Here is a 246,883-nt window from a genome sequence, read left to right on the forward strand (position 1 = left end):
TATGTATTAATTCTACTTCCGCTACTTGGGCACAAATTGCAATAAATGCCAGAGGAGGATATGCCCCTCTCCTCGTGCTGGAAAGTTGTCTCAGCTGTAGGCAGGCACAAATTAGGGGAAAATAGGGAGACGTCCCACCCAACATTGGAACTGGACGCTCTCCCAATAATCCGACCTAAAAAGTGCTTTTTGCAGATAAGTGTGATGATTTGTATCCGACTGCCACAAAGGAAAGTGAGATGATTTTTTCCCCTTGGCTTTTACATTTTTAATGAACATGAAGGCGTGCAACTGTGCGTGACATAACCTGATATGAAATCTTATCTCCTCCTCTCCCCTAGAACATGGGGAGAGTATATAGACTATCCAATGTCAGTAGAACCCATGTTTTCACTAAATGCGCATTTCATCTATTTGTAGTATCAGCCTAGGCATCTACTCATGCTTCGTAAGCTAACTAACTCTATAGACTATGGAACCCGGAGATTCAATGCCGCGTTCACAAAAGCTCTCCACTGACTTCTATCCTGAGCCAACTTGATCCAGTTTCTACTTTGTATTCCTATTTTTACGAGATCCATCTTAATATTGTCTTCCCATCTGCGCCTAGGTTTTCCTTATGGTCGTTTTCCGATTGGTTTTCCAGTCAAGACTTTGAAAGCGTTTCTACTTTCTTCCATTCTAGCTACAATGGAAGAACCCACCGAGCTTAGGACCTGCCCACCTAAGCCTCCTAGACTTAATGACCCTAACAATGTTTGGTAAGCCATATAATTTATCTAGTTCCTCGTTATGAAGTTTCCGCCATTCCCCTTCTCCGTTCCTCTTGGGTCCAAATATTCGTCTGAGCATCTTGTTCTCAAATACTTTCAGTCTATGTTCTTCCCTCAGAGTAAGCGACCATGTTTCGGAACCATACAGAACAGGTATGATTATCGTTTTATATATTTTAAGCTTCAAATTTCTTGACAGAATTCGTGACGACAAGATATTTTGAACTGAATAATAACAAGAATACCCTGTTTTTAGTCGACATGTAATTTCTTCGTAAATATGATTTTCGTCTGTTAATAGTGATCCTCAGTGGCGTATTTACGATTTTGTTTCGGGAGGGGCTTTGCTAACTTTCGGGGGGGGGGTTTGCCTGGAAATGTGAAAATTCTGCAAGATATTTCATTTACTTTACTATACTAAGTAAGATTTCGGGGAATCTTAAGCCCGGAAGCCACCCCCCTAAATACGCCACTGCTGATCCTAGATATTTGAAAGTATCCACTTTATCAAAAGTGTTATTTAATATTTTAACGCATTCATAATTTACCGTATTACGGTCCCGACGCACTTCCATATATATTTCGTTTTCTCTGCATTTACTTCTAAACCCTTGCCCCTGCAAGCGTTTAATATGACCTCTGTATTTCTTTCTATTGTTCTTCTATCATTCCTTATTAAATTTACATCATCAGCGTACGCATAACCTGGTGAATACCGTTCAGCTCTAGGCCCTGGTTGCTATCTTTGATTTTCCTTATAGCGTATTCCAGACAAAGTTGAATAATAATGGTGACAACGCATCTACTTGTTTCAGGCCATTCTTGACGCGAAAGCTCGTGCCCAAACTTTTCCTACCCGAACTTTACTTTAGGATCCATTTAAACATGCCTTAATTGATCTAATTAGCTTTTTCGGTATTCCAATTTCTGTAAGAACGTTGTACAATGTTTCTCTCCTAATCGAGTCGTAAGCCTTTCTAAAATCAATAAATAGTTGATGTACCGGGCTACTGTATTCCCACTTTTTTTTCGAGTATTTGGCGAATGGTAAATATTTGGTCGATAGTTGATCGATTTTGTCTAAATCCACACTGGTAATCTCCAATAATTTCATCTGCGTATGGGGTCAATCTTGCTAATAGAATGTTTGAAAGGATTTTATAGGTTGTTGACAGAAGAGAAATGCCTCGATAATTATTACAGTCAGTTTTGTCACCTTTCTTGTGGATTGCAGCAATGATTGATTCTTTCCACTCTTGTGGCAATTCTACCTTGTTCCAGGCAAGGAGGATGAGTTTGTGTATCTTGTTCCACAATTTTTCGCCTTCAGTTAAAATTAACTCAGTTGGATTTTGTCTAAACCCGAGATTTGTGTTTCTTTAATTTCTTTATAGCGATTTCTACTTCTATTCTGCTGGGTTCTGAAATATACGGTTCTGCGGTGTGTATCTCCCTTTCTCCATGCACATTAGTTTTTGGCTGCGTGTTAAGCAAATCGTCAAAGCAATCTTTCCATCTATTTAAAATGCGATCTGTATCAGTGAGAACTGTTCCATCAGCTTTCTTTAATATAAACACGAGGTTGATAGCCTTTCTTAAATAAGTTGATCCCTTTATACATATCCCGAATGTTTTTATTTTTACTATTATCTTCATGTTTCTAAATTTCAGCTTTCAAAAAATCGCGTTTCTTTGTTCTAAAAGTTTGGGAAGTTTCCCGCCTGATGTCTACGAAATTTTGAGTAGTTATTCGGACTTTGTAGCCAACGTAATTTTGTCTGGTTTCTCTTCTCTGCTAGTTCGAACCATGTTTTGTTACTACGTATTTCCGCGTCCCAATTATTCTTTTCAGAGAGGATCATTCGTAAGCAAAGGAAAGAATTCAATTGCTGAAATATTTTTCTCCATAATCTTAAGGTTACATCTGTTAAATAAAGAGTATATGACATGCGTCAGATTTCTGTAACGATTCCTGTAATGTTATTAAGATTATCATCATTTTGCTCAAAGAGTATTGTTTCGTCATACATAATTGATATTCTTTCTTCATAGTTTTGGGGAAGTCATTATTTATATTATTATATTATTATAAAACAATTTTAACGTGGATCTTTGTGGATTCCTAATTAGAAACATACCAATTATAAATATGTATGTATTCAGATTTCAGAATGTGTTCACGGTAGAGACCTGCACGGGCCGAATTTTTCGGCCCGAGCCCAATTCAGCCCGAATATACCTAGGCCCGTCCCAACCCGGGCCCGAAAAGTTTTGGAATTTTTCGCCCCGAGCCCGGCCCGGCAGGTTTTTAAAATTCTTGGCCCAAGCCCGGCACGGGTCCGATAAATTTTAAAAGTTTCATTCTGTAACATTTTTCACGGGCACACTTCTTCAACGTTTGCCTTTATTCTAATTATCATTTAACGAAAGTCAATAATTATTAAAGAATTACAATTAATCGACCCCAGCACGGCCCTACCTGAAGAGAAATCAGTGTCGGCCCGCCCAAGCCCAAGCCCAGGTCTCTAGTTTACGGCAGTGATTTGTAATACTGATACATACTGCTACTTCATCTACATCACCTAATACACACGGTGTATATAATGTATTCTACAACAGTTGATCAGATTCATCTACCATAATATGAAAACAAATGAAATCTTTCAGTTTTACGTCCCACGGTTATGCCAGTTAGGGTAAAGGAGACGGTGATGATGATTAATGAATGATATGGTAGAATGAAGAAAGTGGGAGGAAACGGGAGAACCCCGAGAAAACCCACGCACACGGTGTTTGTCCACCACAAAGTTCACTTGGCAGGGGCTGGGATCGAACTCGGGACCCCAAGCACCAGAGGTGAACGCTCTACCACTGAGCCACCGCGGCCCCTACCGTAATATGAGCTTCATCTCCCTTCTCTAGAATAAACCTCAAATCTGCCCACTTGCCAATGTTGAAGACAACCAATGGCGTATTTATGATTTTGTTTCGAGGGGCTATGCCCAACACAAGGAAGAAAGTGGGCAATTGCCAGCTGAGTTTGAGAATTAAATATATTTTAATTTATGCATAAATTGAAGTTATACCGGTAATGGCAAGAATTGCAGTCCGATAAATCCTATATGATATGATACATAAATTTAGGAGTGAATCTAACCCTTTGTTTTATTCATGCAAGGAAGCATCCTCTTGGCCTTCCTAATTTCCCGTGCTAATTATTCCCCCGTTTTGATTTTCTTTAATTCACACATTTCCTTCTTTTAAAAATAACTAAACGATATAATTTTTCCTTTGTTATAATAACTAAAATCCTGCCATGTTGGTATCCGCGCAAGTTGGTGTGAAACACCAGTTTCGCCTATCAACTCCTCTTAGTTTTGGTGTTACTGATGACGGCCGACTTGAATCACAACTGACAACGATCAATAAAGTATGATAGGCGAAATGAAAGAAAGTAACGTTAAAAAAAGAGGGAAAAGTAGAAAGGACGAAAGAAAGAACAAAAGGACGCAGTTCTTACATGGAATAAAATTTGACAAATACAGTATTATTTCTGAACAAAGAGCATAAGAAAATGGAAAGTCAATGACATTCTTAGAAATGGTAAGGATTATTGTTTTACGTGGAATGCGAGAAACTAACAAATTTATTTCGGGGGTAGCTTGAGCCCGAGAGCCTCCTAAATACGCCACTGAAGACAATTCTGCTCCCCTGATCCTTCACAGCATTGTTTTTCAACTTCATAAATATTCTGAACATCGCCCCCGTCTTACTCGTCCCCCCCCAATGTTGAAGACAGATTTGCGCCGATGAATGTTAGTATGTGTATAATCGACAAAGACATGTAGGCTATGTGGCAAATTTCATGTCAAAAGAGCAGTAAATAAGAACAATAAAACGAAAATAAAATTTTCTTATCCATTTAGCAACATTTTGTTTTACTCATGCTAATTTTCGTATTCTTTTCCTATGAAATTTATTACAAATATACATTTCCCGACTCTACATATAGTATCAGTATTAAAAGTACCCTGCAAAATCATTATCAAATTATATTCTTACAAGAAGACAGTTATAGATATGCGACAATAAATTTGGACATGAGTGTACACATCTCAATGTAATCGAAATAAAACGTTGAAGTAACATCCAAAAACTCATCTCTTAATCTATTTACTTCATTCGCTTTCGTCATGGCTTTGTTGACTCATCGCTATCTGCCCTCCTGCTATCTTCCCTAATATTTATAAACAATGGCTCCATTTCTACCTCAAGATCTATCAGTGTACACACTCTCCAGCTTACGAACATGTTAAAGGTTAAAAAGAAATGTACTGTAGCCTTGACAATCATGTGTTCACCCAAGTTCTGCGATCAATTCCCCTGCCGAATGTAACACAGAATGAGTCCTTTGTTTTCTTCCAACGAAAGTAAACAATGCAATGAGTAGGTGACGAGGGCTGTATTTGCGTCTAATCACGTCGCACTGATTAAGTCTTCACACTTTCCTTTGGTTCGTAGGCGTCAAAAACTTACACACACACACTCACATCATAGGGGTTCATTGCAATGAGACGGACGAATGGGCATTTATGTTTTCGTGAGTGTATCTTGTGCTTTTTGATTGAAAAAAAATGGATATTCCTTCACGAGCGGCGGTATTACAAAAAGAAGAGACAAAATGTTTAGCGATAATGAAATTGCAGAACTGATGAATGACCGACTCAGACGGTTATGAGTTAGTAATTAATAGTAAGGACATTGATTATTCTGTGCTCAGTGGCGTATTCGGGAGTGAACAAGATAGTAACTCTGTTTCAAGTAAACCTGAGGCTGTGCTGGGAAAAAAAAAACGCGTCATTCCTATTCAAAGGCAGATTCTAATGTAGCTTGGAGCTCTTAGATCTGAAAACAGATTTTCTGTGAAGTGTAAACTCAATATTGCATATCAATTAAGGTTGTATCATATAATAAACTTTGTGCGCGTTTTTGTTTCTGTGCAAGTGTATTTTGTACTGCATGCAATAAGTGAAAAACTGACAAAAAGCAATAAATTTTCGAGGACCATCACATGCAAATCCAAACAAGATAAGAGTTCGCTTTTCTAATTTTGAACACTTGGTACATTTACTGCATATCCCGTTAATTTCTAAGAAATTGGTTTAAAATCTGTGGAGACATTACATTTTAAAAATCTCTAAAAAGTGCCGGACAGTGTGCGTGACAAGTTTAAATACCCGTCCGGCTCAGAGTGTATACGCGCCAGGAAAATGTGGCAACGTAGCACTCCATATAAACTGCGATAGCGAAGGGCACAAAGCAGAGAAAATCATAATGTCATATTTGTGATTGTTTATTTTTTAAAACAAGTCAATACAGTTTGGTTGAAAAAGCTACTTTAAGATCTTTCTAAAAGTTTTTTTTTCAGATTGTTAATACACCGCAGCAATTCAGAGATAATGATGTCTCACTTTTTACTGAATAACAAGAAAACTACTACGTGTTGAGTAATGAAATTTTCAGAAGTTACAGGTAATAGATGCACCTACATATCATGCACAGGAAATTATTTCATGTTATCTCCTTTCCGAGACATAGTCCTATAAACATTGATTTACAAAAAAAAAGTACGAAAAATAAGCACTTTTTCATTAATTTCTATTTTTTTTCTCCTATACAGTACAATGAAAATTTGTATGTCTCAAGTATTGAAAAGACAACATTCCAACAATTCCAACGAGGTACGACAATGCAGTATAAGTTTTGACTGGACGTCACGGCAGCACCGCGAAGTCAGAGGCCTATCTTTATGAAATGGATAGTAGACCCCTTTTCATTGCTTCCCCTTCAATTTCTTGAAATTTCATTCCCGTCAAAAGTGCTCAAATGTTTTTCTGGGGGCCCAAAATTTGAATAGCCGCCACTGATGAAAACACAAATAATACCATATGAAGGGATAATTGATTACTCTCAAGGGACTTCTATCTTAGGAAATTTGGGAAGGGTCCCCGCTACTCTTCAGGGCCTTGTAATCAGTGAATAACTTCATACAGCTGTATTCAATATACATAAAAAATATGACGTTATGGCAGTTCTGTCCTTTTGCGATTTATTCTTTTTAAAATAGGCCATTAAAATTTGCCTGTCAAAATAAAGTCCTGTTGCTATTGGTGCACGTCTTTTTTAGAAGAGCGTAACCAGGCATTCAATAAAACAAATTATAAGGGTCTATATCGCCGTGGTCGTACTCAAGGCTGCCCTATCTCATATGTGTGTCTGCATGGTATTAGTTATACTTCAGTGGTAGTATGTGACAATTATTATTATTATTATTATTATTATTATTATTATTATTATTATTATTATTATTATTATTATTATTATTATTATTATTATTGACTCAAGCGATCCAGGCGGGAATTCCCGCCTTCCCGCCCGGGTCTGTTTGCCCCTGGCAGCGAGGACGCCATTTTGGCCGCACTCCGATTCGTCACGAAGAATCCCGAAGGAATCAACACGAACTATCGCCAATCATATGCATGCGGTTATTGTTATATATTACTGTTTCCAGACGAATTGTTTCTAAAGTGAGCTCCGGGGGTTAAGAGTAACCCCTGCCTCCACATCACAAACTGAAAAATATTGAGATGAGTGCGTATATGTTTTTGAATTTCGATGGAAACTGACGCCGATCATTAGAAAGTGATTATGGGAAAACTATGAAATAAAGTAAATAGATGCGCGTAATTGAACCACTGATTGGAAAAAGAGAATAAGTACATTTTTTTTTAATTTTAAACTGAGATAGCAGATGTGTTCCTTTAAGATAGCTACATTGCTGAGTAGAAAACAGGAATATTTGGGCAACTCTATATGACCAATATAAAGGGCGAAAGCTCTCTCACATTAGAAAAATGGAATAATTGCGTTTCTTATTTAATTCTTCCATTAACTGCAGGATACCACCCCAACTGTAAGACTGTGTGTAAGTAGCCGTTAGAGCTCTCTGCTGTCATTACGATACTTTGCTTTGCCTTCGCATTGCACAATATATAGAGAACTTTTTGTCCCAATGAGTGACAGATTTACATGTTTTCAGTGATACAATGGTGGTCAAAACTGCAATCATACAATGACAAGAATGCTTTCCAGCCTGACCGTGTCAAAACGTTTCACTACTATAGAGCAATATTTGCCTGTCAGAGTCACAGTTTTTTGCCATGTGACCGAAATTTCGGTGTAATCAAACGAGAACTCAAACACACAATCGCATTTATTTACCAGCATAGTACAACCATATGGTTGCGAATGCTAGAAAGACTGATACTCCATTTCAGGTTTACGAGATTGTCAAATGAAGAAATCTTAAAGATTGGTGGCAACCATTTTACAAGAAAACTCCAGGTAGCATTGTGGACAAAACAGTGAAATTACAAATAAGTAAACACAGGCACTTTGTTTGTAAATCAGAATCTCCAGGTTATGAGAAAGCTCATGAGTTTATCAATTATTGTCTAAGAACTGATATTTTTCGGTTACTGAAAACTAATGTCACAAACGTTCCACTGCCAACGTCGAAGGCATACGATAGGCAAATCCCGATCAATCAGAAAAAGATCAACGATGTTACACAAATCATCAAACCATACCTGATTCATACAAAGAGTTTTATAGGATGATTTGTTCATGAAAGACCACTGACCAAGAAACTGTAGAAGACGAAGATGCAGACAGCTAGGACCCTATGTAAATGCATTCTACTATGACTACGTATTTTGTTCGGTTATCTATTGTATTACTTTTCTTGCTGTACGAATAACATGTGCTGTACAGAAAAACGAAGGGTGACAATAAAAAGTGTTCGAAGCCTAACACGTGTGATAGTTCGGATACATATTTCCAAGATTAACATATAACATTGCATTCAACATGTACATTTTCATATCTTTCTATCATAAACTGCACATTACATACCCTATAAACAATTACAATTGCGTCCAACTCTAATTGATTGGAAAAAGGGAATATTTTTTTCCATTTTTAAACTTTTGTAACCAATTGCAGTGCTGCAATACAAGGTGGTTCTTCTTGTCTTAGTGTTTGTTTAGTTGTTTTGCTACAAGTTATAAATTATACACTTTTTGAAACAAATACAAATAACGCCTCGGGACGGTTTTTTTTTTTTTTTTTTTTGCGTTTTTGAAAACTTATGTCTGATGCACATATTCCCTTTTTCCAATCAGTGATTTCATTTTATTACAAAATTACATGGCGAATGCATTTTGTTTGATCCCGAACGGTTATCGTGGAATATACCCAATTAAAGGAACACTGATTGGCCAAATTAAAAAAAAAAAACTCATCGATTTATCCTTCTACATGCCACGTCTCCTTCATCGTCTCTGTGTCGAAGTCGGAAGAACACGCGCCCTACGGTCATAAGGTTGGAGGTTTGTTCCCACCCCGGAGTACTTTCTCTAGTGTTTTTTGACTCACTTTAATGTAAAAATTCACGCATATAAGCGATTTAACGTATTTTGGGGAGTAATTCTGTGGTTCATTGGCATTTCATCGCGTCTCTGCCGCTGGTGGTATAATTTTCAGAACGGAAGTGGAGCCACAGCAGATCGTTGCTGCGAGGCATCCAATTTTTCCGAGAAGTTGCTAGTTTCCTATCGCTGGTCCACTGACGCTTTCCGCATGGGATAGCTTGAATTTCAGGTTGTTTATATTATGTTTTCTATTTCTACATTTCACAAAAACAAAACTTCCATACAAAATAACATAACAAAGGAGAAAATATGTATAAAAAACTACATTTGAGTGTTCGGGCTACACATCACGTCTTCGCGGGCCAACCATTAGAACTTTTTATTTCTCCAATATCGAGTACACTGGATAAAATGTTGAACTCGACATTCGGCTATATATATTATTCACTGTATATTATTGGCTCGTCAAATAATATAATTATAAAGAAATATCCGAAGAAATATATTTTAAATGTAGTTTCACATAATATTAGCCTCGATGCTCAAGCAGAGCGTTAAACTTCGCCTCATATCTAAATGCTGCAACAATTACTTCTATAACTCATTTTCAACAATTTAGTTTTGACAATTTAGGTTTGAATTCTCTTGGCTATTGCTTCTATATAACACTTTCTATTTTATTATGCTACAAGGAAATCGTAAACGTGTGCAATTTGCTGAAGACACTTCACGCCAAATTTTTCCCCTTACTTAACACCGATGTCTTAGAGTAGTGGGATAAGCGTTAGTTTCACATTCCGGTGGTCCTGGGTTCGATTCCCGTTATATAATTAAAGGAAATTTTTTTATCATTTGTAATGTTGATACTTCCAATGTAAGAGAACATGGAAAATATTCAATTTCTCTGAGTGTTGAGATGACTTTCTTCAGTCCAATTGCAATAGAACAGTGACTAGAAAACAAGTCTACAAGAATATGTCAGCCGTATCAATCTTGATTCTTACTGGCCGCGGAGGCTCAGTGATAGAGCGTTCACATCTGGTGCGTGTGGTCACGGGTTCGATGCCAGCTCCCGCCAAGTAAACTTGCCGTGTGCGTGGGTTTCCTTGGTGTTCTCCCGTTTTCTACCACTTTCTTCATTCCAGCATTTCATTCATTACTCATCATTATAGTCTCCTTTAGCCTAGCCGGCATAGAAGTGGGACGTGGAATTGAAATATTTCATTTCATTTTTTTGATTCTTACCGTCTGGGAACTTAACGTGTTTAGCGATCAACTGATGAATACATAAGGAATATCGTTAATATGGGTAAAAAATACGACTGATCAAAAGCAAATTTCCAGCAATTGCTTGTTTCTACTTCTTCTTCTACTACTATTACTGCTAGAAATACTAATGTTTTACGCAATTCACCATTTGAGGTACGTTCCATATCAAGAAAAAGACTTCAAATTGAATAATCAAATAACTTCATATAATATAAAATATATACCAAGTCTCGATTTTCCAATAATAATATTATTAATACTACAACAACAACAACAACTACTACTACTACTAATAATAATAATAATATAAATAAAGAAATAAGAATTACAATTCCAATTACGTAAACAATACCTTCGAATAAAGAAAAAATATTTACCACGATGGTATTCGAACCCGGGTCTCTCCCATACGAGTTTCATGCTTTGCCAATCTTTTTTTAATTTGCCTCAACCGTGGTATTGTACGCCAGTGGCACCTAACGTCCTTTCTACATACTCCAAACACGACAGGGACACGAACACAGAAATATCGAGGGCACTTAATTTTCCGACCTTGCTCTTCAAAGTGATTCGAACCCCCAATGGGCTTCACCTCTAATCATCAGTAATCTGCCAGAAATTCCTCAATACAAAGAAAAGAAAATAAATTAATAGTTACGGAACATACAAATAGAACTTTCTATTTCTACACGTGTTGATACAATTCAAAGAATGCGAAAATGTCTACCGTCTTTTCTTCTTGGCAGCTGAAGTGACACGGGAGGTAAGTGGTTAGCGCATTCAGCTTCTATTTGGCGGACCCTGGTTCAAATCCCGGCCAGGTTCAAAGTTTTTCAAATGCTTCAATTTCAATTTCAATACATACTCAGTGTGACAATCAAGATTTCCTCTCTAGAAAGAAAAATATGTTGGAATGACGAGAATTGAAGAAGTTCTGTTAATGGAAACAATGATTCATAGGCGTAACTTAGGGGGGCAGGGGGGCAACTTCCTCCCCAAAATTTCTGAAGCTTATTAGGATAGTCATCCACAGTTATCTGTGAACTGAGCAGCAGCGAATACGACATCGTTTTGCTTAATTTTATGCTTTTGTTTCACTGTATTGAGGTCTTTAGGCCACTAACCAGGCCAAGAGAAGGAAGGGGCAAGGAAGTGAAAAGACAGTGACCCTGGCCTGACAAAAGGTACCAAGTTAAACCTCAGTCACTCAGTCAGGATGGCCGGTCGGAACAGAGTTCGTGCCCATACTGCACCTTTCGCTAGGCATACACACTGTCCAGGGCTTCAAGTGTCTTCAGTGAATAGCCACCTCGCCAGAATGCTTATCCACAGTGATTTGCCAGAACCCAGTCAATAATGAAAGCAAATAATCCCTGAGCGATGTTCCTGATGTGTTTCGATAAATCATATTAATAGTCGTTTCATAGACCGAACCAAAATATTAATTATAATTAATGCACAAAGTTTGTAAAGTGACAAGTGTTGCACACGAACTAAATTCCGACAGGAGTCTGATTTGCCGGTATGCAGTGCCGTAGCGTTCTGGCTCACTTTAAGCCCTGACACTGCTTCTCTACAACTAGCTGGGTAATTATCACTCACTTTCGATACATGCGATCTGAATTGGTTCACAACTCACTGTATTGCTTTTTTTGTTTTTAGACATTACATGTTCCTTTACGATGGTGATAATAAATTATAAACTGTAGTGTCAAATTCAGAATTTATTTTCTGTTGCATCAGAAATGCTTGTAATTTGAATAGAGACAGGACTTATTCTGAGCAAGTTATTTTTTAGGGGGAGGGTCACAGATCCAGTGTAAAATTGTGATTGAACTATATCTAAAAATAATTTGCTGATGTTTTAGATGTTTATATACCTTTTCCCTTACTGATTCCGGCTGTTTCTTAGACAATGGACAGTTATTAAAAATATTGTCTTATCTATGTTGATATTATTATAAAATGTTTGACTGTAAATTGTCTTTAAGTCTGAAAGAAGTTCTAGAATCACAGCGGGAATGGAACTCTAATTTTAACCACATCTGGTAATGTCTTGCAATAAATGTTTTGCTACATCCATCTTAAAAAAGGTCAGTGAACTTTGAGCGTGCTGGAGAAAGGGGATGCGGTGTACGTTGATGGTGAAAAGAAGCACAGGTCGGTCTGTTGCCTGAGATACAGGGTGTGTTTTATAGGGGTAAGCAGAGACATACAGAACTCGGCTCTTTGTTGGAAATCTTGTTGTCCTAAATACAAAAGAAACTTTATTCCTTTTCCTGTAAGTCACAAAAATAGCAAAATCTGGTATCGTTGTGAAGTGAAAAGAGAGAACTGTACGGTGAAAACAACGAGTTATTGTTACTAATAGCCACCCTGGCAGCCAAACAAAAAATAATATACTTGACTTATTCTGAAGCTTGTGTTTGCACTGGCAGTTCATTTGAAGTTTTTTTTCTGTATATATAGCCTTCACGTGTGTCGGTGTATAGTGGTTTTATTTTTTATATTTTATCTGTGGTACTTGAACATTTCTTACGTTTCACAGGAAGTTATTGTGACTAATGTGCAGTGCTCCAAAAAAAAAACAAAATCGAAAACTTCGTTGGAATGTTTTAGTAAGAAGCCGAAACTTAGCAGTATTGACAGTGCCAGCAGGGATAATGAAATACTGACTAAACAATCTACTTCTTGCGTTTCAGAAAATACGAATTCAAGTGCTAATGTGAAAATAGTGTCAGAAGATGAAGGCCCTGAAGATAAGACTTCAAATGCCGGTACTACTGTGGAAACAGTGTCAGAAGATGAAGTTTCAGAAGATCGTGATCCAGTCAAAGGTTGTGAAAAGGCATTTCTGGCAGTAGGTCCAGGTCCTTTTCAACCGCAATTGGAAACGTACCCAAATAAAAGTGGCCACCGGTTCCGATCTGAATGGTATAGGCAATTTAGTTAGTTAGAATTTAGCGTTGCTCGAGATAGTGCTTTTGCTTTTATTATCGCGCATTCTCCGAAAATATTCCGAAATCTGAAGACATTTTACTAAAGATGATTTCCGTAACTGGAAGAAGGCCGTAGATAAATTCGGTGCATGAGGCAAGTAACGCTCGTGACTTGTATTTCTAAGGCTGCGGGATTCCGAAACGCACTATTGCACCGATCAGTTGCGCGTAAATTAGATTCGCAGACGAACCAAATAGTTAACGACAATAGATTACATTTGGAAGCACTTCTAGATAGTATTTTGTATTGTGCTCGCCCATATGTTCCTCTTAGAGGTCATAGGGAAAATGACGAAAGTGAAAATAAAGGTAATTTCCTAGAACTCTTATCGCTAAGATCCAAAGACAATGACGTGATTTTTTGGTATTATGTTAACAAAGAGAAAACTTTTAGATACGTTAGTCACGAATACCAAAATCAATTTCTAGATTTAATGTGAGTTTGTGCTGGGAGAAATAATTGATCGTGTGAAGACTGCAGGTATATATCATGGATGAAACTCAAAATTTGAAGCGACATGAACAGCGATACTGAGATGAAACATTAAACGTTCACGAAAGTTTTATCGGGTTTTACAAGACAGAAAAACAGATGGCGAAAGTTTGTCCAAACTGTTAACAAATGTGTTAATATCACTGGGTCTGAGCGTAGATAATATCCGAGGACAATGTTACGATGGTGCAGCCGCTATGCGTGGTCAGTACTTTGGTGTTGCAAAGAGGATCAGGGACGTGAACGATTTAGCCATTTATATTCATTGTTACGCTCACATTTTGAATTTAATCATTGTTGATGTGTGCGGAGAAGTGTCTGCGATTCGAAATATGTTTGGTGCTCTGAGTAGTTTGCATTCCTTCATAGAAGCGTCCTCAAAAAGGCACGCTATTTTTTTTTAAAAAATATTCAATGTCAAGGAGAAATCTTAAAGCATTTGATAACATTAAAATCTTTGAGCGACACTAGATGGAACTGTAGATTGGAAGCTATTCGTCCAGTTTTAGAAAATTTTGGACCAGTAGTTGAAACCTTAGAGGAAATAGCAGATCACGATCAAATTTACGGCCCAGACGCGCATTCCCTGTTAAAAAATATTCATGATTTTTTGAATTTCTGTTTTGTCTCAAACAGATGAGACGTGCTCTTGAATTCACGAATCAACTGTCCAGTCCATGCACTTACAGAAGGCACGTGCCAATTTTTCTACTCTGAAAAATTTGACGCGAGCCACTATCTGCAGCCTTTAGTCCTTACAGAATGAGGAAAGTTTCAATACTCTGTGGACAGAAACAAGAAATTGCAGAAACCATGGGATGCAGTGCACCGAACGTTCCACGAAGACGAATCCCACGAGCATTGGGTGGTGGTGATACTTCTTCCGAGTATGAGAGAGCAGTTGAATATTACAGACGCGAAGTGTACTATCCCGTTAATGATATCCTTGTGGTAGATATAAGCAATAAATTCAAAGAAAATGATATGCAGGTTCTTCACTCCACGACGTGTTGAATCAGCACAAGAAATCAGTAGAAAGTATCACAATTCTCAGCAATACCTACAAAATCCCCAAAGTTGAGATGACATCAGAGTTAACAGTTTTCTCTAATTTGTGTGCAAAGAGACAGACTAAAAATGATTTTTCATCGCGTCTAAATTTGTTTTCAGAATTGAACCTTTACGAATGCTTCCCAAGTTTATAAGATTTTTCTAACCGTGCCTGTAAGTTCCTCTCCGTGCCCCTTTACTTTTAAAATACCCTGTTTGGAGATTTTTTCTGAAAGAAACATTATTAAGAGCTGAGGTAAACGAATACATGTATATTGTGCTGATAGGTTGTTCCAGGTAATCCCTCAACAACATTTAAGGCTCAGGTCAATATGAGGGAGAGGGATTGGGCTAAGAACAAGGAAAGATTGGCTAAGCGGGGCATAAAATCGGCGGAACGCATCAGTTCTGCCTTCCAGTAAATCAGCGTGGTGTCCGAATTCAGTTCCTGAGCTGTACTTGTCTCGATCCAAATTTGTAGTGTTTTCAGTTTATTATCGTCACATTTTAAGCAGATTAATATGCTATTAAAGCACGATATCAGAACTAATCTAGAACTTTTCGTTCTGCATCATTGTGTTCCTCCAAATAATTCTAGGGAAAGGCGTTCATGCTATTGACTAAAACAATTTTTAGCACAGAGACAAAGGTTTAATTGTAGGTCTCACATGCAAAGTTAGGCTGGATATCTGCCTGAGTTGTATTTATATCATTCCCACACTCCAACTATACAATGGTGATCCAAAATCAGAGAGGGTTTCTCAAAACTACGGTGCTAAATGTTTGGTAAAAACATTAGAAGCAAATATGTAGTTAGTTTCAAAAACTGACAATTTAAGGTCGAACACTACCTGCTGAAGTGGAAATATGTGATGGATCCTAAAGGAACAAAAAGATCCAGAAAACGTTGAAATACAATATGGTGTGACGAAATTAGGAAGCAGTATGGAGTAACGGGGAAAAGAATTGCCGAAAAGTAGATACGTGTGAAAAATAATTGGAGAGACCTTCATCCAGCGGTGTATCGACAAAGGTTGGGAATTTTATATATAATAAGTTTGTAAATCATTGCATAAGCGTAACTTGGCCAATATGGGTAATATCATTATATATATATATATATATATATATATATATATATATATATATATATATATATATATATATATATATATATATATGTGTGTGTGTGTGTGTGTGTGTGTGTGTGTACACGAATGTTCCTCCCCGCCCATATTGGCCAAGTTACGCTTATGCAATGATTTACAAACTTATTTCCAGCAGTTGTTCTAGATTTGATTTTTTCAGCTACTTTCAAGCATTTTCTGATTCATGCATGGTCATTGTTTTTATTTCTTTGAACATACAGCATATAATGAAATAATACGTTACATAGACAGCAATCTTGAGGTTAATATATGGTGTTCATTGCAAAACACGCTCTTAACAATAGAGATTCATGTCAGAATGGAGAAATGTTTCGTGCGTCATCTGCTTATAATTTTCTTTGCTTAAAGATTTGATTCAGTGGTACCAACCGAGAAAAGTTACGTGTATGTTGGGTTGCACCTGTCCAGGCGTTTTACAAACTACCAATTATATCTGATCTCAAGTAATGGAATTAGAGCACTTAGGGGGGAGATACTTTTGCTGGTAGCTATACAAAGTTCTCGGCTAGTATCAATATAGAAAATATTATGAATACTGCCTTCGACATTGCCTGCAGCATCACATATCACAGTGCGATAACGAGTACTGCCGCCGTCACCTCGCTCTGCCCTACGTAATCTCTAACCCATGGTTAGAGGTACGACCTCTATTGCGTGTATCTAGCACAGGTAAAAAGTGATTTTATAGACAGTCGTGAAGAACATTCAATGAAAAAAAGCATAGCATTAATACTCTTATGTTAGACCCTCCTAAAGTGAATTTACACTAAAGAATGTAACTCTGCCCATGGAAAACGACTCTTAAATATACTAATCTATATAGCTATACAATATAAAATTGAAAATCGCTATGTTTGTGAGTCTAAATCTCCTGAGCCGCCCGACCGATCTCGATCAAATTTATAACATGGATGAGGTTCAGGCATGGGATAATTTTTTATTTAAATTTGACGGAGCAACGTAGGGGAGGAGAAGAAGGGGAAGATATATAAAAATCAATTTACATAAGACTGAAAGTGACTATTTTTGTAACTAAATAACTCTTGAAGTATCCGACCGATCCCAATCAAATTTTCAAGATACATGACGCTCGGATCTCCAAACACTTTTTTAATTTCACTTTAACGGTAGATCCTAGGGAAGGAGAGGGAATGTTGACGTATAGATAAAAACTATTAAAACCTAATACCTTCTGAAAGACCCAACCAACCTCGATCAAATTTTCAACATATATGAGGGTCAGGCATTGGGTGTTTTTTGTCGTTTCACTTTGACTAGCCAACCTGGGGAGGGGGAGATATATGTAAAAAAAAAAAAAATAAAATAAAAATGATTGCCTTTGTGACTTCAGCACTCTTGAACCAGCTGACCGATCTTAATCAAATTTTCAATATACATGAGTTTAAGGACAGGGATTACTTTAGGCTATTCACTTTGACAATGCAACGTAGGGGAGGGGTAGGGAAATTTTAAAATGATCGAAAATGACCACTATCAGTACCGAATTCATAGTTTTCTGGGTCCCTGAGATGAACAGTGATACTTTCGATCCCGTTTAAATCCAATTTCACACCCTCAATTTGGGGGAGGGGGAGAGGGCGATATTTAAAAATCATCGAAAATGACCGATATTAGTGCTGAATCCACATTTTTGGCGGTCGCTGAGATGAACGGTAACATTTCCGATGCCATGGCCCGCAACATGTATAATATATAAATCGTCAAAAATGACCGATATTAGTGTTGAAACTACCGTATAGTTCTTATGAACAGATGAACAGTGACACTTATGATGTTGTTTAAATCCATTCTCAGCCCCGACACTTGGGGGTTGAGGGGGGCTGACACATTAAAATGATCGAAAATGAGCAATATCAGAGTGTATTTAAATTATTTATTTCAACCCAGCGAAGCGGGTAATATATGGTAGTTGTAGATATATTGTAGTATAAAGGAACTTATGCGATGAATTTACATATAAGCCCATGTAAATAGTCAATATAATTGTTTTGCGGCTATTATTGCTAAACAGCAAATTTTGCATTGCGTTGACACAAACTGTTATGGAAAGTGCCTGGTTATTCTGTAATCGTCTCTTTCGATTGCTACGAAACGCAAATAATGCAGTATGACTGCAGTGCCGACTATCGTAATTTCAAGTTACATTGATGGAAACTACTAGGAATGCGCTAAGAGATTTTCTGCTGGAGAGTATTATTGAGTGCAAATTTGAATTCTGCACCAAATTAAAAAAAAAACAAACTTTTCTTGCTTTAACAATTCCCTAAGACATTATGGATCGTTATTTCCCTAGCACATGCCCCAATAATTACGTACAGATTGATAATATGCGTTGAAAGTAATATGTCTTGGAAATGATTACGAGCTATTCTACGATCTGCAATCCTATTGTATGTAATTATTCCATCACGATATTCTCTTGTAGTGCCTTAGAAATTATTTCTTAGATAATTAATTGCATTCATTCCAGATTCACTTTACAACAGGGTTTATACTAAAATTCCAAAATAAAATTCCGTGACATTTTCTTTCCCAAGCCATAAAATGTAATAACATTCTCAGGAGCGAATTTGAGTGTGAATTAGAGCGAATTTTCATGCATGCGACACAAGCGTGCTTTATTAGCATCAAGTTGGTCCCACCACTTTTGGACGGAGGAAAACAAATAATACCGTACCATTCGATTGTACTACGTTAGTTCTGGTTAGTGCCCAAATTTCATCGTTTGTGCTATCAAAATAACAAAGTTATGAAAAATTTAAATTTCGGGGCCCACTTGACGTCAAGTTGGCCCTGCTTTTTTTCCTAATTGAGATAGATTCGATTTTCTAATGCCAAACGTTTGTGCTACGTCAGCACTGGTTACTGCCCAAATTTGAGCGTTATGCTGTTCAAATAACGCCGTTATAACGAAATTAATTAGCGTTAAGTTGGCCCCGCTTTTTCTCTAATTGATTTTCTAACGTCAAACGTTTGTGCTATGTTAGTGCTGGTTAGTGTTCAATTTGAGCATTAGTGCTGTTAAAGTAACACCCTTATAACATCATTACTTAGCGTCAAGTTGGCCCCGCTTTTTTTCCTAATTGAGATAGAATTTATTTTCTAATGCCATGCGTTTGTGCTACGTTAGTGCTGGTTTGTGGCAAAATTTAAGCGTTAGTGCTGTTCAAATAACGCCGTAATAATGAAATTAATTTGCGTCAAGTTGACCCCGCTTTTTTTCTTATTGAGATAAAATTGATTTTCTAATGCCAAACGTTTGTGGCACGTTAGTGCTGGTTAGTGCCAAAATTTGAACGTTAGTGCTGTTCAAATAACGCCGTTATAAGGAAATTAATTAGTGTGAAGTTGGCTTGGCTTTTTTCCCTAATTGAGATGGAATTATTTTTTTATGTCAACTGTTTGTGCTACGTTGGTGCTTAGTATTGCCTCAATTAGTCCGTTAGTGATGTTGAAATTACACGTCCGTGAACTTGGGCCTCCACTGAACGCATTAACGATAAAATTAGTCTATCAATCATTATTGCATCGTTAGTGCTTCTTAGTGTACTAACCCCTAACGTTACTGTTTCATTAGTGAAGGTTCTAGAGCCAAAGCAATGGTCCACGCTGATCTCCCCACACTATGCACTAATGAAAAAATCGTGCAATTCGTTTGTGCATCGTTAGTGCTTTTAGAAAATGCTATTAGTTTCGTTAATGCTTTACTATTAGTGTAGATATAGCCAATTATAAGTTCCTAAACTCCCATAAGAAATGCATAGGGATTTTTTCATTGCGTCAAATTCCCGCCAAATTCAAAAGCACTAATGATCTCTTCTATTGTAACCATTAGTGCTTCTTAGTGAACAACCAATAACGTTAGTGCTTTTCCAGTGCTACAAGTAAAAAAACCTTTGGGGAACCAAGTTCATTCTGCCTCCACTTCAAGTAGGGATGCGCAAGAGACAAGATTTGTGGCTGTATTGTCTCGAGAATGTGCCGTAAAAGTGATGTCTCGACTCGAAAAATGTATGTTTCTCTATTGGAAGAACCGTGTCTCGACTCGAATTTTGTCAGGAAAAGCCTGTCTCGACTCGTCTAGTGCGCATCCCTAACTTCAAGCAGTGACGAAAAATCAGTGCCTTTATTAGTGCATCGTTATTGATTATTAGTGCGCCAACCAATGACGTTAGTGCTGCATTAGTGTATTCTCTAGAGCCAAACCAATGATAGGGAGTAATTATCCTTGAGCCCCAGTTTAAGAACTAACAAGAAAGTGAAAATTAGTACCATTTCTTAGTGCATCGTTAGTGTTTCTAAAAAAAGCTAATAGTTTCGTTAGTGCGTCGTTATTGTTGTAGATATAGCCATTTATATGTCACGAAACTCCCAAAGGAAAAACATGTTAATTTTTCTACTGGTCAAATTCTCGCCAAGTTCAAAACCAATAATGATATCTTCTAGTGCAATCGTTAGTGTTTCCTTAGTGGTTGCAAGTTCACCAACTCCGAACAATAGAGCTTCTCATCGTGAACGTTTTTGTAGGGAAAAACTAGCGTGTAGTTAGCATCCCATAAGTTTTATTTAATAGCGTCCATACTATTGAAGCACTAATGTTAGGAGTTCTGCAATAAGTCCTACTAACGAAGTAGTAACCATTACAATACACGTGGTCATTAGTTCTTTTAAATTTGGCCTTAATTATACAAAATGAAAAATGCTACGTCCCTAAAGTTAGCCCCGCACGGTTCTCAAATGCTACTAAAGCCTTTACATATTTAGTGTTTCTTTAGTGCACATTAGTGCACTAAACACTAACCTTAGTACCATGACACTTTAGAAGTTATTAATGAGTAACTCGGGCAGTTCTAAGTTTAGGTTTTTCAACTTTAACACAATTTTACAGTAATTGTGCCACAAAAGTGGAACTAACACCAGCCGTTAGTGCATTGTTAGAGCTCTATGAAACAGTAAGCCCTAAGGTTAGTGCTAACATAATTTAGAAGTTATAAGTGCATAACTCACTCAGGACTAAATTTAAATTTAACAATTTTTTTTACAATAATTGTCTCGCAAAAGTAGGTAGTAAACGTCGAATTTTTGTGCATCGTTAATACTCCAAAAACTTCTAACGGTAGTGCTATTTAAGCTCTAAAGTTAGTGCTATCATAGTTTAGGAGTTATTAATGAATAATTGGGATGGGACCGAATTTAAAATTATCTAATTTTACTCTAATTGTTTCACAAAGGTAGAACAAATGCTGAAGATTAATGCATCCTTAACAGTAAAAAAAAAAAAAAAAAAAAAAAAAAAAAAAAAAAAAAAAAAAAAAAAAAACTAGATACTAACGTTAGTACTATCTCATTTTAGGGGTTGCTAATGAATAACTCAAGCGGGGCTATTCATTTTACACTAATTTAGATTTACATTAGTTTTTCACTTACACAATTTTACACTGATTGTCCCACAAAAGTGGGACAAATACCAGCGCTTACTTCATTGCTAGAGCTCTATAAAACACTAAGCACTGTCGTTGTATTTTCATGAATACTTCAGACAGGACTGAATTAAATTTATCGAATTTTACTCTAATTGTTCCACAAATGTAGGTAACACCAAAGCTTAGTGTATTGTTGGTGCTCCATAACACTAATCACTAACATCAGTGCCATCACAGTTTAGGAGTTATTAATAAATAACTCGGCGGGGATAAAATCAGTTTTTTCAACTTTTACACAATTAGTGTAAAATTCAATAAATTTTAATAGAGTTTCGTCTGAGTTATTCACTAATAACCCCTAAACTATGATATTATTATCGGCAGTGCTTACTATGTTTTAGAGCAATAACAAAGCACTAATCTTTAGCGATTACCCTACCTTTTGATTGACAATTATTGTAAAATTCAATAAATTTCAATTTAGTCCAACGAGAGCTATTCACTAATAACTCGTAAACTATTACAACACTAATGTTAGTGTTTGGTGAACGAAGCACTAATCATGTGAAATGTTTTGGTAGTAATTCAGATGCGTGCGACGCTAAATTTAGACAAGTGGCATTTTCCATTTTGTAAAATCCCCGCCAAATTTAAAAGCACCAATAAACATATATAGTGTAATGGTAACTTATTGCAGAACTAGGGGGTCTTATTGCAGAACTTCTAATATTAGTGCTCCAATTGTATGGAAGCTAAAAATTTAAACTTAGGGGAAGCTAACTACACGCTAGCCTCTCCTCACAAAAGCATTCACAAGAACCACTAGTGTTCGGAGTTGGTGCACTAGCAAACATTAACGATTGCACTAGAAGAGATCATTACTACTTTTGAATTTGGTGGTAATTTGAATCAATGAAAAATTCCCGATGTATTTCTTATGGAAGTTCATGATATAATTTGCCATATCTACACTGCTAGTGAAGCACTAACGAAACTATTAGTGTTTTCTAGAAGCACGACCGATGTACTGGGTTTCATCGTTGGTGCTTTCTCGAGAGACTAACATGCATTTAGGCCTCCCAAAGTTTTTTCCTTCTGGCATTCAAACTATTGAACCATTAATGTTAGAAGTTAATGCTCCAAGAAGTAATAAGGAAGCACTAACGATTTTACTAGAAGAGATTATTAGTGTTTCTGAATTTGGCGGAAGTTTGAGACAATGAAAAATTGTCCATGTATTTGTTATGAGAGCTTCGTGACATAAAATTGTCCATATCTACAGTAATAGCGAAGCACTAATGAAAGTATTAGAGTTTTCTAGAAATGCTAACGATGCACTATCGATTTCACTAGGTTTCATCGTTTGTGCATTCTTAAGAGCTAAGGTTTATTTGCTTCTCGCGTCCAACCTATTGAAGCATTAATGTTGGGAGTTGGTGCTCTAAGAAGCAATAACAATTGCACTGAAAGAGATCATTAGTGCCTTTGAATTTAACCAAAATTTGAGCCAATGAAAAATAACCAATGTATTTCTTCCGGGAGTTTCATGACATATAATTAGCCATATTTTCACTAATAATGAAGTACTAGCGAAACTATTAGTGTTTAGAAGCACCAACGACGCAATAACGAATGGCGCTAATTTTTTCGTTAGCGTTTGAAGTGGCGACCAGAGTGTAATTACATACTATCATGTTTTGGCTTTAGAGCTTCCACTAATGAAGCACTAACGTAAGGAGTTTGTGCACTAAAAAGCAGTAACAATCCACTAACGAATAGCACTGCTTTTTATTAGTGCTAGAAGTGGGGGCAGAATGTTTTGGGCCCACTAATCCCTACTATTGTTTTGGCTCTAGAGCCTACACTAATAAGCACTTACGTTAGTGGTTGGTGCATTAATAAGCGCTAACGATGCACTAAAACGACAATATTTTTTCGTTAGTGTTTGAAGTGGGGGAAGCGTCAACTTGATCCCCAAAGAGTTTTTACTTGTAGCACCTACAAAATAGGGGAATTGTGCCTAAAATGGCATACCACTTTTTGTTATTGATATTTCTGAGAGTCCGTTATTCAATGGAGCCCGAATTTAAAACAAAATTATGTGTTGGTCTTTGAACTTTTTACAGGCCATGTTTGAAGACATAAAAGTAAACATAAATAAAGATGTGGACAAATAACTGATTTTGTACGCAGTGTGCCATTTTAGGCATGTACTTGGGTAAAATGGCATACTAATAATTGTTACTGTTACAGATATAAAATGTTCTTTAATGTGAAATACAAAACGTAGTGAACAATATATGCAACATACGATACTCTACTGAACATCACTCTTGAGCAATATAAGCTCTAAATGTTGTATATTAAGAAGTACAATGTTGTATTTAACGTAGATAAAGATTTTATGATCATAAACATAATAACAATGAACCTTGACTAATTATATAAACTGCTTGAATGGAGTTTTACATATTGGACACATTGGACTAAACCTAATTACATACAGAGTTAACAAACATAAATCTTTGTCCTTTTTGATATTCCTGCACATTCTGCGTGAGCCCATCTCCGACAGGTCATACACTGCAACCACTCTTCTCCTGAACGAGACAATGAATAAAGTTCATTACAATAGAGGCAGGGACAGTCATCGTCATCATCATCATCATCATCACTAGGTATAATTACTTCAGATTCATTTACCGTATCAAAATTTATATTCTTTTTCACTTTCCTGGCAGACGTTTTCCGAAGATTTAACTTCCTTTGGTCGGCTTTATTCTTTGTTTCATTTACATATGGGCTTGCGGTAAGAACTGAGCACTTGTCTGTTCCTCTTCTCTTCCTTTTGGTTGTGTCATGAGAAACGACTGGAAGTGGTGAGATTTGTTCTACACTGACGCACTTAGGATGTAGCAAAGTTTGTGTTTCCGTAGAAGAAAAGTTGCTTTTTCCTGCACTTCCTTGAACTGCATTAGGTAATTCTTGAGAAGAGGTTCCCTCGTGGTTCCTGGACGTAGATTCTACAGCGGTTTCAGCTTCTCCATTTGAAGCGGGACCAGATTCCATAGTTTCAGAAGGGATAAATAGATGTTCTTGAAATAGTTCAGGATTAATAGGCCACAAACCAAAGTCGCGGAAACCATTTTGAGCATTTTGTGCAGTAGCTGATTTTTCATATGCCGAACAAAATATTGATGCCAACTGATAGTGTGTTAGAGGCCTTCCAGGATGAGACTTAAGCCAGTAGTTGATTTCTTGATGGTAGAAAGTTTTCAAGGGACCGAAGAAACACACATCAAGCGGCTGCATACGATGGGTACAATGAGAGGGTAGACACACCATTATAATTCCATTTTCTTTTGCGAAAGTAAGAACGTCCAGTGATTTATGACTAGGATGTCCGTCAACAACTAGAAGCACCTTTTCATCAACGCTAGGTTTCACGAACAAAGCAAAATGTTTTAGGACTTTGAGAAATCCCTCACTTGTCATCCACCCGCTTTCTTCTGCGAGTCCTAAAGTCCCCGGAGGAGCACCATCAATCAATTCATTCTTCCATTCTTTCGTGGGAAAATAATGACTGGAGGAACAAAACCATGTGGACTCATGATGGCTACCACAGTGACATTTTTTCCATGCTCTGCACTTGTTATAGATCCCACTTGCTTTTTTCCCTTGGTGGCTAAAACTTTCGGCGGTTTCTGTACTGTAGACAGACCAGATTTATCAATGTTCCATAATCTCGCTGGAGTTATGTTATTGTCCTCAACGATTTTCAGGTACATATCAAAAAATGATTTAACAGCCTCCTTGTTAAAACCTTCAGCTCGTGTGATGGAAGTCGGTTCTGGACACCTCAACGCTATATCAGGGTTTCCTTTCCTAAAACCTTTCAGCCAATCCCATCCAGCAATTCTGTCCTCCTGTTGGATCGATGACTTATACCATTCCTTTCAGCTAGTTGAAAGGCAAGCTTTCTTACCTCTGTAGCTGTCATGCCAAATAACCTTGACTCAAGGAGCTTCAAATGAGCGACTAATTCACGCTCCATTTCCCGACTGAAAGTTTCCTGATAATGTCCTAGTCCTTTCATAATACCTGTAATGTTCTTGTTCTTATCTTGAGCTCTCCGTCTTAAAGTTGTAGCAGGTACATTAAAAGTCTGGGATGCTTTCAACCAACCCATTGATCCTGATGTGACAGCTTTAATTGCTTCTGACATGTTTGTAGGATCCCACTTCCGTCTATCAGTTGTCCTTACGTATTTTCCGACCATCTGAAAATATACAAAACAATAAATATTGATTAGTAAATGCAAATTTAAGATTCAATCACAAAATTAGATACAGTAGGGCATTTCATGTGGGCTACCTTTAAAACTTAGGTCCAGGTATTGCATAATTAGATACCGTCAAATGGGGTGAATAGAAACACATTTTTGGCTATATGAGAATATAAGTCTGATAATGTTAAAGATTTCGCGTATCAGATTATTTCAAAAGAAAGGTCTTAATATGCTAATGAATTTCAGTAAACGTCATATTAATTTATCAACTCCACTTTTCTTCACCTTGATTTTTCTTAATGTTTCTATTCACCCCTACCCATGGGGTGAATAGAAACAATTACTTTATTTTCATTGTTGTTTCTTTTGTACTATTGGAAAGGTAAAAAAGAAACAGCGTATTTGTTGAAACGAACTATTTATTTGATACCTGCAAAATATTTTTCAATAAGACCAGTATTACATAAGTTACAAACTTATAAAACAATACAATGCACAATATAGGTATAAACGACCATATAGTTTTGATGATATTTGAATAAGATTTAAACCACTGAAATTATCAGGGAAACTTATCATGAGTTGATTTTGAGGTTTACGTCCCGTTCAGCAGCGAGGCTATATGAGACGTGGACCTACTGTTTAACGTAGAATCAGAACTACATGAGCTCCCGCCGGGAATCGAACCCGGGTCTCCCACGCCAAAGGCGCGTACGCTAACCGCTTAGTCATGAAGGGGCCCGAAAGTTATCATATACTTAAAGCGTGCTGACGAACTCCTAATAAAACCCAACAGTTTCGTTCTGAAAATTTCATTGTTTATGTGCTCTCTTATAAAACACTCCCACATATGCATCATGTTCCCATTTTCACACTTGGGTGCTGAATAGTCTCATCGAGTTTTAGCTTCTCATTTTACCACAGCAAAATCACCAGCTTTAGAAAACCATCATCTAGTTCGTGATCGTCTGGAATGTTGTCTTCTGGAGTGTTGTCTTTCTCCTCTTCCGACAATACAAAGGTAGGTTGAGTTTCGTTGTGATTTGATGAAAATGTATCATTTTCAGAAAACAAACCAAAACTCTTACCAGAAACATCTATTCGTACTCTCTTCTTCCCTTATTTAATTTTTTCATCTTCTCTCATGCTCCTGAGAAGATCTATAAGGGAACGGTTTACAGTCTGAGATGACTTTTGCTGTTCTGTTTCTTCTCGTTCATTGTCTTTTCTTGGCAACATCCTCAGTATTTGGTCTCGACAAAGGGGAAAAATTCCACACTTTTAAAATCCAGCCCTGATATTTTCCTCCTTCAGTTTCACACTTTTTTCTTTTTTCAGAAAACTTGGAAATTTGTTCTTAGAGATGGTTGATACATTCCTATCAGGTCCTTTTTTCTGCTCCTCAAGAATTTTCCACTCCTTGAGGAATTTCAAGAATTTCCCAAGAAGTGTTTCTATTCACCCCACTAATTAAAAATCATAACAATAACCCAGTAAAGTTAAATTTTGATTAAAAATAATTTACAAAAGGAAAACTTTTACTATGAACGTCAGTAAATGAAACAACAAACTACAAAATAGGCATATGTTCAAATGCAACAAATATGAAAATGTCATACTTACCAAGAAAGTTTAAGGAGCGCTAAAATACCGTGTAAGATTTCAGTAACACATTAATGCTACTGCCGTCTACCTCAGTGTTCCCAACTCAGTAAAACATTTTGTCTCTGCCCTGGACACTTTAGCCGTATAAGACTATGTTAAGAAATTTCAGTTTTCTTGATTAATTTATCGTTCAGATAAATCCAAAACTAATCTGGGAGTTTTGTTTCTATTCACCCCCATGTTTCTATTCACCCCATTTGACGGTATATAAAAAAGCCTTCTGTCGCAACAGCCCGAAAGGGCCAGGGCCCGCTTCGCAAGTAGCAAGATACCATGATTTAATTAAAATACACTACAAAATACTCATAATATCAAAGTTATCTCAACAATAAACATGTATTTAGCAATCACATTGTTTAATTTGACCTACAAATATTATAGGCTCGTATATTAAGTTCGAAGCTAATTTTAATAATTTTGTAAGTATTAGGGCAAAACGGCATAGTATGCCATTTTGCCCGGAGCAGAAATATGCCATTTTACCCTTGACGCCATATTTGCTTTCAATTAATTGACAATAGCTACCAAAAAATCCTTTGGGAGTTTGACCTTCACCAATCGTTTCTGTATATGTATCTTTATACGTAAAAAATATTGACATGTTCCTAAAACACGAGCTCTTCAATAAACAAGATACTTTATCAACAATAAAAAAAAGTTGCAACTACCTACCTTTCTGAAAATATTTTTTCTCTCTTCAATGAGGACTCCGTTCGCGCCACCATTCACGCTGTTTCACTGGCGCCTTACTGGCTTCCACCACAAATGTTCTCATCGTTGCCATATCTACAGCTCGGCAAGAAACCATGCTATGCCGTTTTATCCGAGTATGCCATTATAGGCACAATTCCCCTAATGAGCACTAATGTTAGAGGTTGCTGTACAAATAAGCACTAACGATGCATTAACGATTGCACAGAGATCATTAGCGCTCTTGAAATTGGCTAGAATTTGTCGCAATCAGAAATAACCCATAACTACATTAATAATGCAGTACTAACGAAACTATCAGAGATTTCAAGAAGCACTAACGATTCACTAACGAATGACAATAATTTATTCGTTAGTACTTAAATGGAGGCTAAGTTCACGCTGGCCTTCCAAATATTTTTTACTTGTAGCACCTACACTAATGAACAACTAACGTTAGGTGTTGATGCACCAAAACACACCAATGTACTAATGATCACACTAGAACAGAGCATTAGTGCTCTCGAATTTTACAGGAGTTTGACGCAATCAGAAATTACGCATGTATTTCTTATAGAAGTTTCGTGACATGTAATTAGCTATAACCTCACTAATAGTAAGCACTAACGAAACTATCAGTGTTTTCTAGAAGCACTAACGATGCGTCACTAATTTCTTCGTTAGTGCTTAAAATGGGAGCCAAGTTCACGCTAACCCTCCAGAGGTACTTGTAGCACCTACACTAATGAAGAACTAACGTTAGGGGTTGGTGCACTAAGAAGACTAACGATTGCACTAGAAAAGATCATAAGTGCTTTTGAACTTCCCGGGAATTTGACGCAATGAAAAATTACTCATGTATTTCTTTAGGGAAGTTTCCTGAAATGTAATTTGCCATAATTACACTAATATTGAAACACTAACGAAACGATTAATATTTTCTACGATGCACTAACGAATGACACTAATTATTCCCTTAGAGCTTGAAGTGGGGGGTCAACGTGAAGTTGGAGCCCTGAAGGTTTTCTCCTTGCAGCATGTATTATTTGTCAAACAAATAAATGCATGTTTTCTGTGGGATAGTATCTTGCCCCTTGCTCTATGAAACTAAAATACTACACATTAGCCCATATCATTTCGCCAGTAGCTTTCTCTTTGCTGATCAGTTGAAACAGTATTCCTGGGCATCGTGGCAAAAAATGTATTTGCTTTTTCGTGCATTGTACGAAAAACAGAGTGAACGCAACAAGAACGAAACAAGAAAAAATTACAATGCAATGTAAAGTGCTTGGACTCTTTCGATAAATCACTCAATGTAGCGCTTTTCTTGCAAGCAGGTCTTGACTGTGTAATCGGTAACACTGTGGGCTCAAGCTCACGGTGTCCTCAGATCGATTATCTCTGAAGACATTCTTTTTATTTTCTTCACAACAATAGAAGTTTTTTTTTTTTTTTTAATATCCAGTCATCCCAGAAAAGGAAATTGTGTAGAAACACATTTCACTTTTGTATTCACATTATCGCGAAGGAATATGATCATTTCTTGCAGTTCAAACCCTAGAAAATAAGTAAGTGAATAATGTTTTCCGGTCTTTTTATAAACAAAGTCCAGTGTGTAGTCGTCGGCAGAACTCAACACTGTAGACCTTAAAGTCGCAAGTTTGTGAGGAAAACAGTGTCCATGTATTATTATTATTATTATTATTATTATTATTATTATTATTATTATTATTATTATTATTATTATTATTATTATTATTATTATTATTATTATTAATCCTAGAATGACAAAAGAAGGAAAGAAAAAGACACATAGTCGAAACTATTGATAGGAACAGAAGAAATATACTTTATGTCAGATTCTTTTTAGGTTTACACATGAACGTAATAATACCTTATTATTACATTTATGGATTGACAGATAGAATTATTATTTTATAAAAACAAGAAATGGAGTATAAATATTTGTTAGGTGGTAGCAGTAATGAATTTTGTTTCACCCGTCTTCTAGATAGGTTGAGTTGATTTTGAGTTTAACGTCCCTTTCAGCAGTAAGGCTATATGAGACGGGACCTACTGATTAACGTAGAATGTGAAACACGAGCTCCAGTCGGGAATCGAACCCGGGTCTTTTTCTAAATAGGATGGTGAGGTGACACCTTGAAAAGAATCGTTCTTGTGACTAGAGTTGTAAGTTCGATCACTATTTGTAATTTGTGTTATTCGTTCTAATGCTTTATCAACGTTGCATGTTGCGTTAAATTTAATAACAACTTGTTGGCGAAATCACGTGTAAAATTTGAAGACCGAGGTAGTTGTGTAAATTCGAACACAGATCGAGGCAACGAAGCCGGAGTAATGTGCGTATGTCTCTTGAACAAAGAAATCAGTTTCTCTGCTCTGGTCATCCTCCCTCGTAGAGTATTCGATAGCAAGGTGGTCTGAAGAACTTGTAGTACACGGATCGATTCCCGCGCAGAACCATTTTTAATTCTTGAGCAAAAGTAGAAAAACAAAAAAAAAAAAAAAGACGAATCGAGACGGATGAAATTTAGAGCTAATAAGTAAGACCGAACGTGATTTGTTTAAGGAAACAATAAAATGGAAGAAAGTTGTTTTGTCTGTATCTAGGAATGGAGTATAAATAAAAGAAACTACACTTCTGTCCAGAATTTCTGTCGCATGTCTTCCAAAATTATGTAAATAGAAATAACTTTCTTTCTTATGATAGAAAATGTTAAATATATTCTTAGAAATATTCACAAAAAGGAAACCACACATTCACAAAAAAAAGTTCTGTAAAAAATTAAGAAATAAAGAAGTTATACCTAATTAATAAAAGAAATCTCCAAAACTCATCGCCAAATTCTAAGTTCCATTTTCGTAAGCGTAGCAAACGCACGGTGAAATTTACAGAGAGAGGGGGGGGGGGAATTTTATGTTTTATCAGAAACAAAACGTAAATCTTTCATAATGTTAGTTACTATACATATTGCACAGCTCTAATAATAATACACATTAAAGAAACAAAGAATAGGAAATAAGCCACAAAATATGCGAAGCGAAAGGGAGTTTGTGGTAGTGATTTGCTAATATGCGTTTACTAAGACAGTGAACCTTGACATAACTTAATAGAGTAGACGGTTATCGCACGCTCCCCGAATATTTTGTTTTTATCCACGATAATGAGTTCGAATCCCATACCCTACACAACCCTTTTTTAAGTAAAGCTTGATTCTGTCAATTTCTTAACCTCCTCAGTCCCAAGCTGATGTTTGATAAAAAATAAACTAGAATGGTTGTGTTGAGTCAATCGCTTATAGTCTTCCAAACACAAAAATGCTTTATTTTTCAGACATCGAGTCCCTGGGGACCTGTGACGTCATGCTCAGTCTGCTGAACATTTGGACATAGTATACAAATTTATGTCATAAGGGAATTCTTCTTGTAATGGAATATCATGTTGAGGAATATACTTTCTCTTTTCACTAAGCAGTTTTATTTGAGTATAGTAGTATTCTATGAACTACGTAGATTTTCCCCGATATTGTGATTAATATAAAGGTTTGTCATATATAAATCATAATGAATAAACATGTTGAAATTAAAACTTATATGATGAGTAGTATATAAATATAGTGAGAAGTATATAATGCGTTCTTCATATAAGGTTTAATTACTTCCGTAATTTTGTATTACAATTTTGTTTTATCTATTACGTATATTAACCAATAGCAATGTAATATATTTTCTAGCATTTACTTTTCATGAAATTAAAGAAAAAATCTATTACGTTGTTCTTGCACAGGGAGGAACACGTAGTACATTACATTTTCTGCACTTAACTCTGCTTCATTTGGAAGACCCTGGTTTCCTGTAATGTTGAAAATTTTTTTCATCCTGCAGCAACAATATTAAGATGTTCGCACCACTAATCCTAACATCAAGGGCAGGTAATGAAGTTGAGCACTGTCTCTTGTGCTGGTTTTTCTAGTTGTGCTGTGTTATCACAGGTCCAATTTCGTTACGTTTCTTTCCTTTGCTAAACACCAAACACTCTGCCACATATAACCTGAATTCCAAAAAGTACGATTGCTTTCTTTGAAATACCAAAATGCTTTTTCTCTTCCACGTTGGAGACTCAATAGTTTGCTAGCGCTAAATCTATTAAGTGAAAGAAAACCTTTAGTAGCCATTTCTATGGTCTGGTATCTATTCTGTACAAAGCAACAAGTTGTTTGGGTCCATTCCACCCATATTGATATTGTATTTTTTCACAAAATATGGCTATTGTACCTGAATGTACTCCTTTTTGTTGCAATAGCGATGGGTATACGCAAGTGGCTCAGACCCATGACAGTTTATCCATCCATTTTGTAACTGCAATAAATTCATCATTCCTCATAAGTTCATCGAAGGAACCTCGCCCGGTTTTTCCTCAAACCTGCATCAGTTTACAGCTGGGAACAAATAGACAGTTTTGAACTTATACACGTTTCAGCACCTAATATACCGTTTTCACCCAAGTAACCAAGAAGATTAATACTCTTGAAATATCTATCAAAATATATTTTAGTACCTTTGCTAAGTGGTTTAGCAAGTTCTTTTACAACCGTTCCTCCTATACCCAAACCTTTTTCAACAATTTTTTAGCTATGTAGTTGCTCCTTAGTATATCAGGACTGTGATCATTCGGGGTATATTTGAATCGCTGTCTCCATCTTCAATATCACTCTCATCAAGAAACGAGTATTTGCTGAGGATCTCGCACCACATCTAGAAAAATATATTGAAAATAAATTTAGTATTATACTCTGACTGAAGCATAAAACAAAGATTTTCACTTTTTTTGCATTTCAGTCTGACGTTAATCCAAAATGGCACTACAATTAGTATTTTTGAGGTTAGACCTACAAATGGTTAGACCCACCGAAAAATCTGACTTCAGGTACCTTAGAATCTATTAAAAATGAAAAATCTAGAAAAAACATATATTTCAAAAAACCACACACTGTGTCCGAATCATCAGCAGCTTTACATGTTTTTGTAGCCACATAACCATGCATCATGCCTTTGCCACCTAACTAAATAGTATTAATTTCGAAAGTCTAGACAATCAACAAAAAGTAGGCTACAAAACATTTTGAGAAGAAAAAGAATAAAAACGGAAACCTACCTCTTCTTCTAGAAGTTGAGAGATTCGCCGTGTTTTCACCTGAAGACATCTTCCTTTTGCCACGTGAAAACAAGCAAACGAAAGAAAGTCACTTCCCGTTTACATATATTGTAGACCGATATTCAGCCTACCACATTGCAGGCGGTAGCGGGTGAAACTCTGATCTGAACCTTTATATTTCGCATAGAAAAATGTCCAGCATGCTCGACAAAAGGAGCGACGAGGTTACAGCAATGTTTTGTTCTAATAATGTTACTTAGAATTATCGTCTTCATTATAGTTTATTTGAATATTTTCAAATAGTCCAGAATTACGTCCTTTGAATAATGTATTACGATTATGAAGAATTTTATAAAAAGAGGAAACTTAATTTCTAATCATTATCCTAGCCGGAAGGGAAAACTTATAAATATTTGAAATAGTAATTAACATATTAATAAACTTTAATGAAACATTACTAAAATAAAACATTTACTCCGAATAATCTCTGCAAGTAATTTGTAGAAAATGGACAGAAATATTGAACATAAACTCTTAGTTGTCAATTAAAAGTGTAGTAGCGATAGCTTTAAACCCAAGTAGAATATTCACTTTTTCCTTCATGAAAATAATAAACATTTTACAAAAGTAATGATCTTTTGGCTGTATCGTAAATCTTTTAGTAAATAAATAAAATACATATTATGCATCTTTTTATAATCGTAACTCGATAGCTGATTGCGAGGGTGAAGACAATGAATATTACTACAAACGGTTACAAATCTAGGGGCTGCTGTGGCCCAATGGAAGGAGGTTGGTGTAGCTGAGCAGCCTGAGGTGTTAGACTGTAGTGTTGTCAACGGCTCGAGCGGCTCGGCTTACGGCTCAGTCACCACCGACCCGAACCGAGAAGTGAGCCGAGCCCACGCCTCACCGTACCTAGCTGCCTCGAGTCCTCGGCTCAGTTGGACCAAATCGAGTCGAGCCAATAGCTTACCCCAGCTGAGCCGCCTCGAGCCGACGACTCATCTGATCCGAACCGAGCAGTCTCGAGCCAATGACTCACTTAAGCTGAGCCCGAATCTATCCGGCTCGAGCTGTTGGCTCAGTTGAACCAGTGTTGGGAAGTAACGTAACGCAAGTAACGCGTTACTTTTTAAGTAACGTTTCCTAGTAACGCGTTACATTTTTTCCAAAGTAACTGTAACGGTAACGCGTTACAAATTTTTGAGTAACGTATCTAGTTTTGCGTTACTTTTTTCGCGTTACATTTCGGATGAGTAACTACAATATATATATATATATATATATATATATATATATATATATATTTCAAAACAAATGTTTCTTTCCTGTAAGCGAATTTCTCAGAATGAAACAATCGAGCATGAACTACGTATGTCAGTGACCGACAGTCACAGACACACAGAGAAACAGATAAGTTCGTAGTGCCACTTGCTGTTTTTTGAAAATGAGGACAGGCTTAGGGAAATCACGTGTACTGGTTGCAAGCACCTGGAAGATTTTGTCGCAGATTTTGACAGCTCCAAATCAATACATTCAGTGAGTGAACTACGAGTGCAATGATATCACTAGTCTATTTTCTTTGATTGGTGTTGTTTTTATAAAGATGGAGAACGAAAATATTTTACCGTTCGAACATTTGAAAGAATACTTTTTTCTTAAGAGCTGAGGATGGTGGTGGACAGAATTTAAAAGTAAAGTGTCTGAAGTGCCCCGGAGGAAAATATCAACAACTAGGGTGCCATAATTAACGATTTACAGTAAGGTGTTAATATGAATAAACTGTGTTCTGATGAGCAGGCCTACTTTATTACTAGAAATTAGTTTGCTGATGGTATGTAATATTGGAGTTCTTTCAGATCAGTTTGCTTATCCTAGTGTCCCGTTAATTATAGAGTAGTGTAATGTTTCTCTATATACTTTATTTTTAATCTATATATATAAAAGAGAACGCACAAATCCTTTGTGAACTCATCACGTTAATACGGCTGAACCAATTTCTTTCATTTTTGGGGGGTTATTAGGATTTGGACCCTAGATGGTTTTTATCATATCACTTTAATTTTTAATTACCAGTGTCTTGAGATAATTGAACATTCAGGTGTCCATACGTACAAATCCTTTGTTATTAGTTCATCATAGGTAAGCGAAAAAGTAAAAATTATCTAAGTAACAACGTTTATTGCGTTCCGGGGTGACCGCAGCGAAGCGGGGTGAACGCTGCTAGTCTATATTATAAAAGAGAACGTACAAATCCTTTGTTCCCTCATCACGCTAATACGGCTGAACCAATTTCTTTTATTTTTGGGGGGTTATTAGGATTTGGACCCTAGATGGTTTTTATCATATCACTTTAATTTTTAATTACCAGTGTCTTGAGATAATTGACCATTCAAGTGTCCATAACGTACAAATCCTTTGTTAGTTCATCATAGGTATAAAAATAAACGTATTTATATGCAACCCGCATGACCGTGTCACTCGGCGGGTTAACATAAATGACAGGCGCTATAATGTTAACATTTACTGCAATTTGAAAGCGAAAAAGTAAAAATTATCTAAGTAACAAAGTTTATTGCGTTCCGGGGTGACCGCAGCGAAGCGGGGTGAACGCTGCTAGTTTTACATAACATTGTTGTTATTATTATATAATTAGTTTAACAGAATAATAATAAGCAACCATTTTTCCTAACGTATAGGGATGAGCACGAGTCAAGCTAAAACCCGACTCGCCTCGAATTCGAATCGAGTTTCGAGTCAAGTCAAGAGTAATATCCTCGAGTCGAGTTCCGAGCCGATTCAATTTTTCACGTTGAGTTTCGAGTCCAGTCGAGTTTGATAAATGGCTCGTTCGTTTTACTCGTCTTGAAATCATGGCCTGATTACAGTGGAAAACGAAAGCCATGAGAAATGTAAGCTAAACAGTAATATGGAATATTTTTAGTGTCACTCACGAGAGAGGACACGGCTCGCATCTCGTCTCATCTCGATAGCGAGACCACAAGAGATTTTTTTATAACAAGCTCAGCTTGGCTCGGCTCAACTGAGAAGATGGCTCGAGCAGGCTCACTTAGGGTGAACCATCGGCTCGAGCTGGCGTGGTAGGGATGAGACATTTGCTCGGTTTGGCTCAACTGAGCCGAGGGCTCTAGCCGAGTCGGTTGGGTGAGCTGTTGGCTCGGCTCACTTCTCGGTTCGGGTCGATAGTGAATGAGCTGTGAGCTGAGCTGCTCGAGTTGTTGACAATTCTAAACCCGGGCCGAGCAGTTTTGAAGATATTTGGCCAGTGCCCTCTAACTTTTAACAGTGTTTGGCTCGAGCACGAATACTCAACTTAGACCCTCAACCCAAATTCAGAAGCTCGTGAACAATATCCTTGACTACTAGACTTCACGACTACCGAGGTTGGCAATCAACTAGTTTTTTAGTATTCAAATAGAAACCGCCTATCTTTCTTTTTATATACAGTGTTGTTATAATAATAATAATAATAATAATAATAATAATAATAATAATAATAATAATAATAATAATAATAATAATAAATATACGTTGTAGTAGTAGTAGTGTCATTGATAATAATTATACTGTCTATGTAATATACTTAAAGAATGTACTCGAAACTACACACCGGATTTGGCTCGAGTCGACTCGAAACTCGACCCCAATTCGAGTCGAGTTGGAGGAAATTTTTCGAGTCGAGTTCTCGGGTCGAGCTCAAAGATGTCTGTTTCTAGTCGAACCGAGCGTCAAGAAAACTCGCTCGTGTCCATTCCTACGAGTAATGCAGTATGGCATTTTATCAATGTTACATTATATGAAAATGTTCATATCATATATCAAGTAAAAATTTGTCCTTGCATTTACATAAGGCGATTCAGAACGTGCAATAATAATAATAATAATAATAATAATAATAATAATAATAATAATAATAATAATAATAATAATAATAATAATAATAGCAGCGGTAGTAATAGTAGTACGGAAAATTGAAGTCATATTTTTTTCACTTTTTTAAAGTTTCGGACCTAAAAGTAACGCGTTACTTTCGAAGTAAAGTAACAGTTACTTTTTGGGGGCAAGTAACGCGTTACTAACGCGTTACATTTTAAGAGAAAGTAAAGTAACTTGTAACGCGTTACATTTTTACAAGTAACTTACCCAACACTGAGTTGAACCGAGCCGAACGTGTTAACATCATTATTAGACTGATGTTCGTGACGTTTTCGGGTCCTTCTGTAGTAGGAAAGGAAGAATTTTAATTGTTCTCGTTGTTTCTGAATTCATGTCCCTGTCGATCCTAGGAGTCCTGAAATGTGATTGAAATAGAGAATAAGTCAGGATGTTAGGGCAAATGTATAGCGGTCACCTCTGGTGCATTGAGTCCCTGGTTCGATCCCAGCTCGCACTAAGTGAACTTTATGTTGGACAGCGTGTGTATGTGGGTTTTCTTGGGGTGTCCCCTGTTTTACCACACTTTCTTTATTCCACCATTTCATTGATTTCTCATAACCACCGCCTCATTTATCCTAGTCGGTATAACTAAGGGACGTAAAACTTAGATTGCTGTTTATTTTTGTTGTTAAAGGTAAATGACTGTAAGTAAAGTACTGTAAATAATTGTGAATAGAATTTGGTGTCCTCAGATAAAATATTAGCTTTCTATCGTTCCCGTTGGTCCAGCAAGTTGTAGTGCGCCTTTGGTGTATGAGGTTCCGGGTTCTATTCCCACTAGAACAATAAATAATTACGTTTTCATTTACTCTTATTAATTGTCTATCTTTTTTAACTTGAAGAGCATAAACGTGAAACATTAAACTAGAAAATTTCGTTTCAATATTGTCCAGTGATTTCATTGTGTCAATCATAAGTTGTTGCGATCGTCCTATATTCTACCATATGTATACAATTGGCTTGTCGCAGCTGATCCGAATTTGAATGTGGTCTTTTTGTTGTTCACAGATTCAATGTTTGTGTTAATTCCTCACTACTGCTCTGGCAAGCTGTCTTTCTTTAGACAGTTAAATGCGTGAAACCATCTAACCACTAGCTTTAGCTCGTGAATAGTAGGGGCCCCATCATATATTGCCGAGTCAGCAAAAATTTTTGTGACATCATAGATCAAAGGTCAATGACCTTGCCCCGGGGTCAATGACCTAGGGTACTTAGTACACCCCTTTAGATTTCAGCAGTGGTACCATGGCCCACCCCTAAATTTTGGCAGGGGTACATAGGACCACCCCCTTAAACTTTGGAAATGGCCAAATCTGAAAATTTGGTATGGTAGCCTAGGACTATAGTATGTACCTTTATGAGTATGAGTCCACCTTGTTCCCTTTCATGGGTAAAAAATTCCCAAATATTCAAATTTCGGGGTTTTTTGACCTAATTTTTCCACTTTGATCAGGTCTTATTACCCTATATGGTTATACGGGCGTATATAAGGGTCTATTCCCTTTTACAAGACATGGGCACATTGATGCACCCCTTTAAATTTTTGGGAGGGGTACCTTGGCCCACCCCTTAACTTTTGGAAATTGCCTAATTTAAACATGTGGTATAATAGTATAGGACACCAATATGTATTACTATAAATTTGGATGATCCTTCACGTACCCTTTCATGGGTAAAAAAAATTGTTTAAAAATCAAATTTCGGAGGTTATTGACCCATTTCATTTCATTTGATGAGGTCTTATTACCTTATATGATTATATGGGCATGTGTAGGGGTCTATTCTATTTCTTAAGAAATAGATACATTTGTGCATCCGTTAAAAATTTGAAGGAGTACATTGGCCCCCACCTTAAATTTTGGAAATTGCCAAATATAAACATAATATGAATTAGTATAATTTTGGGAGATCCATTTTGTTCCGTTTCATGGATAAAAATTGTTAAAAATTCAAATTTCGGAGGTTACTGACCTCTTTGATGTGATTTTATTACCTTATATGAATATATGAATGAGTTCTGGGGTCTATTTTCTTTTATATGGCATGAATATATCGATGCTTTTATTTTAAAATTTGGTAGAGGTATATTGGCTCAACTTAAAGTTAGGAAATTGCCCAATTTGGTATAATAATATAGGTTCTTAATATATCCCATTATAAATCTCGTTCCCTTCTTGGGTAAAAATTACCAGAAACCATTCCTTAAATTAGGGAATTATCAAATAACAAAATTCGGTAAACGTTTTCTAGGACCCATTGCAAATGTTGGTGTCCCTCTTATGGCCAAATATTCAAATTTTATAGGTTATTAACGTATTTTATCTTTTTTGATACGGCTTTATTGTTGAATGAGTACGGGATTTATTACTTTTTCATAAGACACAGGTGAATTTGTGTACCAATCTTAAATTTTGGGAGAGGTACATTTCTTATTGTCATATCAATAATTGGTAATTGTTCTTAGAATTGGGTGGTATCTCATTCTTTGGGTAAATCATTGTCAAATATTAGTATGGTCACGTGATCAGTTATTGACCTATAATGGGATTAGGAGTCCAGGACATTCGCATATTGATACGCTCCTCTTAAACTTTGTAGGATAATTTGAGAATTGTCAAATGAAATTACGTTATTGGTTTTGATTATTCTCGCCTATGGGCCAAATATAAATGTTAGCAATTCGGCGTATCACGTGATTGACCTTGATGAGGTAGTGTACAGGGATTCATTTCCTTTCCAAAATTCATGGAAGTTATCAAATAACACGTTTCTAGACAACAGATGGTTATGCTAAGGTAAACAATTGACCTAATTGAGACCTAACTACAACATGTAATTATATGATTAATTCTAAGACTTAGGTATATCGAGAGAGGTACGTAGGAGCATTCTTTAAATTTGGGAACTGTGATAAACAAAATTTTAGTATGAGGCGCAAAATTTGCAACAATACTTTGAACTTCAGTTACAGCTCATAGTCTAAGATCATTGGTGGTGGTTGATTTTACCTTGAGTTTTCAGAAATCTAATAGGTAACCTTATTGAATCGTATGACTCATAGTCTAAAGGCAAAACATGCTACAACACTGAAATTTAGTCACAAGTGATGTAATCTGACACTGGCAAAGTTATTGTTGATACAATTTGATTGGATGATCACTATTTATCGATTACTGTCTAAAAATCTTGGTTTGAACATTTTCGTTCAACATTTTCACTCACTGATAAATATGATCAAAACCGTTTATTTGTTAATCGAATAGTTAAAAACCGGATAATGTTTGACGGTTAACCGTGAAATTTTTGTTTGAGAATTTTGTTTCAGAATTTGTCTGAAAAATTTTTGTTTCAGATCTTAGTTTTTAAAATTTTGTTTGAAATTTTTTGAAACTTTTTCAAAGTTTTTGAAATTTTTTGAAATTTTTGTTTAAATTGTTTGTTTCAAAGTTTTGTTTTAAATTTTTGTTTGAAAATTTTCTGTTTGAAGTTTGTTTCAAATATTTGTTTCGAAATTTTGTTTGAATATTTTGTTTGAATTTTTTTTGTTTAAAAATCGTTTGAAAATTGTTGTTTGAAATTTTTGTTTAAAAATTTTGTTTCAAAATTGTGTGAAACTTTTGTTTGAAAATTTTTTGTTTGAAAATGGGTTTTGTTTGAAACTGTTTGTTTGGAATATTTTGGTTTCAAATTTTTAAGTTTGTGCACTCATTAGTAAAGAACAGTTTCGTACTGTTCAGAACAAAAATATATGGCAACATTGTTTATCATGTTGCAATAGTACACGTCAGAACATGAGGTTGTACTTGAAAAACATAAATCATTGAAATGGATCATTTTATTACACTTCACTGGTTAATCGCATACCTCCATACCAGATAAAGGATATGGATATTGTCGATACGATGTATTTTAAACTTTTTGCACTAATTTGTCTTTGGCGTATAATTTTAATTCCAAGTGAAGTAATTAAAGTCTATTGTAATGTCAATTGTTGGAAGCTCGATGTCCATTTGATCACAAATAAACTGTTTATCAATACAGGTATACACCCTTGAACGGTGTTGACAACCATCACAACATCTAGATACATGTTGTACAATACGCAGTACATTTTTCAAAATAGTACTTTCTCAGGAATATACTTGTTTTGTTGCATACTTCCACTGCATGTTTAACACACTGGAATACATTGATGAATTTGACCCATTCCGATTGCGTTAGACCCACACCATGTTGCGGACTTCATACAATGTACTCTTTTTACGTAAGAGCACAATCTTCTTCTCGAGAACTGTACGCAGCACCACTTCATAATTTGCGCCTAATGATTTGACTATGGTCACATTTAGCTCATCATCAAAATATTCATTCAATTGATCGATACGTGTACATAATATCTGCCATTCTTCAAAGTTCAGTTGTACACCAAATTGTACTGGTTTGCCCAATCGAATTACAGGTTCAAACGTTGTAGCACAGATACCAACCATGACATGTTTTGTTTTAAATATATTAATTGGATAATAGCTTGCGAAGATGAATTCTTTATCGTTAGAAGAACACATCTTTCCTGTTGAAACGCACTTGCTCGAATGATTTCATGGGCTGACACGGAATTTGCTAACGTTTATATTGATGATTTCATAGAGCTATTGCTGATGTCATTGGAAAGAAATGTGCTAACCAAACCAAATTCATACATCGCATTCTGTGATTAAAGATTTCATCATACAGCTACGCCTGACATCATTAAAAAGGAATTTGTTAACGTTTGAATTCCTGATTTCATAACAATTGCTGACCAAACCAAATTCACAGATCCGGCTGTGTACTAAATTAAATTGATGACTTCGACTCGAGAATCCTTTGTAGCATAAGATACAGATTCAGTGTTTAAGAACCGTGAGAGTTCAACTTGCTTTGGAGCTTCCATGGGTAAATATCTTGCTAGTAAAATAATATTCTTATCATTTTCAAGCTTCACTACGACTCTTAATCCAAACTTTCTAGGAATCATTCGGCTAGCTAATATTCTATACAGTATAATCTGTTGCAAATCGTTAATCTTGGTAAAATGATTTCATGACATCGCATGAGTTTACAAACTGCAGACAAGTAGCCATGATGACGTTATGAAGAATACTATCTCGCACGATGATGCAAAACTGATGACGTTCCATTATCATGTTCTGACGTGTACTATAGCATCATGATAAACAATGTTTCCAGATGTTTTTGTTCTAAGCAGTTCGAAACGGTTCTTTACTAATGAGTGCACAAACTTAAATAATTTAAAATCCAAATTTTCCAAACAAAAATTTCAAACAAAGTTTCAAACAAAACAAATTTACAAACAAAACTTTCTAAAAAGTTTTCAAATATTTCAAAATTTTGAAACAAAAAATTTAAACAAATTTCAAACAAAATTAAAAAATAAAAGAAAAATTTCAAAAAAATTTGAAAAAAATTCAAACAAAAATTTTAAACAAAAAACATTCAAATTAAAAATTTGGAAACAAAAAATTTCAAACAAAAAAATTAAAATCAAAGATCTGAAACAAAAATTTTTCAAACAAATTCTGAAACAAAATTTTCAAACAAAAATTTCAAGATTAACCGTCAAAATTTATCCGGTTTTAACTATTCGATTAACAAATAAACGGTTTTGATCATATTTATCAGTGAGTGCAAAATGTTGAACGAAAATGTTCAAACCAAGATTTTTAGACAGTAATCAATAAATCAAAACTTAAAACTAAATGCAGCAAAGATTTGAAAATCATCAACCAATCAGATTGCACGATAGTGATCAACTAAGCATATTGCATGAAAGATAGTGATCATCAAATCAAATTGTATCAACAATAACTTTGCCATTGTCAGATTACATCACTTGTGACTAAATTTCAGTGTTGTAGCATGTTTTGCCTTTAGACTACGAGTCATACGATTCAATAAGGTTACCTATTAGATTTCTGAAAACTCAAGGTAAAATCAACCACCACCAATGATCTTAGACTATGAGCTGTAACTGAAGTTCAAAGTATTGTTGCAAATTTCGCGCCTCATACTAAAATTTTGTTTATCACAGTTCCCAAATTTAAAGAATGCTCCTACGTACCTCTCTCGATATACCTAAGTCTTAGAATTAATCATATAATTACATGTTGTAGTTAGGTCTCAATTAGGTCAATTGTTTACCTTAGCATAACCATCTGTTGTCTAGAAACGTGTTATTTGATAACTTCCATGAATTTTGGAAAGGAAATGAATCCCTGTACACTACCTCATCAAGGTCAATCACGTGATACGCCGAATTGCTAACATTTATATTTGGCCCATAGGCGAGAATAATCAAAACCAATAACGTAATTTCATTTGACAATTCTCAAATTATCCTACAAAGTTTAAGAGGAGCGTATCAATGTGCGAATGTCCTGGACTCCTAATCCCTTCATAGGTCAATAACTGATCACGTGACCATACTAATATTTGACATTGATTTACCCAAAGAATGAGATACCACCCAATTCTAAGAACAATTACCAATTATTAATATAACAATAAGAAATGTACCTCTCCCAAAATTTAAGATTGGTACACAAATTCACCTGTGTCTTATGAACAAGTAATAAATCCCGTACTCATTCAACAATAAAGCCGTATCAAAAAAGATAAAAATAGGTTAATAACCTATAAAATTTGAATATTTGGCCATAAGAGGGACACCAACATTTGCAATGGGTCTTAGAAACCGTTTACCGAATTTTGTTATTCGATAATTCCCAAATTTAAGAATTGGTCTTATGTACCACATCGAAATTTAAAAGGGAACAAAAATATAAAGGTAATAAACTTCTGTACATACCCATATAACGTGCTAAATTCTTATCAAAGGGAATAAATTGAGTCAATGATCAATCACGTGGTCATGCCAATTTCTGGTAATTTTTACCCATGAAAGGGAACGAGATTTATAATGGTATATATTAAGAACCTATATTATTATACCAAATTGGGCAATTTCCTAACTTTAATTCCTAATTTCCTGAGCCAATATACCTCTACCAAATTTTGAAATAAAAGCATCTATGTACTCATGCCTTATAAAAGAAAATAGACCGCTGAACTCATCCATATATTAATCTATTTATTAAAATGCTACAATAGCAATTAAGAGCGACCAAGCCCCAACCTATAACTTTAGCTTTGAAACCGTTGATTTACGGTTATTTTGATTTCACGTGTATAAAAAAGAAAAATATTTTTAAAAAGATGTATTTTAAATAAATTAATTAAACAGATTTTTTCACAAAGTTTATCCTTTTAAATTATTGTTCAAAGCCCTCGCATTTTAATAAGCCTTCTCTGAAATAAATGCAAATAAATTGTGCTGCCATGTCTGGAGTTTTTTAAACTATACGTTTGTAAACGTTTATATGTTTGTGTCAAATCCTTTCGACAATGAGATTTCGAAAACTACACGCTCTAGAAAGGTGGCGTTTTCACTGGTCGATTGCAAATTTTGTGTAGATTGTCTATTGCTAGCTCAATATTTTTTTAAAAAAACAGCCGTTATTTATTTATTACATTTTTACGGGTAGACTGGAAGTGTTGACATTTAAAAAAAACTAAAGCATCATATCCTACCTATTATACATTCCATCACTGTATAATTGTATATAGGGGCTGCATATCTCTCAATTGTTTGTTTCATAGCCAAATTATAATGAAAAACGAAGGATAAGCATTTCTCCATTTAAGTTGAATCTTTATTGTTTAGTGTGTTTTGCCCAATGAACATCATATATCACTAACATTATAATTGATTGTATGTGTAATGTATTAGCTTATTTTAAAATATATAAACCGATAATCATGCCTGTTGTTCTGTATGGTTGCGAAATATGGTCTCTTACTCGGAACGAAGAACATAAATTGAAAACTACATAATTTATACGGTTTAACCAACATTGTTAGGGTCATCAAATCTAGGAGGCTCAGGTGGACTGGTCATGTAGCCAGGATGGAAGAAAGAACGAACGCTTTCAAAATCTTAACTGGAAGACCAGCCGGAAAACGACCATTAGGAAGACCTGGGTACAGATTGGAGGATAATATTAAGACAAATTTCGCAGAAATAGAAATACAAAGTAGAAACTGGATCCAATTGGCTAAGGATCAGTGGAGAGCTTTTGTGAACGTGGCATTGAACCTCCGGGTTCCATAGGCCATAGAGTTACTTAGTTTATGTATTTGCTTATTACATACAACATGCAAGAAGATAGAGAACCCAGATCATACATGAATTAAAAACTCCAACCGGAAGTAGGCTCAAATCTTGCAAACGGACGAGATATTGAAAAAGTAATCGAAAAAATCTCTTTACGGTATCTCTTGCCGATTTTTAGCAGACTTCTTTCACTTGTATCTGCAAAGGGACATGTACAGGTGTGAGGAAGAAGGAGAATCATGCTCATATATGAGTGATGCGCTGTGTAAAGAGCGCAGGTTCAGCTAGTATAAGATAATAAAATCACATCAAAGTGGTCAATAATCTCCGAAATTTGAATTTTTAACCATTTTTTATCTATAAGAGGAAACAAAATGGATCCCCCAAAATTTTACTAATTCATATTAGAGTACTATAGTATTATGTTAAATGTTTAAATTTGGCAATTTCCAAAATTTAAGGTGGAGGCCAATGTACTCCTTCAAATTTTTCAACGGATGCACCAACGTATCTATATCTTAAGAAATAGAATAGACCCTACACATGCCCATATAATCATATAAGGTAATAAGACCTCATCAAATGAAATAAAATGGGTCAATAACCTCCGAAATTTGATTTTTTAACAATTTTTACCCATGAAAGGGTACGTGAAGGATCATCCAAATTTATAATAATACATATTGATGTCCTATACTATTATACCACATGTTTAAATTGGGCATTTTTCAAAATTTAAGGGGTGGGTCAAGGTACCCCTCCCAAATTTTAAGAAGGGTACACTAATATACCTATGTCTTATGTAAGATAATTGACCCTTATACATACCCATATAATCATATAAGATAATAGGACCACATAAAAGGGGATAATTTAAGTCAAAACCAAACACGTGATACAACGTATTGCTTACGTTTATATTTTGGCAATTTTTTACCCATAAAAAGGAACAAGATGGACCACCCAAATATATAGTGATACGTACTAGGGTCCAGTACTACTATACCAAATGCTTAAATTAAACAATTTCCAGAAATAAAGGAGTGTGCCAAGGTACCCCTCCCAAAAATTAGGGATGCGCTCGAGTCGAGACATGTCTCGAATCTCGACTCGACTCGACTCGAATTCGAGTCGAGATTCGAGTCGAGACACACTTTGTAAAATTCGAGACGAGTCGAGACAAATGTATTTCTCGACTCGAATTTTCGAGTCGAGACACGAGTCGAGTCGAGACAGCTCCTAAAAATCTCGACTCGACTCGAATGTCTCGAAAATCTTTCTATAACTTTTAATATTATTTTGAAGAAAATACTCATTCACAAACACTCGGCACGAGAATTTCGGAAACTGCAGGACTTGTCAGGTGTTCGAGGAGTGTTGTGGTGAGTGTCTTCAACAAGTGGCGAAACTGTGGGGAAACGACGTCCAAACGTCGAGGGGTTGGGCGCCCCCACCTCATTACGTTTGTCCGACGTCGTAGGCTGGGCAGACTGGTAAAACAGGACTGGCAGAGAACTGCGTCGGAACCAACACCAGAGTTTAATGCTGGGCAAAGTACAAGTGTGTCTGAACTAGTGTTGTAAAATTTCCGGTTGAACATATTGGTAAAAAAAAAACGTTTTTTTCGATTTCTTAAAAAATTGGAAAAATTGAAAAAATAAAAATATTTGTATTAGGTTAATTTTACTAGTAATCATACTTTTTTTCCTCAAACGCGTGAAAAATATAAGTTCAAAAATTTCAATATTGCGAATATTAAAAAATAGCACTCGAAAATAAAACTATTCCAGTCATTATCTATATATTAAAATACTAGATTTACGCGTATATGTTTGTCCCCACAGAAAAGTTTATATGTTTGTCTCCAGTCCTTTCGACAATGAGATCTTGAACCCACAAGTGCTAGAAACGTGCAGTTTTCATTGGTCGATTCCGAATTTTGTGTAAATTGTCCAGTTCTAATTGAATGTTAAAAAAAAAAAAACATGGCCAATAGTTCTTTATTACATTTTTAGGGGTACAGTGGAAGTACTGAAATTTTTGAAAAAGTAAAGCATCATACCCTATGAGTAATATATTCTAACATCGCATAGTTGTATATAGGGGTTGTATATCCGTCAGACGTTTATTTCGTGGCCAAATTATAAGAAAACGAGGGATAACCATTTCTTCAGTCTAAGATGAATCTTCATTGTTTGGGGAGTTTTTTTTTTTTTCACAATGAACTCAGTATATCTCTGACATAATTAATTGTGTGTGTAATTAATTTACTTATTACATAATGCATGCAAAAAGAAAAGAAACACTGGTCATATATGAATTCCAACTATTAGTGGGCTCAAATGCCGATTTTTATGAAGGCGTCCTTCACTTGTGTCTGTAAAGGGACATGTACAGATATGAGTAGAGGTCTGCGCGGATGCGGATATCCGCATCAAAATGGGTATTTGCGGATATATATCTCTTTTCTGTGCGGATAGCGGATAAAGTTGTGGATAATGTTTCCTACATTTTTTCTACCTAAAAAAATGCTGTGAATTTTCTGATAATGGTGGAAAGAGCACTAGAAACGTTCGTTTTGAATTAAAAGTTTTAAAACCAGTTGAAAAATACTAAAATCAAAATACAAGTGTGTTTGAAGCTTGTGACTGAGTGACAGCAAAAGGACAAAAAAATGACACGAGAGAGTTGTCCTTTTATTGCTGTTTTCAATATTTTTAACAACCGTTTTGTAGGTGAATGACATCTCTGACCTAAACAGAAAGAAACGACAGACCCCATCGCTACTCCTCAAGTACTGCTATTTGCTGTAAAAAAGAAAAATAATTGCCGCCAAAGCCCCTCTGATAAAGCTGAAAATTTTCAGACCATTCGCCTTGAAAAGTAAGCAATGTCTTCAAATAAAGTCTTTCTAGCCTGAGAGGTCAGGAACCAAAACCCTAATTTAAAACACCGCATCCCCTTCCATAAACTGAAAACTGGTCAGCAGAATTATCTTTGCCTTTTGTGACAAACTGGAGAAGCGTGTAGGTCACCGACAAATAACATCATACGCTCATCTTTCTCTCTCTCCCTCTCTCTTAAAAAAATAAAATCTTCTTCACTGTTTCCTTTGAAGTACAGCAGATACTGAATGCACATTTGCGACCCCACAGATTTCTCTCTTCGGAGAGGTGCCACGGACTCAATGAACATTCCGAGGGATTGGAGTTTTATAACAGCAATTGTTTCTCTCTCTCTCTTTCTTCTTGTGTATATATATATATATATATATATATATATATATATATATATATATATATATATATATATATATATATATATATATATATATATATATGTTCTGGGCCTCTGGCAAAGAAAGAAAGAAAGAACAACCAATGCGTTGTTTCTCCTACCCTAAATGTGTCCAACAATGAGTGGAGGCTGCAAAGAAAAGCAGTAAATTCTAAACTTCCTCTATTGCGTTTTCCCGAAATTAACGGTATAGACTTCCTATTTGTATTCGAAGTTATTTTCACTTCTAGTTTCAGTAAAAGCGTGGTCGTGAAAGCTTGAGTTGATTTTGAGTTTAACGTCCCGTTCAGCAGCAAAGCTATATGAGGCGTGGACCTCTGATCGATGTGGAATCCGAACCACATGAGCTCCCACCGGGAATTGAACCCGGGTCTCCCATGCCAAAGGCGCGTACGCTAACCGCTTAGCCACGAAGGAGCTTGGTCGAGAAATCATGCATTGTATTGCGTTATTAGTTTCGTCATTTTTTTTTTTTATTTAGTGCAATTACTGGTGTTAGCGTCAGTTCGGGATATGTGGATGTGTTTGCGGTCCTGTGATTAATTTTTATTTCTTAATAACGATTATTTCTATTTCGCCTTTGTGTTTAGAGCAAATGCCCTTTTTTTTTAATGAGTAATAATGAAGTTTAAAAACTTAATGACGTGCTCTAAAATTAGTCGATTGAGGGGATATTACCTACGTGGCACTATTTTGGTCCGGTATTTGCATTTGAAGATCTTGGGTAAGTACATAAATCGTTCATTAATTTCTAATTTCTATCTGTACGGTTTATATTGCATTTTATTTATCGTAGTTGGTATTTGATCACGAGGATGTTACGTTTGATTCAGAAAACTATATGTATTATAGAATATGTAAGTTGTATATATTTGCTATCTCATTATCTGCGGGTGCGGATAGAGATGTTGCGGATGCGGGTGCGGATAGAGATGCTGCGGATGCGGTTGCCATATTTTGTATCTGCGCACACCTCTAGATATGAGGAATGACAAGAAGATTCATGTTCATATGTGAATGATAAGCTTTGTAGAGAGCGCAGGTTCAGCTAGCTGAAAATTAATAGTCTGCACTTATTTCTATAATGTCATTTATTCGTCTATGTGCATTAATTACAGAACTTTTACAGTCACATACAAGCCTACTAACATGAAGTGTTTCTGTTGCAACAAATAGGTCTCTTGATTGATTGAATGAAACTAAGTTTTTAATTTGTTCTTTGATCCAAACTAATTTTTTAATTTGCTCTTTAATCTAGTGAAGTTTTGTTAATTTTAACCAAATCACTTCTTAAGAGAAAGAACAGTAGGCAAACTTCATTAATACTCATGCACTAAAACATATAATTACTATTATTTAATATTTAATATAGACACTTATATAAACTTTATGTACAAAATCCTGTATGTAAACAAACATGTTTTCTAGTGCGACAGATTTTCTATTACAATCAAAATGAAAGTGACTATGTTTCTAACTTAATAACTCCTGAATCATCAGACCAACCTTGATAAAATTTTGAACATAGATGAGGTTCGGGATGATTTTTATCATTTCACTTTGAAGGTGCAACTTTAAGGAAGGGAAGAGGGGAAAATGACAGATATTAGTGTCGAATCCATAATTTTCGGGGTCGCTGAAATGAACAATGACACTTCCGATGCCGTGAAAAACCAATTTTTGGCCCCACAACTTGGAGGAGGGAGAAGATATATATAAAATGTTTGAAAATGACCGATATTACTGTCGAATCCATAGTTTTCGGGGTCGCTGAGATGAACAGAAGATGCCGTTTAAATCCACAAATTCAGCCCCATTAGTATTCCTAAGGGGGGACGGGAACATGTAAAGGTAACTGAAAATTACCGACAGTAGTGTCGAATTCATAATTTTGGGGCTCTATAATTTCGTTAGTGACAGTTTTGGTGCCCTTTATGTCCAAAATGAAACGTATTCTCCCCGTGCAAGGTATTCGGCTAATCTGAAATAACGAACGGAACTTTCGCATATTCAACCCTTTAATATATTTGTCGCTGCTCAAATTTACTCACTTGTGCGGTATATGTGTATATGTGTAAATAAGATCATTTCTCTTTTTATGTTATTCGAAAAACATACAAATAATAAAGAGGGAAGATTTTACGAGAAATTAGGAAACTAAAAAGTAAAATTAAAACTTGTTTCTTTAAGTATTTATGGTTTATTATGGTAAATTATGTTTTTTATTATTTTACTTTGAGGGTGAAACTTGAGGGAAGGGGAGAAGGGAAAATTACAGACATTGGTGTCGAATCTATAATTTTCGGGGTCGCTGAAATGAACAATGACACTTCCGATGCCCTTTAAATCAAAATTCGGCCCCACAACTTGGAGGAGGGAGAAGATATATAAAAAAGTATTGAAAATGACCGATATTACTGTCGAATCCAAAGGTTTCGGGGTCGCTGAGATGCACAGTGACACTTCTGGCCGTTTAAATTGAAATCAGTTCCATTAGTACTCTAAGGGAGGATGGTGACATGTAAAGATAATTGAAAATTACCGGTATTAATGTCGAATTCATAGTTTTGGGGCTCCATAAGTTTATTGGTGACAGTTTTGTGCCCTTTGTGTCCAAAATTTTTATTTTCTCTTAGGCTTATGAGATTTAAGTGTGACTTACAAGATCAGTGTAATTTAGTGTACGAGCAGGTTCTTCAGAAACATTAAATGTAAACAGCCATACGTTCGGTATTGTATTTAATGTATGTACTGAATAACCACTGTATCGATTCAAGAACATACCGTACAGTATATGTAAGCCTAAATGTATTTTTTTTTTTTTTTGTCATTGTAGAAAATCCGAACTACCTGTGGTCCCAATTAGTTCGGATTTTCGACTTCCTACTGTATATGCTGCAGACATATTACAGCAAGTAAGATTACTAGCGTCAGGCCAAAAAATAGTTTTAAACTATATTTTCCTGTTTTTGCCAATATTTCCGAACAAATTATTTTTTTTCTAATGGATTCAAAATTTCAGGAAATTTTACAAAGAACAAGGAAGATATCTCTATAAAATATATGTTTGATTCAACATATTAACTAAAATGATTCTGGCCCCGTTATTTTAACACTTCCCTGCCATCAAGGGGGGACTTCATAAGATTGCTCAAGATAATTTTAATGCGTCTATACTAATTAAGCTAAATAGGATTATATTTTAGTTTCTTTTGTAGCCATAACTTCATTCTATCACGGTGCGAGCTTTGAAGTGTTTGGATGAGTTGTGCACAAAATTTCCCTATTCTAATACAAGAAACATAAGTACTCAATTTTCTTAACTCTAAACTAGTAAATATAAAACACTTTTAATTTTGAAAGCATAATATAATAATATATTCAAAAATTTCAATTTTACCCAAATTTTCCAAAAATTGTTCTTTTAAACCCAAAATTTCCGTTTTTTCCCAGGCTTTCACAACACTAGTCTAAACACACATTGCACCTAACACTCCTAACGATGGTCCTCCGCAGTCGATGACCCATTCATGTGCGAATGTTAACACCACTACATCGACAACTACGACTGAAATGAACACGTGGCCATCGCCACTGGACCTTGGCACAGTGGCAGAGCGTTGCATTATCTGATGAATCCCGATACTTCTTCATCATGACGATGGGAGGGTGCGAATCCGTCTGTCCGGAACAGCTTCTTGATACTTTTACTGCAAGACGGAGATAAGCGGGCTGCGGCTTAATTATTATCTGGGGAACATTTACGTGAGCATCCATGTGTCTAGTGGAGCTCGAGCAAGGCATCATGACGGCCGAGGCGTATCGCGCACTGCTTGCAGACTACGGACACCCCTTCATGACGATCATGTTTCCCAACGGTAGTAGGATTTTTCGACAAGAAAATGCACCATGTCACAATGCCAGGAATATGATGGAGTGGTTCTAGGAACACAGGAACGAGTTCCAAGTGATTTGCTGGCCCCTCGACTCGCCGGATCTGAACACAATCGAACAGATCTGGAATGTGATTGAACGTGACGTCACGGCGCATTGCCCCTTCCCCGGAATTTACGGGAATTAGGTGACCTGTGTGTGCATATGTGGTGTCAACTCTCTCCAGCGACCTACCAAGGATCATTGCGTCCATGCCAAGACACGTCGCCGTTGTTATCCGTTCCAAAGGTCGACATACTGATAATTAGGTAGGTAGTCATAATGGTCTGGCTGATGTGTGCGTATATTTTAACTCGTACATTTTGTCTCGACTCGAATTTCGAGACGTCTCGACTCGAATTCGAGTCGAGTCGAGACAGAGCCTGTCGAGTCGAGACACGAGTCGAGACAGAAACATATTTTCGAGTCGAGACTCGAGTCGAGACAACATTTTCTCGAGACGAGTCGAGACAGGCTTAAATCTCGACTCGACTCGACTCGTGCGCATCCCTACCAAAAATTTAAAGAGGTGCATCAATGTACCTATGTCTTATGATAGGAAATGGGCCGTGTATACGCCCATATAATCATATAAGATAAAAGGACCTCATCAAACGGGGATAACTTAGGTCAAAACCAAACACGTGATACAACGTATTGCTTACGTTTATATTTTGGCATTTTTTTTACCCATAAAAGGGAATAAGATGGACACCCAAATTTATAGTGATACATATTAGGGTCCAGTACTATTATACCAAATGCTTAAATTAAACAATTTCCAAAATTTAAGAGGTGGACCAAAGTACCCCTCCCAAAAATTTAAAGAAGTGCATCAATGTACCCATGTCTTGTAAAAGGGAATAGACCCCTATATACGCCCATATAACCATATAGGGTAATAAGATCTCATCAAAGTGGAAAAATTAGGTAAAAAAAAACCCGAAATTTGAATATTTCGGTATTTTTTACCCATGAAAGGGAACAAGGTGGACCCCCAATACTGATAAAGATACATACTATGGTCCTAGGATACCATACCAAATTTTTAGATTTGGCAATTTCCAAAATTTAAGAGGGATGCTCCTATGTACCCCTGCCAAAATTTAGGGGTGGGCCATGGTACCCCTGCCAAAATCTAGAGGGGGTGGTCCTAAGTATCCCTAGGTCATTGATCCCGGCTCAAGAACATTGACCTTTGATCTATGACGTCACAAATATTTTTGCTGACTCGGCGAGGTATAACGGGACCCCTACTATTTCGTGCCTACATGTTCTGTGTTGTGATTAGCACAGTAGTCTTAATACGAATAAAGCAATATTTTTGTTTCTACATGAAGTCTATCATACAAATCAAATATAGGTGAATGTATTTAGAAACGACAAAGTTTTCACATGTCATTCACAACAGACGAACTTCTATTATCCAGTTTTGATTGCTGGCAGAAGCTAGTGTTTTATTCTGAAAATAGGCATTAGGTTCACTTTCGGTATGAGACTACTAAACTGTGTTATGCATAAGTATCTAAGGACTGATAGAAAAGCTACGTCCGTTCGTCCGTCCATCTGTTGACAGGTATCATAGGAAAAACGGTAAAGCTAAAGAGATAACGGATCTTGCAATCGATTCACCGTCCCAAGGATAGGTTTCATTTCCTCTCTTTACTCTCTGTTGAAATCTGAAGTTGTTCAAGTTAATCATTTCCAGTTTAACGTTTATCTACATAGAATAAAATGGTTATTATATAACAACAAGCGGTTTTCTGCAAACGATTCAGTGTTTGAAAGCAACGTTATCATCACAATGGCGAACACTCTACCAAAACCGGGAATGGTTTAAATTTTATTATTACTTTCGGTTTCAATACCGATTTCCGTAGAGCAAGACGGTAAGAGATAGGCCTATCGAGATATAGTTTATCTAATTGATTTAGCTTCATAACAGTACGTTGTATCTTCCCTTTAACCATCTATTCAAGCTGGACGCGATTCAAATTAACAATTTTCGATTTCAATCTTTAGAACAAAAACAGTAAGGGATAGCGAGTAATGCTTTCTGATATGGAGTCAGTGACCAAGGAACAGATTCTATCTCTCATCTTATTAATCTGTTGTAACCATTATTTATAAATATCCCCATGCCGTAAGCGTAGTGGACCACCGATGTGCAACTAGCGACATCTTGCCAAAAATTGCGGGCCCCGCAGCGACGATCTGCGGTGGCCCCACTTCCGTTTTGAAAATTATACCACTAGCGTCCCACCAGCGGCAAAGACGCTACGAAACGACAATCTACCACAAGATTATTTCTTGAAAATATGTTAAATCGCCTGTATGCATGATTTTGTTACATTAAGGTGAATCTAAAAACACTAAAGGAGAAACAAACACTAGCCTTGGGTGGGGGTGACAACCAACTTTATGATTACTAGTCGTGAGTTCTTCCGATTTGGCACGCAGTCGATACAGAAAACTTGGCTTGTAGAGGGATCAATTATTGAGGTATTTTTAATTTTGCTAATAGAAGTGCTTCTTTCATCTTGTATATTCGACGATAATTGTTTGGGATCATATAAAATGCGTTTGCCATGTAATTTTATAACAAAATAACACTCGTACATTTACTTTATTTGAGAGTTCTCCCGTATGCATTTTCTAATGATCGGAAAGAGATTTATTTAAGAAATATTTGGAAGACTCATTTAAACCTCCTTCCTCCCCATAGAATGAGTAGTTCAATTCAAGTGAACTGTTGAAAACTAATAAGGGGAAAGCAGATTTTGGTGAACGAACTTCGGGGCCATCTTTCGCGAGGCAGTAGTGCACATTTAAAGTGTTAATATTACAAAATAGGAGAGCGCAATAGCCAGTGATAGAAGATAAAAAGCATCTTAAAGTTTTGACTCGCACCATATACGATACAACGTGTTACCAAGTGACCCCGAGTAACCAACACACACACGCCGTGTCCACCATAAAGTTCACTTGGCACGGGCTGGGATCGAACCAGGGACTCTATGCACCAAAGGTGACCGCTATACATTTTTTAGCTTCCTGACTTATTTTCTATTTCAATCACATTTCAGGACTCCTGGAATCGACAGGAACATGTATTCAGAAACATCGAGGACAATTAAAATTCTTCCCTTTCTACCACAGAGGGACTCGAAAACCTCACAATCGTCAGTCTAATAATAATGTCAACCCGCTCGGCTCGGTTCGGTTCAACTGAGACAACAGCTCGAGTCGGCTCATTCGGCTCACCTTAAGTGAGCCATCGGCTCGAGCCGGCTCGGTTGGGATGAGCCATCGGCTCGGTTCGGCTCGACTCAGATGAGCCATTGGCTCTGTTCGGCTCGGCTCAGGTGAGCCATTGGCTCGAGCCAGCTCCGTTAGAATAAGCTATCGGCTCGGTTCGGTTCGGCTCAGGTGAGCCCTTGGCTCGAGGCGGCTACGTTGGGATGAGCCATTGGCTCGGTTCGGTTTGGTCCAAGTGTACCGAGGACTTGAGCCAGCTCGGTAGGGTGAGGTGTGGGCTCGGTTCACTTCTCGGTTCGGGTCGGTGGTGACTCGGCCGTGAGCCAAGCCGCTCGAGCCGTTGACGACACTACAGTCTAACACCTCAGGCTGCTCAGCTACACCCACCGCCTTCCATTGGGCCACAGTAGCCCCTAGATTTGTAACGATTAGTAGTAATATTCATTATCTTCACCCTCGCAATCAGCTATCGAGTCACGATGATAAAAAGATACATAATATGTATTTTATATAATTATTTATTTACTAAAAGATTTACGATACAGCCAAAAGATCATTATATTTGTAAAATGTTTATTATTTTCATGAAGGAAAGAGTGAATATTCTCCTTGGGTTTAGAGCTATCGCTACTACACTTTTAATTGACAACTAAAAGTTTATTTTCACTATATCTGTCCATTTTCTACAAATTACTTGCAGAGACTATTCAGAGTAAATGCTTTATTTTAGTAATGTTTCATTAAAGTCTATTCATATGTTAATTACTATTTCAAATATTTATAACTTACCACTTCCCGCTATGGTAATGATTAGAAATTAAGTTTCCTCTTTTTATAAAATTCTTCATAATCGTAATACTTTATTTAAAGGACGCAATTCTGGACTATTTGAAAATATTCAAGTACACTATAATGAAGATGATAATACTAAGCAACATTAATAGAACAAAACATTGCTATTTAAGAAATTGACAGAATCAAGCTTTACTTAAAAAAAAATGGTTACGTAGGGTATGGGATTCGAACTCATTATCGTGGATAAAAACAAAATATTCGAGGAGCGTCCGATAACCGTCTACTTTACGAAGGTATTTCAAGATTCACCCTCTTAGTAAAAGCATATTAGCAAATCACTACCACAAACTGCCCTATCGCTTCGCATATTTTGTGGCTTGTTTCCTTTTCTTCGTTTGTTTAATATGTATTATTATTAAAGCTGTGCAATATGTATAGTAACTAACATTATGAAAGATTTACGCTTTGTTTCTGATAAAACATAAAATTCCCTCTCTCTCTCTCTATCTCTCTGTAAATTTTGCCCTGCTTACGAAAATGGAACTTCGAATTTGGCGATTAGTTTCGGAGATTTCTTTTATTAATTAGGTATAACTTCTTTATTTCTTTTTTTTTTCAGAACATTTTTTTGTGAATGTGTGGTTTCCTTTTTCTGCATATTTCTAAGAATATATTTAACATTTTCTATCATAAGAAAGAGAGTTACATAATTTTGAAAGACATGCGACAGAAATTCTGGACAGAAATGTAGTTCCTTCTTTTATTTATACTCCATTCCTAGACACAGACAAAACAATTTTCCTCCATTTAATTGTTCTTAAACAAATCACGTAATGACTCATACCTTTGGTTTGGTCTTACTTGTTAGCTCTAAATTTCATCCGTCTCGATTCGTTTTTTTTTTTTTTTTTTTTTTTTGTCTTTTCTACTTGTGCTCAAGAATGAGAAACTTCTGCACGGGAATCGATCCGTGTACTACAAGTGCTTCAGATCACCTTGCTGTCGAATACTCAACGAGGGAGGATGGCCAGAGCAGAGAAACTGATTTCTTTCTTCAAGAAACATACGCACATTACTCTGGCTTCATTACCTCGATCAATGTGCGAATTTACACAACTACCTCGGTCTTCAAATTTTACACGTGATTTCGCCAACAAATTATTAAATTTAACGCAACATGCAACGTTGATAAAGCATTAGAAGGAATAACACAAATTACAAATAGCGATCGAACTTACAAATCTAGTCACAAGAACGATTCTTTTAAGGTGTCACCTCACCTTCCTATTTAGAAAAAGACTCGAGTTCGATTTTCAACTGAAGCTTATGTGTTTCAGATTCTACGTTAATCAGTAGGTCCCGTCTCATATAGCCTTGCTTCTGACAGGGACGTTAAACTCAAAATCAACTCAACCTATTTAGAAGAAGGATGAAACAAAATTCATTACTGCTATCAGCTAACAAATATTTATACTCCATTTTTTGTTCTCATAAAATAATAATTCTATCTGTCAATCCATAAATGTAATAATAAGTTATTATTACTTCATGTGTAAACCTAAAAAGAATCTGACATAAAGTATATTTCTTCTGTTCCTATCAATAGTTTCGACTATGTGTCTTTTTCTTTCCTTCTTTTATCATTCTAATACTACTACTACTACTACTACTACTACTACTACTACTACTACTACTACTACTACTACTACTACTAATAATAATAATAATAATAATAATAATAATAATAATAATAATAATAATAATACATGGACACTCTTTCCATCATAAGCTTGCGACTGTAAGGTCTACAGCGTAGAGCTCAGCCGACGACAACACACTGGACATTGTTTATTTAAAAAATAAGAAAAACACTATTTACTAACTTATTGTTTACGATTTGAACTACAGGAAATGATGATATTTGTTCGCGATAATGTGAATACAAAAGTGAAATGTTGGTTTTCTACACAGTTTCCTTGTCTGGGATGACTGGATAATTTAGAAACCTTCTATTGTTGTAGAAAAAAGAAGTATGTCTTCAGGGAGACTTGATCTTATGACCAGATGAACTTGAACCCAAGGTGTTACCGATTACACCATCAAGACCTGCTTACAGGGAAAGTGCTACATTGAGTGATTTGTCGAAAGAGTCCAAGCACTTTACATTGCATTATATTTTTTCTCCTTGTTTCGTTTTTACTGCGTTCACTCTGTGTCTTTCGTACAGTGCACGAGAAAGCAAATACATTTTTTGCCACGATGCCCAGGAATATTGTTTTAACTGATCAGCAAATAGCAAGCTACTGGCGAAATGAAATGGGGTAATGTGTAGTATTTTATTTTCATAGAAGCAAGGGGAAGATACTATCCCACAGGAAACTAAGGAAAAAGCGGGGCCAAGTTGACGCTAATTAATTTCGTTATAACGGCGTTATTTGAAGAGCACTAATGCTCAAATTTGGGCACTAACCAGCACTAATGTAGCACAAACGTTTCGCATTAGAAAATCAATTCTGTTTGAATTAGTGGAAAAAGCAGGGCCAATTTGAAGCTAATTAATTTCGTTATAACGGTGTTATTTGAACAGCACTAACGCTCAAATTTGGGCACTAACTAGACTATCGTAGCACAAACGTTTGGCATTAGAAAATCAATTCTATTTCAATTAGGGAAAAAAGCGGGGCCAACTTGCTGCTAATTAATTTCGTTATAACGGCGTTATTTGAACAGCACTAACGCTCAAATTTGGGCACTAACTAGCACTAACGTAGCACAAACGTTTGGCATAAGAAAATCAATTCTAGCACAATTAGGGAAAAAAGCAAGGCCAACTTGACTCTGACTTGACCCCGAAATTTAAATTGTTGATAGGCCTAACTTTGTTATTTTGATAGCACATACGATGAAATTTGGGCATTAACCAGCACTAACATAGCACAAATGAATGACATGATTTTTCTCCGTCCAAAACTGGTGTGGCCAACTTGATACTAATGCGTACTTAGCTTGCGAATTAGTAGTGTCTAAAGCTGACCATAGACTTTTTAGGTACTGAATTTTGACGTTTTATAGAACAAAAGATTCCAGTCTATACTTATATTTGCACAGATAAAAGAATTGTGACTCAAAAGGTAAATTTCGTGACTTTTTCTTGACTTTCATAACCGTTTTCTGATTTCATGATTTTCGTCACCGGTAGACACCCTGTACAAGGATTTCTTCCTACGAGACTTATGTGTCTATACATATGCCATAAACAAACTGTGCCAAAACCCAAATTAAGTCGTGCTAGAAACCCACTACAAGCGAGAATGCAATCTAACCGATTCAGACTAGGAGCGCAGCAGGGGTCAAAGTGCAGGGTCTATGCTCGTCAGTTGCAAAAACTATGCGCGTAAACAAAAACCGTGTAGAAAAGTTTTGATATCGCATTAAAATCATATAGGTTAGAGCACTTGTAACTTTATGCTTGTAAATATCAATACAGGTTTCGTACATCTTGCTGAAGTATCCCATCACTGGAAATTAATATGCCACACCGTTATCTTTCACATGCACTCAAGAAGTTACTTTTTCATACTTTTCATTTATTTTAAGGAGTTGTCATTTTTTTCATACTTTTAATTTATTTTAACCTCAGAATAGCCCTTACAATGACTTCACACTTGTAACAATATACTTGTAAACGTGAAATACTGGTTTCCTACATTATAAAAAAAAATCCTCCAGCTCCAACACTGCAGTTGAATACCCTACTCAATCCTCCTTCGCATGAATTCACTTGTATTTACCGTAAAATTACCATGTGTGAAAGACTATCCTTAATCAGTATTCTGAGATTACTGAGCAGATCTCAGCGTTAACTATTGGAGCACACATTATGTGCATTGATTCAATCTCTTGTTCCACTGAACATGAAACGACCTGCTGTCTCCGCCTTTGGTATTTGCACCAATGGCTGCGTTTATTTCCATCTCGATTCGTTCGTATACTATTTCAATATGGCGGAAGCTTAGTTTGACAGGTTATAGTAGTTATACGAGAAGTAATACTTGTTTTTATATATGAAGCATGAATTGGGAACAGTACAGCGAGATGATTTGAAGACAAGACAATGGTAATATGATGTTTTAGTGTAATTTAACATAAAAGAATATTGACTTTTCAGTTACAATTTTTGTATTATATACCGATTAAATTTTAGGTCGAGATACAGTATTTAGTACGAATTACATTTCTGATATTTTAAAATATGTGTAAATACTTCATTCTTTTCTTAAGTTATGTGATTTTAAGTGCGTCAAAGCATACTTTATGATTAGAAGTACGTTCACAGCAAAAGCGTAGGATCAGTAACTTGTGACTGATCGTATTCCTAGTATTTTAAATTGGCATGAATTATTTATAGCTAAAATCTTTTTGGAGCTAAACTTTACAATGCCCGCTCCAGTTGGTATTCTTACGCAGACACGAGAAATTATACTCGATTAATTGTAACGAAATGGGTCCACTGTTCCAGACTTCCCTAACACTAATCTTACCTGACTTTACTTATCCCTACACTGCTTTATTGTACTCGGTGCCATCCTATTTTAGGGAGGCGTAATGGTAAAATCTACGGAAGAAATGTTACTTGATTTCACAATAAAATTTTATAAGAAAGCAAATTTTTTTCGGATTGGGAGACATACTGTAATGAAGTGTTTTCTTGAGTGCAATATACAAAGGGATCATAGAAGTTTTGCGAAGTTGTGCCAGACGCAAGACAAGTGTTATTAAGTGGTTTTCTACTATCCTCGTTTATGCGTGCATCCATCGTTACTGACGCTCCTGCTCCCTACAGACACACCCAATGCGGGCCCCATGCACGTATGTGAAGTTGCCCCCCCCCACTTACAAATTTCGATTCGAAACTGAAGCCAATGGATTGTTTTTCGTTTGTTATTGATTGTTTTGAAGAAAAAATCGTTTGTTCCGAAAAACGTACGGTCATTTTCCAAAATAAAGTTGGGGGGCAACTTCATGCTACCCCCCCACTTTCAAATTTCGATTCCAAACTAATGCCAATCGTTTGTTTTTCGTTTGTTATTGATTGTTTTGAAGAAAAATCGTTTGTTTCGAAAAACGTAGGACATATTCACAAAATAATATTGGGGGGGCAACTTCACGCTGCCCCCCACTATGAAATTTCTATTCCAAACTAAAGCCAATCGTTTGTTTTTCGTTTGTTATTGATTGTTTTGAAGAAAAATAGTTTGTTTCGAAAAAGTTACGGAGATTTTCACTAAATAAAATTTGGGGGTTGGCAATTTCCCGCTGGGCTTTCTAGTATGAAATGTCGACTCAGAACTGAAGCCAATCGTTAGTTTTTCGTTTGTTATTGATTGTTTTGAAGAAAAAATCGTTTGTTTCGAAAAACGTACAGTAATATTCAAAAAATAAAGTTGGGGGGGGGGAACTTCACACTAGCCCCCCCCACTTTCAAATTCCGATTCGAAACCGAAGCCAATCGTTTCATTTTCGTTTGTTATTGAATGTTTTGAAGAAAAAAATCTTTTGTTTCGAAAAACGTACGGACATTCACAAAATGAAGTTGGGGGGGGGCAACTTCACGCTGCCCCCCACTTTCAACTTTCGACTCCAAACTGATGCCAATCGTTTGGTTTTCGTTTGTTACTGATTGTATTGAAGATAAAATCATTTGTTTCGAAAAAGTTACGGAGATTTTCACTAAATAAAATTTGAGGGTGGGCAATTTTCCGCTTGGCCCTCCACTTTCAAATATCGATTCGAAACTGAAGCCAATCGTTTGTTTTTCGTTTGTTATTGTTTGTTTTGAAGAAAAAATAGTTTGTTTCGAAAAACGTACAGAAATATTCAAAAAATAATGTTGGAGGGAGCAACTTCACACTAGCCCCCCACTTTCAAATTTCGTTTCTTTTTCGTTTGTTATTGATTGTTTTGAAACGATTGGCTTCGGTTTCAATCGAAATTTTAAAGTGGGGGGGGGTACTATGAAGTTGGCCCCCCGAACTTTATTTTTTTGAATATTTCTGTACGTTTTTCGAAACAAATTATTTTTTCTTCAAAACAAACAATAACAAACGAAAAACAAACGATTGGCTTCGGTTTCGAATCGAAATTTTAAAGTGGGGGGGGGGGGGGCTAGTGTGAAGTTGTCTCCCCCCAACTTTATTTTTTGAATATTTCTGTACGTTTTTCGAAACAAACTATTTTTTCTTCAAAACAATCAATAACAAACGAAAAACAGTCGATTGGCTTCAGTTTCGAATCGAAATTTGAAAGTGGGGGGCCAGCTTCACATACGTGCCCCATGCTGCACTCCTGCCTTGACCCAGTTAGATAGCATTTTTGACTATCTTATTGTAGGCTCTGACTTCTTACTTTCTCAAAACAAAATACAAAACCATGTCATGATGGATATTGTGTTGCAAGTATACGAGGGGTTGCTGAAAATTTCGTGTCTTCGCTAAGAAAAAAAATCAACGTCAGAGGTCCGAGATTACATATTTACTCAGCGTATTCCCGATTGAGATCACTGCATTTTTGACAGCTTTGTTGAAGCTTTTCTAGCATATGCTATAATAATTTGATTGTTTCTCAAACCAGCTCTCAACAGCCTGTGTGAAGTCAGAAATGTCCTCAAAACGGTGACCTTCAGATATTTTTTCAGGTTGCGAAGTAGAAAGTACTCGTAAGGGGTCAGGTGTGGGAAGTAAGGTGGGTGGTAGATCTATTGGCAGCAACAATGTTGGACTTGTGTACGAGTGCATTATCGTACAACAACATGATCCCTTTTGTGAGCTTTCCAAGGCGTTTCCTCTTAATTGCTTTTTTCAGCTGGTCTAGAAGATTAGCATAATACTATCCGTGATAGAGGCGCCATTCAATACGAAATCCACCATTATAATGCCATATTTGTCCCAGAAAACGAACGCCAGGACTTCTTTTGCCGATTTTATGGGTACAGAACTTTTTTGAAGGGGGGGGGGAAACCAGTATGGCGCTGTTCTTTTGACTATTCCTTGACTTCGGGATCATAAATATGGAGCCAGGTTTCATCCTGTCACTAGTCTAGCCAAAAAGTCATTTGTCCTTTCAAAATAGGCCAATGTGACTTGGGATGCTTCGACAAGTTCCTTCTTTTGATCCGTACTCAAAAGTTTCGGCAGTCATTTCGCTGAAACTTGCACATGTTTAGGACTGGTAATAATATAACCAACTCGCTCCTTGGAGATGTCCAGCAACTGGGCAGTCTTATTGGCGAATATTCAACGGTTCTCAAGAATCATCACATGGACAATATCACATGTTTGCTGATCTGTTGAGGTTGACAGTCATCCGCTGCGGGACTCATCTTCAACCATGTGTGTAATTGCCAGTCTTAAAACGTGATACCCAGGTTTTTACTTAGCTGTATAAAGGACATTTCTCTTCCGTGTTTGGCACATATTCATATGAATTTCCTTTGCAGACTTTCCGTGAAGCGTGGGTTCTATTCCCGGTGGGGACACTTGGTCGGAAAAGTGTAACAGCTTGTTCAGATCAGCCATCTTGAGTAAAGTTTTTCCTGGGTTTCCCTCATTTAACATCATGCAAATTCCGGGATGGTACCTAACATAAGGTCTCAGGCCGCTTCCTTCCTTCCCTTTCATCGAATAGTGTGCTCGCCGAGGCACGTCATCCCTCATATACGTGACGAAGGCCTTAGATGCCGACAGCCCAGAAATCTAATTCTTTCCGTGGGGCTATAAGAAACTTCATAACGGTCCTCAGCTACTACGACGTGAAACTTCCTAGTGCCTCTTCCATCTCACCTTCTACCTGCAATGACAGATGTACAATTAGGATTCAATTGATTTTAACAGCAGGACTCCCAGTAAGCAACTATTTGTCACTTTTTGCAACTATTTGCAACTTTTTCCAGTGTTGTAGGCTAGAAATTAAAAAAAAAAAAAAAAAAAAAAAACAGTAAAAGTGTTTGTAGAGCATGTTGAGGACATAAATTGTTCATGAACAAACCTGCATTTGAATTTCCCTCCATTGTGTACATTCCCTACTCACTCGTGTTCAGGGTTTGTCCAAGTGGGCCCAGCCCGAAAACACCCACCGGTTTTTTTCGGGTTGGACTCACCTGAAAAAAAATTTAAAACCCACCTTAGTTTTTGAGCTTGTTGTTAGTATATTATCGGTACAACTAAGGTGATCACATTGAAAGTGATTTTTATCAGATTTTGGACTCTCCTTGGTCGAATTAGATGCTTTCATGTTAGAGCTGTTTCATTCAATGTCAGACCTATATAAAGTTTTGAGTGAATAAAAAATCTTACCTTAGCTTGAGATAATTATAGAACAAATTAATCAGGGTGTCTACTGGTCATGAAAGTCATGAAAGTAATGAAAAAGTCATATATTTTGCTTAGTGGTCATGAAAGTCATGAAAAAGTCCTTTATTTACCCAACTGGTCATGAAAATCTGAAATCTCAGAGTATATTTTTATACTTTATACTTTTATACCTCATACTGCATGTACTGAAACAGTTGTATCAGGTCAGTAATTGTGAGAATTTCCCCCACCAGTTAGTGCTGGCTAACTGGTACTTTACTGTCTTCCTAGCTGCTCCCATTTCATCTTCTAGTCTCTGTAATATAGTAACAACTTTTTACTGTCCAACTTTGTGATCTGCTATTTCTTTACTTGTAAGAAATGTAAATTGTGTATTTTCGGGCCTTTAGACTTATGCAAATAATATTATTCGTTTGAGTTTGCAGATTTTAAATTTGATGATCTATTTTTTTAAAACGAATTTCTTTTATAATTTGTTTTGTCTTTGGGCAGTTCTCTGAGTGCTTAATTTTAGACAAATTCTGCTAGATGGATAATTATACTCAGAATTAAAACTTCAAATACAGTATAGAGTGATTAACTGGTAAGAGCAGGCCCGTATTTAGGTAAGTGCTATTCTGTGCTCGAGCACAAGGCGGCAGAATTTTAGATTCTTTCTTTAAGATTCACAATAAGTGATATTTACGACTAGCAACCCGCATAGCTCCGATGCACCACTGATGGTAGGGGTTTATTATTACTAATGGTAAATTTTTATCGCCATGGTCATGAAAATTTGAACAAAAAGGTCATGAAAAGTCATGAAAAAGTCATGAATTTACTTTCTGGTATTCCAGTAGACACCCTGTTAATGTATGGATTGTGTTTATAGCCTATTTGAAGTAAAATATGCAATTTTATGTTGTGGAAAATACTTTCTGTAAATAGTATGCTCGGTGACGCTCTGGGACGTTATCCGTCATACATTTCACGAGTTTAAGGTCATAGATGCGTGTACCACCAGTAAATATGTAAATACATTAGTAAAGCTATTAGTGTTATTTCATGCATTAGATGGTAACACAAGTATTATTCAGTAAAATTTGGCTTTCCAACAACAACAACAACAGTTTAGTTCCGTCATTAGTTGCTACTCTTCAAATAATCATTCTGTAGAATCGAAATCAGCAACAACGTAAAAATTCTTGTAAAATTTAAGAAGCTTAGTTCTCGGAGTTCCGAAGACTAACTAACGCTACTATTTCAGGTGCTGAATTTAAACTTTCGTACTAGATTAAGTGTCGATGTACAGTAAAGAAAGTTGCATTTTCGGGGAAAACCCGTCATGAAAAAAGTGCTCGGGAGATTCCCATTGAACGTACAAAGCATCGGAAGTGAATACTTCAACAATAAGACTATTTATTTTAAGCTGGAAGATATTTATTCATTTAAGACATTTTGAAACATTTACTTTATAAAATAAGAATTATCTCTTTGTTAATTGTTTTAAATTCATTTTCGAGAAAGAACCGTCTTGCTAGTACCAGGGAAATTCCCGTAATTGAACGCGCCAAGTATCGGAAGTGAACTTCAACAATAAAACTATTTATTTTCCGCTGGAAAATATTTCCATATAAGATATTTTGAAACATTTATTTTATAGTACATGAATTATATCTGTTTTAAAAATACCGGTAATATATTTGGTATTCATACTGTACTCTTCGAACGTTACTGAGGCTCCTGGAATGATTCGATCTAACGTTAATGAGGCTCCTGGAATGATTCGATCTACATTTGTTCGTTTGTCTTCCTGTACCACAGACATATTACAAGGTACAGCTTCCGGTTTTTTTAGTTTAAATTTTCTAGGTACAAGCACGAGACACACTAAATTTCCTGCATAGATTTTTGCTGCATACCAACGTAAAATTTCAAAATAGCGGCATTTTTTTTTTTTTTCAAAATAGCAAGTATCTACGCTACAAAGCGCAATTTTCGGTCTTTTAAAAAAGTTTTCAGACTAGAAGCACGAGACACTCTGTATATGTATTTTGGGGACAATCTAACGTAAAATTTCAAAATGGCGACCATTTTTCAACTAACGTATATCCACGCTACAGGGTGTAATTTTCGGACTTTTTAAGTTGAAATTTTGAGGGTAGAAGCAAGAGACATTCTAAATTTGCTGTATAGATTTTCTCGACGATCCAATATAAAATTTCAAAATGGCGTTTATTTTTTCAAAACAGTAGTGAACAGAAAATTCTTGCAAGTTGCGACGATGACAAACTGAAATATAAATCACATTTTAACACTTTTACCCTAAAGACATGGAAATATTTTGAAAAAACCCAATTAAACCCGAAAAAAAACAATAATACCCCAGTAAACCCATATGGGCCCAGGTGTGTTGGGTGTTTTTAAAAAATACCCGGGTTTTTTCAAACCCTGCTGGTGTTCTGGAAGGGAGTGAATCCACCCTGTGGAAGAGCCTGCTTCCAGCTTGTTGAATCTACGAATTTGCTTTTTCTAAGTGAATTTTCTTTATTACTCTTTTTATAATATGTTAAAAGTTGCCAAGCTTTACAGAAAAGCTATTCATTTCATTTTTATTTCACTTCAAAGTGTGAATCTTCTAGTTGAAACACCCAGTAATGGAGCCATGTTGTGTTTCCCTGTAGGCCATTGTTTTTTTGAGTGCAAAGATTGTAATTTGAGCGTTCCAGAAAGTCCGAATCGAGGTATCGCGTTTTGGATGATTGGTTTTAGCGAACTGATGCTTTTGGACACAAACTATCATCTTGGTTAACAAAGAAGAGTGAAGTGGAAATGTTCTGTCGTGTTTGTAGTGCAACAATAAACATTGAAGGAAAAAGATTTCAAGCTGTGTCACAGCATGTGTCAACATCAAAATATGGTACAAATACAAAGGAGAAACTGAGTGAGCTCCAGTTGAAAATCTGCCCGACTAACATATGCTTAGGAACTGAAGGTTTCGTAAGTACTGATTTAACTGATACTGCGAGTTCGGTAAGTCCAGTGTCTTTGCCGTCTCCAAACCAGCCACCTTTCGCTGATGCAATAACACCGATCAAGCTAAAGTTCAGCTCAGAGTATCATGCAGCTACCAGAGCAGATTTTGTTTGGGCTTTACATGTTGTTACTCAAAACTTATCTGCAGCATCGTATGATAATATAGCTGATGTTATATGATCCATGCTTCCAGATCCAAACAGTTTTCCCAGAAACTTTTGTCTTAGCCATTCTAAACTGTATGTGTTGACTCATGCTTGAGAGCCATTTTTTCACAAACAGCTTTGTGAACTACAGTTTGCAATTCGTTATTGGAGCTCTACTTTGCAACTTGCGTCCATTTTTCATTGGACACGAAAAAGGTGAGAACATCCATAAGTACACTTGTTAAGTGCTGGATTTACACAATTTAAACAACCCAGTTTTCTTATGCTGGAAAGTGATGGACCAAATGCCAACAGTGTTCAGAATCACATCTGAGTTTGTGCAAAATGTGCCTGGCTTACCGTTACTGGATATTGTTAGTTACAATATTCATACTGTTCATAATGAGTTCAGAAAAGGCTTGCAGATATTTGGTGATGATGTCTGTAATCTTATCATGATTTACAATTTTTTTTTTCTATGGATGGCCATCGTAGTGGGAAGATTTTGAAAGAATGGCAAAGTTCTAGGACCAGGGTTTGAAAAAACCCGTTTTTTTTTTTTTTAAAAAAAAGCCAAACCCACCTGGGGTATTTCGGGGTTTTTTGGAGGTATTTTCGGGTTTAATTGGTTTTTTCGAAATATTTCAATGTCTTTGGGGCAAAAGTGTTGAAATGTGATTTATATTACAAGATTACCATTGTCACAACTTGCAACAATTTTCTATACACTACTGTTTTGAAAAAATGGCCGTCATTTTGAAATTTTACTTTAGATCGCCGCCAAGATATATACAGTAGAGTGTCTTGTACATTTATTCTAAATATTTCAACTTAAAAGACCGAAAATTTTGCTTTTTAGCGTGGATACCCGCTATTTTTTTAAGCCACTATTTTGAAATTGTACGTTGGTATGCCGCCAAAATCTAAACAGGAAATTTAGTGTGTCTCGTGCTTGTACTCTGAAAATTTAAACTTAAAAGATCGAAGGTGGTACCCTGTAGTAGGTGTGGTACAAGCAGACGAACGAACAAAAGTAGATCGAATCATCCCAGAAGCCTCAGTGACGTTTGCCAAATATGAACACCAAATATATTAATTTAACAGCGTAAAATAAATGGTTTTATTCTTTGAAGGTCACTTTCGATATTTTGTGCGTTCAATTAGGGGAAATTCCCGAACATTTGTTGCAAGACGTTTCTTTCCAGAAAGTTAATTTAAAACAATTAACAAAAAGATAATTCATATTTTATAAAGTAAATGTTTCAAAATGTCTTAAATGAAATTAAATATCTTCCAGCGTAAAATAAATAGTTTTATTGTTGAATTATTCAGTTCCGATGATTTGTGCGTTTAATTGCGGGAATTTCGCGAGCATTTCTTTCGTGACTTTTTTTCCCTCAAAAATGCAGCTTTCTTTACTGTACATCGAAACTTCCACTAGTACGGAAGTTTGAGTTCAGCACTTGAAGCAATGGCGGCTAATGTTAGTGTTGCAGCGTTGCGCAACGACCGAAGTATTACAAGAAAATAATGTTATTAGCAATAATAGTGAAGAACAGAAAAAATACTTTGTAATACTCTCATATATACTTTAAATAACAAATTTTTTACTTTCGTAACTGTCCGTTTCGTTAATCCGTTTCAAAAAGCGAAAAATAATCCGTCACAGAGTCTCAAATTTATATTGCGTTGCAGTGAGCTTACAACGACCAGTATCCTTCAGCGCGGCAATTGGAGGAATGTTAAGTCTCCTTCCCCTATCTCAAAAGTTAAAGGCTCTGGTCGTTGCAATACTGCTGCAACACAGCACGGTTTCCAGTGAACGAGAAGGTTTTTCGCGCTAAATTTCACTAGCAATTAACAAATGGAATTTGTTTTTATGCATTTCATATTTTTAAATTACGGGACTATACTGAAACAAATCAATATAATGACAATTAAAAAAAAAAAAGTGATTGCAGAATTACAAAATAAAGAAAATACGTAGTAGAGCAGAAAACAAATGAAAGTAGACCCGCATGTACAAGTTAATTCTTAGCTTATATAGATAATGAAGGATTCTTCTACAGTAATTTGTGAACCAAATATTAATTAGTCAATATGTAGAATTCCCCTCCCCTCTGTGGATAGTATTTTAATATATATATATTTCATTCATAAAATAAGTATATTTTATACTCTTGATAATTTCCACATAAAACTGTACGATAGGGAATGCCACATTGAATTTGGGACTAGTTAGCAATACTCAGGGGCGTAGCCACGAGGAGGTCCACCGGGTCCGGACCTCTCCAAAATTTCGAAACTTAACCAACATTTGTAGACTTTCGTAACAAACTATACTTGCTTAACAGAGAAATGATTGATGTAGGCTAAGTATTTTATTTTACGCCTCACCATGTACCGTACTCTTTCTTTTCTTATAAAAATAATCGTTCTATCATTTTTTTCTAAAAATATAGGTGACAGTAATTAAGAATTACTTATTGTCTTTTCGGGTGCAGTATAAGACAGGTTCGCTATTATATAGATGTATTGGACATCCCGCAAGTACTTTCGATTCCTCCCAGCTAACATTTCTGGATGTAGAACTGGCATTGCTATTTGTTTTGACGTTCTTTGATTTTTGGCTTGTTACATACTGATCCTACATCTGGCGGGTTTCAAGGTTTGCTTTCCAGAACGTATGGCATTGATAAGCATTGTTTCGCCTCATGTGGAAGTATATTGTGTTCATCGTGCATTGCGTAACAACCAAGACGGATGATTTGGAATATATTTTTTTTTTCTTTTACGCACATGTGTGTGTGTGTTGATGCATGAATATGTGACATTCACAATTCATATACCAGTACCTCTTTTTTGTATCAGCTGTTTTGGTTATTAGATTTAATTTTATTGTGTGTGCTTTAATTCTGTAAATAACTTACAAATTCTGAATGAATTGTATACCATGACTTCTGTAAATAACTTACAAAAAAATTCCTAGCTTTCAACTGAGGAAAATCTTGCAATTAAGGCTTAGACAAAACAAGCATTCAGGAGAGTGTTCGAAAAAAATCTGGTTTAAATTTACAGGACATTTTATGGCAGAATGTTGTTTGCACTAGATATATCTCCACAATTTATTTTAAATTTTCCTAGATAAACTGTGAATAAAGTATGTTCAATGTACATTTTTTATGACACTAATCTCTGCTACGAACTCTCTTCAGTCTACGCTGAAGAGGAATTTGGATCATTATCCGGGACTGAGTTTGCTAGAATGAATTGTTCGCAATAATCTAGAAAAAATATTTAGTGAATCTAATAAAGCTTCTGAAATTAATATTAACTATACCTATGGCGTCAGCAAAAGAAGAAAAGTTTTTTCCACATCAAAAAGAACTGACACTTTCAAGGAATTGAATGTTCCAAGAAAGGTTATCACCATTGGTTATGCTTTACATCGAAAAAGACCTGATAATAAAAATACCAGAGTTCAACCGGCATGTATTAGGGAGGTTCGCTCCAATCAGAGAGAGGAGAATGAACTTACTAATTAAGGTGATCAATCGAATAAAATGTTTTACATTTTTTATTTTTTAAAAACAGGATTGTATTTAACATAGCATTTGGATCTAAAGTTATGCTGATTAGTCAATGAGTCTACTTTAAATCTTCTGTCTCCGATCGTTCGTACTGCAACACCCGAAACCACAATCCACCGGCCGCCACTGACTTGAAGTAGTAAGTGTTCCGTAGTTTTCGGAACTCTGAGAAATAAGCTTCTTAAATTTGACAAGAATTTTTACGTTATTGTTGGTGTTGATTCTAAAGAATGCTTATTTGAAGAGTACCAACAAACAACTGAACTAAACTGTTATTGTTAGAAAACTAAATTTTACTGAAGAATACTTGTGCTACCATCAAAGGTAAGAATTAATACTAATAGTTTTACTAATGCACTACATATTTACTAGTAGTACCGGCACATGTAGCTTCAAACTCGTCAAACGTATGAGGGATAACGTCCCTTGGCATGGCCGAGTCGGCGAGCGCACTATTCACGGAAAGTATTTTCTAAAATATATGTTTTTTTCAAATAGGCTATAAGCATAATCAATACATTAATTTGTTATATAATTATCTCAAGCTAAAGTAAGGTTTTTTTCATTTATTCAGTGCATTCAGAATTTATAAAGGTCTTATGTAGCATATTGTATACCTTAACGTTGCAGCATTTAATTCGCCCGAGGAAAGTCCAAATTCTGATAAAAATCACTTTCAATGTGATCACCTTAGTTGTAGCAATAATATATTAACAGAAAGCTCAAAAACCAAGGCGGGTTTTTTCGGGTGGGCCAGGGTTTGAAAAAACCCGGGCTTTTTTGAAAAAGCCCAACCCACCTGGGCCCATATGGGTTTTTTCGGGTTTAATTGGTTTTTTTCGGGTTTAATCGTTTTTTTTTTTCGAAATATTTCAATGTCTTTGGGGTAAAAGTTTTAAAATGTGATTTATATTTCAAGATTGTCATTGTCACAGCTTTGCAACAGTTTTCTACTTACTGCTGTTTTGAAAAAAAAAAGTGGCCGCAATTTTGAAATTTTACATTCAATCGCCGAGAAAATCTATACAGCAAATTTAACATATCTCGTGCTTCCACCGTCAAAATTTCAACTTAAAAGATAGAAAATTGCGCTTTGTAGCGTGGATACCGCTGTTTTGAAAAAATGACCTCCATTTTGATATTTTACGTTGGTATGCCGCCAAAATCTATACAGGAAATTTAGTGTGTCTCGTGCTTCCATTCTGAAAATTTTAACTTAAAAGGCCGAAAGTTGTACCCTGTAGTGTGTGTGGTAGAGGCAGACAAACGAGTTGAGTTGATTTTGTTTAACGTTCCTTTCAGCAGCGAGGCTATATGAGACGGGACCTACTGATTAACGTGGAATCCGAACCACATGAGCTCCTCCGGGAAGCAAACCCGGGTCCCACACCGAAGACGCGTACACTAACCGCATAACCATGAAGGAGCTCGGCAGACAAACGAACAAATGTAGATCAAGTCATCCAGAAGCCTGACTGACGTTCGCCAAATATGAATACCAAAAGGGGTCTATTAATTTAAAACAAAAATACAATTCATGTTATGAAATAAATAAATGTTTTAAAATGTCTTAGGCCCTATATGAAATTAACATCTTCCAGCGTAAATAAACCTGCCATATTTTCTCCATGAGAATATGGGACACCTCAGTCCCCCCACTTCCTCAGCTTTCCAACACAATGCAATGAACTGTAGTCTGGTTATGAACAAAAGTATAATAGGACGCGGTGGCTCAGTGGTAGAGCGTTCACCTCTAGTGCATGGGGTTCCTAGTTCGATCCTAGCTTGCGCCAAGTAAGCTTTGTGGTGGACAAACACCTTGTGCGTGGGTTTTCTCGGGATTCTCACGTTTCCTCCCAGTTTGTTCATTCCATCATTTCATTCATTTCTCATCATCACCGTCACCTTGAGCATAGGAAGCATAACCGTCAGACTAAAACTAACACATTTCATTTTATTTATTTTTTTTCAATAATATAATAGGCGAAAGTTCACTAACCAGCAGATGCTTTTCTCTGTTCGTACCCTGCAATTAATTGTATAGACTAAAGATGCCTAAAAACTTACGATGTGCTATAAAAATGCTTTACAGGAAAACAATATGCAAATTATTTAAATCAGTGGTAAAATCTACTTTCAATATTTTTCGCGCGTTTAGCAATATTTATTTACATGGCTGTATGTGCCAAAATTACGTTTGTGAGTTTAATCTAATGAAAAGCTGATTATTCTTCGTGTGTCGTGTGTAATTGTCAGGACCAGATTTACATTTTTCTAAGACCTAGACCAAAGCACAATTCTGTGCCCCTAGCCTCTGAAAAAGATTATAATTCTTGTTAACATATCTAATGTGTTGCTGGAGAAAAGGCAAGCCATCTTCCCTGTGTTTGTAAATGTAGAAACACTCAAAGCCATTATATATATGTATGTATGTATGTATGTTCCGCAGAGTATCCGAGTTTCCATCAAGTGCGATGGAAAAAGTAGCATTGCAAATTTTGCTCGCTATCAAGTCAAACAGGGTGGTGTAATAACTTCCTCGAAACTGTTACATGCAACAGCGTACTGTTCATTCACTAATAACAGGATTCGCAGCCAATGTCAGAATTTTTTGTTTTTCACTTTTCGAATAAGCTGATATTGATAGCAGAAATGGAACGGAGTTAAAACTCGGGACATTCCCGTTTTTTACGGGACGTATGGCTGGCTTAAGCGTAAAATAAATAGTTTTATTGTTGAAGTATTCATTTCCGATCCTTCTGAGTTTAATTCAGGAATTTCCCGAGCACTTCTTTCACGGCGTATACATCAAAACTTCCACTAGTACGGAAATTTGAACTCAGCACTTGAAATAGTAAGCGTTACATAGTCTTCAAAACCCCGAGCATTAAGCTTCTTAAATTTGACAAGAATTTTTACGCTATTACTGGTGTTGATTCTACAGAATGCTTATTTGAAGAGTAGCAACAAATGACTGAATTAAACTGTTATTGTTGGAAAACCAAATTTTAGTTGAAGAACCTTGTGTTTTACATCAAAGGTAAGAAATAATACTAATAGTTTTACTAATGTATTTACATATGTACTATTAGTACCGGTATCTATGACCTTAAACCCGTCAAACGTATGAGTGATAATGTCCCTCGGTGTCGCCAAGTCGACGGGCACAATATTCACGGAAAATACTTTCTAAAGTACAAAATTGCTTATTTTACTTCAAATAGGCTATAAGCATAATCCATACATTAATTTGTTCTATAACTATCTCAAGCTGTTTTTTTTTTTCTTTTTTAAAATCATTTAGTGCATTCAGAACTTTATAAAGGTCTTATGTTGAATGTTGTTGTATACCTTAACGTGAAAGCCTCTAATTCGCCCAAGAAAAGTCTAAAATCTGATAAAAATCACATACAATGTGATCACCTTAGTTGAATCGATAATATACTAACAAATAGGTCAAAAACTCAGGTGGGTTTTAAAGTGGGTTTTTTCAGGTGGGTCCAACCCGAAAAAAACCCACCGGGTTTTTTCGGGCTGGGTCCACTTGGGCAAACCCTGTCTAGAACACAGGTCCCCCATCCCATTTTGCTGAAATAAAGACAGAAAACAACGTGCCCTGCGGGGTTCTAACCCGTCTTCACTCGCTAACGCTCACTCGTCAATACTATGTGAATTAAATATTAATCTTTGGTACAGAAAGGAACCAACCTAGCTACCAGGGTTGGCAAAAACCATGGTTTTTATTGAAAATACCGAAAAACCAGTTTTTTTTTTTTTTTTTTTTTTTAAACCCGGGTTTTTTGTTTAAACCAGGTTTTTTGGTTTAAATAATTTACTCAGTGTATTTATATTAAATATGGACAGAAATTAGTTTGTTTCGCCTTGGTGTTATTATGCAACAACAAGGTTATGCTGGAAGGGGTCACATAAGCTTAAAGCGGAATCTAAACCGCTTCTCGACTTACATCCAAGAGAAATTGTCCATTTTGACACGAAACCGGGACTAATTGGTCACAAATGCGATTGCCGACTCACTCACGAAGGACTCCTGATAAAAATACGTTGTACTGATCTTTACATAGATCTAGTTGTTTATATAATTGTCAAGAGTCATTTCAGAAGGACAAAAAGAAAACAGTTACACAAGTAGAATTATATATAAATCGGGAAACTCCCGCCTTAGCCATTGGGAAAATCCTGTTATTACTTTAAATGTATTTGTATATAAAATTTTAAGGTCAACATATCATAATCACTACGCTAAAACTGAGGTATTAAATGACAAATTTGGTATGTACATATCATTCAATAAAATTAAAACAAAGTCAAATCCAAATTGATGTTGAAAGCTACGTAGGCAGTTGATAAATTTTGCCAAGTTCTATCAATAAGAGGCAAGCTTGTCTTCTTTATAAAACAACAGGCATTCATTCAAGTAGAAATATATAATTTGGTTTCGTTTCGTGTTTAGGCTTAACAGCCTTATGAAATACCAAGGTTATCACGGAAAAGACTTGCGCTTAAAGGGACACCTCGAATCGCTACTTGGTTTACACTTGAAAGATGGGTTGTGATTCGACCGAGAATTGAACACGAGACCCCTTGATTAAAAGGTGAAAAGTAGATAAACGTAATGCGGATGGTTTGATATGTGGAAACGTCACCATGAAGTTCACACGATTTAAATTTTTTTTTTTGTTTAAACCAGTTTTTTTTTTTTTTTTTTGAAAACAAAAAAACAGCTGGTTTAAACTACCTTGGTTTAAACCAGCCAACCCTGCTAGCTACAAATCTATATAGGGGGACCAGTGTTCTAGAACCTTCCGTGAAAGAATTCAGGAAAAGACAGGAACATAAGGCATCGTTTCATCAACCATGTCTCTTCTCGCTGGTTGAAGTGCGCCCTCTGTGGAACGTTTTACAGAACAGTTTCCAGCCATTGAATATTTCTTTTTCTTCTCATTTTGTCTTCCTTTTTTTTTTTTTTTTTTTTTTGTCTCTAATATATATTGTTGAATAGAAAACAATATGGAAAGATGTTAAACAAAGAACCTACTTATTCAGTATTTTGAGCAGCTGTTCAGTATTTTATTATGTAAGAAAATAATAATCACTAAATTATTTTATATTGTTGATTACTTTAGCACTACAAAACTTGTTAGTTATGTTTGCTAATGAAACGTTGGCGTTACTTGCTATTTCTTTAGTATTTGGAAAGGAAAAAATATGCTTTGATCTAAAATTCGACACGTAATAATACAGGGTGAACACAGAAACAGTCCCAGGTTTCAAATTAGTGTAAATTCAATATGCGAAGGAATATTTTGCTGAAATTTTGAACAGTGATTCATAAACTCAAAAAGTTTTTGTAGCAATAATTGAAATCACAAACACTCGATGTGTGCGCCACCTGTAACGCGGGAAATATCGAGGCGGTAATCTAGCTCCAACCACACGTGAAGCATATCCGGTGTGATGGAGTTGACAGCATCACTGGTGCGTTCTTGGAGATCGTTCAGAGTTGCGGGTAGTAGAAGTGCATACACTTTGTCCTTCACAAATCCCCACAGAAAGAAGTCACAAACAGTGAGGTCAGGTGATCTTGGAGGCCACTTGCAAAGAACTTGATCATTGACTCCAGAGCGCCCTATCCATCGGTTTGGGAGATTCTCGTTTAGAAACCTGCGTACAGCACGATGCCAGTGTGGCGGCGCTCCCATCTTGTTGTAGAACGAAGTCGTTTATCTCTGCATTGCTAAGTTGCGGAATCAACCAGTTACGTAGCAATGCTAAGTAACTTTCACCTGTAATTGTTCGTTCCTGAAAGAAGAACGGATCGTGCACCCGACGCTCTGACACTGCACAAAAATCTTTGATTTTCGGTGAGTCACGTTCCACATTTACAGTTGCATGAGGATTCTGGGTTTCCCATATCCTTACATTGTGTCTATTCACCTTTCCACTTAAGTGAAATGTCGCCTCCTCGCTGAAAATGATCTTCGTCAGAAAGTTTTCGTCGTCCTCCATGAAATTTTGCATAGTCTCACAGAACTTACGGCGCTTTACCTTGTCTTGTGGGTATAACTTCTGAACCAACTGCAGTCGGTACGGGTAACACCGCAAACGCTTGCGTAAGATCTTGCTTACTGTTGTTTTGTGGCATATGCAACTCTCTGCTAGTTTTACGTGTAAACTTCTGTTGGCTGTGTACGAAGGCTGCTCTTACGCGTTCCATAGTTTCCTCGGAGACTGGACGTCGCCCCGAATGTCCTTTTCTTTGATCACAAATGCACCCCGTCTCAATAAACGTTCTATGCCACTTCACAATGGATTTGTGTGTGGGTGGATCAGCATTGTCGTTTGAAATCACGCTGCACTCTCACAAAACTGCTTGTTTTTGCAAATTGTAAAACGCACCAGCTTCGTTGCTGTGGGGTGAACGCCATTTTCGATGTTACTGCCCTCTAGCTGGCCTGGTCAGAACTAGAATTCTGAAAAGATAGATGGGAAAATACTTTGAGTTTACAGAGCTCTGTACAAAATTTCATGTAAATATTCAATTAAATGTTAATTATATGGCACTTTAAAATCAGGCTGTTTCTGTGCTCATGCTGTATTGTGTTTCATCACGTAGTGTTTTTCTTTATGTTGATTATTTGGTAATGGTGAAAAAAGGTTTAATTGCCTCATTTTATTGATCAATGCCTATTATTATTATTATTATTATTATTATTATTATTATTATTATTATTATTATTATTATTATTATTATTATTATTATTATAGATTTGAGAATTTAAAGCTATGTCTGAAGTCGTAGAAGGGGTCAGCCAAAATTCACATACAACCAACGAGCAAGGAGGACTGAAAGGGGGAGGCGTGAAGTATGCAGTTTTATGAAGTTACCACATTGAAGAAATCGACAGTGGGTGGTCAAAATCATTGTAGGTTTTTACAACGTTTTGGGACAGTTAACGAAATTGAGTTATTGAATAACTGAAACTACACCAGCTATCGAATATGTGTTAGCTGAATCTGAGAAAATATTCATAGTAGTAATCCTACCAAGTCAGTTATTTCCTTAAATTCTGTTTTTGTCCCGATTTTGACATTATTTCCGTTATACATTACATGTATGTAAAATAGAAGCGTTAAGTTTCCGTATCGGCTACTAGATTAAGTATCTAAAGCAGAGTGGACGCTTTACGATGTTAAGTTACAAATACAGTGTATCATGTGCTTCGGATAGGTTTATATGAGAGAATTTTTCAATAAATTATTTGCTGGTGAGAACGTGGATAACGATCTTTATAGGCGTTGCCAAATTTATGCCTTTGTGAAAGCGAAACTTAAGAAACTACTACTGCACGTTGGAATTTTGGCAGTGTCATGGTGTGTATTCTTGTGTTATTTTGCTTCTATCCCATAATAAAATAAAATTCCTTTCTTTTAGTTCTTCTGATGCCACGTTGGAAGGACATAAATTGTCGACTAAGATGGAAATTCCTGCGTTGTGGTAAAAGGCATTCACAATGTGGAGAAGATTTCAGCTTGAAACGGAACTATTATTTGCTGTGTTCATTGGACTAAGTGCATGGTTTGTTGTGGGTCAAGAACCCTGTCCATTTGGATGTATATGCCCGAAAATTCGGCCTCAAGGATTTGGCCAAGTGGAGGGAATTAAAGTAAAATGCAGCAGTTCGGATAGCAAAATATCTTCCTTAGCCAGAATTGATTTTCAGAGCTCTCCAGAGAACGTGGTGCATCTGTAAGTATTTTTAATTTCTATTTGCGAAGAAATACGGTTGGAAAACGTGATTATAAGAGGAAACTGTAATTAATCTGATAACTATTTTATTACTAGTTTAATTTGTCCAATTCCGAAGTCCAACAATAGTCAAGATATTACCAACTTTCGACCCATAGCAATATTACCTGCTTTTGCCAAAGTATTTGAGCATATCTTGTATCGACGAATCCTTAATCACGTCAAACCGGTTATCTCAATTAAACAACATGGCTTTATTTCACAAAGATCCACAATAACAAATCTTGCAATTATTACAGATGTTATAGCGAATTCATTAGATGTAGGCAGCCAAGTAGATGTGATTTATATTGACTTTGAAAAAGCTTTTGATAAAAATCATAACATATTACTAGAAAAATTAAAGCTTTTTCACTTTTCTCCGTCCCTGATTAAATTCTTCTCATCATACCTATCTAATAGTAAACAATCCGTTCTTTTTAATGCATGCAAGTCTAAAGAATATATTGCATCCTTAGGAGTCCCTCAGGGTTCAAATTTAGGACCATTATTATTTTTCTTGTTTATTATAATTATTTACCTGACTGTATTCCTGACCATGAAAAATTACTATATGCCGATGATCTAAAAATATATGCTAGAATCAATTCTGTGGACGACAACATAAAGCTACAGCAAGGTCTAGATCATATTGGTAACTGGTGCTCTTCGAATCAACTTGGGGTCAATGAAAGCAAGTGCAAAGTATTATCATTCACTAGGAGCAAATCTCCTCGTTACTTTAATTATGAAATTAATAAATATATAGTAAATAGGCATGACTCAGTTAAAGATCTTGGTGTTACGTTTAATTCTAAGTTAACGTTTGACAATCATATTGTAAATATAACAAGCGAAGCATTCAAGCTATTAGGATTCATAATTAGAACGGGAAAAGAATTTAAGAACTATGCAACATTACAGAAGTTGTACAATGCATATGTTCGCTCAAAGTTAGAGTATGCCTCTACTATTTGGAATCCGACTCACATAAAACATCGCAAGCAATTAGAAAGAATACAAACATAATTTTTTAAATCTCTAACATATAAAGAAACTCACATTTATCCTACATTTGACAGCTGTAAAACCATACTTGCTAACTTTAATCTTCCTACACTAGAACAAAGGCGACATATGATGGATTTATTATTCATTCAAAAAGTAACGCAAAATATTTTGGATTGTCCTGATTTAGTTTCTTTATTGAATTTTCATGTCCCCACATTAAAAGTACGTAGAAACACTGGTCTTTATTACTGCAGAAAATCAAGAACTAATATAATGATGAAATCACCAATCTGGAGGACAACAGCTTTGTATAATAGAATGTGTACAAATAACAATGAATTTGATATATGTGATATGTTGCCTAAGAAATTTCGGAATGCCATTATCATGAGTTATCAAGAGTTGTGAATTCAAGTTATGTTATCAAGAGTTACGAACATGTAATTGCCTATTTTACAACACTGCAATTGGGCTATAGCCTGTTGTGTTGACAATAAATAAATAAATAAATAATATAGATTGAAGAGTTACTAAAGCTTATAAAAGGTAAAATTAGTGAATAATTATGAATAGCTTATTGTATTTGATACAGTAAAAGGAGTAATTATGGTAATGCAGTTTCTTTAAAAGTTGTTCAGACCTAGTAGTGTTCTCATATTTCGAATGTCTCGCTGAAGCTCAATTATGGCATATTAATTTAGAAACATTATCACATTCAAAATTCTGGTATATACTATAAGGTTAATGTCTGGCAGCATACTACAGAGGTTGTTCAGCCTACGTTTGGCCGATTTCGTTCCTTCCCCCTCCCGGGCAGAATGGACTCACCCTACCCGGCTCGTGGCTTCCTGCAGTGTTGTGCAGTGGCTTCCTGGGAACGGAGTTGTTTTTCCGCGCGGACGATAATAACGCACAAAACAGGACCATTGTTGTGAGTATTGTGTTAAATTTGTTTCCAAGTGTGTGAGTCCGCTCTGTGACCAAAATGCCGCCCAAACTAAGCTTGTTTACAGAAGACTATGTTGCAGCTCTTTATGACGCCCACTTTAGTGTTTCTGTCATTAGAAAACAGTGCAAAAAGAATGGTTGCAACATCAGTTTAAGTGGAATAAAAAATGTTATTAAAAAGTACAAGGGCAACGAAGCTCCACCATTTGTATCACCAACGTAGTTGCCAAGGAAGCGGGAATGCACCAAGGCCACCTCCACGATGCAGAGGAAACTTCGCAAAATGGCAATGCAAGAAAATCCGCCAACACAAAGGTGTATGGCTAATCGTCTTGACGTGTCTTTGGGGACTGTGAGCCGGACGTTACACCATCAACTCAAGCTGGAAAAAGTTATGAAAGCTCGCGGCCATCTTTTCATGGATGCCCACCAAAAGGAAGGAAGGGAAACGCCCGGAAGCTGTACGAATGGCATCTGGCAAAACAAAGGTGGATGTACGTCGTAACGCTCGATGAAGCATGGATTTACCTTTCCGACTGCGGCAAACCGAGAGCCATAGTGGTAGGCTCAGTGGTAGAGCGTTCACCTCTGGTGCTTGGGGTCCCGGGTTCGATCCCAGTCCCCGCCAAGTGAACTTTGTGGTGGACAAACACCGTGCTCGTGGGTTTTCTCGGGGTACTCCCGTTTCCTCCCACTTTCTTCATTCCACCATTTCACTCATCTCTCATTATCACCGTCTCCTTTAGCCTAACCGGCATAACCGTGGGACGTAAAACTCAAAGATTTCATTTCATTTCATTTTTTCATGGCTCAGAAAAGTTCCAGTACTATGTAGGGACAAGTGAAACAATTTTTTATGAATCGAAAAATTTTCTGTCGTGTATTATGGAGAAATTGAAAAACTATATAAGTAGAAAAATTTTCGTCATTTTGAAGCAAAAAGTAAGACATTTTATGATAGGAAAATTTTCATTATGATGTAGAAACAAATGGAAAAACTTTTCAACCTGGACTGTTTGAAGACAATGTATAGTGATCTTAGGTGGAAAATTTTCCACTATATTTTACTGCACATTGAGCTATAAAATTAAATTCCTGTTGAGGAAATTTAAGCAGCAACAAATTATAATTTTCCAGTCAGCTTTCGGAAACCTGAAAATTTTTAATATTTCAAGTTGCAAGTAAAAACTTACATAGTCTCTCTCTCTCTCTCTCTCTCTCTGTGTGTGTGTGGGTGGGTGGGGGATCGGAGGGGTGAGTGGTGCAGTGCAGTGCGAGGAACATAAACCACGTTCGTAGTGTACAAATATCCCATCCCATTGTTTAAAATGTAACCAGAAAACGAAAAGAAACCTTTGTGAATTTATCAGTTATTTCAAGAACAGAAAATGCCACTACTTCTTCACATATACACCTGCCTATGTAATGAAATAACTACATAAAAGTTCCAGTTCCTTATGAAGATTATTTTTGTAACAGAAAATAGGAAGAAATGCGTTGATTTTATTGCGTTTAAAGCTATGAGCAAACATCAGCTTACGCGTATTAAATTAACGAATTATGATTTTGTGAAGTCAAAGGTGAATTTTGAGGGAAGAGTATATTGAAGTTTTTGAAACATTTTTGCAGAAATGATGAATCGTTAGATTTTCACTTCATGAAACTTTTTTCAGACAATGTTTATTACAAACAGATTTTACGGCTAAACAACGGTGTAGGAATAAGTGGAGTATGTTTTTATGAATCACTGATTTACATCAATTACATCACTGATTCAGACTTAAGCAAAAGTCTGTTGAAAAGCAGATTAATGAGGGAAGAGGAAATCATTAACAGTAGAGTCACAAAGCTGCTAATTTAAAGTGGTCACTGAAACTTGGCTATGGACGATCGGAAGCTAGTAATTTGGTGTCATTATTCTGTTTTTCTTTTTTTGTTTTTTTTCTTCCACTGAGAATCGAACCTGGGATCACGTGTACAAAAAACACACGCACTAGTCATGGACTAGCGGAAAGGGCGCTCTAATGTGGAATTTTAAGTTTTTCCAATTGGTACTGTGCAAAGTTAAAGATACAGTTAACACCGAAACAGTAGTGTCCTCGTGAAATATCGAACATAGCTTTACGCGTGCTAATCTTTGTAAGTTCTTAAGGATCTAATTTTTCTGCGAACTTCACTGATAAGAGCTCATGAATGCTTCCTAGTATAAAATGGAATTCTCATGTTGAGATGTATATGAAAGTCAATAAACGTGCGTACTTTCAATCTCACCCTTCAAAGAATTTAACATAGTTTTGCTTATAAGAAGCGAAGTAACACGTTTGTACTTCTCCCTCCTAAACGAACAATTATCTACATGAGTATTACAATTTTCTAAATGTTATGAAAGAAATTCAAGAAGTCTCCCATGTATATACACAGTGCTCGAAAACAATTCCTTCTGATCTAATAATACAAATCCAATTTGATACGTAGGCCTACATATTTTAGCCGTAAATTATCTAGACACCAAACTCGTATTTCCAGTGGCCAGAGTGTTTTCAAGCTCTCGCTCTCTCTCTCTGTCTTTTTTTTTTTTTTTTTTTCGCTCTACATATATTGAACGCTATTTTTAAGCGGTATTGTAGAAAAATGCGATGCAAACATAAAATTGGATTCGCAAACTGCAATACATCAATGATTATAATTTATTGCGAAAGGCAGGTATTTTTGCAACAAAAGACAGTATATCATTATCTTTCCTTTATGCAGAATGGTTCGTTTTCGATCTTGATAGAGTCTAAGCTTAGTGATGAATATTAGTCGAAAACTAGACGTTTTCTTTTAGACATTTATTAGGTTCTCATGAATACAATCTACTACGTACTATAAACCATTAGAACTGACAACGAGAGACATCATATCCATTCGATATTGTTTTTTACCTGTATAGAAATCCCTTTCAATGGACTTTCAAAATGCAAGATCCAAACTTACGTTTCGGAATGTGATCACTAGGAAAAGCATAGAATTTTATCGACGTTTTCGCTTTTCTCCTGTTTTCTCATAGCTATTTCATATCATTGACTCACATTTTGCTGCGCTCTTCTGGTTTTCACTAAAATGGTGAAAAAAAAAAAAAAAAAAAAAAAAAACAATATCGTTTTAAAAGTTTGAAAAATGGGAAAACGAACTGGATCCGAGTATCATTTGGCTACATTATGAGCTGGAAAATAAGCACATTTGTGTGTAATTAAGGTATTTTGTTTTGGGCGTAAAAATTAAAAATCGCTTTATGCACTGCATAACCTAATTTTCCGTTTCTTGTCAGCATTGTCAGTTCACACTTATAAAAAGCTCCAAATTGACACATTCAAAAGCAGTTACACTGTCGTTCCTTTTTCTTTACTTTGCTTTTCATTATCATATGTACAGATACAGAAAAACTTATTTTTTATTTCATTTTCACGTAAAACAACTTCTTAATAATACGCTTCATTAATGTATTGGGAACAGCTAATACAGAACTTTGCACAGCATTTTTTCTCATAGTTCAATTATATTATCTAACGCTACAACCGATTTCCCTATTAATGACGTATATTAAGTGTGAGAAATTAGGATATTATCAAAATAAATTGTAGGAAATTTGGATTTCCAATTTCCGTATAGTATGATATTTCTGTTACTCTTTGTTTTTTCTTTTTTTTCTTTTCCTCTTATTTTTTTTTTTTTTTTTTTTTTTTTTTAAGGACTTGTGTTAGTAAGAGTGTTTTGACTGCAATGATATAATATATTGAGAACAAATGTAGACATCTTGTATAAATCTTCAGTACTGGTCTATATTCTGTAGCATCTCTTTTGTATAATAAAAGAATAAATAATAATAATAATTGAACTCTGACAGCTAATTCCTAAAACATTGAGAAGTTAAACATTAAAATTTAATATTACAATAAATACTAAGATACATTATAAATCGTGAAATTAAACTGGTATGTGTAATTATTGCAGTTCGTTAAAAGCCGTGATATTAAAAATATGTTTTCTTTTACTAGGTTGAATACAAGTTTAGCGCGTGTGTCATATATTGGAACTTTCAGATGCACATTTGTTAAAATATATTCTGAATTACAGCTGCTATCAACTATCCTTTCTGTAAATTTGTAATCGATCAATTTTCTCCTATGTACCAGTGGTTCAAATTTAGAATATTTTTTCCAGTAGTGTGACGTATTGCAGTAGTTATCGAGTCCAGCTTAAGACATTCTAATGAAACATTTTTGCACCATTTCAATACTAATTTATAAGTGTTTGTGTAGGCTGTTGCAAAGTAGCGACGCATATTCTAATTTTGAGCTTGCCGGGAGTTAATATAAATGGACTCGCGCCGTGTGAACTTTGTGGTGGACAAACACCGCGCTCGTGGGTTTTCTCGGGGTTCTCCCGTTTCCTCCCACTTTCTTCATTCCACCATTTCACTCATCTCTCATCATCACCCCTCTCCTTTAGCCTAACTGGCATAACCGTGGGACGTAAAACATAAAGATTTCATTTCATTTTTAATATAAATATATGTACGTGTCTGGTTGACAAAATGCAGGCCATTGTTTAAACTTGTACCCAATAATTATCTTACACATGTTCTGTATCTGATCAGTAAACCATAATAAAATTATCAAATATTACATCTAAATCCCTTATGTCAACTTCTTGCAATATATTACCTTAGATTTCGTATTGGCTGACATAGGATTGGGTTGGAGGTTTTCTTGTAACATAACATTGTCCTCAACACTATTGACAAAGTAAAATTTTGGAGGGGTTTAAAACTGTTGACAGGTAATTAATAAACATTAAAAAATAAATAGTCCGAATGAGGAATTTAGAACTCCTCAAAGATGAATGAATCCGACACAGTTAGAAAGATGATACGTATGTTTGACTCTTCTTTTAATGGTAATGTACGAGGGCGAGTCAAAAATTATCTACACTTTTGTCATAACTTTTCTTACATTGCACACTGTGTCTTCTGTCCTCGCATATTTTATTGTTATACTGTTGTGGTAATGCTGTGAAAGTGTGGTCTTAATTCCTCCATTTTTCTTCCTTCTGTTCAGATATACCATGGCTGTTTCATTAGAAGTTTGCACGAAAGAGAAACAACGAGCAGTGATCCGATTCCTCTGGTCGGAGGGTGTCAAAGGGTTAGACATTCATCGCAGATTATCATCGCAATATGTGAGAAGTGCACTATCACGTAAAACTGCGTTTTTTGTGGCTCGAGAAGTTTAAAAGTGGTCGAACAAGTGTAACGCATGAAGAGGGAGCAGAACGGACATCAACCTCCACTACAGATGACAACATTCAGCAAGCTCGAGAGATGGTTCTGGCGAATAGGCGAATCACTATCGATGAGGTAGCAGCTGCTTTGAACATCAGTCATGGTTCTGCCCATCAAATCATCCACGACAAGCTCAGTTTCCGATTTGCCTCAGATTTAGACGTGCAAAATGCGGTGCAAAAGTGGCTTCACGACCAACCGAAAACTTTTTATTTGGAAGGAATACGTAAGCTCGTTGACCGTTGGGCCAAGTGCCATTGATAAGGAGGGAGATTACGTAGAAAAATGATGTGCATAGTATAACCCTAGCTTCATGTAAATAAACTGTAGAATGAAAAGTGTAGATAATTTTTGACTTGCCTTCGTATTGTCAACGGAATCAAAAGCTTTATTCATATCAGTGCATATGACATCTGCTTGTGATCTGTTTCGTTGCGTAGGAGATACTATCTGTTATTTCATATAGGTTAGTTAAAATTGATTTGCCTTCATGAAAGTCGTGTTGTGGTTCTTCAAGTACACTCTTTACGTTAAAAATCAAATGTTTATGAATAAGAATTTCAAAAATTTTAGAAAATGTATTTAACAGAGTTAATAATTCTCTGTGCTACCAAAAATGCGATACAAAACTAATAAACTGTTATGCAGATTTAAATATGTTTCACAGTTTGCGTTGAAGAAAAAAAAAAAAAAAAAAAAAGCATCCTGAATGTCTTAAATTTTAATACTGTGTGGACTTTACATTTTGTGTTTGATTGCGATGTATTTTCAGATTTCAATTATGTAATCCAGGGATATTTTCTTCTTTGCCTTCTTTTCAGAGATCTGTCTGGAAATGCCATTACGACTATACCACGAGCATCTTTCATTCATTTTCCTGTATTGGAAAAACTGTAAGTTTTAAATTATTTTAGTTAATCATTTATAACTGTATGTGTGTGTAAGTGAGGTTCATGTATTTGATTATTTAATTGTGAGTATTATGAGTAGAATGAGCTTTATAATAGAAAGTAACAGTTCTAAGTTTTCGTCTGACAATTCTGTTATTGGTTAAAGGAGGCGAATGATAAACATAAATACATAAGTGAATTGACGGGATGAAAATAATAATAATAATAATAAGGTAAGTAAAAAGCTCAAAGAAAAGCACAATAACAAGATATTATTAGCCATAGAAAGAACACTTAGCGTGGGATCGAACCTACAATCTTTCGTGGCAGATGTGAGTACACCATAACAGGATTATCATGCCTCTCTCTATAATCAAAGAAAACTACAACGTGTAAGAAGTAATAGAGATGATTATCATACGTCTGAATAACATTACACTTTTATGTTATCAGCAGGATTGGTACCATGCTAAGTAAACATGAGCAATTTCTTTTGTTCAGTCATACAGTAATAAGAGTTCACGGGAACTCTCTGGTAAAATTCTTACCTTTGCTGCGAAAGGTCACTGGTTCGAGTCCATTCCGTGTGAATTTTTCACGTGCTTTGTGTCAGTCTTGGTCAAACTCTGGTAACACTTCATCGAATCCTGTACCGATTGCCATTATCTAGTGTAATTCATATTGGCAAAGAAAACTTCCATTTACAAGGTTCAGTCGAAGGTCAGATGGCATGAAATTACATTATTGGAATATCCTAATGAATTCCTCGGGCGTGGCGCGAATAACATCGTTCATAGCCATGGGCAAGGTGACTGTCGTTCCATGTCAGGCAAATCATTGGTGTGTGTGTGTGTGCGTATATATATATATATATATATATATATATAATGTAACAATAAGGATAGCCAATCTGCATTTCACTCTTCAGTATTACAAACTACGAAAGTAAATAATTTTTCTTTCCGTCTTTCTTACACTAACACATTTCGATTGCGAATCACTGCTTAAAAATTAAAAATAAACCCCTGAAAAAAGTACTGGAATTTCGTAATTGACAAAGAATGGGAACCATATGGAATTAATCTTTCTGCGTGCGGTATCATGTTTTCTGGCACTGCGAGTGTGCTTGTTTACTTTGTATTTTTGCCTTTTAAAGAACAATTTTTATATTTTTATTGTTAAATTTGCAATTAATTAGTGACAGAGATGGTTATGATCACGACTCAAGGCGGGGCAGAGTGCGGGGACCTAAGTCACTCACCCCTTTTGTAGTAGCTCAGATTAAGGGTGCTCTTGTTTGATTTGACTTTCGTCGTTTTTCCAGCACCGAATTTAAATAGAATATTAAAATACTTGTACCCTAAAGTGGAAGTAGTTGTACTAGAAACTTATATCAAAGGTTTTAGGCTCCCACAGTTCAACCTGGGACTACGCACGGTAGCTAATTAGCTAAGAGAAACATTACTGATAATTTTGTGTTACTTCTCTACTTCAGAAATAAGTACATGCTTCAATAATCGAGATTTCGTTATATCAAATACGTATGAACATGTTGGGGGGTAATATTAGATATAAGTAATTTATAATTTTTGTGTATTAACCAAAAAGTTCAAAACCTGAGTTTAACATACAACTTTCGAGTTAAAATTGTTGAGACACGTATTAGGTACAGAAAAGAGGTAGAAAAATCTCAGGGACAATTAAAAATAAGATTGGTTGTATTGAGTGATAGATTTCACTATTTCGTAAATTTTCTGTGTCTAATTTGCCTTTTATCTTACATTTAAAAACATTTTCATATGAAGAGCTCCTTCGAGACTAAACGGTTAGCGTACGCGCCTTTGGCGTGGGAGATCCGATTTCGATTCCCGTCGGGAGCTCGTGGTTCGGATTCCATATTAATCAGTAGGGCGGCGTCTCATCTAGCCTCGCCGGTGGAAAGGACGTAAACTCAAAATCAACTCATTTTCATATAAAAGGCGATAATATCGCTTAAATTGTATTTGATTTTGTGCGCGAGACTCTCAGTGACAAACATATTCTCACTCGAACTGGCCAACCCGAATGGAAGTCACGGTTAATTATTCTGCTTGAGATCAGCTTAACGTGAGTTAGGAATTTGCAAGTTTGGACGACCACACAAGATTAAATTCAGTTGTATAGAAACTAATAATTACTCCTTTAAAAGAACGTGCAACAGTTGAAGTAGGATAATAGCTTTTTCTGTATTTTATTCATGGTATGTTTCAAGGGTATTTTTTAAATTCCGAAGAGACCTTATCTGAATAGAGAACAAGGCTTTTATGACGAAGACTGCAACAACAGTTATTATTATTATTGAATAATACTAATGAGATTACTGATGATAGTAGTAGGAACACTGTGAACGCCATCAACAGCTCAATTGATTTTTTTCAAAATTAACTTCAAAAGAAAGCAGTCGTTGAACTTCACATCTGAATATTCAGTAATAAAAAGGAAACTTACGATATAGAGAATTTGTCATAGTTTTATATTTTACAGTGTAGTAGCTATGTACTACCATGAGCAAAATAAATGACGCGTCTCTTTATTTTGAAGTTTTTTGAAAATATCTCCGTTTTCTTTATATGTTCGAAATCTCGGAAGGTTTCCCCAGCAGGACAGGTTAATAACAAACCCGTTTTTAATATTTGTGTTAGATATTAGCTTAAAATAAAGAAATTAGAAGCAAAAAACATTAAATCGACAGAAATCTCGAGAATTACCAACTCTGCTAAAGTGGGAAATTTTCAAGAACGCGAGGGAATTCTGCAGTTCAACACGAAGCAGCGACATCTATGTCAGTGAGAGAAGCGTGGATTAGATCTACAAACGAAAATTTTAACGAAATATTTCTAGTATGTCTTATTATATGCATTATCAGCGAACTCCAAATATATGAATCTATGCTAAGTATTAACGTATAGATAGTGCAAATAGTGGAAATTACCTATGGAAAAAGACGAATTGTTAGCCCAATCGTAATGAAAAATCGTCTTTACTGTAGAACAGATTCAGCTTACGTAAGAAAGCAAATAGCTCAGTTAGATAAAGCAACGAATTTGTATACCGAAGGTAGACGGTTCGAATCCCGTGAAGGACTGTTGTCATTTTTATCACTAAGGTTATTTTATTTATTTTTTATTTGGGAAAGAATCAAATTGTAACATATGTGTAAAACTCATGACGATACCAAAAAAAAAAAAAAAAAAAAAAAGAGAGAGAGAAAATATCGTCGCATTTGCATTAGTATCTCTAATTTTTGTTTGCAAACAGATTCGTAATTATTTCCCCTGTGCTCACTGATGCATAACGAATGTTTTCCAGTAAATGTTAATTCTAATTTGGAGAATTTTATAGTTTCACAATTCCTTACTACATAGTCTTCTATGTACGTGTTTGGATATTTTGATAACAGATTTCCCTATTAAATGTTTAATTTTCTCTATAAATATTTGTCTTAAATTGAAATTGTTTTGAATTTACTACATAAGCAAAGTTGCCCGAAGGAGGAGAGCTCAAGTAACAGATATTCTACGTAAAAGCAACCTATTGTAGAATGAGGATGCTTCTTACCTTCAGCACATAATCTTAACGTTAGAGTGTCAGAGAAAGAAAAATCCTGTTTTTCCTCCCCTATGACCACTCATCTTAAAGCTCTACCTATAATGATTCGTGTCACATACTTTCGGCTCTCCAAAGACATTCATATTTATTATTATTATTATTATTATTCCTGTGACTTTTTGGCGCCCTTCCCATAGTAGTAGCCTATATTTTACATTTTATCATAGTGTTTTTAATAGTTTAAACCAGGAGCGTCATTTCAGATTTTGCTTTGGGGGGGGGGGCAAGACCTCTTGATATAAGTAAAATTTCGCGTTTTTCACTGATTTACTACTATTCTAATGATAAACTCTATATACATCTCAAACTCAGGGGGGGCAAATGCCCCTCCCTGCCCTCCCTAAATGACGCCCCTGTTTTAAACCCATTTTCAAAAAGAAATCCTTACCTAGGAAAACTTCACAAAGAATATGGCCCGCTATAAACAATACCAACTCCACCCCCCTGGTCTAGTGGCTAGCACGCCTGCCTTCTGTGGTACCGGGTCCAATTCCCGGTGGATTACTGTTGAACGATAAAAGTGGTTCGGATTCCACTATAATTAGTATCCACATCTCCCTTGCCCATTAAGGCATAACCGTGGAACGCTAAACTCAAGCAAACAAACAAACAATACTTAATTCCCGGCATCTTTATTCTACATGCCATCTCTCAATTTTTCGATACAGCCCCCTTAGTACTATGAAACTCTCTTCTTCCATAGTGAAATGGAAAAAGATCATATAATTGCCACTACTTTACAAGAATATAAACCAAAAACGTCAGTAGAAAGCACATTATAAAATTTACTTTTTGAGGCTCGTTTTGGTGCCCCTCTTTCTCTGGCGCCCCGGGCAGTCGCCCGGCCCTTAGTCCGCCCTTGAAAGTACGGACGCATAACTAAGGACTGCGGAGGAGAGGTTAACCTTCATGTTATGCCACTGGTTTGACGTGTTTGAAATGTTCAGTAAGTGATCGGTTAGTGAAATAATTTCGACAGTTAGTGATGTTTAAAGTTTAGCTAAGACAAAGCTACCTAATCAAATACATTTGATATCGGGATGTCACAATTTGATTTTTCCTCACATAAAAAAGATAAAAACAATAGTAATAAAAACCCTTACTCGTACTGGGCTCCTAACTAACTAACAACCTAATTCTTACAGACTAGTTGCTCTGACCAACTGAGTTTCGATTTCTTACGCGAAAGAAGTCTGTTATATTAAGAGGCATGCTTTTCATTATCAAAACTGTTCGAAGTAATACGAACATGGCTTAAGAACAGAGACGGAACTGAATTACCACTCGATTGACCTTGAGGGCAAATCACCAAAGCGTAAAGACGTAAGTTCAGCATGCATTTCTCTGGAGTTGTGTTCAGTATTCCTATCTGCCAGTCATGCTTGTTCGTAGGAGTAATATGTTACAAACCTGACCTTTCGATACAGCACAATAGCAAAAGAATAAAAGGGAAGGAATTCTTGCCCTTGTGAACGTTGGATACCACCATGTGCAATAAAACTGTCGCGTCTCCTTGAAGTGATATTTTATCGAAAATAACTCGTTTTCCTTTATATAGTCTATCCGAAGTTTTTGAAGGTTTCAAAATGAGGAAATGTTACTGACAAACAAGGACGCATTCAGGGGTGGGTCCAGGGGGTCCGGACCCCCTCTGAAACCCCAACTTTTCTGTAAATTTAGCCTAATTTTGGGGATTATCTTTTAAAATTTTATTATAATTTATCCTAATATTGAAGTCGGACCCCTCCCGAAATAAATTACTGCATACGTGTCTCTGACAATTTTCAATATATTCGTTAAATAATAAAGTAAAATAAATAAATTAGGAGCAAAAAGCTTTAATAATAATAATAATAATAATAATAATAATAATAATAATAATAATTGAAGCGAGCTTAACGAGTTTCAACCGTACGACTCAACCAACGTTTGGGTGCCTGTTCGTTCGTCTGCTCCTCTCATAAAAGACATTTCATTTTAATGAAACTAGTAAGTGCCTTCTTTTAGCTCTGCGGAGTAACTATTGCTTGGAATATGAATCTGCAAAACATAAGAGGTAAAATTAACCAAATGGTGCAAGTTTCCACTCATATATATAAAACAATTTTGCAATATCAACTACGTGAATCTTGTCCCATAAAGAAGCCGAAACCCCTACACCGAAGAGCCCTCCGAGATTTGATCATTGTCCACACGGACTGAAATTGTCATTTGAAGCCAAGACTTTAATATGAAGCCAATAATTTCTTTAAAATAGACGGAAAATTCGGAAGTTATAAGCATTTTCATATTTTTGCCTTTTTCCATAAGGGAGCCGTAGCCCCCTATACTGAAGAGCCCCCCCCCCCGGAGATTTGATCATTGTCCACTCGGACTGAATTTGTCATTTGGAACCAACACTTTAATACGAAGCAAAATATTTCTTTAAAATAGACGAAAAATTCGAAAGTTATAAACATGTTAACAATTTTGCCTTTTCTCATAAGGGGGCCGTATTAGCCTACACTGAAGAGCCCCACGAGATTTGATCATTGACCACTTAGACTGAAACTCTCATTTGAAACCAAAACTTTAATATGAAGCCAAAAATTAAACTTTTACATCAATTTAAACTGACTGGGTTCCGGTTCCCCCCACTATTGTTTAGTTTAGTTAAGTGGTAATTTGTGACAGCTTCACATCATCAAAAGAATGTTTCACTTCCCCTCCCCTCCCCCAGGAGTTCGTGCTGGATCCACCACTGGAATCAATAGACACTCTTCCTATTCTTTTTGTCACCCTTGATTGTGTAGGGGCTCCTTCGTACAAATAAAGAAGCGGTAATATTACAATCAAGGGGCGCTATATATTAGGTATTCTTTTAGTTACCTACCCCTAACCGCACAGGGCCATCTTTCGTAGAATAAAAAATATTACGTGATATTCCAATCATGAAAGGGGAGAGGATGCTGTAAATATATTTCTTATTCATTTTGTCTGTCCTGCTTATCAAAAATTACTTTCTGTTGGAAGGGTACTGAAATGAGAGGGGCAAAATAAAAAGTCGTACCCCCTCCTACATGGTTGCTCAAATAAGTACTAAAGAAAGCATTTTAAACTAAGATATTTGAGATTTAAACTAGGAAACTAAGATATCCTTACATTATGTAAGGATGGCATATTCAGGATTATTATTATTATTATTATTATTATTATTATTATTATTATTATTATTATTATTATTATTATTATTATTATTATTATTATTATTATTTGAATGTTTTTGGAGCATCGAAATTTTGTGAGACGAACAACGATATGTAGAGGTTTAAGATGGGTGGTCATAGAGGAGGAAAAACAGGATTTTTCTCTGTCTGACTCTCTAACGTAAAGATTATGTGCTGAAGGTAAGAAGCATCATCATTCTACAATAGGTTGCTTTTACGTAGAATATCAATTACTTGAGTTCTCCTCCTTGGGTCTACTTACCTTATGTAGTAAATTCAAAACAATTTCAATTCAATACAAATACATTGTAAAACTTTTCCGTAATTAAACATCTAGGGAAAATTAAACATTTAATAGGGACATCTGTTATCAAAATATCCAAACACGTAGATAGAAGACTATCTAGTGAGAAATATTGTGAAACTTTATAAAATTCTCCAAATTAGAATTAACATTTACTGGGAAACCTTCGTTATGCGCCAGCGAGCATATGGTGAGCAGTGAGCACAGGGGAAATAATTACGAAACTGTTTGCAAACAAAATTAGGGACGCTAGTGCAAGTGCGACAACGGCATTTTTTCTTTTTTTGGTATCGTCATGAGTTTTACACATACGTTACAATTTGATTCTTTCCCACATAAAAAAAATAAATAAAATAACCGTAGTGTAGTGATAAAAATGACAACGGCATTTCCAGGGGATCGAACCCGCTACCTTCAGCATACAGACTAGTTGCTTTAACTAACTGAGCTATTTGCTTTTTACGTGAACTGAGCCTGTTCCGGTAAAGACGATATTTCATTACGATCGTCCTACAATTCGTCCTTTTCCATAGATAATTTCCACTATTTGCTCTATCTTTATGTTAATACTTAGCATATATTCATATTTTTGGAGTTTGCAGATAATGCATATAATAAGACATACTAGAAATATTCGTTAAAAGTTTAGTTTGTAGATTTAATCCACATTTCTCTCAATGACATAGATGTCGCTGCTTCGTGTTGAAATGCAGAATTCCCTCGTGTTCTTGAAAATTTCCCACTTTAGCAGAGTTGGTAATTCTCGAGATTTCTGTCGATTTAATGTTTTTTGCTTCTAATTTCTTTATTTTAAGCTAATATCTAACACAAATATTAAAAACGGGTTTGTTATTAACCTGTCCTGCTGGGGAAACCTTCCGAAATTTCGAACATATAAAGAAAACGGAGATATTTTCAAAAAACTTCAAAATAAAGAGACGCGTCATTTATTTTGCTCATGGTAGTACTTTTATATAGTATCCTTTATTTATATATATATATATTATTTTTTATTTCATAGGGACCTGAAAAACAACAAGATAAGTGTTATTGAGGATGGCGCCTTTATGAATTTGACTAACCTGAAACGTTTGTGAGTACTCTTTTCATATTCGTTAATTTTAATGTGTTTTATTTTTACAATAAGGAAGCTTCAAAAATGGGACTTAATCAAATAAGCTTCTTTATTGTAATTAAAATATGTCTTTTGTGAATTCTCGAATTCTGTTTATTGAAAGTTACGACAAAGTTTAATAAACATAGACGAGTTCCTTTTTACCCAATACCCTATAGGTGTAAGCGCGTGCCTTGCCTTCTTGCACAAGCGACCTGTTGCGATACTTCAAGAAACCCTTGCCTGAACACATTGCAGAACGTCGTACCAATTGTCGACAGTATGTAGTGCATGTACTGATGTGGAAAGAATGGCTACGGATAGGAAATTACGGCTGCAGAGATAGGCTTTGTCTTTAGGAATGGATGAATGAAATTAACTAATTCAACAAGAAAACAAAACTTTAAATTGGCCCTAATAAGCGCCAGATATTGCTTTGGCACTGAACGTGTTAATTAAAAATGTGTAATTAAAACAATTTTTTTTTAATTGGGTCATTAAAGCCCCCTCTATTTATACTAGACAGCTGCCACTTTTAAATTAGTAAGGCTACCCTTCCTTTAAACTCTGTTGATGAGTTCGGCCACAGAAGGCCAAATGTAAGCAATAGACCTACAAGAAAACTACGAGATTTTTAAGGTACATCTCATAATATTCGCTAGTCATAGTAGTTCTTGAGGTATGCTGCATTCTACAGCAAGTAATTGGAAGCACGTGGTGTATCTACAGAATTCCCAACGACGAAAAAAACCCTCAAAAATCAGGGAATTTTAAGTATGGTGTTTTTACTTCTCAGAAGTCATTGTTCTGACTTCTATTTTGCTGCAACTATATAATGGAAAATGTCTGAAGGAGATGGCGATTCTTGTAACTGGAGCCAGTGGTTTAATATTCCACTCATAAAAAAGTTTCAGAGCAGGGTTTCCACTGATAGTATTCGGGGGAAAACTTTACCTACGCAGGGGTGCCCATCCCCCCAAAGCTGATGGCGCACTCCCCCCCAAAAAACTAATAATCTCTTCACTCCTCAAAACTCAAGTCCTCTAAAAACAATTGCCCAGTGTAGCAGTAGTTTTTATAGTACTAGTAATTGTTATTTTTGTAGTTGTTTTTATTTCCTGTAGTAGTATTATAGAATGCTTGTAGTAGTAGTAGGGGCAGTAGTAATTATAAAAATGGCATTGCTTTTATTAGTAGTCTTGGTAGTGTACTATATGTGTGATTACATTTTCCAGGATCTGCGAAAAACGAACAACTGCCTAGCTGGCTTCACTCTGTACAATACATGGAGCTGAATATATAGAATACTACTGGAGCGACCTCTAACGCAAAGTCTCTATTGTACACAGTGATGCCACTTTTGAGCTGGTTTTCAGTTTCCCGCAGGCCCTGGAAAATGTAATCGCACAAACAGAAAACTATACAAAATATTATCATTAATTTATTTATTATACATCATGTAGCAATTGAACAGCATTACTTATTAAGTGTCGTACATGGCATAAATAAGAAATAAATAAATGCTCCCAGCAGAAAATGGGTAAATTATCTACACAAAACGATAAACCGACCAGCCCATCCTTTCATATAGCAACTTGCGCGGTACTTCATTCATAGAGTTTCTAAGCAGGGGGTAGGGGAATTCATTCTCGAGATTTAAAAAAAAAATCGCATCGTGTTCCAATGTTATTCTGACGACAGCAAAATTACCTATTCGACATTAGAGTAAAATCCCCCCCAAAATTTCTCTCAATGGCGCAGCTTGCGCCATACATCCCCCCTGTGGGCGGCCCTGTACCTACGCACGCGCGGGCACACACACACACACACACACACTGTTACTTCCTACATAGTAGATAAGGAATTCCCTGGTTGGGGAAAAATTTACTTGCTTTTTTATATTATATATATATGGTCCTGGAAATTTGTAAATCATTACATTGAAAACCCGGAAGTCAGGGAGTTCGTGCTCGCTACTCCTACAAAGAATAAGTGGAAACTCTGATATGCTGTATTTAGTTCACTAAAAATTACTATAATCATCACTATGGTAATAAAATTACAATAAAAATGTAGGAAAACTAGCGTATGTGGCAAATAACTGGGAGATTAACCCTTAAAATCATTTTTAGTGGCTCAATCGAAAATATATATTTTTTAAAAATTATACTTACATCTATGTATGTATCTAAACGGAATTGAGACTCAGATTCAAAAGTTGATGTGAAGAAACCTTTTATTAGGTACGAATTCCTGTACTACTAGTAAACTAGTCTTACCCACAAAAAGCAACTTAGATTCTGTATCTTCGATGCCACATATAACACCTGTGATATAGAACTATTAATTTTGATGTATCCTTAAATATACAACAAAGAGCGAGCTGCGAATGTACACACCAATTAAATAAAACAAACTTCTCTACCAATACGAAGTCACATGAAAATTATTCCTTCATGTGCGAATAATAACCAAATGTGTTGTTAACAATCGGAAGTTTACCTCCAATTAATACACCTCTAGAATGCTCTCTCCACCAATTCGCAGTCAATCTAATTTCTTTTTATAATAGTGTAACCTCATATATCCACTCTGTCTTACAGAATCTTCTGAACTGGCCACATATCTCTTGGGTTCTCTTCGAAAACACCAGCTTCCTCTGGAATATTTGTGTACTGAAAGTAATCCAGTAAAAAGTTACTCATAGGTTTCTGAACTCTAGTTCAACTTTTTAATCACCTTATTTCGCGTACATAATTCTTAGTCAAAGTGGATGTAAGAATCTTTTCCAACCAGTTAAGTTATCTCTATATTACCTGTCTTTCTTGAAGCTTTCCTCGTAACAACTTTTTCAATATTTTCTCTGTGCTTTACCAATTAACTTGGTCTGTAATTCCGTACCTTGATCTTGCCAACCTTTTCTATATATAATAAGCCAAGAGAACTATTAATAAATAATTATCTATACAAATCCCAATCAGAATTCGAATTGAACTTAGTATAAGCATCCCTGAACCTTAGTTAAATTTATCCCTAGATAAACAAGACTAAAGTGGTAAAGTGTAAAAGATGGAATAAGATAATTAGGGAGATAGCGAATCTATTGTTTTTACATATGCCTCAAACAACGGCTCCTTTTTCATAACGTAGATTCTACATTCCTCCTCAACAGCTTGACGCGCTTCCATACATTGTAAATTCATTGAGACTAGTGTGAGTGCGACCCTTATTGAAGGTAGTGAGTCTGAGCCCTAGTGAATCCAGATTACAAAATGGCCAAGAGAATGACGTATGAACCATGGTACTCGGATGATTAGTGCTGAAGCAATAATCACTTAACTTTTTTTGAATAACTAAAATGTTGAAATATTTTTAAATTTCGTTTTCAATTGCGAATTTTCTTTCTTACAACACATTTTACAACAAAAGGAGCTTTGTAAGATTTGATAAATCGTTTTATGCGCTACATATTCTACCAGATATGCAAGAAGAATTCAGGAGTTCTCGATGTCCTTTTTATTGAAGCTATTTTTGTTTGTATGTGTGTAATTATCCAGGTGTAGTGTTGAGAAAATAGAGGTAGATCTTAAGTAGTTTCAATTTTTAAGTAAAGCATTTGATGTTTTTGATTCAAACTATCATATTACAAAAATGATTTGTGCGTTTTTAAGTAACATAAGAGAAGATTTTGTTTCATTTTTAATGAACTCCTTTTCGTTTGTATGTGTGTAATCATCCAAACGTTGTGTTGAAAAATCCTTTGTTAAGTGAAGCATTTTCTATTTGCAATCAACTGACATGAAGAAGGACAATTTATTATTTATTTGCACTAATACGCAAGTATGTACGACAGAGACAAATGAATTTAGTCGCATTGCTTTTTATCCCAGATTACAGCTGAATGTGTTACAGTGAATTTGGTCGAAGACGAACGAAATTCTTTATGCATGATTCCGAAACACATTTTTTTCAGTGATATCTATTCCGGAGAGCTCCTTCTGGTAATACATAGTTAAAGCCAATTCTGAAACCAGGTGTGTACTGAGAAACACTACTGAAGAAACTATGATCACATTGAGGTTATTATTTCAATCCCAGTTTTGAAATATACGGTATTTTCGGAGGTTTTTTTTTTTGGGGGGGGGGAGAATTCCAACAATCCTGATGCTGGACGAACTTCTGATTTATCTGTCCAATTGTAAAATTCGAGCCATAATATACACTTCGGCTGACCAAAATATCTCGTTCAGAATTCACCCGATAGGATGTATGTTCATCGCGGAATACTGCTCAATGAAATATTTTCTGTCTGCCAGGTGCTTAAAAATTTTAAATTAACTCTGCATATTATCAGCAAACCAAACTAGCATCTATTTATATAGAAGGCCTTGCTTATCTGTATGGAAGTGCCATAAATGAAGTCCGTTGGCACCACACATACATTTTACGCACAGATTTCTACGAGACATCTGCCGGCATTAAAGTTATTCCATTTGAGGACATACCGGCGAAGACACTGGATGCTAGTCCAATGCAGGTTTGGTCTCCTGAAGAGCGACTTTCCTCGCGTCGTGTTGCTATACTCTGGGCGCGGTACAGAGCTATTTTCAAGACATTAGGGTGCAATTGAGGCAAGTAGATAATGTCACCGTGGTTTTTCTTAAAGTAATTGCTAGTTCAAATTTAGACATACATACGCAATTCAACTTTCTGTGTAAGATTAGTCCTAGTGTATTAATCTGATTATTGTAATTTGGAAGTAATTCGAGTTCTTCATAGAATATTCAGTCGTTGCAATACTGTAATAAAAGTAAGATTTTCTCTGTTGCGTTACTGGGTTCATTGCTTGTAACTTAAATGAAGCAAATAAAATCCCAATCTTATTAGATCTGTATTATTTTTCTAGGGACTTATCAAGTAACAGAATTAGTAGCTTGAACAGTACCACTTTCGAAGGCTTGGAGAGTCTTGAGAGACTGTAAGTAGCACTTTATATACGAACATACTTTCTATCAATCTAATATAAAAGCATTTTAATATTGAATGTGTACTCTATTACGTGTTTAATTTTTGAACTTATTGTTTTAATTTTGACATTAATTTTGTGTATTATTTGATACTTAAGCAATGAGAAGTCACTCAATTTCTCCAGATTTTAGTGATAAGTCACTCTAGAATATAGTGATAAGTCAATAGTTGATATCATCCAAACAACGTAATTGAGTAGATGTGTACATTTTTTTCTGTTTTCTTTACAGGAAGTTAAACCAAAATATACTAAGCAGAATTAGGGATGGTACTATGTTAGAGCTGGTTTCACTAAAGCAGCTGTAAGTTAAACAAATACAGATTTTACTTTAAGTTGAATTAAAATAATAAGTGAACACACCCAAGATCTGAGAGAAGTCACTCTGAACGTTTTATTATTCGTAAATTTAAATTACGTATGCATGCACTTACGTGGGTTGCAAGTAGTATGTACGTCACTGTTAGGAGAAATCAAACAACAGTAGATACAATCTGGTGCTTACCAGTGTGTATATATTTCTTAATAAAAGTAAAATTTGACCAAAGAAAATTACTTTTAATAAATAATAGTGTTACAGTTTCGGCAATGTATCATTATGAAATTATAAAATACTTTACAGGCACAGTATGAAATAAAATCTAAATGCTTCAGCATAAATATTTCACAAAATGAGATCATTTCTATAAACCAATTAGATCCTTTCATTTTGAACAACTTTTAATTGTATACATATCTCAACTTTTAATAATCTAAACTTTCACTTTTAAGACAATAAGGAAGTAGAAGAAGCCTTAAAACTGCTGTGGAATAACAGTGTTTGTATACAACAGAGAAGAAGTTGGTGAAAATAAAGGAAGGACTAAGTATAGAGTTAAGATTAAACCCAGAGTATTATCAGAAATTGTAATGAACAAATGGGAACAGAAGGAGAAAGAATAAGAAGGGGGAGATTAGTTATGTTTAGCAGGTACATGGACGATTGTTTATTAATTTGGAAAGGGACAAAGAGACAGTTATAACAGTTTGTAAGACAGATCAGGAGAAAGAAAAAAAAGAGTAAGCCTAGAGGTGGAATTAGATGATGAAGCAACTTTTTGAATATGACAATAAGAAAAAGAAGACAGGAGATTTGAAACAAAGTGGTACAGAAAAGAATGCTTGGCAGGCGTATAATGTCATAAAGGAGTGATAACACATTTTGGCCAGTTCTGTCTCAAGGTTAGCAGACCATAAAAATGAAACGAAATATGGGGAGAAAGAAATGTGTAATACAATATATACAAGGGTAAGTGACAAATCAATGGGTACAGCAGTTATTCAAATGTAGTCCCTGTGCTCGGACACAGGCTCGTAAACGACGCGGCCAATCATCAATAGCAGCATACACCATATTCATGTCTATGTCAGCCAGTGTTTTTACTAGAGCAGACTTCAAGCAGTTCACAACCTGTAATGTTGAGCGCACACCTTCTCCTCCAAATAGAACCAAATCTTGTAGTCAGAAGAATTTGAGTCTGGACTGGACGGAGGCCATTCGTCGGTGGTATTGAACACAATTTTGGTGCGACGAAACCACACCTGCGTTGTCGTCGCCTTGTGAGCTGATGCTGAATCCTGTTGGAACACTCAAGGCTTATTTTTGAACATAGTGGTGCCAAGGGGTTTCACCGCCTTCTCGAGAATGTCATCTTGGTACATTTTGGCCCCTTTCTGGTTTTCACACCTTTCTTTCAAAAATTGACGTCAGTGAGACCCATGTAGACACACCCAGCCAAACCATCACTGATGCAAGGTGGTGATCTCGCTGGACTCGGAGAATTTGTTCACATTGTAACGTACCCTATTTGGTAGCGTTACATTGTGGTGTGTTGCACCATATATATATAGTCAATCTGTGCCCATATCTGTTCATTTGTTATTGCGTGGTTGTATGTTAATGTGTTTCTTTTTTCTTTTTTTTTTAAGTTATTGAATTAATTCTTAGGGCGTGATGGTATCCCTATTGTTGACCTGCACGCCATGTTTTGTTTATGTAAAGGTTAATTGCGTGTGCATCGAAATGTGTAATTTGTTCCTTCGTATGAGTGAGTAGTGTGGGTGTCCGGATGGGAAGCGCCCGTGTTCTTAATCTGAACCGATACCATTTTAATCGTACTATTGCCACTGATGTAATGTTTTAACAATCAAAAATAACTTTCGTACGAACGTAGTAGCATAAAAAATTAGAAAGTAATCACGTACATCATTATAGAAATGGTCTATATTATATTATATGTACTCAATACGTATTTTAATTAATTGTTATTTGGTCATAAATATTCGAGAGCGGTAAATTGAATTATTAAACACTTACTGTGTATACTTCTATCTTGAAAATTATTTATGCTGTAACACGATTACTCTTGAGTTTGGGTCGTTTGTTTTTCGATTTTCTTCTATTACCGGAAGTGGCGCTTTCTGTTCCATATAAATTTCTAAATCCGGAAATTTATAATTTATAAAGTGCTCAATTCGCTAATATAAATAGATTTTAACAATGAAAAATAGGTACTAAAACACAATAACACACTGAGCAAGGCTATGTAATAACATTTTTTGTAACATATTATCACATAGCCTTGCTCAGTGTGTTATTGTGTTTTAGTGCAATCTGGAAACAAGGCCTGATAGAATAGTTATAGAAAAATAGGTATATCCGTAAATTTATTTCACAAAATTAAATTTATTTATAGAATGTGGATACGTATGTATTTTGATTTGGAATACCGGAAGTAAGTTGTTTGTGTGTGTGTGTGTGTGTGGGTGGGGGGAAGAAGTTTGAAGTACACCAAACAGGGATAGGAGCTGGTAATAATTTAGAAATTATTTGTGTGGCAAATTGCCCGAGATTTTAGGACAAACAATGTAAAAATTTACTTTCGGACAAACCTAATTTTTAGGTATTTACCTAGCTTCAGAAAGATTATAGTATCAACATTTTTGGCAATCCCTATGTGCAATATAGGCTCCGCCATTCCATGACCGGAGCCCTTAACCGAATGCAAGAGTTTGTCGTCTGCTGAGCGGATGTTCACCTAGCATGAAAGGAAACCATGTGCACCGTTGGGAACAAAATTTTGGAGTTGGTTTTTAAATAGCCTCATTATCAAGGTAATGTGTTTTTGATTTTAAACCTTCATCAGGGAGATAAACTCGATGTCCAAGATGGCGTCACATAATTGCATCGTGGATCCCGCCTCATAAGTTTGAGCAACTTATTAAAGTGAACGAGTATTTTAGTGGTAGACTGTCAAAATAGATTATCAGTGTATATAAAGTCTTCCTTTAAAATGTGTGGGGTTGTAATGAGAATGATGAGCTAAGTTTTGTTAGGATCACACATCGAGAACGTTCCATGGTTGTCTTTCCATTGAGCACACACTGAAATTTAAAATTTTCCGCAGTGTGGATATACATTTTTTACCGGTAACAGTTAAGCTTCTTCTGATTAGTATACTGCTCACTCAACGAAGGAAGAATCATTCGTATTTTTTTTTTATATTTTCCTGTTTACCAATACAAATATAGATAAAGGTATTAACTAGTTCGGGGAAAATAGCAAGCATAAGACTTTGCTCGCCTTTCAAAATTTGTTTTATTAAATCATATTGCAGTTGATCTGATATCACTACTTTAAATCTATCGTAAATATTGAGGAAAAAGCCGATACTTCCTCGTGATGTTGCGTTAACCTCATTTGCAAAAGCTCTTTCGACTATGTCAGCTTGTTGTCCTTGGAACTAATCTAAGTCGTGATGAATAGAAACCTGATTGCAGTTCCATATATATATATATACACTTTCTTCTGTTCATTGTCCATCTAGATTTGTAATTTTGGGTTTCCTCTGCGTAGGATAATATGCTGTCATGACGTAAGTAAGCAATCATTACGTTCTTCTCATATTCACGTCCATTTGTATATATTTCATGGTTCATCATCGTATGCCAGGGTTTGCCCAAGTGGGCCCAGTCCGAAAAAAACCCACCGGGTTTTTTCGGGTTGGACCCACCTGAAAAAACCCACCTGGGTTTTTGAGCTTTTTGTTAATATATTATTGCTACAACTAAGTTGATCACATTGAAAGTGATATTTATCAAATTTTGGACTTTCCTCGGGCGAATTAAATGCTTTCCCGTTAAGGTATACAACATTCTACCTAAGACCTTTATAAAGTTCTGAATGCACTGAATAAATGAAAAAAACCTTACCTTAGCTTGAGATAATTATATAACAAATTAATGTATTGATTATGCTTATAGCCTATTTTAAAAAAATGCAATTTTATATTTTAGAAAATACTTTCCGTAAATAGTGTGCTCGCCGACTCGGCTATGCCGAGGGACGTTGTCCCTCATAGGGGAGACCGGGACACATTGTCACAATTTTCACGTTTTATTTTCTTGTAATGCTCGTGTCAGGCCGAAAATTATAATTTTGAGTATACACAGGGGTGCCCAAAGGGGGGCTGTGACGCAAACTGCGTCATTGAAATATTTGGGGTGGTAAAAATCTATATAAATATGTTTGAGGGGATGTAAAACTTAATCGAAAAGATTTTTTTCATGGAAGAACACCTACGGATAGACAATTGGAGGGGTGGGGGGGCATCACTGGTATACACATACTTTGTTATCTTGTGCATAACATATATTTCTCTGTCCAATGTAACTCTCTCTGAACTGGACTTATGTACTATGTTTTATGATCAATACAGTTGTGACGATGTACCCCATATTCGGGGTAAGTTGTCACAATATATGGGGCAAATTGTCACATGTTATTCTTGTGGCACTTTCCAGAAATTGGTAGATATTATTAATGCAACTATTACTAATGCAAAAAGACTGTAAATGTTACCAGCATTAAATACTTAGCGTCTGAAAGAGAATCAAAACATAATTAAATGAAAGGGGAAACTATATTAAACACGAAAGAAAGTAGGGGGACCTGTAGCTTATATTTTCTCAACCTAAGAGATTTATTGTTACATCAAGCTTTGTAGGAAAACCAAAACTGCCATGAAAACAGAACTAACTCATAGCTAAGGAATCAAAACTACAAACTGAAAGGTCATAACAAAATGGCGAAATTATCAAATCATAGCCTACATCTCCAATAGGCCTATACAAAATTAGCCAATTGCATTTAAGTTGTTTCTGATTGTAGTTTATGAATTGCAAAGAATTCCTCTGATAGGACTACTGTATAGCTAGAAGAGGAGTAAATATTATTACGAAGTTTAGTTGCGTTTTATTAGTACGCACTGCAAACTAGTTTGAAAATGTTTATCCTTTTGCTTCTACAAAGTACCATACCTGGAGATCATCGTCAGAGTCACAGTTAATACACACGTAAAACAAGTTCTGCTTCCCTCGGTTTTCATAGGCTGATTCCGTACATCGAATGCACTGAATCAACTTCTCGCTGCATGTACTCGCACTGTATGGATCGCCATAAACTAAACACAATGTATCGTCGTCCTCTGAGGAAGAATCGTAATCTTCTTCGGACCTTCGTTGACATTGTTTATAGGTGCAAAACTATTTGCTTGGGGAGTTCTTATAGCAAGATCACCATGTCTTTTCAGAAACCGGACACCAGTCTGGGCCAGCAATGGCCTTTTTCATTCCACGACTCTGGGCATTTCAATCCTACGCTTTTGCATAGTTGTAAGCCAAATCGCGAATCTCTTTTGTAATGAGTCCAAATTATATGTGCGAAGCTTGTTTTGGTATGACACTAGTAATTCTTCCTAGTATTAGTATTACGAAGAGTAACCTAATGTAAACCGAACTGTAGTTCGCCATCTGTAACAGGTGCACAAAATCTTGCCAATGTTCTGTTGTGGACAAGAAATTCTTTAGCAGCTTTAGGCCTACGTATTGATATGGGGTTATTTCTTTTCATAGCTCTTGCTGCAACCAGTAGATCTTCCATTGGTGGTGCTTTCCTCTCTGTCTTTCTTTTGTATATTCTCATCGTCTGCAAAACAGAGATAACCCTATCGTCACAGTGACAACATGCCCCGTCGTATTTGTGACAACTTGCCCCACGCGTCGCCATTACTCTTTTTACGAAATATCTATACCAAACGATAAGATTAAGTGCATTCAAAGTAGAACATTATGAAGCTCTATTTGTAACCTACATAACGCACACAAAAATATTTGCTTCTACCGCTTTCACGAACACACAAAACAGCAATTTCAGACTCGAAAAATTTACATTCCGGCACTGAAAACAGACAAAGTTCAACTGACGCAACGCCGTTGTTCCAGCGCATCTCCAAACGAGTACAGTAATTAGTGACATCTAGTAAGTAAACAAGAAAACAGCACCGGCGCGCTAATGATTTCGCTTTTTTCAGAATTGCTACTGTGACAACGTGCCCCAGTCTCCCCTACGTTTGACGAGTTTAAAGCCATATGTGCCGGAACTACCAGTAAATATGTAGTGCATTAGTAAAACTATTATTTCTTACCTTTGATGGTAGCACAAGTATTCTTCAGTAAAATTTAGTTTTCCAACAATAACAGTTTAGTTCAGTTATTTGTTGGTACTCTTCAAATAAGCATTCTTAGAATCAACACCAACAACAGCGTAAAAATTTTTGTCAAATTTAAAAAGCTTAATGCTCAGAGTTCCGAAAACTATGTAACACTTACTACTTCAAGTGCTGAATTCAAACTTCCGTACTAATGGAAGTTTCGATGTACAGTATAAAAAGCTGCATTTTCGAGGGGGGAAAAATCGCGAAAGAAATGCTCGGGAAATTCCCGCAATTGAACGCACGAAGCATCGGAACTGAATACTTCAACAATAAAACTACTTATTTTACGCTGGAAGATATTTAATTTCATTTAAGACATTTTAAAACATTTACTTTATATCTTTGTTAATTGTTTTAAATTAATTTTCTGGAAAGAAACGTCTTGCAACAAATGCTCGGGAATTTCACCTAATTGAACGCACAAAATATCGAAAGTGACCTTCAAATAAAACCATTTGACACTAGTAATTCTTCCTAGTATTAGTATTACGAAGAGTAACCTAATGTAAATAAGCATTGGCCGAACTGTAGTTCGCCATCTGTAACAGTGTTATTTGGTGTTCATATTTGGCAAAAGTCACTGAGGCTTCTGGGATGATTCGATCTACATTTGTTCGTTCGCCTGCCTGTACCACACATACTACATGGTACCACCTTCGATGTTTTAAGTTTAAATTTCCAGGGTACAAGCACGAGACACATTAAATTTCCAGTATAGATTTTGGCGGCATACCAACGTACAATTTCAAGATGGTGGCTATAAAAAGAATAGCGGGTATCCACGCTACAAAGTGCAATTTTCGGTCTGTTAAGTTGAAATTTTTGGAATATAAACACGAGACACACTAAATTAGCTGTATGTATTTTGGCGGCGATCTAACGTAAAATTTCAAAATGGCGGCCATTTTTTTCAAAACAGCAGTGAATAGAAAGTTGTTGCAAGTTGTGACAATGATAATCTTGAAATATAAATCACATTTTAACACTTTTACCCCAAAGACATTGAAATATTTCGAAAAAACCCAATTAAACCCGAAAAAAACCGATTAAACCCGAAAATACCCCAAAAAACCACATGGGCTCAAGTGGGTTGGGCTTTTTCAAAAAAACCCGGGTTTTTTCAAACCCTGTCGTATGCACAGTAGTAGTAGTAGTTATTTAAATAAAGATGATGCTATCCTGACAGTTTATGAAGCTCTATTAAAAGAGGCATGATGTTCTGTAGGTAATAGCAATCATAATAATATAATGATATAGAAATAATGGTAAAATATTTAGTATCATGACAGCCATAATGCAGAAGGGTGAAAAAGGGAGGACAAAACCGATGAATTGTTGTTAAGTTTAAATATTCGATATATCAGTGAACGTAGGTTTCTTCAGATACTTAGGGAAAACATAGTTAAAATAATGTAACTGGTGATATGAGGTTGTTCAATTATGTTTGAGCTAGCAAAGAGAGCAAAGATTATAATATATTTATTCAATTCTATTTATTGAATGAAGAAGTACATTGAGATCTCAATAATAATTTAAGTACATACAGATGGTGATCAGAAAAATGGAAACACCTGAACGAAATTGCAACTTACCAGATTAATATGGTGTCGGGCCACCTTTCGCCTTCAGAACAGCCTTGATGCGATGTGGGATGGAGGCATAGAGGTCGTGAATGGTAGCAAGTGGAATTTTACACCATTCCTCGTGCAGGGCATCGGCCAGTTCTGTGAGAGAGGATGGAGGTGGAAATCGTCGCCGAAGTCGTGTTTCCAAGACGGACCACAGATGTTCAATTATGTTGAGATCTGGGGATTGGGCGGGCCAGGGGAGGTGTTGAACTTCATCCAGATGTTTCTCAAACCACGCTGCACCAACGCCAGCTGTGTGAATGGGTGCATTATCATCCTGGAAGATGGCGTCATTGTCCGGGAACAACATCCGGACCATAGGATGCAAGTGGCCTCCTAAAATTGCGACATAATCGTTGGCAGTGATTCGTCGTGATAAGTGTGACCACAGGACCCAATGAAAACCATGATATGGCGGCCCACAGCATCACCGAGCCGCCGCCATGTTTTACAGTTGGGCGGAGACACTGCAGATCATAAGCTTCTTTGGGCGTTCTCCACACATAAACATGGCCCGTGGTTAGGAATAGGGTGAAGGATGACTCATCCGACCATATCACACGTTTCCAGTCTTCAACGGTCCAAGTTGCATGGTCGCGGCACCATTTGCGGCGTGCGAAAGCGTTATGGTCCCTGATGAGCGGTTTGGCCCGTGCAACACGACCCCGTAAGTTCATGTCATGTAATTCGCGGCGGACTGTGATTGTCGAAACAGGGTGGGGGAGGTGCTGATTGAGTTCCTCCGTCACTTGCTCAGCAGTGGCAGGACGGTTCTGCGTGACAATGCGCTTTAATACCCGGAGTGACCTGTCACTCATGATTTTCTTCCGCCCACTGTTCCGCTTCTCCGATGTGGTTTTTCCGTGTGTTGTGTAGGCCGTCATCACCTTCGACACTGTCCCACGCGACACACCTAACACAGTAACCACTGCCGTCACACTCACTCCACATAACCGCGCACCAACAATTTGCCCTTTTTGAAAATCTGAGAGGTCTCCCATTTTACACTACCTCCGTCTGCTGGAGCCAATGGACACTGCTGTTCCACTGCGCCTGACTTAGTATAGAGACCGACCTAACACACCACCACCAGCGGTCCGGCGCTGCGGGCGCCACGACACCACTGCCAACCCATACATCTGACGTGTTGCTAACTACAGGTGTTTCCATTTTTCTGATCACCATCTGTATATTTCAAATATGTAACAAATTTTTAATTCTAATAATTAATACTCTATATTTTTTCTTCTTTCTTATGTTAACGAAACTTCACGGCGAACATTGTACTTTATTCTTGTTACCTGAAATAATAATATTAAGCAATAAAAGAATTATAATCGGAATTTGACATGTGTTATCCAAATAATATATTAAATGTAAATCACTCATAAACAGGCTAAAATCCGCGGAATCCGAAGTAACCAAGTCTTGTACAGGAATTTCTTTGCTGGGATATTGCCTTAACAAGAACCTGGATATCTATGATATTCTGTGGATACAAAAATTTAGATTATTGGGATAACAGTATGGGTTGTTGAAGTTGTATAAGTATTAAGATGAAACTGAAATGATTGATATTAAAAAAGGGAATAATCGTTGCACTAAGAAGGAAATCCATTTCTATGATACGAAATCTATTTTATAGTTTTGAAATCAGAGACTAGTACAACATGCTGCAGCACTACTTGTAGCATACATTCTCGTCTGTTAACGTGTTCTTCAGCTGTGAAAATTTTCTCATTTGTGAACAAAATTTGTCGAAGCTTGTTATCCACGTACTGCTGGAGGATTAACTTTGATCTGTCACGTCCTATTCTCATTAAGCGCTGATTTAACCACTGGCCTGTCCTTCTGTGATAAGCATGCAGTCCTAGGCCTTCATTGGTGATTGCCATATGTTTATTTGCAGGGTCGTGAGTTTCTGCTTACAGATCGGATTTCGAGCGATTCTTGCCTTCACTGCCTTAATGATATCTAGTGTCCTAACGGAGCGAGGCCTATCCTCGTCAGACAATGTTTCATTATGTCGCTGTATGGTGCGATAAACTAATTTCTGTATAATATTCAGTTTCTGCAGAAACTTATAGGTGGTTGTCGGAGGGTATGTGTAGATCCAAAACTGCGTCACGATATTCTCTTTCACCATTCCGTCTTTGCTCTGCAAGAAACAAACGACAATAATGGTGTTGTAAGTTCAACCAACATTAAGATTCCACAACAATTTTTGATTATTTTCATACATCATTTCTAACTATTAGCATTTTTCGTATATGTTTGAGGCAAAACTTCTGACCAGACTGTGTAGATGAATTGAGTGAAAAGAACTGTAGTAGAACTATGAGGGAAAAAAAGATAGAACTGTTACAGTTAGGATGACAAGAGAAAGAAAGACAGAAAAGTTCCATGGTTTGTTAGTGCAGAATGGATACAGTAAAGGAGAGTTAAAGTCAGAATTAAAGGAGAGTAAGAAAGAAAAGAAGAAGAAAGACGGTTTGGAATAGAAAGCATAGAAGATAAAACAAGACTTGAAGAAGTTATTGAAAAAAAGGAGGAATAAGAACATACAGGCAAGAGAATAGGAGAACATTCGGTTTTGTGAAAATGGAGAAAAGAAGAGAAACGAAAATTTGGGAGGGAATAGTATATAGAATTAGGTGTAAAGGATGCGAAACGAATTGCACAGGAGAAACAGGAAAGAGGTTAGATGAAAGAATTGAACATCACAGGGATAATGATAGATTGAAGAAGGATAATGACGCAGTGTATAAGCAAAGGAAAAAGAAACATTATAATAAAGGGAAAGAGGTGGAGTGGATACGAAGAAAAGAGGGAAAGAAACTGATGAATTGGAATAATGGGCTGAACATCCAGGATATGTGAAAAAGATTTTGGATAGAACAGGGAAAGAAATGTTTCTGGTGTGTTCCCAATTTAATGTTTAATGAAAGTTTAGAGAATCTTACTAAAAGTTCAGGGATCTATAGAACAACACAGGTATGTCAATAAAAATTTAAAAATTTTTTAAATGTGAAAGTTTGGAATTAAAAGTTGAGATCTGTATGCAATTAAAACTTGTTAAAAATGAAAGGAAGGATCTCATTGGTTCTTAAAAATGACCTCCTCTTATTTTCTGACATATAAGCTGTAGCATTTAGATTTTATTTCATAATGTATCCAATGAAGACAATGGTACCTTGCTAAAACTATAACGCTATTAAATGTGACTTCTTTCGGTCAGAATTTACTTTTATTTAAGGCAACACAGTTCCAAAACTAGAATGAATACAGTACATAATTAAATAAACAATCTGTTTCAGCAGAATAAAAAAATATCAACTGCAGATAATAAATCGCTTTTTGATATGTAGTATTAACGGTGCATTGTAATTTAGCTTGAAGTATTACAGTTTTCATTGTCCTATACGATCTTTGCGGCTATGATTATTTGCCTATTCAGTTGTACGGTGCATAGATTCTTGTCTGTGTATAAAATCTAGTGAGGTGCAAGTTACTAGCATATGGCTAAGAAATATGAATTGTATGACATAAAACGGTCAGAAATTGTCTTTCTAAGCTTGCGTTATATAACTTAACGTAAAGACCTTTCTTGATGCGTATCGGGAGAAGGTACACTGAAATTCAAAATTATTTTATTTTCTTTGTTATAACTTTATTTTGTAATTCAGTGTCCAGTGTTTCCGTTATTATAGTGAAAGAAAAATGATATGGTAAAGAAAACTGAAATTGTTTCATCCATTGGAAAGTGTTGGGAAATGTACATCGATTATAAGATAGTATCATCGATAGAAATTCAGGCTTCAGTTGACTACATTGATTGAGACAATATGAAAAGGGGCGGATCCATGGGGGGGGGGGTGATCGCGCCCCCCTCCCAGAAGAGGAAACTTTCTTATTTTATATATATAAATATAAACCCGTCCCAGAGTTTGGTGCTCTTAAAAGTAGCTCTAAGTAGCAATATTACAACCCCCCCCCCCAGAAGTCCGTCCTGAATTCGCCCCTGATATGGAAAATAAATGAATAACTACTTCATAATTTGTAGAACAAGACAAGTGTATTGAGAGAAAATAAAATAACGGCGGTGTTTGTAATCACAAAATCTATAATTAGAATGCACCACTCTGCTTTGTGCATCACTTTGAAGTGAACGCTCTACTAGTATAGTAATATGCTTCTTGACGAGTTTTTAAAAATTTATTTTAGAAATATTATTTATTTATTTATTTATTTTGTATTAGTACGAATGGTATGAATACAATTTTGGTTTATTAGCATCTGACTGTTTCCCCCCAAACCCTTCGGCTTGTTATACATTATAGATTGAAATTGTCCTTAATTATAAGTTGTAAGTGTTTACATTTAACTTTTTTTTAGTGTACCCACCAATTAAATTGTGATTACATAAGTATTAATAGGACTCAGATCTAAATATGGTTACTTCCTTTATCTTAGTAATAAACAGCAAAGCACGTTCATGTTCAGTGTCATCATTAACCAGTTTCAAATAATTAAACTTTTAACAATACAATTTAAGTTGCAATTAAATTTTGTCAATATACACGGTATTTTTTTTTTTTTTTTTTTTTTAATAACTGATTTCATTTGCGTATATAATTTCTAACTGAAATTCAATTTTCTTGCGGTTTGTGGCTAATAACGAAAGATGGAAGGTCTACGAGATTATGCTTACTGGTTTAAACTCACCCCGTGTAATTTAGCCAACGCCTCAAGAAAATTAGCAGATATCCATCAGTATACCTTATAACGGGAATAATCTTTGATTTTTAAATCTGAACTCAAAATGATAAAATTTAAATCAAGTGTTTAAAACCAGTGAACATCGTTTCATAAATCTTACATGCTTCCTTGATCATTTGCCATAAACCACATGAAGATCGGATTTATTTTAATTTTTATAAACAAAGGAAATCCGTTAGTTTTAAACATATCACCCAGTATTACTGTAGAAATACACAAACATAAATGCTCAAATCTAGATATGGTTACGGCTTTCTCCTATTTTGGAATAATTAAATTGAAACAGTTCAGTTTTCAAGTTGCAGTTAATTCATCACAGTTTTAGATTTGCAAATTACTTGCAGTAAAGCGCCTCTGTTGGCGTCAGGAAGGCAGTGCACGTAGCGACACTTGTTAAGAGATTATGAACTATTAGGAATTAGAGTTTACACACAGATTGAGATGCTCTTCTATTATAATAAGGATAGAGGTTTTAAACTTGTATAATTCGTTATTATAAAATAATGCAACATCTCAATTGTCTGTTACAGAGATCTCTCACTGAACCCTTTAATATGCGATTGCCACTTATCATGGATTGTGAATTGGCTACAGAATTCTTCAGTAAAGTTATCGCCCACATCGCAGTGTCAACATCCATCTGCGTTGAAGGGTAAATCTATTCGGAAATTGGAAGCAGGAGATCTACACTGCAATTGGCCCCCGCAGTTACCAACGTTTGAATTACATCCATCCGTTAGTCAGGTTGTATTTGCGGGTGATTCTTTAAGATTGTTCTGCCGGGTATCCAGCACTGAGCAAACTGTGAGAGTGATTTGGTTATGGCGTGGAGCGGAAATTAGTACGGATGATGATAAAAAGATCAGTGTGGACCATCAATATAAACCTGAAAAAGGTTTAATAGAAAGGTAATTTAATATTGGCCTCAGAGTAAGTTTTGTCTTTACAATTAAGAAATTTACCTGATGTGTCTATTTTTTTTTCGATGACAATTTAGTCAGCATGACAATTTCTTTGTACAAGATTAATCTTTAAACCTCTAGTTTCAGCGACACTGCTCCACTTATTGTTCTGCTCCTTTGCATTGTTATCTTTCGTTCCTGTTGTATTGGAAAATTCTCCAGTAGATTGTATAGTGTTATCAGTATAAATACTATACAATCTATATTATAAAAGAGAACGTACAAATCCTTTGTTCCCTCATCACGCTAATACGGCTGAACCAATTTCTTTTATTTTTGGGGGGTTATTAGGATTTGGACCCTAGATGGTTTTTATCATATCACTTTAATTTTTAATTACCAGTGTCTTCAGATAATTGACCATTCAAGTGTCCATAACGTACAAATCCTTTGTTAGTTCATCATAGGTAAAAATAAACGTATTTATATGCAACCCGCATGACCGTGTCACTCGGCGGGTTAACATAAATGACAGGCGCTATAATGTTAACATTTACTGCAATTTGAAAGCGAAAAAGTAAAAATTATCTAAGTAACAAAGTTTATTGCGTTCCGGGGTGACCGCAGCGAAGCGGGGTGAACGCTGCTAGTAGAAAATGAAAATTAAAACTTATACATGTTGGTATATACAGATTACACTGTTGCAACACGCAACTCCATAATGCAGCATTGTAACCTGTACATTCTAATTGTATGTTTTTCAGCTTTAATTTTCAGTTTGTGATTCATAAATTTCGCAAACTCAATTTTAGTATTCATAAATTGTATTACGCGGTCTGTAGTAAAATTTTGAAGAAAAGTAGGAGACAGAGTTTACAGTGGAAAGAAACAAGGCAAGATAAGAAGGGCGTACAGTAGGAAAAAAAAAAAATGACACATCAGGTAAACTTCATCGCCGTAATTGCAATTTACGTCACTTGCGAACTGTAATTTATTAAGATACATCTATCTTTCTTCCTTCCTCTCTTCTTGCTTAAAGCATATTAGTGAAGCTTATAAGCCGTAAGCAATGAATAGAATTTCTCAATAATATCAGCTATATTACGCTAGAATGATCATATAAAGGTAACCAAGAAACTTCTGTCGCTTTGTGTGGAAGTCCGTGTTCAATTGGTCCTCACACCATGAGTTGAATACGAATTGAGATAGGCGAAGATCAGTTGTTGGTGTGGGTATATACAACATACTACCTGGTTGTGGCAGTTCAGTTACTCCCTGAACTTACGTAAGGACACAGTGAACATGGGACTTCCACAGAGCATCATATGGGCGTGTATGCTGTACGAGTTCATACTGGGGTCAGACCACGCTGCAGCGGGGCGGAAGATATGCCAGGCCTTTTGTGAGGGTGTCGTGATACGCGGACAGTGCAGTGGTGGTTTAACAAATTTAAGAACGATGACGGAACACTCGAAGACGCACTACGTGCAGGAAAACCAACACATGTACAAAATGAAGATGTTCAGGCAGCAATTGAAGCGAACAGTGGCCAGACATGTGGGGAACAGGGACTACAATTCAGTGTGAGTGGAGAAACCATCCGGCAGGACCTCCATGAACTTGGGAAGCACTACAAGTTGGGTCGATGAGTCCCACATGATTTGACTCCAGGCCAGAAGGCAACGCGAGCAGACACTAATTTAATAAATTACTTCCGTAGTAATATACTCTTTTAGTAACTGTTGGAGAGCTCAATTTCTATTTACTTCTTTATTTGTAACTAAAGTAGTATCGCCTTTTTACTAAAGAAGTAAGCCATTTCTGCACACTACTGTCACGTGTATTTCGTTTCTTATCGGGAGCTGAAGCTTACCAGAAGATGCGCTCGTGAAAAAAGGCAGAGAACCTGCGGTTATAGTGAAGAACAGGAAGTTGTTGGAAAAAGGCAGATGAGTTTCATTCGTTAAAAACGTATTTAATACGAGAGGAATACTGAAAGTGTTGTTAATTGAAATACAAAGAGAAATCATGGAAGAAGGACATAACCTTAAAATGGAATTTATGAATAAGTTCAAGAACGAAATGGAGCAAATTTCAGGTTCTGGTTCTTCAGGCAATATGCTCGAGAAATTTATGTTTTTGTAAAGAAATATGAATATGTTTTATATGAATAAAACATATTTTATTTGCTTGATATTATTCTAATGATTAATATGTTCTTGTTTATCACATGACATAATATTTGTGTTTATTATTTCAGCATCAGTAAATTTGGTTTTTCTAATCACCACCTTCTAATATTTATTTGTACCAGCAAAATTATAAAAGTAGACATCTTGATTTTTTCAGAAATAATCAAAACATCTTTATTGTATAGCTTTGTGTACTGACGTAAGAAATAAAATAAAAATGTTAATCCCATAATTGAAAAAAAAGAAAAAAGAAAAAGAAAGAAAAAAATAAACAACTATAAAATTATGTATAAATAATATGGGTCACATTTCACTGCAGTAGTGACAATCAAGTGCCTTACGCTAACTTAGGTACAATTTTAATTAAAATAATTAAGTATAATAGACCTTCTGACAGCTTGCTCTGCAGCATCATCTTCTGACTGAAATGCATATTAGTTGATGTCATTCACATCTACGGCAGCAGGGTGAAACATATCTCCAACTAATATTCCAAAGTTGCACAGAACTACAGTAGCCACAATAACATTCCCATACATGTTTTGTTTATGTCACATTGTTTTAGTGAGAATTTGGAAACGTTATTTCCAAATACCGAATGTACGTTCTATTACATATCTTGTAGTACTATGGGCTCTATTGTAGCTCCCTCCGGCTCCTGTGTGGGGTCGAAACACATGAGTCATAAGATGTTTGGAGAGAGCATATCCCTTATCTCCAAGAAGCAATCCATCATATTGTTCATTTTCAAATTTTGTAGCAACTCTACTATTGTCCCAAATGCATGCACCATGCGTGGGACCCGGCCAACAGCTTTCCAAGTTCGAAATCTTCATGTTGGCTTATTTGTGTATTGATAGAAAAAAAATTCTTGCCATTTCTTTATAGTTCTGCTTGTGCTCCAGGACAAAGCATGGGTATATGTACACAATCGATGACTCCTATGACATTCGGGAATCCATTAATTCGATAGAATTCCCTTTTATTCCTTGATATATTTTCTTGATTCTGTGTCGTGGACACATATAGTGGCTTTAAGGTAATTTAGCTATCAAACTGTTTAAAGCTCTTCCAGCAGTTGTACGATGGATGTTAATGAGATCCCCTGCTACGATTTGATAAGTACCAGTGCGAAAGACTCGCAGTTCACAAAGAAGTTTCAGCCTAGGAGACAAAGCACGATTCCTGTCAGAATTATGCTACAGTAAAGGCTCCAGCATACCAAGCAGCGACTCAAAAGATTCCTTTCGAAACCGAAAGCGCTCGTTGAAGTCATTGTCGCCATACATTGCAAATGGATCTGAATTCTCTCCATTAAAACCCTCATTCTTGGGATGTCTACCTCTTCCTCCATCTCCATATATTCTTCGTAGTCCAGGTAATCCATAGAATTCGATATTTAACACGTAGAAACCATCCTACTACTGCTTAGGAGTAAATTTTGGCCTTATTTTCTCTTTAAGTTACTAATGTAGTAGCGTACTCTTTGATGGTGCTCTCCACCAGTTATGGAGTAAAATTTACTTCAAAAGTAAATGAAAAATTTACTCCTGTACTAATTTACTTCTTTAGTTTAGTACTCTCGACTGGAAGTCACGGATTTCCTTCTCTCTTAGTAACTTACTACTTTAGTTTCACTTGCTCTTGGTTGGTGCTCGCCATCCTTAGTCTGTAACTTTTTGTATGAAAAAAAAAATGTATAATAAAATATTTACAACCTTAAATTTTGTTTTTAGTGATTAGTTGGTGATTATCATATGCCAGTCCCTCTCAAGGTTTCCTTTTTCAGTGTTCAATAGAGGTTTATTGCCCTTAAGCTTCATATACGTTACTTCCAATATTAGGAGTGGCCAGATGTAGGACTTCTGCCTTCCGAACTGTATTTATCCCACTTCTAATATTGAAAGGAACGTATATAAAGCTTATATAAGGATAATAATCCCTCTATTGAAAAGGAAACCTTGAGAAAAACTGAGATACTATCGTCATCAACTATATCAATGAAAAACAAATTTTAAAATTGTAAATACTTTATTACACGTTTAGGCCATACAAAAGAATGATATAGAAAGGGTTGAATTTGAACATTAATTGACAACAGTGCTTAATTTGACAACGTTGTATATACAAGAATTTTATCGTCCGTCTGTCGGAAGAGAAAATAATATCCATCGGAGATTATAAGGATAAGATTCCGATAAAATACAAAAACAGTTTTGATTAGTTGATTAGTTAGTGCACTAACCAAATTATATTACATAATAAATATTTTTGTATGTACCCAACTATTGTTGAGTAACATTATGTGAAGACCAACATAGAATAAATTCTAAGCCTAAGCCCTGAAGATAAGTGCCTGTGGGAAGCACGTGAAATATCGGCTATAAAACATAAAAGGAACAGTATTTAGGTGAGTTAGTAAGTAACAAGTGGAAGCTATCAAATCCTGCAAGAATAAAATGATGGCCGGAAACTCTAATTTGCGTTGATTGCGTCTGTAAGATTTTTATTGGATAATATCAGCCACTTAAAGTGTAGCCTTATTCACTACGTTAAGTCACTTACTTGAAGATCAAATCACTTTATAAACACATTTTGCACTTTTTGTGCAATGTTTATGAAGTATATAAAGTGATTCGATCTTAACTATAACTTAACTGTAAAGTGATTCGATCGATCTTAAAGTAACTTAACCTGGTGCACAAGGCCACAGTTTAAGTCCGTAAAAATCTTGCAGATGCAATCAACAGGAATTAGTGTTTTCACTCAAAATTTTTAATAATTTAATTAAAAATGTGTCAGTTTCAGTCTTTAAATAAATACTTTAAGAATACTTTGAAAGTACTGTATGATTGTATTTACATGTGTAAAATATTCATTTGCAGTTCTTTGAATATTATGAACCTCGCCGAAGATCATTCAGGAACGTGGAATTGTCTTGTATACACAGACCGTGGGAATGAAAGTAAATCAGTGTCAATTATTGTTATATCAGAAAACACGAAGTACTGCTCACAAACAGGTAAATATAAAAGATATGTGTTATGTATTTATCCTTTTGTGTGTTACATATTTATCCTTGAAAAAACTGTTACTATAAGCTGTAATAAAAATAGGGTCGAAGATGATTAGTAGTAGCAGTAATATTCAGTGCTGTGAAAGATAGTAATTTAATGTTTGCACTATGCACACCACTTAATAAAACAAAACATATTTGTATTCACCAATGCACAGTGATACTTACTTTGAACTCTGATTTGGACCATTTACCTGCGATGTTCTGCTGTTTTTCTTAGATGCTGATTTTATTTGAGGAGTTAGCCAATTTCTTGAAACCAGCTGTCCCTAATATCAGTAGTCTAAAAAGTATTGAGCCTTTTGCGCAGGTGGCAGTAGTCTCAAATTTCAGAGTACATGAGTTGTAATGGGACAGGCCTAACGCTGACAGTTGAAACTATTAGATACGCAAAGAAGTTTGAATTACTATAATCAGACATAAGATATTGCGCTGTGGAGTTGAATGAACTTTCCGCAAAACTGGGCTGCATTTTACACTTTTAATTCGATAAAAATGCAAATGCAAAACAGGCACGTGAAGAAATTTATACTGTCTATGAACAAGATACACTATCAAGAGCAACAGGTAACGAATGCTTCAGTCATTTTCGTTCTGAAAATGTCAAGGCCCAAGATGTTCTTAGCAGTGGGCGACCAATCACATCAAAAGTGGATGATAATCTGACAAAAATGTTGCAAAACTGGAATGTAAGCAGGCATGATATCGCCAATGACCTAAACGTTCATTACCAAACATTGTTAAATCATTTGGAGAAAGCTAGCTTCAAAAGGAAGCTCGACGTTTACTTGATCTAATTTGTCTCCAGATCTCTACTGATACATAAAGAACTCGAGCCAGTTCTGAAGCGATGGATAAGGAATGATGAAACGTGGATAACCTATGACAATAGTGTGCGAAAAAGATCGTGATTGAAACGAGAAGAAGAAGCTCTACAGTCAGTAGAAAATCCCAACTGATGCCCAGGAAGATTACGCTGTGCGTTTGGCGGGATTGCAAGGGCATCGTGCATCACAAGCTACTGCCGCTTTGCAGAACTATTCGACTCAGAACTGTACTGTCGACATTTAACACGAGTGCACGTAGCATTTCATAAGAAACGACTGTGGTCAATAGAAAGGATGTCGTATACCATGCTGAGAATGCCAGACCGCATACACTTTTAATGCTCCGTCAGATATTACGAGGACTTGATTGGGAGGTTTTAATGCATCTCCATATAGTCCGGACCTGGCCTGTCACTTTTGTTTCCGTCTTTGCTGAACTCCTTGAATGGTGTTAGGTTAGTTTAACATAAGACCTGTGAAATCTACGTGTCAGAGTTGTTTGACCAGAAACCACTGAAGCTCTATAGGGACAGAATTATGGTGCTGCGAAAAAAATGGCAGGTTATCGAGCAGTGTGGTCCATGGTTTCATAATGTTAGTTTCAAATCACAATAAATATATTCCCAATTTTGACTTCCAAAAACTCAATACTTTTAAAAAAATCTTATATATAATGTTGTAATACATGAGGAGAAACGACCAGTTTTTAAGTTACAAATTCTTGACGTATGTAACAAACTTCGTATTGTATATTGCTCAAACACTAACAAACAATACTAGTTACTCACCAACCTTTTTTAGTACAGTGAAATTTTTAATATATACGTTATTAGAACAAAGATCCAAACATAGCATGGAAAAATCCAATTAATAGGTACTGAGATGATAGATTAGGCGCTTATACTTCTTATATGATATATTATTATTTAAATATTTAAATTTTAAAGATTATCTCAGAGATAAGTTTTAACCTAGTGTGACTTAAAATAGCAAAATACCTTGGAGAACTTTTTCCCTTAAGTTTCGAAACAAAAACATTATGCTTTCTGTAGATTCCTAACAGTAAATAGCCAATTATATTTTTTAATTCTTAATAGAAAATTGTGTATCCTTTTAAACGATATTCACATCAATGTCTTATTGTCTTCACAGAAAAGAAAGAAAAGAAAAAAAAAGATATAGCGATTTTCAACAGATATGGTTTAGGGATTCATTCAAGTTTTACACCACAATTTTCGAAATTCTAATCAGTTTTCAATAGGTGAGATGAATTTTGATACTGTTTCTTTAAACATGGCCTTGTACTGTTCAATTGAGGTGAGATATGTTTTGCTTTCTTTCGTTTAATTGTTCACAAAAGTTTCGAGTACAGTATTCTGTCGGAAGCCAGGGATGACATGGAAAAAATATTTTTTTTTTTTTTTTTTTTCACTATAGATGCTAAATTTGATAGGAATCAGAGATGGTGTGATTGTCAACAGTATTTGAGATGAATAATTTGGTGTTTTAATATTTCTAGTTTCAAATCATTTTTGAGTCATTTGTAGGTTTCGACCTTTGATCCCATCCGACCTAAACTAAATGTGGCAAGTACTAAAATAAACTGTAAATTACTTCCATGATAGTGTGGATTAAAATCCATCAAAATGTTTCTGTGAAATAAAAAATTGCGATTATTTCGGCTTTGATCTTGACTGATTGTGCCGACTTGAACGGATCTTCTATGTAGGTCATCAGTGAACTTCATGCCAATTTTAGTCAGATCGGTGAAGTAATTCCTGAGAAACAAGTTTCTCGCTTGTTTCGATTTTTTGGTTTTTACTGACCAATTCAGTCGTTCAGTCTTACGAAACACTTTAGACTCTGAAATTATAGTTTCTATTTTCTGCACTTTTTTTTGAGATAGTCGTCAGTTTCGGTTTTGAGCCTTGTCCAAATTTTGCCTGTCAAGTAAATATGCCTTACCAATTTCGGCTTAACCAGTCAAGCCGTTCCTTAAAAAAAAAAAAAAAAAAAAAAAAAATCGATTTTTACCTTTGCACTTGACCGATCTTAGCTAAATCTGATGGACCACCTAAGTGTGCCATTAATGATCAGCATAGCAATTTTTATTTAAATTTGTGTAACCGTTCATGAGAAATAAAAATTCTAGTTGAATTTGCCCATTGGCTTCAACCGTATTTGGCCTTTTGACCATTCGATCTGGAGCTAAATTTTTAGGACAGTTCTCCTCCAGATCAAGTTGTTTCTGGGAAAAGGAAATTCTTGCTCATATTAGCCTTGCTGTGGAAAATTTGGCCTAATCCTTCTTCTCGACCTTTACAAGACCTCTAAGACTATTTGATGTTGTTTCTGTTTTCGTATCATTTTAAAGACTTTGGTTGGTTTTCAGTTTTCGAATTTGACCAATTTCTACCAAATAGCTTCGTCAAGGCAATTCTGGTTCAAATTTGTAGTCACTCTTGATCATACAAGAAAAAAGTTTCTGATTTTCGCCTTGACTAGAAATGCAGGAGTTCGGATTTTTTTTTTTTTTTTTCACGGCTTGTGGAAAATTCTATATTTGAAATGTAGTGAATAAACAACGGTAACTGCCATTTCTTTTCAGTTATAACACGTAAAACATTATTCAGTTACTATATTCTGAAGGGGAATATAAATAAATCTGAGACTCAAAGAAAATAGATTGTTCAGTGGAAAAAAGGAGTGAGCCGGTAGACGCAATTCTAATTTCAACAGATTGTTTGTAGAGCTATTAGAGCAATATTTACGATCAAAATATTCTACTAAAAAGATAGCAGTGTTAGCAATAACTATACTAATGGTTAGATTTTGTTCCACAGCATTATAATTTACAATTTTTGTATGAACTAACCTTCAGTTAGTGACACGTTTGGGAGCTAAAAGGTATTTAAGTGGAAGCGTGGGTCAAACATATTTATACTGGTCGTTAAAATTCGAAGGGATGGAAACTATAATAGCTATCTTCCAACTTGTCTATTTCAAAGATATAGTAGTAATAAAGGAAGTAGATTAATAATACATTTTCACTACCATAATATGTAAAATGGCCGCTCATGACTTTAGTTTTGCAAACAAAAGTCATACTGTGTTGTTCTAATAGAATATTTGAATTTCAGAGTAAATTGCTTCCTATACGGGGAGCGAGATGTAAACATAATTTTATATTAAAACAAAAATGATTTTATATCTGTTTCTTTGTTCATGGTAGTATTTTCTTGCATACCAGTTTGAATTGCAAATCACTAATGACAAAATATACAAGGTGTTAATGAACTAGACTGACAAACTACGATATGATTCCTCACATCAAAATAAGAGAAAATGTTTATATGGACCTGTGGGGAAATGTGCGTAGTTTCAGAACTAGGACTATCGAAAATCGTGAAAAAGCTAAATTTCAATACACACTGTTTCGAATTCGAGAAACTTGTAGTGGCGGTCCATATTAGCGTAAAGCAAGTCATACATATGCAATCCAAAGATGCATGTATCATAACATGCAACGGGTGTGCAGGAAATTGCGTACAGGATATAATTTCCAGACTTGCTCTCAACAGAATTTTCAGATATACTTTGACTCAGCGGCGGATCCAGGACGGACTTCTGGGGGGATGGCGGTGGGGGGGGGGGGTTGTAATACTGCTACTTAGATCTACTTTTAAAGAGCTTCAAACTCTGGGATGGGTTTTATTTATATATAAAATACAAAAAAAACTTCCCTCTTCTGGGGGGGGGGGGCGATTGCCCCCTTCCCCTGGATCCGCCACTGCTTTGACTTTAAGGTGGTTCCAAAGCAGGGAAAAGATCAGCATTGATAGCAGTGAACATGGAATGCTTCAGTGGGAAGTTGGTAGTGTCTGAAATCGCCAGCACTACTGTCTCTCGTGTTCGGAATGGCATGTACTTCGATGCTTCGTTTCACGCTTATAGGTGAAAGAAAAACATGAAATATACCGTGACAAAATACATCGCAGCAAGCGTTACTTCGTACAACGAGAGATAGTGATGCTGGCGGTTCCTAACACTACCGACCTCCCGCCAAAGGATTTCATGTTCACTGCTATCAAAGCTTATCTTTTGCCTACTTTAGATCCACCTTGAAATACAAACATAGCTGAAAATTTTGTTTAGAGCATGTCTGTGAGTTATACCCTGTAGGAAATCCCCTGCACATCCATTGGACATGGATGAAATATTGGATTTTTGGATTGCATATGTACGACTTCCTTTACGCTGATATGGACCATCACTATACGTTTTCTCGAATTTGCACGATTTTGAACAACCCTAGCTCTGAAATTATGCACATTTCCACATAGGTCAATATGAACTTCTTTATTATTATTATTATTATTATTTTGATGTGAGGGATCACCTCTTACAGTTTGTTCAGTAACACCATATATATGTATACTCATGTCCAAAATGATTGTTGCATATCTATAACTGTCTTGTAAGAATATAATTTGATAATGATTTTGCAGGGTACTTTTAATATTGTTATTATGTAAATAATCGGGAAATGTATATTTGTGGTAAATTTCATAGGAAAAGAATTATAAATACTAAAATTAGAATGAGTAAAACAAAATGTTGCTAAATGGACAAGAAAGTTTTATTTTCGTTTTATTGTTCTTATTTACTGCTCTTTTGACATGAAATTTGTCACATACTTGTCTTTGCCGATTATACACATACTAATATTATAAGAAACACCGGGCGAACTCGTTATCAAATTATATTTCTACAAAAACATATTTAAAGACATGCGACAATAATTTTGGACATGAGTGTACTTGCAAAGGGGCTAGGCAACCAAAACAACACCAGTTGTAAGTTAGGTTACATAACTAATTTGATGCAATACTAGTTCGAAATGCAATCAAGATAGCCATCTATTGTATGTAAACAAGGTACTTGCGTAATTGTAGACTGGGCAATAGGAAAACAAACGCGGTAGTTGAATAAGTAAATCATAAAAAGGCGTGCGCGCACTCATACATATAGCCAAATACAGAAAAGAAATGTAGGCATTTTTGGATTTCTAGCCTCGTTCAATCTCAACCAAATTTGACAGACCAACTAAGGATATTAATGATCTTCATGCCAGTTTTGGGCCAAATCGGTGAATCTGCGCACGAGCAGTACATTTCGACGTCTATTTGGACTTTGGCCTTAATAATAATAATAATAATAATAATAATAATAATAATAATAATAATAATAATAACTTTATTTTCAGTACCGTGAACAGCTCATTGGCAAAAATACAGCACTATGTTAAGACTATTATACAATCATTTAAAACAGACCAGAAAATTTGTGATATAGAATGAATATTAGTAGGTTAAGACCCTTGTCAGAAGTTTAATATATTCACATTACAAGATTAAAGCTGATTATAAAATAAGATTAAAATAGATACAGTTAATATCATAAAATACTATTAACAGAACTATGGAAATTAAAGTTTCATTTAACTATCGTTAAAATAATGAGTCAACTTTGCTTAAAATTTCATATCTATGTAAAAGATCCTGGTTACCTATTGTCACATTTCCACATAAAATATTGGTTCTTTGAATAAAATGTTATAAAAAAGATATTCTGAAGATATATAATAATAATAAAATGAAGGCCCTTGTCGTGAAGTTAAAACAGATTAATCTTTGGAAAAAAAATATAATTAAATAAAATAATTGCTCTATTGTTTCTCCCAACATATGTTCATTTTAAACTGTTATAAGACATTGTCACTCTTTTTCAATATTTCGCGTTTTGAATTTAGTGCTACCAATGTTGACTGACTTCTTACACTATAACACGGCACTCTTATTCCTATATTTTCCAAGCAGTAATCGCTACTATATTTATTATCCAATACCATTTGAATAAAGTATTTATCCATAAAATTTCTTCTTTCTGCTAGAGATTGAAGTCCCCAAAAAGTTAACCAATATTCATACTCGTGTGAATAGTAGTCCTTTTTCATTTTATAACATAGTAGTCGTATAAAACATTTCTGTACTGCTTCAAGTTTGTTAATAAGTATATTAGACAAGCTGTTCCAAACGACTGAACCAAATTCAAGTTTGGATCTAACAAGTGTCTTATATAAGTACACATAAGAACTACCATTTAAAAAATCAGGCCATTGATTAAAGATAAAACCTATGGTTTTTCTCGTTGATTGTACTAAATCATTTATGTGATTACTAAATTTCAATTGTCTGTCATAAATAATACCAAGATCTTTAATTTGTTCTACTTTGTTTATTCTTACTCCATGAATTTTATATTTACTGACAAAGTATTGTGTTTTATTAGTAAATGTCATATATCTAGTTTTTCCAGAGTTAATAGTTAATAAATTATTCTCGCACCAATGGTTTACTGCATCTAAGTCTTTCTGCAGGAGATAATTATCATACTCATTATTAACTATTCTAAAGAGCTCTATGTCGTCTGCGTATAATAGTATTTTTGAATACCTTACTTTTCCTGGTAGGTCATTGATGAATAGAGAAAAAAGAAGCGGACCCAGGGGAGACCCTTGAGGTATTCCCTTCCCTATTTGACCTTGAGAAGATGTTACCTTGCCAATTTTTACCTTAAATGTTCTATTTGATAAGTAACTTTCAAACCATTTAATATAAGACGAAGATAGGCCAATGTTTGATAATTTATTCAGAAGTAATTTATGATCAATAGAGTCAAAGGCCTTTGACATATCAATATATATAACATCAACCTGTAAATTACTTTTTAGTGCAAAGTACGTAAAATCTGTAAAATGAATGAGATTCGTTGCAATCGATCTACCTTTATAAAAACCATGTTGCGTATCACTTAAAATATTCTTTACATTAAAATATAAATGTTGGTGTACGATTAATTCAAAAATCTTAGAGAATGCACTTACCAAACTAATAGGCCTATAATTTTTAACATCATATCTATCACCAGATTTGTATATTGGCACAACATATATTTGCTTCCATTTTGAAGGAAATACTCCAGTCTTTAACGATGTGTTACATATAATAGCTAAATTTGACGCTATTTCATTACTACAGGCTTTAATGATATAATATGGAATGTTATCAGGCCCAGGTGTAGTACTTCCCTTAATTTTACTGATTGTTTCAATTATTTCTTTTTGCGTGAAAGATGGAGTACAAATGGGTACATAATTATCATTATTTTCTGTCAGTTTCAGAACCTTACATTTTTTATTTTGGTTGGAATCAGAATTAAAAGAATTATGAAATACAACTTTAAAACATTCTGCTATATCTAAAATTTCTGACACTGATGCATTATTATATTTTATCTGTTTTGGCATTTGTCTGTTATGTGATTGTTTCAATGTTCTCCAGAAATACAAACTGTCATTACAAATACTGTTCTCCAACGTTAAAAAGTAAAATTTTCTAGCCTCTAGATATTTCTTTTTGACCAACTTTCTTAAATCGGAGTACCTCTGATACCATATTTTATTATTTGATTGTTTGGCCTTTATAAAATATTTTGTTTTCTTATTTATTAATGATTTAAGGTCTCTATTCATCCACGGGTCCTTATATGTCATATTATTATTATACACTTTCTTTGGTACATGGGAATCGAAAACTTCATATATTTTGTCATACAAATTTTCAGACATTTTATCTACATTGTTGGTAGGATCATTAATTTCATTTATTTTTTTTATTCCATAATAAACCTGCAAGAAATCAGCTTTTTTGAAGTCATAATTACTGGTCTGTTTTGTATTATTTTTTGAGCTATTGTTTCTTATAGTATTCCATGAATATACAAATGGTGGGTGGAAACGATCGATTTTAGTTAATGGTTCAACATTAAAATTAATTGTACTATTTTCTATATTCGTCAGCAACAAGTCAAGTACTCTATCTTTATTTACGGCATCATAGGACTTACTTAGCTGGTTTAATTGGAGAAGGTTGCTTAATTCTATTACCTTTTCAGCCTTTTTCTTAGCATAAAAATTGCTAGCAGTTACAGTCCCTGTTTTCCAGTCAATTCCTCCAGCATTAAAATCACCTAATATTATAAAATTACTTTTTATTGTCAATAAGTAGGAACACAACCAATCACAGTAGTCTATAAAATTCTTTAACGGTAGTGTAGGTGGAAAATAGTGCAAACATAGTAAAAGTGGTTTATTGTCAGGGATTAAAATTTTTAATATTATTACGTCCAACCTATCGTCAGGAACTTGTATCATTGTATACGAGTATTTATTGTTTATTAAAATCATACACTCACCTCCCTTAGATTTGTTTTCTAGTGCCAGGTTCCTATCTTTCCTAATGATATTGTACTTATTTGATAATTGTACGAAATGTACACCTTGTCTCAAAAAGGTTGAGCGCATTCTTTATTGGTGTTTTGAGGCAAAAATTTTCTAAGTCCAGCTTCGGGTATCTTCGGGAAAAAGTAAGCCAGGTTCGAACCTCCAAGCCAGCCTTTGCAATCGGGAAAAAGTTTGCATATGTGTTTTTCTTCTTTTAAATATAATAAGACTTGTTACCAAGTGTTTAAAAAAGCAACAATGATTGAAATACTTAATGATACAATATTTCGAAACCTTTGCACAAATGTGAGCACATGCTTGTTTGTCATTTAGCTTTCTATACGTAATGGAACATTTAAATACGTTAAAGAATCTTTCCATATGTAAAAGAATGCTCAAAGTTAAGAAATAGAACATAATTATCGCCTGAGTACTAAAAGAAAAGTCAAAGTAGAACAGAAACAGCGTTTGTAATGGATATGAATGTCATAATTATCTTGAGATCCGTTATACATCGCTAGAAGCTTAGTTCTAGAAGTCCTTGTGTTAGCTCATTGGTAAGCTGTCGGATTTCAAATCATAAGGTTTTGAGTTCGAATCCCATCTGGGTCAATAGTTTTATTAAAATTATATTTTCCGCAATGCATGAAAAATTATATAAAATAATTACATTAAAATACATAAGTTGTTTATATATAACATAATAATTGCAGAACATAGTAATTATTATGTTTAAAATATAACATCTGAGATAATTTTCACAGTAGGTCGTTATTATATATGAGAATGTTAAATACAAATTAGGAAAATCGTTTAATAGCAATAAATAAGTTATGTAGTGTATTTATTTGCAGCTATTTGTCATACAGATTTAACTTCTCAATATTCTCATTACAGTATGTTATTTATATTCGTGAAATACAGTATATTCCTACGGATATAGAAAGTGTATAAACAGAGTATCCAAAGTCGTATCCTGCTTCAAGACACATAACTTTTCCCGATCCCCCTAACGTCACGGGAAGAAACACAAATTCTCTTTTGAACGGAATGTCGTTACTTAGAGTCTCATTCGAATACGTTGAATATGCTTTTGTGTATTCATCTCTCTCTCTCTCTCTCTTTCGCTTTGTTTATGTGTGTGTGTGTGTTGCGGAATATCCCAAGTTGAATACAACATTTGCAAAGTATATGAACATCATTGTCATCGAATACCAGAAATTGAAAGTCGTGTTTCTTCAGGTTAGGTTTGCGTGTTCATGTTAGCTCACTGGTAGAGTACGGACTTGCCACTGAAGAGGTCTTGAGTTCAAAGCCTACAGCTAATTATCATTCTTTTGTTAGTAGGATTGCACAGAAATCGGATACAAGGAGTGGTTTACTTCTAGAAATATTTTCAGAAGCGTTTAGGTAGCCCTGAAAAGGGCTGTTTTCGGGAGTTAAGGCGGGGACATTAATATTGTGTCCAAGACCCTTATGAATTTATTACACGCTCCATTCTTCTGGGCATGGAATCTATTACATGGGTGACAAATCTATCTCCTTCCCCTACCTCCAGCCATGCTTCGGAAGCAAGATGCCACAGGTCATCCTGAGTTCTTGGTGGATCTGCCTCAGGCCAACTTTCCCTTAGAGTACGCTTCACTTCTGCCCACATATTTTCCATGAGATTGAGGTCTGCTCCACGAGGCGGCCAGTCGATTAAATCAATCTCAGGGTGCCCTGCGAACCATTCCTGAACCACACGGGAATTATGTATTGGCGACTGGTATTGCTGGAACTGAATTACACCATCAGGCTGAAACAGATGGCACCATGATATTACTGATAATGTCTAAGTACTGAGCATTGTCCAGATGTCCTTCAATTCTATTAAGCTGTCCTGCTCCGCGACTGGAAATCCAACCCCAACATAAAATAGATACATGGCCACTGCGATTGCAAGCAGCCACATATCCATGGTCATATCGGGTGCCTCTCGGACGATACACAAAACGGCGTCCCTCCTTTGATGTTGTGAATATGGATTCATCTGAGAAAACTACGTTTTCCCAATTGAGACCCACATTCGCCTGTGCAAACGCGAGACGGTAAATTTTGTGGTCGTCTGAGAGTTTTTCCTTCACGGCAGCAACACGGCCACGTAACCCAGCATGACGAAGCCTTCGCAGAGCTGTATGCTTACTACCAGGAAAGAGAGAAGCTTCCCTTATCTGTCTAGACGTCCTTAGTGGGTCTAACCGGGCTTCGTTTACTAATCTCGCATCTTGGGCTTCGGTTGACACATGCGGACGACCAGGAGATCGTAAATTACCAGTCTGACCTGTAGCACCATATTTCCGAATCCATTGCCTTCCTGTAGAGGCCGGGACACCTACTCGCCTGCTAGCTGCAGTTGCAGAATAACCTTCCAATTCCCATAAAGTAATTACTGCTGTACGTCTATCCATAGTTACCAATGTTCTGAGCTGTGAGAAGAAAGCAATAGGTAAAAGCTAGTACCTGACGTGTGATTGGTTACTTGCACGACACGCCTATTGTGGGGAACAGCGTTGCCAGATCTAGCATAATGATGCTAGATCTAGCATAATTTGCATGTCTCTAGCACCTAGCATCTTGCTTTTAGCATCCTGCCCAAATCTAGCACAATTTCAGCAAGTTATCAAAAAGCCGTAAAACCTGGAGAAGTTGGTCGTGGGAAGAAAAAGAACGGCAGAAATGTATCCTCTTCCATTGATTCATACACTCGGTAAACCATACAGGCAGTCTTATTTTCCTAAGTAAGTTCGGAACGGCTTTGGGCTTTTTTTTTTTTTTTTTGGCTCCACCCAGGGTTTTCTAATCCTTTAACTCCGAGGCATGGGCGGAGCTATGGGGGCCATTCTCCCCCCAACTTTTTGACAACTTCACCATCTTTACTTCTGACTTCATGATCATATTTATTCCTGAAATGACAGCTCCGAGACCGACCAAAAATCTTCCCCCTCCCCCAGCAGACGATTCCCAACTCCGCTTATGCTGCGAAGTAATTTTCTTTCAAAATATGTAAACAAAAACTTTGCATTCATTTATATGATATATACGCCATTGAGTTTGGCAACGACTGCAGTAATTTAGTTGAGTTAAAATTTTGGTGCGTGAAGTATTGAGTTCTATCCATGCATTCTTGCTCTCTGTGTATTTTAAGTTACGTTATTGTATCTCAACTTTGTTTTTTTTTAAAACTCCTGAATTAGTAATTATGAGGATCTAGCATAATTTGACCGAATCTAGCATAAGTTCGATCAGGTTTTGGAATAATTCCGAGCTGTGAGTCTGGCAACGCTGGTGGCGAACGACTTGGTCAACGACTCGCGAAAGAAATCTGAAAATGGTGCGCCGTAATAGTAATAATAAAAACAGTTTTTATAAAGGAATATTAATACATACGAAAAGCTGTTTAAAGAATGAATTGTTATACTGACTTAACACGTATAAAAACATATACCATATACCAAACAGATTGAGCGATATGATTATAGCTGTTTTGAGACGAACACTTTCGAAGTCCAACTTCGGGTGTCTTCGGAAAACAGTAAACTAAAGCTGCTGGTTCGAACCTCCAAAGCCAACCTTAGTAATCGGGAAAAGATGTACAGATATGTTTTTCCTTCTGTTAAATATAATAAGACATGTTGAAATGGTATTAAGTGTAGAAAAAAGTAACATTGATTGAAATACTTAATGATACAATATTTCGAGACCATGTATTCACACTCTCGTTTCGTCATTGTGATTTCCATACGGAAAAGAGCATTTACGTATGAGCTCAGTTATATTTCAGAAGCAGCTTCCGAAAAGCGGTCATGTTAGCTCAGTGGTACACCACCGAGCGTTTAAATCGTGAGTTCGATACCCGTTCAGGTGAGATTCCTTTATGATATTCTACTTTCCTCAATGCATGAAAATTATGTAAAATAGTTACATTACAATTCATCAATTGTATATATATTTTCATATCATCAGTTGTATATATGAGTTGAATATATATATTCATATCATCAGTTGTATATATCAGGTGAATATATATATTCATATTAGGGATGGCCAAAATTTTCCGGAATCCGGATTCCGGAAATTTTGTTTTCCGGAATCGGAATATTTACTTTCCGGAATTCGGAAAAAATCCGGAATTCGGAAAAATTCCGGATTTCGGAAAAAATCCGGAATTCGGAAAAAATTCGGAATTCGGAAAAAATCCGGAATTCGGAAAAATTCCGGAATCCAGAAAAATTCCGGAATTCGGAAAAATTCCGGAATTCGAAAAAATTCCGGAATTCAGAAAAATTCCGGAATTCAGAAAAATTCCGGATTTCGGAAAAAATCCGGAATTCGGAAAAATTCCGGAATCCAGAAAAATTCCGGAATTCGGAAAAAATCCGGATTTCGGAAAAATTCCGGAATTCGGAAAAATTCCGGAATTCAGAAAAATCCGGAATTCGGAAAAATTCCGACATTCGGAAAAAATCCGGAATTTAGAAAAAAATCGGAATTTTTCCGAAATCCGGAATTTTTCCGATTTTACTTTCCGGATTCCGGAAAGTAAAAATTCTGGAATTGGCCATCCCTAGCTAGTAGCTGTTAAAAGAGAAACACAATAATGAATATATATACTGTATTAGTTTCTTGTAGTTGGATATGTCTTTATCACTTACGTAGACAATTGCTACTGCAGTTATTTACTGTTTTATAAAGAAGGTCTTATTTTCACACACAAAAAAGTCGCCGGTATGTCTCAAACATTATCGCGTTCCCACCTGCAGCTGCTCCAAAGCACTGCAAACTACTTTTTAGCCAGGCGAAAGGCAGTGGAGGAAAAGAAATCTCAACAAATATTCTAATAACATTCGCTTATTGTCAACATACCTACAGTGAGCGCAGAAAGTGTTCGTACACCGTGCATACTTTATATTGAAAACAGCTAGCATGAGAACGGGAGGTGGAAAATATATATATAACCAGAATTAAGACTACACATTCATACATTTTATTTCTATATACAAGAGAAAGGCCAAACAAACACAATCACTGTTTTGTTCAGAAGAAAAGAGAGAATTCCTTTTTTGTAAACGCAAAATGTCACCGTACACTTATGCTTGAATTAGTGCTTATAAAGTATATTACGTTATTTGATATTTTGTGGGATTACCCTGTGCGTTAATGATTGTAGTCTTCGTGGCATTGATTTCACCTGTAGTAGTTCGTAGTTCTGTAGCTTCGGGACTGATTATGTCCCATTCTTCTTGAATAGCTTTTCTTAGGCCTTCTTTAGTAGAGACAGGGCCGGCGCGAGAGAGGGTCGAGCCGTGCCACCGCCCAGAGCGGCAAGTCTAATGGGCGGCAAAATTTGAAAAAGAAAAGAATACTATCAAAATATAATGCTTCGTAATAGGCTCACATGGAAAAATAAGATTGTGTTAACCTGAGAATGTAATTGAACTTACTTTACTCACATTCAAGAAAATACTCTCTCAGGAAATTCAGAGCATTCCTCCTCGTTTTCAATTATCAAACTACTAGCCACAGGTATCTCGTTCAATATTTCCCTTGCAGCAGTGTAGATAGGATTTTGAGCTAGAGTGCATAAGATTATCACGGTGTCTTTTTATATTTTTTTCTATTCAATAATGTTCTAACGCTCCGCTCCAAGTATGCAAAAGGTACACTCCCACTTGAGACAGGCCGTTCTAGCCTGTAGCATCCAGGGGCGGATCCAGGACGGACGTCTGGGGGGGCGGTGGGTTGTAATACTGCTACTTAGAGCTACTTTTAAGAGCGTCAAAAAATAAACTATATATTTTATTTATATATAAAATAAAAAAGTTTCCTCTTCTGGGGGGGGGGCGATCGCCCGATCGCCCCCCCTGGATCCGCCCCTGGTAGCATCTAGAGACATTTAGGTTCTAATAGCGAGTTTTTGACCAATTTACAAATTGTTCATTCCGAATATAGTAAATCGTACAGCGTATTATTTCTTGAGAAATGTCTCATTTTTTGTATAGCTAAAAAAAAGTTTATGACTTTTTTTTCTGCGTCAGTTCAACGTTAGGCCATACTAAAGGAACATATTAGTAGTCTCACTTTAAAATCATAATCCACCACAAGGTGGGACAGCCGAATTGATGCTCTGACTCAGTTATCAAATATAGGAAGTTTATGATGCCTTACTTCAAATAAGTAATGACAATAGAACCGATAGAATGGTCGTCCACGATGCTCTGTGTATAGCAAACCAGCTGAGTTACTTTTCTTTCCTTTACTCACTCGTTGTCTGATATGACTTTAAAGCATTGATTCTCATGTGTTGGATGCAGTAGGATTTCTTGAAAATATATCTGGATACTTTGAGAGGAGCAGAAATTATGCAAAGTTTAAATCTTACTTAGTTGATACGATGGACTTGGCATCAGCATTAGATACGGGTGATCCACTGATACGTAATACAGTGCAAGCTCGAAGTCGAAAGAAGAGACAGTTTCAGTACGAGGCAGAGGATGAAGCTACTGAAAACATCCACAAACAAGATACAAGATCGATTTTTATTACAAAGTTCTAGAAGTGATTGTGTTAGCTTTTAAGAGAAAGATTTGAGCAACTTAAACATCACAGCGAGTATTTCAATTTTCTTTGCGATATAAGTAATGGTAAAGATATAGCCTACCACCTGATTTTTTTGTCTGAAAAGTGTACTAAACTTACCATCATTTTAACACACGAAGAATTGAAAGATATTAACCCCAGTGATTTGAAAGACAAACTGAAAGTGTTATCCACTATAATTAAGCCTGTGAAAGTTCAAAAAAAAAAAAAAAAAAAAAAAAAATAGGAACATGACTTTGCTCCCAATGTTAGTATTGCACGTAGAATTTTGTTAATCTTGCCTGTAACAGTGGCAAGTGGAGAAAGAAGTTTTTGGAAATTTAAGTTTATTAGAAACTATCTACACTCTTCTATGTCTGAAACACGCTTGAGTGGTCTAGCGACGATATCAATAGAACACAAATTGGCTAAAACATTGGACTACGTGATGTGATAAAGGAATTTGCTCATATCAAAGCAAGAAAAGTTTCTTTCAATTAAGGTATGTTAAATTTATGTATGTCTATTGTGTTTTAGTACATTATAAGGCTTAAGCTAATCACTTACATTTACCATAATATCTGATTTACTGTATTATCTTCTTGCTCCATACTCTGTTGAAAACGCCTTTTGATATAAAATAAGCCTAAAAATTAAAATTCTTAGTCATGATTAAAGTATATTTTTAAAATTTTATTTTCTGTATGCGCTGCTCTATATTACAAATATACAGCGAAATCGAGCATACTGAATATTGTGTCAGTATAGAGTCGTTTAAATATTACGTGAACATTCCAGAAAGGTAGTTCTTTTTTTTTTTTTTTTTTTTTTTTGTTTACTTTTCCATTTTATACATGTTTTTAAATGACACTTGAACGTTATCTGTCAAAATAAGGTTTGCGGATTAAAGGGGCGGCATGTGAAAGCACCGCCCAAGGCGGCAAAATTGCTAGCGCCGGCCCTGAGTAGAGAAGCTGTGCCTTCTGATTGTTGTCTCCAGAACAGACCATAGATATTCTATGGGGTTCATATCTGGGGATTGGGGAGGTGTGCGAAGCTGTTTCAAGGTATTATAGAGTAGCCACAATCGAGTATTTTCCGCTGTATGTTTGGAGTCGTTGTCTTGCTGAACAATAAATTGTTTTCAAGAACCATCTTCTGCGCACTAGTATGGAGATTTTCCTTTAATATGTTAATATACACTTTGTGGATCATCACTCCATCGATAAGGTGGAGACGACCCACTCCTGAAGCACTCATACAACCCCAGACGAGCACGGACCCTCCTCCGTGTCTTACTTTAGGGACGAGATTTTGAGGATTCATCTCTGTATTCACCTTGCGCCATACAATACGCCTCCCATTGGACTCGATAAAGTTAAATTTACTTTCGTCCGAAAATATGACCCTATTCCAGAAAGAAGCTTGATCCCTTATCTTTATACTCTTTTTCAAACTTTAGTCTCTTTATACGATTCGTCTTGTTCACCCAGAACATTTTCCTGGCTATCCGACCATGATACCTTGCAAATATTCCGCACTGTACTGGCTGATACTTTAACACCGCGTGTTTCCAGATCCGTTGCCAATTGCACAGCACTATTTTTTGGAACCTTTTTTCTTTCCCTAATAATGTAACGTTTATCTTGTTCACTCAACACTCTTGGTCTTCCAGTTTTTTTTTTTTTTTTTTTTTTTTTTTTTCGCACAGTGATAGAAACATTATACATCGCAATTATTGTTTGTACTGTTGAACGAGGCCTGTCTGCAAGGTTTGCTATCTTTCTCAAAGACTTACCCTTCTTATGCAATTTAATAATTACTTTTCTTGTCTCCTCATTTGTTTCTGTTTTGTTGCTTCCCACTTTGACAGCCCACCGTGCAGTTTTTTCACTTCACAACTAAACTCATTCTGTTACTCGTCATGCTATACAAAGGTGTATACTCAGGTGAATACTAGTGAACCCCAGTTGTGGTATCTTTGTTTCGTATTCGTACGTCAGGTGTACGATCACTTTTTTGCGTCTACTCTATACACTTTCTACGGAATTTATTTACTTTCTGACCATTAAACTTGTCTTTGTGGTTCTTTATTGATATATTCATAAAGCTTAGTTTTCATTATTCATATTGTGTGTGTTATTACACTTCTTAAATTTTCTGTTTCTTTTTCGCAAACATTCTCGTTTCAATAGCATAGGTGTACGAACACTTTCTGCGCTCACTGTATGTACAGTAAATACAAATTTATAATTTTTTACTTTACGAAGTGTACAATGTAATTGTTCAATAATTAACATAAGCAGGCATTCATTAATTTATATTAATATAATAATTAATAAAACTAATAAGCGGGTGATTGATGACTCAGTGGTAGAGTTTTCATCTATGGTATTCTAACCCAGGACATGTGGGTTTTCGATGGCTAATTTTGTGTTCGAAAATTTTCCCGGTGGAAGGCCTACCTTTCTTATATTTGTTCCATCATCACTCATTAACGAATTTAGTTTATCAAAACTCTATAGCCATATATTCATTCTGTCCGTCAGTGAAGCAAACAGTCTCAAGAACTATCTGATGGATTACCAATCAATTTTGGCCATGATGTACAGAGTCAATAGTTAAGAATCGAGTTCCCTGATAAATGTAATATTCAAACCGGAAGCGGTACAATCCACGGCAAAAAACCTGCAACATGAGCATATAAGTTTATTATGATATGACGAAGTCTTTTGTTCCAAAATAAGTGTGCACGGGAGGAGGCCGAGGTTTATCCTGGCGTGATTCGTTCCACTTAGACGTTATGTTCCTTCCCTGTTCTGTTAGGCGTAGTTTCACAATAAACTTACATCCTCATGTTGCAGGTTTTTTGCCGCGGATTGTACAAATCAACCATTTCCGGTTTTAACGTTAATCATTATATAGTAAATATGGTAATAAATAGCGAGAAGCGGTTTCCAGTAATCGACATATATATAACATTCATGTAGATAGAATGTTACCCAATTTGTGCATCTGCTGAAAATAATGAGCTTAGGTATTTAGAGAGCATTTTCCGCTTTAGAAAATGTGTGCTTGGTAAAGAATGTAGAGAATTAGCTGAGTCAGGCATGTAGCTAGAATATGGTAATAGGAAGGGGAGGGGGTCTGTCACGAAATACTGTGGTTATTTACCAGGGGCTCAATCATTCTAAACTATTTTATTGGCAACATATATTGGTTCGTTTAGCCAAGATTTCTAATGGGGGGATGATATGAAATACTGTGGTTACACACCAGAGGCTCGATCAATCTAAATATTTTACTGACAACATACCCATATTGATTGGTTAGGACAATAAAATGAGGATATATTAGTAAGTATTTTAATAAGAAGCTATGAAGAAATCTCGAGTAAAAGAATATAAAAAAGTATTGAAAAAGATATAGTTTTCCGAGGTCATTCGAACGGTGTCGAGAATTTTGCGTCTGGGAAATTTGCGCCCTACCTCAAGAACAGGGAAAATTGCGCCTGCGATGTACCTCCACCGGAAAGTTGAGCCCTGCGAAATAAAAGAACCTATTGGAGCTTACGCATTTGCTCGGAGGGGCTGACAATACAGCATAAACAATCCTCCCCCCACAACCATGCTATTTGTGATTTATTTTCATTGTGGCTATATAAGGGGAGAATAAGCTTCAATATAAGCCAAAAGAACACAACGGATCAACGCAATCACTGCTTCTTCCAGAGATGATTTTGGGGGAACACTGGCCTCTCCAGAGCTCTCAGAGTGCCCCCTCGGAGGAGACCAAAATAATACGTCTATAATATAATAATAAATAGAATAGTACCAGCAGTGACCCCCCTCCGGAATACTAAGTGTGCCCCCCGGAAAATTTTTTTTCTGAAAGAACGACTGAACGCTATTGTGTGTTTGAATTCCAGCAAGTAAACACACTGTACATAGTTTTCTTGATAATATTACTGAACTGATTTTACATTCACTTTACATTTTCTTTTCTATATTTTGTGTCCTGAAAAGCCAAACAACTCGCAAGGATTGTGAACAGAGATATCTGGGTAGAGCCAAACAGCCTTTTGTAGATTAAATTATACTCTTTGATTATATTAATAATTATATATCAGTCATTTATACTTTTTTGTAAATTTTGTAGTATAATGAAAAATTGTATTTGTATGGATTGCCCTTTAGTGAACTAAAATTGTACTTTTTTCATTTGTTCGGAATATTATAACGGATGGAGTAACTCACTGAGACGATGATAGGCAAGCCTAGTTCAAGTGTGAGTGGAAGTTACTTTACACAATACAAAAATAAGTTGAATTGTAGGGCGCTAACATCCCAGTGCAAATATGTAGCCGGCGCATTTTCCCCTCTTTTTGGGGTAGGGCGCAAACATCCCAGTGCAAATATATTGCGAGCGCATTTTTTCCTATTTTTGTGGTAGGGCGCAAATTTCCTGGGCGCAAAATTCTCTCATTCAAGGAAAATATAATGTCCGTGAAGTTGACAAGCCACTTATGTCAGACTCCATTTCGACTTTAAACGTCGCTAGTGCTACGTTAGTGTTCGATAGTGACGCAAATCGTTAGTACTTCACAGATAACGTGTGCTTTTTAAATAATGGATATAGGTCTTCTAACTGCATGCCAACACGCCCACTTCTAAGAATCATCTCAAAAATGAGGTTAACCGTTAGAGCAAGTAAGTGCTCATTAGTGCCATTAACATTAATGCCTCCATCGTACGGCCCTTTGAGTAATGATAATAGCACGCTCTTTGCTAGTCTCAATGCGTCCCTATATTCTCGCGAACATTCTGACGTGCCCAAGTTAGTTACTTTTTTTTTTTTTTTTTTTTTTGCAACTATTGTTTATCTGTTATTGTTTATTGCTAGTCTGCAGAGTAGTCCTTACATTAATATGCCATTGTCCTTGATAATCATTGCGTATTTACAAGCAGTTTGTTATTACTGTTAGAAGATATCAAAAAACAACAGATAAAATCTACTACTTAACGGTTCACATTTTTCTTTTACAGTACATAAACGATTAATAATAATAATAATAATAATAATAATAATAATAATAATAATAATAATAATAATAATAAGACTATTCCAGCATAAAAGTTATCAATTGCATCCCACTGGCAACAAGCGACGCATATTTTAACTTCACAAAAATTAGTTTCTCACGATTTTCTGGAAAACTACGTATGATAACATCTTCCTTATGTCAAGTTGTTTATCTCAGTGTGATATATGTCTTACCTCTGGACAATATCACAGTAAAACAAATATTAAATATTAGGAGTACATCGTACTTTTGGACTACATCTCATTAACCATGGGAAGATTGAGTAGTGTATACTTTAGGATGTAAGTTTCAGCTTAACTTGCATCATACATTCTTAGGATTACAAAAAAGAAATTTGTTCGTTTGCGTTTGAACAAAATTCTTAGGATTACAAAAAGAAAAAATAATTTTTCCGAATTCCGGAATTTTTCCGAAATCCGGATTTTTTCCGAATTCCGGAATTTTTCCGAATTCCGGATTTTTTCTAAATTCCGGATTTTTTTCTAAATTCCGGATTTTTTCCGAAATCCGGAATTTTTCCGAATTCCGGATTTTTTCTAAATTCCGGAATTTTTCCGAATTCCGGAATTTTTCCGAAATCCGGAATTTTTCTAAATTCCGGATTTTTTCCGAATTCCGGATTTTTCCGAAATCCGGAATTTTTCCGAATTCCGGAATTGGCCATCCCTAATTCATATCATTTCACGACATAAGTAATTCTTATCTTTAAAATATAACATCTGAGGTATTCACAGAACGTCGGTGTGTTATGTGTGAATATTGAATACAAATTTAAAAAATCGTGTAATAGCAATAAATAAGTTATGTAATATATTTATTTGCAGCTACTTTCATCGCAGATAACTTCTCAATATTCGCATTACAGCATTTAGATAGAGCATATCGAAAATCGGATCGTGGTTCAAGACAAAAAACTAGCTAGCCCCAAACTGTCACGTAAGAAATTCACGAATCGCAAAAGTAAACTGAAGAGATTGAGAGCGGTAATTCGGTAATTCCTTAATCGCTCTCTCTCAAATCTCTCTTATCTGCATTTATACATATAAAAGTGTATGTATGTATGTTCCATCATAACTCATGTATGCTAGAACAGGGTTTCTCAACCTGGGAGTCGCGGCCCCTAGGGGATCGCGAAGATAGGCGGAAGAGATAAATATAGTTAGAATCTAATACCAGAAATTATTTTTAAATATTATTTTTAATTTTGTTCTGATAGGCATACTTTTATTTTTTATACACACTGTAAAGAACAATAAAAAATAAGTCTACTGAACATTTTCAAAGGGTGTAGAATTCGTGTTACTATTCGGTTCAAAGTCTCTTGTCGTCGCGAATTCTGTCGAGAAATTTGAAGCTTAAAATATACAAAACGATAATCATGCCTGTTGTTCTGTATGGTTACGAAACGTGGTCGCTTACTCTGAGGGAAGAACATAGACTGAAAGTATTTGAGAACAAGATCCTTAGACGAATATTCGGACCCAAGAGGAACGGGAATGGGGAATGGCGGAAACTTCATAACGAGGAACTACATAATTTATACGGTTACCCAACATTGTTAGGGTCGTCAAGTCTAGGAGGCTTAGGTGGGCAGGTCAGGTAGCTAGAATGGAAGAGAGTAGAAACGCTTTGAAAGTCTTGACTGGAAGACCAAACGGAAAACGACCATTAGGAAGACCTAGGGGCAGATGGGAAGACAATATTAAGATGGATCTCGCTGAGATAAGAATACAAAGTAGAAACTGGATCCAATTGGCTAAGGATAGAAGTCAGTGTAGAGCTTTTGTGAACGCGGATTGAACCTCCGGGTTCCATAGGCCATAGAGTTAGTTAGTTAGTAGAGTTGTCTAAAAATGAATTTAAATCAAAGAGGTATGATATAAAACTAATGAGAACTGTATATAGAAATACTAGAAAAATACACATGAAACAAAACCTGCACATTGAAATACAATTAAAATTAAAACCTAATGAGATACCTAAGCATGGTGTAATTTCACTAGTGCAGCAATGCCCGGTTTAATCTTCATGACGAATATTATCAAGCCATTTTCAACTGATAAGCGATTTCTTATCTTTGTTTTAATGTTTACCATAAAAAAAAAAAAAAAAAAAAAAAAAACACTTTCGCACAAGTACGATATAGCAAATGGAATTATTACTTTTAAAGCAGCAATCACCAGACCAGGATATTCTTCTCTCCTCATCAGGCAGAACTTGTCCAAGTCTTCGTTACAGAAAAACGTTGCAAAGACTTGTTGCATGATCATTCTATTATTTGGTCAAGAAGTTGTGGGCTTAGATCGGATACGTTAATGGCCTCTTCAATGAAGGAGTTTAACATCCACCTTGAACCAGCACCTTCGTCGTTGGGAATATAGATATTACAGTTACTGAATCCACTGTCAGTGCCGGGCGCCGAAAAGAGGGGTCACACATTTCGGAGGAAGTGTGTTACTCAAGTTAGGAAAGTGCATGTGCACATGTGTAAAATAGAAGGAAAAACGTAATAAAATGTGCTCAAAATTAAGGAAAGGTAGGGTTTATTTTGAAAATGTTATTGAGCTTCGTGCCAACCATGGTGGCGCTTCGTAGCTAGTCTGTCGACGTCACTCATATATACGGTGACATCGTACTATACTCTCGCCCCGAGCAATGATTTTCCATGGCACTGTTCACTATAAACAAAAAAAAAAAAAAAAAAAAAAAAAAAAAAAATGGATTCTACTATTATAGAAATAGGTATGTTAAAAATCCAACACAAGCTTATTATAAAACAAATTATAAAAGGGTCGCTGGCAAGAGCGTGTGATAAAAGGGGATCGTGATAGGAATTAGATTGAGAACCACTGGCCTAGAGTAATTTTAACCACATTTCTTATAGTTTCAAAAAGAGTGCTGTCGGGTTACCTATGGTGAATGGGAGGGGGATACATATAAAAGATTGCTAGAAAATGATCGATATTAGATTCATAGTTTTCGGGGTCGCTTAGATAAATAGTGAGACTTTCAATTTCGCTTAACTCCGATTAAGCTCTCATTAGTAGGGATGGGCACGAACGACTTTTCTTTGAAACTCGACTCGACTCGAAACAGACATCTTTGAGGTCTACTCTTGGACTCGGCGCGAAAAATATCTTCCAACTCGACTCGGATTAGAGTCAAGTCGAACCAAAACGAGCCAAATCCTGTGTGTAGTCCTACCTAGACAATACATAGACAATAATTATTCTATCATCAATTATACTACTGTTACTACAAATAATAATAATAATAATAATAATAATAATAATAATAATAATAATAATAATTATTATTATTATTATTATTATTATTATTATGACGACACCGTGTACAAACATGAACGATAGATGGTTAGTAAAGGAATACTAAAAGCTAGTTGACTGCCGACGTCGGTAGTCATGAAGTCTACAAGGCAAGGACATCGTTCATTACCCTAAGCTGTAAGCGTCGGTGGACTACAGATGGTCAACTATTAACCTCTCGCCAGAAATTGGTGGCCCCGCAGCGACGATCCGTGATGGCCCAAGTTCCATTTTGAAAACTTTACTACCAGCGGCAGAGACGCGATGAAACGCCAACGAACCACAAAATTACTCTCCCAAAATATGTTAAAATGCCTATATGTGTGATTTGTTTATATTTAGGTGAAACAAAAAAACACAAAACAAATACCCCGGGGTGGACGCGAACTATCAATATTACGATTACTAGGCACGTGTTCTTCTGACTTCCCCACGGAAACGATCATAAAAAGCTTGGTTGTTGAAGGATAAAGCATTGACGTCTTAATTTAGCCAATCAGACAAACCCCTACACCTCGAGTTCTAGGAGGTCATACCGTGAACCGTTTCAGATTTATTGCTTTCTGGTGGAGTACTATCCATGCGCAAAATTTGAGCATAATAGCCGACATGCATCTTCGGTGCCTCTTATCTTTAGTACAATTTTAACCAGAGATGGTGTGGGTCAATGAAAATTTGATCCACGACCCACTATGACCCACCACCCAAATGACCCATTGGCCCACTCTGACCCATCAACAATCGTGATCCACTCTGACCCACCACCAACTATGAACCACTCTGAACCATTGCGACCAACTCCGACCCACCAAAACCCATCGATATCAACTCTGACCGATGACCCACGTCCTCCTCTCCATTGACTAAAGAGATTACACTTGTAATAAAACAAGACTGTGAAATTATCACTTATCGGAGTTTGAATTTCTACCGTCATTGGCTCAAGCACCTCTTTGTTACAATACTGGTGGGTCTGACATTTACGATATATAATGGCAAAGTGTTTCTCATCTTCCGAATTAAAATGAATTTAAATTTATCATATGTAATTATTTCTTTGTTGCCTTACAGACACATTTCAGTAGAAAATAGGGTGAAATTTAAAAGTTTCGAATCAAGGAAAAGTAGACCAACGTAAAAAAAAAAAAAAAAAAAAAAAAAAAAAAAAAAAAAAAAAAAAAAAAAAAAGAAGAAGAGAGAAACTAATTTTCTATATAATTAAGTATGCCGTACTAATTGAAAATGCCCATGTAATTAAGTTTAGAATACAAATTTTATGGCCATTTTTCTCTAACTTTATGGCTTGATTGCCTTATGCTCGGAACGCTCCATATATTAAACACCAGCTTCAGCAATTATAAATAGAAAGCAGTGGGTATAAAATTCAAAAAGAACTTTAGTTTGCATTACTCAATTTTTTTCTCAACTAATATCAATCGTTTTCGATTATTTTTACAAATCAACCCACTACCAATTTCCAATATAGAAAATGCACCCCCGTCCCCCCGCTCATAAAAGACAATTTTAAAAAATGCCAGGGCATATTCTCTTTATTTTTAATAAAGAGTTATATGCTGAATTTCAGCTCTCAGTTGAACGGCTTGTGAGATACTAAATTTTTCGCAAAAATTCGGACTTCTACTCCCCCTAAGGATATGTATTATAATGAAAGTGACACGCGTATGATAACTTCCCAGTTGGGATTGGAGCCTGATTATATACCAAACGTCAATTCATTTGACTTTGCAATTTGACCGTGATGATTACGCAGACATAGTTACTTTCAATTTTTTATGATACATATCCTTATTTCATATGTTACAGATGATTCAAAAATATTTTTTCAAGCAGTTAGCTCCTCTAGAATCTCACAGGCTGCATCCCAAAATCCAACTCCTACTATCCTATGACAATCCAAAAGTGACTGAACTTTTTTTATTAGGAACAAATGACAAAAGAAAAATGGAGATCTTGAAAGTAAAATGTAGAAAAGCTCGGTGCCCCCAATAACTCCATATTTCTCCGCCCCTTCATTCCGAACTTAAAAATAAAACTTAATTCGAATATGGTTAATTAGTGAATTTATTACAGTTAAATTCCACTCACTATATGCTACAGCTACAACTATGTAAGAAAAAATAACAACTGTGAAACATGTTCTGAATTACTATTACATTTCTTACGCTATTATTAAACATATTAGAATAGTAAAAGAGGATTGTTCGTGAAATAGTATATTTGCTCATGATTTTTAACTTTTTCATACGGAAAAAATTAAAATATTATTCAAGTTTTAAAATTTGCACTCTGCAAATATGTTGCCCTCTAGGCATTGGGACTAATGTGGACTAATGGGAAATGCTGCACTGTTAGCGGCGCTGAAAACTTACGATTCGATTCTAATATCGGTTGATTTCGATATCTTTATGTCGCTACGTAACCACCCTGGGTGCTAATGGGAGCTTAATTGGACTTCAATTGAAAGTAGAGCTATTCACCTAAGCGACCACGAAACTATGGATTCAATAATAATATCGACCCGTTTCTAGCATTTTTGATATGTATCCCGACAGTACTCTTTTTCCAGACTGTAAGAAATATAGTTAAAATTGCTCTAGATATATCAGAATTATGTTGAAACACACACATAAATCCACTTTTATATTCTGTATAAATAGAGAGAGAGTGAGCGAGCGAGCGAGCGAGAGAGGGCGACTCAAGGCATCACCACTTCCACATTGCAAAAGCATATATCAGGAATTGAATTGAAAATCCATGTAAAGACTTTCTGCTGTGGCATGCTTCATAAGGACAATTCCAGTCTGCTCACGTGACCTTTGGGGTTCATGAATTTTTTTGCGAGCGTTCCGACTTTGGATTCTCTGTTTATACCCTCTGTTTATGCATCGAATAACTTTTCAAGAACATAAATGACATTCTATATTATGAATGTTGAGAATTACTCTCTATATGACAAATAGCTGCAAATAAATACACTACATGATTTATTTATTGCTATTGAACGAGTTTCTTAATTTGTATTTACATCCTCATATATAATACCGACCTACTGTGAAAATTATCTCAGATGTTATATTTTAAACATAATAATTACTATGTTCTGCAATTATTATGTTATATATAAACAACTTATGTATTTTAATGTAATTATTTTATATAATTTTTCATGCATTGCGGAAAATATAATTTTAATAAAACTGTTGACCCAGATGGGATTCGAACTCAAAACCTTATGATTTGAAATCCGATAGCTTACCAATGAGCTAACACAAGGACTTCTAGAACTAAGCTTCTAGCGATGTATAACGGATCTAAAGATAATTAGACATTCATATCCATTACAAACGCTGTTTCTGTTCTACTTTGACTTTTCTTTTAGTACTCAGGCGATAATTATGTTCTATTTCTTAACTTTGAGCATTCTTTTACATATGGAAAGATTCTTTAACGTATTTAAATGTTCCATTACGTATAGAAAGCTAAATGACAAACAAGCATGTGCTCACATTTGTGCAAAGGTTTCGAAATATTGTATCATTAAGTATTTCAATCAATGTTGCTTTTTTAAACACTTGGTAACAAGTCTTATTATATTTAAAAGAAGAAAAACACATCTGCAAACTTTTTCCCGATTGCAAAGGCTGGCTTGGAGGTTCGAACCTGGCTTACTTTTTCCCGAAGATACCCGAAGCTGGACTTAGAAAATTTTTGCCTCAAAACACCAATAAAGAATGCGCTCAACCTTTTTGAGACAAGGTGTACATTTGTTTCCTTTAGCCATGTTTCTGTAATACAATAAATATCGTAATCTTCACAATTTACTTCGTCCGTGAAAGACCGTTCTTTTGTATTAATACCATTTACATTTTGATAAAATAAGTGCAAGGTACTCATATTTGGTTTAAGATACAAAGAAAGACAATTTTATTTACCTGACTTTTCTTCCTTTTCGCTCAATTCATTTTCAGTTTCTTCTACAACTATTTCACTTTTTAGACGACCCATAAACCTAGTAAACAATACACCATCTGGCCACACATTTGTATTACATACAGTATCAAACTCATTTTCTTGTACACTTACATAAAATGAAGAGTAACTATTATGTTTGGTTTTTAATTTTACGCACTTTCCAACTTCAATATTTACACTTTCTTTCACGAACTCACTAACATCATTACAAGAAACAGTTGGGTCAAGCCGTGTAACGAATAAAGCAGCCACACGCGAGGGTTTCTTATTGACCTTCAGCTTATCAGTGTTCATTTTTCCTTTCATTAAATTGGAACGATTTCTGTTAGGTAGACCTTATTATTATTATTATTATTATTATTATTATTATTATTATTATTATTATTATTATTGTTTAAAATTACACAAAGTTCGATTCCACATAAATTTGTTACATTTTCATTAGGAATTCACATGTTAATCAACATATTTGCATAAATTGTCACTACATTCTTAAATATTGCACTAGATTTTTTTTTAACTTCAAAAGGTTATATATGAAAGACTCAAGACGACATCGGCTTTTAGTCATTTACAAGCTAAGAATTTTTTCCTAAATAGTATAATGAAAATTATTGATATTAGCTGTAACATATTTCAGAATCAATCATATTTTATTGGTTTTTTGCTTGTAAATGAGGTTCATAAAAATTAAAAAATAAACAAGGTGCCCAGTCAACCGTGAAACCGAAATAAGCCGTCGATTTTGTATACCATGAGAAAACCTAGAATAAGCGTGAATTTTGTAATGAAATCTCAAAACTCTAGAAATTTTTTTAAATTAATAGAAAAACTTATTAGAAGAGAATAAACGTCACTTTAAAATGCCGAACTGTACTTTGAACTGTTTCTAAAGGCTATTTTTATAAAATCCTTTACCGTGAAATTGAAAAAGTTTGGACAGTAGAAACTGTGACAAAGCCGTGAATCTGATTTAGTTTGAGTGGGAACCCTGGAAAAATAAAACAATTGGTAAAGGAAATTTATATTGGGAAAGGAAATAAATTTCCTAATATAATATAAAATTCCAGAAACAATCTAAATGTACATGTACATCGTCATAAATTGTATGTATGTATGTGTGTGTGTGTATAAGTAAATTTCCACAATTTGTTGAGGATTGTATTGGTTTATTTTTTATAGTAACGTCAACAAATAAGGGAACATATTTATGGCCCAAAACTATTATTGGCACAACAGTGGAATTACCATGCGAAACTTCAGTTCCAGCTATTATTGAGAGTCAGCCGCATGTAGCATATTATAGATGTGGAGAGAACGGATCATGGGAATCGCTTAATACAACAAATTGTTTGTATACAAGTGAGACAACAAGAGCTTTGGAACAATTTGCTAAGGTACGTATGAAATTACATGTATCACAGAAATGTCATAAACATGATAGATTGCAGTTCAACACAAATGAAGTCTTTACATTTTTGTTAAGGTCAGCAACCATTAGCAACCAATTCTGTTGTCATCATGCTCAATAGCAACTGAAGAACGTTGGCTTCTAAATGTTTTTCCATGTTACTTCAGTCTTTATCTAAGAAAATGCTGATATCAAAGTTACTGTTTTAACTGTTGAAGATCGCCTACACACTTGCTCAAAACTTACAAGTTGACACTTATATACAAATAAAACAATATAAAACACAATTTGAAATATTAAACATCGTTTCAGGTGTGAAATTTAACTAAGACAACTGCTCAACGTATGATCTCTGGGCATGACCGGAAAATTGAGTTACCTATTCAATTTACAATTACTGGCGTTTTTAGGTGAAGCTGCTTAGAAATTATCCCAGTTCTTGTCGAGATTGCACTCATTCAGATTAACGTTAGATATTTGGCCCTAATATAATATGACCTAGACACGTTTCTTTCTACTTACTGATGATAGTAAGACTATCCATGACTTTGGATTGATTATTTTAATAAAAGAACGCTGACCAAAACTTAAAACTCACTTTATTTTAAATTATAATATGTAACGGTTTCGGATATCTAGCATATACTTCTTCAAACACTGTTGAACATAAATGGAAATACAGACAGTCATTATTATGAAAAAGTTTAAATTCTTTAACAGACATATATATAATCATTGTTATAAAAAATTTTGTGCTGAGGCCTTCAGCCAATCCCGTAAGTCTTCGTGTTCACTTTCCAACGAATCACGTTCCGCCATTTTTGGTTCTTATAAGGGCCTTTTTTATTTTCTTTTTGTCTATGCTATCCAAACTTCCTTGCCATAATTCATTAATAGGTAAGCCTCCTGTCCAGTTCATCAGTTTATCTCTTCCTACCTTCTTTATCCAATCTGCTTATTTCCACTTCCTTATTATTCTCTTCTCCATCTCCAATACTTCCATCTTATCCCAATTAATTCCGTGACTCGTCTCCTTAATATGTTTGTATATAGCAATGGTATTGCCTTTTCTTCCTCCTCACATCATCTTCATGTTGTTTTATCCTTTCTTTCATTCTCTTTCCTGTCTCTCCTATATATGACATATCGTAGTCCTCACACCATACCCTGCACATGACTCCTCCTTCCTCTTCATTAATCTTTTTGGTGCCTTTTCTGTTCTTCTTCTTTATTGATCTTAATAAATTTTCTCCACTCTTTCTATAAGTTCTGACCCCTCCTTTCTTCAATAAATTCTTCAGTTTCTGCTCCCATACTTTCTATACCATGGCATTTTCCACTCATCCTCTTCATTCTTCTTTCTCCCTCTCTTCCTCTTCCTGCGTTCTTCTTCCTTCTCTAACTCCTCCTTGCTGTAACCGTTCTTCACAGTATGGCAGTAACAATGACTATATATATATGTCTGTATTTTCATTTATGTTCGATAGTGTCTGAAGAAGGATATGTTCGATATCCGAAACCGTTATATATATTATAATTTAAAATAAAGTGGGTTTTAAGCTTTGGTCAGTGTTCCTTTTGTTAAAATTAATGATGACGTATGTTTTGTTATGCCTGTGTGTTTTGATAAGCGAGAAATCAGAATCTTAATACTTTATATCTTTTATATGTTCTTTTATACTAGCAAAGGACACAATAGGAATTCCAGGGCACATTAGAAAATGAAAGTTAGTGGTTGTTAAAGGTTGATTGTAGTTTTTAATACCCCTTAAAATTTTAATGCATTTTGTAAGAAGTGTAATGTATCAGAATATGATGGAGCCCTAACAAATGCATTTGAGCTCAGTTACTAAGAAAATTCAAGGAAATACTTTGTTGGTTTGGTTGGTCATCAAACTACAGGGTCTGGCAAAAAGACCTCCCGTATTTGGGGAGTGCACTGTAAGAATTTGGGAATACGGCGGCGGAAGAGGTATCGTTCGATAGCGGTATTCGTACCATTTTCAGTAGTTGCAATGGCGTGGTGAGGTGAGTATCGTGCGTTTGTTGTGAAGGAGTATATTCGTAATGGTGGTTCTGTGATTACTACTTAGCGGGAATTTCGCTTTCGGTGTGGATTTGGCCGACATGATTCTGTTCCAGATAGAAAAACTATTCAAGTTTGGGTATCAAACTTCAGAGCAACATGTTCTACACTGAGAAAAATATTACCTGTTTAAGTACTGAACGCTTTGGAGATTCCTGGATAGACGGTCTCACATGCGCCACATTTACGGGCGATATTACAGTCCTAGATAGGCCAGGCGAATTTTTTCTCAGTGTAGAACTTATTGCTCTAAAGTTTGATACTTAAAATGAATAGTTTTTCTATCCGGAACAGAATCATGTCGGACAAGTTCGAACCGAATGCGAAATATCCGCAGAGTAGTAACCACAACCACCATTACGAATATACTTCTCCACAACAAACGCACAATGCTCACAGCGCCACGCCACGCCATTCCGACTACTGTAAAGGTACATACATTGATCGCTATCGATCGATACCACCCTCCGTCGCTGTATCCCCACCACAACTCGCAGCGCCCTTTCCAAATAGGGGAGTTTTTTTTTTTTTTTTTGCCGGAATCTGTAAGATTACTATCCTCCCTTTATTCCTAGTTTGAGACAGAAATTTCTACTAATCACTCGGCTTGGTATTATCATACAGAAAAGCGATTGATACTATTGTACGGGAAAAAGTAGTATCATACACAAACAGGATTAGTACTATTATACGGAAAAGAAAGTGGGGAAACCACTCCGTCCTATGGATTGGAAGAAGGGAAAAATATACAGAAAACTTTCTCGTGATCATTTTCGATTTGAGATTAATGGAAGTAGATGATTGTAATTTAACTATTTGTATTGATATGTTCAAAAACAATAAGTTGACATAAGCTATTAATCAGAAGATAGGTATGGGTTCTGGTCTCTTAGATGCTGGTATATTTTCAATTTTTATCTTTAATAATTTTGGCTACTTTTTCTCCATCGTTTTTGTTACAGAACTTGGATACGGTGGGTTATGAAATTTGAGGCAGTGCAGAAGATAAAAATATATGAAAGGAGTACTTTTACGGAATCTATTCGTTTTTATAGCTATACTAGCTGAACCTGCGCTCTCTACACAGCGCATCATTCACATATGAACATGAACCTCCTTGTTATTCCTCGTATCTGTACATGTCCCTTTAAGACACAAGTGAAAGACGACTTGATAAAAATTGGCAAGAGATACCATAAAGGGGAGATTTTGTCGATTACTTTTTCAATATCTCGCACCGTTTGCAAGCTTTGAGCCTACTTCCGGTTGGAGTTTTTAATTCATGTATGATCAGTATTTTCTTTCTTCTTGCATGCAATATGTAATAAGCAAATACATTACACACACAATTAATTATAATGTCAGTGATATATGGTATTCATTGGGCAAAACACTCCAAACAATAGATTCAACTTACTGTTAGAGTGGAGAAATGGCTATCCTTCGTTTTTCATTATCATGTGACCATGTAACACACGCCTGAGAGGTATGCAACCCAAATATACAATTATGTGGTGTTGGAACGTATAGCGTGTAGGATATGATGCTTTACTTTTTTCTTTTTTAATTTCAACACTTCCAGTGTACCCGTAAAAATGTAAAAAAGAAATAGTAGCCATGTTTTTTAAATATTCAGTTAGAACTGGACAATCAACAAAAAATTTGCAATCGATCAGTGAAAACGTAATCTTTCTAGAGCCTGTAGTTTCCGAGATCTCATTGTTGAAAGGATTGGCCACAAACATAAACGCCCACAAACATGTAGTTTAAAAGAACTCCAAAAATGGCAGCACAATTCATTTGCATTGATTTTGGAAAAGGTTTATTAAAATACAAAGGCTTTGAACAATAATTTAAAAAAAGTAAACTTTATATGAAAAAAGGTCTTTGTCTTTGTTAAACGTGAAATCACAAATAACCGTAAATCAAAGGTTTGAAATCAAAGTTTATAGGTTGGAGCTCAGGCGTTTTTCTTGCTATCGTAGCATTTTAATAGCTATATTATTCTTGCTCCTTCGTTGTTGCTTAAACCTCTTTTGTTATTACTCTATTCTGACTTTACTAGTATTGCCAATCATAAACTGTTGGACAACTAAATTGTGAAATTGTAAGTCTACTTATATATATATATATATATATATATATATATATATATATATATAACCAAGAAAGTCGTGTCGCTTTTTCACCCACCACCTTCGAACATCGATATGTAACCTAAGACGTACCTGGAAGAAAAATAGTTCCCATCAGCATCGACGACCGTCTGCCAGCAATCTGGAAGGCCATGTATTTCATCGCGGAGGAACGTCGTGGGCCGTGAAGCGAAGGAGGTATCAAGTACATTTTGCACTTCTACTAGGGATTTGAACTGGCGTCCTCTAAGGTGATTGTCCAGGGAATAGAACAGGTGATAATTGGACGGTGCAATGTCGGGGGAGTATGGCGGATGGAGTAGTGTTTCCAATCCAAGGCTTAGAATGGTGTCCCGGGTCATCCTAGCCACGTGGGGCTTAGCGTTGTCCTGTAACAGGAGGACCTCTTTGCGATTCAGAAGTGCTGCCTCCAGAGTTTTTCTTGAATACGGCTCAACTGCTGATGGTACACAGTTGCATTGATGCTCTGACCAGTTGGTAGCAGTTCCCGATGCACGATGCCGCGAGCAGTCCACCAAACACAGAAGAGGACTGGTTTTGGCTGTTTCGGAACCGGTACATGGGATCGTAACCAATGATGACGGCGCCGTGAAGATCCGTACAGGGCCCACTTCTGATCACAAGTCAACACCCTGGCCAGAAATGGCCCCTTCTTCAGACAAGACAGCACAGAAACACGGGTGTCTGCTCGCGTTGACTTCTAGCCCGGAGTCAAATTATGTGGGATCCATCGATCCAACTTGTAGCGCTTCCCAAGTTGATGGAGGTGCTGCCGAATGGATTCTCCACTTACACTGAATTGTAATCCCAGTTCCTCACATGTCTGGCCCCTGTTCGCCTCAGTTGCTGTCTGAAGATCTTCATTTTGTACACGTATTGGTCTTCCGGCACGTGGTGCGTCTTCGAGTATTTCGTCACCGTCTTTAAACTTGTTAAACCATCACTGCACTGTCCGCGTAGTCATGACACCCTCAGCAAAGGCCTGGCATATCTTCCGCCTCGCTGCATCGTGGTTTGACCCCAGTATGAACTCGTACAGCATACACATCCTTATGGCGCTCTGTGGAAGTCCCATGTTCACTGTGTCCTTGCACAAGTTCGCGGGGTAACTGAACTTCTGCAACCAAGTAGTATGCTGGACATAACCACACCAACAACTGACTTTCGCCTTATCTCCATTCGCATTCAACTCACAGTGTGTGGGCCAATTGAACACAAAAAGCGAAAAAACTTTCTTGGTTACCTTTATATATATGATTTTCTGAGTCACAGTCTTCTGGTAGGATGTAGTGCCATTATTTCAAAAATAAGAGCTATTCAATTAATTTAAGTGCCATTTTCGTGCTCAGCAATCCAAAATCATAAAGGAAGTATATTCGCTTCTTTGTAACATACGACCCGTGAAAAAATGTTAAACAATGACAATCAACTAATGGCATTTGTTTGGTTAACATACTGAATTTAAAACTACATTTACGCGTAGAAACGTGAGTAAATTATTTTGAAATACATACTTTAGCTAGGTGTACTTAGAGATTTTTTCTTATTTTTCGTTCCCTAATCCAACTTTCATATAAAGTAAGTTACAGAGAAGTACGACGCCAAAATTGTTAGTAAGAAGCAGCTTTAGTGAATTTTGATACTAAAGTTACATTCTTTGGTACTGTGTCACACCATGTTTGTTAGTTCAAGTGTGCATTTTATATGTTGTACTTAAAAAAAAAAATCATGTACGCTCCTCCAAAATATAATTACGCGCGTGAATTTTTGTAAGACCTTTAACGTACGAAGTTCGGCAACAACGCTTTCAAAGAAGGGGATAAATAACGAGACTTCCGAACACAGTTCATAGTTCGTTGTTTGAAATACTCTGCTTCTATTTTGTTATGCAGTGTTATTTTTAGAACAAAATAGTACTTTGGCAAATGCAGAAAACTTTGTTGTAGTTAAAGAAAACAAACACGCTTTTCGAGCAAAAAAGGTAATTAAAAAAGAAGATTGTTAAGGAGTTCGTTAGCTATCAGTACAACTAAAGGAAAATACTATAGTTGCGATAGCCATGTGTGTTGTTTATTTGCTGGGATCCAGTACTTTTGAGACTGGTTCGGATCATATTGCGTGATTTTATCTTTTTCTTTTATCCATGCTGTAGTTTTTTTTTTTTTTTTTTGTTTTGTTTTGTTTTGTTTTGTTTTGCTTTGTTATATGTATTACATGGGGGTGATTGACAACTTTCTAACCTATGTATTTCCCAATGTTATTCCTCCTCCTCTTTCTCATTGTTATTATTAATAAAAGTAAGCTTGGGAAGGTTTGAGAGTATTAAATTTGGTGCAACAACGTTTTATTGTTTCGCACCCATAACCTTTGTTGTGTCTTGGTGCATTAGAGCGATTTCAAAGGTCTTTCTATGGCGATGTTACATTTTTTCATTTAAACGCCTTGGTAGTTCGCAGTAGTATACTCCAGTCATAGGAGCACTGTTTGGTAGAGAGTCCACTTTAAGAATTCTCTCAGAGTCCCATAAAATACTGACTAGCACCTTACACAGAACGGTTTCACATGAAGTATTTTGGGAGTGGGAATGAGGTGTGTTTACCACTGCTTTGAAACCTGTTTTGTCTCATGGTCAAAGTGGTGGGTATACAAGCTCTGACAATAAAGTTCATTGAATGAAATCACTGTGCTCGACCTGGCAATACTGGCGCAACGAAACACTTCACACGAGTAGCGACAGGTGCCGCCTTTGTGGAACCGCCGTTGTTTATTTGTTAGTCAACTTGGTCTGTGTAAGACGCGTTATACCGAGTGTTTGTGTGTCCGGTTCCAAACAAATAATAGTAAAATGAATGAACAAAGGATCAGTTTGAAGTTTTGTTTTAAGCTTGGCAAGACACCGAAAGAAACCCATGAGATTCTGGTACAGGTTTTTGAAGATCAGACAGTATCCTTGAAGTGTGTTTACGAGGGGTTCGGCCGTTTTCGAGAAAGGCAAGATAGTGTTTCTGAAAACCCCCGTAGTGGAAGGCCGTCAAGCTCTCGCACAGACGAAAACATTGAAAAGGTGAGGACATTAATCACAAATGATCGCCGGTTAACTATACGAATGATTGCTGAGGAATAGAACATTAGCTGTGAATCTGCGAGACTTACCCTCACTAAAGACGTAGGGAAAAGGAAAACATGTTGTCGACTCGTGCCACATTACTTGACTGATGACCAGAAGCACACATTTGTTCTTGCCTCTCAGGATTTTATCGCTATGGTGGATGAAAATCCAAATTTCTTGAACTGCATTGTTGCTGAGGATGAATCCTGGTGTGTGAGGTACGATCCAGAAACAAAACTCCAAAGCATGGAATGGCGTTCTCCTGCATCACCTCGTCGGGAAAAGGTCAAAGCAGAAAAACCACCCATCGAAACGATGCTAATCACCTTTTTTGACAGTAATGGCATAATCAACAAGGAATTTCTACCTGAGGGAACAACATTGAATGCTTCTACTTACGTTGAAATTTTGAGACGTTTAATGAAACACGTACAAAGGGTACGACCCCAGTACTCAGAATAAGGTTCATGGTTTCTGGTTCACGACAATGCTCGCTCTCACACAGCCAATATCGTCAGACAATTCCTGACCCAAAAGGGGTGGTGCAAATTTACCATCCACCATACTCGCCAGATCTGAATCCTCCCGACTTCTTTCCGTTCCCACGCCTCAAACTCGCGTTGAAAGGAAACAGATTTGACTATATTCCAGACATCCAACGAAACGTGACGAGGCTTCTGAGCACCATCCCGAAAGAAGACTTCTCAAAAGTTTCCAGGACATGTACAGCCGTGCTCAGTGTAGCATAGCTGCGGGAGGGAACTACTTCGAAGGACAGTAAGGTAAGTTTCATTCATATTGTATATACTTTCTATTTACGGGATCATTCACCGAACTTTATTGTCAGAGGTTGTAAGTCATATTCCAAATTACGAATCTTTACAATAACCTGCTTTTGTCCTCTTCATAGGTAAATGATGCATTCACAAGCGAGTACTTGCTCCCGTTTTATTTCAGAAAAGTTTGTCTGGGAGAGAAATCAAAATGAGGTGTTGGTTGTGCACTGGGCACTATTTTAGCTCCGACACAGGGCGATGGGTCAACTCAGATGGGAGTTGGAAGTATACTTGGGAAGAATACTGCACACGCTGCTGACTATTGAGAACTCAGAAATTTGGAAACCTGCCTGGCCGATATTTTCCTCATGCTCATCCATAGATTTGTGTGCTGAACACTTCGCCAGCGTTTCGTAACCTGTTACACAGAATGGCAGTAGTTCTTTAAGTACACCAAAGATCTTCGACTCTGCAATATCGTGTCGTGGATGACGTCAGTGTTTTCTCCGCACGCATTGTTGAAGGAGCAAGGTTTCTGAACGACTGACACATATAACGTTAGATTCTTTCGGGCCATTCTCTTCTTGTGTAAGTACTCTATGACTGCTAGGTTTTTCGACCGCTGTTCCTTGCTCATGCTTATTTACAGACCGTTCTGTCGATTTGGGGGCCTAGAGCAAAAATAAATCGTGGTGGTAATAATTTAGGTGAGACTTCCATATTAATCATGAATAAATTATTTTGTGCCAATGGACTATTCATATCAGTTACAGTGATGTTCCATTAAATATTTAAAACAAAGGGACAGTAATACTAATAACATCCTCCATAACCATACAATACAGTAGTTGGTATATATTAAACAATATTCACCACCCTTTGTATAGCTTTAAATCCATTCTAATTAAAATACATTGTTTATAATAGCATCCCATTATCTGCATTTTTAGACTTCTAAAATGCATTATGTATAAGTGAGGGAAGTCTTCTAGAATTCCGATTGGATCCGTCTTCTCTGTCGACAGGCAGTGTACCAGAAACTGTAAGATATATCAAGAAAGAACTCTTTTTCTCGCTCTCTCTCATGAATAGATTGATTTCCTTTCTTAAGCTTCTATTAAAACGAAAATGGAAGAAATTAACCATTTCTAGTTTCAACACTCATCACCATAGAACAAAAACTGTAATAGATAGCGAAAAAGTACTTCTCGAAAATCCAGCGTCTCAACAATAAGCTTTGTCCTCATTTTTATCCCTCTGTTCAAATCTAATGGGTTGTACATGTTTTAGTTTCTACACTGATCGCATGAAGAAACGCGATAATAGCTATCTAGAAATTGTTTCTTTATATGAATTCAATATCATAGGAATAGGTTCTGTTTGTACCCTTATCTTTATAGAAAAACTGGAACTTGTACAAATCTGTACAACCCTTGGTTTTAATCCTGATCACCTTGAGTCAAAAATTGTAATAGATAATGTTTTAATATGGATTTAACGCTTGAAGAACAGGTTTCATTTTTGACTTTATCCCTCTGTTGCGATCTGCAGTTACAGGTGTATCACTTTCGGTTTTAATTTAAACTCCTTAGTTTGGAAACGTATTGTTTCACAATACGCAACACAGCATGTTCATTGAAAGGAAAAAAAGTTGAACTGAATAATAATTTAAGTTGACAGGTAATATCTCTGATAGGATTAGAAAGTATGTAATTCTACATTGTATAAGGCATTTTTAAGAAATCAATTACTTATTACCATTACTATTTTTATAATCACCCTATGCTCTTTATTTGACCCAAGAGCGATTTCTGTTGGTTTAGTCGTGATAGTCTTCTTTGAAATATATCCTATATCAGTTCATCTTCATGAATTTCTTCGTTATTTCACTTTGATTAGAAATCATAGTCAGTCCATTCAAGCGTTGTAGCTTCATGGATGTCTTTAGCTATTTATTATTATGTTTAAAAACTATGTTCCCCATACGCAGGTGCTGACAGAAGTGAGGAGAATGCGGTAGGTTATTGTTATATGGTATTAGAATAAGAATTCTACAATGTCAGTAACTAGCAATGATACGAGCGCAATATAATAAACTATCTACAGATTCACTTGCGGAAACCCTTTAATACACAGTGTTCTATTTTATTTAATATAGATAACCAGATTTAAAATTTAGTAAACTACAAATTCTTGTCTAGTACACATGAATTTTACATCAAACTTCCGCTACGTTAAAGGTTCGATACGCATCACAGTTATCTTTAACCTAGCCATTGTTAACTTTGAGTAGAGAAGATGGTGTCTGTTGTTAGAACCAGGGTTGGCAAAAACCATAGTTTTTATTAAAAAAAAAAAAAAAAAAAAGTGTTTGTTTGTTTAAACCAGGTTTCTTTGGTTTAAATAATTTGCTCTATGTATTTATATCACATATAGACAGAAATGACTTTGTTTCGCTTTGGTGTTATTATGCAACAACCGGGTTATGGCGGAAGGTGTCACACGCTTAAAGCGGAATCCAAACCGCTTCTCTGCTTACATCCGAGAGAAATTGTCCTCCATGTGAACTCGAAACCGGGGCTAATTGGTCACAAATGCTAATGCTATACGTCTGCCGACTGACTCACGAAGGACTCCTGATAAAAATACATTGTACTGATCTTTACATGCTTGTTAATATAATTGTCAAGAGTCATTTCAGAAGGTCGAAAGGATAAACAGTTGCACAAGTGAAACCATTATACAGTATTACATATGGACAATTTCAAAATACTGCAGAGTACAGAAGAACTAATTTAGTCCAAGTTAAAGAAATAACAACCACTTAATTTGGGTATCAGTATGAAAAGTGAATAAAGATACCAATTATTTGAATCCACTTGGGCTCTGAGCCATTTATACATAAATAGATACCAAAGATACTTCTGATTTCAATAAATGTCTCTCGTGGGGTTTGTGTGACAACCACCGCCCGCTAAGGAAAAAAAAAAAGTATGGTATTTTGATGTATTTTATCAATAGTAAACATTATTAAAACGAAACAATATTTAGAATTTTTCTTTGATTGCAATTGCATAACAAACTATTAAAAAAAAAAAAAAAAAAAGACATAAATTTATAAGAAAAAAGTTGCTTTTATAGTACAATTTCTTTGAGTAATGAATGGGGCATTTAGGTCTGAATATAATACGAATAATATACGGGAGTGAAACGTGATAACCCACAAATGTGTGTTTATCAAGATTTTTACAAACACTTACATTTTTACGAGCATTTTTTCGCTTTTTGGTTTAAACTAGCCAACCCTGGTTAGAATCGAAAAAAATCTTGCCATTTTTGCTCTATGTAGATCAACATTGGAACTAGAAGTTGTAATGGATTTCTATTTGCATTTTGGCTATATAGTGATCATGTATAGAGAACTGGTAACGGTTTATTTCTATTACTTACGGTTTGGAATATCGCGTCCGTTAACATACTCTGTTCCTAACTTCTGACCCTCTACATCCTGATCAAATTTAGTGGTGATTCATCGAGTAATCCTTTCCACTCTCCAGAACAGACAGGGTAAAGATATAAGGAAGTTTTTGTAAACCAATCTCCGTAACAAGATTTGTTCCTAGTTGCAATACATTTGTCTTCAAGCTAAAATTTGTTTGTTACCTGTTTCTGTCCTAGAGAAGGAAAAAGTTTCTGCGGCCAGAGTTGAAAATTTTCTTCTCCGGAGGGTGGATACATTTTTGATAGAGAGTAGATCCCTGATATCCCTCTGTCAGTTCGCATACTGGGAAAAATAAATGTTTTGAACTTATTTAATAACAATTTAGCAGCATCTATTTACCCTTAGAAAAGAAAAAAGGGGAAAAAATGATGAGATTATTCGTGTCCGTGTTTGGGAAATCGTTGGATACAAACGGTGATCAGTTAGCGACTTCATAAACCGTGATTTCTCCTGACGAATCAAAGAAGGAAATGAATCATAAAATTAGAAATTGTAAACCAGGAATTGCGAATAAATAAATAAATAAATAAATAAATCACCCAATGGGATTCGAACCATATTCAATCATAACAAAAAGAAATTATTTAATACACATGGCCATCGAAACAACTGTAGATGTACCTTTCAGTTGAATGGATAACTAAGGAACTCCTTAACAACTCGCGTTTTACGATTTTTTGTTTTTAGTCGAAAAGAGTGTATTTTCTTTAATCACAACGAATTTCTCTGCATTTGCTGAAATATTATTTTGTTTTGAGAGTAGCATTGCATTAAATATCAAAATAGGAACTGAATATTTCAAACAACGAGGTTTGTTGAGAATGCTTGAGTAATCCGACTCTTTTCCCTTCGAATGCATTGTTGCCAAACTTTATATTTTGAGGTAAATACTACTTGTCGTTTCTGACAGCTCACTGCGCGCATGGTGCTCAATGCTGTGTTGCCAGCTTTTGCTTCGGGTATTGAAACACGAAATTATTCACTGCAAGTAAATTAACCAGCAGTCCACTACTCAAGTTGACATTCGACTAAAACTGTGCATTTGTTTATATTCAAATTGGCAACGTGCGGAAAAGGTGGAATGTTTACCATTGCAGAGCGAGAGAAATGAGCCATTATAATTGGCTGAACGTGCTCTTGCCATAGAAACAGTTCTTCTTCCCTGATTGTTATGACCACGTGCAGGAAGGAAAAAACAGAGGAAAACAACCGTCAAAAAGGACAAATTGTATCAAATAGACTGTAGTAAAATTCAGACGCATAATTATATTTTTTGGAGTTCAAAGAGCAAGCTGAAGATCGAGAAACGCGGAAGAAACTTTTCCAGACCCAAACCTTTAAAAAAAAAATCCAGGACTTACAAAAGGTATAATACTTAATAATATTTTAGAGCAGTGTATGTATTTTTACCATCCTTTTTATTTCAGATCGACCCCAGTGTGTTGAAAAATACTGTCTTGGAGAATGCACGCAGATTGAAGAATTTTACAGCTAATGTTAATCGTATTAAAGACAAAATGGATGTTGTTTTTATATCCCAGACAATCGAGAACTATTTGCAGTATGTTCCGAAGGAAGAAGAGGTAATTTACAGTCTTTGGTGATACATTGCTCCTAGTGTGTGTGTCTGTGTGTGTGTGTGTGTGTGTGTTTTTTTTTTTCATTTTTTTTCCTTGAGACGCTCTGTTATGTATCTTACTTAATTAGTAGAAATGATTCAAGACATAAACGTGAGCAAGATCAGGGTAATTCGACTGTTATTAAATATATATAGGGTGGTTCCAACAGAAGTAACCCGGACGTGAGTTCTGACAAAAAACAAAGAAATACAATGAAGTTACAACATAGTCATTATCATTTATGCTGTTTACATTTGCCCGTGGGTTGAAGTGCTGGAAATTGTCACCTAAACACTCAGTACATACTTCCGCCCTGGTAATGAGATTGGGATGTGTTGCACGAAGTTGATTCTGCGTGAACTGTTATAGCATTCGTGGTGTTGTCATGCAGCTGTTGTGGAGTTTGAGTATTGTTCTCATACACTTTCCTTTTCAAAGCACTCCATAAGAATAGTCACACTCGCTGAAATCGGGAGATCGCGGATGCCGTAAATCACCATTCACAATTCAACCCTTATCGAGGAATTCGGCAAATACCGTTTTTGCGCGAATATAGGCCGCACTTTATTCCTAAATTTTGGCGTGAAAAATCATGGTGCGGCCTATAATCGAGATTTTCCACCCACAGATCATAAATCGTCAATTTCAGAATGACATGTATATGTATCTTGTGGGTTGCAATGAATACCATCACAGGTTGCTGCAGTTACTTTTATAAAGCATCAAAGGCTTAAGAAGAAAATAGCAGAAAAACATATCTTGTTCGCAAAAATTGCCACCTTCATTGGTACCGGTAACACCTTACACTGGACAAAAAACACTTGTACACTTAGTACTTTTATTAACAGGAATACGGATCTTAGTTATACAGTATATTATATATAATATACTGTATATAATACAGTACATATATAATTCAGTATATACGGAATATTTATATACAATACCTTCTTGAAAAAAGAAGAAAGAAAAAGAAAAGCAACTTTGTTTCGCAAAACTGTGTCAGCTTGTTAGTATCCACCCAAATCAAGTACAATCACTTTTCACAATCTCAGCATCACTAGCGTCTGATTCTCCCTCGCTAGACAATCCAGAATTCTACTCAGAGTGGATATCACAAAGAAGGTCATTTTCATGAGTCACCCTTAGTTATAAGCGAGAGTTAAAGAGGAGGAGGGTGAGAAATGTATCTCAAAGGACTGCCTAATTGAACTTTCTCGTAAATTTAGTACTGCGGCCTATATTCGAGATTTACTTTTTCTGTACTCTTGTGTCAGAAGTTTAGGTGCGACCTATATTCGCACGTGGCTTATATTCGCGCAAATACGGTACTTGTATTGAATTTCGGACAGTGTGAGAAATTGTTCCACATTTCACTGTGAATTGATGGTTCAGTCGAAGAAAGGTGTGATGATCCTCTTGTCTGAAACAGCACACTATGCATTTATTTTCTGGTCTTGCAAGATTTCTTGTGGAATTCACGAGGGCTGTCTGCGAACGAGTTTTCGGAATTTACCGACCCACTAAGATGGAAGTATGCCTCGTCAGTCATAACGAACAGATTCACATTCAGGTGTCTCCTTGTAATCTTGGGCATGAACACGACGCTGCTTATCTAGTAGCCTCAGTTACTGCGCGACGATCTTTTAATGGTTTCGTGTGAAGATCTTACTGATCATGCGTAGACACTGTTCTTGATGCACCAGCCTGCTGTGCTAACCTCCTACTTGATTTCTTCGTACGCCGCGCCAGGTTAGCGATTCTTTCTGATATTTGCACTCGTCCTAGTACATTCTGTACTGGTTGCCAATAAATTCGGCGGATAACCACCTTATTAGTATCTGTATGGTAGATTTCACAGATGCAGCTTTAGTAAGTTTCTCAGTAAGAATTCTCCACAGGTTTTGTATGCAATACGAATTTTATAAACAATGACATTACAAAAGCACGCCCCTTCGAACGTCAGCGTTCTCTGGGCCTTTTCTATTTGGACCATGCTGTATAAGAAAGGATTATAACTAACGAATATAGTACTTCTCAGAATTTTATTTTAAAAAGATGCACTTGTCTTTAAAAACAATCAAAGCATATCTTTAGGGTTCTTTCCTAAGCCCATCCCCACTTTTTTTAAAAATTAGTGAGTAACTTAAAGACTATAGAAAATATTAAAAATACGGAAAGTGAGCCAGGCAATAACTGCAAAACTCTATTATATAAACTAAAAAGCGACTCCAAACCTTTTCTTATAGACTAGAAATTTGGGTTCGCAATTTATGACATCATAATTGTTAGGCACCCCAATTTATACACTATACAGAGAACCTTGAAAACTATTATTAGTTCATATAATAGCGTTTTGTAGGCACTATCTGGTTCACTTTTTACATTTTTCATATTCATCGTTTTCAAGGGAAAAAAAAAATAAAAATGAGCTTAAGAGAAGAGCCTTAAGATAATTCGTGTTTTGTTTGGAATTCACTGGTCAGAGTTAAGAAAAGCTTTGCATCCATAATTGATAATAGCATTTTTCCTCTTTAATTTTCATGTTGTGCTTTGTATCAATGAAGTAAATTTTTCAAACTGAATACAACAATGCTTATAGTATAATAAAAATAGTGAAAACCTAATCACTTACACTAAAAGGTACACTTCAAGCTCTTTCATTAAACGCTTCATCAGATGGAGGAAGGAATTACGGAGAAAAGAGAAGAAATTAAAACAGGGAAGTAGCTGTAAAGCACCCTGGAGGACACTATTTTGAAATTTTGGACACTTGACAGCTAATTTCCTTTAGTTTTTTTCTTTTCTCCGTACCTCCCTCTGTCCTATCAAATTAAACGTTTAGCAGATAATATACTTCTTCAGGAATATGTGATTATGTTTTCACTATTTTTTGTTAAGATTAATTTTCCATTTCCTTTTCAGGATTCCTTTGTTCCAAACCGCAAAAGCATATATGTAAGTCTTTGAACACCCTTTATTTTGAAACCTGAGAAGAAAATGTGAAATCTGTTAATGGGAGATGGTGATGGATGGGGGTCGCAACTTGTAGGATAGGTACACTCATGTCCAAAACTATTGTCGCATGTCTATAAATATGTTGTAGGAATATAATTTGATAATGAATTCGCCCGGTATTTCTTATAATCTTAGTATATGTATAATCGGCAAAGACAATGTATGTGGAAAATTTCATGTCAACAGAGCAGTAAATAAGAACAGTAAAACGAAAATAAAACTCTTGTCCATTTAGCAACATTTTGTTTTACTCATTCTAATTTTAGTATTTATAATTCTTTTCCTATGAAATTTACCACAAATGTACACTCATGTCCAAAATGATTGTCGCGTATCTATAACGATCTTCTTGTAAGAATAGAATTTGACAATGATTTTGCAGGGTACTTTTAACATTGGTACTATGCTTATAATCGGGAAATGCATACTTGTGGTAAATTTCATAGGAAGAGAATTATAAATACGAAAATTAGAATGAGTAAAACAAAATGTTACTAAATGGACAAGAAAGTTTTATTTTTGTTTTATTGTTCTTATTTACTGTTCTTTTGACCTGAAATTTGCCACACACATGTCTTTCCCGATTATACACATACTAACATTACAAGCAATACCGGGCGAATTCTTTATCAAATTATATTCCTACAACAACTTATTTATAGACATGCGACAATAATTTTGGACATGAGTGTACATTTCCCGATTATACACATAATATCAGTATTAAAAGTACCCTACAAAATCATTATCAAATTATATTCTTACAAGAAGACAGTTACAGATATGTGACAATCATTTTGGACATGAGTGTACTTGGCGACCATGGGCGTCGTCTTGAAATTCGTCACGTTGAATGCCAGTTCTGGGTCGCGGTGTCTCATTGGTATAACGTTCACCTCTGGTGCGTGGTCTCTGGTTCGATCCCAAATCGTGTAAAGTGGTCTTTATGGTGGACAAATACCTCGTTCGTTGGTTTTCTCGGAAGTGCCCCTTTTCCTTCCACTTTCTTCTTTCAACATCTCATTCATTCTCATCAGCATCCTTGGAGATAGGTCGGGCAAATAGGGAGTGTGATTGAACATGCACACTTGGTTTCGGATCAGTAATCCCTGTATGGCTATTGGCCGGTGAACGAGCGCATTGTCACGAAGCAGGAACCTGGCCTAGTGTTATTACTTGGGTCACACACTTCGAATCCTTTTTCATAAACGTTCCAAAATACTCACATAATAATTCGCAGTCGTGAATAATTCCTTTGCTGTTGCAAAAAGAAAACAGCATTGACTTTACTTTCGACTTTGGAAACGATTTTTTTTTTTTAATTATTATTATTATTTATTTAAGTTTTTTTTCCCTCCTCTTGGAGATGCTGGTGACTTCCATTCAGCACTTTGGCATTTTGGTGTTGAGTCATAGTGAAAACACTGCGGTTCGTCTTCCGCAACATGGAATTTATAACATTTATATTCCTTTCAGCAGTTTCAAGATGTCTCTTACGTAATCTATACTGTCATCTTTTCGTTAGACAACGAATGAGCCACAAACCGAGATGAGACTTTTTTCTTGCCGAAATCTTGCACTAAGATGTGACGAAACGTTTGCCGGCTTACACCAAACTTCTCTGTCAACAGTCTTAGAATAACAGAAAATGCAAAATTTCAGTCTAAAGTCATAAAACGAACATTCGTAAGACGTTCTTTCACTTTTATAATGAGATTTTCCGTACTCACTGAATTTGGACTACCAAGTCTTAATTTATCTTCGGTTGATTCCGCTTCACTCTTAAATTGCTCATACCATCTGCATATCTATGCACGAGACACACAAGTATTCCCATACACTTGTCGCATCATTTCCGCGGTCTCGGTTGCACTTTTGCCGGTTTAAAACAGAGTTTAATGTTCGCTTGCTGCTCCAAAGCGGTACCGTGACAGCAGTGTCCCGCTCTTTATTAAACATAACATAATGTTCGCTCGCTGCTCCATGACGCTACCGTGACAGTAGTTTCTCGCTGTTTATTGAACCTAACAAAATGTTCGGTCTCTGCTCCATGGCGGTATCGTGACAGCAGTCTCTCTCTGTTTATTAAACATAACATAATGTTCGCTCGCTGCTCCATGGCGCTACCGTCACAGCAGTCTCCCGCTCTTTATTGAATATAATGTTATAATTTCCGTCATGTCTACTTAGCGTGCAATCTTGCCAGTTCGTAGACAAAGGTTACGGCTTTTGTTAGCATACAGCCATTTCTTTCTAACATCTTTCTTTCCTCTACAGTAAGATCAGTCTCATTATATAATTGTCCGATTGTATATTCTTATTCTGCATTTCATTTATAAATGATTTAAGTTTTATGATTTAAGTGTTAAATGATTTAAGTCATTCTTTCTCTTTCTAGCTTGGTTCGATAGTACTAGATATAATAAGTAGAACGATGGATATTTCAAGAAACTTGTTGATTGCTGCTCAACTAGAAGATTCGTCATGTTCGAGATTAGTTGACTCTGTTCAGTCTGTTGCACAACACATTCCTTCTTCTCCTGCGCAACACATTCCTTCTTCGCATAAGGTAAGCTATTCTGTTAAATTCAATGCTAAGTGTTAATTATTTAGAAGTTCATTGAATATTTATGAATTTTAATGTATTCTTCCATTGTCTACATTTGTTTTCCGTGAGCGAGAAAGTTTAGAGAAATCGACCCATCTGAATTGACCTCCCAATATTTAATCAGTGTATTCTTGCATTTTGAAAGCCCATTGAGATGCTTTATTTCTAAATGTTGTGAAATGTTAAGGTGCTAAAAAGTTACATTTTGCAGTTCCGTGGTCAGTTTTCAAATAATGTTGTGTTTAATCTGTTATGGATTAGTTTGTGGTGCTCAGTAGCTAAGAAGCACGTAAAGGTTTTTCGTAGGCATATTTATCAGTGAACGGACACCTTGTATGGACATATGCGTAGTTACTTCCTTAGAACCCTATACAATCTAGACTTACGTGTGCCGGTCTGTTGAGTCTGGCAGATTTGTATGAACTTAGTTCACTTTTCTTCGGAATGCTTGCACACTTCTGATGATAATGGTCTCCCACTGCACTTTAAATTTAACACACTTCCTGCTTCTCGAAACTTGGTGCAACATTACAGTGTTACACTGGACGTCTGGGAAATATTGTTCTAATACATCTTTAGTGTACCGTATATACTTACCACCAAAGCTACGCAAGTGCTCTATCAAAAACATACACACTACTAGGTTGTTAGACCCATCATGGGGATGTAGGAATGGAATTTTCTGTATTCTTCCTCTAGCGGTGTAATGCGGACTGGAACAATGTTATGTTAAACGACTGGTTCCCGAAGCTGGTTTAAATAGAAATGTGCATTGTTATATAGTAGCTTTTATGTTGTTAGTATTTTACGTGATAACATTTTCACTATTTTCTAGTTAATAATTCGTTTATAAATTACTAATCAGAAAACGGATATACAGGGTGGTAGGAAACTCCACCGACAAAATTCGGAAGGTGATTCCCGATACCGAAACAAGAAAAAAAGTCCTTTTGCACTTTTCTCTAGGACACACAGTTTCGGAGCTACATGATGCCGAAAACGTGGCAAAATACACTTTAGAGCGCTATATCTCCTCTATTTCGAAAGATAGAGGAAAGGCGGCATGGTCATCTCAAAGGAACAAAACCTGCTCTATTCAAAGATGGGTATGTCGCAATCGTGAAATCAGTGCACAAGGGATTCTCCAAAGGAGCGTAGGGACTCCCGGATAAACTGTCAGGTAAAGATACGTCAAAATAGGCGTGAATGGATAGGTTTCCCACCTGTTAACCATAATTAGTTGTAACCATGACGAGATCTTAGAGATGAATTGATGGCCGCGTCATATTAGGTATGTGTGGTTGCATAACCACCAGGTACTGATGGTGACCAACAATGAAGTTGTGGATATGAAGTGTGAGTGAATACACTTCCTGAGGTGACTGCACAACTGGAAACAAGTCATGAACAGAAGTCGAAAGAGGCGGCGTGTTCCAGCAGTAACCGAACAAAAGATCGCCCACACACCGTGGGTAAAGTAGAATATCTTCCGAACGAATTGAGATAGTGACGTCGGTCCACAAAATGAGAGAGAAAATCATACTCAAGGGAACTGATGGTGCAAACTGAATGGAGCAGATGGAACTGCGCAATGGGAGTCCATACAGGAAGAAGGGGATTCCGCAAAGCAGACATGGTAGGGGCAGTGAAAAGTGAAACAGACGTATGTACTATAACGTGTTACGTATGGCTTACGTACGAACTGTGGGGTGAGAGCTGGAAAAGTGGGGATTCCCCATTGCAGCGTCGGGGACCAATTCAAGGAAACACCGCTGGACATGGGTATTGGTGCAGGGGTTCCGCAACAAGCAGAGTACGCAGACATTGCAGGCTCGAGAATTGATGTAGGCCCTACCGAGCAGGCAATTGAGGCATGGAAGACATGGACAAAAACAAGCATGCGTACAGGCAAACAGGGACTGTATTTTCAAGGATGATACACTACAGCTCGTATTGGTGTCCGTGATGAATAAGTATCACAAAGAATGACACTAAAGGTTTCAGAAGTCTTACAACAGTCGTATCTTTGGCAACACTAAAGAAGATGCTCAAAATGACGTCCACCACTCTGAACACAGGCATTCAGACGTCGTCACACAGACCGGCGCACACGTCGAAACGTGTCGGATTCTTCCCGCAAAGCGTCAGAAGCGGCTCGGATGCGTTGTTCCAACGTTTGGATATCAGGTACCGGCGTAGCATAAACAACAGTTTTGAGATGCCCCCATAAATAGAAATCCAGAGGGTTTAAATCCAGCGACCGGGCAGACCATGACATAGGACCGCCACGGCATCATGTAGCTCCGAAACTATGTGTCGTAGAGAAAAGTGCAAAAGGACTTTTTTTCTTGTTTCGGTGTCGGGAATCACCTCCCGAATTTTGTCGGAGTTTCCTACCACCCTGTATATAAAACTAATCATTTGTATGGGTAATGAAAATGATAACAGAATAGTTAGGGACAAAATAAGAATTACAGATATCAGATAACATCATCGTTCAGCTCAGTATCAGATAATGTTTTATCAGTTGAGATTGAGCCCTCTGGAAAATCACAGATGATTAAATATAATATTATATTAAGGATTTTGATAATGTAATATTGGGGTTCGTTAAATACCGAAGAAGCAATTTGAAATCAGTTGAATATTGAAATTGCATAGGAAGGTAAAGTGTCATCATCAGCGTTTTGAATTCCCATAGTTTGGAAGTCTTCTTCCACAGTTTCACAGTGTGAAGTAAAACTCACTTGTTTTTATTTCTGTAATTTATTTATTTTTCTCGTATTTTTAACCTCCGTGATGAAGAAAAGCTGAAAGCTAAAAAGTACAAGTATTCAGAAATTAAAGTTAACTGAAATTAAATTTAATATTGCAGTCCAACCTGGCGGTCGAAGAGTTCAGTTTCAAGAAGGAGAGTTTTACAGGAATAACGTGTACATGGTATTCCCAAGCAGGTGTGGATTCCACAAGACTTTTCCGTTGTTTTACAAGCAATAGGAGTACTCTGGTTGAAACTGAAGATCGGGTTTGTATTACTTCTGTCATTTTTTTCAACAATAGCTATCTCCAAATATCAAATAATATATTTAGTTCATTCGTCATTTCGGTATTGATTTTTGAGAATTTGTGTTTTACTGAGTGTACTATTAAAAACTAAAAGGTGTTGATGGGAGAAATGTTCCATATGATACGTTGTTATGTAGCTTACCTTTCTTTACATGTAGAAAGTTTCTTAGAAAAATTTTCTTTCATTTATTATACCAGTCAGATTATAGTGTTTGTGTTTTAAGCCAGAGAGCACTTTATAATCTAATTGTCTATGACATTTCATGCTTGATGAGTGGATCAGCAAGGTGGACGGGAATAAATATGTGGAAGTATATGTATAAAATTATGTAGAATAAATATAATAATACAGGCCTGTTGTAAATGATCTTCTCGATTTCAAAGTTTAATAACGCATGTTTACTTGTTCAGAATGACTTGCAACTTACGTTAAATGAAAGAAAAACTCTTTAAGTTTAGTGACTGGCAAAGCTGATGTTATGCATTACCCCGCTATGCAACAGGTTGGCAAGAAACGAAGACAGGAGAGCATTTTATGTTTTCAAATTTCATGTAAAACAGTCTGTAGTTAGTATTCAACGAAGTTCGGGTTCGATCCACCAAGTGGGCACTGAATTCGGAAGTGGTACAGACAATTTAAAGAAAATAGGTATATCTGCAAGAAAAAATGAACAGTCAGGCCGACAGTTTATTGTGTGCATGCGACTTTCACCAGAAGCCTACAAAAATCAACGTTTCGTGTAAGTAAAGAATTTAACTTAAAATAGACAACAGTGGGAAAGATTCTGGAAAAACGTTTGAAATTTCATCTGTATTAAGTGAAATTATTGCAGGCGCTTAAACCTGTTGGCAAGGATAAGAGACTTGGCTTCTGAGTTGCGACGTATAACCTTATGGAAAGAGATGATTTCATTGAGTCAGTTATGTTTAGTGATGTGGCTCTTCCACCTTTCGCTGAAAGTAAGTAAATAAAATGTAAAGATCATAAGTTTGGAGAATCTCCATGGTTATGAATATATTCGTGATTCTTCCAAGGTGAAGTCTTTTGTTCAGTCACCTGTAAAAGAATTGTATGTCTTCATGTTTTTCGAGTTGGACACTTAGGGCTCATAGCGAATCACTTTTTTTTTTTTTTTTTTTAACTAAGTTACTTTTTTTCAAGTTTGTCACTAAAAGTTACTTTTTTTCAAATTTGTCACTAAAAGTTACTTTTTTGGGAGGTAAAGTGACTTTTTCGTGTGATTTATGTTTTGCATTGGCAGTTTTCTAAGAAAAATATTATAAAAATAAATGGAAAAAGGCAGAAACTTGTTACTCATTACTCTTCTGAGAGCTTCAGTACTTGCTGCCATATGCAAAACAGTCAGCTTTGTTCTCACTTCAGTTTTTATTCTTTCTAAAGCACAGTGGATGGTTGGTGAGTGCTTAAGCTCTCAAGGTGGAGTTGAGAACCCTTATGTGTCTATTCTTTCTTCTATCATAATAGTCTTCTAGTTTTCTCTCGTAATAGTTAACGCCCCGCTCAACGTTGTGTGTGTGTGTTTGTGTGGTTCATCATGTTCTCTTGTGTTATGCTTCTTGTATGTTCTTCTTAAGAGTAGGTGAAGAATTTGAATATTTCATGGCTTTGAGAACTCTCAATGCTAAGTTAAATACGGGGTAGGATTTAAAAGAAATGAGCCTTCGTTCAAAAAGACAGATTTATTGAGCTGATCGGTACAACTGACTAATAGTCTTCAAAATAGGCACCTCCTGCATCAGTGCACTTCTGTAGGTGGCTTTTCCATGACTCAAAGGCTTCCCCGAAGGCCTGTTCCTGGATGGCTGCAAGGGCTGCCTTGACATTTTCTTTGATGTCCTCGATGTAGTCGAAACGTTTTCCTTTCAGCGCTGATTTTAAGCGCGGAAACAAGAAGTCAGGAGGCGACAAGTCCGGACTGTAGGGAGGCTGGCGTACCACTGGAACCTTGACTCTGACCAGGTAGTCGGTCACGATGAAGGCGGTGTGGCTGGCGGCGTTATTGTGATGAAGCTTCCAGCTGACCTTGATGTGTCTGCGCTTGCGCGCGACGCTTCTTTTCAGCCTTTTCAGGACTTCCTGGTAGTAAGCAGCGTTCACGGTCTGTCCGGGCGGGACAAACTCGTAGTGGACAATCCCCGTCGCTCCGAAAAAGGCGATGAGCATGGTCTTCGTCTTCGATTTGTTCATCCGCGCTTTCTTGGGACGGGGTGAGTTTCAGGTGTGCCACTCAGCGATTTGTCGTTTTGTTTCTGGATCGTACTGAAAAGTAAGTTTCGTCGCCGGTTATCACTTTTTCGAGAAAGGCAGGATCGCCTTCGCACAATTGCAGCAATTCTTCGCATCGGAGCACTCGGTTCCGTTTCTGTTTTTCAGTCAAAACTTTCGGCATAAGTTTCGCGCAGACTTTCCGCATGTGCAAGTCCTCGGTAACAATGCGTTGCACCGTTGTCTCCGATAAGTTCAGGGCTTCTGCTATTTGGTAGAGACTCAAACGCCGATCCGTGTTCAAAAACTCACACTCGCTGCACATTCACGTCAGTACAGGTCGACGACGGCCGTCCAGACCGGGGTTCGTCAGTCACCTCTTCCCGGCCCTCACGAGAAGCCTTGTGCCACTTTTTGACTTGAGAATAGGACAGAAACTCAGTTCCTGTATAATGTCTGGGATGAAGAAATCCGGAAATAGGCCTGAATTGGTTCTACTTACTCAGAAGCATCTTACATCTGCCAAGTCTGCTTATCGTAACTACAAAGCATACTTAGAAAACCTAAGAAAGGAGGAAGCTCAAAAAGAAGTAAAGATGAAACAAAAGAACAAACGAAGAAAGAGGTGATGGAGAAATTGACAAAGGAAAAACGAGGCATGGTGAGATTTCGGTCACTTTTTCGTGTGCGTTTGGTCACTTTTCAACTATTTACAAGAGACCAGACCACTATGAGCCCTGGACACTGTAAACAGAGTTTCCTACTTTTACATGATACAGATATGACTTTTTTCCGCAGCTGGTAAAGGATATAAAAATTTTCCAGCGGGACAGGGCACCCCCATGTTGGCACCAGGATGTGCAGATAAAATTCAACAGAAAGTTACCAAATCAATGGATAGAACAAGCTAGTCATGAGGTTCTACTACTTTGCCCTCCTCTCCCTCTGTCGCCAGATACCATCTCATGTGACTTGATTTATTTATTTATTTTTGAAGAGGGGTGTTAAAATCCAAGTATATAAGCCACCTATACCTAACACTTTACCTGAACTTCGAGTACGCATTCAAGAAACAGGTGCATGATGTTAGAGAGAATATAGCAAGAATTAAACTATGGAATTAGTGTGTGCCAAATTCCAAAAGGTACTTATCTTTGACGTGGAGCATAACACATGTGTATTTAAAAATAAATAGAATTAAAAAAGTTTCATTTGACGTAAGTTGCATGTCATGAGTTATTAAACTTTGAAATCGCGAAGATAATTTACAGTAGGCTTGTAATAATAATAATAATAATAATAATAATAATTAATATTGATATATATTGTAGGTATTCACTTGAAATTTTAACGTTGTTAGCATGTAGGATATATAAAACAGGCATATTGGTTAAACTAGGACTCTAATTACTACTCGGAATTTTATCTATGGTGAGAACTCAGATAAACAGAGAGCGTACGGATTAGCCACTTGGTTACAAATGGACGCTGAAGTATATTCTAGAATAGAAATTGCACAGAAAAGAAAGAAACTTCAGAGAAGAAGGAAATAATTCAAGAGTAGAATATTTTTTTTTATGTAAACGTAAACCAGAAGTTCTTTACTTTTAGGCGGAAATTTGTACTGATATATATATATATGATAAAAATCTAGTTTCTAATATTGATTAGTAGTGTGTAATTCTTTTTCAAGTTTCAATTTGTGATGTTACGTTGCATAAAGAATAGAAAATTAACTTTGCTTATCTATGCTTTTTCTTCATTTTAATTATAGACAATCGAAGCATCAATTCAGGTACCTGGCTCATTATTGTATCAATTGGAAATGCAGGGAGTATCTGTTGGTGCCACAAATCAATTACTAGTGTCTGTGTACAAGAATAACAAGTTTTTTCCCAGAATATTTCTTGATCCACAAGACCAAGATAATAGAGATGTCACATCCTGTGTTATTGGAAGCAAATTGGGTAAATACATATTTTTACTAGGAAACTCTTAAATACGGTTCATGAGTACTACATACTTTAAGAATGGTCATGAGAATTTATTTATATAACTGTAAAATTTCAGTTTTTTTAAATATTGTATCGTTTTTGATTTTCCAGACGTTTAAAATCTACTGAAATTAGACTGTAATCTAGCTTATACTTCATGTATTTTTTTTCTGCGTACAAGCCAGTCTCCAGCTAGTTTTACATTAGTTCTATAATATGTGCTTCTATGGTCCAGTATGTTGGATATACTTTTTCTCTTCAGTGTTACATTTTTTGATTAAAGGTATTAATAAATGAGAAAACGGAAAAGGCAGGGAGAGAAGCAAGAAAATGTGAGGAAGAAATAGGTTTCAGAACTTAGATTTTGGAACTAAGCAAGATGAAATTACAGGGAGTAGATCCATAGTAGAAGACAAAATGTCATCTATCGAGAATTTCGAAAAATTCAGGAACTGCTTTATGTCAGTAAAATAGTGGGAAATTAAACTTCAATTCAGTTTGGGTAAGAATTTCTCTTTCTTGAGTGGTATTTACGAAACGAGACAATCCAATGTACGACACGTATACAACCCGTATATGTGGTTCCAACGCGTATATTTAAATACATGCTATGTTTTTAAACTGCGACTGCAACCTGTGGATAGTTCTGGTAACCAAAATGGTGCATGTTTAATTGGAGTATATATTGTCAACACATCAACAGCTAGATCTCAGTTAAACCCAAATGTTGATACCAATGTCTCACGTAACAAGCCTGTTGTAGAGAATCATGAACTCTTTTGAAGTTGACCAAATGAACCCGTTTTTGTAAATCTTTTTAAAATAAGCTCTAAGAAGACTGAGATGATATCTTATCCCATTTATACCGAACCATATAAAATAGCGTTACTCAAAGCCGTTCGATTTATGAAACATACTCATAATTAATTATACGTATCAATAAAGTACCTGTGTTTATTTCTTGTTTTACGTACACAGTCATGATGGTTGTCCTACGAGGGCCATTCCGTTTTTTTTTATTATTATTATTTTTATTTTTTATTTTTTTTTTTTAAATATGAAAGCTGTATTACGAAGTGAAAAAATGCCATAACAAAAGACAATCTTTCTTCAAATCATGACAGGTGGAACGAGAGCAGAGAAACAGTGTCGCATGCGCAGAATGTCGAAGAATAGAGATAAGCAGCAGATCGGCGTGCCCGAGCTCAGTCAAATGCATACCACAGGCTTTCCAATGCTCCTATATTTCCTACGTTTAACGAAACCTCCTATATTTTTGTGGCATTGCTACTTCCACTTGTGAAAATAACATAAGGAAATAAGGTGTGGGTGGTTGGAGGGTCTTATGTCTTCACAGTAGGGTGGTTGAATGGAGACTCTTCTGTGTTTCGCCCTTTCCCATTTATTGTCTAAAGATAATTACACCAAACAATATAGTTAGAGCAAAAAGTATTCTTACGCCTACAAAATGGAACAAAAAATAAACTAGTTTCGTCATATTCATTAAAAAGTTCTACGGACTAGTGATTTTAAAGAGTAATTTTTTTAGGTGTATCAATACTTTTTGTACTAACTGTAGGCAAATAATTGTAGAATATGTTACACGTAGCCAGATCTTACCTTAAAAGCGCCAGCTGCAGAATGTTTACATTTGAGATTTTACATTTCATTTTACGTAAAATTTTGCAACGAGATAATTACCCATTTAGTTATATTTAGAGTAAAATGTATGTTCATATAACGGTGTTATTTCCATGTGATTTTTTTTTATTTCTACCTATTGGATAATTGAAATTACCTTCCAGTAGGTAGAAATAATATTGTAGGAGTTTCTTTGTTAGTTGTTCTTTCAAAATGTTCCAAATGCACAAATGTACTTTCAAAATCTTCCGGGAAATAATTGAAACCTTCGTTTTCACAGTTTCACAAAACCTCTCATATTTTTTCGTCGTTTTTTTTTTTTTTTTTTTTTTTTTTTTTTTTTTTTTTTTTTTTTTTTTTTTTAAAGCTTTGGAAAGCCTGATACCAGTATGGCAGAAAGATACGTGCTGAAAACACAACTACAAATGGAAGTGCGTGCTGTCATGCGCTGTGTTTCAGATTTCGTCATGCCTATACACCGTTTATGGGGACGACGTTATGTCCTGTCAAATAGTTTGATGCTAGTGTGCAATGTTAAGTGAAGGAAGGAAATGTATGGGAGTTGAAGACCGATCTGGGTGCCCTGCTACGTTTAGGGCTGTAACAAACGTGACAGAGTATGGAAAATAGTATTAGCCAACAAGCACGTAACTGTAACTGATGTTGCATCCACATTGGGTGTTAGATATGCTCAAGCCTGCCACATGATTCATGACGTTTGGGATATCGTAGTATTGTCAAGATGGATACCAAGAGACCTCACGCCTAACCACAAGACTGCACAAATGACAATAAGTCTGGAACACTTGGAACGGAACGAGCGCTAGGGCAATGATTTCCTGTTCAGAATTATCACAGCCAGTGAGATCTAGGTGTAAGACCAAGTCTGCCTCAATGGTATGGAAACATCTCAGGTTAGCCGTCACGAAATAATTCAAAGTGTTACAGTCACCAGGGAAGATAACGTTGACACTGTTCTGGGACGCAAAGGGTGTCATATTGTTTGACTTTTTTCACTGCAGTGATCGTCAGTGCGGCACACTGTTGCGACATACTAACCAAACTGAAGTCTACCATTCGAGCGTGAGATCCGGGCTCTGAGGTTTTATTCTTGGAAAGCAAGGACATTGCAGAACACATTCGTCGTTTAGAATGGAAAGCATTGAGTCATCCAACTTATCATTCCGATCTTGCCCCACCTGACTTCCACTCTTTGGTTGAAATCAGCACTGTCAAGACATCACTTCGGAAACAACGAAGAGGTGCAGCAAGCTAAGAAGAACTTCCTCAAATCATTGGGTACCTTTTTTTACGAGGAGGGATTTTTGAAGTTGATTTCACAGTACAACAAATGTATCAATGTCTATGGGGACTATATAGAAAAATAGCTAAAAGATTTGTTGTGACATTTTTTTTTCTGTTTGTAATTAAGCTGCTTTGTGAAAAAAATAATGAAACTTACTTTCAGAATGTCCCTCGTAATCGGTTTCAGCAAAGCAAATCGAAATGTGTATTTTCTTATTAGTAGAGAGTTGCTGTGTATTATAAATTGAAGGATTTTACTTTGAAATAATTACTATGTTAATTTTTCAGTTTGAAATAATAATTTTCTTTTTGTAGTTGACTTGGAAGTTCAGAACTTAACAGAACCTGTGTATGTGATGTTGCGAACACACTCGGACTCTAGTACAACTGGATTACCTGTATGGTGGGATTCTGAAATGCATAATGGCATCGGTGGTTGGAATCAAGAAGGCTGCAAATTATCACATATTCTTCCGAATCTTTTAGTCTTCCATTGTGATCGGTTAGCATATTTTGGACTTCTACAAGATGTTGCACATCTACAACAGTATCGAGGAAGGTATGTTCAGTAGTTAGTTATTTTTTACGAGTTTTATATGTAAAATTGAAACTGCATATCTGTGTATTTTTAAATCAAGACGCTCGAGAAATTTCTTCTAGTGTGGCACTATCTTTAATACGTCTTAAGGGAAGTGTTAATTTTCTAAGCGCATATCCATCTACAAATGATCGATCGAGCGAAGTCAAATTGTTAATTGCCCATTAATCGTTTTAGAGAACCAGAGACGAAAATCTGAAGGAGCTAGATCTGACTGCATGGTAGGTGCTGGAACACCTATAGCCAAATTGAACAATTTGGACACGAACATGTCAAGTAACATAGAGGCGAGCGTTCGTTATGAGGAATGTCTTTGGAGTGTTTATCAGAAGGGAGACGCTATTAATGTGTTAGTTTAAGTGATCGCAGTCACAGTGATCAGAAGTGGCCGAAACTCCACCAGAAGTAAATTTTGTATGTTCCGGAACATTGCTACTAGGGTTCAGAGTAGATGACCAGATTTCTTCGTTGATAGTCGGACTATTCTGTATCAGCAGATTATAGGAACCTTAAGGCCGTATCACCCATTTTTGTATCTTAGAAAATCATGTCGTACGGATTCATATACAAATCTAAATTTCATTGGTCCTTTGTAGGTGACCTGAAACAACGCAACATTTTTGTGATACTGACCACATTTATTTCACCAACAGACGGTCCAAATACACTGTTCTCTAGCGTGAATTTCAGACTAGTTGCATTTCATAGGATGGGATTTCACTGCCGTTAACTGTTTTCAGCTCGTGAATTTATTCTGCTAATTTTCCTTGGAGATGCAGGAACTTGATAACGTGCTACTCCTCAAGTTTGCCAATCATTATACCTTGAATGTTTCACCTGTAACAATATATCCATGAATCAATATTTTGTATGCTTAACTTAGAAGAAAGGTATAATATGCATACCCGAGATGGTTCATAGTGTGTCTCCTCCTGGGTAATTGAACGAACTTTTTGATACTATTTCGTATAATAGCATCTTCACAAAGTTTATGGTGAAAGTTAGCACAATTTCTATAAATTAGCACAAAATTTCATGTCTTGAAAATTTGCGTAACTTTTTTTCTTTTTAAAAAAAAACAGCATAAAGACTTCCAAAAGAATTAATCACGTTCAGGTGTAAGGAATTTACCACATTGTCATGTTGTTTTGATCTCATCATTTTTTAAGGTGCACGGAACAGTGCAAGTGAAATTTTAAGAAGTGAGTTGCCTATGAGAGTGAAATGGCTCAATGATAGAGAGCTTACCTCTGGTCCGATCCCAACTCCCACCAGGTTTGATTTGTGGTGCACAAACAAAGTGTATGTGTAGGTTTTCTAAGTGTTCTCTCGTCTCCTCCCACACTCTTCTTCAACCATTTTATTTATTACCATCATCACCATGTCCTTTGGCCTCAGTGCTTAGGGAGGTATCAGGGAACACCGAAATAGTACAATTAATAGTTCATTAAATGTTAAACGCAATGGATAAAATGCTACAATTTATTTTAAGTACTGATTTGTCTTCATATTTCATAGTGTGATAAGTAAAATCCACCTACTCTCATGGTGGTACGAATCCATGCCCATTGTAATGATAGAATAAGCTTCAATATTCTCTTGGAATTTCTGATACAAGATACCTTATACACGAGGGTCGGCTAATAAGTTCTCGGCCCGACCCCCTTCCGAATGTACTACCCTGATGTAATTGATGTCGTGTGAAATGTTGATCTTTTATATGTTTAAGTATCAAATTTCACGATTTTACCATGAACGGTTTTTATTTTACAGGTAATTGAATGAACCATGGCGGAGCCAGATGTTAAATTCACCAAAGAGGAGTTGCGAGGTGTAATGAAGTTCTTCTTCCTGCAACAGAAGTCGTCCAAGGAAATCCATGGTTGCATGCTAGACACATTGGGTGGACAGTGCCCTTCATACTCCACTGTGAAGAAATGGTTTGCGAACTTCAAGCGTGGTGAATTTTCAACAGAAGACGATGACAGGGTGGCAGGTCAGTGTCAGTGTCAACTCCGGAAAAAGTGGACCAGATTCATGACCTGATTTTGAGCAACAAACGGATTTCACTTCAGGAGATAGCTGACAAAGTGCACATACCCAAAGAACGTGTTGGGTCAATAATCCATGATCAGTTGGAGATGCGCAAGCTTTCTGCGAAATGGATTCCGAAATGTTTGAACGCGGATCAGAAACGCAAACGTGTAAGATCATCGCAGGTGATTTTATGGCATTTTGCGAACTCCAAGGACGATTTTTTGAATCGGCTTGTTACCCAGGATGAAACGTGGTTGCATTACTTTGATCCGGAAACCAAACAGCAGTCATGCGAGTGGCGCCACTCAGGATCTCCAAGGCCCAAAAAATTCAAAGCACAAAAGTCCACAGGGAAGGTGCTTGCCTTAATATTCTGGGATAATGATGGTGTTTTGCTCTCAGACTACCTTCCAGAGGGCCAAACCATAAGTGCAGAGTATTACTGCAGTCTGCTGGCTAAGGTAAAGGACGCTATTAAAGAAAAGCGCCGGGGAAAGTTGACACGAGGTGTCTTGTTCTTGCAGGATAATGCTCCCGTCCACAAGGCTGGCAGAACAATGGATTTTCTGAGGGACCTAGGGTTTCAGTGCATTGACCGCCCACCTTACTCGCCAGATCTTGCCTTTTCTGATTATTATCTGTTCCCAAAACTCAAAACAGCACTGAAAGGACAGAAATTTCAGTGATGAAGAGGTGATAACAGCTGCGGAACAGTTTTTTTGCAGACCTTGAGAAATCTTTTTGAGGGGTTGGAAAAGTTGCAGCATCGAAGTGCCAAGTGTTTTGACCTTCGAGGGAACTATGTTGAATAGCCTGCAGCTCAAGTCCTTCTGGGTCGGGCCGAGAACTTATCAGCCCATCCTCGTAATAGAGTCTACTTTGTATAGGAACGAAACTTTCAATTTGACTAATGTCAAAAATCGTATATAGGTAATTTGACACGAATAACGTTTTCTTTGCAGTAAACGTGGTATTCTGTTTGCTATGCAAAGAACTTAAGGTAAAAGAATGACTTATCACTTTAGAGTGGAAAAATATATTTGATATGATCCACAATATGCGTATCTTTTAAATTTGTAATATATGGTGTTAGGATTATAGTACATATTTGTGTATGTATCATAAGTATATAACAAAATTCATTCTATATTTGGAACTAATTGAATATTGGATATGAATTGTCTCTGTACTCCGTGAAAGCAGCATCAAAATAATAATCTTAATTTGAGTATAATCTTTATTACAGAGTTGGAGGAGCGGAATTTCGATTTTCACATCCTGCTATCTATATTGGAAGTATTGTGGGAGTTTTCTGTTTGTTAGTTACCATAGTGACGTACATTATATGTCACGCGTCCATTCAAGTATCAAGGAAGGCAAAGCATTCATTGGTTAACACATGGACTGCTATTTCACTTCTTTATTTTATGTTTAGGTACGTACATATTCACTTGTTTGGATATTAATAGAATTTATGTCATTGAATGTTCCACCAGTCTGCTCTTGCTTGTCTGATAGCGCAATATATGTTTCAATATTTATTTTCAAAATATAGTCGCCTGAAGATACGGTTTGACCATTTTAAAAAAAAAAAGTTTCTTAACGGTTTTTTTGTAGTGTCAAATGTACTGAGTAACATATTAAAATTTCACTAAAAATTTGACCACCGGAAATGCCCAATTTTCAAGATGGAATCCAAAATGGTCGTTAACTCTTTCACAGTCTTAGGCTTTCATTCAAGTAGCTACTGAATTATCAGTATTTATCCTAAGATTATGGTTCATGCATCATTTCCTTCAGAATAAAACAAGCTTTCAAGTAGTGTCATCCAAATGTGTGTATGACGTACGTGGAAAGGGAAATTGAGGATAATTCGAGAAATTCTCTTTATAAATCCCTTTTTAAAAGTTTTGCGCCCTCTGAAGCGGCCCCGGGTAAGAATACACGACCGAAGTTTTCCTAGAGAAGTACTATTGAATATAGGTTATGTACGTGCCAGAGTACATTGTGAAATCTTTAATGGTTACGACGGAATAAAATATTTGCCAATATCCTACTCTGTGAATATACCTAACCAAATATATAAGTAAGACATAACACAAAAGTTTGTAACACAGTACTATTAATCCGGGTATCATTGTTCGTATCTTATTATTTTCAGAATGAAGCAAGCTTTTCTCTGGTATCATCACCATGTGTGCATGGTGTACGTGGAAACGGAAATTGAGGATAGTTAGGAAAAATTCCCTTTTTAGAAGTTTTGCGTCTTGTGAAGCGGTCTCAGATAAGAGTACACGACCCCAATGTTTCTAGGAAATTGCTATGTGGAATAGACCATATGTTTGAGAAATTAAATTCCGAAATCTTCAACAGTTACGAAAAAAACAAAATATTTATAATCATCCTCGTGACTACACCTAACCGAACCTATAAGTAGGCAATAAATAGCATATCCTATAGTTTTCATCCTACAAAAGTTGTTCTATTGGCTACCCATATATTTTTATGGACTTAACATACATTTGGTACACCAAAATGCTAAGCAGTACTTTCTTTATTTTTATTTTACCAAAAATTAACAGGACTTTTGTTTAACGTATTTACGAACATTGTAAGATTTTTTTCCCCATACAATTTCATTTAAATTATATTGATTCCTCAGTTTTCATTCTAAAAAGTAATGTTTACCTGTACTTTTCATAGTCTTAAAATACATTTATTACATCTAAATGATAAACAATATTTTCTTTTTCCTTAGTTTACACAAAATTAACGTAAGTTTTGTTAAACAGTAACGTATTTACGAATAGTCATTGTCGCATTCTTCATCCCAAACAGATTCACTGAAAATATTTTCACAGTTTTCTGTTTGACAATTTCCGCAAGCAGATGTGCATGGTAGTCCATATCTCGTGCAGCTGCACCGTTTTGTTAGACAGTCAGTTGTACAATAACAGTGGGGCAAATGAAGAAGACCTTCTGGCGCAACAGGTGTGTCAGTCATAACAGGTACATACTATATACTAATTGTGCCATAGTTTCCACCTCCAATCAACCTCCTCTTTGGCAATTTTACTCCCGTAACAATATTTCTCAATGAAGGGTCTGGTGAGAATGGCATACAGGTTACAAGTTTTTCTTTGATCTTCAAGTCGCAGTGATCTCTTTTAATCATTGACAGTGTTGTTTCTCGATGCTGATGACTGGTTGTGTAGGTAAGACCATTGAATTCCTGCATGGCATCGTGATATTGAGATGATATTGGTATGGACATCGTCCACAAAGCACACATTGCTTAAGTCATGCCACTTCCGTGGGTCAACCTGCCACTGCTCTTTAAGGATCCCATTAATGTCTGCTCGATTACTAGATCTGGACTAAGACCTGCCCAAAGCAGTATACTGCGGCGAATCACATGGAATCCATTGGAAAATGCGGTATATACATCAGTATGTATGCTCTGCAATTGACTCATTTCTTGTAACATAGAAATATGTAGATTTTAGGTAGTTATAGTGTCCAGCAGCAGCAAATATTTGCAGACAGTCTGAGACCGCTTACAGATGCATCATCCAAGACACTGCGATCTGCTTTGATGAGTGATCGTGCAACCTGCAGCATTCTTTGATAGTTTGTCCAAAGCAAACTTGTTTCTGACCTGTGGTCAAGCTCTGTCCTTTTTGTGTCAATAATTTTCTTTGTGTCGATCAACGTATCCGACTTTATGGCACTTTCGATTGTAATCTGTTTCAATATCAGTGATGAATATAGTGTTTCTGCTTCCCTCATTAGTGGCACATATTGCGTGCTATTTTTCTCTAGATCTGAGACAATTAGGTGGTTGAGACATGTGTCTATCAAGAGATGGCCACGAAAAGCTCTTTGTACTGATTTCCCGGTCATCATGTGCTGGAAAGTATTTTCACCGTAAACAACTTCCGTGATGTTACGAAGTTCTATCCCTTCCATCAGTGTGCCAATTGCACCGAGCAGATTCATAAATGTGTGAAAACATCCAAGTATCAATACGATGTTTTTTAAATGGCTATTTTGTGGTGCATCTGTAATGATTTCTGCAGCTGTCCAATACAAAGACTGGTCAAACGTTATAATAGGTTGAGCATGATGATTCAAAGCAAGTCTGCAATTGAAGTCCAGTGTAGATAAAATGCAAGTCTATCAAAGGTAAGAACATAATCGATGATTTACCTGGATGTTCTAAATCTTGGTGAATAATGCGCATCGTTTTTTGCCATCCAAGGATTTCTTGTTTGAAGTTTAGAGAGAGCTCCCAAAGTTCAGCAGTTGTATTATCATAATTGCCAGGCAGTAGAAGATCTTTGAAGACAACGGCATCACGAAGATGTTTCGCAAAACGATATTCTATAATTGGAATTTTACTTTTCATTGCCAAGTCCTGACTAGTTACATTTTCTCCTAAGAATGACTCGATCTGTCGTTTGTCCCGGTGTGAGAGCAGCTATGATCTCCATTCTGTGGAAAGTTCCTTGGCCATCAATGGTAAATATATTGTGGTCTACATTGTCCACAGCGAAACAAAAGTGTCATGTCTGGTATTTTGATGTCACCTGTTAATATACCTGGAGTAACTTAATCAGCTGCGTTCGTTTCAAAACGCAGAACTTCTTTATACGAAGAACTAAATCCCAGAGCATGCAGAGTATCCACGAGAAATTGTGAGCGATATAAGTGATGAACCTGTACGATAAGCCCGAGTTGTAAGGGAGCAGCTATATCGCGTGGTCGAGCTGCCTGTATAATTGTGTGACCTATTCCTGCTACCTTTCGATTTATATTTTTACCTACAAAAATACCCCTGCAGGGAACATGTATGAAAGAAAGGGTAGATTCTAGCTTCAGAAATGTTTCACTTGGATACTGATCTGTAAGAGACAGACTGGTGGACTTAATATCACTTTTAATGTGACTAGCTGCTGTTTTGATAGCTCTTTTCTGTGATTCTTCATCCTCTCTAAAAGTGCTTATGAGAATATGTTTTGTATTTTCCCTCATCGCCACAATACCATGGAGACTTACTCCTTGAACAAAATAAATATTTTTGTCATATTTTTGTTCTAACTTTTCTTTGATGTAACTCGTTACAAATGGTTCTGAATCTTCTCTTTCCAGAAATTCCTTCATTTTGTTCTGTAGGTGTGAAACTGTCAGTTGTACAGTCGGCAGGAAAAAAACCTGCAACATGAGCATGTAAGTTTATTGTAAAACGACGAAGTCTTTTGCTTCAAAATAAGTGTGCCGAGGAGGACACCGAGGTTTCTCCTGGTGTGTTTCGTGCCACATAAACGTTATGTTGATTCCCTGGTCCGTTAGGCGTAGTTTCACAATAAACTTACGTGCTCATGTTGCAGGTTTTTTTGCTGCGGACTGTACATCGTCATTATTTTCTACATCAGAGAAAGTTTCAAGAATGCTAGAATTCGTATTGAAGCTTGAAAGGAACAAAATAAACGATTATTGCACTGTCATTCTACGTCAATTAACACAGTAAACTAATAACAAATAACATAATAAAATAATGAAATATTAGAATGAAGTTTAGCACACACATAGTATATACTGCGTAGTAATTTTCTAGAAACATTAAGGTATTGTACTCCATCCGCGGCCGCTTCACAGGGTGCAAAACTTTCGAAAAGGGAATTTTTAGGGAGAATTTTTCCGAATTATTATCTTCAGTTTACCTTTCTCCGTACATCATGCACACATGATGATGATACCATAGGAAAGCTTGCTTCATTCAAAAAATAATAAGATACGAACGATGATACCAGATTAATAATACTGTCCTAAAAACTTTTATGTTCTATTCTACTTTTTGCCTACTTATATCTTTGGTTAAGTTTATTCACAGAGTATCGGTAAATTTTTTAAGTCGTAACTATTCAAGATTTCACAATGTAATTTGGCACGTACATAGCCTATAGTACTTCTCTAGGAACACTTCGGTCGTGTATTCTTACCCGAGGCCGCAAAACTTTTTAAAAGGAATTTTTAAAGGGAATTTCTCTAATTATCCTCATATTCCCTTTCTACGTATGTCATGCACACATTTAGATGGCAATACTTGAAAGCTTATTTTATTCTGAAGAGGATAATGTACGAACCATAATCCTAGGATAAACACTGATGATCCAGTAGCTACTTGAATGAAAACGTAAGATTGTGAAGGAGTTAACGACCATTTTGGACTCCATCTTAAAATTGGGCTTTTTCGGTGGTCAAATTTTGGTAAACTTTTAATATGTTATTCAGTACACTTGACACTAAACTGTTGAGAAACCTTTTGTAGGAATTTTTTGAGGGTAACGTGCCTTTTTTTCATATCTGCAAGGGACTAATATAAATAACATGATTTATTACTGTCCCACAGAGACTTAAAAAATGTAGTCAGATAAACGAATACAGTCTAACTTCTTGTAAGTATAACATACTTTATTTAATCATTCTGTGATTTCGCACATCGTTTGTTTGCAGACTCCCTGTAGGAGTACATGTGGATGGCTGGATTTAAGTTTAGCGTCTCGTTCAGCAACGAGGCTATATAAAACGTGGAGCTACAACTTAACGTGAGGTCCGAACCATGTGAGTGCACTGTAATTAAACCTGATATTTCCTCATCGAAGGGGCTCAGCAGTACATGTGGCTTAGATTTCATGTTAAACTCCCATGCCAAACGAAAACATTTTTATTTACAAGAAGTTAAGTCAAAATATGGTTATGAATTACTTGAGGAAATTTATTATTATTATTATTTAACTACCCTTTTAAACACCAAGGCTATACGAGGCGTCAAGCTAAGTTTTAACATGGAATCTGTTATCCATCAATTTTGCCCATGTTTTCTCATGTAAAATACTGTTTGGTCCTCAGAAATAAACGATGTTTGTTGTTTTATTTAACATAGGATACAATCACAGTACGTTAAATTAAAGATTTATTAATAACCGTACTTACTAAATAACTTGTTCACTGTCCTGTCAATAGATTAACATTACTAACCCAGAATTATGTAGTGAGTTGAAACGTTTTTCGTAGAGACACGTTCATTCGACATATTAAACTTTTCATTCGAATTGTATTGAAAACTATTTTTAAAACCTTATATTATCATAAGTTTTCTGTTAACATGTCATATCATTTTCATCAGCCAATTTCGTCTTGAAACAGTAAGATATCTTTCATTTGACTGTGGAATAGTAACAGCAAAATGAGACAGAGAGGTGTTAAATTAGCTTCCTCCTCACTCGTTAATGAAACTTTGTACTAGTCATGATATGTGTAACAGTGATATATCCTGAATTCTAGCAGTTTAGATGTTCAGTGTTCCTCCTCGGGAGCCTAAGCCCTCAAAAAGTATGCATATATGGTGTATGATTTGGAAGAAATTATTCGGTAAAATATGCTTTAAAAAGTTTGATAGTTACATCATATTCATTTGTAAACCATTATGTCAGACAAAGACTGAATTTGCGGTAAGAGGAATAATCTTAATTGGAGGAACAAGTAGAAGTTTCTTTTTAATAATAATAATAATAATAATAATAATAATAATAATAATAATAATAATAATAATAATAAGTCATTTAACATTTGTAGTAGAAGTACTTACTTTTAAAAGTATGTTTAAAAAAAAAAAAAAAAGATTCCTTTAAATCAATTGTTAATCTGTAAAACCACGATGTACGTTTTGTTACGTAGACAATTGAAACATAAAGGATTTTCATATAGTGCCAGCTCCACATTGACATATGTTTTACATTATAAATTTAGAGTTATTGGTAATTAAATGCATTGTAAATTATGGAATTATTGGTTATTTAAAGTTTAAGATTTCATGTGTTTAAATATACTGCGGTCATAAGAAAAAAGTACTTTAGTCCATATTATTGATTTGTGTTTACTTTGTTTATTGCATATAGCTTGGGCATCCATCAAACAGAAAATCCAAAAGTTTGCCAGGGAATTGGTATCGTACTACATTATCTAACTTTATGTACGCTACTGTGGATGGCAATTACTGCTAGGTGAGTAAAATGATTAGTTTGTTAGCTCTTATGTATACAGTACGGCGCTAAATTCGTTGTACAAAAGCAGAGGAGTGATTTCTGAGAGTAAAACAAACAAAAAAGTTCCAGTAAACATAAGGCGGAAATCCCATCGTTTACGTGTTATAGGCTGCCGAAATTATGAAAAAATGAATTTTAAAGATTTATGGCTCCAAAACTATGGGACCTACCTTGGTCGGGTTAAGACTTCACTTAGGAACTAGTATGTTCCCTATCCAAAAATGCGTTTAGAATCCTGAGATGCTTCCACAACAATTTTTATAGAGGGAGTTTGACTATGGGCCTATGATATAAAGTACTCTCCAACTACCTCCATAAAAATTGTTGCGTGAGTACCTTAGGATTCTAAAACATGTATTTTTGGATAGAGCACATACTAGTTCCTAAGTGAAGTCTTGACCCGACCAAGATAGATCCCATAGTTTTGGGGCTATGGACCTTTCGAATTCATTTTTTCTTGTTTTCGACAGCCCTATAACACGTAAACGATGGGGTTTTCGCCCTATGTTTATAGGAACTTTTTTGTTTGTTTTACTCTCAGGAATCACTCCTCTGCTTTTGTACAACGAATTTAGCGCCCTACTTATATATATATATATATATATATATATATATATATATATATATATATATATATATAGAGAGAGAGAGAGAGAGAGAGAGAGAGAGAAATGAATTTCATCTGCTATTACGAAAAAGAAATATAACTTAACGTATAGCAGTCATGATTGAAGAGAAATAGATGTTTCATACGATAACTAAGATTACTATTATTCGATAAGTGATTGTCATGAAGTGTGTGAATGCTGATTTTTAAAACCTTATATGCTCACTATGCTGATTTTTAAAGAAAATCATTCTGACTTGAAAGCGATTACCTATTAAATGAACTAAACCAATAAATATTAACACAAGAAGTAAAAGGCAACATACTTAAATCCTTGTCGCTGTCCTCTTATGAAGAAATGTCGTAAAGAAAACGTAAAGAAAACTCATGTAAAATTATTGTGGTCTGTAGCTTGCTGAGATTGTAATGCAAGAAACAAATTATGTTGCTGAATCCTCTAATGTTTTTGTTAAGATACTAACGATTTAGAGCCTTTTAAAGTAAGATTGTAGAGCAACCACCCCCAACATTTTTACATGCTTTCTATTGGCAGCTGTAGTTACTGTGTTCTTTTATGTGCAGAAAAAGATCGCTATACTTATTTACCTTTGTAAGGGTCTGTATTTGTGAAGTACTCGCTGAATTTTAGTGAACTTAGATGCTACCGTTGTTGAAATCTGTTAGCCAGGAATGGATTAGGATTTGTAAGCTTTGAATAACTTACTAAATCCAAACCTATTTGTAATAAGCTTCGACTAAGGTAGTAATATAGGATACTTGAAAGGTAGTAATAGGTAGTAATAGGACTAGCGAGTACTTAGTAATATAGGGTACTTGAAAAAGGTAGTAAAAATGAGCTTTTTGTAAAATATCACATAATCAGTATTACTTTGTTCACAACTTTCAAACGAACAGATACATTCATTTTCTGCAATATATGGATGTTTTTCTTCCTACTAGAAATTTTGTCTTCTGAACGTGCTTGTACGATAGAATATCACCGCCTAAGACTTAAAAATTAAACCATCAAGAAGTATTATTATTTACTAATGGGAGCTAAAGTATAATAAATTATACAACCGCTAACCTTGTATCCTGAAAGAGTATTTCTTTTGTATCATTTGGACAGTCTCTGGGGTTTCCCTCAGTAACTTCTCTTTTGCCTGCTATTTCTTGAATATTCATCCACTAATGGGATATTCTTGAATCATTCTTGAGCTCTTGGGGATAAAGATTCAAGAAAAGGAATAACAGGCAAAAGAGAAGTTACTTAGAAAGACCCCAGGGAAAGTCGAAATGAAATAAAAGAAGAAACAATTTTCCGGGATACAAGGTTAGTGCTTATTTGATTTATTACTATTATTGTTTATTGTCGCATTCATAAACTTTGATAAAGGAGTGTATATTTAAACTATATTTTTTTATCAGGTGAACTTTATAGTTGTTGAACTTGTTTTAAGGTTTGAAACAAATATTACAGAAATGAAAAAGTGTTTAGTTTTAAATAAAAAGATACACCACGCAACAAAAGTCTGTAACTGCTCTACAACATATCAAATTCAATGAAATAAGGCTATGTTTAGGGACAATTACATTTTTAAAAAATAGTAGTATTTTTGAAAGTTCCATACACTTGTTTGTGAGTAGCATTTTTTATGCACAGACTCGTAAGAAAAGTGTCAAAGGGAAAAAGAATATATGCTGTTAATAACAGATTAATATATACCCAGTATCGTTTTCATTTATATATTTTTTCACAATTGTCGTTCAACTAATGTGTGTGTCATATTTTTACAGAATATTTCTGGTATAGTATATCATTAATTATTCTAATCAGCCGTTATGTTACGTAATCTCTTTTTTAAACCATATTTGACAAGTCCACAGCAAAAGGCAATTGTGTGCGAATAAAATTTCGAGTAGTGAAATATATTACGCTACATATCAATGTGTATAAAATCCAGGGTTATTGGAAATTTCCCGAGCCCAAAAGTACCTTTTTGTGTGTGTATGTTTCTCTCTCTCTCATACTCTTTAACACGGGGATTGAAATGATAATGTAATTATTTTCTTCAGTCGTGTTTTTTAGTATATGACTAGTTTCTGGATTGGCTTAAAATATATATTTATCAACAGATCTCCAGAACAGAAAGTATTGAAATAAAATGTTTGGGAATCATGCATAACGAATTCTATTTGCAGTCAAATTTTCTGTAACTTGTTCAGCTGTAATCTAGAACGAAAAACAATGCGATTGTATTCCCTTTATTATTATAGGACATACTCGCATATAAACAAACATTCAAATATCTTTCTCGATGTGTCAATTAATTACAAATCGAAAACTTTTCACTCAGAAAAGGAAATTACTAAGAATACCTTTATTCTGTCAACACTATATTTGGATAATTACAGTCAAAAATAATTTCATTTAATACCTTAATTTGAGTCAAAGACGCTAGAACCCCTTCAGTTAAAACAAGGAAATTATTAAAGTTCTACCTTTATTTGTCAACACTACAAATGCATTAGACACACACACACACACACACAAAATGGGTTAAAAAGGAGATCGAGAAACTCTCAAATTCTTCTATATTTGATGGAATATATGTCATATAGAGTATGATTATCGTGTGTTACAAAGGTTCTTTAATCATAAAACTTATTGTAGAAAAGCAATTGGTAGCTGAAAATTAATTAAAAGAATAAGTTTTAAACAAGACAAAACTACAACAACAAAAAAAAAAGTACATTTAACAAACCATTTTTCATCTATGGCTCCTGATTCTAGTATTTGCGTGGTGTATTTTGAGGAAAACTAAATGAATCTTCAGTCAGGATTGCTGGCCCAAAGATTTGAATCCTGAGTGTAATAGGGGCCCTTCTCTATATTATATAGTTACCCACCTCGTTGTTACTCTACCAAATTATCTACTTCCTTCTTTTTAGAAATTGAAATATAAGCAAGTACAAATGATGCAAAGAGTGTCGCACGAAGCGTACAAGTCATTAGTTCCTTTTGTGCGACAAGAATTCCAGTTTAATGTGTATAATATAAATGACTGCTTAAATGATACTTTAAGTAGGAATATGGCTTTAGACGTAAGTACTAAATTTAGTAAAATCCAATTTTGCCCAATAAAACCCATTGGGCTGTTTTTTAATAAACCCTTGGTTTTTCACAACCTTGGTAAAAACTACCATTAACTGTTGAAAAAGTTTATATGTTCATATACACTGATTACGTGTGTGTTTTCTTTTTCCAGTAACATGTACAAGAAGTTAACAAAACACGATACATTAGAAACCACGCCAGATGACGAACCTTTACCAGATCAGCCAATTCCACAGAAACCAATGCTTGGGTTTTATTTAGTTGGCTGGGGAATAGCATTGATAGTTTGTGGAATATCGGGTGCTGTAAATATGACAGAGTATGCAGGATATTATTACTGTTTTCTTGCTTTTGGTCCAAGCATAAGCGCCGTTTATATACCAGTGGGAATGGTGCTTAGTTTCCTTATTCTGTTTTTCCTTTTAATTAAATGTGTTTTGCACAATCTTGAGGAAAATGGACAATTCTCCGAGGGTACCCAAGTAACGGAAAATGTTGACTTAGAACTTCTAGAAACAAATCCTTCCAACGCCGAGCGCGTGAGCATTAGAAGTACTCAAACATTATCCAGTGACGGAGAAGATCCAGAACATCCCCCATCATCCCAGTTGAAAGCCCATATCTTCACCTTAATCATGTTTATCTTAACATGGATATCGGGAGCTATAGCAACAGCTCAGCCCTTTAAAAATTACATACAATATGAAGAAACCATTTTTAGTATTTTGTACTGTATATTTTCCGTTATTTTGGGTGTATTTATCCTTCTATTTTTCTGCATTGTAAGAAACGATGTTCGAGTTTGTTGGAGTAAAATAAGATGTGAAAAACGAGGTCGTTGCTGTCGTAGTCGAAGCATATCTGATACAAATCCCCTTCCTATAACAAATTTGGCTCATCCAAATATTCAAATAATGTCAAGCTCAAACAGTATTAATTCAGTACACACCAATAAATCCAATAGCACAACTCAAAAGAGCGGGGCGCCAACATCGAAAACTGATTCTGGAGGGAAAATATCAAATATCAATTTGGTATTTATGCAATCAAACAGCATCACTGAAGGTTCAGTGAGCGGTGCTGAAATGTTCTATAATCCTCACCAAAGTGGCGTCGCTCGCAAATTTTTCCGTAAACAAAGGCAGTTGAAGCAAAATACTTTGCCTTGTCGTACGAACACTCACGCAGACAGTGATAATGTATCGTTGCCATCGAATGTTCAAATGAGTGTGTTTGCATCGTCGGATGCTGATGGTATGGCCAAAGCTTCACAGGATCATCATGGATCTGCTTCCACCAAAAATAATGCTAATACTCATGGAGATAATACTCAGGAATCCAAAAAGATGCGTGGAAAGCATCATGGATTGGAAGCTCTAAAGCTTCTAAAAGATAGTGGACCAAGTAGGATGGTGATTGGAGCTGAAAGGAAGTATTGCACATTACCTTATAGACACAAAGCGAATGAGATCCCTTTGCGACGAGGTTCGGTTCCTAGTATAAGTGGTATGTCTGAAAACGTGGATCCTCCTGACAGTAATACATGCTCCGATAAAAATGACCATAGTAGCATAGTGTGTGAAATAGGAACTCAAATTCCCAGTGATATTAGTGAGCACAGAGACACGTTTCCTGATACTGTAAGTTGTGTTACCTCTGAGAATTGTGATTATGACGAATGGGATTATCAGTGTGCAATAATAGAACCCATCACGAAAAAAATGTGTGAAAACGCGAGTGAATTGTGTTGTCGTACCTTAGATTGTGAGATTTCAGAACCAAGTGAAGTTGAAGTTCCTTTAGCGCGCCAGATTGTATTGGAATGTAGCGAGAAAAAGAGACCTTGGCGCAATGTCTCTACATTAGACTCTGAAACCGAAAAGTCTGACATCACTTCTGAGGCTCCGCCTCCACTTTTTCCCCTTCCCCTGACAGCATCACTTAGAACAGAAGACAGAACTAAACCAATAAGTATTCGAAATAAACATTCGTCTCGTTCACCACAGAATCGCAAGCATCACAGAAACTCACATCATTCACGAGATCAGCATAGAGACAGATCACATCACATATATAAACACAATTCTAACAACGAGAAGACACATTCAAAATCGTTAAAGGAGCACTTGAAAGATGATACAACGTTGACGCTGCCAAATGGTACAAAAGAAGATAGTAACGAAATGATAGTTGAACAGGAAGTTTCATCCAAAGACAAGCATTGTAAATCTGCTAAAAAGGAAACTAGTGTATAGCTATATTTGTTTGTAATTTTGTAAATGATTAGCGAAAAAGTTGTATAAACGTAATATTTATAAGTGTATATATAATATATATATGTGTGTATCAAGTACGGAAAACAAATGCTCAGTTAGATATTTATTTATGACTCATTCCATTTTTTTCATTTTTATACTTTTTGAGTTGAGTAGGTATATTATTAGTTTACGATACTGTTAGCTTTGCTGTTGAATATTTGTTATAGAGAGTTTAGTGCAGTTCCTTATCAAAATACGAACATAAACTGTTCTTTTGAAGTCAGCAGTCTTTTTTAAGATCTGTTTTTTAAGTCATTTTTATGTGCAATGTCAATATTATTTATAGAATAAATACCTAGCAAAGGTAGAAATCTTATATACATTTTAACTGTGTAGATATTGAGTAGTACAGCAAATGTCGTCGTATAGGTTCGTTTTACATGCAATATTTTATTTTTTTATTAAGTTGCAATATTCATAATTTCTTTATTAATTCAAAGTATACTGACTCATCAGAATTCCAAATGATAACGTCATTCTTTTTGGATTTCTTTCATGACATAAAAAAGCTATTATTTCTTGAAGTTCTATATAGAGTGCTCACAGTTTACTAGCGTATTTGGGACAAAAAATAAAAATAATGAAGAAAAAACCGTATCGAGGAGAATTTAAACTCCAGTTTTAGCGTACTGATTATGATACGTTAACAGTAAAATTTTACATGCAAAGCAAAAACAGGATTTTCCCATTATTGCTTTGCATTTAAAGTAATAACAGGATTTTCCCGGTGGCTAAGGCTAACATGAGTTTCCCGATTTAAGAAATTTACTGACCGGACCACCCAACTTTATAATGAAACGCGACAGTCCTGATTTCCGAATAAGTGAATATACTATTGGTGTTGGAGTAAAGTGGGTGGAACTTCCATTGTGTTGTTCCAAGTCTAAAGGAGGACAATTTCTCTCGGATGTAATTCGAGAAGTGGTTTAGATTCCGCTTTAAGCTTATATACCCCTTCGAGCATAACACCGTTGTTTCATAATAACACTAAGGCAAAACAAACTTATTTCTGTCCATATGTAATATAAATACAGAGCAAATTATTTAAACCAAAAGCATTTTTTTTTTTTTTGTTTTTTTAAAAAGAAACCATGGTTTTTGCCAACCCTGATTATAGCTTTTAACTAATTTTGTTTCGGTTGTAGGTGATTTTTAATGTGGTATGTATCAAAAATCATAAGTACCTGATGTGTAGTCACTATAATCAATCTAATTGCTCGTGGGAAGTTAGTGGTGTGCAGCATGTCGAAGTTGAAGACATCGATTCTTCACTATGCTGGCGTTGTGTATTTTTTCCAGCAGACGATACAGATGTAAAATCAACCTATGAAGTAAAGTACTGTGTGAAAGGCAAAATAGCAGCCTTAATTTTTTATTGTCAAAAATTCGTAACTTCAACGTACATATGTAGAAACGGGTTGAATACTGAGATGATGCTACTTTAGTTATATTTTTGGAATAAGATTGCTAAGAATGAAAGTACGAAGGATTACATTATTGGTATGTTGCGTCCTAAAACAAGGAACTAATTCCAGGCCGTGGAGTATACAGCCAATGCAACAGGCTGCAACATGAGAATGACCTTATCCTTGCTACTTTCATTCTTGCAATCTCATTCCAAAAATATAACTAAAGCAACATTGTGTGACCACTGAAATAACCCATTTTCGTATATTCTTGTATGTTCTTAAAAAATGAAACAATAAATACATAAAAAATTAAAATACAGTATTCTGAATAAATGCTGATAACCAGGCAAGAGAAAAGTGCTCTTAGCTTTTCCATCAGTGACTCACTCACTTGCTAATTCACTCAACAAATCTCCGAAACTATTATGCGTAGAATCTTCAAATTTTATATAAATATTCTCTTATATCCTACGTTATAGATAGGAGGGGCTGTGAAATGTAACAACTAAAGAAGGAAAGAGTGGTGTGATTCCTCCCTCTCCTTGTTTACCAGATCTTCGAAAAGAAGTGAAATCTTTCAGTTTAACGTTCCACGTTTATACCCGTTAGGCTAAGGGAGACAAGTCAGTGATTATGGGAGAATTTGTGGAATGAGAACGTGGCTCGAGAAAACCCACGGATACAGTATTGTCCACCACAAACTTACTTGGCCGGGGAACCACGGAAGTGGAGCAGGGCACGAAAGACGGATTGTTGTAATACAGTCTGAAAATGTGATGTAAAGAAAAAATCTCCCTTATAACCCACGGAAGATTTGTACTAAATGGCAGTAACATTAGTATTCTAATTATTGAACTCTGTTTAATTTTTAAAATAGTTAAGTTCACACCAAATCATGGAATTACTTTTGTAACAATAATACCGTTCTTCCTTTCTTTAAATTTTCAGCTATGTAGAAGAGAAGGAATATGTAGAAACTGTCGTACATAGCACATACATGGCCTAGTATATAATCCATATATAATAATTAATTTGCTGAATTTATAACGGACATTTAGAAGAACTTGTGCTAACTCTGTTCAAAATACCCACGACTTTGTATTATTATACCTGTTACCAACAAACTAATTTTTATTTAAGAGTTGAATTTGGCAGCATTATTAATGGAAAACGAGTACAAATAATATGCAGTATTGTGCTAAATAAATAGAAAATGTTAATATTTTATGTCCTGAAAGAAATCCAGAACTTGGAAAGATTGTCATTTTTTTTTCAGCGTTTAAAATTGTAACAGTTCGTAGAATGTTTTATCAGGGTGCTCACTCAATCATGAATAAGCCGTGGATTCTATATACAATGAAGAATCCCGGAATAAGCCTTGAATTTCGTTATTAAACCTTAAAAATCTACATTTTCAAATAAATGATAATAATAACTTACCAGAAGAAAATGAAAGTCGAAGTGTTTTCCCGTTTCTTGTATATACAGTTGACATTGTAAGGTTGAACGAGAGCAGGTTTAGGTCTTCCACTGCAACGTACCGACCACTAGGCGGTTTTATTGTTTTGTGGTCAGTAAATGTTATTTTTATGAATTTTCCAACTATAAAATTAAAAAAAAGAAAATTTCGTCGTAAAAAATGTGAATGTGGTCATTTAGTTCGAGTGGGAACCCTGTTTATAGAAGTACGATAGAAAGTTCAATTCGCTGGAATTCCAGATTTTGTAATAGTAACATCTTATTAAAGAAGAGGATAAGATATAAATTAATAAACATTATATTTTGGAAACTATATGGAAATGTCGTATAAGGCTAGAGAAACATTTCACTGTTCATTGAGAATTAGGAATTAAATTTCTGAGCTTTCGGCATCTATGGCCATATTATCCCATGACGTCCCTCGGCGATCATACTACCCAGGAAATTGGAGAGGAAGGAAGGAAGTAATCTGGTTCCATTATGTTAGATACCATCCCGGAATTTACTTAGAAGAGGAAAACCTCACTCAGGATGGCTGGCCCCAAAAAGCTTTTAGTTTTTCGAACGAGTGTACTCACTTGGAATCGTACTCAGAAATACTCGGACCAAAAGCGAGCGCGTTAGCCACTTCGCTACGCCATGCTCTGTTCTTTTCGTAACCCAAATTACCTATGTTCATAAAGTGAAAAATAGTTGCATTATAATAAGATCATAAGATACATACTTTATACTTAAATTCAAAAAAAAAAAAAAATATTTTATTTATATCGGACGTAATTTGAAGAGTACCTTACGAGAAACTTTGCCGCCACCTCCGATGATGTTCAGTTTTGGTGAACTGTCACTCGACATCGAAGTTTTCATTGGAAGAAACTCGGGCGAAGCTTGAGGATGGGAATTCGGTCCCCATCCTTCTTTCAAGCTTTCCATAGACCAGCGAGAGTTCACGGACGCCGATGGTGGAGACATCTCTTCAACAGGTCAAAGCCATAGAAATTCATTGCACTGGCATCAGGGCTCTTCACTGGAATACCTTGAAAGTGAATAAACGAATTCTTAATTCCTCTGATAAAAATGTAGAGATGTTCTGGCAGCATAATTGGAAGTAATGTTCATATGGATCCTCATTTGGTTGGCTTGCACGCCGTACAGAATGTATTCCTAGAAGTATCTTGCATTCATTTTTTTAATCAACCTTCCGTATCAACAACTTTCCCCCATAACTGAATCTCGTAGCAACCGTAAATCTACGCGGAAAACTTTTTCAGCAGAGAAAAACGAAGTTGCAGTTGCCTTTGGCATCGTTATCACGGCATGTTAGCGCCCGAATGTAACCTCCTAGCAGTGAGATGGATTTATACTTCATTTATTGTGATGACCGTCTGCCATTTGAACGCCGCCAGGTATCTTTTCATACCGTTTCGTGAAGTTTGTTTTTATATATAAAAGAAGTCACCCTGACTAATCAGTTGACTAACTGGTCAACGCTCAGGCCAACTGTTTAAGTAAAACTTGAAATTTGGACAGGACATAGGATTTGTGACATAAGGTACTACTAAGGAAATATTTTTGGAAATTCAACGGGGAAGAGGGGGAAATATAGGTGTCAATTACTATATTAAAATGTCCATCTCTTCAAATTCGTAAGTTAGACATCAAATTTGATATATACACTTCTCATTTAAAATATTAAGACACGTGTTTCAATTTTTTAAATACATATTTGACTTAGAAGTGAAGAAAACAAGTGTTAAAAAAGAGGTGGGGATTAAAATCATTATAATCAGATGGCTATATCTCGGAATCTCGTATGGTTAGAGACATGAATTATATACCTAGGTATATATATGTATTTGACCTACAAGGGAAGAAAAGGGGTGAGTTAAAATGATTAAACATCCGTTATATATATATATATATATATATATATATATATATATCCTAAAAAGAGGGATGAGGTTACAATTATTATAATAAAAATCCTTATGGCATGAAACATGAGATATGTGTTTGCTTCTGTCATTTAGGATAACTAAAGTTACAGTTAATGTTATATATATGGGAATCCCTTAAAGGTAGAGTTTCGTGTTTTGGACTTTTAATCTAAAGTAATTAAACACATGTTTCAGCGTTTCCAGATGTTTGACCTATGATAGAAGAACAGAAGGTGGGGTATTTCCTTAAGATGCCCATACGAGACGTTCGAATATTTTGCGAGACCTCAAGTTCAGACGAATTATATATGAAAGATACATAATACAAAAAATATTACCCACAGTAGTACGTGGTCACATTTGCTAGTCGTTTTACCATGTTGTGCGGGAGCAGATAAGTGTACTCGTGCCTTACGAACCCTAACTCATTCGGAGCAACCCACGAATTATGTTCATAATTGAAAGTGCCAAATTGAATCTCTGGCCCATCATACATTGGATCGGTGGATTTTCCTTGCACAGTAATAAGCGAATCCCTTGCAGCACTGAGAGCTCCCACATGGCTAAGCAGTTATGGTATGCGTCTGTGGCGTGGGAGACCCGTTCAATTTTTGGCAGATTCGGATCTCACGTTAAGCTGTAGGTCCACGTCTCTTATAACGTTGCTGCTGCAAGAACGCTAAACTCAAATCAGATCAAGAACCTTGCACCACTGGAGGTGTCATTTTCCTAGGAACTTTCTTCCTAGGGGTTTTCGTGGGCGACTGTTTCGCCACGGGTTCCCAGTTTGTGTAACTGCAGTAGTCCGAGTGTGAACTCATTCTCCCGACACTTTCATTATGCATATGTAGGAAAGCAGTGCATGAAAAGGGGCATGATATACCCTTTCCAATAACTGTTTAATTTAGATATCATTTGACGACACTCACCCACTTACAACTTCACACATACTACTGCCCACGACAGCAGACGCGTCGTTCTGGTGTTATTCTCCAAATGGAAGTAGCCCTTTGAATTTGGTTTGATATAAACCGAAGAACTTTTTTTTAAAAAAAATAGAATTCCTCATCACTTCTTATTACGTTACCGTAGTAAAGCCAGTGAATATCGATGTTTTTATCATATTGTAGTAGATTTAAGATATCATGAGGATCGAATAGAAACACTGGACTAGAAATTAAGGAAATTTATAATGAAATTTTTTCCCCCTCTTTTAAACCTTTTCATTGTTAATTAATTTGTTAAAGAAAAAAAATTATATTTCAAACTTATTCTAAACAAGCTATCCGACTTCGACATACAGTGTTTCTTGGATCATTAGTACCAAAACGTAAAACGAACTTAAATATACCAATATGAGCACAAGGTAATCCATGCGTTTAAATGTGCTCTAACAACGCATAATATCATTTAGAATCCTTGAGTTGGATAGAAACTTCTTCGTTTAGTGGTAATATAGAACGTGAATTTATTTTAGTTCTTATTTCTGATAAATGTATGCATAAACAGTATTATATTGTGCTCTCTATTGTTCAATCGCAACAGTAACTCCTGTAAAATCATAGAAGTATGTGTGGTAATATGCAAGTTAATGAGGGGAAGTAAGATTGTGATTGGTATTCCAAGCATTGTATTATTGTATGTAAAATCAGTATGATGTTAGTTCACGCATATTGGTAGATAACGATTTTGTGAGGTTGGGAATTAAATAGTAGTATTTACTAAGTCTTTGTACGAGTAGTATCTGAAACAAATTGTACGAATAATACGAAGTTCTGAGACAAAATTTAATAGAAATTAATCGATGATGATAAAGATATTAAATTGAATCCCAGTGCAAGTGTAAATAATTGTATAAAGATAATACGATAAATATCTAACAATGGCAATATACTATACTTTTCTCAATTTGCTCTTCTTTCTTCTTCTCATATTTCTTTAGATCTGAGTATTAGGGAAGTAGAAGTTGCATTTAAGAACTTCACAATTCAGTAATTAAAACGTCGGCTGGGTATTAACATTTCTTAGTGCTGAGTATCTTACATGAGAAAGAGAGACAGAGTGGACCATTTATCGTAATACACCCTTCTAACTTTTAAAGTAATAGATACAAAACAATGAAATTTCGTGCCATGTAAATATCAAGATCGGGACATTGTTTGATATACTCTGCGATACAGCCTGATGGACATTGTTACCAATTTAATATAGTTATATTTTTTTTTCAAATGGCACTACGTCCTGTATTACTTAAACTAAATATAAATTTGAAACAAAAACATATATATATACCACATTTAATATACGGTATTGCAAACTAAGAACGCTGTAGTGTCACAAACATCGAAAAACAACCAAATTTTGGAGAATTCTAAAACAACAGTCACACAAATGACATGGACAGGGTAATGTACACCCGAAATACTTTAGTGTCGAATACTACAGTAATCATATGACGCATTTCGAATGAGTAGTAAGAAAGTTAAAATTGAAAATTTGATTTTCTTTAAAGGACTTTATTACGAAAAACTGTTTATAAGTATCATATTATATTCTGTGGATGGTTTTCAATATACATAAAAATCTTAATGACGTTTACATCAATATGATATCTCAAACCATTTCGGAGATATGAAAAACAATGGAAAGTTTGATATATATATATATATATATATATATATATATATATATATATATATATATTACTTAAAATGGTATATTAACGGGGACTTTTTAAAACAGTTTTGATTTATTCTGCTTCAATAACATTACAACAATTCTTTTTGGTAGGTTCAGTTGAAATAAGTTTTCGGAATTACATAATTTTAAGCAGTGTTGCAAATTTAACCATTATTTACAACATCTCCAGAACGGTTTAAGGTATTGAATTGTTGTAAACGACATTATGATCTTCCATCTGTGCAGTTGAATGAGGTCCTTATCGAAGCAGTTTTTCGAAATAAAGGCTTTTGAAAAAAAAAAACTCACGTTTTCAATCCCTTATATCTTTGTTTCTCTGCGTTCGAAATCCGTGAATTATGACCACACTATTAGATACCGAAGTACTTCGAATGCATTGCTTCGTCTCACTTCTGTTTTTACTGCTACAGAAGAGATCAAAATTTAAATGTTTGTGATGCTATAGCTTTCTCAGTTTGCAACACTGAATAACAAATATAATAAAATATAAATTGCAAGTTCTCGTTTATCATGTGGACTTGAAATATGTGATAGCCTGACGTAGTGCCATTTGAAAAATGTAGGTTTGTGTTGGATTGGCAACACCGTTAACCTGATAGTATAACACCCGACAAAAAAAAATAAATAAATAAAAGAAGTGTGTCCATTATTGCTTAGTAAGTCGTTACATCATCCGTGCACGAATTACAGCGTTTATTTCCTGTGACATGCTGTCAATGTGGAAGAGGATGACTTTCAAGTCCAATTTGGCCATTTGTCTTGAACAACTGGTCCCGCAAAGCTACCAACGTGGGGAGATGTTGATGTCCTAAATTTCCTCGATAAGCTTGAGATCAGGCGAAGTAGCGGGCCAGGTGAGATGTAGGATGACCACCTAATGTTCAGCAAACCATTCCTGCATAATCTTGCTTGGTGAACGGTGCAGTTGTCGTCTTAATACGGGACTCGGGGATGTGACCATCTTGCAGAAACTGGACAAATGGCAACATCTCATTACCCAGAATGGACACTTAATCTATAGCCTTTATGCGTTTGGGCACCTCTATCAAGGGACCCACACCAGCATTCGAAATATACCCTCACAACATTACACCAACACCCTCCCTTCTTCTGTACAGCCCTTTGCACACCCTCAGCTGTGTAGGCTTCTGCAGCTACCTCATCACTCTGGAGCGGCCGCCATTGGAATAGAGGCAGAACCAGGATTCGTCTGGCCAGAGGATGCGTCGCCATTGGTCTTTAGTCCAGTGCCGATAATTCATTGTTCACGACAGGCGATTTTCTTCTGAGCAGTCAGCCTGGAGCGTACCCTGGAACGCGACTAAATATGCCTACACCATGCAGTTCTCGTCGCAGGATTCGCTGAGATTTGACGACTAAGGTCCTGTATTATTCTCCTGCAGCAGTTGTTGCCGGGTTTGGAAGCGTTTAGAGGTCGCTAATCTCCCCAGATATCTGCGGTCGCGCTCGGACATGATGGGTTTCCTGCCGTTGTTGCTCTGAGAGAATTGATTTTTGCGAAACATCCTCCACTCTGCATGGACCATACTGACTATGGATTCGGACATGCCAACGAACTGTGCCACCTCGCGTAGGGTATGCCCATGTTCACGCCTAAGATAATAGTTCCCTTTTTCCACTCGGTCACATCCGTTCACCACATGGTTCAGTGAAATGAAATGGTAGCGCATTAGCATGCACGTCTTATCAGCCGCATACTGTCACAAATAACATAGAGTACTTACATTCGCGGTATCTGCAAGCACATTGCTATGCCAAACCACTTGCCACAAGATCCCTAGAATGGCCACACTTCGTAATAATTTGTGCCCAGGGTGCTTATATATACGTGATAATAAGAGTAAAAAAGGGATTATTGAGAGTAAAGAGTTCATGGTAAATTATACCTTTGGACGTTACATATAAAATTCGGTATAAGGTTTGCATGATTCACGGAATATGAACATAGATTCATTGGCATAGATATCAAAAATTCCTCTCTGAAGTGGAAGACTGTTTTACAATTACTATACATTTCTGGTGAATCAAAGGATGTAAAGTTATGGAATTTAGTATAGGAGGCGTTTTGCTTCAGATAATAAAATCTGCCGTTCAGCTTCATGAACTTAATGTGAGAACACAGATCGAGGGAAGATATATAATACAGAATTGAATCACGGATAAGCACAGCTGGATTTCGAAAAGTTGTTTCCTATACTTCTAAACGCACATAGAAAAACAATAAGTATAATCAGAAATTGAATTTCATACATGTTGAGAAATGTATACTGCATTTTTCTTTTTCGTTTACCATACGACCTGTGCATTGCTGACTATATATATATATATATATATATATAATATTACAGCTAATTTGTAAAACATACTTTGTTATAGATGGATAACATCATAAATATTCAGAACATTTGTTTATATATATATATGTATGTTTGGAAATATTGTTGACTTCCTTGTACTGTTCCACGTAAGCAACTAAGAACTTTTACAATTCAGATTTTTTTGTTGTACATTATGTACTGTAGTTGTTCATTTGTATATAAAAATATAATTAGTTTTGTTGAGACATAGTAAGTTTGTAAATAAGCGAAGACTTATAACATTTGCAAATAATTTCTGTGTAACTGAAAAAACGACCCTTAAGTGAAAAAAAAATAAAAGAAAGATATTTATATTAGTAATATTATCAAATTAAAAATTGAAAGTAAACTGTAAGAAGCAAATTGTAAATAGATACGTGCAATACCGATTGAAATTTGGCCATTCTATCACTAGTTCCTCTAGCTATGCGAGCAAGAAAGCATGTATGATTAGCCTGTCAATATGTCCTGAAAATCAATTCAAGCAGTCAGGTTTAACCCTTGAAGTCTGTTCTAGGTCTGAACTAGAAATAGAACGGCCAGGTATAAATAATGTGAAAGATATACTAGTAATTACCAAATATATGTTAAACCATTAACACACAAAATATATTAAAATGTTCACATGGTAATAAATTATTAAAATTGCGTGCGTAGTATGGTAAGTTTCTGTCCTTTTAATATTAAAGTTTTTTAGAAGTATAGAATGCTAATGTTATAATTCGCATGCTGTAATTTAAATTTTATATATACATATTTTATGCTGTATATAGTGTACATGTTCTTAATGAAATTTGTATAGCAATTGTACTTTACATAGATTTGCCACATAGCAGCATTCATTGTTACTAAATATTCATTATTACATAGAATGTGTAGTTCTTATTACGGGATGAACTGACATCTTTCAAAGAGTAAATTTGATATGCAGTTTATTCAGGAAATTGAATAAGCAAGTTCCTATTGCATTTATATTAAAAGCTTATCACATGCCAAATGTTGAAGTGTCAATTGAGAATGCAATTTAAGACAGTTCTTAAAATTTTTGTTTTTAAGGGAAAAGAAAGAAAAAACATCATAGAGTTCTATATTGTAAACATGCAATGTGTGGAATCTGGACATTAAAATGAAATATTGTTTCTGTGGATATTTAAATACTATGCAATGATGAGTCGATAGTCTGAAATCCCTTACATCTGTGTTGCAAATTCATTATTTTTCTAAAAGAAATTTTGAAATATTTTTTGATACTAAGAAATTAGTTTATACTTTTATAGAGATGGCCTGCATACAATGAGACTCAGAAAGGTTAAAGCTACATTATAAAGAAATAAATAATGGAAAATTATGGCCCAAAGAATCAGTATACCAGTATTGCTTGATTAGGCGTTTGTATAACATGTAACCATAGCATTTTTCATAATCTTTTTGGACATTACAAACTTTGCTTTTAATTTATTGTTTTCAGAAATCACTTGAATGTGTGTGTTTCTGTCTAAAAAAAAATCGTTATAAACGCTTCAGGATATACATTAAGTAACAAATTCATACATAATCCATTTAATTTTAAGCAAATCGATATTTAATGCAAAATTGAGATTCCTTTAATTATGCAGGCCTTGATATAAACACATTGTTTTATAGTTTCAGACTACATTGTTCTCACTGTTGATTGTCATATGTGGCTATGAGAGTTCTTACATTTTTGATAGTTTATCCAGATTTTTTTTCCTTTGACATGAACAAGATTAAGATTTTATTCTGAATTCCTCAGTAAGAATATGTTACCTAAATTGGGTTTCAGTATTTTCACCATATTCGTACAAGGTAAATCACAGTGTTTAACTCTCACTGAATTTTCAAAGATGATTTTTGAAATGTTTTTGAGCAAAATAGAATGCTTATAAAAACTGAATTATTATTGTTATTATTATTCTTAGTAGAAGTCATATTAAAATCATATATTTTATGTGCGTGTCTTTACTACAGCATTTGTGATTTATCTCACTTTACGACTCTTTCTGTCACATCTCTTTCTGTAGACTTATAATTCTGTACCCGATGTATTTGGTTTCTACTTGGTTTTTGATGGTCTTTAGAAGTTATGCACTATTTCAAGCAATCACAGCATTAAAGCCAGGAAACATACAGTTTTATAATGATCTGTTAACTTCAAAGCAAAAATGCATGCGTTACGTTTTGACTGATGATTATAGACGAATCAAAAAGCTGTATGAATTCCGTTTGTAAAAGTTGTTGTTTAGAGTAAGTTTTATTTAAGACAATCTCATAACATCTGACATTTTTGTTGAAAGGTTAGTGAGATTGTGTACAATACAGTTATGTTGATGGGGGAAGATCTAACTATGAATTGATAAAGAATTTGTTCAAACGATATCGTATTTCAGCATGTAACCTAAATCTAGAAAGAACTGAAATCTAGTTCAGCATATATGGAAAATAAGAAGGCTCAAAATATATCCATATTGTTTGAAATATACTTCCTAGCAACATACCTAATGGATGGTTTCAACATCGTTGAAGTTACCAGACAATAGCCGTCTTTATACAATGGTGATATCCTTAATCTAGAAATTGATGCATAAAAATTGTGTTTAATCAGCCATTTCAGCACATTCCTTTGGTAGTGTTTAACAATAATAATTTCTTGTTCAGAAGGGTAGGGGACGCGGTGGCTCAGTGATAATGTTCACTTCTGGTGTGTAGGATTCCTGGTTTGATCGGAGCTCGCGCTAAGGGGACTTCGTGGTGGACAAATATAGTTTTCCTGAGGTCAACCCGTTTCCTCCCACTTTCTTCATTCCATCATTTCATTAATTCTCATCATCACCGTTTCGTTTAATCTACAGCACATAAGAGTGGAACATAAAACTGAAAGATTCCATTCCATTCTTTTCATTTCTTGTTCGTCAAAACAATGCTCTTGCTCAATATTTTCCCCTAAAAGTTGCTACTGTCATAAGAGAAATGTAACTGTGGGACGATGTTAAATCTCTTTGCTGTGAGTCGTCTTTAGTGTTCAAGCATTTAGGTGAAGTGGTAAAAGATTGGAATAGGTTAATTGTTTCCTAAAACTAAGGTCATGTTCTGAAATGAACAATTCAAGTCACATCTACAAAATTTATAGCATTGGTTAGAAAAAACTAGTACGTGTCTTTGAAACTCTTAGTTGAAGAAGGCGACATGATACGTATTGAAAGTAATAGCAGTACTATAGTCAATTTGTAGCTGACACGTTTATACAGCTGTAATTCAGCTTGTAACTGTATTAAATATCTTATATTGAACTATTTTGTGAACGCTGGTAACTCCACACAATACTGAATATGAAAAACATTACTACTGTTGCATGTATATGTATCCATGGTGGACAGTGTTTTTAATAAGGCTGAAATTCACTGCCTAGTTTGTGCCATTGTAAGAAACCAAGATAAAATGTTGACGAGAAAGGACAGTGTAAACATTGTAAATAAATACTTTATATGAATATTTTACTTGTATTTCTTTGATAAATAAGTGTTCTGTTTTTCAAACTACGGTTTCTGTAAGTGTTTTGTGAGGTATTTACCAAGCTGCAGGTAAAGTGTAGAATCAAAATCGTCATTAAAACTAAATATAATTTTTGTTGCGAAACTAATTAAGACTGTGTCCAATATTCGGAATGCGATGGAATTTCCCTATATAATAACATGGCATATTTATTTCCAAAATATTATGAAAACTATTTATTTTATACATTTCAAAATTCGTCCAAATGTTTGTTAGTATTAATATTCCATGTTCACTTTTACTTTTTCTTGCTAGGGTAATATTAAAGCGCGCTAATTAAAAATTAATTTTCTTCCATTTAAAAGTTGTTTAATTTATGGTCTATATGTTGCAACAACGCAGAACAGCAGATAGGAGGCTAAGCAGGTAGTTTCTTTCATTCTCTGCGCCCCGCTAGGTCACGTGCGTGAACTTTGGGTTGTCCCTGCAGACGAAGATACCAATGGAATGCAGATTGACAACAGATAAGAGCAAAGTCAGTTTTCTCTCTCTTCATAGATCATCTGTACCGTAGCGTGGTATTCCGAAATGGGGATGCCAAAGTTAGTCACTTGTCTGATATAATACAATACAATGCAATACATGTTCAATGTGTATTCTCCTTAACAAGTGAAAAGATTCACTATGCAGCAAATGTTGTTTCGATGACTCATGTTTTATAGCTTTCTTCATGAAATTACCCAAATCAGAAATACCGTTTAAACACCACTCCGACTCCTTTGCCCCAAACATAATGCAGACGAAACATAACATTTTATTCCCTATAGAACACCCAGAAAGCCAAAAAAACCTATCATCATACCACGAAGACTGAAATATTCGCGACTGATTGTTAGTTGTCGTTTTTATGGAAAGCTTTGGGGTAGGTCGTCTCCCTTTCAGAGAGCAACGCTGCTCGTAAGTCAACCGAGATATGGTAGTTAACAAAAAATCAATTAAATTTGTGTCTGGCACTGTTATCGTAGTCATCACTTGCTAAAAGTTAATAAGGTACTATACTTTGTAGCAGCCGAACACTTTCCACAGCTTTGTCTCTTAGTTATAAATGCAATTTTCTTCATACTACAGTAAAACAAATATTCATTTCAAATCACAACGCAAAAGAAACTCTATACCTCCAATTTTTCTTGACCACCAACGGTCAATGTTGCTAATCAAAGCCATAAATCTAGTACAGAACGCAAGGGCATAGCCAGGGAGAGGTGAGCCAATAATTTATCACAAAGAAGGATTGTAAAGCCATGTTCATGAAACTTGCAGAAGCTTTATACACGGGATAATTTGCAACCATCCCATACGATTACACAACACAAATAGAAGATTAACAGGCTGAGTCTGCTCATCAGTAAGTACGCCAGAAATTTTTACCCGGGGGGGGGGTGTTCAAAATAAAAGGGGGGTGCTCTCAGAATAGTGATATACATTTTTTGAACAAACTCGAAGAAAACAGTATATTTTGTTACCCAACTATTGCAATACTACTACTACTACTACTACTAATGATAATAATAATATCAGTTCTTCGCAGTGATAGGTTCAATACAGGAAGTTCACACATTTGAGCATTTATTATTATTATTAAACTAAGTAATACAGTAAAACCTCTCAAAACGGACATCGGTGGAACCGATTATTTGTCCGTAAATAAGAGAGGTCCCTAAAAGGAAGGTTCTCTCTCATAACACCACATCACACATATTTATGGCATGGAAGAATAAGAAAGCTTCTCCTCTTATGAAGGTGTCCACTATTGAGAGGTGCTCGTTAAGAGAGGTTTCACTGTATTAGGAATTAACCACCAATATTTTGCCCAGTAATTACATGTGAATTGATTACATACGAATTATTGTAACTATTTTGCTAAATTCTGTTATTATTTCAATTTATTCACCCCTGCAAGTTTTAGTAGGTGATTTTTCCCCCAAAAATATTAATTGCAAAAAAATCCCTCGTCCCATGCTGAAATCACATTCGTTTAGTAATTAATACTGTACATAGTTCCAATTTCATTATTTTAATATTCTAACCCTGTTGTTAACGTTAATTGTTGTAATATTATTTGATCTCTTAATCTCCGTTCCTGCCCCTTCCTGGCTACGTTATTGCTCTGAATATCTTTCATAAGAAAATTATTCATTAATTTAGTTGTTTTTTAGAAATCCAGTTTTTCAATTTACAAATATATTATATCTTTCTGTTTTGTCTTCTTTAATATACCCTAATTTTAATAATCCCAGGGCTCATAGTAATAATCCCAGGGCTGATCTCTTGTAAATAGTTGAAAAGTGACCAAAAAATGGCCAAAAGCACACGAAAAAGTGACCAAAATCAGATGATGCCCCTTTTTTCCTTTGTCAATTTTTCCATCACCTCTCTGTTCTTTTTTCTTCTTCTTTACTACTTCTTTTTGAGCTTCCTCCTTTCTTAGGTTTTCAAAGTTTGCTTTGTAGTTACGGTAAGCAGACTTAGCAGATGTAAAAAGCTTACGAGTAAGTGGAACCAGTTCTGGCCTATTTCCGAATTTCTTCATCCCAGACATTATATTTAACTTCACATTAAGAGTTCTCAAAAACGTGAAATATTCAAATTCACCACCTACTCTTAAGAATAACATACAAAAAGCATAACACAAGACGAGCATGATGAACCACACACACACACACCCAACGTTGAACAGAGCGTTAACTATTACGAGAAAAAAACTAAAAGACTATTATGATAGAAGAAAGAATAGACACAGAAGGGTTATCAACCCCACCTTGAGAGCTTAAGCATCACCAACCGTCCACTGTGCTTTAGAAAGAATAAAAGTTGAAGTGAGAATAAAGCTGACTGTTTCACATGTGGCAGCAAGTACTGAAGCTTTCAGAAGAGTAATGAGTAACAAGTTTTTGCCTTTTTCCATTTGTTTTTATATTTTTCTTAGAAAACTGTCAATCCAAAACATAAATCACACGAAAAAGTCACTTTACCTCTCAAAAAACTAACTTTTAGTGACAAATTTGAAAAAAAAAAGTAACTTTTAGTGACCAAGTTGAAAAAAAGGTAAATTTTAGTTTTTTTTTTTAAAAAGTGACTCGCTATGAGCCCTGTTCCGCTCAATGAATATACGTGAATAAAAATATACTTTATAAAAATTAAGCTAGCGCCAAATGCGTTCCTGGATATAACTAGACTTAGTCTAATATATATATATATAATTCTTACTTCGATTGATCTCTTCATTTCTAAAAACGTTTTGACTACACACTTCTAACGTCCGTCCGTTGATACACCACTTGCAGAGCAGGCTCGAAACCAGCCACAGAGCTTTGGGGTCCATGAATATGTTAGGAGGGGCCAAGTCATTAAAAATTATCTTATAAATATCTAAATTGTGCATTTTCTATTGAGGTCTGGAGGGGACATAAAAAATTTAGTGAGGGCCAGGCCCTCCGTAGCCCCCCTCTGGTTGCGAGCCTATTGCAGAGTAGCACTTACCAACTGAATCTGGTATAGGCTTATTACTATATTGTCACATTTTTGCTTATTGAGGAGGAGGTAGGTGAATGACCGCTCAAGACGTTGCCAATTTCAGCTATCTGCATCTGTCCATCAATCTCTTTTCTCGGAAAGGACCGTGGAGCCCAGGAGGGTAGGTATCAGGGTCTGTTTTGTCAATTGTTTCGATCGAAACACCGCCCGAAACAATGAGGTCATTAAAGGTTCTGGTTCTCGAAGCCGTACATGGGAACGACGTCGCTCCGTATTTTGAAGTGAAATAAATAAATGAGAATATTGCTTGTTTCCCAAACGCTAAACCTTTTTTAACTTGATGTAATAAATAACCTATATTATACTGATTGATACAATTGGATTTGGTGGAGTATTCCTTTTCCATCCAGGGGTGTGTGTAAAGAAATTTGGAGGGGTGTTGGGGGAGTGTAGATTACTCCCTGATAGTTATGCTTGTGTATGTGAGCCCTCTCAAAAAGTATCTGGTTACACCCTGAGACATGATATGTATTTATGATGTAGATTATTAGTTTGCCTTTAATTACAATTACAATTACGATTAAAGCATAACTATTTTTATACTATCACTTACATAAGCGACATGCTTCATAATGGCGTTGAACTAGCTATTTATGTTTTGTTCTATTTCCTTGACAGCGCTCGTACGTCCTATACAGAAACCATAGCTTAGTTCAAAATATATAGAGTTGGCAGTACTTGAGCATACGCCAGCTTATATCTAAAGCAAATGTTGGGGTTTCAAAGGATGACGGGGAGTTGGAAAAGTAGTAGTTGGGCATGCGCATTCGACAGAAAGCAGACGAAAACCCCGATGCTTGCAGTAGGCCTGGATGCCCAAGGAACATAGCATACGACAAGAGGAAAGACAGAAAATGTGCATCTGAGTGATGCGCATGCGTAGTTCCGCTTGCGAAAGTAAAGCGAGAGAGCGCATCCAGAAGATTGCAGTGGAAATAATTGTGGTAATTATAAGCAAACAATTTATAAATATAATGAAATACGTACTTTTTCTTATTAACAGGGGATGCCGGGCATACAGGCGTTCCCTTACACTACGCCGCTGTAGATCATAAAGATTTCATTGATTCTGCATAAACATCTCGGCGAATTGTTACCTGTAGAGGCATATTGGAACTAACGACGTACGAAAGTTTCAGAAAAGCTCTCTGTGTTGCTTTCAAGTGAGGGAAGTGTTCATCTTATAAAAATAGTTTTGAACTGTATAGTGAACTGAATAGCAAACTCGCTTTAACTCACCGGGAATTCAACTCGGGTCTCCCGCAACAAGACGCATACCCTATCCACATAGCCCGAGGGGCTCTATGGAGCTTGAAACCGGAAGAGTGAAATTGTTTTAACATTTCCTGTTTCAGTAGAGAGATACAGGTGAAGATGGTATATTTCTTCAGATGCTCAATTGATTTTCGAAAATTGTTATCTACTACCAATTTAGTTTTATGGCTATCAATGTTAAAACCGAAAACGGTTGATTTCTTCCACTTCTGGTTTGAATGCAAGGTTAACGGAAGAAAGATAACCTGTTCTTGAGACACTATGAATTCCCGAAAATTACTCGATATCTCTGACAGCTCACCTCTGGTGTATGGGGTGGCCGGTTCGATCCCAGCTCGCGCCAAGTGGGCTTTGTGGTGGACAAACACCATGTGTATAGTTTTTTCGGGGATTTTCTGTTTGCTCAAACTTTCTTCATTCCACAATTTCATTAATTCTGATCATTACCGCGTCCTTTAGCCTAGCCGACATAACTGTGGGACGTAAAACTCAAAGATTTCATTTCTAAATAATAACCTAATGTATTCTACAGTGCTCTATTCCCCAATGATAGCGTAAAGATTGATTATACGCTTGCAGATTGATATGCCATAACATTAATTATTCATACGAAGAAATGTACCAACATCTGCCAGGAGTCGCTATAAGAAAGAGTGATATATATATATATATATATATATATATATATATATATATATATATATATATATATATATATATATATATATATATATATATATATATATATATATATCGTTCAAATAGTGTTCTCTATGAAACGAGACAAGAAATAAGGTTTTCTCGTCACGTCTACTGAATTTAATAGGTCTTGTCTTGTCTCGATCCTCGAAGGTTTCTTTCGCTCTTGTCTCGAAATTTTATTCTTCCGTTTTGTTAATTTATGTATTTAAAAAAATCATGCCCTAATTGTTTTTTCTTAATTTCAACTGGAAGTTATCACAACCATTCTGCGTCACGATTGGTCCACGAATAGTGTGATATAACATTTAAACCATAGGCCCTACTTATTATCGGAGTAAATTGTGTAATGACTTGTATATTTTAAACGTAGATAAATGCTCTTCATTGTTTTCGCACCATCATTTTATCAATTTGTAGTTTTTTACATATGAATCATGTGACACTAAAATAGTGTTTGAGATCCAAGACTTGAGTGAATTAGTATTGCCCACAGGACTCGAGGAATTTCTCGTCTCGAAAACGAGACGATAATTGTTGTGTTTCTTGCCTCGTCTCAAATTTAAAAAGGTAAAAAAAAAAATACAATATCCAGTTTTTATTTTCTTGCGCCACAGTGAAATATTTTCCAGTATAAACTGCCAATGCACTTGTAGAGATGTTAGTTTTAAATGCAAATTAACAAGTATCTATGACATTTTCATTCAAGAGGTCAACCCTTTGAAACTTTGTTCGACAATACGACTACAGTTATTAAGATCTTACGTGTTCTTATTTCTGTGATAATTCAGGTTGGAACTTCCTATATAGTATTACTGCTTATAATACCGATTCAAATATTATCAAAACCGGTGGCAAATTTAGGATCTTGTTTCGGGGGGGGGGGGCTTGAGAATCAGTAAGGTGTTGTGCTGTAATGCGAAAAATAATAATGAAATTATTTCGGGGGGCTTCGAGTTTGATAGCCCCCCTAAATATGCCACTGATCAGAATATATTTGTTATAATTATTAGTGCATAAATGTAAATTAACCTTCATAATATTACTAAATACTTACATTCATTGCATTGTTCACTAATTGTGGTGATGGGTCAAACGTTTTAGCGCTGTATCTCAGTTACATGAGTTACACATTATTCGGCACATAAATAAATTCTTCGTTTCTGAATTAACAGATTTTACCCATAAATTCTCCCCCCTCCCCCCAAAAAAGTGGCGCTTCATTCTTGTTCTGCACTTTTATCTAATTAAATTATATGATGAGCGAACTGTGAAGATCTCTCTTCGACGCAAGTGTTATATTAATAAGCTGGAAACTAATTGCTTAAATATCTTTCCTCTTTCAAAAATTAAAATCACTTATTATGTTCTGCCTTGTCACTTATTTATTATAAATATTATTGTTTTTCAAGTGTATAGTGAATATTTTATGGGCTAACTGGGAAAGGATATGACAAAATTTGTCCTTTAAAAGTTGCATGACATTTAATATCCTTTCGAACGATTCCAACAGTTATACCACTTTCCATTTCAAATTTTTAAGTTGCCCCCCGTTGGAGGTCTTTACGAGACGCCACTGGTCTCGCTACTATTTTTATTGCATTCTACACATACGATTTTGTAATTCAATTTTTTGTTTGAAGGCTCTACTTGCAGTATTAGCTGCGATATAGGCCTGGTACTTTCTTATTGAATCACCCGATATATATATATATATATATATATATATATATATATATATATATATATATATATATATATATATATATATATATATATATATATATATAATTGAAGAGTTTGAGGGAAAACAATGATAACACTCATGTGAGCTTGATTATCGAAAGAGTTCAAGTTTGAAACAACAGCATATTTAGTATGCTTTTTGTTAAAATCTTGAATTGTTTCCGCAATTCAGCTCACATGAGTGTTATTACGTAACCTGTAACCAACGCACGCGGTTTTAAAATTAGAGTTATCGTTGTTTTCCCCCGAACTTTTCAATCAATTCTGTCAATCAGGTTTTCAGTCAAAATCAAGTGAAAAAATATTTCACTTGCTTATCCTTGGAATGCCAATGTCGGGTCCAAATGATCCTCAGAAATATTTTAATATTTACTTATTTATTTATTTTGTATGTTACTATTAGGCACACGCCTGAAATTCCATGATTTGTTCTTTCATCTTCCCAGATGTTTCTTTTAAAGTTGTTTTATTTTTTAAAGTTACATTCCTTATTTTGGAAAGCAAAATACTGATAATAATGCTTTTAGTTTTGCGTTCCCTCTGTTGTGTCATCTTTTTCACCCCGCAAAAATCAAGACTTAGGCTTAAAAATGGTCGAAAAATGAAAATAGAGAAAGTGCATTCTGTTTGACAAGACTTGTTATAAAATACAGGTAAAAAGATGTGTAAGCAGATAAGGTTGTCTCATTTCTGACAGCAGCCAGTCTTGCCTTCCGACCATTTCTTCTTTCGAACCATATGATCAGATTGTCAATTACATAACTTCGAAGATATACACTCTCCACATTATTAGATGAACAATCTTTTCCCATTTCATAACTTGTTATCCTCCCCTACCAACTTTTTGAAGATCAGTGAGGAACAATGGTGTGAATGAATCAGGGGAGATTGTATCTGCAACTTCACGAGCAGGAAAAGAAACCCTGGTGATTCTCCAATACCTGAATTTGTGTTTATTTTTATATTATTTCCAGCGTTGTCACATTTGTTTTTAAAATGTAATATTAATGAACTACAGGGTGCGGCACGTAAAACCGGCCCGTCGTAATATTCTGGTATATTGTGTTTTTGGCAACACTTAAATAATCTACCTTCCTACCAAGAGATGGCGTGTCGAGGTCGGGTCGGCTTACGTGACCTGCAGCAGTCACGTGCAGCCGCAGCCAGTGAAACTTGTCGAAACCAGTTGAGAAAAAGGCCTCGTTGTGTTAAGCCGGGTGAGTGTCAGTGTGTGATAATACCGTATTCGATACCCGAGCGTGTTGCCATTGTTGAAGGTTTCATTCTCACTGGATCTTTTGTGAAAACAAAGAATTTGTTTCGGGAGAAATTTCCAGGACGTTCTGTGCCAACAAAAAGCACCATTCAGGAATTGATTGAAAAATGGCGGCGTACAGGATCGGTTCAAAATGCTCCCAGGAACAGACGACCATCTGTCTGCACACCTGAATTAAAGATGCAGGTGGAGGAGATAATGACAAGAAGTCCTCGAAAGTCAACCAGGAGATTGAGTCAACAGGTTCATGCGAGTGAGAGAAGTTGCAGACGTGTTTTAAGGGGACTGAAATTAAAACCGTACCGGATAAGTGTTGTGCAAGAACTGAAGGAGCCTGACTTGCAGAAGAGGGTGCATTTCTGTTCATGGCTGTTGAGCAATGTTGCCAGTGGTTTCTTGGATCCACTAATGCTCATCATGAGTGACGAGGCGTGGTTCCACCTGTCTGGGTACGTAAATTCCCAAAACAACCGGTATTGGTCGACAGAAAATCCACACGCAATCCACCAGGTACCCTTGCATGATGAGAAGATTGGTGTTTAGTGTGCCATTTCCGCCACACGCGTTATTGGGCCCATATTCTTTGAGACGACAGTGAACAGTGACGTGTATATGGGAATCCTGGAGGAGTTTTATACACACTTGACCGAAGAGGAGCGTCAGTTATGTTACTTTCAGCAGGACGGTGCAACATGCCACACATCAGCTGCATCATTGTCCCTTGTGCATGAGATGTTTACACCAGAGAGGACAATCAGCAAAGGCTTGTGGCCTCCTCGGTCACCAGACTTGTCCACGTGTGACTTTTACTTATGGGGACTGTTAAAGGGAAGAGTATACGAAACAAATCCACACACAATTGAAGAACTCAAGACCAGGATCCAGGATGTCACCAATAGCATTACAACACAAGAACTGACAAGGGTATATATGAATCTCTTCAATCGTGCTCACATGTGTGTTGAAGTGGGCGGAGGACACTTTCAGCACCTGCTGTGAAGGTGAGTAGTCATATTCAATACATTACATTTCATTTATGTGTTGTAGTTAATCATATTCAATACATTAATTTCATTTTATGTGTTCACTTTACGTGCCGCACCCTGTATAAGAGCTAGTTTAAAAATAAAAAAGTGAACATGTAGTATTGGGATAGGTTAACATCTGGAGAAATTTTGAACTGCACAAGGCAAATAGTTTTCGTAATACTTTGGAAAGAAGTTCACCATGTTGTTATATAGGGATTGATGATCTCAGTTGAAAACGTTAGACACGGCCTTAAGTTTAAAAGATAACGAAAAACTACTTATATTGCCTATGCGTTAGCAAACATAAAAGCTGTCAGCAAATGTTCGACTTTTTTTTTTTTTTAAGTAGGGAACTAATTTGAAACATATTACTACTGTTGCATGTATATGTAACCATGGCGGACAGTGTTTTTAATAAGGCTAGGCTGAATAAGGATGTTTTTTAATAAGAATGATACAGAATAATATTTATATGACTGGTTTTAAACAGCTTACCTTCTAGTAACTAACTTCTTCCCTTTTTCAACAAGACGGTATGCATCGAATTTTTAAGGTCAGATTTTGATTACATACGAGAAATGTTAATTTCTTTCACAATTGTTTTCTTTTCCTAGAAAGTATTAATTGCAGCTCGAAATCCTCATCGCAGGTGCATGTAGCAACATCTCATAACGACGTCACAGCATTATCAATCACCAGATCCTAGGAAGTGTTAAATGAGATGTGATTCTTGTCGGATTGTAAAATGGATCGAACGGGACAACGAATCTCTGTTAAATTTTATTTTAAACTTGGAAAAACAACAACAGAGACGTACGAAATGTTCCAAGTAGCATCAATGAGCGCGCGCAGCAACCTTTCAGTAGTTTGCACGTTAACAAGCTAACAAGCTGGAGGGATGTTCACAAAACTGTCAATTCTGAAAGCTCATTCTGTAGCGGTTTGCGTGAATGCAAAACAAAATCTGCATTTTAGTTTTTGATAGATAATATAGATAACATATATCAGTGCTTAAAATGAGGCGGTATGAGCCGGTTATGCATCCGAAAGTTAGAAAATCGGCCGGTATGGCACACCGGTAAAAATAACATTTAAATTATAATTTGCGTGTAGGAAAAAAGGGTTTTACACACAGAAATAAGTACGACGTAGTATTGAGTCATCAAATATGTTTGTACTATCAAAGATTTCGTTGCTTTTGTTTTGAAAGTAAATAACAGGACCTTATCACCCTATTCAATAGCAGAATTTGTTCTTTTGATTTTTTCAACATTTGTGCGAGCAATTCCGCCCTCCCTCAAAAAATTCTACCGTACCACCCACCTAAAATGTTTAACCTGGATCTTCTCCTGTCATTGACAAGACTCTTTTCTAAATTCAAAATTATTCTTTTCACATTGTCTGGAAATCTGTTTTTTCAATTATAGTTATTGTTGACCACGAGTAAAAACGAGACCAGAAGCTTTTGAAAATGTAAATGAGATTGGAAAGAATCATTAAATACAGTACTAGATACTAGAGACGAGACGAGAGTGCCTACACAGCCTTGAAAACAAGACGAAAAGAAAACAAATACAACGGAAAACAATATTTACTAAATACTTTTTTTTTTTTAAATATTTATTTCTCTTAGGCTGATGATAATGGGGAGTAAAATATTTACATATTTGTCTGCATTCTCTCTCTCTCTACCTCTCTCCCTCTCTGTGTGTGTCTTTCTATAGATTTTTCAGGTCAAAAATGATGCAAAAATGTCAGGAGTAGAGATGCTCTTTATGATTCTGTCAAATTACTGCTCTAAGTGGTCATATTTGTTCAATACCGTCATCTCATCTGATGTCACTTTAAACACTGTATAGCAGGATAATACGACGAGCGAACTCAGCCGCATTCGACAACAGGCATTTCAGGACTGCATCCAGTAGTGTGTAAATGGAACAGGAAAGTGATTTGATGCTAACAAGCAAAAACAGGTAGTAAGTCGTCTTTTTTACAGCATCATTTGCTAGAATAGTCATCTGTTGATCGTTCGTAGTAAGTGACATTTCTGTCTACAGACTACATTGTACGTACTTCTTGCATGCCAGTTCAGTTTTTCTCGTGATAGTGTGATAGTAGAGACTGCTTGCAAATAAAATATCACTGGAGATTCACACGCAAATAAAGATTCTGAGTGAAGAAGGCTATAGTACTCTCCAAATTGCTGTTAGATTGCGATTGGTCCAAAAGATAATTGCTAGTAAGTAATTTAACAACTTAAGTGCTAAGATCCATAAGTAATTTCAAAAGCACTGAAAATAATGCCTATAAAAAGTAAAAAGTGCACAGTCAAGCTTATGAATGACGCCATACTTTTGACAACAAGGAAGTCACTCAAAAAATCCAAATCCAAGCTCGTTTACCAAAGATGAGAACCTAGCGAAGGGACAATCCGCAGGAGGTTATTCTGTTTCAATTTAGAAATCTATAAGCCTGTCAAGAAGCCGAAATTGTTGACCAACAACATTACTGAGCGATTGAGATTTTGCAGAAGGTATCACAGATGGACTGGTGAGCAATGGAAAAATTCTGTTTCTGGACGGAACCCAAGTATCGCAGTTGTATGACTTCTGTAGACGTATATGAAGGCCTCCCAATACAAGGGATTCTCAACGCCACATCACTTCCACCGTGAAAAATGCTGCAAAGATCATGATGTGGGTGGGAAGCGATTTCTGGTAAAGGAAGATTTTCATGGCTGAAAGGACATCAATAAACGGAACTGTGTATTTCGATAATGACAAATTACCAGTGTTTATGGATATCAACTAGTGTAATCATTTCAACGCGATGGAGCTCCATGCCACCAGACAAAAGCTGTTAAGAAATGGCTTGAAAACGATGGATTTTTGCCTGAACAGTTACCGGACCTTAATTGAGAACTGTTGAATCATTTTAAAGTGGAACGGAACTGAGTGCAACCCTAGATAACTTTCTCAATTAAGAGAAGCTACAGAACACGTCTGGGTTAAGATATTACCAGAATACTCTCTCCATGCGTTCTCGTATCCAAACTGAGAAGTTTCAACATTAAACTTTATCCTCAAACATGTTTATATACTTCACTGTTTCCCTCACTACACTGTATTCTTTGTATGTGATTCTAAATTAAAGTGTATCATTCATAGTAAACGCATGCGTAGTTAAATAAGAATGTTTTTACATACTGAACGATCATTGCATTAGAAACTAACTTAATAGCGTGTTGATCCATCTTTCTAGGCAGTCATGGCATTCAAACGCCCAGAAACATTGTATAAAGTGTTGACAATGTTGCAGGTTCAGTCCAAGCAATGCACGCTGTAGCAGTTCGTTCAATTGGTGCACATTTTAGGGAAGTGGGGCAAAAATGAAATGAAAAGAAATCTCTGAGTTTTACGTCCCACGGTTATGCCGGTTAGGCTAAAGGAGACGGTGATGATGAGTAATGAATGAAATGGTGGAATGAAGAAAGTGGGAGGAAACGGGAGAACCCCGAGAAAACCCACGCACACGGTATTTATCCACCACAAAGTTCACTTGGCGGGGCTGGTATCGAACCCGGGACCCCAAGCACTAGAGGTAAACGCTCTACCACTGAGTCACCGCGGCCCCTAGGGAAGTAGGGCAGTACGTTTCATATTACATTCTAGCATATCCCATACATGTTCAATCGGGTCACAGTCTGGCGAGTTTGGAGTAGTGATCGGCAGTGGGAATATTCCAGTTTTTTTTCTCTGGCATATAAATTCCCGGGAAGGAATTTATTTCCTTTTCTTTACTTTATCTTCGAAACTACAAGAACCATGTGTCTAATTACTTTATTTTCATTTATTATTATTTACTTCTAGGTTTTAAATAATTTGGAGATTAAAAAAATAAAATTCGTTGACAGTACTTTATATAACTAATAATATGATATTTCAAGTTCCATTTCCATTTGCACTAGAAAGTAGCAAAGTACTAATTTACAAATGATGAAAAGGAACCAGTTTGTAAAGTAATGTAGAAATAGAGATGAAGTACTATTAATATACCCCGAACCATCGTTAGTAATACACGTCGGTCTGTCTCCTGTCTCTGACTCGAATTTCTGAAAAGGTGCTTGAACTTCTCTTACATGTGAATTAACGCATGGAATTTCGAGAAATAGGTAGGAAGAAAGGTCGTGTGGCAATGTTACGTGCTAAATTATAAAACTAGCTCAGTATCTTGCAAATATTGTGAACATAAATATGTATGCGCAAATGTGTCTTCTAAGACATGGTGAGACATGTGTCTTCTGACAAGTTACCCAACCTAATTTGTTTATAACGTTTAAAAATTTAATATGTTTATAATATCAGTAGTAGAGTCAAGTTTAGAAAATCCATTTACATATAAATTTAAACTATTTAGCGGTGTAAAAGCATGTGGACTTACTATAACATGTTTTTCTACATACTTATTTGCATAGAACATACTGTAAGTAAATATACATTTATGCGTACTCTCTAAATATAATAAAATATCAATAAAAGAGCATAATGCCGTTCAGAATATACATTTTGAAGAATCCTCTGGACGTAACAGTAATAATATACGGTGATAAGAAACGAATTTATCTTTGAAATCGTAATATAGTAATAGAATTCACTTTTCTTTGTGTTCGTACATAAATTCCCGGAATATTCCCATTTTTGGGAATTTTCCCGAAAAATATCTTCCCAGGAATTTACCCATCACTAGTTTGCAGCCACAATAGTGTTGAGAACTCATTGTCATGCTGCAATCATTCTGCAGTGATCGCAGCTCGATGATACGTTGCGTTACCTTGCTGGAATATGGTAGTTATTAGGGAACTCAGTCTGGAGATATGGGTGTAGATGATCAGCTAATAGATTCCGCCATTCATAGTTGGATGAATGATTATTAATGGATCTTAGGAATGCTAGAAGATCGCTCCCCAAACAGTGACATCCCGTTGCTGGCCTCTTGAACTTCCATGGTGCAACTCGGAAACTTGGACTTAATGGGCCTTATGCAGAGTCGTTCTGACGCATTATTAGTGCCATACTAACGAGTTCGACTAACGTATGTTTCCAGCAGTAGTTAGTCCTTTAGTATGACGCTAATTTAACGAGAAAACGACTCTGAATAAGGCGGATTTTGTTTATGCCAGATTCTAATTCGCCCATGGGCATGGTCAATAAAAGCGGAACTCATCACTCACAGATCTTTTTCCATTGATCCATAGTCCAATGACACCGTGCCTTTGCCAATACCATCCACAATTGTCGTTGCCATTCTTTTGTCATAGGTAATCATGTTGGTCTACGGGTATGATTCCGCAGCTGACGGTACGCTGCATGGTCATTGTTTAAATATTTCGTATTGACCCACTGTTAACGCTTTACTGAGATATCATATGTGCTACTTGTTATTCATCTCTTGCGTGAGTGGACAAAAATGTTCATGAACATTCTGTAGTCTGGACACACCCTAATCCAAGATCGTTACACATAAAGATACTATAAAAACAGAAAAATTCTTGAGTGAATAAGAACATATTGTGTGTATATTGATCACGGAAAGGTTTCAAATTTCGGTTTACATTAATACATTCGTTGCACAGCAAGTATTTCTCCCCAATTTTGAATAATCGTTAGTTGTCTGGGCTGTTAGTAAAAGCAAACAAAATATTAGTGAAATACAGTATCTATGTATTTTTGTTTTACTTTGGTTTTGTTGGTACCAATGGGGGTTCCAGAATTCTACAAGAGAAAAGTCACTTCGGTAATGATAGCGAAACCAGCTTTTCACCCGAGCTTTCGCTAAATCAATCCCTTGTTGTGCAGTCTCCAGTGATCTTTCATTTCGAAAGCATTCTTTAAATTCCGATGTGAGCAGTAGCGTATACGAAAGGAGTTTGGGGTTTAAACCCCTTCGAGTAAGACCTTACGGAAAATTTTATATATATATATATATATATATATATATATATATATATATATATATATATATATATATATATGGAAAAATCACACTAGTGCTGCAAAGATATGAGAGTGCTTGAACTCTTTTGATAAAATTCTGCGTACGCCACCCAATGTGATTATAGGAAAACACAATGTACACTAGTAGGAATAATTTACTTTGGGAAATTTGACCTTGACCGACTGGTACTAGGTGGTTGTTACTAAGGCGTATGTAGTCAGACATGTATTGGGGCAGTGTTGTTAAGTGTTAGGACCCGTGGGAAACCGCCCTGGGAACGTTCCCTGGGCACTGAGTGGTTAGTTGCTAAGCTGGTATACGTATGCTCATGCTCTTGGACAGCTACCAGCTATAGAAACAAAATGAAACATTTTGATTTCCTCTTCTTCCTCTCGACGTGTATTGGGTAATTATTTTGGAGCTCCGCCCCTCCTCTTCCCTAAGTGTCCATGGGAGCAGACTATGAAAGTTGTCCTTGCATCGAATTGGTCTTAGTTGCTAAGGTGAACATCGTATTTCATGATTTTTTTTTTTTTTTTTGAAAACGTGATGAGAAATCGTATATGCAGGTGCTCTCATAGACTGGATGCTGAGTGGTTAGTTACTAGGTGGGAATAACATTATGACTGTGGTCTTAGGTCCCACGTGAAAGTTGTTGCAATATTAGCATCAGCGTTGAAATTTGGCCTTGGTCCTATTCCCCCGGAGATACCTGTATAAACAAGAGGAAACGACTTTCCCAGGTCTTGAGTGAATAGTTTGTTATTTGGATTCCATTGAGTACGATCTAAGAACGGAAGCTTCTCATAGCATTTCATGTTTTGACAACGTAAGATGAAAATTTAAATACTCAAGTCCCCCAGGGGCTTGTGTTGCACGCGAAAAGTGTTATATGAAGAACTACATCAAAGAAAACTATAAAAGCTTCTCATAGCATTTCATAATGTTTTGACAAAGGGTGAAAATTTGTATACTAAAGTCCGCCAGGGGGCTTGTGTTGCATGTGAAAAGTTATATGAAGAATCACATCAACGAAAACTATATGATGCCTGTATTGAAGCCGTGATGAGATATTTTTTCGAAACATTCCCATAGAAGACGATGCTATGACTAGCATTCAAAGTCAGTTTTGTAGATAGGCCAAGTATCAAATTATGATAACGAAATATAAGTTAGTATGCCCTTCAGGTCACATGAGAAATGGATTGTGATTAACGTGTCCCTGAATATTTGAAGACGTGTTTGAAATTGAATAATGCTTTGACTAATGTTTTATAGCCAATTTGTTTAGTCTGAATGACATGGGAAAAATACTATATGCGTAAATCTCATAATAAAGCCCCAGGTTCTTGTTAGGACGTTTTGTCGAAGGTATTCATGTGTATGTGTATGACGATAGCTTCAAAGAATAGTTGTAAAGTACATGTGTGTGCAGTGCCTCGTCTTCCAGTGAAGTCAATATCCGAATTCATTTGCTGCTTTTATTAAAATAGGTAAGTAGAAAACCTTGAAATATTAATAGTAAATAAATAAATAATGTTTTACTAAATGTTACGTCCTATGAATATGCCTGAAACATTAAACTGCATGTTATATCTTCGTTTAACTACAGAGTTCGAAAGACACGTTCTTGGTAATGACAATGAATTCTAACGTTAAAAAAGGCGCATAGGTCACCAAGGTTAGTTCCTTCTCTTCGTTGTACTTTGAATTCAGTGACATACACGTGTTGTGTACTTTTGAAGAACAAAAGATAAGGTTACAGAGTATGTGTATTGATGTTTCGTATTTCAATTTTGTTCCCAGCCGTCGTGCGATAAACCGTCCAGAGAATCGTGTGAAACAGATGCTGAACACTGTCTGTATTTTAGAAAATAATATGAATGAAGATATTGTTTTAGCCATTGATAATATAAGATAGCTTTAAAATAAGTGTCTATCAGTCTGTCTGTTGTATGTGGTCGGGACCAGCCGAATGAATTGAAAAAGAATCAAAATTTAATCATGGTCTTAGACGAAGCATTTTTTGTGGATAAATTCGAATTCACGTACTTCCAGTTATCCCCCACTTCATGAGGGAGGAACACCCCTAATAGGGGTGGGCTATTGAGACGTAAAAATAATTCAAAATGATCGATGTGTGTTAAATCCATAATTTTCGGGGCGCTGTGTTCAGTGATGAAACTTCAAACTCGTTAGCACATCTAAGGGGGTTGGAGTGGGGGTCCCCAGGGGTGATATCGAGACGTAAAAATAATTCAAAATGCTGCTCGATATTAGTGTCAAATCCATAGTTTTCGGAGGCGCTGTGTTCAGTGATGAAACTCCAAACCATTAGTGCATCATGTATGAAGGTTGGAGTGGTGGGTCCCCCGAGGATTGTGAAGTATCAAGGCATGTAAAAATAATTGAAAATGATCGGTATTAGTGTCAAATCCAGTTTTCGGAAAGACCCACAAAATAAGACATTTCTTTTTAACTTCTTTCGACATTCCTACTATAGAGTTAAGTGATAGTTTGGATCTGGCTACACTATATGTAGTTCTCCAGATATAAGGCATACAAGAAAAATTTTGATTGAAATATAATTATTGGATCTTGGATCAGGGGTCGCAAAATTTTTGAACGGCCCCTAAATCGAGTTTTCATATTTTCTACGGAATAAGAACATCATACTGAGTTGATAGTTTTCGCAATCATTGAGACACCCCTACCCACGAAAGGTTAACATTCTATCATGAGCCATTGCTTCCCTAGAATAATAATATAGCTATATTAATCAATCTAGGGATCATATAACATCACCACAGGGAATCAGGTCAAAACGAAAATTGCGAAACGGAAGAATAAGTATAAAACACCACACACACAGAGTTTATTCATCAGAAACACACTTGAAGCAAACTGAACATACACTTGTTTCTCTCATATGTTTATTTTATCGCAGAAGTAAAAAAATCGTGTGATACGGAAAAGGTATGCTTTTTGTTTCCTTGACATCATAATGTTCTGTTTTACCTTTTCTTATAACGATATGAAATATATATGTATACTGTTTTATAACTATTGGGAATGTGTTTTAGTAACGAGATGAGTTTCTTTATTTTAGGTTTAATGCAAAGAAATGTATACTCCTTTCCTTATCCTTATCAACATTATTCCTTATATATATATATATATATATATATATATATATATATATATATATATATATATATATATATAGAGAGAGAGAGAGAGAGAGAGAGAGAGAGAGAGGGTTGATTAATTCGTGTGTCAATTTCATTTGTTCACTGTGCAAAATTGGTATGACGTAAAGCCGTGCAATTTGGTGTAACTTTAGATGAAGGACATAAGTTTTGTTTCACCATAGAAGCATGCCACTTGTTCTAAAGATTGAAGAGATATAGGGTCAAAGGTCAAATATCGAATTTTTCCTTATGGGATTGCAATGGTAAATTATAAAAGAGCCTGAGAAAACGTAAATCGAAGTGATAACAAAGAAAAAGCTGTATGGTATGATTCTATGTCGCAAGCCTACCAAATATGCTTCAATCAAGTGTCATGGTCAGAGGTCACTGTCAGATCAAGGTCACCTTGAGAACCCATTTGACATGATGAGGTACGGACATTGCGTTGTTTTCAGTGTATTCAAATGGGTTCTCAAGATTGCCTGTGACCTTGATCTGACCGTGACCTCTGACCTTGACACTATATATATATATATATATATATACACACTTTTACATACTTATATATCCTGCGTAAATAGTTATATATAGGAAAATAACCTTTTTGGATTACTTAAATACATATAGGGGGAATAAAATGGAAAACAAGAGTACGCAAGAACTATTAAAATAGATTACAGACGTTATTAACGACATAGAAGTAGAGTACTACGAAATAAAGAGACGCAACTTCTTGTAAGGGAAATAGATGATGTAATCGGGATAGAAGATGATCATCATGAGAGGAAGGAAGAAGAAAAAGATGAAAGCAAGAAGAAAGGAACACACAAGGAAGGAGTAAGATCACCATCAGATGTAATTGTTGAAGAAAGAGTTAATGAAATTCAAATAGCAGAAGAGGAGATGAACATTGCTCAAGAACAAGAAAGAGATACAGTTAATGAAATTCAAATAGAAGAAAATGATATGATAAACGAAGATGTAGAAGATAAAGAAAAAGAACTATTAGAAAATGGAGGTAATAGAATAACACAAGAGGAGGAAAACAAAGCATCCGTCTGTATTGAAAAAAATTAAAATTAGTTACAAGAAGGAGCAGAAGTCGAAGAGAGGACAAATGAAGAATTGCTAAACCTTACGTTTTCACAGATAATAGAGGAAGAGAAGAATACAGAAGAGTTTTACGAAAATGAGCTACAAAATTGGCTTAACAATTTGTTTCCCAATTCTGGAAAAGAGGAAGAAGAAATTTTATGGAAATATTAGCAGAGGCTAATATTGAACATGAAGAAATAGTTGATTTAGATGAAATAGAGAAGAGAAAGGATGAACTGCTATTTGAATTTCAAGCAGAATGAAACAAATATACAAGTGGGATTTGTAAATAATCGTAATCATGATAACAATAGATTTCATATAACAGAAGAACGTAGAAGACATTACAGAAGATACAATATGGAGGGTACAATGCTAAGAATCCGTTTAGCCGCCGTGCGTACAGATGAAATTCCTTTTATGGCAATTGAAACAAGTTTACGGGCTCTAATAGATTATTTGTTACGTAATGTGGACTAACATGATTACGTAGGAATAACAATCAGAAATGGAGGACATCGCCCTTTTTGGTTATCATTCAGAGAACCAAGAAATCTCTCAGCACAAGTGTTTTGGCAAGTTATGAGAAAGTACTGCAAAGTAATTAGGCTTTTCTTATAAATGAAGACTGCATCGTGAACTTTCATCATGTACGTATGCCAAGAGGACAAGGTCATTTGAAACGTTATGAATACCGAGGAATATGTAAAGGCAAAACGTGGTATTGTTACAATGAAGAACAAAGGTACAAGATGTTTAGCACATGCAATTCTCGTTCCCACATGATTAAAAAACACAAAGGTAGAAATCAAACTGAATATAACACAAAAACAAAGTAATTATATAATACAAAAACAAGCAGAAGACCTGTGTGAAGCTGCCGATGTAGATCTCTCATGGGGTAGAATTTCTGAAATTCGTAAATTTCAAGAACACTTAAAGGATTATAAAATTACAGTGTATAGGGGCTTTTCAGGAAGTGATGTCATGTTTGAAGCACCACCAAGTGATAACGAAAGAACATCTTTAAATTTTCTTTTCATAGATAATCATTACAACGTAATTGAAAGCTTAACAGCATGTTTTAGCTGCGGTTATTATTGCGAAAGCTGTCATAAGAAATATACAACAAAGCATGCACATTTGAAACAATGTATATCTGTATGTTACCGTTGTCATCAGAAGCCACCATGTGACTACAGAAGGTCGTATTACATGCAATGATTTAATCGAGAATTTTATGGTCAGTCATGCTATGAATACCACAAGTCAGCTCCTTATCAAAATGGAAAACCTTTGTTCAATTGTGAAATGTGCCGTGTTTGAAAATTTATGTAATGAAAGAAGGATCCCACGTATGTGGAGAAACGTATTGCAATATTTGCTATACTATAGTACCACCTAATCACGGATATTACATGAAAGTGAATGAAAGATCAAAAAAGCTGATCAAAAGATTATCATGGAGAAGAAAGCTATAATTGTATGGTATATTGAATGTATATAAGATACGAAAATAGAAGAGGATGACGCAAATTTATAAGAACATACCTAATGTCTTGGTTAGTCAGCATGAATGTTACCGTTGTTATGAAAACATGAAAAATGATTGTACTGTTTGTGGAAAACGAGAAAATATATTTGATGGAGAAAACGTATAGAAGAATTTGTAACACGTACAAAAACGACGTCCAAACAATAACACAAAATGCACTGCACACAACTCGAAAGGCTATGATGCACATTTTATCATTAAGACCATGGTTGAGAAGATGAATTGCACTCCAGAAGTGATCATGAATGGTGCGAAAATTCTATCTTAAAGTAGGGAACGTAACCTTCATTCAGATTTCTTCCTATGCATTTAACTAATTTAAGTGGTGCATTTGGTCTTCAATCCTGTATAGGGTATTTCCCACAATTTCAATCGACATGAGAACCAAACGTATGAAGGTACAATTCCAGACATTAGGTATTATGGAGCAGATACCATGAAAGTAGACGAGACTCAAGTTATTGCAATGGTATACTGAACATCGTAATGACACCTTTAAAATGAAAGAACCCATCAAGTATTGTGTACAGGACGTTGAAGTTTTACGTCAAGCATATATTTCCTTTATGAGTACATTGAGTCAGAAACGAATGTAAATCCATTACTTGAATGTATTACAATCGCTAGTACATGTAACTTGGTGTATCGAAATTTCTTAAAGGAAAATACTATTGGTATCATACCAAAGAACGGATATCGATGGAGAGGTGTACAATCAAATGAAGCAGTACCATGGATAGCTTGAGAAGAAAAACAAGAAACATTCAAGTTACCAATGCTGCACATAGTAAGGAAAAACGAATTGCATCAATGAAAGTAGATGGTGAATGGACAGACCCCAATACAGGAAGAATACACGTGAGGGAGTATGAAGGATGTTTTACACATGATTGTATTTTTTGTTACTCTAACGACAGATAAACCCATATATGACAATACTCGATACCATGGAATTTTGATATGAAGCAACAAAGAAGATTCAAAACTTAAAAGATTTTGACTGTGAAGTGCACGAAATATGGGGCTGTGAATTTAAAAAACAATTGGCAGGAAATGAAAAACTGAAGAAGTATGTTACGGAGTATGTCATCCCTACACAAAGAAAACTCCATTGAATCCTCGTGACGCTTTTCATGGAGGACGTGTGAATGCCATACCTTTGTATCATAAAGCACAAGTCTGAAAAGGAAACAATATGCTACAAAGATGTTATTAGCTTGTACCCTTACGTCTCTAAACCTAAGAAATTTCCAATTTGTCACCCCACTATTTATTTGCCTGGAGATTCAAATTTTCCGAGCATTGAAGTGGAAGGATTAGCTAAGCATTCTTCCTCCATCCAGTGCTCCCTTATAAATCAAATGATAGATTAATGTTTCCACTTTGTCGTACATGTTAAATCAGGCACCTTGTAATCACAGTGATGAAGACCGAATTTTACATGGTAGATGGGTAGCAGGTTAAGTAAGAAAAACATTAGAAAAAGAATACGAAACAATGGATATTCATGAAATTTGGGCCTATGATGTTCTTCAATATGATCAAGAAACAAAAAGTGGCGGCTTATTTGCAGAATACATAAGTACCTTCCTGAAAGCAAAAACGGAAGCTAGTGGCTTGCCATCATGGTGTGAAACAGATGAGCTAAAGGAGAAGTATATACAGCAATTTTATGAAAAGGAAGTAATACGTCTAGATGCAAAGAAAATTAAACATAATCCAGCACTTAGGAGATTAGCTAAATTAATGTTAAATTCGTTTCGGGGAAAATTTGGTCAACGTGAGAACATGGATCATGTAAGCATCATTAATGACCCCAAGGAATTAATTGATAAACTAACATCCCATGATATAGACAAATATTTCCAGTAAATGATGACTTCGGATCGATATGCACTAAAACACGGCAAAATATGCGCTAAAAATCACGAAAATATGCAAATATGCACTAAAAAGGGTAAATATGCACCAATCAAAAGCTAAAGTTAACTAAGGAATTTTATTATTTTTAGAGAAAACAGTTGTATTACTTGAACTACATACTTGGTGTATACTAGATGCATTCATGCTACAATACATAACTATGTGGTTTTCGGTGTTTTCTGGCAAAAACCTGCATTTATCAGTCAAAACATTACTGTATATCGTAAATGTTCCTTCCGTGTCACGGGTCGTTAAGGGACAGTATTTCAAAGAAGTAATGTTACTTGCCGATAAATCTGAAATTCATGCGTCGTTGTTTCCAGGAACACTTTATGTACATTAGACAAGAATTTTATGCCAGGATTTTTTGCGTCTATTGATTGTGCGTTTCAAAGAAACGCTTGTTCGATTGGTCTTGGTGGCATCGGTTTCGTTATTGAATCAAACAGTTCAAGTGCAGTACAAAGTCCTAATCATCGCTCTTGTAATCTCGTTATGATCTTTGAAATTGAACTAGAAATGAGTATTGATAAACGCAGGGTGGGTTTTAATGTTTTCAGCTTTGCAAGCGTCCAAGGTTTCTTGAATACATTTGAGATTTGGTATCTTCGGGTTCAAAGCGCACTCAGTCAGTATGTGAAACTAAAATACATCTACTTATAGTATATATATATATATATATATATATATATATATATATATATATATATATATATATATATAGTGTGTGTGTATTTAATAAACGTTTCTGGCATAAGCATATAGTAAAACCTGACTAACGAAATTGAACAGGACTCTCAAAAATTTCCGTTAAAGGTTTTAAAGTTAACGAACATAGATCTATGCTTAAATAAAATTAATAAGGTACATACATATAATGGACATAGTGAGATAAATAAAATGTACATAGTCCTACCGTATTCAATTACAGTATTTATTTATGCTACGAATTAACACAAAATTTAGTGAACAAAAAAAAAAAAAAGCATACATACGGTTTCAAAGGCGAAAACAAAAAGTAGATGCTATGCTCTTTTCAGTGCTCCTTCCTCTACTTTTGGCTCCCTTTTTGATCTATTGTGTATATTATGCTCTTGGATCCATATCTCTAGACCAGCTAGAGAACGCGTTATTGGTATTTGGAAATAACTATGTAAATTGCACTTCGTTCAAAAACTCGAAAGGCATCTAGGGCCTTATATTGCGGTGGACTAAAGGTTAAATAGGGTGACAAGTAAACGAATATCTCTACAGACAACGTAGTTCTTATACCTAACCTCTCACTGAATATCTAAGATCTTTTTAAACACTACATTCCGGAACTTGAAAATTTCCTTTACAAAGTATATTTCAATATCCGTTGTTAACAGGTTCCGCCTAATCAAGAGAATTTAACACATTTTTTTAACCTTTAAATTCATGGGCTCGTGAAATATTTCTGTTTAATAAGGGGCCTGTTGAAGGCAGTTTTTGCTGTATTAAAAACCTGTATTCAAAAATCTTATGTTCTTGTTTAAAAGAAAATAAATCCACTTGAAATTACTTTTTATACCCGATTATGTGTAAATCCTAGAATATTTTCTTCTAGCGTAACATTGTAAGTTTCAAACAGCAGTAATTTACAATGTATTACATTGGTACTTTAAATGAAAAAAAAATGATATGAGCGGGACATGGAGCATGAACGGGAAGAAGGTAAAGTTATCGAAAACATAACAGAAGACTTAGTAGGAAAGTTATGTTTCGAGAGTTCGAGGTGCGTATCAAAGCAACACCAGCTTATAGTACTGTCACAAACTGCTTAAAGGAAAACTTGGAAACTTATCTCCTTATCTTAGAAAGTAATTGCTGTGACAAGTTTTAGACTTTGTAACGGAAATATTTTAATTAATTATAGAGCTTATTTTCAAAAGGGTTGTTAATCTCTTCCCGAAATACTTTTTTCAACGGTTTCTTTAGAATAAACTCTGTCGAGTATGAAAAAAAAAAGCCAAATCTGGGTTGTTTCATAGTTGTATCGATTCCTTACCAGACTTGAAATTACTGTGAAAATATAAGAAGGCCAAAAAATATAGCGCTGCTGAAGTTTGAACTTTTGCTGTCGAACAAAATAGAAAATTCCTCTTCTGAAAACAGGCTTACTCACTTAGAAACTATTACTTGTTTAATATACACTTTGCAAAATATATTTTTTACTTGAATTGTTAACATCTCCCAGCTTCAATCCATTGTTTCAGAAGATTTTTCTGGCCCATTTAGTTCCTAGTGCAACATCTTTGACCATTTTTGTCCAATTTTGTCCATTCAAGAAAAAAAAGTTGTACCATTCAAATTAACAAATCAGGGCCATTTCATAAGTTCGGCCATTTCGATCACCTGTACTGCGACATCTTAAAATTTGAATTTTCATTAGCTCAGAATTTTGGCCATTTTTGTCCACCCAAGAATAAAATTTGTACCAAACAAATCAACGAGGGAGGGCCATTTCCAAATTTCGACCACTTCGATTAACTGTAGAGCGACATTTTCAAATTCGAATTTTAATTAACTCAGAATTTTGTCCAATTTCCGTATATTTTTGTACCATCAAAAAATTTAAACCATTCAAATTAATAAAGCAGGGCCATTTCAATAGAAGGGGCCGAAATTTTTAAATGGACCTCTTTCGTTTATTTGAAGGTTGAAATTTTTTTCCTAGGTGGACAAAATTCTGAGCTAGTCAAATTTTAAGTTTGAAGATGACACTACAGGTGATCGATGTGGACAAATTTTGAAATGGCCCTCCCTCGTTTATTTGAATGGTACAAATTTCTTGGGTGGACAAAAATGAACAAAATTTTGATCAAGTTAAAATACAAATTTGAAGATGTCGCACTATAAGTAAATAGACCAAGATTATTCTTTTGATATTCTTATACTGCCACAGGACCATACAATTTTAAATCCACACACACACAACAATAGCAACTTTAACTTCCGAGGTGGATGACGTGGAAATTTTGTTGTAGGTGATTTAATACATTTATTTATATATTCTTGCAAAATGGTGACAATCATGCATCATTGCCGGGAGGAGAATCACTCACTGTTTTCTTATTCTCCTTTCACATGACCATGGAAGATATTCTAAACCGACAACAATGAACTATTTAAAGATCTTGTGCCTTATTGCAGAGTTGTTCTGACGCGTGATTAATGCCATACTAACATATGTTCCCAGCAGTAGTAAGGCCTTTAGTATGACGCCGATCATACGTCAAACCGACTCTGCATAAGGCCTCTTGAGTCTATTTATATTAAAAGCTTGAAATTTCATTTATGAGGAAAGTTGTTGGACGTTAGAAGTTATCAATTTGTTCGTTCCTTTAAATATGCATTTATATGCAAAAACGACGTAAACATGCACTAACCTCTGAAATATGCAAATATATGCACTATAAAACTCCGCTATTTTACCCAAAACACCTGAAACGAATTTCTCTTTAAAGAGCATATCAATATCACATCAGGAATAAAACATGCAAATATGCAAAAATCCGAAGTCTAATGATGACATGCTGTATGTATATTAGCAATACACAGACGAAGTTCCTGTTTCACCAGCAACAGTAAACGTTGCCATAGCCGCATACATAACAGCACAAGCAAGATTGGAATTGTACAATCCGCGGCAAAAAACCTGCAACATGGGGATGTAAGTTTATTGTGAAACTACGCCTAACAGCACAGGGAATGAACATAACGTCTAAATGTAACGAATCACGCCAGGATAAACCTCGGCCTCCTTCCGTGCACACTTATTTTGGAGCAAAAGACTTCATCATTTCACAATAAACTTATATGCTCATGTTGCAGGTTTTTTGCCGCGGATTGTACAAGTATTTAGAACAACTACAAGAAAGATTATTGTATTTTGATACTGATTCAGTGATTTATACTCAAAAACGTGGTGAAAGTACAATTCCAACTGGTTACTTTTTAAGTGATTTAACAAATGAATTACTTGAATATGGCAAAGAAGCATATATATATATCTCAGAATATGTATCAGCTGACCCAAGAATTATGCGTTACGTATATTTGATCCCAGTACGAAGGACCTTCAAGTATGCAAAATAAGGGGCTTTTCAAAATTATGGATCTTCTAAACACCTAAATTTTGATGTAATGAAGAAAATGATAGATAATGAAGAAGAGGCAGAAGAATCTCGACCTACCGAAGTAAAAATTACAAATGAGAAAAAAATTCCGCAGGAAAGATCATACTATCGTCACCATGCCCAAAACAAAAGTCTATAAAGTGAATTATATAAAACGACGTAGAATTCCAAATTCATATGAGACTTCCATATGGATACACTCCTTCCAACAAAAGAGAAATGCAATACGTCCCTTTATAAGTATGCGGATGAAGAGAGGTTTCATACTTCTTAACATGAATACAACGTGGAAAAATCCCTTTTTATGTATTGTTGCCGGACCAAGTGGATGTGAAAAAACTTCCTCTGTAATATGATTCCTAATTTATCACTTGTTATTAATACATCGTTTCGTCATATTTGTTGGTACTATGCAGAGTGGCAAAATGCATAGAGAAATTTCGACGAAAGTACAATTTATTGAAGGATTACCTCGAACAAAGACCTTTTACCTGAAATTCAACTTCATTATTATTGGTGATCATATGTGTGAAGTGAACCGCAATATAGTTGATTTCTTTACAAAGGTTTCTCATCATAGAAATCTTAGTGAAGTATTTATTACACAAAACATATTTTATCAGGGAAAAGGAAGCAGATATGAGCTTGAATTATTCTTATCTCGTATTATTTAAAAATCCAAGAGATAAATGACAAACATATGAGTTATCAGCTAACTCCTGAGAATCCAAAATTTCTTCAAGAATATTTCAACAACAGTTACCATATGGATTTATTTATTGCTTTAAAACAGGACAGGCCGGATGAACTTCGTTTTCAAACAAATATCTTTCCTGATATCTATCATTACGTTTATGTCCCAACGAAATAGAAGATGTGTTTATAATGCTAGTTTTATACTGTGTTCATTCTGTCAATTTGTCTCCAAGAGTAAACACGGAGATCTTCGTATGCTGAGCAAAGCAAATCCTAAATTACGTAAAGCTATAGTGGCAAATGCAGACACTTCAGTGATTCGTAGTATTTGCGAATGTTGTTATATTAAAAGGGAATGTACCTCTTACAAAGACACAAAGGAAGATTAAAGCGATACAAGAGGACGCTTCGATATCTTGTGAACAAAGGAAACTCCATCGAAAAGAAGCATTTATTAGTGCAACAGGGTGGATTCCTACCGGCATTTTAGCTCCTATTTTAAGTGATGCATTATCAAGTTTACTATTCCGTTAGTGCAATGGAACACGCAAAGAAAATGACCACGGAAACACAAATAAACCTAGATGGGAACAATTTTGTAATTATATATCTTCTAATAACACACCTGAAGAACGTATTGGAAATACAAAACGTTTGTCATATTTTACGACGAACTAAAGCATCACGAGTAGCATCATCGTCAAGGGAAAAATACCTCTGAAATCGTTTGCAGAAGACGAAGAAGCAGAAGAAAAGGAAGTAGTATTTCCTATAAGGAAAAGGAAACGTGCGTGTAAACGTCCAGTATGGTCAAGATGGAAACCATAAACGGTTAAGCAAAATTTACTACAACCCTTCACATCCTGCTTCGTTTTCAACTGCTAAAAAATTGTGGACAGCTACAAAGAAGAAAATTTCTATACATTGTATAAGAAAATGGTTACTGAAACAAACAACATATACGTTACACAAACCAGTGCGTCGTCGTTTTAAAAGATTTCTATGTAGTAACATTGATGATGAGTGGGAAAGTGATATTAATGATCTTCAATATCTTCATAAATTTAATGACGGATATCGTTATATTCTTAGTGATAGATGTGTTCAGTCGATATACCTGGGCTCTGCTCTTAAAATCTAAAAGTACAAATGGTGTCTTACAAGCATTAAAATTTGTTTTCAAAGACAGAAAACCAATTACACTGCTCCACAAAACTTAAGCAACCCGAGAGACCGTGGTATAAGTGACGTGTGGAGCCCATTCAACATTGGTTAATGGCATGCACATACACAGAGACACACAGGCAAGGCGAGCACCCACTCTATCGCATAAGCAGCACCGTTGCAAGCGCGGTGAACAAATTATGCCATGAGGCGTACACTACAGCCCAGTAGTGTCTTAGGCTCCAAGCATTGAGTTAGTGGTTCTTGTGAGGTACTCACCTCGCAATGGCTAGTAGACAACATTTAAGTGACTTTGACCGCGGGCGAATAATTGGGCGGTTGGAATTGGACCGATTGCAAGTGGAAGTGGCACAGGAATTCAACGGAACAAAAGTGTTGTGTCGAGGCTGTGGAGTTGCTTCCAAAATGGAGGTGAAGTCAGTAGAAGTCATGGAGAACGCCGTCCGAAGGAGACGTCGGCCGTCGAGGACCGATTTCTCACAATTTCTGCCAAACGTAACTGTCAAGCTTCATGCTCTCAACTGGCCAATGAGTTGTTTCAGGCTACAGGTAAACGCGTGAGTCGTGAAACTGTTCGTCGGCTCAATAGAGCAGGACTGTATGCAAGAAGGCCTTTGCTGTGTGTGCCATTGAAACTGGAGCAGAAACGTGCGCGTTACACATGGTGTCAGGAACATGTTGCATGGGGGAACACTAGTGAGCGCGTGCCATGTTCTCCGATGAGTCGAAATTCAGCCTGTCGTCAGATTCTGGTCGGACTTTAGTTTGGAGAGAGACAGGAACACGCTATCATCCAAACTTCATTGCTGAACGGCCATCCTGTGGCGGTGGTTCCATTATGGTGTGGGGTGGAATTATGCTGGATGGGAAAACGGACCTCCATATTGTGCAACATGGCACTTCGACACCACAACGGTACCGGGATGAGATTCTCAATACCATGTGTACAATTTCCGCGGAGCATTTGGCCCAGGCTTCCTGTTCATGGATGACAATGACCGCCCACACCGTGCACATCTTGTGTCCGAGTATCTGGAGAGCGAAGACAATACGCGTATTGCATGGTCTGCATATTCGCCGGACTTGAATTCCATCGAGCATGTGTGGGATGCTCTTGGGCGGCGAATAGCGCAGCGCAGTCCACCAGCACGCACTCTCCCTGACCTGCAAACAGCTCTCTTCGAGGAGTGGCGCCATCTGCCGCAAGACTTGATCAACAGCCTTATTTGCAGCATGGAGGCCAGATGTCGTGCCTGTACAGCTGTTCGTGGTGGTCACACGCCATATTGACTGCCTATGCCTTCGCACAATCCAGCTTCACATGTTGAGGTATCGTTCTGCTGAACTTTTTGGTCACTCTGTACATCCTAACTGTATTGTTCGTCTTCACTTGTGTTGCATTGTGCATCTGGACCATCTGTTTGTTCATTATACTTGGTGCAGTGATCGTGTCGTTTTATTTTCTGCCACTTTCTTCGAGTTGCTTAAGTTTTGTGGAGCAGTGTACATTCCGAACAGATAAAGGAAGTGAGTTTACTAATAAAACAATACAGAAGTACTTGAAGGAAAACAAAATAAAACATATTACAACTAAAAATCCTGATATAAAGGCTAGTATTGTAGAACGTTTTAACAGAACTCTAAAAGTAAAAATGTGGAAGTATTTCACAAAGTATCAAACGTATAATTTTGTAAATGTATTACATTTTTGTGAAATCATACAATGAAGGGTTATCATTCAAGCATTAAGATGTCACCTGCAAATGTTTCTCAAAATAACCTTACAAGTATGGCATAATCAGTATGATACTAAAATGAAGAATCCAGATTTCTTAAAACATCTTAAGATTGGTGATGCAGTACGAATTAGTAAAACTAAACATACATTTGATAAAGGATATATGCAAAACTGGACTTGGAAAATTGGGAAATATTTAAAGTAAAGAAGATAATACCTATAGATCCACATGTTTATGAAATAGAAGATTTAAACAAGGAACCACTAAATGGATTATTTTATAGAGGAATTACAACCTGTGACGTTATCAAAAATGTTTTAGATAGATAAAATCATATGCACAAGAAGAAAAGGTAGCAGAAAAGAATATCTTGTTCATTGGAAAGGATATCCTTTTTTCGATTCCTAAATACGTGCATCATTCGTAAAGATCAAGAAGTACAATGGAATCTGATGGAGATTTTTACGTTACGCTTCCCAGTAATAGTTCTATGCAATATTTTCCTGACCACACCTTATCATACACTACTAAACTTCATCAAAGAATGGAATTGCGTGAAAAGTGGGTATTGTTGAAATTCATTATCCTCATTCAATTTTTAATATTAATGAATAAAATAAATTTTTTACAAACCTGCGAAAAGTGATGAATGGAAATTTGTAACTATTCCTGTACTTTATTATACTGACATTTCAGAGTTGATAAAGATAATACACACACCAGATTCACAAATTTACGTATTTCCTACATTCGTGACAGTAATACCTGTTTTATACGACATCTGCATAAAGATAGATGTGGACGTTGCATTATCACGAAGTGTTACTGCGATGTTGGGATTTGATTTAAACGTTGATTTAAAGGATTTGCAACAAGGCCAAAGAGTTCCAAATTTACGTTTAGGACTTCCATCTACAATGTATGTATATTGTGATATAATTCAATCCGTATTTGTTGGAAATACAGTAGCACCATTATTACGTAACGTAAATATGAATCCTGTGATTCATACATGTGGAATTAGTGCTATAGAAATTTTTAATCCTCCACATTATGTGCCTATAGAAAAGATTCATTTTGAACACATCAAAATAGATATGAGTTAGTACAGGCTCTTCACTGGCATTTACTTTCGGAACTATATGCGTTAAACTGCATTTTCGACCAGTGCGCCAACATCAATAATTATGAATAATCCATATTTACAATATTATCAAAAACACGCTCTTTCTGGAACTGGAAACTTTTATGTTGGATCACCTTATCAAGTTGGACATGGTATTGGAAGTTTCCTTGGAGGATTATTTCGTTGTCATGCCATTAGTAAAACAAGGAGCTAAAACAATAGGAAAGGAATTATTAAAATCTGGAGCAAACGTTATTAATGAGGTCCATCTTGCAAGAAAAAGCTAAAAATAAATTGAAATCTATGCTAGGATCTGGATATCAGTGGAGAAAAGAGGAATTACACATCATTCCATCTTTAACCCTTCATCGTTACACATCATCAAGCGGAAGAAGTGCAAGAGGAAACGTACACAGAAAGCAAAGAAAAATTAGTCTTATAACAAGAGGAAATTATCAGACGATATACTTGATTAAATCTCAGCAACATCATGGCTTTCTTACATCATCAATCCTACGAGTGTGTAAAAAGTGAACTAGATATTCTTTCACAAAACCAACGCAAACCAGTATATTAGATAATCATGTTGATACATATAAACCAATCAGTTCACTAGCTGATAATGCACCTATAGAATTTGTCATCCCAGGAACAAGTGATGAATACATAGATCTACCACATACTCTCCTTTACATTGAAGCTCAAATGGTTAAGCCTGATGGATCAGCATTTGGTGAAAGTGATAAGGCTGTGGCTCCTATTAATGACTTTTTAAATTCTATGTTCAGTGAAATGGAAGTGTATTTAAATAAACTGATTTCATTTCCATCTCATAATCATCTATATCGATCATACATCGAAAACCTGTTAAATTATGATGATTCTGTTGAAAACATCTTCAATGTGCATTCTGGTTTGAAGATACTGCTGGACATATGGATGCAACATCTAGTGGTAATAGAGGATTTCAACAACGTTATGAACAAACAAACAAAAAATAAAAACTACAAAATTCGACATGCTTGGACATCTTCATTGTGATATTGTTAATCAGGATAAATTTTTAATCCTAGGAGTAGAATTACGCATCAAGTTAATTCCTGCAAAGCCAAACTTTTGTCTCATCGCTAGTGATTCCTCTGTTGAGGCTAAAGTGAATAGTTTAGACGCTGGTTTACATATTAAAGATTGATGTTAGTCCTACAATAAAACTAGCACATAAGCTTCTACAATCAACAACCGCCAAATATCCTCTCACAAGAGTGCAAATGAAGTCATTCGTCATTCCAAAGGATCTTCAATCAAAAACAATTGATTATTTATGGGAGTATTACCAACTCGAGTGATTGTGGTGTTTACTCAAAATGATGCCTATACAGGAACGATAACTTCAAATCCATTTTATTTCAAACATTTTGACATCAATTTCTTCTCGTACATTGATGGAAAACCTTTACAACCAAATTTCGAAAACAACCTATATGTTTCTTCATATCATAGCTTATTCTGTGGGTCAGTTATTCACTTTTCCAATCATGGCAACATTCCTCGCCTTGACTTTCCTCAAGGATACACTTTGTTTTCGACATTACGAAGATGGAGAAGCCAGCGCTGTGCAGCATTGGAATCTCATACGGCATGGTTGTGTTCGCCTGGAAGTTCATTTTAAGAACCCTCTACCAGCACCTGTCTCATGCATCACATATGGCGAGTTCCAGTCTTCCTTAGAAGTGGATCATCAGAGGAACATCATTATGAATTTTTAAAGGTGCGTTATTATTATTTAAATACCGCAACATATATGTATGTAATGTTTGCAATTTTATACATGATGTCCTCTACACTAGATTTAATACATGCATTTCAAACAAATTCTTTATTTCAAAATCTACGTTGGCGTATTTGCAGCGAACGAATTACCAACGCATGTTCCACTACCTGTAGCTATCATAATAAATACAGATCCAGCTAGTAAAATCGGTACCATTGGGTATCCGTATATATTAATACTGATGGACGTGTCCACTACTTCGATACAATTGGATTTCCTCCATATGTAATGCAACATATTCAGTTTCTACGTAGAAATTCACTTATACATTTAATAATAAACAAATTCAAAGTGTGAAATCTTCCCTATGTGGACATTATTCATACCTATTCCTTTGCTTCAAAGCTAAAGGAAAGTCCTTAAACGATTTTCTTCATACCTACTCATCCACACCAAGGCGTATGCAATTCTTGTTCAAGAAGTAGACCTATATGACACGTAATAATGCTTACCTATATATAGAGATTTTTTTGTGCACTTTCCTTTATATTGTGTGTGCGCTTTTTTATATAAGTATAATTTGATTGTTCTGCGTTTTGTAAAGTGGTTACGAAAGAAAGATTTTGTGTGAACTTTCTGAAACAAGACAAGGAATTATTTCTACCTGGTGGCTTAGTTATTTACAAACACGAAGATGATGACGATTTTATCTTATAAAATCTGCTCTTTTCCTGTTTGGTAAGTAAAACCGTAATATTTTCGTAAATACATTTTTACAATGTGTTATTTTTTAAAATTCTTATTTATGTGAAATGATTAGGTTCTGATTTTCATGCACAAAAATATTTTCTTGTATTTATCGAGATCCCGAGAGCAGTCTCGTTGTTGCATGACTTCGCAAAGGACTGATAAATAAACATCAAGAAACACAGTACTGTTATAAAGTTCTCTCTTTTTGGGTTGGTTTATTCTGAGTATAGTGTCCCTTACGGCCCCGAGGATGAGATGTGGACCTAAAGCTTCAAATGGAATGCAAACTTCATGAGCTCAACTTCTACCGGGGAAATGCAAACTTCATGAGCTCAACTTCTACCGGGAATCTAACTCGAATCTCCCACACCAAAGGCACGTACGGTAGCAACATAGTCACGAACATGCATTCTTTCTCTCTCTCTCTTTGATTCTTTCAACGTTTGAGATGTTGAAAACAGGAATTATGAAGCATTGAAGCATTTTGAATCCTTTCCAAAAGTACTATTCAAATGACCCTTTGATGCACCTGAGGAAAAAAAAAATTGCAGAAATCCGTTTTTCTTTAAGAAATCTCTCTCTTTAAATTTTGAGGACCTCTGGAGTTGCCCTTGTATTAACGTAGACATCAGAAAAAATTCAGGAAATAGCAATGGGTATGCTCACTGCATGTACAAAATTCCAGGCTCCTATCCTAAAAAGTAAGGGAGGGAAAAATTTTTAAAAATTTCCCCACAATGGACCATTTTACTTTAAGTGACACGGATGCCTGCTTATACAGGGTCTCAGATAAAAATTTCCTGACACGTCCCTAATTACCTAGGACCTTGGTTCATAGCTTGTTCTTTTCAGAATAGAGCTACCTTCCACACGGCACTACTCGCATCTCTCCATCGTATATATAAAGCGAGTAAATCGGGAAGAAAAGGAATTTTTTAGAAGAAAAATCCCTTTCCTCTGTTTTCTCCATCTGGAGCCGCCTCTGTGTTAACGCAGACAGCAGAAAAAAATTCAGGAAATAGCAACTGGTATGCTGACTGCGTGTACAAAATTCCAGGCTTCTATCTTGAAAAATGAGGACAGGAAAAAATATTTGCCGATGTCTTACGCATATTCCCAGAATATAGCACATGTCTGCTTATACAGGGTCTCAGATAAAAATTTCCTGACACGTCCCTGATTAACCTAGGACCATGGTTCATAGCTCGTTCTCTTCAGAATGGAACTCTCTTTCACATCGTACTTTTTAAAATTTCCCCATCATGTACCAGAGGCGGGAAATTTCCCTGAAAAATCGCATTCCCCCTTGTCGACCCTCTGGACTCCGCTCATGTTAAGGCACAGAGCTGAAAAAAAATATGGTAAATACTAGGGTATACACTGAATGTTTGTACAAAATTTCAATCTTCTAGCTGCAAAAGTAAGTCCGCCAAAAATAATGAACTTAGGTGTAACAAAAAAATATATTTTTCCCCTTATGACGTCATGACCCCGATACAAAAAAAAAAAAACACGAAACATGTTCTACAATGCTTCTATGCTTGAGAATACACAAAAAACCCGAGGTAAAAAGCTGTATTGGTTCGTTTTTAAGCCCCCCCCCCCAAAAAAAAAGACACTGCTCCATGGGAACTATAGTTCCCATAAAATTTAAAAGGGTTAATGGAACCAGCCGCTTAATTACTCCAAAATACATAGCCCTATATAGTGGAACACTTAACTGTTAATATGATCATTCAGAGCCAAAATTTAAGGTTTGAACATGCGAAATGTTCTGTACGGGACTACTGGTATCAATCTCAATTCGAATTTTCTTCAGTTTACATTTTGTGTAAGGAAGGATCCAGGCCTTCAAAATAATAACATTCAATGTCAGGGACTTTACATGGAATAACGATGCCCAGACGATCCCATAGTATCGTCTTTTGGACAAACTGTATATGCTTATAGTGCAGTTTCTCAACCAGGGGATCGTGAAGATAAGCGGAAAAGATAAATGCAACTAAAATTAATACTGGAAAATATTTTTAAATATTACTTTGAATTTAGTTCTGATAGGCATATTTTTTTATAGATTATGTTTAAAAAAAAAAAGGTTTACTAAACAGTTTCAACAGGTGCAAAGTTGTTTATAAAACAAATTAAATGAAGGAGGTACGATATGAAACTGCATATTGAAGCACCTGAAAAATACAAATGAACAAAACCTGCATATTAAAATTGAAAACACTAATCTACTATAGATGTGTTGCATTTGTTGATAAATCAACAATGCACAAATTATTCTGTCGGCAATAAAAGCGATTGCTTTTATTTACGATCCTCTGTTGTTCTTTGCAGAATTATACACGTGTGTATGTGTGAGCGAATAGTCTTTTTCCCAGCAAGCTGGCCACAATGAAGGTAGATTTTTCGTGTGGGATTTTGTTTCCTAAATTTTAAATGTAAACAAGTTGCTTTTAACAGTTTTTGGTGATAATGAACACATACACAACAATGTACCAAATTTATAACAATATGAGGTAACTCAAAGTGGCGGCCTCTCAAAATTTAAAACACTCAATACATTTTTAACAACTGTTTAAGTTTTTAAACCAAAATTA

General features: G+C 35.8%; 1 protein-coding gene across 1 annotated transcript; it reads left to right on the plus strand.

The window, feature by feature from the left end:
- The first annotated feature begins 60,838 nt into the window (after window positions 1–60,838).
- On the plus strand, window positions 60,839–209,477 carry Remo (Remoulade). Its single transcript, XM_081764108.1, has 17 exons — window positions 60,839–61,101; window positions 79,558–79,872; window positions 88,015–88,086; window positions 96,263–96,334; window positions 101,262–101,333; window positions 101,614–101,685; window positions 114,912–115,289; window positions 120,361–120,497; window positions 149,946–150,160; window positions 163,231–163,386; window positions 168,839–169,009; window positions 171,924–172,073; window positions 176,116–176,308; window positions 179,597–179,840; window positions 183,163–183,351; window positions 189,878–189,982; window positions 193,901–209,477. The coding sequence occupies exons 2-17, from the start codon at window positions 79,637–79,639 to the stop codon at window positions 196,002–196,004; spliced, it is 4,566 nt and encodes a 1,521-aa protein (XP_081620234.1). The 5' UTR covers window positions 60,839–61,101; window positions 79,558–79,636; the 3' UTR covers window positions 196,005–209,477.
- Window positions 209,478–246,883: the final 37,406 nt, after the last annotated feature.

The sequence above is a fragment of the Thermobia domestica genome, chromosome 1 (assembly GCF_964235325.1).
Source record: "Thermobia domestica chromosome 1, izTheDome1.hap1.1, whole genome shotgun sequence".
Taxonomy (NCBI): domain Eukaryota; kingdom Metazoa; phylum Arthropoda; class Insecta; order Zygentoma; family Lepismatidae; genus Thermobia; species Thermobia domestica.

Bases quoted from the DNA above. Each gene is read 5' to 3' on its own strand.
- Remo (XM_081764108.1), top strand. From the start codon at position 79,637: ATGTGGAGAAGATTTCAGCTTGAAACGGAACTATTATTTGCTGTGTTC. The intron at 88,087-96,262 runs GTAAGTTTTAAA...TTTATTTCATAG, and splicing joins TTTCCTGTATTGGAAAAACT to GGACCTGAAAAACAACAAGA. The intron at 163,387-168,838 runs GTAATTTACAGT...TTCTCTTTCTAG, and splicing joins ATGTTCCGAAGGAAGAAGAG to CTTGGTTCGATAGTACTAGA.